At 43.0% G+C, this 288,358-nt stretch overlaps 4 protein-coding genes, 1 long non-coding RNA gene and 1 other non-coding gene across 33 annotated transcripts in view; 3 read left to right on the top strand and 3 right to left on the bottom strand.

Annotated features, from left to right (window-relative positions):
* Positions 1–92,961, top strand: part of CLTA (clathrin light chain A) — a 112,327-nt gene extending 19,366 nt beyond the window's left edge. For 3 of the 9 annotated variants that reach the window (XM_055351575.1, XM_031014253.3, XM_031014251.3), the window contains one exon: positions 1,502–1,958. In XM_055351575.1, coding sequence (XP_055207550.1) covers positions 1,502–1,673 — 172 coding nt within the window. In that variant the 3' untranslated portion in view covers positions 1,674–1,958. Of the gene's footprint in view, positions 1–21; positions 482–522; positions 559–1,501; positions 1,959–55,000; positions 55,155–74,279; positions 74,545–80,916; positions 83,691–86,856; positions 87,022–92,209 lie in introns of those variants that run through there. The other 6 variants (XM_031014250.3, XM_031014252.3, XR_008668631.2 and 3 more) reach the window with 5 other exon arrangements.
* On the bottom strand, positions 4,338–66,568 carry GNE (glucosamine (UDP-N-acetyl)-2-epimerase/N-acetylmannosamine kinase). Of its 4 annotated transcripts, XM_055351570.2 has the most exons (13): positions 47,928–48,077; positions 46,512–46,655; positions 38,809–39,014; positions 35,651–36,102; positions 26,401–26,553; positions 23,494–23,706; positions 18,622–18,709; positions 16,858–17,068; positions 12,986–13,115; positions 12,390–12,611; positions 9,759–9,941; positions 8,105–8,221; positions 4,338–7,522 (listed from the first exon to the last, which is right to left on the bottom strand). In XM_055351570.2, exons 3-13 carry the CDS (start codon positions 38,970–38,972, stop codon positions 7,287–7,289), a joined length of 2,169 nt encoding a protein of 722 aa, XP_055207545.1. In that variant the 5' UTR covers positions 38,973–39,014; positions 46,512–46,655; positions 47,928–48,077; the 3' UTR covers positions 4,338–7,286. The 4 variants fall into 4 exon arrangements, with proteins under 4 accessions (XP_055207545.1, XP_018889060.1, XP_063552326.1 ...); XM_019033515.3 differs by lacking the exons at positions 46,512–46,655; positions 47,928–48,077 and adding an exon at positions 66,497–66,568; XM_063696256.1 differs by lacking the exon at positions 46,512–46,655 and having other exon boundaries at positions 47,928–48,083.
* On the top strand, positions 57,372–57,511 carry LOC115935939 (U4 spliceosomal RNA). The gene has a single exon (XR_004071523.1). It is a non-coding gene; the product is annotated as a U4 spliceosomal RNA (small nuclear RNA).
* On the bottom strand, positions 91,625–93,068 carry LOC115935782 (high mobility group protein B3-like). The gene is made up of 2 exons (XM_031014246.2): positions 92,996–93,068; positions 91,625–92,193 (listed from the first exon to the last, which is right to left on the bottom strand). The coding sequence occupies exons 1-2, from the start codon at positions 93,066–93,068 to the stop codon at positions 91,664–91,666; spliced, it is 603 nt and encodes a 200-aa protein (XP_030870106.1). The 3' UTR covers positions 91,625–91,663.
* Positions 93,069–124,245: 31,177 nt separating this feature from the next.
* On the bottom strand, positions 124,246–277,021 carry RNF38 (ring finger protein 38). Of its 16 annotated transcripts, none has more exons than XM_019033991.4 (13): positions 276,697–277,021; positions 213,042–213,112; positions 179,422–179,571; positions 164,864–165,057; positions 158,640–158,853; positions 145,876–146,043; positions 144,405–144,575; positions 140,928–141,089; positions 140,500–140,606; positions 138,888–138,972; positions 132,628–132,749; positions 130,143–130,242; positions 124,246–127,670 (listed from the first exon to the last, which is right to left on the bottom strand). In XM_019033991.4, exons 1-13 carry the CDS (start codon positions 276,947–276,949, stop codon positions 127,608–127,610), a joined length of 1,860 nt encoding a protein of 619 aa, XP_018889536.2. In that variant the 5' UTR covers positions 276,950–277,021; the 3' UTR covers positions 124,246–127,607. The 16 variants fall into 16 exon arrangements, with proteins under 16 accessions (XP_018889536.2, XP_030870445.2, XP_055207538.1 ...); XM_031014585.3 differs by having other exon boundaries at positions 179,509–179,571; XM_055351563.2 differs by having other exon boundaries at positions 179,524–179,571.
* LOC129524741 (uncharacterized) lies at positions 132,331–153,146 on the top strand. 2 transcript variants are annotated; one of them, XR_008668628.1, is made up of 4 exons: positions 132,350–132,387; positions 140,190–140,226; positions 146,606–146,660; positions 148,427–148,459. It is a non-coding gene; the product is annotated as an uncharacterized lncRNA (long non-coding RNA). The 2 variants fall into 2 exon arrangements; XR_010130154.1 differs by lacking the exons at positions 140,190–140,226; positions 148,427–148,459 and adding an exon at positions 153,104–153,146 and having other exon boundaries at positions 132,331–132,393.
* Positions 277,022–288,358: the final 11,337 nt, after the last annotated feature.

Below are 288,358 nucleotides of genomic sequence, written 5' to 3'. Positions count from 1 at the left end.
TTCTTTTTTCTTTTTTTTAAGGATTTCTTTTATCAAAGGAGTATTGCTGAAGAGTTGGAAACAGTTCTCATTGTCTCCTCCTTAAAAATTAGGGCTGGCTTTACATGAGAAGTAAGGGTGGAATGGAAGAGGAGAGGAACCTGTGGAAGGTGGGCGATGAGCTCAGGTCTGTAGAGCCTCTCAGGGCCTATGACCTTGAGATGTTCATCCCCTTAGAAGACAGAACTGGGTTTCCTGGGCCCCCAGATGCATTTGCAGTGAGACTTGTGAAATGCTGGACTTACAGGTGGTGTTTGATTTGATTTCTGCACATTCTCTCTGGAGTAGAAATGGAGACTGGAAAGGTCGAGTCTGGTTTTGCTGGGCAGCTGGGTGGCCAGCAAAGCCAGCTGCACGTCCCCAAGCACAGATAAGAGTGGCAAGGGCATGTCCAGCTTACTGACCATCTGCATTGAGCTCATTCTCATTTTCTATATCTGACTTAAAGTTTCTCTCGTTTCTTTTCTTCTCTTCACCTTTAAGCACAAACATAAACCATCCTTGCTACAGCCTAGAACAGTTAAGTAAACCTTTCTCACTGCCCCTAACTGTGTGTGCCATGAAGTCGCAGTGTTGTAGTGGCTCTGGGCTTCAGCGGTGTTTGCCACGGCCATCCCTGTGATAGTGCCACCCCTCCGTCCCCACAGACCAGTCATCTCCATTGCTTTTGCTTTGCCCGTGATGCTTGTTGGAGTAGATGAATATAGTGTGTCTTAACCGCTGTCCTTTCCGGCTGTAGCTCCCACCAGTTAATTCCGAACTGGGGGTGGGCTGACCTTGATGTGAAAGAATGTTGGAGCAGCATCCTGCCAAAAAGCAACTCACGTTGGCTCTCCTGCCAGTGTGCCCTGAGTGGCCCCAAGGCACCTGGCTGGAGGGAAAATGGCAAACTTTTGGCTGAACTGGAGAATGTCCTAACAAACCCCCTTCCAGAATGGCTTTAGTCTCTAGTGCTTGCTAGCATGGGAGCTTTGTCTTGAATTCCTTTTGATCTGCCCCGTTTCTCTCCAGCCTTAGGAATAAATCTAGAGGCTATTGTGCAATGATCTGTGGGCTTTTTAGAAGTCTCTAAATTTCCTTGAAATTCAGTACAGCCCAGCATAAACTACTCAAGTTGTTGATCAGCCTCCTGCTTTGTTCTTATTAATAAAAGCAGTGTGTAGCTGGCTAAGGACTTGTTTTATTAATGCTCCACAGGAGCAGAGACAGACAGAGAGACATAGTGAGCCTTGAACCAAACACCTGTATTCCAACATTTTACACAGCGGTCTGGGCACCCTGTGCCTAGGAGAGCCAGCTACATGTCTACCTGAGTCTGACCTGGGCCAGGGGCTGTTATCTTGGGAAAGCCAGAATGTCATTAAGAAAGGGACAAATAGGCAGTTGCTTGTGTAGCAAGGCAGCCACCAGGTTGCTCAAAGGGGGTTCTACATAAACCAACATATTTTGTTGTTGCTTCCAGGGCAGCAGAAGAAGCCTTTGTAAATGACATTGACGAGTCGTCCCCAGGCACTGAGTGGGAACGGGTGGCCCGGCTGTGTGACTTTAACCCCAAGTCTAGCAAGCAGGCCAAAGATGTCTCCCGCATGCGCTCAGTCCTCATCTCCCTCAAGCAGGCCCCGCTGGTGCACTGAAGAGCCACCCTGTGGAAACACTACATCTGCAATATCTTAATCCTACTCAGTGAAGCTCTTCACAGTCATTGGATTAATTATGTTGAGTTCTTTTGGACCAAACCTTTTTGTCTTTAGAGTTGTTCATTGTTTGTGATTGCATGTTTCCTTCCTTCAACTGTGTTCTCCCTGGCATTCAGAGAGGAGGGAGAGGAGGAAGAGGAAGGGGAGGGAAGCTTCCCAAGAGTAGCCTCAGCCTATGCTTCTGTGCATTATTCTGAGAATAAATTTCTGTTTCAAACTGTATTATGTGAAGCTTCTTTATTGACCTCAAGATGTGTTGTAGTTTGGAGTGAGGTTGGAAGGGTTGAGGAATTTCCTTGAAATTTCTAGGGCTGAGGAGGCACAGCTACTGGGCACACAGCCCTGCCTTGAACTAAGATAGCACCGGGATCTAGAGTGGGATCCTGTGGACATTTTCATTTGAGAAGGGAGTTTAGTGGCTGAAGGTTAACCCCCTCATTATCTACCTAAGACACAGCTGTGAATCCTCTCACCAACCTAGTCGTTTTCTCCCAGATGGGCTCTTGCTTGCCAGTGTCCCTCAGTTTAGGGTCTTGGATAGTATATTTCGGCAGGAGTCTGTGGGGCACGTAGACTCTAGTAAGACCTTGACTCCTTTGGATCCGGCCAGTAAGCCTGAGTCAGGACGGCATTCATGTGTGGCTAGCCCCATTACTGTTGAGTCCTGTAGCACATGTTGGGTTCTGTGCCATCCCAAGCACTTGGTTCATATTTCTCTTGTAAAATCCTTCATCTAGACCTGTGCTGTCCAATGCAGTATTCACCAGGCCCATGTGGCTATTTAAATGAATTTAAAATACATTTCTAGTCCTAGTCACAATTCATGTGCTCAGTAGCCATGTGGTTAGGTGGCACTCGAATTGGATAGCACAGGTTATAGAACATGTCCATGGTCGCAGAAAGCTGCACTGGACCATGCTGATCTACCACAGGTGTTTCCAGGAGCCCGTGCTTTGTTCAGACACCAGTAAGTTCATTATCTGCCTTCAGAACCTGGCGTAGTACCTGGCTTGTTTTGGGTGATGTTCCAAGCAATTATTAAAGCTATATTTCAGTAATCTGCTTATAACTACCTGGTACTTCCGAACTGGAGATTGAGGTAAACTGTAATACTATGCTCAGGATGGGGGTTAGGTGTTGCCATTGCCAAGAAGGAAAGGCCACTATCTCTTCAATGTTAATTATTTTTGGCTGGAAGGAGCTTTCATTACTTTTCCTGCTACCTCCCCGTTTCCAAGCTTAGTTGGGCTTTTCTTGACCTGGCCCACATTTCTGGCCTCTGCTTATTCCTCCCCCTTTAGTCAAATCTGATTACAATCAAGCAATCATTGTTCGCAGACTTTTATTCCTACGGGACCTGCTAATCCCATTCCAAATGTCAAAATCCAATTTAAGAACTAGTTCAAAGGCCACCCCCCTTCCCCTGAACTCCCATGGCCATCTACCTGGGGCAGCTTATTTTTGGTAGTCTTGGTGCCATCGTCTGGACCAGTCTTGCCTCCCACACCAGCTGGGCTTCTTGAGGTGGGAGGTGGCAATTTTAAATGTCAACAAAATCTGTGACATTCTCTAGATGGAGAGGTGACTGAATAATGTGACAAAAGTGATGCTGGGATGACTTCCAAGGCTAGGTCATAAAAGGCAGTGCTGCTGATGGTTGATTTGTTGGAACAACTAGCTGGTGGCCCTGAGCCACCTCATAAAAAATTCTACCTTTGAAGCTACCCATGTGGTGAGGAAGCCCAAACTAGACCACAAAGAGAGGCCACCTGAGAGACCCTGTAACCACACACATTGGGAGATGCCTGGCCAGCCAGCCTCGTGCTATTCCAGCTGACAACTACAAGTGCAGGATACTCTGAGCTACAACTGTCAAGTTTGAGCCTTTCCCAAATCCTGACCCACAGAAACCACGACGTGAAACAATTACTGTTGTTTTAAGCTCTTCAGTTTTGAGGTTACACAGCAATAGTAATTTGGGATTGTTTCTAATGCCTGTATGAGACCCACATGGGGCCTCATAAAAAGAGGGAGTGGGTCTAGGGGCTCAGTAAATGCTTAACACTTAGTTTCAAACCTCTTTCTTGGGGGCTACTTTGCTTTTTTATGCCAGATTTTCAATGTTATATATAGCAATGTTTTGTTTTTGTTGTTTTTGAGACAGGGTCTCACTGTGTCGCCCAGGCTAGAGTGCAATGGCATGATCATAACTTACTGCAGCCTCCACTTCCTGGGCTCAGGTGATCCTCCCACCTCAGCCTCCTGAGTAGCTGAGACGACTGCACCATGCCTGGCTAATTTTTTTTTGTATTGTTTTGTAGAGATGGGGTTTTGGCATGTTGCCCAGGCTGGTCTCGAACTCTAGGGTTCAAGCAATCTTTCTGCCTCAGCCTCCCGAAGTGCTGGGATTACAGGCATGAGGCACCATGCCCAGCCATGCTTTCTATTAATAGACTTTTTTTGGTTAAGAAAGCAATGATATTAGAGGCCTTAAGGAAGTTATATAACCTTCAAAACGTAAGCAGTGCAACAATTAAATCTCTTCTGGGAAGGAAAATGCTTTTGGCTAATGAGTTATGAACAAAACAAAATGCAACAGGATTTCAACAAGGAAATGTATTTATTTTTTCTTTAGAATTTGGCTCAGAACAGTAACAAAAATATTTACATTAAAATAAATTAACATGCAATTACTTAACCATATGTAATAATTTATGTTGGAATATATTAGCCTTCCCATGAGTTTAATAAAAACTAATATTTGGTTTTAGATTCAATACCATCCTTTCAAATATTTGGTATGAAACTTGGTAGCAATGCAATTGTCTGATGTACAGAGCAGATTTCACCATGAGAGATTACACCAAAGAACAGATGTCCCTTCCCAGAACATTATCTCACGCCAGACTCAGAAACTGAGCAGCCAAGCTTCCTTCCCAGGAATCACCATGGAATGTCTGAACAATAACCAGGCCCTGGAGATTACTGCAGGGCTGGCAGAGTTTTAGGAATCAGCCAAACTCTTTTTCACACTAACCCACTAGGAAGGATATAGTTCAAATGTAATGTTGATTCCTTCAGTTTATTTGAACACTGAAACAATATGTTGTAGAAACCTTCATTTTCCCAAAATAAAAATCTGAAAGATATATGCACATGATTTTTTAGATCATCTAAAAGTACCCATAAAAACCTGTCACTAGGGCCAGGTGTGATGGCTTACACCTGTGATCCCAGCACTTTGGGAGGCAGAGGCGGGCGGATCACCTGAGGTCAGGAGTTCAAGACCAGCCTGGCCAACATGGTGAAACCCTGTCTACTAAAAATACAAAAAAAAATCAGCTGGGCGTGGTGCGTGTGCCTGTAATCCCAGCTACTCAAGAGGCTGAGGCAGGAGAATCACTTGAACTTGGGGGGCGGAGGTTGCATTGAGCCACTGCACTCCAGCCTGGGTGACAGAGTGAGACCCGTCTCAAAAAAATAGAACACCTGTCACTAGACCAAATACTATACTGGTAAAATTTCACGGCAGAGAGGAATATTTGATTAAATTCAGCTGATAGGGTCAAGGATACATTAAGTCATTTACAAATCAGATATTACTATTAAAGTTTTTGGTGGCCTAGAGTGAATTAGAATATGTTCGCATTTTGAAAGTGTTTTTGAAATGAAAGGTTGTGTGGCTCAGCAGAAAAAGCACAGAGGGACCTGGGATCAAACCCTCTCTCTAGCCCCATAGCTTAACAGTCAAACACACCAAGTTCTATAAAATAAAAATTAAAACACCTACCTCATATGTTGAGAGAATTTAGGATAATGTATATGAAGCACCTAGTTCAGAGCCTGGTACACAGTAGGCACTTAATAAGTGGTGGCAGTTAGTATTTCTTCCAAGTTAACAATTCATAGCCAGAACTTTGGCTTTTGTATTTTGACACCAATGAAAACACGAATCATGTAGACAGAATCCTGATTCATGGCTCTGGGCTCTAGGTAAAACTCAAAACTTTAATGGACACCCTAGGGTGTTACTCAACACAGTATGAAAGGCTACTGAAGGAAGAAGTGTCTGCTGGTCAGTAGCAAAGATCCTTTTGGGACAGTTAATCTCCTTTTAAAGGCTCTAAGTCCCAGTGGCTTCTCAGCTGTCCTAAGAAGATAAGGACAAGGTCACTAAGGCCACTGTAATTTAGATCCCTGGTCTAAAATCTCTTGTAAGTTCAGCTAGAGTAATAACATCTTTCAACAAATGGTATCCAGGATTAGGGGGGATATCTGAGATGGGGGAGTGATAGACATGTCCAATGTCTTGATTGTGGTGATGCTTTCACAGGTATACATATGTCAAGGCTTATCAAATTGTAGGCTTTAAAAACAATAAAGCTGTTTTAAAAAAGTGTACTTAAGCCCTTCCTGGTAAGATTTCCCTCTGTTCTCTGACTGGATCACCTTCTGTGATCTTAGTTTGGGGTTAGAGGAGGAAGGATTTGTGTGTGTGTGTGTGTGTGTGTGTGTGTGTGTTTGGGGTTAGAGGAGGAAGGATGTGTGTGTGTGTGTGTGTGTGTGTACGTACGGAGTCTCGCTCTGTCACCCAGGCTGGAGTGCAGTGGCATGATCTCGGCTCACTGCAACCTCCGCCTCCCGGGTTCAAGCAATTCTGCCTCAGCCTCCCGAGTAGCTGGGACTACAGGCACATGCCACCACGCCCGGCTAATTTTTGTATTTTAGTAGAGATGGGGTTTCACCATGTTGGCCAGGCTGGTCTTGAACTCCTGACCTCAGGTGATCCGCCCATCTCGGCCTCCCAAAATGTTGGGATTACAGGCGTGAGCCACTGCGCCCAGCTGGAAGGATTATTATTATTATTATTATTATTATTATTTTTGAGATGGAGTCTTGCTCTGTCACCCAGGCTGGAGTGCAGTGGTGCGGTCTCAGTTCACTGCCAGCTCCACCTCCCTGGTTCATGCCATTCTCCTGTCTCAGCCTCCTGAGTAGCTGGGACCCGCCACCACACCCGGCTAATTTTTTGTATTTTTAGTAGAGATGGGGTTTCACCATGTTAGCCAGGATGGTCTCGATCTCCTGACCTCGTGATCCGCCCGCCTCGGCCTCCCAAAGTGCTGGGATTACAGGCGTGAGCCACTGTGCCCGGCCTGGAAGGATTATTAATGCAAACTTCAGGATGAAGTGATATCCCAGGCAAGGCCTGAAGGTCTCAGTGGTATTAATACATTAGTAAGCAGAGTTCTAAGAAGGCTTCCTCTCTATTATTGTAGCTACTTTGGCACAGAAAATTGTGACTGCAACTTACAGGGTTTGAGCTAAAATGACCCCTAGTAAGAAGACATCAGAAAGAATAGCATCTACAAAAATAGGCGTGGGGAAAGGTGACTCTGGAAGAGGAGACCAAAAGTGAAAACATTTCTCTGCCAAAGTCACCTGCAGTTCAATACCAGATTTGATTGTTAAGAAATGGTCATCCTAAAGACAAGAACTTGATTCCACTCAGGAGCTCTGGAGAGAAGGTCCATGTCTGTTCCTGGAGGTCTAGTAGATCCTGCGTGTTGTGTAGTCCAGAACCATGCTGGCAGCACCCAGCAGGGCGGGGTCAACCAAATCCGAAACCACCACATCCACGTCCTGCACGGAGGACAAGGCCTGCTGGCGAATGACGTCTTTGACAATGTGGATATAGTGACTGGCCAGGACTCCAGAGAGGATCACAAGGGAGGGATTCATGGTATGGAGGATGTTCACAACCCCAAGACCCAAAGCTGTTCCAGCTATAGGGAGACAAAAATTAAAATGAGTTTCTGAGAGAAGCCAAAATCAAAATACCAAAGAGGAAGGCAGAAAAGAGCCAGCAGCAGAAATGTTAAAGAACATCCACGGCATGCAGTGGGAGGCAGTGTTTTAAAAGCAGTTCACGGTTGATTCTTAATATGAGAAAATGATCATGTGACAGCCTCAAGTGGAAAAAGCCGGGTGTACCACATGATCTCCGCTAGGCAAAAAAATGAATAGAAGGACTCGAAGGAAATGTTAATAGTTGATACCTCCAAACGGGAAAACTAAGTGATATTTTTTCTTACAACTGTCCTATATTTCTCTAAATTTCCTGTAAAATGAAAGGAGCATTTTTATAGTTGTCAAACCAAACCAACCACCTGCTGAAAAAGGCAATGCTGCCAAATACCTTGAATGCAATTCCCTTTTTACCTCTGAGTAATTAGGAAAGAAACCTCTGAACAGACACTGCAAAGCACCTGTCCCTAGGGAAGCAGGGTCTCTTCTGGGGCCGGGCTGGGCCATATGATATCTGAGGCCACCCCCTGCAGCACAGCCACCTGCAGCCACATGCTCACCTGTTCTTAGGATGCTCTGGGCCTTCGCATTGCCAAGTTTCGCAGCTTGGATGAGATGGAGTGCACCCACAGCCTCATCTTTTGGCACTGACATCCCTTCCACCAAGAGCAGGTCCTCTGAACACAGTGAGAAGGAAAAGCAGTCACTAATGAGCTGTGGGGAGGCCAAGCTCACCACTGGGCCTGTGGAAAGCAAGCCCCTACATGGGAAGACGGTGTTTTCTTTTCACAATTGCAAAGCTTATCGTTCACAAACATCTCTATACACTGCCCCTAAAGCCTTTGCTACCCTCTTGCTAATTGGTTGTACATAACCCAGAACCTATCTTCCTGGAAAAACCTCAAGTCTGACGACAGCCTCCTACCCCTCTGGCTCCCTCACTTCTCACTTCCAGTAGCAGACAGTCTTTGAAGTGTTCTTTTCTCCAAATTATCACCCTCCTCCCACATTCACTCCTTCCTTACTCATCCCAGACACAATGCTGTGCCATCTGCCAGCGCCACACGTTCTATGGCAGCGAGGCACAGTGGTTGAGGAACAGACACAGGCCTGGGGTCAGTGCCAGCTCTGCCACTCCCAGCTGCATGACCCCATGCCTGTCACCTCACCTCTACACATTCCTCCTTCCTAGAAGATGAGGCCAGTAGTGCCTACCCTGGCAGGGTTATTTGAGGAATGGAATGAGATCATGGACATAAAGTATTTAGTTAAGTGCTGGCCACAGTAAATGCTCAATAAGCAGCAGGTATTTCTGTGGTTATCTGTAGTCCTTGTCTTCTGCCCGTCACCAACTCAGATCAATCTGCCTCCTACTAATCTGCTAGAATATCTGGACCCTGAAGGAGAAAAATCCCCAGCTGTGCAAACTGCTACCTAGACATCAACTGGTGGTCTCCTGTCTCCCCTGGGCCTTCACAGCTCTCACCCATTCTCTCTGACTGCGCTTTTCTATACCTTCACCACCTTCCCAGTCCTTCTACCCCACTGCCAACAGACGAGCATACTTCTTACCTCTCTCATAGGGGGCACCACCAGGCAGTGATCCCCTACCTTTTTGCTTCCCGTCCCATACACCCATCATCTCAGCTCGCCATGCCCTCTCGTGGGCCCTCTGCCTGGCTTTGCAGCTCATCTCTTCCCACCTCTTCAGAACCCTACTGTAGGGCTCTATACGCTTCTCTCCTGCACTCTCGGCCTCCATTCCCCATCTCTTTTCCTTCAGCATATGCTCACAAATTGGTTTTGGGGGCCAAAAATCTACACTGTTTTTATGTATGAAGCACACATATACTACACATACAGTGCATGTATGTGTGATATATACGTAACATGTTTTGTCCATTTATTTCTTCATTAAAATGTGTATTAAGTACCCTCCCTGTGATACTGGCTGAGAAAACAAAACTGAAGGAAATCTTCCCTGCTGTCTTGGAACTCTAGACCTCTGTCCACCACCACCCCTGGGGAGGAAGAGTGGCAATATGGGTCAGCCAAGAAGACTGTGCAGTTTTAGTGCAAGGGAGCCCTGCTCTTTCCCTAAGAAGTGAAAAGGGGGAAACTTCTGGCTTCAGTGTTCAGCTGTCTTTGGAATTTCCACTTTGAAGTACTTGTCTACTATTTGGTTACTTAATTCCTCGAGAGAGGGACACCAACCATCATGGAGCTTTTTTGCCTCCCTCTGCAAGGCCATTCCAGAGGCGTATGCTTCAATGCATCCATGGCTTCCACAGGAACAATCAGGCCCATCCAGAGACACAACAAGGTGGCCCAGTTCTGCAGCACAGAAGGAGCTTCCGTGGATCAATTCATGCTGATGGATAATTCCACCACCGATTCCTACAGTGAGGGATAGAAATCACTGAGGGTGCTTTACCTGAAACAGAAAACTATGATATCACAACGCCTCATCTATTTAGCAGAGCTTTGGCATGTGAGGGTCTATAGATACTTCTCTAGACAGCTGAAGCCCACTAGGCATCAAAGCATTCTCTGGCAGCATTTTGGATGGAAATATTTTTAGCAGATCCTCTGATGCCCTGTGACCCATCTGCTTGGGTCACTGTGATTTCAAACACAGCTGTGGGGACAGTGCAGCGAAAATGCATGCCCACCTTGTGGGTAGCAGACCCCCTGGCCCAGCACACACTGTCCATCTTTCTGCACCAAGGCTTTCTCCAACACTGAAGCAAGAGCCTACTCAGCCACGCAGGCACAGCACCCAGGGGCAACCTGCAACCGAGGCAAGGCAGGAGCCAGCAGATCCACAGGACAATTCTGGATGTTGTTCTGCAGGCTTCTTAGGAGGTGCTGGTGGAGTTCAGCCCCCTTTGCCCTCAAGTCAACTTCAATAATGTTAATATATCCTTAATGGCTTTCTTCCTGCTCTGTTTCATTCTTCCCACTCACCCTCCTGCTTCTTGGGGTCACCTCCAAAAAACCATACCTGTACCTAAATCCTTGTCTCAGGCTCTGCTCTGAGGAATACCCAAGATAAGTCTTTTAAAATGTATCACACACTACCTGCTTCCTGAAGCAGAAAATATGAAATAATGATTTTGCCTTTTTTGATGCTGCCATGTCTAAAAATCTGTGATTCAATAATTATAAATATCAGTGACTGTCTTTTGTTATGGTGTTTAGCAGTTACAAAGGAGTAAAGGGTATTGTGCCTGAGAAGGCTCTGCTTTTAAGGGTTGTCTTGCCATCTGTCACTTCCTGGGCACTTATTCCTCAACCCCTAGCCCTCTGATTTACAGCTTAGTCACTGCTCTGAGCCAGGAAATGGTATCCAAGTTTGCTAAAACTGTGTCTGGAACTAAAAGAGGATGAGCATGAGCTAAAGTACATGAGCTTAGGCTGGGTGTGGTGGCTCACCCCTGTAATCCCAGCACTTTGGGAGGCCGAGGCGGGCAGATCACCTGAAGCCAGGAGTTCAAGACCAGCCTGACCAACATGGTGAAACCTTGTCTCTACTAAAAATACAGAAATTAGCCGGGTGTGGTGGCACATTCCTGTAATCTCAGCCACTTGGGAGGCTGAGGCAGGGGAATCACTTGAATCTGGGAGGCAGTGAGCTGAGATTGCGCCACTGCACTCCAGCCTGGGTGACAGAGTGAGACTCACTCTCTAAATAAATAAATAAATAAGTACATGAGCTTAAAGGGATAGTGGTGTAATGTAGAGTTTAAGCACATACAAGTTTTGAAGTTAGACATATCTGTATCAGATGCTGGCTTAACCGCTTATTAGCTAAGTCTGTTTCCTCATTTAAAAATCAAGTTATACACTTAAAATATATACAACAAAAATAAAATAGAGTAAAAAAAACAAAAGTAACAAATTGGGATGTCATAAAAAAATGACAGAGCAGGGAACTCCAAAGGTCCATTCTGCCACTAAAGTGAGGAAAAAACTGGTAAAAATGTCAGAATCAACCTTTTTGGAACTCTGGAAACTAACCAAAGTTTGCAACAAACAGAGGAATGCTTAATTTAAAAAAGAAAAAGAAAAACCAGGGCCAGGTGCAGTGGGTCGTGCCTGTAATCCCAGCACTTTGGGAGACCAAGGCAGGAGGATCCCTCGAGCCCAGCAGTTTAAGACCAGCCTGGGCAACATGGTGAGACCCTCTCTAAAAACAAAACAAAACCAGCTGAATCTTGATAAGAGAACTTTCTGGTGGTGTAACCTACCCTGGTCCCATCACCCACTCTCCAGCTTGGTGGTGACCTTGAACAACAGTCCACACTCCCAGTACTGGTGTACAGAAACAGTACTGGATACCAGTACCTGACGGGGCAGGACGAACTTATTTTCAAAAAATTGTGGTTGTTTTGACCTGCCTGTCACCTCCCCGGAGGACCACCTCAAAGGGCCTGCTTTCATCTCAACTAACTGGGAACTATCCCAGTGCTGAGGGGGTTACATGAAGGATGTTTATCAAAAACATTTCAAGGTAAAATGTATTAGTCTGTGCTGTCTAGGGCAAAGGATAACAGCTGGGGCATCCAACACACTAACCAAAAAGACTGGGAGGAAAAGCTGGGAAATGAGAAGCTCTGGGAAATAAGAGCTTTGAATAGCTCTGACAAGTTCCTGGAATTTAGAAGGCCACAGGCATGTCTAAGGCTGGGCACATGCTCAGAAAAGGCCACATGTGGCTCACCTTCAGGCTCTAGTCATGCAGGAAGTGAAGGCTAAGGCAGAGTTGTAACCACCTGACCATGTTGAAGACATGCTCCAATATACATTCTAGCTCCTGAACCAACCTCCCCCTACCCCTCTTACCTGTGCCTGTGATAAGTGTAACAAAGTTTTCCAGTCCCTTTCCTTGGCCAAATTTCCTTTCCGCCAGGGCAGCACAGTTGCCATCATTGTCTACCCACACAGGGAGATGCAAAGTGTCAGAAAGGGGGGTCCTAAGGTCCACAGAGTTCCACTCTTGGATCAGTTTGGTTGAATGCAGCACAATTCCTTCCCGAGGATTTACACGGCCACCTGTGGAAATGCCTGCGCTCCACCACAAACACAAGGAAATAATGCTGATGAGCAATCTCAGGAAAGTGTGCTGACTTTCTTGTCTTAAGAACACAGATTCATTCACCCCAGATCTCCTAAGACAAACGTTACCAAGGACTGCAAGGAAATATTAGACAGTTGTGAATTAAAGCCATAGCACCTTAAAGATTTCTAGAACTGTCAGTGCTTCTCTCCTAATGCTTGTTGGTGTCCCAGGAAGTCCCCATGCTTGGGGCCCACAGACAGCACCTAGAGCCATCTATGCACAGGGCAGACACTGACTTGATGCTCAGGCATGCATCACAACTTAGTAAATTTTGTACATTAAAATGAGCATTTCTTGGATTTATAATTTACAATCTTACCTACTCCCAAAATTCTGCAGTTCAGTTTTACAGCTTCTGCTGCAGCTTCCACACACATCTGTAGGATTAAATTAATCCTCTCTTCATAGGTTTTAGGATTGAACTGAGTATACTTCTTAACTATTTCACCCTAAAAGAGAAAACAACAAGTTCCGTCTCACTGGTCTTAGCTAAGCAGCATATTGTGAGTGTTGTGATCTTTTTCATGACAAATCAGACACTGCTATAGGATGGCCCCGCAGTCTTAGATGACTGCTTGGGGAAGGACCCACTGCCTGGCCTGGGCCAGCCCTGGGATAAGCTCAAGTAGTTCCTGTAATCTGTCCTAATATGGGGCTGTTGAAGCAATGACAACTCCACAGCCAGTAAGATGGGCCCCTCTCTTTTTTTTTTTTGAGATGGCCTCTCGCTCTGTTGCCCAGGCTGGAGTGCAATGGCGCGATCTCAGCTCACTGCAACCTCCACCTCCCAGGTTCAGGCGATTCTCCTTCCTCAGCTTCCCAAGTAGCTGGGATTACAGGTGCCTGCCACCACGCCCGACTAATTTTTGTATTTTTAGTAGAGATGGGGTTTCACCATGCTGCCCAGGCTGGTCTCAAACTCCTGACCTCAAGCAATCCGCCCGCCTCGGCCTCCCAAAGTGCTGGGATTACAGGCGTGAGCCACTGCCCCCGGCTGGGCCCCTTTCTTAAGCTTAAGTTCAATGTTCGCTAATTTGAGCCTAGTTCATTAAAAGACCATAGTTTACTCTTTCAGGTTGACAAAACTTTCTTGCTTACTGAGGTGACCGTGCATAGTGGCTCACGCCTGTAATCCCGGCACTTTGGGAGGCCAAGGCGGGAGAATCGCTTGGGCCCAGGAGTTTAAAACCAGCCTGGGAGGTACAGTGAGACCTCCTCTCTACAAAAAATTAGCCAGGCATGTTGGCACATGCCTGTAGTCCCAACTACTTGACAGGCTAAGCTGGGAGGATTTCTTGAGCCTGGGAAGTTCAGGCTGCGGTGAGCTGAGATCATGCCACTGCACTCCAGCCTGGGCAACAGAGTGAGATCCTTTCTCAAAAACAAAAACAAAAAAACACTGAGGCAACTAAGTAGCTGAGCTTTAATCATCTCCTGTAACTGAATTCAGTGATGGTCTGGATACTCTATTTCCTTAGGGTAGATTTCCATCCTGGCTGGCAGAAATACCACATTGTTTAAATTATTGTATAGCCGGCCGTGGTGGCTCACGCCTGTAATCCCAGCACTTTGAGAGGCTGAGGCAGGTAGATCACTTTGACCTCAGGAGTTCAAGACCAGCCTGCGCAATAAGAGGAAATCCCATCTCTATAAAAAATACAAAAATTAGCTGGGCGTGGTGGCACATGCCTGTAGTCTCAGCTACTTGAGAGGCTGAGGCTGGAGAATCGCTTGAACCCAGGAAGCAGAGGTTGCAGTGAGCCGAGATCACACCACTGCACTCCAGTCGGCGACAGAGTGAAACCCTGTCTCAAAAAAATAAAACAAATTACTGTGCTTTTTGATATGTTTTAATACCAAACAGGGATAGTCCCTCCTGATTACTTGTCTTTATATTTTTTCTTTGCACAACTGACTTTTGTACTTTTAATGTTAAACTTTGAGAAATTCCACTGTGATTTACAATAATTTTACTAAATGTAAAACAAATACCATTGAAATATTTACTAGATTATGTTGATCTTATAAATCCAATTTGGAAAACACTGACATCTTAAAAATAATCAGCACTTCCATCCAGGGCATTTTTTTCAAGGCTTTATGTCTTACAGTAAAGTTTTAGAATTTTCTTTATATAGATTACATCGTCCCTGGTTTCAGTTATTCTTAGGAGTTTTTGCTGTTGTTCTGAATAAGATCTCTCTTTCCATTTATATTATTTTGTTATTAGTGGATTTTTATATCTCAAATACAGGGTTAGAGCTGTCACTAGGATTGTCATTAAAAATAAATCTAGGTCAGGCACGGTCGCTCACACCTGTAATCCCAGCACTTTGGGAGGTCGAGGCTGGCGGATCCCTTGAGCCCAGGAGTTCAAGACCAGCCTGGGCAACATGGTGAACCACTGTCTCTACAAAAAATACAAAAATTAGCCAGGCATGCTGGCATAAGCCTGTAGTCCCATCTACTCAGGAGGTTGAAGCACGAAAATCACTTGAGCCCGGGAGGCAGAGGTTGCAGTGAGCCGAGATCACGCCACTGCACTCCAGCCTGGGCAACAGAGCAAGACTCAGTCTCAAAAAACAAAAATACATCTAGAGCTGGGCACAGTGGCATGTGCCTGTGGTCCTAGCTATTATACTTGGGAGGCTGAGGCAGAGGACCATTTAAGCCCAGGACCTTGAGTCCAGTCTGGGAGACACAGGAAGACCTTGTCTCTAAAACAAAATTTTTTTTTAATTAAGAGAATAAAAAAATCTAGAGTAGTGCTTCTCAATCTTCGCTGTGCATCAGAATCACCTGGACAGCTTTTAACGAAGAGCGATGCCTGGCCCCCATCCCCAGAGACTCTAATTTAACCAGTCCAGGGTGGGAGCCAAACATTTTTTTGTCTATTAATAATGTTTTTTGTTTTACCCTATCAATAATCTCCATTTTTGCTATTCCTTCCTTTATTCCCTCATAACTTCCAAAATTATGTGAGATAATGCTGCACAAAACATCTTTCTTTTCTTCCTGATTTCAATGGGAATGCCTCTAGAATTTCACCATTGAAGAAGATGTTGGCCTTTCATATGGAATAAATCATCTCTCTGTTAAGAAACTATTCTTCTATTAGTTTTTGTTTTGTTTTTTGAGATGGAGTCTCACTCTGTTGCCCAGGCTGGAGTGCAGTGGTGCAATCTTGGCTCACTGTAATCTCCGCCTCCTGGGTGCAAGCGATTCTCCTGCCTCAGCCTCCCAAGTAGCTGGGATTACAGGTGCCTGCCACCATGCCCAGCTAATTTTTTTTTTTTTTTTGTATTTTTAGTAGAAACAGGGTTTCACCATGTTGTCCAAGCTGGTCTGAAACTCCTGACCTTAAGTGATCTGCCCACCTGGACTTCCCAAAGTGCTGGGATTACAGGCGTAAGCCACTGCATCCAGCCTTCTATTAGTTTTTAAAAGAGTATTTATAAGGGAGGCCTCTTGGCTTTTCTTGAGAAAATTATGTTTTGTTTTGCTTTCCTTGTTTGACCTAATGGTATTAATAAATTTCCTACAACTTTACATTTAAAATCTTTGCTATTTCTCATCGTCTCTGGAAGCTTTATACACTCACACTATTTCAAACAAAGATTTTTCTAGTAGGTTTATTCTAAGTCATTAGAGATCACTTTAACATGAACAGTTTGTTATTTTTATGAATGTTCTCTCACCTGTCAACACTGGGTGATGGTTTGGTTAACAGATTGAAGGTATGCTGTACTCAATAAAGAGCAGAACTGTAAAAATGCAAAATGGAAAATCCACACAACTGATCACATTCTAGAGAGGAGGCAGCTCCCTTCACCATTTGCTGATACCCCTCACCTGGGCAGTGATAGTAATCAGCATACTCCACACTCCAAGCTGTTACCAAGTATAGAATTTCAGGTCTTTTGGGTGGCAAAAGCCCGATCTGATGCCTAAAGGGGTCTTCCCGCTGTCAAGTCTACCGTCTTGGATTCCCAAAGAATTTACTTCTTTGAAATGTTAATGATCAGTAAAATAGTGAGACAAACATTGTAAAGGATCCACAAGTCAATACTATCAGCAAGTGATTACAAGCTCTTGTGTATGTTTCTAGTCTTACCTTCCAACTATATATACTTAAAAAAAAATCAATCGCTCATATGGGATATAAAGTTAGGAGTTTAGGAGTTATTTTACCTTCATGCTGACTATTGCAACTCGGAGGTTCGTCCCGCCGAGATCAACGGCCAAGGCACTTAGAGTTTCAAGAATATGGTCAATATCTTGAGAGATATTCTCCTTCACAGGAGGAAAGCAGAATTTCTTTTGCAGTGGCTCTTGAAGATCGATAGATTTGAGAAACTTCAAAATCCTTGGAACAGCATTTCCATCCCCATATATCTTTGAACTGCAATATACAAAAAGTCAATTAAATTATATGCTTCTGCCATACATGTTAAATGGTAGTGAGGGTATAATATAATGGAAACTGAGACTTCAGGTAAAAATAATTCATGCTTCTTCCTAAAGTGACATCTTCCTGCCGTGCACAGTGGCTCACACCTGTAATCCCAGCACTTTGTGGGGCTGAGGCAGGAAGATTGCTTGAGCCCAAGAGTTTGAGACCAGCCTGGGCAACACAGAGATAGCAACTCTATCTCTACAAAAAAGTAATTTAAAAAATCATGTTTAAAGAAATAAATAGGCTGGGTGCAGTGGCTCACACCTGTAATCCCAGCACTTTGGGAGGTTGAGGCTGGCGGATCACCTGAAGTCAGGAGTTCAAGATCAGCCTGGCCAACACGGTGAAACCCCATTTCTACTAAAAACACAAAAATTAGCCAGGCGTTGTGGGTGCCTGTAATCCCAGCTACTCAGGAGGTTGAGGCAGGAGAACTGCTTGAACCCGGGAAGCGGAGGTTGCAGTGAGTCGAGATCGCACCACTGCACTCCAGCCTGGATGACAGAGCAAGACTCCGTCCCAAAAAAAAAAAAAAAAACCAACAATAACAAAAAAGAAATAAAATAACATCTCCACAAGATATACATACTTCAGAACATCATGTTGTACACAATAAATACATACAATTTTATCTGTCAATTAAAAGTTAAAAACTATAAATCATAATTATACAGAACTAAAAAAATTTTATATAAAATAATATCTAGATCTCTTCAGCAACATTGTAACTAAGTGCCTGCATTTTTTTTGCTTTTTTTAGTTTTTATCTATATTTCTGAGAAAACAAAATTATTTTCAGAAAGAAATATTCAAATACAGGGAAATCTCATCGATTTGAAACAGAAAGGAGGGTGGTCAAAATTAATTAAAAAGCTGAACTAGACTTTTTAAAAAAATCAGTTACATTATTTTCTAATATTTATAGAAAGCCAAAGAAGGTTAAATAAGTGTAGCAAAAGTGTTGTATTAATTAAGAGAAACAAAATAAGGCTGGGCACAGTGACTCACGCCTGTAATCCCAGCGCTTTGGGAGGCTGAGGCAGGCAGATCACCTGAGGTCAGGAGTTTTGAGACCAGCTTGCCCAACATGGTGAAACCCCATCTCTACTAAAAATACAAAAATTAGCCAGGCGTGGTGGTGCGCACCTGTAATCCCAGCTACTTGGGAGGCTGAGACAGGAGAATTGCTTGAACCCAGGAGGAGGAGGTTGCAGTGAGCTGAGATGGCGCCACTGCATTCCAGCCTGGGCAACAGATCAAGAGTCCATCTCAAAAAAAAAAAAAAAAAAAAAGAAATAAAATATGTATTCTACATTGGAACCTTTGGAACAGTAATAATGGGTATGATATTAGCAATCCCTGTCTCCCCAGCAACTAGGGGCCTGTAGGCATAAGAAGGAAAGCTCTGTTAGGATGATTAAACAGTGATTGTAGCTCTAAAATGGTACTGAAGGTAGCTCCCCTTTTAAATCACTCAGCAAAGAATGTTTTATACTCACCAAGGGTACTGTTTACCAAACTGAAGGTGCAGTGCTTGCAATATTTTGTCTTGGGTGTCAGCATCCCGGACATGAAGAACATTCTCCCCTAGGTAAAACCAGTGACACATTACAAGGATTTGGAAGTGGGAATATCCAAAGAATAAAGAAATTATCAGTGTACTATGCTCATAATTAGACCTGAAATCCAGCTGACTTCAGGTTAAGTCTTTTGTTAGGGAAAATTCAACTTTTCTACTTTATACCTTTTAAAGTACTCTTGGCAAGATTTCAGTACATCAAACACTTAAGCGCCCTAGGGTCCTTTATTCCCAAAGAGAACAAATCAAGTTTTTGTTTATTAAAATAAATACGGTAGACTAACCTGGCATCCGCTTACCATTTGCCTAGTCATCTATGAGATTCACTCTCTTTCAACCTGCCCTGCCTTCCATCTACTCAGCCAGTGGTTCACTTGGCTGGTCAGGCAGTCACTTTCCCTCCAGACATTTCCTGACCAATATGAGGGAGTAAATCTAGCGAAAATGGCCACACTGTTCAATGGGTTTGGCTAAGAAGAGAACAGTGGACGAGTAACAGCTGGAGAGAGGTGTGGGGTCAAGAAAGGAGTTGTTTTGTGTTGTTTGTTTTTAAGATGCGAGAGGCTTAGGCATGTTTAAATGATGAGGAGGTTAAATAAAGAAGGATGAGAAAAGATCACTCATGGATAGGTCCCTGAGAAGGCAGGAGTGGTTGGGATTGAAAACACAGGTAGTGGACAGGCAGGAGAGACACCCACACCCACACCCATGCCCACACCCTGCTATAAAGAAGGTAAGAAGGAAAGGATGGATGGGCATGCACATTTATATAAGTTTATTTAAGTGTAGTGGCAAAAAGTACAGAGACCATGTTGGCATATGGTTCAATTCTCCTTTCACTTTTTTTTTTTTGAGACAAAGTCTTGCTCTGTTGCCCAGGCTGAAGTGCAGTGGCACAATCTCAGCTCACTGCAACCTCTACCTCCCAGGTTCAAACAATTCTCCTGCCTCAGCCTCCTGAGTAGCTGGGATTGCAGGCGTGTACCACCACACCTGGCTAATTTTTGTATTTTTAGAGATGGCATTTCACCATGTTAGCCAGGCTGGCTTGAACTCCTGACCTCAAGTGATCCACCTGCCTTGGCCTCCCAAAGTGCTAGGATTACAGGCGTGAGCCACTGTGCATGGCTGTCCTTTCACATCTTAAATGAACTCAGCAGTATCCACCACCCCGTCCTTAAAACATTTTATTTTGGGGGCTTTATAGATAGCACACTCTCCTTGTTTCCCTCCAACCTCACTGGTGTTCCTCTTCAGTCTTCCTTGCTGGCCCTTCCCTCTTCACCAGAACTCTAAAGATTGAAGGGCTCCAGAGGTTGGTCCTGGGCTCCATTCTCTGCCCTATTTACAAGTATTTTTTTTTTTTTTTTTTTTTGAGACGGAGTCTTGCTCTGTCACCCTGGCTGGAGTGCAGTGGCACGATCATAGCTCACTGTAACCTTAAACTCCTGGGCTCAAGTGATCCTCCCGCCTCAGCCTCCTGAGTAACTAGGACCACAGGCGCATGCTACCAGGTCCACCTAATTTTAAAATTTTTTTGTAGAGATAAAATATCACTATCTTTTTTTTTTTTTTGAGACGGAGTCTCGCTCTGTTGCCCAGGCTGGAGTGCAGTGGTGCGATCTTGGCTCACTGCAAGTTCCGCCTCCTGGGTTCACACTAAAATTTTTTTGTAGAGATAAAATATCACTATCTTGACCCAAGCTAGGGTCGAACTCCCAGCCTCAAGCAATCATCCCACCTTGGCCTCCCAAAGCACTGGGATTATAGGTGTTGAGCCACTGCACCTGGCCTGGGTTTTAAATACTATCTATGGCTGGTGCCATTATCTTCAATATCTTTTCTTCATACTAGAAACAGAATTTCTAGCCAGGCATCTGATCCCCAGCCAAAGATTATATTCTGACTGGTGTTTACAACTAATTGATCACAACCAGTTCCTCCTCCCCCAGCACTGCTTCACTAAAAAAAAAAAAAAAAAAGAGAGAGAGAGAAAGAGAAAGAAAGAAAGACAAAGAAAGAAGGAAGGAAGGAATGAAAAGAAAGAAGGAAAGAAAACAAACAAAACACTGACTGGGCACAATGGCTCACATCCATAATTCCAGGACTTTGTGAGGCCAAGGTAGGAAGGATCACTTGAGACCAGGAGTTTAAGACAAGCCTGGGCAACAAAGCAAGACCCTGTCTCTACAAAACATTTTGTAAAACCATTAGCCAGGCATGGCTGGGGAGGCTAAAGTGAGAGGATAACTTGAGCCCAGGAATTCAAGGTTACGATGAGCTATGAATACACCACTGCACTCCAGCCTGAGCAACAGAACAGTATCATTTCAGACAAAAACAAAACAAACAAACAAAAAAGACTATATTCTTCAGCTTGCCTTGCAGCCAGATGTGGCCATGTGACTAAGTTCTGATGGATGTGAGAAGAAAGATTTGCAACTTTCAGGTCTTGCCTTTAAAGGGAAAGGCATCTTCTCTTTTCCTTCTTCCAAAGGCTAAAACAGAGACTTGCAAGCAATAGCTAGAGCAACCACTAAGAAAATAGATGGGGGCTAAGTCTGATGATTGTGGAGCTGCCATCCACTGAGAAAGAAAGAACATTTAACTTATTTCAGCCACTATTATTTAGGGTCTCTGTTATAACAGCCAAACTGACAACCAATTATGCATCATCTCTATACCAATGACTCTCAAATTTCTATCTCCAACTCTAACTCTTCCTGGAACTATCTAGCTGTTTACTAGCCATGTCTGCTTTGATATCTAATAGGCATCTCAAACTTCACATAGCTATAAGAGAACTCTTAATTCAATCCCTCCCCAAATCTGTTCCTCCCTCAGTGTCCCCATATCACTGCCCAATCAGAAATCTAGGCTGTAATGGAAAAGTGTGTATCATTAAAGGAAAAAGAACTGGACTAGAACCAAGGAGATTAGTTCTAGCTCTGCTCTTTCTCCAATTCTTCATAATTGCCATCTTTCTGTTATATTTAGATCTTCTTCCCTTCTCATTCCCAGCATATCACTGCCCAATCAGAAATCTAGGCTTCCTTGTTGATTCCTTTCACCTCCACATCCAAGCATCAGCAAGTACTACAACAAGACCCAAATCTAACTTTTTTCCATCTCTAATACTTCATCAAAGCCACTATCATCTCTCATCTGAGCAACTGAATCAGCCCCCTTACTGGTCTCCCTGCTTTTATTCTTGCCCCCCCGACATTCCATTCTGTATATTAGCAACCGGAGTGATCTTTCCAAAATGCAACTCATGTCATGTCATTCCCTCCCATTACACTTAGAAAAAATTCCAAATGGCTTACCCTGGCTTACATGCATCTGTTTCCTTCTCTAACATCATCTGTATCACTCTGCCTCTTGCTCACTACTCTACAGCCACAATAGCGCTTCCATTTCTCAAATACACCAAGTTCACCTCCCGGCCCTCACACTGGCTGTTCCCACTGCCTCTCCCTGATCCTCACATAGCTGACTGCTTGTCATTCAGATTTCAGCTTAGGTGTCATCTCCTTAAAGAGGCATTCCTTTAACCAATCTAATGGAGTCCATCATATACCTTGTGTTACAGCAGGCACAGCATATAGAATTCCTGATATTTTTCTTATTTCTTTTGTGTATGTCTATCATCTGTCTCCTCTCCCACTAGAATGTAAGTTGCACGAGAGCCCAGCTCTTCTTGGTCTAGTTTATTGCCAAATCTCAGTGCCTAGTACGTGGTAGGTGTTTACTAAATATTTTCTAAATAAATGAATTGAGGAATTTGAAAGAATTTCCATCTCATGGCTTCCATTTTCTCTATGAAGTGGGGAGTAAAGTAATATGCTGGGAATGAAAAGGGAAGAAGATCTAAATATAACAGAAAGGTGGCAATTATGAAGAACTGGAGAAAGAGCAGAGCTAGAACTCATCTCCTTGGTTCTAGTCCAGTTCTTTTTCCTTTAATGATACACACTTTTCCATTACAGCTTCCATTAAATTCCACTGCATGTAAACAGGATTAGAACTTGAACTAATGTTAATAACAGGACCTAGCTCAGTTAGCAAATTCATTAATAATAATCCTACTTATACTTAAGGGGCACTTTACTTAGAACTACCATACTCTAAAGTACTGACTGAAGGGATTCTATATTAGGCCCAGAAAATAAAAGACTAGCATTCATATATTCATGAAACATTCAACCACATTCTCTCTTAAACACAGCCATGAAAGACCATAATTAAAAACCACTTAGGCTGGGCGCGGTGGCTCAACGCCTGTAATCCCAGCACTTTGGGAGGCCGAGGTGGGCGGATCACGAGGTCAGGAGATGGAGACCATCCTGGCTAACAAAGTGAAACCCCGTCTCTACTAAAAAATACAAAAAATTAGCCAGGCTTGGTGGCTGACGCCTGTAGTCCCAGATACTTGGGAGGCTGAGGCAGGAGAATGGCGTGAACCTGGGAGGCGGAGCTTGCAGTGAGCCGAGATCACGCTACTGCACCCCAGCCTGGGCGACAGAGCGAGACTCCATCTCAAAAAAAAAAAGAAAGAACCACTTAGTGCTAATTGATATTACAAAGACAATAAAATGTAAGTAGAGATCTAAAATATTTGGTAATCACTGTGTGCTATTTATCGACTATAGATTTTAGGCTTCAACTGGTTATTAACCTCATTCACTCACTTGTTCACAAAATATATGCTCAGTACTGATATATGCATACCTTATAACAACTCACGTATGTATAAAGCCTAGTCAGTTGAAGTAAGAGCAAAGGTAAATACCTGTTTCTCTTCCAATCTGACGTGTTCCCAGGTTGATCACAGGTGTTCCAAAAGCTCCAACTTCTCGAACCCCACAGCTGCTGTTCCCAATCATACAGCCAGCATGGGCAACCAACTGTATAAACTGGTCAAATGGGACGTGTTTAACTGCACGAAAGTTGGGATGATGCTCAATGCCCTTCTTCCGCATCACTCGAACCATCTCTTTACTCCCTATGAAAATGAAAAGAACCAATTGGTAAATGGTTTGTGAGATAAAGAAACCATTTTCATTGGCAAGTATAGCCCATGTAAAGAAATCTCCCTAAAAAAACCTCACATCAGTTATTAGGGAAATAGTAATTTTAACTACTGGCTTTTTATGAATGATGGATATCTAAAATGTCCTCTGCTTCACTCATCTAGGAACTCAAAAAGCAGCAGTTGGGACTTTTCAAACAGAACTAGGCAAAGCAAATAACTTTTATCAATGCCCTAGTAAAAGCCTTTACCTTAAACAACAATTAAGAGGCTAAAGACAGGCCAACAGCCTGTATCTCTTAACCTGAGAGTTCCCAAATGGAACCCTCTCAGGCTCCACACACCAAGCTGATGAGAGAGCCTCTGCCCAGCTACACTCACCTTTACACTAACAAGAACTCGGTGGGATAGCACTCCCATTTATGTGAAGTAAACTCCAAGAAAATACACATAGATTCTGATAACTGCGGCTTCTATTTTAACTGCATGACTTCATAAAAATTTAAAGATACATGAAGGGGAGGCAATATTTAATGTCCCTCTGCTTGCCTCTCAACTGACCCTCTCCTAACTACCCCATACCTAGGGAGGAAAATTGCTAACCTGACTGGTTAGAAGGCAGAGGTCTGACCACACCATGCTTACCACTGGGCAGGTGCCACTCATTTAACCAAAGCTGTGCATGCATGGTTCTCAATTTTTTTAACTTTCATTGTGTTGCAAGGTAGGTAAATGGACTCAGGGTCTAACTCCCTGGAGAAGGCCTGGCCACTTCTCTCTATATACAGTCTTGCCAGAGCATCATCTGTAATTATTGTACAGGTTGAGCATCCCTTATTCGACATGGTTGGGACCAGAAATATTTTGGGTTTCAAGTTTTTTTGGATTTTGAAATATTTGTTATTCTGTAATACTTACCAGATCAGCATCCCTAATCTGAACATCCAAAATCCAACTGCTCCAATAAACGCTTCCTTTGAGCATCATATTGGTGCTCAAAAAGTTTGAGATTTTGGAGCATTTCAGATTTCAGATTTTTTTATTAGGGATACTCAAACTGTACTACATGGCACACCAGAAGGCACCACTACTATTCCAAGATTCAGGTTTCAATTCAGTTGAAAGCTCCTCTTTGGTTTAAGGCTTCAATAATCCATTTTCCGGAGGGAGTCCTGTACTGGGGAACAGGGCACTAAGCCAGATAATGATAAAGTGATGCCTTGATTTTTATTTTCCTATTGTTCCCTGTGTATAGCTTATCAAAAACCCTGTGGAGGGTAGAGGCAAGTGGCAGCCATGACTTAGATATACCTGGGACCCTTTACTTTCATAGAAAAAAAATACCTCTAATTCTAAAGTATATACAGCCAGGAAAGTGTATTATAAACAGAATATATCATTGACAATGAATGCTGAATGAGAATGATACATAGTTACATTACACATATTTATAAAAAATTTAAAGGTCAGAAAAGAATAAATATTAACATTTTTGAAATATTGATACATTACCTGGAAAAAATCTGGGTTGGGTATTCTTAAATTTTTTTTCAACTAATATCCTACTTTGTTCTCCCTAACAGAAAAGATTCTTCAAGAGAATACTAAGACAGGGGTTCTTTCAGAGTAAGTTGGTGATATCTTGACATTGCGGAGAACGGGTTCTGCCTCCTTTACCAAAAAAAAGCCTAAGAACTCAACAATGAGTGGTGTCAGCTAACGATAACCAGTGTTTGGAAATTCTTCAGTGTTAGGCTACGTTCTGGCATTTCTCATTAATATCTCACACCCCCATTAACTCGCCTAAGGTCTCAGCAGTACCAAAATCTATAGTACCATCCACTGGTAAGCAAGTGATCAGCCAGGGCAGGCTTGAGGATGAACTGGTTGGGACTGGCTGGGGACTGCAGATTTAAACTGCTTCAGCTCAAGATTACTTTAAGGTATAGCTAACATAAATATGAAAGAAAGCAAGAAAAAATATTAGTGGCTATTTTACTGTGGATAGTGGAATCACTACTTTTCTAGAGATTCTTTCACTTCAACTTTTTTTTTTTTTTTGAGATGGAGTCTCACTCTGTCACTGAGACTAGTGTGCAGTGGCATGATCTCGGCTCACTGCAACCTCCACCTTCCAGGTTCAAGTGATTCTCCTGCCTCAGCCTCCTGAATAGCTGGGACTACAGGTGCCCACCACTGTGGCTGGCTAATTATTGTATTTTAGCAGAGACAGGGTTTCACCATCTTGGCCAGGCTGGTCTCGAACTCCTGACCTCAAGTGTTCTGCCTGCCTCGGCCTCCCAAAGTGCTGGGATTACACGCATGAGCCACCGTGCCCGGCCATCTTTCACTTCAGCTTCTAAGATTTATGTCTCTTGGCTTCTGCAGTTTCTTAACTGGTGGAAACTGGAGGGAAAATATTAGTACTAAACATGAGACTAAAGTAGACAGTAGACAGACTATTTTTAAGTTTCTACTGGACTTGGCAAAAACATTACAAACTTTTTGAGTTATAGCAAAATTGGTAATCCTTTGAAAATTGGAATGCATTTCAGAAGAGTGCCCTTCAATGATAAGATGAGCAAGATAGGAAGGCGTTAAAAGAAGTAATAGAAACATAAAATTGGAAAAAGCAGGTGGCATAATTTCATTTTCAAGTTCAATTACCTGCATCAATATTTGGAAACAGGACTAGGGTCCGCTTGTTAAATGAGATAAGTGCATCCAATGTTAATTCAAACATTTTTATGGAATGCTTAATGTCAGTGGTCACAGGGTGCTGTAGTGCAACAATGTAATCTTTAGATTTTACATCATCACCTGTTTAAAGAAAATCAAACCACATTGCTTCATTAGTTAAGAATCTTGAAAGAGAAAGAAGCAAATTCTGAAAGCAAGACTCTAAGTCTGTGCTTTTAAAAATTCTAAGAAACAGTTTGTCAAATTGTGAACAGGGCATCCAAATTAGAGTCAAATGATAAGAATTTACAGCAACAAATCCAAGTATTCAGCAAACTTAACATTTTACAAAGACATGCTGCCACAAACATAACTTTAAATAGCAGGCACTAGAAATTCACTGTTTTAAAACCCAAACTATTCCAAAGCACTCGAAAAATGTGACTCTTCCCAATTTCTAACTAATGTTTTTAGTGAATATTCAGCAATATCAACGAATAATAATATGTTGCATATCAGGGCATTTTGAGGCTGAACAAGCATTAAACATATTTCCTAGAATGCACAGGAGCTTTCGTGTACTATCACCTACCAGATTCAACAAGTGGCAAGTGTTTCTAACTGTTAAAGGACTAGGAGAGTTTCGCTCATCCCTAGGCTGGGATCCCAAGGACGGTTCCTCAGCAAAAATTTAAAATGTAAAAAGTTTAGATTGACAGTGCTATGTCAGACAACGCAAGGTATTTACCAATAGGGCCTATATTATCCCATAAAACTGAAAGTGAGCTCCACTTACTTTTTTTTTAATTAAGTTTATTTATTTTTCCATAAGTTATTGGGGTATTAGGTGGTATCTGGTTACATGAGTTAGTTCTTTGGTGGTGATTTGTGAGATTTTGGTGCACCCATCACCTGAGCAGTATACTCTGCACCATATTTGTAGTCTTCTATCCCTCGCCCCCTCCCACTCTTCCCCCCAAGTCCCCAAAGTCCACTGTATCATTCGTAGGCCTTTGCATCCTCATAGCTTAGCTTCCACATATCAGTGAGAGCATACAATGTTTGGTTTTCCATTCCTGAGTTACTTCACTTAGAATAATAGTGTCCAGTCTCATCTAGGTCACTGCAAATGCTGTTAATTCATTCCTTTTTATGGCTGCATAGTATTCCATCATAGATATAGATGTAGATATATATATATATAGATGTAGATATATATATATGTAGATATATATAGATATATAGATGTAGATATATATAGATGTAGATATATATAGATATATATAGATACACACACACACCTACAGATGTAGATATAGATATATATAGATACACACAAACACACACACATATATATACACACCACCGTTTCTTTATCCAATCGTTGATTAATGGGCATTTGGTTGGTTCCATGACTTTGCAATTGTGAATTGTGCTGCTATAAACATGCGTGTGCAAGTATCTTTTTCAAATAATGACTTCTTTTCCTCTGGGTAGATACCCAGTAGTGGAATTGCTGGATCAAATGGTAGTTCTACTTTTAGTTCTTTAAGGAATCTCCCGTTTTCCATAGTGGCTGTACTAGTTTACATTCCCACCAGCAGTGTAGAAGTGTTCCCTGATCACCACATCCACACCAGCACCTACTGTTTTTTGATTTTTTGATTATGGCCATTCTTGCAGGAGTAAGGTGGTATGGCATTATGGTTTTGATTTGCATTTCCCTGATCATTAGTGATGTTGAGCATTTTTTCATATGTTTGTTGGCCATTTGTATATTTTCTTTTGAGAATTGTCTATTCATGTCCTTAGCCCACTTTTTTATGGGACTTTTTCTTACTGATTTGTTTGAGTTCACTATAGATTCTGGATATTAGTCTTTTGTCAGATGTATAGATTGTGAAGATTTTCTCCCACTCTGTGGTTGTCTATTTACTCTGCTATTCCTTTTGCTGTGCAAAAGCTCTTTAGTTTAATTAGGTCCCAGCTATTTATCTTTGTTTTATCGTATTTGCTTTTGGGTTCTTGGTCATGAAATCCTTGCCTAAGCCAATGTCTAGAAGGGGTTTTCCCATGTAATCTTCTAGAATTTTTATAGTTTCAGATCTTAGATTTAAGTCCTTAATCCATCTTGAATTGATTTTTGTATAAGGTGAGAGATGAGGATCCAGTTTCATTCTCCTACATGTGGCCAGTGAATTATCCCGCACCATTTGTTGAAAAAGGTGTCCATTCCCCACTTTATATTTTTGTTTGATTTGTCGAAGATCAGTTGGCTGTAAGTATTTGGGTTTATTTCTGGGTTCTCTATTCTGTTCCATTGGTCTATATTCCTATTTTTGTACCAGTAACATGCTGTTTTGGTGACTATGGCCTTATAGTATAGTTTGAAATCAGGTAGTGTGATGCCTCCAGATTTGTTCTTTTTGCTTACTCTTGCTTTGGCTATATGGGCTCTTTTTTGGTTCCACATGAATTTTAGAATTTTTTTTTAATTCTGTGAAGAATAATGGTGGTATTTTGATGGGGATTGCATTGAATCTGTAGATTGCTTTTGGCAGTATGGTCATTCTCGCAATATCAACTCTACCCCACCCATGAGCATGGGATGTGTTTCCATTTGTTCATGTTGTCTATGATTTCTTTCTTTCTATCTTTCTTTCTTTTTCTTTTTTTTTTTTTTTTTGATGTAGTCTCACTCTTGTTGCTCAGCCTGGAGTGCAATGGTGCGATCTTGGCTCACTGCAACTTCCGCCTCCCAGGTTCAAGCGATTCTCCTGCCTCGGCCTCCCAAGTAGCTGGGGCTACAGGTGCACACCACCATGCCCAGCTAATTTTTGTATTTTTAGTAGAGTCAGGGTTTCACCATGTTGGCCAGGCTGGTCTCAAACTCCTGAACTCAAATGATCTGCCCGCCTTGGCCTCCCAAATTGCCGGGATTACAGGTGTGAGCCACTGCACCCAGCCTATGATTTCTTTCAGCAGTGTTTTGTAATATCCCTTGTAGAGGTCTTTTGACTCGTTGGTTAGGTATATTCCTAAGTATTTTATTTTATTTTATATTTTATTTTATAATTTTATTTTATTATTTTATTTTACTTATTTTATTTTATTTTAATTTTATTTTGCGGCTGTTGTAATAGGGGTTGAGTTCTTGGTTTGATTCTCTGCTTGGTCGCTGTTGGTGTATAGAAGAGCTACTGATTTGTGTACATTAATCTTGTATCCGGAAACTTTGCTGAATTCTTTTATAAGTTCTAGGAGCTTTCTGGAGGTGTCCTTAGGATTTTCAAGGTAAATAATCATATTGTCAGCAAAGAGTGACAGTTTGACTTCCTCTTTACTGATTTGGATGCCCTTTCCTTCTCTTGTCTGATTGCTCATTCTAAGACTTCCAGTACCATGTTGAAGAGGAGTGGTGAGAGTGGGCATCCTTGTCTTGTTCCAATTCTCAGAGGGAATGCTTTCAACTTTTCCCCATTCAGTATTACATTGGCTGTGGGTTTGTCATAGATGGCTTTTATTACATTAAGGTATGTCCCTTGTATGCTGATTTTGCTGAGAGTTTTAATCATAAAGGGATGCTGGATTTTGTTGAATGCTTTTTCTGCATCTACTGAAATGATCATGTGATTTTTAATTCTGTTTATGTGGTGCATCACATTTACTGACTTGTATACATTAAACCATCCCTGCATCCCTGGTATGAAACCCACTTGATCATGGTGGATTATCTTTTTGATATGTTGTTGGATTTGATTAGCTAGTATTTTGGTAAGGATTTTAGCATCTATGTTCATCAAGGATATTGGCCTGTTGTTTTTTTTGTTATGTCCTTTCCTGGTTTTGGTATTAGGGTCATGGGGGCTTCACAGAATAAATTAGGGAGGGTTCCTTCTTCCTCTATCTTGTAGAATAGTGTCAAAAGGATTGGTACCAATTCTTCTTTGAATGTCTGGTAGAATTCTGCTGTGAATCCATCTGGTCATGGAATTTTTTTTGTTGGTAATTTTTAAATTACCATTTCCATCTTGCTGCTTGTTATTGATCTGTTCAGGGTATGTAATTCTTCCTGATTTAAGCTAGTAGGGTTGTATTTTTCCAGGAATTTGTCCATCTCTTCTAGGTTTTCTAGTTTATGTGTGTCAAGGTGTTCATAGTAGCCTTGAATGATCTTTTGTATTTCAGTAGTGTCAGTTGTAATATCTCCTGTTTCATTTCTTAGAGAGGTTATTTGGATTTTCTCCCTTATTTTCTTGGTTAATCTTGCCAAGGTCTAATAGTTTTATTTATCTTTTCAAAGAACCAGCTTTTTGTTTTGTTTACTTTTTTTTTTTTTTAAGACACAGTCTCACTGTGTCGCCCAGGTTGGAGTGCAGTGGCACGATCTTGGCTGACTACAGCCTCCACCTCCTGGGTTCAAGCAATTCTCCTGCCTCAGCCTCCTGAGTAGCTGGGACTACAGGCCTATGCCACCATGCCTACCTAATCTTTGTATTTTTTAGTAGAGATGGGGTTTCACCATGTTGGCCAGGATGGTCTCTATCTCCTGACCTTGTGATCTGCCCGCCTCGGCCTCCCAAAGTGCTGGGATTACAGGCGCGAGCCACTGTGCCCGGCAACAGTTTCTTTATGAAAGAAGGATGGCAAAGTAGCAAAAACTAGAAGTCTTTTTAGACCAGGGAAAAGTAAAACGCAAGACAATGAGCCAGAGCAACTCATCCCTGGCAATAATACATTTCATACAAAGTTTGCACCTGCTTCTCCACCTGGCACTTCTGATATTATTACCGGTCTTTGTATCTATCCGTAATTCAGCAGCCTCAGCCCTTTCATAAATTCTTTCCATAAAGGCATTTTGTTTTCTGTTGTAAAGTCCTATATTTACTGTGATATGCCTTTCATTATTAGGAATTTAACATGCCTTTTTAACGTTGCTAATTTTAAAATTAAGATTGTTACATATTAACACTCTGGTTACAAAGCTGCAATGTTATATATGGCCTACCCAACCCTATCTTCCTGTAAGCAGAGTGATAGCATGAGAAGTTCCATATCAAGGCCAGGTGCGGTAGCTCATGCCTATAATCCCAGCAGTTTGGAGGGCTGAGGAGGGCGGATCACCTGAGGTCAGGAGTTCGAGACGAACTTGGCGAACATGATGAAGCCCCATCTCTACTAAAAATACAAAAATTAGCCAGGTGTGGTGGTATGCACCTGTAGTCCCAGCTACTCGGGAGGCTCAGGCAGTATTGCTTAAACCTGGGAGGCAGAGGTTGCAGTGAGTCAAGACTGCGCTAATGCACTTCAGCCTAGGTGACAGAACTCCAGCCTTGGCAACAGAGCAAGACTCTGTCTCAAAAAAAAGAAAAAAAAGAAAAAAGAAGTTGCACATCAAGAAGCAGGTACAGGTTTTATATAAAATGTATTACTGCCCAGTGGTGGATGGCTCTGCCTCATTGTCTTGAGTTTTCTTTTTCACTGGTTTAAAGACCAAAAAAAAAAAAAAAAGCAATTTATGTCCTTCTTTTCATAAAGAACTGCTTAAATTGTCCCAAATAGGACTTTAAGCCCTACAAGTACAATTCAATTTTGCTACATTCTGCTTTCTAATGGTTATTTGCTGTTTTTTGTTTTGAGACGGAGTCTCGCTCTGTTGCCAGATTGGAGTGCAGTGGCGCGATCTCGGCTCACTGCAGCCTCCGCCTCCTGGGTTTCATGCGATTCTTCTGCCTCAGCCTCCCAAGTACCTGGGACTACAGGCGTGCGCCACCATGCTCAGCTAATTTTTGTATTTTTAGTAGAGATGGGGTTTCACCATGTTGGCCAGGATGGTCTCAATCTCTTGACCTCATGATCTGCCCGCCGTGGCCTCCCAAAGTGCTGGGATTACAGGTGTGAGCCACCGCATATGGCCTGGGTTTTATGCTTGTTTTTTTTTTTTTTTTTTTTTTTGAGACGGAGTCTCGCTTCTTCACCCAGGCTGGAGTGTGGAGTGCAGTGGTGCAATCTCGGCTCACAGCAACCTCCCTGGGTTCAAGCAATTCTCCTGCCTCAGCCTCCTGAGTAGCTGGGAGTACAGGCATGTGCCAGCACGCCTGGCTAATTTTTGTATTTTTAGTAGAAATGGGGTTTCACCATGTTGGCCAGGCTGGTCTCCAACTCCTGACCTCAAGTGATCCACCTGCCTGGGCCTCCCAAAGTGCTAGGGTCACAGGCATGAGCCACTGCACCTGGCCAAAACTAGTGTTTTGTTTTTTTGAGACAGGGTCTTATTCTGTCACTGAGGCTGGAGTGCAGTGGCACAATCATGGCTCACTTCAGTCTTGAACTCCCAGACTCAAGCAATCCTCCCACTTCAGCCTCCGGAGTAGCTGGGACTACAGGCACACACCATCACACCCGGCTGATTTTTGTATTTTTTGTAGAGACAGAGTTTCACCATGTTGCCCAGGCTGTTCTCAAACCCCTAGGCTCAAGTGATCTGCCCACTTTGGCCTCTCAAAGTACAGAGATTACAGGCATGTGCCACCACATCTGGCACATTATTATTTTCTATTCATTACAAGTTTTTCAGCGATACAAGTTTTCCAGAATACCTAGAGAGCTAATGGTATAATTAGAACAGAATCCAAGAGTGTTTCATCGGAAGCATACTAAAAGGAGAGACTGAAGAGACAGAAGGTTGTTCCACCAGCATTATCTAGACGATCCCTTGATAATTACAAATCTGTCCAAGCATAAGAAATATTTAGAATGGGCCAGGTGCGGTGGCTCATGCCTATAAACCCAGCAGTTTGGGAGGCCGAGGCAGGAGGATTGCTTGAGCCTAGGAATTCATGACTAGCCTGGGCAAAATAGTGAGACCCCATCTCTACAAAAAAATTTTAAAAATTAGCTGGGCATGGTGGTACATGCCTGTAGTCCCAGCTACTCAGGAGGCTGAGGTGGTAGGATCACTTGAGCCCAGGAGGACAAAACTGCACCACTGCACTCCAGACTGAACAACAAAAATATGTAGAATGGATTATGTTATATAGCAGGAAAGCCCAATTCCTTTCCTGATGTAATGTAATCTAGATTAAAAATATACAAAATCTCTTTGCTTATTCAATTTTCTTTTTCTTTCTGTGTTTTTTTTTTGTTATTGTTTTTTGTTTTTTTTGTTTTGTTTTGTTTGAGACAGGGTCTTACTCTGTCACCCAGGCTAGAGTGCAGCAGTGTAATCACAGATCACTGTAGCCTCAACTACTCAGGCTCAAGTGACCCTCCCATCCCAGCCTCCCAGGTAACTAGGACTACATGCACACAGCACCACGCCCAGCTAATTTTCTTATTTTTTGTAGAGACAGGGTCTTGCTATGTTGCCCAGGCTGGCCTTGTAACTCCTAGGCTCAAGCAATACTCCCATTTCAGCCTCCCAAAGTGCTAGGATTACAGGGTGAGCCACCATACCTGACCCAACCAAATCAATTTTCTGTTCATTAATTTTATAATTCAATAGATCTGCCTCTTAGAAATGAAAGGTCCTAAATAGATTATTAGTCCTAATTTGTCCCCTAGGTAGTACTCTTACTATAAATTAACCAACTGACATTCTGTTTGTAAACTTGGATTTTTTTACCTCTGATTAGCAAAAGATAATTTCTAGGAAGCTAGAGCACTGAACAATAAAAGTTTTGGAACATAGGGCTTATTTACAAAGATATACTCTAAGGCTAAAACTATGACTTCTGCTTTTTAATAATAATCATCATAATCCCTTATATTAATAAGTACTTATGGCTTACTGCTTCCAACATTCATAATCTGAGTATTCCAACAATTCTATAAGAAAAGCATTAAAAATAAAAATGAGCCAGGCGCGGTGGCTCATGCCTGTAATCTCAGCACTTTGGGAGGCCGAGGTGGGCGGATTATGAGGTCAGGAGTTTGAGACCAGCCTGACCAACATAGTGAAACCCCGTCTCTACTAAAAATACAAAAAAAAATTAGCCGGGTGTGGTGGTGTGTGCCTGTAACCCCAGCTACTCAGGAGGCTGAGGCAGGAGAATCGCTTGAACCCGGGAAGTGGAGGTTGCAGTGAGCCGAGATTGAGCCACTGCACTACAGGCTAGGCAACAGAGTAAGACTCCATCTCAAAAAAAAAAAAAAAAAAAAAGACCATTTTGCCAATGTAGTAAAAAAATTCAGAAAATCAGGCCAGGCACGGTGGCTCACACTTGTAATCCCAGCACTTTGGGAGGCTGAGGTGGGCGGATCACCTGAGGTCAGGAGTTCGAGACCAGCCTGGCCAACATGGAAAAACCCTGTCTTTACTAAAAATATGAAATTAGCCAGGCATAGTAATCCCAGCCACTCGGGAGGTTGAGGGAGGAGAATCGCTAGAACCTGGGAGGTGGAGGTTGCAGTGAGTCGAGATTGTGCCACTGCACTCCAACCTGGATGACAGAGCAAAACTCTGTCTCAAAAAAAAAAAAAAAAAAATTCAGAAAATCAAACATAAAAACACCCATAATCCCACACCAGAAATAAATATAATAAATGACTTGGTGTACATACTTCCTAACCATTCCATTATTACAGTTTTTAGTAAAATGGCAGATTACAGCTGGGTGCAGTGGCTCACACCTGTAATCCCAGCACTTTGGGAGCCCAAGGTGGGCGGATCACTTGAGGTCAGGAGTTCGAGACCAGCCTGGCCAACGTGGTGAAATTAAAAATAGAAAAATTAGCCGGTCGTGGTGGTGCACGCTTGCAATCCCAGATACTTGGGAGGCTGAGGCAGGAGCATCACTTGAACCTGGGAGGCAGAGGATGCAGTGAGCCAAGATCACACCACTGCACTCCAGCCTAGGCAACAGAGCAAGACTCCATCTCAAAAAATAAAATAAATAAAATAAAATGAAATGGCATATTACGCTTATAATTTTATAGCTTCCCCCCTTTGACATATTAGGATCATTCTTATAACTAATATATTTAATGGATTAAAAGCATTCCATTCTATAAATATAGCAGAGATTTTAAAAAATCAATCCACTAAGCCTATTTTACAGAAAAGGTAAACCTCAGAGAGGTAAAGTCATACCACAGGGCAAGGTCTATGAACTAAAACCTTGGCCTTCTCATTGCTAACAGAGTATTCTATCCATAATAGTTTCCAAAAGGATTGAAATAGGCGGAACGTTTTCTGACAAAAACAGCCATTAGACTGACTAAAGTCTGAGATACATACCTAGCCACATGCGAATGATGCTCATGTAGTCTTTGTTCTTGGCTGAGAGAAGTTTGTCATAGGAAGGGCAGCCTGCCAAAAGGATGCGATCATGGTCCTCACACATGGATATCAGGTGCTGCTCTGCACTGCGGGTGCAGCACACATGATAATGAGCCAGTTTTGTTATGGCATGTCTGATAGAGTCATCAATGGTCCCACTGACTTCCCCACCTTCAATGTGAAGGATTCGGATGTTCATCAAGGCAGCAGATGTGGCCAGAGCCAGGGCATCAAACCTGTCTCCATGAACAATCATGATATCAGGCTTCAGGCGATTAAGGACATCTGGCAGCTTCACTAGGGCCAGGCCTACTGACTCCACCATGGCTGCCTCATCTTCTCCCCTCACAATTGTGTGTAGCCTGGTGTTAATGTCAAAGTCATCTTGTTCAATCATTCGATATGTATTTCTAAAGCCGGGGAGAAATAAAGATATAAGAACATGTTCTTAAACACAGAGCCGTAACATGCAAGAAAAGCAATCTAACACCAACTCTGAAGTGAGAAACATTAAAATAAATAAATTGAAGTATAACTTACAAACATAAAAAGCATAGACCATAAGTGTAAACAGCCTGATTAAGATTCTTTTTTTTTTTTTTTTTTTTTGAGACGGAGTTTTGCTCTTGTTGCCCAGGATGGAGTGCAGTAGCACGATCTAGGCTCACTGCAACTTCTGCCTCCTGGATTCAAGCGATTCTCCTGCCTCAGCCTCCTGAGTAGCTGGGATTACAGGCATGTACCACCACACCCAGCTAATTTTTCTATTTTTAGTACAGATGGGGTTTTGCCATGTTGGCCAGGCTGGTCTTGAACTCCTGACCTCAGGTGATCCACCCACCTTGGCCTACCAAAGTGCTGGGATTACACGCGTGAGCGACTGCACCCGGCCAGAGAATTTTTTTATTAGGAAGAAAGAGACTAAACTTTTAACAGTGGTCAGCACTTTTTATATACACTTAGGGGAAAATGTTCTTTACCCTTTTTTTTATTTTTTTGAGACAGAGTCTCACTCTGTCGCCCAGGCTGGGGTGCAGTGGTGCGATCTTGACTCACTGCAACCTCCACCTCCCAGGTTCAAGCGATTCTCCTGCCTCAGCCTCCCGAGTAGCTGGGACTACAGGCGTGTGCCATCACGCCCAGCTAATTTTTGTATTTTTAGTAGAGACAGGGTTTCACCATGTTGGCCAGGATGGTCTCGATCTCTTGACCTCGTGATCCGCCCACCTCAGCCTCCCAAAGTGCTGGGATTACAGGTGTGAGCCACCATGCCTGGCCAAACCTTTTTTCTTTAAGAAAACATTTCATGGTGAAAAGTCTCTCACTTTTGTCTCCCAGTCATCCAATTCTTCTCCCAAGAAGCAACCAATTTCTTGTGTTAGAATGTACTTTAAACATGCATTTTCATTAAGTACTAGTCAAATTTCCTATTTAACGGTCTCATCAGATAAACACTATTTTTCCACCCTTGGTAACTGTGGTAGGCAGATAAAAAACCTACTACCATTTCCCTGAGAGCCTCTCTTCCACTAGTCTTCCTGTCAAAGCTTTCTCACAGCAGTAAAAGAACCCACTCAAACTTTCATCTCAGGCTCTAGCTAAAATTTCTATTCTACTGAGAGGATGCTCCTAAATAGCCAGAATTCATTTTATATTAAAAAAAAATCTGGACGGATGCAGTGGCTCACGCCTGTAATCCCAGCACTTTGGGAGGCCGAGGCAGATGGATCACCTGAGGTTGGGAGTTTGAGACCAGCCTGACCAACATGGAGAAACCCCATCTCTACTAAAAATACAAAATTAGCCGGGCATGGTGGCGCATGCCTGTAATCCCAGCTACTCGGAAGGCTGAGAGAGGAGAATCACTTGAACCCGGGAGGTGGAAGTTGCAGTGAGCTGAGATCACGCCACTGCACTCCAGCCTGGGCAACAAGAGCAAAACTCCGTCTCAAAAAAAAAAAAAAAAAAAAAATCTGTGGATCCCTGAGCTATCCATTAAGTTTCTTCTCTACTCTTTAAGTATTTCCTAGTAGCAAATTCCCACCTTGTTTTTAAAGAATAGTCTGAAAAGGACAATTTTATTTTAACGCAAGGTTCTTTCAGATACAATATTGTATTTGTGATCCTCTTTGGAGACTGCATTAATATATTCATGCCACAAGGGTGCACTAAATGACTTTTTATTACATACATCAAGATGTATGTAATACGCCTTGTTCTCTCAGATTATCCAACCTTTGCTTTTTTTTTTTTTTGAGACGGAGTCTCACTCTTGTTGCCCAGGCTGGAGTGCAGTGGTGTGATCTCAGCTCATTGCAACCTCCACCTCCCAGGTTCAAGTGATTCTCCTGCCTCAGCCTCCCAAGTAGCTAGGACTACGGGCATGCGCCACCACAACTAGATAATTTTTTTTTTTTTTTGTATTTTTCATAGAGATAGGGTTTCACCATGCTGGCCAGGCTGGTCTCAAATTCCTGACCTCAGGTGATCCACCCACCTCAGCCCCCCAGAATGCTGGGATTATTGGCGTGTGCCACCGTGCCCGGCCCAACTTTCACTTTTTAAATGTAGCCTGTGATTAATAACAAACCTAATGTCAGCAAAATAAATGCCAATGGTGACAGTAATGTAACTCTCTACTTTACCTTGCAGATTAGATTTTTTAAATCTTGTTCCATATCTACTACTTTATATGCTGTTGGCCTATAAACCAGTTTTAAAGATTGCCATTAGAGCTCACGAAACAGATTACATGGAATCACATTATTATACTCATACAATATGTATTTATAAGTGGCATTTCTTTGAATGTAACAACTAATAACAAACAGTAATATTATTTATAGCTACCATTTATCAATCATCTACTAAGCGGCATCATTGTGATGGATGCTCTATATCATGATCTCCATTCCTCACAATAATTTACAATATAAGTTTTCACTACATTGTATAATGAGGAAACTGAGGCTCAGAGATGCTAAGTGACTACTCTAAGGCCACATAAAAACTAAGCAGCAGAACAGGAATTTGAAGCTGGGCCCATATGGCTACAAAACCCAAGCTCCTTCTAGCACACTGTTGCAATGAAGAATAAGAAAATGCTTTCATCTTACCCATAGTCATCTATCAGGTGAGAGCCAAGTACCACAACATCAAGTTCAAAGAACTCAGGTTCGGTTTTAATGCCAAACATGATAGGGGCAAGTTTAGAATAATCTGCACGGTTACAAGTAGCAACACAAACCCGCAGCTTTCGGTTATTTCCATTCTTCTCCATGATTTGCTTGTTTCGTTTTGAGAGGTTCTTAAAATAGAGTTCCTGAAATTGCCAAAATAAAAACTTTATAATCAGAATAACTCCTAGATATAACTAAACTTTAAACTTCTCTAAATCAGAAATAGAAATTTTCAGTTTCAAGTCCTTAACCACTATTTAGTACAGTGATTCTTAATCTTTTTTTGCACCTCCACTTATGTGTGTGACATTGGTATATCCAGAGTTAAGAAACTCCAAGGCCGGGAGTGGTGGCTTACGCCTGTAATCCCAGCACTTTGGGAGGCCAAGGTGGGCAGATCACGAGGTCAGGAGATCAAGACCATCCTGGCTAACATGGTGAAACCCCGTCTCTACTAAAAAATACAAAAAAAAAAATGAGCTGGGCGTGGTGGCGGGCGCCTGTAGTCCCAGCTACTCGGGAGGTTGAGGCAGAAGAACGGCGTGAACCCAGGAGGCGGAGCTTGCAGTGAGCTGAGATCGCACCACTGCACTCCAGCCTGGGTGACAGAGCGAGACTCCATCTCAAAAAAAAAAAAAAAAGAAGAAACTCCAGCAAACTAACTAACACCACCCCATCCTCTCACACTCAAGAAAACACACTGGAATGCCATTAAGAAGGGGTGATATAAATCAGCTCTTGTTTAAAAGGTGAGGAAATATCAGCTCTTTATTATTAAAAATTACTTGCCATAACTCACAGATGAGCCCAACATAGTAGGTTGTTGCAAGATCAGTTGTTGAGAACCACTGATCTAGTTCAATTCCATCACTTTATAGAAAGGGAAACACAGGTCTTGAGAGGGAAAATTACTGCCCCAACATTCAAGATCATGTCTCATAAGGAACACAGTCTATTCACTCTCACACTATACACTTCCTAAATACAAGGTATTGTGATTAATGCTGGGCAGGAGAAAGATGAGTAAGGTAAAAACCTGACCTTCAAGCCCTCATTAGTACCTACACACCAATGCCAACAAAACTGACAACTCCAAATGCCTATCAGATATCTCCTGCTGTATGTCCTATAACCACCTTAAAGTCAGTGTCCCAAACTGAACTCATTTTCTTTTCGGAACCTGTTCCTCCTCAATTGTTCTCTGAGTTATGCAATTTCATTCATCCAAATGCCTTCAAATCCTTCTCTTTTCTGTTCTTCACCCCATATCTCCAAAATGCTGTCAATTCCACCCCCTAAATATCTTTCAAATCTATCTCCTCCTCTTCATCCTTACAAGGACTTCCCCTAGTCCAGTCCCTCATTTTAGGTCTGGACGATCTTAACAGCTGTCAAGTGGTTTGCCTGCCTCCTATAAACTTTCTTACTTATTTATTTAGAGACAAAGTCTCACTCTGTCGCCCAGGTTGGAGTGCAGTGGCACGAGCTTGGCTCACTACTACCTCTGCCTCCCAGATTCAAGCAATTCTCCTGCCTCAGCCTCCTGAGTAGGTGGGATTATAGGTGCCCACCACCATGCCCAGCTAATTTTTGTATTTTTAGTAGAGATGGGGTTGTGCCATGTTGGCAAGGCTGGTCTTGAACTCCTGGCCTCAAGTGATCCACCCACCTCGGCCTCCCAAAGTGCTGGGATTACAGGCATGAGCCATTGCGCCCGGCCTCCTACAAACTTTCAAAGTGATCTTCCTTTCCACCATCTCTTCCCTGCCTAAAATTACCCTTCTCTGTGCCAAAGTGCCAGCCATACCAAACTGCCTCCAGTTCAACTAGTGAATCTCTGTATATCTGTACCTTTATAGATGCCACCTACTTTTTCCTAAAACTTCCTTTCCTCCTTGCTGGTCTTCTACTCATCCTTCAAAACTCAATCTAAGTGACATCCTTTCTGGAAAGGCTTCACACAAACCTCAGGGCCTCCTCCCCCACGTTTCTCAGTTGCTGACTCGCTCTGAGCGTTATGGCCCTCCCATTCACAGATATACTATTGCTCAGCTCCACTGCTCGCTCATCCCTCCCTGCCATGCTATACCCTCCATTCAAAAAGTAAAATCAGGGGCAAGGAATAAGAGATTTGTTTTATGGAATTTTTAAAAAAGTTTTTACATTTTTGGAGACGGGATCTTGCTATGTTGCCCAAGCTAGAGTGCAGTAGCTATTCACAAGCACGATCATAGCTCATTGCAGCCTGGAACTCCTGGGCTCAAGCAATCCCCCCACCTCAGCCTCCTAAGTAGCTGGAACTACAGGCATACACCACTGAGCCAGACTTGGAACATGTTAAACTTCTCTAAATCAACATAAAACTTCACCTCATGGACTCTGATCTCAATGTTCATGTTTCAGTAAGTGTATCAATATTTAGAACTTGTAATCAGGAATCCAGAGACACTTCAGTAAGGATTCCAATTCTAGGGGTGCCATCCTTTAGATGAGGGTAAACTCTGAAATTCACTGGAAATTCCATCAGTAGCCCTCTGCTGTTGGTACCTCAACACTCTCTTAGGCTAAAATTCTGTGACCATGCAAACGGTCCCATCATTAGGTCCACTCTGAATTTATAATCCCCAGTAAAAGCTAATTTCACCCAATGGCAAACACTTACAATATAATGAAACGGGCATTCCGCCAAGAGAGTTATATTCAGAAGACCCAAGCACTATCTGATCTTTTTTTTTTTTTTTTTTTTTGAGACAGAGTCTTGCTCTGCCACCCAGGCTGGAGTGCAGTGGCGCAATCTCGGCTCACTGCGACCTCCGCCTCCTGGGTTCAAGCAATTCTCCTGTCTCAGCCTCCCGAGTAGCTGGGATTACATGCATGTGCCACCATGCTGGGCTAATTTTTTCTATTTTTAGTAGACATGGGGTTTCACCATGCTAGCCAGACTGGTCTCGAACTCCTGACCTCATGATCCACCCGCCTCGGCCTCCCAAAGTGCTGGGATTACAGGCATGAGCCACCGCACGTGGCCACACTATCTAATCTTTAAAGAGACAAAAATATTCTTCCAAAAATGGTTGTCGTAAGTGTTCTTGTACATAATCCTTCTTCCAGTGATCAAATTTGAGCTGAAAAAATTGTTGGTAATATTTAATTTGCTGAGGCAAAACAAATCATTCATGGTTTGTCAATTTGTATTTATTTTACAAAGAACAGTAAATGTTCCATCTGGCAGTACTAAAATGCTTATTTACCAGGTTACTCAAAGGTTATTCTACCTAAACTGAGAGCAAGCTGGCCATATAAATAAATGGTGAAAAATACAACAATGTTACCTAGAAACCTAAAAAACCTTAAAAAGTGAAAGCTTTTTCAAGGAAAGAAGTTAAATCTTAAAAATAAAATTAAGGTAAAATGCCTTTTTAAGGGGAGGTTTTAAAAAATAATTTAAATTAACTCAATTTTTGATTAGGTAGTATATTCACATGGTTTAAAATTGAAAAGTCACAAGAGGTTAAGTAGCAATAAGTCTTTTCATCTGTGTTCCCCAGCTAGCTAGTTCTTTTCCCTGGAAGCAAACAGTTACTGGTTTCTTATCTGTCCTTCCATGGATAAACTATGATAATATAAATAAATATATGGCTCACGCCTGTAATCCCAACACTTTGGGAGGCCGAGCTGGGTGGATCACGAGAGGTCAGGAATTCAAGAACAGCCTGGCCAACATGGTGAAACCCCATCTCTACTAAACATACAAAAAAAATTAGCCAGGTGTTGTGACACACACCTATAGTCCCAGCTACTTGGGAGGCTGAGGCAGGAGAATCACTTGAACACATGAGGCGGAGCTTACGGTGAGCCGAGATGGTGCCACTGCACTCCAACCTGGGCAACAGAATAAGTCTCTATCTAAATATATATATATGAAGTGTATATGTATGATGTATGTATGTGTATACATACACACATATACAACGTATATTACAAAATTGGTAACATATTCTACAAACTGTTGGGGCAAAGCTTACTTTTTTTTTTTTTTAAATACAGTCTCCCTCTGTTGCCCAGGCTGGAGTGCAGTGACATGACCTTGGCTCACTGCAACCTCCACCTCCCCAGTTCAAGACATTCTTGTGCCTCAGCCTCCTGAGTAGCTGGGATTACAGGTGCCCGCCACTACACCCACCTAATTTTTTTGTATTTTTAGCAGAGACGGGGTTTCACCATGTTGTCCAGGCCAGTCTCAAACTCCTGACCTCACATGATCCACCCACCTCGGCCTCCCAACGTGCTAGGATTACAGGCATGAGCCACCGCACCCAGCCACAAATCTTACTTTTTAAAATGCTTTTAATTATGACTCAAATGGTAGAATGAGAACATTTAAAGATATTGGAAATACCAAATCTAAAAGTGCAAAGTTTTGGAAATTGCTGGCCATCAGCTTTTCAAATATACAAAGAGTTATAAGAGCCCTAAAATTTAGCAAAAACATTCAACTTTGGCTGGGCACAGTGGCTCATGCCTGTAATCCTAGCACTTTGGGAGGCCGAGGTGGGCGGATCACCTGAGGTCACGAGTTGGAGACCAGCCTGGCCAACATGGTGAAACCCCATCTCTACTAAAAATACAAAACTTAGCAGGGTGTGGTGGTGTGCACCTGCAATCCCAGCACTGAGGAGGCTGTGGCAGGAGAGTTGCTTGAACCTGGGAGGCGGAGGTTGCAGTGAGTCGAGATTACGCCATTGCATTCCAGCCTGGGAGACTGATCGAGACTCCATTTCAAAAAAAGAAAAAGAAAAATTAGCCAGGCATGGTAGCGCGTGCCTGTAATCCCAGCTGCTTGGGAGGCTGAGGCACAAGAATCGCTTGAACCCAGGAGGCAGAGGTTGCAGTGAGCCGAGATCGCACCACTGCACTCCAGCCTGGGCAAAAGAGTGAGACTCTGTCTCAAAAAAAAATAAATAAATAAATAAATAAAAACAAGAAATCTGGCTGGACATGGTGGCTCATGCCTGTAATCCCAGCACTTTGGGAGGCTGAGGCAAGAAGGACTCCTTGAAGTCAGGAGTTCAAGACCAGCCTGGGCAACATAGTAAGACTCCTGTCTCTACAAACAAATTTTTTTTAATTAGCTGAGTGTGGTTGTGCACACCTGCGGTCCTAGCTATTTGGGAGGCTGAGGCAGGAAGATCACTTTAGCTCAGGAGTTTGAGGCTGTAGTGAGTTATGATCATGCCACCGCAGTCCAGCCTGAAAGATTGAGCAAGACCCTATCTTTAAAAAAAATTAAAATTTAAATCCAGCCTGGGGCAAGTAAATTTCCTTTTGTAAGGAGGCAATCACTTTTCATCAGTACTTACAATGGACAGTCTTGAGTTGAGAGAATGCAAAAAGCTGCTTTCAAGAATTGAGTTTCAGCCGGGCGCAGTGGCTCACGCCTGTAATCCCAGCACTTTGGGAGGCCGAGGCGGGAGGATCACCTGAGGCCAGGAGTTCAAGACCTGCCTGGCTAACATGGCAAAACCCCATCTCTACTAAAAATACAAAAATTAGCCAGGCATGGTGGCAGGCGCCTGTAATCCCAGCTACTGGGGAGGCTGAGGCAGGAGAATTGTTTGAACCCGGGAGGCGGAGGTTGCAGTGAGCCGAGATCCTGCCACTGCACTCCAGCCTGGGCAACAAGAGTGAGATTCCATCTCAAAAAAAAAAAAAAAAAGAATTGGGTTTCTCAGATCGCCAGTGAGTTCAAGATGAAGGCAAGCTTGTCTATAAACCTGGCCTTAGGTAACATTGTTCTATTTTTCAGTTTACTCATATGGCCAGCTTGCTCTCAGTTTAGGTAGAATAACCTTTGAGTAATTGGTAAGTACGAGGCATTTTAGTACTGCCAGATGGAACATTTACTGTTCTTTGTAAAATAAATATAAATTGACAAACCATGAATGATTTGTTTTGCCTCACAGTATTTTTCTTTTTTCTTGAGACGGAGTGTCACTCTGTTGCCCAGGCTGGAATGCAGTGATGCGACCTCAGCTCACTGTAACCTCCACCTCCTGGGTTCAATCAATTCTCCTGCCTCAGCCTCCCAAGTAGCTGGGATTACAGGCGCATGCCACCATGCCTGGCTAATTTTTGTATTTTTTTAGTTGAGACGCGGTTTCAACTAAACCAGGCTGTTCTCAAACTCTTGACCTCAAGTCATCTGCCTTGGCCTTGCCTCACAAAAATTAAAAATGTAAATTAAAAGCCACAAGAGGCTAAATAGCAAAAAGTCTTCTCATATGTGTTCCCCAGCTATATAATTCTTTTCCCTGAAAGAAACTATAGTACAAATTGGAAAAGGACCACTGCACTCCAGCCTGGGTGACAGAGTGAGACCCTATCTTTAAAAAATTAAAATTTAAATAAAAAAATAAAAACAAGCAATCTTTTAAATGAACATTATGAAGTAGGTGCATTGTCCAGCACAGAGCTCAGAAAGTCAGAAGGTGGGACTGAATACTTGCATCCATTTCACTCTTCAATTCTATAATTGTACCTGAGCCACCAAAAGAAAGAAAGAAAAACAAATAATAGGTGACGGATGGATGATAGATGTTAGACAGATAGATGATAGTTTTCAGACAAGTTTGCCTTCATCTTGAACTCACTGTCAATCGCTGAAAAACCCAATTCTTGTTCGTTTGTTTTTGTTTTTGAGACAGGGTCTCGCTCTGTTGCCCAGGCTGGAGTGCAGTGACATGATCTCAGCTCACTGCAACCTCCACCTCCCAGGTTGAAGCGATTCTCCTGCCTCATCCTCCCAAGTGGCTGGGATTACAGGCATGTGACACCATGCCCAGCTAATTTTTTTGTATTTTTAGTAGAGGTGGGGTTTCACCATGTTGGCCAGGCTGGTCTCGATCTCCTGACCTCAGGTGATCCGCCGCCTGGCCTCCCAAAGTGCTGGGATTACAGGCATGAGCCACCATACCCAGCCAGAGAAACCCAATTCTTTTTTTTTTTTTTTTTTGAGACAGACAGCCTGTCGCCCAGGCTGGAGTGCAGTGGTGCAATCTCAGCTCACTGCAACCTCCGCTTCCCGGGTTCAAGCGATTCTCCTATCTCAGCCTCCTGAGTAGCTGCGATCACAGGCGCCCACCACCACATCCAGCTAATTTTTGTATTTTTAGAAGAGATGAGGTTTCATCATGTTGGCCAGGCTGGTCTTGAACTCCTGACCTCAGGTGATCCGCCTGCATTGGCCTCCCAAAGTGCTGGGATTACAGGCGTGAGCCACCACGCCCGGCAGAAACCCAATTCTTAAAGACTACTTTCTGCATTCTCTCAACTCAAGACCGTCCATTATAAATGCTGACAAAAGGTGATTAACCCTTTCCAGAAAAATAATGTCCCACTCAACCGTGGAAAGAGTTCTTTGTGAAGAGAATATTTTTAAGGCTATCAGCTAAAAATAATGAACACCTGGGTCAAGCAGTCACTGAACAGAGGAAACAACAGTAAACATTTGCTGAGCGCTTCTGAAGTGCCAAACATTGTGCTAATAGGTTTCTTCACACGTATTAACTCATTTCATCCTCACAGCCCTCGTATTAGCCCCGTTTTACAGACAGGAAGCACAGAGAAAATAATTTACTTGCCCCAAATCACTGTTTAATAGTTCATCATTGGCCAGGCACGGTGGCTGACGCCTGTAACCCCAGCACTTTGGGAAGCCGAGATGGGCGGATCACTTGATGTCTGTTCAAGTCCAGCCTGACCAACATGGTGAAACCCCGTCTCTACTAAAAATACAAAAATTAACCGAGCATGGTGGCAGGCGCCTGTAATCCCAGCTACTTGGGAGGCTGAGGCAGGAGAATCGCTTGAACCCAAGTTCATCATTGAGAGAACCGAAAATCAAACCCTTGTCTGAATGACTTCAGCGCTCAGAACACTGTCCCACACCCAGTGTTTGCCTTGTGTCTGTTCATTCCATAAACATCCATGAGTACAAATCTTCCTCGAAAACATGATAAATCGCCCTTTCGTCAGTGCAATGAGGATAGGACTCAAAGGAATAAGAAGGAAAGAGCTATATAAAGCGGTCTGAAACTCAGGGCCCCATTCCGACGCTATAATTCGGTTTGGCTTCAACTGCGGCGCTCCTACAGTTGGGTTAACGAGTTACCTACACTGCGAAACTGTACCCCACCCCTCCTACCATAGTAGTAAAAAAAACGTTCTTGTGTTCTAACAATTTTACAAGCGTAAAACTGGGGGGAGGGGCCGGGCGCGGTGGCTCACGCCTGTAATCCCAGCACTTTGGGAGGCCGAGGTGGGCGGATCACGAGGTCAGGAGATCGAGACCATCCTGGCTAACATGGTGAAACCCCGTCTCTACTAAAAATACAAAAAATTAGCCGGGTGTGGTGGCAGGCGCCTGTAGTCCCAGCTACTCGGGAGGCTGAGGCAGGAGAATAGCGTGAACCTGGGAGGCGGAGCTTGCAGTGAGCCGAGATCGCGCCACTGCACTCCAGCCCGGGCGACAGAGCGAGACTCAGTCTCAAAAAAAAAAAAAAGAAAAAAAAAATTGGGGTCAGGGCGGGGAATTAACGCTTCTCAAATATACAAGGAAGCCCAGACTCAGAATGTAGACTCAGAGCAGGGAGGGGACCTTTTAGCCCAGCCTTTTCACGCCAGGACAGCTCGCCTGCCAGGCAGTTCTCCACCCTCTCTCGCCCCGCCCCGCTCCTAACGGGACAGTCAGCATCCCCCCTGATTGGACAGCACTGTTCCAGGGGACAAGTCAACCTGGGCCTCCCTCTACATCCCCTCCCCTGCTCATCAGGGCCCACCCCGAGCCACACGGCGGAGCCCTGAATTGGGCCAAAGAGGTGCCCTATGGTGCAGGCCTGCAGGACATTGGGCGAGAGCCGGGTCCAGTGTGGGCCTCGGGGCGCGGTGGGGTGGAAAGCGGCCGGGGAGGGGAGGCCTGGGGCAGGAGGCCGGGGGAGGCGGCCCTGGGGGTGGGCAGGATGCTCTCCCGGAGTCCCCCGCCGCCGCGCGGCTCTCACCAGACGCCGTCAGAGGTTCCCTCCCACGCCGCCACCGCGCTCCTCGGGCGAGGGACGAACCAAGCGCCACGAAGCAGGCAGAGCGCGAGCCTGCCCCTCGGTTTCCGCGCTCGGGCGCGCGGGTAGATGACTCGTCGCTCGACCTTGTCCCCACTCCTCGCTCGCCCAGCCACGCCCACCCGGAGTGCCGAATCCGCGAGCGCGCCCTGACGCCGCCCGAGAGAGCTCGCGTGATTGGCTGCTCCCGTCCCCGTCCCCCACCTTCCCGGCGGTATTTTGAGGCGCAGGCAGGGTGCTGACCAGCGGAGCATCTTCCATGGCCTCTGCCGCGCTGGAGCTGCTGCGGGGCTGTCCTGCCAGCCTGTGCTCCCGCCCCGAAGCGTCCTCCTCCACTGGCGACACACGCACTGAAGCCCGAGTCTTCCTGCGGGGTAGTTGTTTTGGTCTTGCACCCAAGGAGGGATTTCTTGCGCCTCTCGTTCCCTCAGTTATTTCATAAACCAGGACCGCAACTATACTGTCGTGTAGCGCGGCCACCCCACAGCGGTCCCTGACGTTAAACATTGCCGTGTCTGCTAGAAGACACTGGTGGAGTGTGAATTGATGACCAAGGCATGGCAGAGCCTCTCTCATCTTTATAATCAGTTCAGCGGCGGCCTCCACTACAGGGAACTCCCAGCCAGTCCCGAGGCCTAGGGACATCCAGGGAGAAACGTGGCGGTGGTAAAGGGCTTGCGCAGCTCCTGAAGATAAATAAGACTTTGGGTTGTTGTTGTTTTTGAGACAAGGGTCTCACTGTGTTCAGGCAGCACTGGAGCTCCTGGCCTCAAGCCATCTTTTCTGGCTTCAGCCTTCTGAGTAGCTGGGACTACAGGCCCATGCCACCGAATGAGGCTTTAAGACTTTTTAATGACCCTTTCAAATTTCTGAATCACTCCCAGCATTTTAGGAAGCCAAGTGGGGAGGATAGCTTGAGGCCAGGAGTTCGAGACCAACCTGGGCAACAGATTCTTGAGTCACCATTGACAAGAAACTTTGAATGAAGTTGATGATACAAAATATTAACATCTTTTTTTTTACAACCATTAAAAATTTACCACAGGTGAAACTAAGTCTAACAGTTCATTGAGATTTCTTGCTGTACAGCAAATTTCAAATCTCATCAAACTGCAGTTTATGATGCATTTCAATTAATAATGAAGCTCTAATTTGTAAAATACTTATGAACTCTTAGTTCTCCTGTGGCTAGCTTGGAGCCACAAAAAGGTCACATTAGCCACAAAAGAAAAGACATTAAGGGATTTTTGCAAGGAAGTGCTATCAGATTTCTTTTTTGTTTGTTTGTTTTTGAGACAGGGTCCCACTCTATCGCCCAGGCTGGAGTACAGTGGTACGATCTCAGCTCACTGAAACCTCCACCTCCCAGGTTCAAGCAATTCTCCTGCCTTAGCCTCCCGAGTAGCTGGGATTACAGGCACACACCACCAAGCCCGGCTAATTTTTGTATTTTTAGTAGAGACGGGGGTTTCACCATGTTGGCCAGACTGGTCTCAAACTCCCGACCTTAGGTGATCCGCCCACTTTGGCCTCCCAAAGTGCTAGGATTACAGGCATGAGCCACCACACCAGGCCCAGATTTCTTTTTTAAATCACATTGGCTGCTGTGTGGAGAGTGGATTGGTAGCAGTGAAACTCAACTGAAGTGGATGGATATGATGTTTATTTTGGAAGTAAAATTGATGAGACTTAATTATAGGTTAGATATAAGGGGATGACAGGGAAAAAGACTCAAGAATGACCTCGGGGCCGGGTGTGGTGGCTCACACCTGCAGTCCCAGCACTTTGGAAGGCAGAGGTGGGAGGATCGCTTGTGCTCAGGAGTTCAAGGCAACAGTGAGCTCGATCAAACCACTGCACTCCAGCCTGGGTGCCGGATCGAGACCTCATCTCTTAAAAAAAAAAAAAAGAAAGAAAGAAATGACTTCCAGGTTTCTGCCTTAGTAATTGGGTGGTTGGTTGTGTACTAAGATGAGAAAGGCTGGGAGAGTGACCTGGTTTGGGAAGAAAAAAGTAAAGTTTTAATTTAGGGCATGTTATGATTGAGATGCCTGTGAGCCACATGAAGCTATTAAATGTGCAGTGAGATATATGAATCTGAAGACAGACTCACCAGACTATAAATGGTGTATTAGTTTCATATATGCTGTAACAAATTACCACAAAATTAGGGTCTTTAAAACAACACAAATTGGCCAGGCGCGGTGGCTCACGCCTGTAATCCCAGCACTTTGGGAGGCCGAGGCGGGCGGATCACAAGGTCAGGAGATCGAGACCATCCTGGCTAACATGGTGAAACCCCATCTCTACTAAAAATACAAAACATTAGCCGGGCGTGGTGGCGGGCGCCTGTAGTCCCAGCTACTCGGGAGGCTGAGGCAGGAGAATGGCGTGAACCTGGGAGGTGGAGCTTGCAGTGAGCCGAGATCGCACCACTGCACTCCAGCCTGGGCAACAGAGCGAGACTCTGTCTCAAAAAAAAAAACACACACAAAAAAACCCACAAATGTATTATCCTACAGTTTTGGACGTTAAGGATCCAAAATGGGTTTCAAGGGACCAGAATCAAGGTGTCAGTAGGGTTGCCTTCCTACCGGAGGCTGCCAGGGAGAATTCATTTTCTTCCCCCTTCCAGATTCTAGAGGCTGCCCACATTCCTTGGCACATGGCACCTCTGACTTCTGCCTCCCTTGCCACATCTTCTGTGACTCTGCTGCCTTCCTCTCTCACTTAAAAAGACCCCGGTGATTACATTGGGTCCACTCAATAGTCCAAGATAATTTTCCCTCTCAAAGTCCTGGTCACATCTGCAAAGTCCCTCTTGCCAAGTAAGGAAACATGGTCACAGGTTCAGGGATTAAGATGTGGATATCTAGGCCAGGCACGGTGGCTCACTCCTGTAATCCCAGCACTTTGGGAGGCTGAGGTGGGCGGATCACGACGTCAGGAGATCGAGACCAGCCTGGCCAACATGGTGACACCCCGTCTCTACTAAAGCAAAATTAGCCAGGCATGGTGGCGCACGCCTGTAGTCCCGGCTACTTGGGAGGCTGAGGCAGGAGAAGAAATGGAACCCAGGAGGCAGAGGTTGCAGTGAGCCGAGATCATGCCACTGCACTCCAGCCTGGGTGACAGAGTGAGACTCCGTCTCAAAAAAAAAAAAAAAAAAAAGATGTGGATATCTTTGGGGAGCTATTTATTCTGCAAGAGGTATTGAAAGTCACTTGAAGTCAGGTCAGGCGCGGTGGCTCAAGCTTGTAATCCCAGCACTTTGGGAGGCCGAGGTGGGTGGATCACGAGGTCAGGAGATCGAGACCATCCTGGCGAACACTGTGAAACCCCGTCTCTACTAAAAATACAAAAAAAATTAGCCGGGCGTGGTGGCAGGCGCCTGTAGTCCCAGCTACTTGGGAGGCTGAGGCAGGAGAATGGCGTGAACCCGGGAGGCGGAGCTTGCAGTGAGCGGAGATCGCGCCACTGCACTCCAGCCTGGGCAACAGAGTGAGACTCAATCTCAAAAAAAAAAAAAAAGAAAGTCACTTGAAGTCAAGATGGGTATGTTGCTTTTAAAGTTACATAGTGTACCTCCAAATATGCAGAATAGAACGTTAAATTTTTCTTCCTGAAAGGTAAGAAAAATTAACTTCAAAAACAATTTAAAATCTGGGTGCTGATTACATAGGTGTGTTTAGTTTGTAAAAACTCAAATTATATACGTAATATATATGTACCTTTTATGTGTATTTTACTGTAATGTGTTTTAAAAATAATGCTTAATATAGCTAGAAAAATGTAACTATAAATATAAATACCTTTAACGGTAGGGAATACATTTTGAGAATTGTATGCACTTTCTAAGCCACCTGCAAGTTTTGTGTTTGACCAACATTGAGAATTTTATATTTCCGTAATGATTTAACCTTAAATGAAATAATCTTTTTAGAATTTTCTTCTCTGCTTTCTTGAGATCAAATTGCAGCAAGGCCCCTTAGGAGGCATTTTCTCTTGGCTTTTTGAGATCACTTTCCTATGGGTAAATAATATTACATTTCTGGATTTCTGTTACTTTACTGTTTAACATTGTGAATTGACATACCAAAAATCGTCACTAGTTAAGTTTGGTTTGTATGATTTGGTTTCATTTGACTTTAGTCTGAGAACTCTACAAGTTGCAAAAAAATTACTTATGGCTTTGTAGTGTAATAAAATCAGATTTTTCTAGAGATTACTCCATAAGCATAAATATAACTTCAAGCATTCAGGGCATAACTAGGCTATCAATGACTCCTAGGCTTTAAGAGATCCTCTAATCTAACCTTCTCATCAGAGTGGGAGACCTTCCTACAGCACCCCTGACAGATGCTCACCTGGCCACTTTGGGAACATTTCTTGTAACAGACTTGTCTTATGTTATTTGGTGAGTTAATTATTTTAAAGTACTCTGCCTCTCTGTAAATTCTACCCGTGTATTTCGTAGCCTAAACATTTCTAAACTAAAATAGCCTAAACTATTCTAAACATTGTATCTATATTCATCAGTACTCATAACAACATTAAGATGTAAATTCTGTATATACCCCCTACTTTACAGACAAAAAGATCAAAATACAGAAGGCGAAATTGCCTGAGGTTGCACAGCTGTTAAACAGAAGAGCCCAGCCCTTGATCCCACTTGCTTAGCTACTACCACCCAGTGTTTCCTCTCTATACTAACTAGAGCATTGCACTTTATAACAGAAACCTATCTCAAGGTTCATCTCAGCCATCACTTTTTTTTTTTTTGAGACAGGGTTTCACTCTGTTGCCCAGGCTGGAGTGCAATGGCGTCATCTCGGCTCACTGCAACCTCTGCCTCCCGGGTTCAAGCGATTCTCCTGCCTCAGCCTCCCGAGGAGCTGGGATTACAGACATGTGTCACCACGCCCGGCTAATTTTTGTATTTTTAGTAGAGACAGGGTTTCACCATGTTGGCCAGGCTGGTCTCAAAATTCTGACCTCAAATGATCTGCCCGCCTCGGCCAGGGCCCGGATTACAGGTGTGAGCCGCCGCGCCCGACCTACAGTCATCATTTTTTGGTTAAGTTGTTCCATTAGTTAAGAGTTCACATAACTCTTCTAGTATCCAGCCCACATCTCTCTGAATGGCTCACATCAAGGTCTTAAGAGATTTTAAAAGACATCTTCTTTGAAATCAAGGTCTAATCTCTATGGCATTCTCCTGATGTATTAGTTTAGTGAGGCTTTCAAAAAAGAAAAGGACATTATTTGGCACAAATTTTTGTTAAAGTTTTTATTGAAGTGTTAATAAATACCTAAGCAGCACAGTTGAATTTCAAATTTTCATAAAGTAAAAACCGTCACTAAATTAAAAAGAGAAAATATCACCTGTGCCCATAGGCTGCCTCCTTAAGAGCTGCCTATTCATTACCCATGAAAAAACCTGGCACCAGCCTGTGGCTAGCTAATAGTGACAATGGTAATTAGCTAATGTGCATGTTAAAGTAGCTCTCTGAAACATTTGGACTGGGGAATACGGAGAGGATTGGCCAGTTGGAAATGAAAGGAAAATGGGGCACCTTAAAAACATAGTCACAGATATGCTGTGAGAGGTAGTACAGGGAGGCCATAGGGAGAGAATCCAGGCCCTGACTTGACTTGAATCCTGAACAACTTTCTGATTTTAATCTACATGTGTCCTTAAATCATCTTTTTATTTATTTATTTATTTTATTATGTTTTTTTTGGAGACAGAGTCTCACTCTGTCACCCAGGCTGGAGTGCAGTGGTGCTATCTTGGCTCACTGCAACCTCCACCTCCCAGGTTCAAGTAATTTTTGTGCCTCAGCTTCCCAAGTAATTGAGACTACAGGCAGGCACCACGATGCCCGGCTAAGGTTTTCTGTATTTTTTATAGAGATGGGGTTTCGTCATGTTGCCCAGGCTGGTCTCCAACTCCTGAGCTCAGGCAATCCGCCTGCCTTGGCCTACCAAAATGCTAGGATTACAGGCATGAGCCACCGTGCCCGGCCTAAATCCTCTTTTTAAAAAAGATGCCCTGTTCCTTGCATTCAGAAGATACTAACAGTAAAACTGTGAGCCAGGGAGAATCCCCAACCTTATTTCGATCCCCACTTCCAACCGATTGATGGTGGCTGCCTGGAGAACTGTGTCAAAAATGACTCTGGGGCTAGAGTTTACTGGAAAAGAGTATGTACCATTGAGAGACAGGACTAGCTGGATTTTCTAGGCCGACTAAGAATCCCTAGGCCTAGTTAGGAAGGTGAAGGCATCCACCTTTAAACATGGGGCTTGCAACTTAGCTCACACCCGACCAATCAGGTAGTAAAGAGAGCTCACTAAAATGCCAATTAGACAAAAACAGGAGGTAAAGAAATAACCAATCATCTATTGCCTGGGAGCACAGTGGGAGGGACAATGATCAGGATATAAAGCCAGGCATTCCAGCCGGCAACTGCTACCCTCTTTGGGTCCCCTCCCTTTGTATGGGAGCTGTGTTTTCACTCTATTAAATCTTGTAACTGCATATTCTTCTGGTCCGTGTTTGTACCGTGTTTGTTACCGCTCGAGCTAAGCTTTCACTCGTTGTCCACCACTGCTGTTTGCTGCAGTCGCAGACCCGCCGCTGACTTCCACCACTCCGGATCTGGCAGAGTGTCTGCTGTGCTCCTGATCCAGCGAGGCGCCCACTGCTGCTCCTGATCGGGCTGAAGGCTTGCCGTTGTTCCTGCACGGCTAAGTGCCTGGGTTCGTCCTAATTGAGATGAACACTAGTCGCTGGGTTCCACGGTTCTCTTCCATGACCCACGTCTTCCAATAGAGCTATAACATTCACCGCATGGCCCAAGATTCCATTCCTTGGAATCCGTGGAGCCAAGAACCCCAGGTCAGAGAACGAGAGGCTTGCCGCCATCTTGGAAGCGACCTGCCACCATGTTGGGAGCTCTGGGAGCAAGGACCCCCGGTAACATTGTGATGTCTGCCATGTTGTTTTCTAGGGAGATGGAAGGGAGTCAAGGATGTTGCCATGTATGTGCCATCTCTGCCCTAAGCCAATATCATGAAGAAATCAACAAGAGGTGGAATAAACTGAGCAATTCATCACCATATTAAGCTGGATATTCCTGTTTAGTAAATATCTTTCCCTAGCTGGTAAGTATCTCACCCCATACTGTATCTCAGCCACAACACTTTTAATTACCAGAGTCTCTAGGGCAGCGGTCCCCAGTCTTTTTGGCACCAGGGACTGGTTTCCTGGAAGACAATTTTTCCATGGGAAGTGGGGGTGGGGATGGTTTCAGGATGAAACTGTTCCACCTGAGATCATCAGGCATTAAATTCTCATAAGGAGCGTTCAACCTAGGTCCCTAGCATGCGCAGTTCACAGTAGGATTCGTGCTTCTATGAGAATCTGATGCCACCACTGTTCTGACAGGAGGAGGAATGTAGACGGTAATGCTTGCTTGCCTGCCACTTATCTCCTATTATGCGGCCCAGTTCTTTTTTTTTTTTTTTTTTTTTTGAGACGGAGTCTCACTCTGTCACCCAGGCTGGAGTGCAGTGGCGCAATCTTGGCTTCTTGGCTCACTGTAAGCTCCACCTCCCGAGTTCAAGTGATTCTCCTGCCTCAGCCTCCCGAGTAGCTGGGATTACAGGCATGCGGTCTGGCTAATTTTTGTATTTTTAGTAGAGACGGGGTTTCATCATGTTGGCCAGGCTGGTCGAGAACTCCTGACCTCAAGTGATCCACCCACCTCAGCCTCCCAAAGTGTTGCGATTACAGGCATAAGCCACCGCGCCCGACCTGGCCTGCGGCCCAGTTCTTAACAAGACACTAGCCAGTACCAGTCCATGGCCCAGGGGTTGGGGACCCCCTACTCTAGAGTATACAGAGGTAAAACACACCTTACAAACCAGATATCACTGCATACGCCAGATTGTTTATAGCCTCCCCAGAAAAGAAAATTGCTCCTGTTGCAGAATAGCCTTATGAGGCTACACTACATGGGGAAAGCAATTCTTTTCTCCCAGGAAAAGCATGTAAGGATTAAGATTATATTGGTTGAGGCCAGGAGCAGTGGCTCATGCCTGTAATCCCAGCAGTTTGGGAGGCCGAGGCAGGTGGATCACCTGAGGTCAGGACTTTGAGACCAGCCTGGTCAACATGGTGAAATCCCGTCTCTACTAAAAATACAAAAATTAGGCTGGGCGCGGTGGCTCACGCCTGTAATCCCAGCACTTTGGGAGGCTGAGGCAGGCGGATCACAAGGTCAGGAGATCAAGACCATCCTGGCTAACAGAGTGAAACCCCGTCTCTACTAAAAGTACAAAAAATTAGCCGGGCGTGGTGGCGGGCGCCTGTAGTCCCAGCTACTCGGGAGGCTGAGGCAGGAGAATGGCGTGAACCTGGGAGGCGGAGCTTGCAGTGAGCCGAGATGGCACCAGCCTGGGTGACAGAGTGAGACTCCGTCTCAAAAAAAAAAAATACGAAAATTAACCGGGCGGTGGCCTCCACCTGTAATCTCAGCTACTCGGGAGGCTGAGGCAGGATAATTGCTTGAACCTGGGAGGCGAAGGTTACAGTGAGCTGAGATCGTGCCACTGCATTGCAGCCTGGGCAACAGAGTGAGACTCAGTCTCAAAAAAAGAGATTATATTGGCTGAAAATAATTCAGCAATATCCTGAACTGTATCAGTTTAAGCTTTGCAAGAGCATAACACTGAAAGATACTTACAAATGTACTGATTAAGATACTTATAACTGGAAGATAATCTTTTTGAAATTTATATTTCAGGACCATTTAATCACTATTTGTAGCCCCAATTATGAATCAGTTTATCATGCTAACCAGTCAGCTTTTTAGAGCACCTGTGGTGGTGAGCCATCCCTATGCTCCTTTGCCAATCATAGAAGAAAGGTACAAATTAACATAATGACTTTGTTTTTGTGAAATATTGCCTTTTCTCAGGATTTTAAAATATATTTTTTGGCTGAGTGCGGTGGCTCATGCCTGTAATCCCAACACTTTGGGAGGCCGAGGCAGGTGGATCACCTGAGGTCAGGAGTTTGAGACCAGCCTGGCCAACATGGTGAAACCCCATCTCTACTAAAATACAAAAATTAGTCAGGCGTGGTGGCAGGTGCCTGTAATCCTAGCTACTCAGGAAGCTTATGCATGAGAATTGCTTAAATGCAGGAGGCAGAGGTTGCAGTGAGCTGAGATCACACCACTGCACTCCAGCCTGGGCGACAGAGCGAGACTCTGTCTCAAACAAACAAACTATATATATATATATATATATATATATATATATATGAACATTACATATATATATTTTTCTTTATGGGCTATGAAAGTATCATACTGTAGCTTTGTGCAGTGGCAGTATCGTAGCCAATGAGGTTTATCCGAGGTGCGATTATTGCTAATTGAAAGTATCATACTGTAAACCAGGCTGAGTGCAGTGGCTCACGCCTGTCTTCCCAACACTTTTGTGATCATTTGAGTCTAGGAGTTCGAGACCAGCCTAGGCAACATGGCAAGACCCTGTCTCTACAAAAAATATTTAAAAAATTTAGCTGGGCATGGTGGTGCTTGCCTGTAGTCCCAGCTACCCAGGAAGCTGAAGGGGGAGGATCGTCTGAGCCTGGGAGGTCCAGGCCACAGTGAGTCATGATCATACCACTGCACTCCAGCCTGGGCAACAGAGTGAGACCCCATCTCAAAAAAAAAAGTATCATTGTAGACCAATAAATTATTTCTTATCTGGCTGCTTGGGAAATGAAGTGAGTCAGAGAATGCTCAGTCATCCCTGACTAATAGAAATTCAGAAAGTTTAATTGGCACAGCTATTCCAGAAGAACTGGAAATGTGTTAAAAACTAGTTTGCCTTTAACTTGGACTCTCTTATAAAATGTTGGATCAACACAATTATGCTCTAAACTTCTCATTAAAAGTTATGTGGGAAGCCGGGTGTGGTGGTTCATACCTATAATCCTAGCACTTTAGGAGGCTGAGTCGGGTGGATTGCTTTAGCCCAGGAGTTCAAGACCAGCATGGGCAATATGGTGAAACCCAATGTCTACAGAAAATACAGAAAATTAGCTGGGTATCGTGGCATGCACCTGGAGTAACTAGCTACTCAGGAGGCTGAGGTGGGAGGATCACCTGAGCCTGGGAGGCTGAGGCTGCAGTGAGCCATGATCATGCCACTGCATCTCAGCCTGGGGGACAGAGTGAGACCCCCATCTCAAAAACAAAGTTATGTGGGAAGTATGTTCTTCTGGACTTTAAAGGAACTAGCTAAGATCAACAACACTGAATATCAGTAACACGCTTCTGGGGAAATTTTATTATTTCCCAACATAAGCTAAGGAAACAGCCAAGGTACTGGTCCAGAACTCCTGGAACTGAAGAATAGCCCACAGGCCGGGCGTGGTGGCTCACACCTATAATCCCAGCACTTTGGGAGGCCAAACTGGGTGGATTACCTGAGGTCAGGAGTTCAAGACCAGCCTGGCCAACATGGCGAAACCCTATCTCTACTAAAAATATAAAAATTAGCTGGGTGTGGTGCTGTGTGCCTGTAATCCCAGCTACTTGGGAGGCTGAGACAGGAGAATTGCTTGAACCTGGAAGTCGGAGGTTGCAATGAGCCAAGTTCTTACCACTGCACTCCAACCTGGGCAACACAGCGAGACTCCATCTCAAAAAAAAAAAAAAAAAAAAAAAAGCCTAAGCATGAGCATAAGGCCTCAACCTCTCTCTCTCCTCATGTTTTTCATGCCCCTACTCTGGAATGAATATAATTCTACCTTTCAAATTATTTGTTTTTTGTCCCTACTCCTCCTCTTGCCCCTTAACATGAACACTCTCTTATGATTAGCTCCTGCCCCTGCCCCTCTGCATACTCATTCTTTCAGAAATTGGCTCACTCTCAAGCCTTCCATTATCACTTGCATGTAGGTAATTCCTGGGATACATACTCCAGCCTGGCCTTTCTTCCCAGCTTGAGGCCCATATGTTCAATTGCCTACTAGATAGTTCCTCACTTCAAACTCAATATATGAAAGTTCATTTTATCCTGTTGATTTTGCTATTTCTTTTAATGGTACTAACTTGACACTTTCATTCAGACTCAAAATCATGGAGTCATATTTTAATCTTCGCTCTCTCTGACTTTAACATTCAGTCTTTCAAATAGTTCAAAATGTTATCTCAGTTTATGTTGTTGGGTTTTCTTTCTTCTTTCTTTTTTTTTTTTTTTTGAGACGGAGTCTCACTCTGTCGCCCAGGCTGGAGTGCAGTGGTGTGATCTTAGCTCACTGCAACCTCTGCTTCCCAGGTTCAAGCGATTCTCCTGCCTCAGCTTCCTGAGTATCTGGGATTACAGGCGCCCACCACCACACCCAGCTAATTTTTGTATTTTTAGTAGAGACGGGGTTTCACCATATTGGCCAAGCTGGTCTTGAACTCCTGACCTCAGGTGATCCGCCCATCTTGGCCTCCCAAAGTGTTGGGATTATAGGCGTGAGCCACCGCGCCCGGCCGGTTGTTGGGTTTTCTTAGAGACAGGGTCTTGCTCTTTAGCCCAGCTTGTAGTGCAGTGGTATGGCTGTGGCTCACTGCAGCCTCAAACTCCTGGGCTCAAGCGATCCTGTGACCCCAGCCTCCCAAGTAGCTGGGACTTAAAGCACATGCCACCATGCCTAGCTAATTTATCAAAACTTTTGTAGAGACGGGTTTTGCTTTGTTGCCCAGGCTGGTCTCGAACTCCTGGCCTCAAGTGATCCTCCTGCCTCTGCCTTCCAAAGTGTTGGTATTACAGACATAAGCCACTGCACCTGGCCTTAGTTCAGATCTTAACATCTTATTTCCTTAATTCTGAGATGCTTTTTTTAATGATTTTATATACCTAAAATCAATATTTATAATCAATGTAAATATTTAATGTAGAGTTTTTTATTATAAAAACTATTATATCAATAGTGTTTTAGAATCAAGAAAATCGGGCATCAAAGCCCACTATTAACCTGGGTGCAGTAGTGCATGCATGCCTGTAATCCCAGCTACTTGGGAGGCTGAGACAGGAGGATTTCTTTCTTTTTTTTTTTTTTTTTTTGAGACGGAGTCTTGCTCTTTCGCCCAGGCCGGACTGCAGTGGCGCGATCTCGGCTCACTGCAAGCTCCGCCTCCTGGGTTCACACCATTCTCCTACCTCAGCCTCCCGAGTAGCTGGGACTACAGGCGCCCGCCACTGCGCCCGGCTAATTTTTGTATTTTTAGTAGAGACCAGGTTTCACCATGTTAGCCAGGATGGTCTCGATCTCCTGACCTCGTGATCCGCCCACCTCGGCCTCCCAAAGTGCTGGGATTACAGGCGTGAGCCACCACGCCCGGCCTGACAGGAGGATTTCTTGAGCCCAGGAGTTTGAGTCCAGCCTGGGCAACATTGTAAGGCCCCATCTCTTAATAATAAATAAGTGGAATTAACAAAGACCTGGATTACTCTATTTCTTCTTGTCCTTCCTGCCTGCATTCCCTTGCTCCTTTCATCTATCTTGCACATTATTGCCTGATTAAATCTTCTTAAAAGACTGCTTTCATCTCGTTAAGTCTTTAAGAAAAACTTCAGTGGTCCCCCATTCCCTGCTAGATAAAGTATGCCTAGGGGAACAAGTTTGTCATTTAAGGTCCTCCACAATTTAAGCGTCCTGACCTTTTGCTGATCTTACCAACATTATTCCCCTCCCGGATCCTTCTGCCCCAAAGAGTTCTTTCTCTACCTTTGTATCATTCCTCAAAGTTAGAAGGCTCTTCCTTGTCTGCTGCTTACACCCAATCAGGTTTCAAACGCCATCTCTATTGTGAAACCTAATATGAACACCCTATCCCAAAATAATCTGTTCCTTCTCTGAATTCCTGGAGCACTTGTCTTTACTCATCTCAAACTTTTTGTTTCGTTTTGTTTTGAGACCGAGTCTCGCTCTGTTGCCCAGGCTGGAGTGCAGTGGCACGATCTCAGCTCACTGAAACCTCCACCTCCCGGGTTCAAGCGATTCTCCTGCCTCAGCCTCCCAAGTAGCTGGGACTACAGGTGCCTGCCATCACACCTGGCTAATTTCTGTATTTTTACTAGAGACGGGGTTTCACCATGTTGTCTAGGCTGGTCTCGAACTCCTGACCTCAGGTGATCTGCCTGCCTCGGCCTCCCAAAGTGCTGGGATTACAGGCGTGAGCCACCATGCCTAACCTCAAACTTATTATTAGTTATACTTATGATGAATTACCTGATATCTTTGAATGTATATGTTTGTGACTGTAATATTAGACATCTGATGTATTATAAGGAACCCAAGAAAAATCAGTCATATTAGTCACCTCACTATATATGACCTACATTTTTAAAATCAGATCATAAATTCCTTGAAGTTAGCCCTGTTTGGTATGCTTGTCTCCCTCATAGTTCCTTGAATCATACCTTATGTGAGAAACACAGTCAATAAACATTCAGTCAAAGGAGGATCACATCTTCTACCAAAGATTCCTAGCCATCCTTGTTCTTTTCTCTCTGGCTAGGCCAAATTGCTTCTACTCAATTGCCTGCACCGGTCATCCTCCACCATCTAGGCTCATGATCGTAGTAACACAACACTCTTGCTCAATCTTTATAATAAGTCAAGCATAAAACAGCATGGTGAATTTAAAAACAAGGTGGGAAATTTGGCGGTCTTATGAGATAGATGTGTGGAGGCAGAAAGTAACTGGGAGATGCAGACAAGATGTGAGCAAGGTCAGTTCAGCAAGGGCCTTGCATGATGTTATGCTAAGGAGGTTAGACTTTCCCTCACTGTAATCGGGAGAGTTTTTAATTAGGGAAATGGTATGATCAGATTTGCTTAATTAGAGCTACAGAAGATGGCTGGGTGAGGTGGCTCAAGCCTGTAATCCCAGCACTTTGGGAGGCCAAGGCAGGTGGATCACGAGTTCAGGAGATCGAGACCATCCTGGCTAACACAGTGAAACCCTGTCTCTACTAAAAATACAAAAAATTATCTGGGCGTGGTGGCGGGCCCCTGTAGTCCCAGCTACTAGGGAGGCTGAGGCAGGAGAATGGTGTGAACCCGGGAGGCAGAGCTTGCAGTGAGCCGAGATCACGCCATTGCACTCCAGCCTGGGCGACAGAGCGAGACTCTGTCTCAAAAAAAAAAAAAAAAAGAACTACAGAAGATGGATTGGGAAGAGGAGGAAGGACTAGAAGAAGGGAAACCAGTTAGGAATAATATTTCAGGACCTCAACTAAAGTGGTAATAATGGAAATAGAGAATGAGAGGATTGGAATCATAAGAATGTGGAGAAGGGGCCGGGCCCAGTGGCTCACATCTGTAAGCCCAGCACTTTGGGAGGCCAAGGCGGGTGGATCACCTGAGGTCAGGAGTTCAAGACCAGCCTGGCCAACGTGGTGGTGAAACCTCATCTAGTAAAAATACAAAAAAAAAAAAAAAAGCTGGGCATGGTGGCGTGCGCTTGTAGTCCCAGCTACTCAGGAGGCTGAGGCAGGAGAATTACTTGAGTGCAGGAGGTGGAGGTTGCAGTGAGCCAAGATTGTACCACTGCACTTAGATAAGCAGATTTGGAGATGGGCTGGAGTAGGTGAGAAGATAATGAGCTTTAATCTTGGATATGTTGAATTTGTAGCACCTACAGAACATTTCCATGAGATTGAGGATCTGGAGGAAGATATACATTGGAGACACAAATTTGTGCTAGACATTATGCACTCCATAAATTTTTTTTTTTTTTTTTTTTTTTTGAGACAAGGTCTCGCTCTGTGGCTCAGGCAGAGTGCAGTGGTGCGATCTCGGCTCACTGCAACCTCCACCTCCTGGGTTCAAGCAATTCTTCTGCCTCAGCCTCCCAAATAGCTGGGACTACAGGCACCCGCCACCACACCCAGCTAATTTTTGTATTTTTAGTAGAGACGGGGTTTCGACATGTTGGCCAGGCTGGTCTCGAACTCCTGATCTCAGATGATCCACCCACCTCAGCCTCCCAGAGTGCTAGGATTACAGGCATGAGCCACTGCGCCTGGCCACACTCCATAAACTTTACGTGTTTTGAAATACACTGCTTACTCTTAGCCCAAAGCACCCAATGACATTTCTTACCCTACCTGTTTCACCAGATTTTTCTGCCCCTGACTCTGTTCTACTGTCACTCTTGGCCAATTTGGAACTCTTTTTTTTTTTTTTTTTGGAGACAGAGTCTCACTCTGTCGCCCAGGCTGGAGTGCAAAGGTGTGATTTCGGCTTAGGTTCAGGTGATTCTCCTGCCTCAGCCTCCCGAGTAGCTGGGATTACAGGCACCTGCCACCGCACCTGGCTAATTTTTGTAGTTTTGGTAGAGACAGCGTCTCCATCTTGGCCAGGCTGGTCTTGAACTCCTGACCTCGTGATCCACCCGCCTCAGCCCCCCAAAGTGCTGGGATTACAGGTGTGAGCCACCGCGTCCAGCCAATTTGGAACTCTTTAATGGTATTTTTCATGTAATAGCTGTCTAAATCTTAGACAACTGAATGACTGTTAGACATCACTAAATTTAATGGGGCATAAAATTCTGCGGAAACCCAGGTACTTCGGTCTATGGTACTTTGTGTGTGTGTGTGTGTGTGTGTGTGTGTGTGTGTGTGTGTGTGTGTGACAGGGTCTCACTCTATCACCCAGGCTAGAGTGCAGTGGCAGGATCATGGCTCACTGCAGCCTCAACTTCCTAGGTTCAAGCTATCCTCTCCCCTCAGCCACCTGAGTAGCTAGGACTACAGGCATGTGCCACCATGTCCGGCTAATTTTTGTAATTTTTTTAGAATTAAGGTCTCGCTATGTTGCCCAGGCTGATCTTGAACTCCTGGCCTCAAGCAATCCTCCTGCCTCAACCTACTGAAGTGCTGGGGTTAGAGATGTGAGCCATTGTGTCAGGCTCTTACACCTTTGTTAAATATTTAGCGGTGCTTTCTTGGCCACGTACCCTCTTTTTCCAACTGCCCATGTACCTAGTCTTCTCTGCCCTCTGGCTTCTCTTCTCTTAACCCCTTCTTTTTCACACTGTTGGTCACTGCCTTATTCTTGAGATATTTTACATCCTGGGCTTGCAAGACACCTGATTTCCTGCCTACTTCCAACTTCTCTGACTCATACTTTCTCAAACTCCTAAATAAAAGTATTTTCTAGAATTCTGTAGCCTTCCTTATGTCTCATTTTAGTGTATCTCCAGCATGACTTCAACCACTTGCATGGTTTCACATTCTTTTTTTTTTTTTTTCCTCTTGAGACGGAGTCTCGCTCTGTCGCCCAGGCTGGAGTGCCCTGGGGCGATCTCTGCTCACTGCAAGCTCCGCCTCCCAGGTTCACACCATTCTCCTGCCTCAGCCTCCCGCGTAGCTGGGACTACGGGCGCCCGCCATCATGCCCGGCTAATTTTTTTTGTATTTTTAGTAGAGACGGGGTTTCACTGTGTTAGCCAGGATGGTCTCGATCTCCTGACCTCGTGATCCGCCGGACTCGGCCTCCCAAAGTGCTGAGATTACAGGCGTGAGCCACCACACCCGGCCGGTTTCACAATCATTTAAAATGATTCCTAGATGTGAATTTCTATCCCAGTCTTCTCAGTCCAAACCCAAATATTCAACTACTTATAGGACATCTTTATTTGGATGTGTTCTACAAGCACTTCAAATCCGCTTGTCCAAAATTGAGCTTTCTTCTTCCTCATAAACCTGGGCTTTCTCTTCCGTCCTAATTCTCAGTGAATAGTATTATCACCTACTAGGATCTTAGGAGGCATTCTTGACCTCTGCACCTACTTTCTGTCTCACATTCAGTGTGCCACAAAACCCTATCAGTTTTACATTTTAAAAGAGTATTTCCTGGAAGAGAGAACATGATGTGATTGAAGACAATAAAATGGGCATGAGAATAGCATACAGGGGAGACCAGCCTGACAGGAGAAAGGTTTTATTGAGGAATATTGGAAAAGATAATTGAATTATTAAGTGGCAGCGTAACTTGGAAGATAACTTAAAGGCCATATAGAGTATTTCAGAGCTTGTGTGGCCATAGAAACCACCAAACATTAGGCAAATGAATGAAATGATTATTTCAGGCCACATTTTTAAAGTCAGTTATACAAAAAAAATGGATGGAGAGATGAGTAGAGCAACTATTACTTTCATAACTAGAAACAACCATTTCTAAGCAGATTTTATTGATGACACGAGGAAAAAAACTTACAAGTTCCAGCTAGAAGCTCAGAAAGTCTGACCTTGAATTTCAATTTAAGTGTGCTAATAAAAAATAAAAATAATACATTCTCATTGAAGAAGGCAAATAGAAAGTATGCACTGGTGATACAGCTAGGAGTAAACTGTGTTGGCAATAATTGCAGGAATAATATCATCTGATTGAAAAGTTTTTATAAGGCCAGGTACAGAGGCTCAACGCCTGTAATCTCAGCACTTTGAAAGGCCAAGCCAGGAGCATCACTTGAGCCTAGGAGTTCGAGATCAGCCTGGGCAGCATAGCAAGACCTTGTCTCTACAAAAAATTTAAAAGTTTGCCGGGTATGGTAGTCTGTGTCTGTAGTCCTGGCTACTTGGGAGGCTGAGGCAGGAGGATCCCTTGAGCCCAGGAGTTGAAAGCTGCAGTGAGCTATGATTATGCCACTACAATCCAGCCTGGGTGACAGAGCAAGATCCTGTCTTTAAACACACACACACACACACACACACACACACGTTTGTATAAGCCATTCCTTAACTATAGATGATCTTTAAATTGAATATATATTTTAATCACCTAATTGAACTGTGATGATGATTTCCTAAAACATTTGGATTTCCATATGCCTCAATGAAAAATTAGGTTTAATAAACTACACTATAGTATAGCACACTATATGTCGCATTTATATATTGATAAACATGATAATTTCCTTTTTATTTGACTTAGATACTAATTAACTTGGAGTAAATGCACCCACCCCAATCATGTGATCAGTCAATAGTTAAATAACTGAGGGAAAAGAAGTACAAATCAGGCAGCTCTACATGCCATGTTTCAAAAGGAAAGGAAACAAAATAGTTAAACATTGCATGTTTTGGAAATAAACTGTATTTATGAAACAGAGATCTCAAAAAGTAAAAGGAACCCTACTTTATCTGATGAAAGTGCCAGGAATCTGGAGAAAAGAGTTCAATTTCAGCTTTCAGTTTGTAGATGCAGAAAGACCATGAATTTTATAAAGCACAGTAACTGAGAAGCAAGTAGCAGCCACAGAATGACTAAACTGAGTTAGCAGTAAAAAAGTCTTTAAAAATGATGGATTTGATAGATTTAAAACCAAAGCTTTCCTCTTCCTCTTTGTAATTTTCCTTTTTCCCCCCTTTTTTTCTGATTGCAATTTCAATAATAAAGCTCTATTGAATTCCGAATTACTTACATGAGGTCCTTGAAAGCATGACTCCCTCTGCAGATAACCATAGGTTTCCATCCCGAAGCACAAGCTCTGTACCCTAGTGTGGTTTGAAATAATGAGCAGAGCAGCTGTTTTCTTGGTTTAGCTGCCACGGAGCAGTCACCAATAGGCATCTGAATTCCAGACTAAATCTTAAGCCCCACCTCTCTGAAAAGGAAGAAAAAAAATGTGGCTCTGAATTCTTCTCATATTCCTGGACAGTAGCTCGAAAGTAGGTGGTAAGTCAGCGTCTGAGTGTTACTTCCCTGTTTTGGATTTCCCATTTCATCCAATAATTTTACTTTCCACTAGAAAAAGTTTTCTTCTGAGTTTCTTAAAATCTACAAAAGTCTTTTTTGTAGTTCAAAAATCTACAAAAGTCTTTTTTCACATTGTTTTCACACATACATAATTCTAAACTTTTTTTTCTTTTCCTTTCTTTTTCTTTCTTTTTTTTTTTTTTTGAGATGGAGTCTTGCTCTTGTCTTGCTTTTGGTGCTTAGGGACTCTCACAGCCAGATTGGTAGCAAGGGATACTGACCGATGATCTACTTATCAAACAACTCTCCATTTCACTGGTAAATGCTCATTTGACCACAGGAACAGCCTAGCCTTATCTACCACACAACTTAACATTCCACTCAAGAGAAATTATACTAAAAGATATCCCCCACAGGCATAGAAATTCTTAGTTAACCATTGTATGTTTATAGATTTTGAAGTAAACCATGGTCTGAAGTCTATTTTATTTTATTTGAAAGAGACTGGGTCTCACTATGTTGCTCAGGCCGATCTCGAAGTCCTGGGTTCAAGCAATCCTCTCACCTCGGCCTCCCAAAGTGCTGGGAATACAGGTGTGAGCCACCATGCTAAAATAACTCATTTTTTTCTTATATTTTTCTTTATTATTTTTTCTTCTCGAGACAGTGTCTTGCTCTTGTCGCCCAGGCTGGAGTGCAGTGGCACAATCTCAGCTCACTACAACCTTCGCCTCCAGGGTTCAAGCGATTCTCCAGCCTCAGCCTCCCGAGTAGCTGGGATTACAGGTGTGTGCCACCACGCCCAGCTAGTTTTTGTATTTTTTAGTAGAGACAGGGTTTTGCCATGTTGGCCAGGCTGGTCTTGAACCCTTGACCTCAGGTGATCCACCGGCCTTGGCCTCCCAGAGTGCTGGGATTACAGGCATGAGCCACCACTCCTGGCCCTTATATTTTTCAAATATGTTAAAGGTATACATAACCCTCAACAACACTTTTTGTTAAATCTCTGCTCTTTGCTCTTTGTTCCCATCTGTTTCCTCACATCCAGTCTGCTCTTTTTTCTCTCTTAACTAAAAACTCTGTTTAAAAAAAAAAAAAAAAAAAAAAAGTTGTCTTCTCCACTTCCTCCATCTTTATAGAGAGGCAGGAGAGAGCACTTCTAAGTGTGCCAGGGCAGGACCTTCTTTTTTCAGCAGACAAAGGAGTGGATCCATGGATAGTATTTTTTAGAGGTGGGGTCTTGCTGTATTGTGCAGGCTAGACCTGAACTCAAGTGATCCTCCTGCCTCAGCCTCCCAAGTAGCTGGAACTAAAAGTGTGCACCACTTGGCCAGTTTTCATGGATGATTGTTATGCTTTTTCACTTCCTCTTCGTTAATCTTGACAGACACCCCCTCCTCCCAATAAAAATATCCAGGCATGGTGGCTCACACCTATAGTCCCAGCACTTTGGAAGGCCAAGGCAGGTGGATCACTTGAGGCCAGGAATTCAAGACCAGCCTGGGCAACATAGTTAGACACCCATCTCTACAAAAAGAATTTTTTTTTAATTAGCTGGTCTTGGTGGCACATGCTTATAGTCCCAGCTGCTCAGGAGGCTGAACTGGGACGACTGCTTTGAGTCCAGGAGTTTGAGGCTGCAATGAACTGTGATCTTGCCACTGCTCTGCAGCCTGGGCCACACGGCAAGACACTGTCTCAATAAATAAATAAACAAAAATATCCAGTATTTAATATACTGTCCATAGACTGCCTATAGGACCTCACTTGAGAGCTTACAAATCAGCAATGGGGGAGAAAAAGCTGTCCAATAGAAAAAATTGGCAGAATAGCACTAGGGAACTCAAAAAAATATATGATCAAAAGTCTGACCTTACTACCATTTTTTAAAATTGTTTTTTGTTTTTATTTATTTATTTTTGTTTATTTTTTTGAGACAGAGTCTCACTCTGTCACCCAGGCTGGAGTAGAGTGGCACGATCTCAGCTCACTGCAACCCCCGCCTCCCAGGTTCAAGTGATTCTCCAGCCTCAGCCTCCCAAGTAGCTGGGATCACAGGCGTGCACCACCACCCCAGCTAATTTTCGTATTTTTAGTAGAGACAGGGTTTCGCCATGTTGGCCAGGCTGGTCTCGAACTCCTGACCTCAGGTGATCCTCCTACCTCAGCCTCCCAAAGTGCTGGGATTATAGGCATGAGCCACCTTGCTCAGCCTGTTTTTTGTTTTTTTAAGACAGAGTCTTGCTCTGTCACCCAGGCTGGAGCGCAATGGCACGATCTCAGCTCAGCAACCTCCACCTCCCGGTTTCAAGTAATTCTCGTGCTTCAGCCTCCTGAGTAACCGGGATTAAAGGAGCCCACCATCACGCCCGGTTAATTTTTGTATTTTTTGTAGAGATGAGGTTTTGCCGTGTTGCTCAGGCTCCTGGGCTCAAGCAATCTGCCCTCCTTGGCCTCCCAAAGGGCTGAGATTACAGGCATGAGCCACTGTGCCCAGCCTGCTCAGCGAAATATTATCCTCTTTTTATTAAATAAGATGTTATTCATTGTGCTTTATGGGAGAGTGCTAATAATTAAAATTTTGTATTATAAATTCAATATTAGGGCTGATTTTTTTTTTTTTTAAACGGAGGTCTTGCTCTGTCGCCCAGGCTGGAGTGCAGTGGCGCATTATCTTGGCTCATCACAACCTCCACCTCCTGGGTTCAAGTGATTCTCCTGCCTCAGCCTCCTGAGTAGCTGGGACTACAGGCACATGCCACCGTGCCCAGCTAATTTTTGTATTTTTAGTAGAGATGGAGTTTCACCATGTTGGCCAGGCTGGTCTTAAACTCCTGACCTCAAGTGATGCACCTGCCTCAACCTCCCAAAGTGCTGGGATTAGAGGCGTGAGCCACCATGCCCAGAGACATTTTTATTTTTATTTAATTAATTTGCTTATTTTAAAATATAAAGATGAAGTCTCACTGTGTTGCCCAGGTTGGTCTCAAACTCCTGGGCTCAAGTGATCCTCCTGCTCTGACCTCCCAAAGAGCTGGGATTACAGGCGTGAGCTGCCATGCCCAGCCTGAGCTGTTATTTTTATTCTGTCCATTTGATAATCTATTTGAAAGCTATACTCCTTATGATCCAATCCCTACATTGAGTTGAAGTTAAATAAACACTGGTCTTGCTCTGAAAGTCTTAAAGAACCATGTTGATGTTTACTGTAGATTACTTTAATTGGGCTGCACAGGAGTTTTATTCAGAGCATCATCCAGAAAGCTTCTAAACATCTTCACACAGTTCTCCTTGTCCCTGTAGTTTCCCAGTTGTTAAAAATCTCCTTTTCTGTCCCTCTGCACAGGGTTCTCACCCCATCCTGATGCTCTTCTGAATCACCTCCTCCTTCATGCTTCTCCCAAACAGAGACTCATTCTGCAGGGATTCTGGTGAATAAAATTCTCCATTGAGCTACACATCCTTAGAACAAATGTTTAATGAGCACCTACTGTAGGCTCTGCCATGAATAATCTTTCACATTTGGTTAGGCTTTTTTCTGTCTACAGAATTACTTTCATGTCCATTATTTAGAATAGGGGTCATCAAATCTTTTCTATAGAGGGCCAGATATTTTTGCAGGCCATGTCTCTGTCACAGCTTCTCTGCTCTGCCCTTGTGGTACAAAAGCAGCCATACACGATGTATAAATGAATGGAGATGGCTGTGTGCCTTTGAGACTTTTTTTTACAAAAACAGATAGTGGCCTGGAATTGGCCGCTGAGCTATAGTCTGTCCACTCCTGACTTAGAACAACTCAGTGAAGTAGAAGTTACCTGTCCTATTTTATAGACCGGGAAAGGAACTGAGGCTCAGAGAAATTAAGTGGTTTGCCTAAAGTCACACAAACAAGTTACAAGTGGCTGACCCAGATCTCAAACATGGGTCAAAAAATGTGACTGCAAAGTCACTGCTATTTTAACCACACCATACCATCTGTCACTCATTCAGATAGCTTGTGTCAAGAGTGACAAGCTTCTTAACCTACATGCCACATGTTTGAGGAAGAGTTAGGTAAATTTTGATGCATCCACAAATCGCTATGCAGTTAGTCAACATAATATTTACAATGTGAAATCATGGAGAAATATGAAATGATGTGAATCAAAAGGCTAAGCACAAGATCGCATATAGAGTTGTGCTTGTGTACAGGAAAAAAATACATAAAGGACTTAAGGGAAGTATCTTAGAATATTAACAGTTGTTGCCTCCTTGTAGATGCGAGACTGATTTTTCTGTGTGCTTATTTCTACTTTTTGTATTTTGCACTTTTTTTTGTTTTGTTTTTTTGGGACGGAGTCTCTCTCTGTTGCCAGGCTGGAGTGCAGTGGCGCAGTCTTGGCTCACTGTAACCTCTGCTTCCCAGTTTCAAGTGATTCTCCTGCCTCAGCCTCCTGAGTAGCTGGGACTACAGGTGCGCACCACCATGCCCTGTTAATTTTTGTATTTTTAGTAGAGTCAGGGTTTCACCATGTTAGCCAGGATGGTCTCGATCTCCTGACCTCGTGATCCACCCACCTTGGCCTCCCAAAGTGCTGGGATTACAGGCGTGAGCCACCACAAGCCCGGCCTTGCACACTTTTTTACAGTGTACATTATTACTTTGTGAGCCAGTAAATAATAAAACTTCGAAAGTGAATGCATCTTGAGGATGCTTACAATTTATTTATTTTTTCCAGGATAAGATGGTTGGATTGGTCACTGGCCGGAACAGGAGAAATACATTTCACTTCAGATAAAGCAGAGAATACAGTTTTTAGCCAGGCAAAACCCTGATCTGTTTAAGACTAAGTTTCACAGAATGACAGAGGAAGTTGTGACAAGCCTTGGTCTCTGGGCAGGCCTCATTTTTAGCCATGTTGCATGGTCCACCCGTAAGTGAACTACTTTAGAGTCCCCTCTTTCCTGAGAGAGCAAAAGAGGAGAGAAGTCTCCTTTGGAGAAGCAAAGACTCCTTCTCCAACTCGCAGCTTTTTTACCCGTGTTCTGCAATGATGGTAATATGAACAAACGTTAAATGTGTAGATACTGCAAGTATTATCCACAAGAACATCTAAAAATCATTTGCAATCCATCTTCTTCTAGAAGAGGTTAATGCCATTTATGAGGGTTGTAACATGGAGAATTTTCTCATCACTGGGTTTCAGGCTGCAGATGTAGGGGTCAGATGGGCTAGTAATGAGCAGAATGCCTAGGCAATATGCTGATCTAATACCTGCCTCTCGGTCTTTCCTATTTGTTGAGCACACACGAGGACAAGGACAAGGCCTGCCTGGTTGAACCGGAAAGGTACAACAGGCTACTTTTAGATCAGACTGTTTGGCACTTACGTAAACAGCAAAAGGAAGAGTGGCTCAAGGTGCCAGCTCCTATGGTCTTTGTCCCACTCACCAAAAGGACAACACCAAAACAAGAGGGGTCAGATAACTGCAAGGCAAGCCATGGGATGCCCTTTCGAGAAGCTCATTCTTAGCTGCAGCTAAGGGCTTTAGTATTCTGCAGCTCTATTCTGAGGGGGCCACAGCATAAAGCCCTAATCTCATCAGAACCTGGAAGGCATAAGAAATCATCTCAGCCTTCCAGGGAAGTAGGAACGTGAATGGGAGATGGCATACATGCCACCATCCTCTCATGTTAAGGTATCTTTAAATAGAAATACACAGAAAACAAAGTTACATATTGGTTGGTTGACAAAAATGACCAGAGGCTTTAGGAACCTAACCCTGTATTTCCCTTAAGAGTAATAATTCAGTATTCACTTATTCAGCATTCACAGCAACTTTATAGAACATAACTACCATGAAGAATGAGAACTGGCTATATTATTATGAATACAGGAATGTAGTTTGGGCTTCACACACAGCCCCAAAAGGGCTCCAAGACTCTCCCTCCCTCCTCCGAGGTCCCCAGACCATACTTTGGTAACTATTTCTGGTAGACTATAAACTGTGGCCGACTAGGGGTCAGCCATAGCTATTTTGTTCCTCTTCACATTTCCAGAGTCTTGCACAGTGCCAGGCATATATTGTGAGTTAAGTTAAAATGGGCTGGGGGTAAGATTTTTATGAGAAAGTTAAACCTGAGAGAGGAGAGACAGAGTGGTCTCTTTGGTGCTAAAGGTCAGTTCAGCCTTGATGTTGTTGTTGTTGTTGTTGTTGTTGTTGAGACGGAGTCTCGCTTTGTCGCCCAGGCTGCATGGAGTGCAGTGGCGCGATCTCGGCTCACTGCAAGCTCCGCCTCCCGGGTTCATGCCATTCTCCTTCCTCAGCCTCCCGAGTAGCTGGGACTACAGGCGCTTGCCACGCCCGGCTAATGTTTTGTATTTTTAGTAGAGATGGGGTTTCACCGTGTTCATCAGGGTGGTCTCAATCTCCTGACCTCGTGATCCGCCATCTCGGCCTCCCAAAGTGCTGGGATTACAGGCATGAGCCACTGTGCCCGGCCGTTTTTTTTTTTTTTTTTTCTTAATGACAGGGCTCACTCTGTTGCCCAGGCTGGAGTGCAGTGGCACAATCTCGGCTCACTGCAACCTCTGCCTTCAGGGCTCAAGCGAACCTCCCACCTCAGCCTCCTGAGTAGCTGGGAGTACAGGCATGAGTCACCACACCCAGCTAATTTTTTGTATTTTTTTAGAGATGGGGTCTCACTATGTTGCTCAGGCTGGTCTCAAACTCCTGGGCTCAAGCAGTCCACCTGCCTTGACCTCCCAAAGTGCTAGGATTACAGGCATCCACCATTGCACCCAGCACAACATATATACCTTATTTATTTATTTATTTATTTTGAGACAGAGTCACCCAGGCTGGAGTACAGTAGCATGATCTCGGCTCACTGCAACCTCTGTCTCATGAGTTCAAGCGATTCTCCTGCCCCAGCCTCCTGAATAGCTGGGATTACAGGCCCCCGCTACCACACCCGGCTAATTTTTGTATTTTTAGTAGAGACGGGGTTTCTCCATGTTGGCCAGGCTGGTCTCGAACTGTTGACCTCTGGTGATCCACCCTCCTCAGCCTCCCAAAGTGCTGGGATTACAGGCGTGAGCCACCGTGCCCGCTGGAATTTTAAAGTACTTTATTACGGCTCCATAGCTAATGGGTTAGAGCACTGGTCTTGTAAAATACTTTATTACTGAAAAATGCTAATGATCACCTGAGCCTTCATTGAGTCATCTTTTTGCTGCTGGAGGGTCTTGCCTCGGTGTTGTGGCTGGTGACTGATCAGGGTGTTGGCTGCTGAAGATCGGGATGCCTGTGGCAATTTCCTGAAATAAAACAATGAAGAAGTTTGCTACATCGATTGACTCTTTCACCAAAGATTTCTCTGTAGCATGAGATACTATTTGATAGCATTTACCCACAGTAGATCTTCCTTCAATACTGGAATCAATCCTATCAAACCATGCCACTGCTTTATGAACTGCGTTATGTAATATTCTAAATCCTCTCTTGTCATTTCAACAATGTCCACAGCGTCTTCATCAGGAGTAGAATCCACATCAAGAAAAGACGTTCTTGGCTCATTCAGAAGAAACAACACCTCCTTCATTCAAGTTTGATTGTGAGATGGCAGCAATTCAGTCACATCTTCAGGCTCCACTTCTAACTGTACTTCTCTTGCTGTTTCTACCACATCTGCAGTTACTTCCTCCACAGAAGTCTTGAGCCCCCTAAAGTCAACTATGAGCGTTGGAATCAACTTCTCCCAAATCCTGTTAATGTGGATATTTTGACCTTCTCCCATGAATCATGAATGTTCTTAATGGCATCTAGAATGATTAATTCTTTCCAAAGTCTTTCAATTTACTTTGCCCAGATCCATTAGAGGAATCAAGATCAATGGCAGCTATGGCCCAACAAAATGTATTGCTTTCTTTCTTTCTTTTTTTTTTTTTGAGATGGAGTCTTGCTCTGTCACCAGGCTGGAGTACAGTAGCGCAATCTTGGCTCACTGCAACCTCCGCCTCCCAGGTTCAAGCGATTCTCCTGCCTCAGCCTCCCAAGTATCTGGGACTACAGGCGTGTGCCACCATGCCCAGCTAATTTTTGTATTTTTAGTAGAGACAGTGTTTCACCGTGTTAGCCAGGATGGTCTCGATCTCTTGACCTCGTGATCCGCCCACCTCAGCCTCCGAAAGTGCTGGGATTGCAGGCGTGAGCCCCCGTGCCCGGCCAATGTATTTCTTAAGTAATAGGACTTGAAAGTCAAAATTACTCTTTGATCCATGGGCTATGGACTGGATGTTGTGTTAGCAGGCATGAAAACAACACTCATCTCCTTGCACATCTTCATCAGAGCCCTTGGGTGACCAGGTGAACTGTCAATGAGTGGTAATTTTCTGAAAGGAATCTTTTTTTTTTTTTTTTCTGAGCAGTAAATCTCAATAGTGGGCTTAAAATATTCAGTAAACCATGCTAATTACCGGATATGCTGCCATCCAGGCTTTGCTATTCCATTTATACAGCACAAGAAGAGTAGCTTTAGCGTAATTTTTTTTTTTGAGACAGAGTCTCGCTGTGTTGCCTAGGCTGGAGTGTAGTGGTGTGATCCCAGCTTACAGCAACCTCCGCCTCCCGGGTGCCTCCTGGGTTCGAGTGATACTCCTGTCTCAGCCTCCTGAGTAGCTGGGATCACAGGCATGCACCACCACGCCTGGCTAATTTTTGTATTTTTAGTAGAGATGAGGTTTTGCCATGTTGGCCGGGCTGGTCTCAAACTCCTGACCTCAGGTGATCCACCCCCCTTGGCCTCCCAAAATGCTGGGATTACAGGCGTGAGCCACCATGCCTGGCCAACTTTAGCATAACTCTTAAAGGTCCTAGAATTTTTAGAGTGGCAAATGAGCACTGACTTCAACTTAAAGCCACCAGCTGCATTAGCTCCTAATAAGAGAGCCAGCCTGTTCTTTAAAGTTTGAAGCCAGGCATTGACTTCTCCTCTCTAGCTATGAGGGTCCTACATGGCCTCTTCATCCAAGAGAAAGCTGTTTGTTTTATCTACATTGAAAATCTGTTGTTTAGCGCAGCCGCCTTCATCAGTGATCTTAGCCAGATCTTCTGGATAACTTGCTGCAGCTTCTACATCAGCACTTGCTGCTTCACCTTGCACTTTTATGTTATAGAGCTGGCTTCTTTCCTTCAATCTGATGAACCAGCCTCTGTTAGCTTCCAAGTTTTCTTCTATAGATAACCTCATCTCTCTCAGCCTCCACAGAATTAAGAGTTATGGCCTTGGTCTGGATTAGGCTTTGGCTAAAGGGAATGTTGTGGCTGGTTTGATCTTCTATCCAGACTACTCAAACTGTCCCCGTATCAGCAATAAGGATGTTTTGCTTTCTTATCATTTGTATGTTCACTGGAGTGACACTTTCAACATCCTTCAACAACTTTTCCCTTGCATTCACAACTTGACTTACTGGCACAAGAGGCGTAGCTTTTGGCCGATCTCAGCTTTTAACATGCCTTCCTCACTAAGCTTAATCATTTGTAGCTTTTGATTTAAAGTGAGAGACGTGCGACTCTTCCTTTCACTTGAACACTTAGAGGCTATTGTAGGATTATTAGTTGGCTTAACTTCAATGTTATTGTGTCTCAGGGAATAGGGAGGCCCACGGAAGAGGGGAGAGAGATGGGGAAATAGCCGGTTGGTCAGTTGAGCAATCGGAGCATGCACACTTATTGATTAAGTTTGCTGTCTTATATGGGTGCGATTTGTGGCACCTCAAAACAATTAGAATAGTGACATCAAAGGTCACTGATCATGCCTGTAAACCCAGCACTTCGGGAGGCTGAGGCTGGAGGATCACTTGAGTCCAGGAGCTCAAGACCAGCCTGGGCAACATAATGAGACCCTGTCTCTACAAAAAAATTTAAAAAGCTACTGGCATGTGTCTGTAGTCCCAGCTACTCAAAGGGCTGAGGTGGGAGGATTGTTTGAGCCCAGGAGGTTGAGGCTACAGTGGTCGCACCACGGCACTCCAGCCTGGGCAACAGAGCGAGACCCTGTCTCGAAATAATAATCACAGTCATAATTATAATAATGAAAAAGTTTGAAATGCTGTAAGAATGATGAAAATGTGACACAGACGTGAAGTGAGCACATGCTGTTGGAAAAATGGCACCGATAGCCTTGCTCCAGGCAGGGTTGCCATAAACCTTCCATTTGTAAAACGTGCAGTATCTGCAAGGTGTGATAAAGCAAAGCACAATAGAATGAGCTATTCTTGGACTCACAGAGCATAACACAGGGATAAATACACACAAATCTATACTGATTAAGCATCTTGATTATTGAAGTGGATTTTACAGTATGACTTTTTTAAGATGCAAGATATGGAATCAGACCTATCCTCACATTTTCTAGTACTGGGTTAACATTTATGTAAACTTTTAGCTACTCTAGATTAGAAAATGTAACATCATTGTTCCTTATCTTTTCTTATACAAATAAGACTAGGCCTTAGGTCTGTGGCTTTAATGAAATAATAGTTTGTCATTATTTATGTCAAATTCAGCCCGTGCTTTACTTTCTTTTCTTTTTTTTTTTTTTTTTTTTCTGAGACAGAGTCTCACTCTGTTGCCCAGGCTGGAGTGCAGTAGCTCAATCTTGGCTCACTGCAACCTCCACCTCCTGGGTTCAAGCAATTCTCCTGCCTCAGCCTCCTGAGCAGCTGGGACTACAGGGGCACACCACCATGCCTGGCTAATTTTTGTGTTTTTAGTAGAGATGGGGTTTTACCATGTTGGCCAGGCTGATCTCAAACTCCTGACCTCAAGTGATCGACCCACCTCGGACCCCCAAAGTGCTGGGATTACAGACATGAGCCACCACGCCCAGCCCCTTGCTTTACTTTCATTTGGCATATGGTTTTTTCCACAGTGACGACCAACAAATGAAACTGTGCACCTTTGAAAGAGACTCTGCAGTTACATTTCAGCTCTAATATCCCACACACAGGTATCCTTGCATCCTGTGAGGGGGAGGAGGTGCAGGCACTACGCAGATTCCTGGAAATCAATGGCCAGAGGCGATGTTTTCAGAGAGGTGAGACGATGGAAAATTACTGAGCAGACAGTGAACTTCTGAAGGGCAGGAACTTCTAGGGGCCCCCAGCACTTCAAGTGCCCAACTCCTAGTAGATGCACAATAAATGCTTGTGACTTGAGAGACAGTGGCAGCAGGTGGGCCCAGGGCTGAGGTGAGGGATGAAGGCCTCCTAGATCTGAGAGAGAGAATAAAGATGACATATTTGGAGCCTGGGGTCTGCAGAGTGAAGCACACAGGACTGTGGTGCAGAGCAGGGAGGAGATGCCGGCTAGCGGTGGGGACACAGAGCTGAGCTACTGTGGCAGAGCAGAACCCGGGCAGGAGGTGGGAGGAGACCAGCAGGAAGGGGTCCCTGAGGAAGCGAGGACTGCCTCTGGCCTCCCTCCTAGTATGTGTGCAAGTGCGTGGTGTGGACCCACCGCCCTGCAGAGAAGTCAGGTAGACAAGCTTCTTGCCATTTCCCAGTCGTATTAGCTTCCTGTGGCTCCCATAGCCAATTGCCATGAACTGGTGTCTTGAAACAGTAGACATTCATTCTCTCACAGTTCTGGAGGCCAGAAGTCCAAAATCAAGGTGTTGGCAGGCCATGCTCCCTCTGGAGGCTCTTGGGGAGGATTCTTCTTTGCCTCTTCCAGTTTCTGGTGGCTGGAGGCATTCCTTGGCTTCCTTGGTTTGTGGCCACATTACCCCAATCTCTTCTCCACCTTCACACAGCCTTCATCTCTTTGATATGTCTCTCCTTTCTTTCTCTCTCTCTCTCTTTTTATAAAATAGAGATGGGGGTCTTGTTATGTTGCCCAGGCTGGCCTTGAACTCCTAGCCTCCAGCGATCCAGTGTGAGCCACCATGGCAGCCTGTGTGTCTTTTTTTTTTTTTTTTTAGATGGAATTTCACTCTTGTCACCCAAGCTGGAGTGCAGAGGCCCGATCTCAGCTCACTGCAACCTCCGCCTCCCAGGCTCGAGCAATTCTCCTGCCTCAGCCTCCTGAGTAGCTGGGATTACAGGCTCCCATCACCACACCCAGCTAATTTTTGTATTTTTTTAGTAGAGATGGGGTTTCACCATGTTGGCCAGGCTGGTCTCAAACTCCTGACCTCAGGTGATCCACCCGCCTCGGCCTCCCAAAGTGCTGGGATTACAGGTGTGAACCACCACACCCGGCCCTGTGTGTCTTTTATAAGGACACTTGTCATTAAGTTGGGGGCTTTCTTGGAGAATCCAGGATAATCTCATTTCAAGATCCTTTCTAACATCTTCAAAGACTCTTTTTTCAGATAAGATAACACAGGTTCCAGGGATTTCTGTGATGGTTAATTTTTTATGTCAGATTACCTGGGCCATGATACCCAGATATTTGGTCAAACATTGTTCTGGATGTTTCTGTGAGGGTGTTTTGGGGTGAGATTTGCCTTTAGATTGATGGACCTTGAGTAAAGTGAATTGCCCTCCATAATGTGAGTGGGCTCTATCTAATCAGTTGAAGGCCTGAATCAAACAAAAGGCTGACCTCCCCCAAGCAAAAGGGAATTCTGCCAGCATATGGCTTTGGACCTCATCTGCAATATTGGCTTTTCCTGGGTCTCTAGCCTAACTGCCTTTGGACTTGAACCGCAGCTCCTTCCTGGGTCTCCCCCATCAGATTTTGAATTCATCGAGCTCCCACAATTGTGTGACCCAATTCCTTAAACTAAGTTTATAGATTCTGTTTCTATAGAAAACCCTGACTAATATAGGGGGTTGTTCTATTGAGGCCTTCAACTGATTAGATAAAGCCCAGCCACCATTCAACCCACTCTACCAATATTTAACCTAGAGAAATGCTTTTCTCACCTGAATGTGTATATGGTCTTGTTCAAGTGCAGATTCTGATACAGTAAGCCTGGAATTCTCCATTTCTAACAAGCTGAGGCGGGTGGATCACCTGAGGTCAGGAGTTCAAGGCCAGCCTGGCCAACATGGTGAAACCCTGTCTCTACTAAAAATACAAAAATCAGCCATGCATGGTGGCAGGTGCCTGTAATCCCAGCTACTCAGGAGGCTGAGGCAGGAGAAACGTTTGAACCCGGGAGGTGGAGGTTGGAGTGAGCCAAGATCATGTCACTGCACTCTAGCCTGGGTGACAGGAAGACATTCCGTCTCAAAAATATGTAACAAATATACATTATAATGAATACATTCAAGTAGTCATGCATTCAGCAGCTATGGAGGGTGCCTTTTTATGTTAGAACAGCCTGGCACAGTTCTAAGCTCTTGAGCACTTGTGCTGATCCCAGACCCCAGTTGCTCCCATGACTGGGAAGAGCGATGACTTAGGAAGTTCTATGGTGTATTTACCGAGGACCCAAGTCGGGTGCACTCAATCCCAGGCCTGGCGCTGGAAGCTTTCCTCTACTCTTCATTTGCCTCCATGCAGTGGGCGGGAGGGAAGTCAGAAGGCATGGAGGGATCTATGTTAGGGCCTGGCTTCTTGTGTTCGCTTTCTCATCTCATTCTCCCTTATAGGTGACTGCAGGAAAAATGGACTAAAGCCTGCCCTGTGGGTTTGGCAAGCGTGTATGTGTGTGTGTGTGTGTGTGTGTATTCTCTTTCTTTCTCTTCCTTCATGTCCTCTTTCCAGGCACCCCCATGAGTCAATTGGCTCAGGGCAAGCCAGCCATGCTCACACTTTTTATTTTCCCTACAGGCCTTCATCCTTCTCCTAACATTGCTTTGGTCTCCAGGCCCATGCACTGCTAAGATCCCAAGATTCAGACTGGGGGATGGGAGTTGAGGAGATGCCACCTTTAGGCTAAGCTGGGAGCTTCTGTCCACCTTTATCAGACTTGATCAGACTGTGCACCCTGGGGTATCACCCTCTGCTTCAATTAACACAATGACTTCCCACCTTTGCATGCTCCTCCTTAAAGGGGGACTTGGCTCGGTCAATTATTTCCTTCGCCTTTTGCATGTTCAGTTTTCCTTTCTTCCCGAGGCTTCCCCTCTGTGGACCAACATGTTCCTCCATGGCAAAAACAAAAACAACCAGCCCAAACCAGTTCTTTCTGCCCTCCTGCCCTCTGCAGGTCAGTGCTGCCTCCTCCCTCCCTTTCATGGCATTGAATGGTGAGAGTGCAATACCCTCAGCGGCGCCTAACAGTCAGCAGTGAGCGCTCAGGACCGTCACCCACCTCTGCGGCCGATGACCCTCTCTTTGGCTCTGGCCTCAGCCGGCCTTGCGCTGTTCCTTCTCAAGGTTTTTCCTGGCTCATCTTCGTGCCCCCTCCCCTGAGGGTCCTGGAGGTCTGAGCCCTCTGGCCGCCTCTCCTCTCTCCTTGCACTCCTCCTCTCGTGGAGCGACCCCGTCTGTGCCACCTTCTCACCTTCCATGCCACACACCTTCAGCCTTCACTGAGGAGAGAGCAGGGCTGCAGCATCATGTTCCAGTCTCATCCCTCACGGAGCCGAGAACTAAAAATTGAAACAGAGAAACCTCCTGACAAGGCCGCTGGCAAGTTCAATGGGAACAACTCAGGTTTTCAGAAAGAAGTGTGATCCCTGGAGCCAGCGGGTTCAAAAGAATGAAGAGATTTATCAAGAATGAGACATACCAGACCAGCTGCGTTGCTTTCCATTGACAGGAAGCAAATCAGCTGCTCAGGAAAAGGTCAAGCATGGCACCTGGTCTCAGAGAGGTGTCCGTCAAAGGCTGTCATAACAGCCCTATGGACAAGAAGGAGACCTGGGCCAGGTGAGAGTGATGCAAAACCATTTGTCCCAAGGAGTTGTGGATGGGACTTAGGGAAAGGAGGGGCTCCAGAGGCACTGTGACAGTGTCAGAGTGACTACAGGCTCCTCAGGAGATGCTGAGGGAAAAGAAAGGGCTGGGACGTGCCCTAAGACTTCTGTGCGCAGGCACTGGTCCCCTCTGCTGATTCAGGGCTCCCCTAAAACAGCCACCCTCATCACGAGTATGGTACCAGGCAGTGGCAAAACCTGTTCAACATCAGCAGGGCCGGGCGCAGTGGCTCATGCCTGTAATCCCAGCACTTTGGGAGGGCAATGCAGGAGGATCACTTGAGGCCAGGAGTTTGAAACCCCTTCTCTACAAAAAATACAAAAATCAGCCAGGCTTGGTGGTGCATGCCTGTAGTCCCAGCTACTTGGGAGGCTGAGGTGGGAAGATTGTTTGAGCCTGGGAGGTCGAGGCTGCAGTGAGCTATGATTGCACCACTGCACCAAAGCAAGACCCCATTTCGAAAAACAACAAACAAAAAACACACCAGCAGGTTGTGACTGCAGCCTCAGAAAGCCCCCGGCTTTCCTGTTCAGGAAGCAGGTGCCCTGCAGAGTGAAGGGTGCTTTCCCAGAGCCACCCTCAAGTGCTGCTGGAGGCCCAGATTCCTTCAAATGACCTGTGCAGCCCTGCCGGAATGCAGTGTGACAACAGAAACAAGTTGGCTGCTTGGGGAAACCATGCGGGCATCCCCAGGGTCTGATTTGGTAACCGCAGGTATTCTTTGATAAATTGTAGAACCATTAGGCACTGGTCTGGGCAGTATGTGTATGGATGAGGAATCTGTTTATGAGAATATAAAATAAAACGTGCAAACACAGGAGAAGTAGAAGATACAGGTGGCAGGGGTAGAGTGAGAACTGAAGTCAGGACTGGGGAGCTGGAGGAGGAAATCAGGCCTGAAGAAACTTTGTGGCTGAAGCCAGCAAATCTTGTATATGTAGGATTTCCATGAACTGTCCTAAAATTTCCAAGAGAAGAAGACATCCGTCAAGTAGAAGACAAAAAGGGATGCTGACCAGGGAGGCCGGATGCTGGTAGGTGGAGCCCATGACTGGAGAAGCAAGAGCAGCACAAGGTCCCTGAGGGGTGGTTAAGAGCAGCTGGTGACCGGGCATAGTGGCTCATGCTTGTAATCCCAGCACTTTGGGAGGCCGAGGCAGGCGTATCACTTGAGGTCAGGAGTTCAAGACCAGTCTGGCCAACATGGCGAAACCCCATCTCTACTAAAGATACAAAAATTAGCCGGGTGTGGTGGTGGGTACCTGTAATCCCAGCTACTTGGGAGGCTGAGGCAGGAGAATTGCTTGAACCCAGGAGGCAGAGGTTGCAGTGAGCCGAGATCCTACCATTGCACTCTAGCCTGGGTGACAAGAGCGAGACTCTGTCTCAAACAAACAAAAATTAAGAGCAGCTGGAGGCTGGGCATGGTGGTTCATGCCTGTAATCCCAGCACTTTGGGAGGCCGAGGAGGGTGGGTCACTTGAGGTCAGGAGTTTGAAACCAGCCTGGCCAACATGGTGAAACCACGTCTCTACTAAAAATACAAAAAAATTAGTCAGGCATGGTGGCGCATACCTGTAATCCCAGCTAAACTTGGGAGGCCAAGGCAGGAGAATCACTTGAACCCCAGAGGCAGAGGTTGCAGTGAGCCAAGATTGCACCACTGCACTCCAGTCTGGGGCAACAGAGCAAGATTCCATCTCAAAAACAAAACAAAACAAAAAATACAAAGAAAAGAAAAGAAAAGCAGCTGGAGGCTGGGTGTGGTGGCTCATACCTATAATCCCAGCACTTTAGGAGGCCAGGGCAGGAGAATCGCTTGAGTCCAGGAGTTTGAAACCAGCTTAGGTGAAATCCCTTCTCTACAAAAACAAACAGAAATTAGCCGGGTGTGGTGGTGCCCCAGGTCTCAACTACTTGGTGGGGTGAGGCAGGAGGATCCCTTGAACCCAGGAGGCCAAGGCTGCAGTAAGCTGAGATTGTGCCCCTGCACTCCAGCCTGGGTGACAAAGTGAGACCCTGTCTCAAAAAAAGAAAAAAAAAAAAAGCAGTCGGGACCTTGCTACCTTCCCATCTCTCTTCTGTTATGGGGTGGGGGTTCAAAATCAAGACAAATAATTAAATAATTTAAATATTTTTTCCTCCAGATTTTCTTTTTCTTGTCAATAAACTTATTTTTCATAAAATATATCAAGTATAGAGGCAAAAATAGAGAAAAATATAACAACCAATCTTTTAAGTATTAGCATTATGCTGGCTGAGCATGGCATCTCACACCTTTAATCTCAGCACTTTAGGAGGCCAAGGCAGGAGGATCACTTGAGGCCAGGAGTTCAAGACCAGCCTGAGCAACATAGTGAGACCCCCATCTCTACAAAAAATAAAAAATTAGCCAGGTGTGGTGGCACATACCTGTGGTCCCAGCTATTCAGGAGGCTGAGGTGGGAGAATTGCTTTAGTCCAGGAGGTTGAGGTTTCAGTGAGCTGTGATCACACTACCGCACTCCAGTCTGAACAACAGAGCCAGATCCGTCTCAAGAAATGAAAAAGTTAGCATTATTCCATTTTGCATCAGATCTTATTTATTTATTATTATTTTTTAAGACAGAGCCTCACTCTCTCACCCAGGCTGGAGTGCAGTGGTGCAATCTCAGCTCACTGTAACCTCTACCTCCCAGGTTCAAGTGATGCTCCTGTCTCAGCCTCCCAAGTAGCTGGGATTACAGGTGTGTGTCACCATGCCTGGCTAATTTTTGTATTTTTAATAGAGACAGGGCTTCACCATGTTGGCCAGTGTGGTCTCGAACTCCTGACCTCAAGTGATCTGCCTGCCTTGGCCTCCCAAAGTGCTGGGATTGCAGGTGTGAGCCACCACTCCTGGCTAGATCTTGTGTTTTAGATAGTATCACAGATACAGTGGAGGGACGTACTCTCTTTCTGTTTCTAAGAGGCTACCTCAGTTCTATCAGCTTCTAGTCACTCTTGCTGCCTTCTGGCCATGGAGTACAAATCCTTTTGAGAATCACAGTACATAGGTTTTTTTTCTTTTATTCTTAAAGAGTTCATTTTGCCTGGTATGTACATAGGTCTTGACGTAGGAAGGCAGGCACTGAAGTGAATGCTAAATTCCCTCTCTTGCTCAGGAAGGGAAGCAGAGGGTGGAAGGTGGGTGTGTGAGGGAAGATCTGTTGCTAACTGAGGTCTAAAGAAACAAAGACGCCTTCAAGCTGTGCCTATGTAATTAAGAGCACCCGCCCAAGCACTGGCACCAGTTTTTCTTGTTTATGACTTTAATCTTGCTGGTTGTCCTTTCATTCACATGTTTACTGAATTGTCCACCCTTTTTATGATATGCCCTTTTAACCACCAGCGTTCATGAACCATTATTGTAATTTTCCACTTATGTGACTTGATCTGCAGTTGGGTGTTACCATACTTACTCAAATATTTCCTGCTTATTCCTGCAAAATTAGGACAAAGATCTCAAAGATTTTCTGAGGAATAAATGAGATAATGTCTGTGTATTTAGCACAGTAATTGGCAATATACAGTTCCTAGTAAATGCTTTTCCCCCTCTTTTCTAATTCTCATAAAATGTCTGTTTAAAACTCCATTACAATTATCAGAGTTGCCAACAAGCACTGCAGATAGAGTTTCTGGAAACTGCTTTTGGTCCATTTGTGAAAATTGTGGCATTTACTTTCTTCTAATTAGCCTAGATACTGGAAAACCTGCAGGAATTAACAATGTAAAGTATAATATTTTAAGATGTAAAAACAAGGGCCAGTCGCAGTGGCTCACACCTTTTTTGTTTGTTTGTTTGTTTTTTGATATGGAATCTGGCTCTGTCACCCAGGTTGGAGTGCAGTGGAATGATCTTGGCTCACTGCAAGCTCCACCTCCCGGGTTCACGCCATTCTCCCGCCTCAGCCTCCTAAGTAGCTGGGACTACAGGAGCCTGCCATCACGCCCAGCTAATTTTTCTATTTTTAGTAGAGACAGGGTTTCACCGTGTTAGCCAGGATGGTCTCAATCTCCTGACCTTGTGATCTGCCCGACTCAGCCTCCCAAAGTGCTGGGATTACAGGCATGAGCCACCACGGCTCACACCTTTAATCCCAGCACTTTGGGAGGCTGAGGCGGGCTGATCTCTTAAGGCCAGGAGTTCGAGACCAGCCTGGGCAACATAGTGAAATCTCATCTCTACAAAACATACAAGAAATTAGCCAGATGTGGTGGCATGAGCCTGTAGTCCCAGCTACCAGGGAGGCTGAGGTGGGAGGATTGCTTAAGCCTGGGAAGTTGAGGCTGCAGTGAGCCAAGATTGTGCCACTGCATTCCAGCCTGGGTGACAGAGTAAGACCCTGTCTCAAAAAAAAAAAAAAAAAAAAAAAATTCAAAAACATAGTTTTGTGCAAATATACAATGAACACAGGTCAAATATTTTATTCAATTCAATTAATGAGGGCACTGGTAAGATGTTAAGATTATTTCAAAGGGAATTTGAGGAACAGAGAGGCAAAGAGAAAAGATAAAATGGTTTTGCAAATAGATGCAAAACTGGTTAATATCCTACAGTGCAATAAAATGTAATGTTTGGTGTTCTCTCTTCTGCAGAGGAGAAATCAATTGTATCTTTATCAGACAAAATTTATTTGCATTGCTATGGATAAGAATTTGCCTTACCAAGCCAGGCGTGGTGGCTCACGCCTGTAATCCCAGCATTTTGGGAGGCTGAGGCCAGCGGATCACGAGGTCATGAGATCGAGACCATCCTGGCTAAAACGGTGAAACCCCGTCTCTACTAAAAATACAAAAAAGAAATTAGCCGGGCGTGCTGGCAGGCGCCTGTAGTCCCAGCTACTCGGGAGGCTGAGGCAGGAGAATGGCGTGAACCCGGGAGGCGGAGCTCGCAGTGAGCAGAGATCGTGCCACTGCATTCCAGCCTAGGTGACAGAGCGAGACTCCGTCTCAAAAAAAAAAAAAAAAAAAAAAAAGAATTTGCCTTACCATCAGATTTTTTTTACAATTTTACTTCATTTCCTACAAAATTATAAAATAACCTAGTCAATAAGAAATCAGTTAAATTGCACAACCCTATAAAATCCAAAAATTCCAGAAATTCCAATAGGCAGTAGTAACAATTCCATTGAAAGGAAACCTAGTAATCTCCTTTGCCCATTTCCATATCTTGGATAATTTTCTCTGGCAATTCTTACGCATTTAGGATGTGGTCTAGGAGGAAGCCTTGGAATTTTCCCACTCTGGATTGTGGAACCACAAAGTCAGCCTGGAGCTGCCTACATCTGGACACCTAGGCTCCTGTCAGAGCCAGTTTATTATTTCCAGTCACTCATTACTGGGATTCTCCTCTCCCTGGGGCGTTATGAAGGTAAGGAGAGGGTTCTTGGGCAGTCAGTTTCAGCATTAACCGTTTTATTCCCACATTTGGCAATAGGGCTTGCCATCCATTATTTATGGCCTCTGTCTTAATCTGTTCTGTGTTGCTATAACACGATACCACAGACTGGGAAGTTTATGAAGAAAATCAATTTATTTCTCACAGTTCTGGAGTCTGGAAGTTCAATATCAAAGTGTCAGCATCTGACAAGGGCCTTCTTGCTGAATCATCCCATGGCGGAAGCCAAAAGAGCAAGAGAGAGCGAGGGCAAGTGAGCAAAAGGAGGCCAAACTCACTTTTAAAACAGCCCACTCTAGAGATAACTAACCCACTCCCTCAAAAATGACATTAATCCATTCACGAGAGCAGAATGCTTATGACCTAATCACCTTATTAGGCCCCACCTCCTAACACTGTTGCATTGGGGATTAAGTTTCCAACACATGAGTTTTGGAGGACACATTCAAACCATAACAGCTTCCTTCCAAAACCTGTCTCAACTGCCCAAAGCCTTTTCCAGACTCTTCTTCTACTTGCAAACCCTCTATTCAAACCAAAGAAACAATTAATATGACCTTAAATTTACAAAACCATGTGGTTTGTTAAACAATTAATCACATACAACCTTTTTTTTTTTTTTTTTTTTTTTTTTTTTGAGACACAGTCTCGCTCTGTCGCCCAGGCTGGAGTGCAGTGGCACAATCTTGGCTCACTGCAACCTCCGCCTCCTGGGTTCAAGCAATTCTCCTGCCTCAGCCTCCTGAGTAGCTGGGATTATAGGCACCTGCCACCATGCCCAGCTAATTTTTGTATTTTTAGTAGAGACAGGGTTTCACCATGTTGGTCAGGCTGGTCTCGAACCCCTGACCTCGTGATCCACCTGCCTCGGCCTCTCAAAGTGCTGGGATTACAGGTGTGAGCCACCACGCCTGGCCATGCACAACCTTGAAACATCTCTTGTATCACATTTTTAACCTTGTCTATCATTTTTTTGAGTGTTCTTATGTCTTGTGTTTTCAATGAAGTTGCACTTCTAGAATAGATATCAGAAATTTTTCTCCTCTACCACCACCCCATATTAGACGTTAGTGTTTTTTTTTTTTTAGACGGAGTCTCGCTCTGTCACCAGGCTGGAGTGTAGTGGTGTGAGCTCTGCTCACTACAACCTCTGCCTCCCGGGTTCAAGTGATTCTCCTGCCTTGGCCTCCCAAGTAGCTGGGACTACAGGCGCCTGCCACCACGCCCGGCTAATTTTTGTATTTTTAGTAGAGACAGGGTATCACCATATTAGGCAGGCTGGTCTCGAACTTCTGACCTTGTGATCCGCCCACCTTGGCCTCCCAAAGTGCTGGGATTACAGGCGCGAGCACCACGCCCGGCCCTGATTTTTTTTATATCTGTATAGATGCGGGTCTCATTATGTTGGCAAGGGTGGTCTTGAACTCCTGGCTTCAAACAATCCTCCAGCCTTGGTCTCTGAAAGTGCTGGGATTACAGGCTTGAGCCACCATGCCTGGCGTAGGTGTTAGCTATTTTGTATTAAAGGGCTAGAAAAAAGGGCTCAGAAAAAATCTTTGACTTCTCAATACCTTCACAACAGTGTGTAGACACTTAGCAGAGAGTCCAAGTTCCCCCTCAATATCTTCCACCTTCTTGTGCCAGGCCAAATGCTTACCCCCAAACGTTTCTTTTTGCATCTCTGTATCTACGCTCCCAACTTGGAATGCTCTTTTACTTTACTTTCAGGGCTTCATTCAAATGCTGCCTCTTCCATGAAGTCTTCCTTGATCCCTCTAGTTAGAAGTTACCAAGTGACTTGCCTTGTCCTGTAAAGATCTCCAGTGAGATGACGCAGGACACAGGTGTGGGGCCAGACTGCCCGGATTCGCTTATTAGTTTTGTGATCTTTGGCGAGTTATTGTAGGAGACCAGCATATGCCAGCACAAAATATGCCTCCTTAGCATAAGGACTATTTTGAGCTGATGATTTTGAGAAGCTACAGATACAGGAGAAGCTCTGAAAACAGTAGAAATTACCCTTTTGTAAGGGAAATTTAATCCATAAAGGAAGTCTCCATTTGTTTTTTTTGGTTTTTTTTTTTTTTGAGACAGAGTCTTTCTCTGTCACCAGGCTGGAGTGCAGTGGCGTGATCTCAGCTCATAGCAATCTCCACCTCCCGGGTTCAAGCAATCTCCTGCCTCGGCCTCCTGAGTAGCTGGGACTATAGGTGCATGACACCACACCCAGCTAATTTTTGTGTTTTTAGCAGAAATGGGGTTTTGCCATGTTGACCAGGCTGGTCTCGAACTAGTGACCTCAGGTGATCCACCCGCCTTGGCCTCCCAAATTGCTGGGATTACAGGCATGAGCCACCACGCCTGGCCGGAAGTCTCCATTTGTAAGGGTTGTCTTCCTTTCTGTACCAGGAAAGCAGGATGATTGTAAATCACTAGGAACTCATCAGTAGAGATGGCTCTGGCTTAAATCTGCGCAGCAAACCTCAGTCTTGTTTACTCTGCTTTTCCTGGTGGCTCCCTCATTATCAGCCTTCTCCACAGCCTTCTTTCTCTGCCCAGCAAATGATGGTATTGAACCCTGAATTCAAAGCCACCTCTTTGAGGTTTACTCCTTTCTCTGTTTATCTCCTATGGATACATAGGAGGTATACATGTTGTTAAACTTCTGGAGTTTTGTTTTGTTTTGTTTCGAGACAGGATCTTGCTCTGTTGCCCAGGCTGGAGTGTAGCGGCACAATCTCAGCTCACTGCAGCCTCAACCTCCTGGGCTCAGGTGATCCTATTACCTCAGCCTCCCAAGTAGCTAAGGCTAAGTCACCTGCCACTGCCCAGTTAATTTTATTTTGTATTTTTTGTAGAGACAGCAGCATCTCAGCCATGTTGCCAAGGCTGGTCTCAAACTTCTGAGCTCAAGCAATCCTCCCGCCTAGGCCTTCCAAAGTACTGGGATTACAGGTGTGAGCCACTGTGTCCGGCCTGTTTTTCTCTTGTTATGTGTCCTGTGTTACAGAGGTCCATCCTGTCTAAGAACTATGAAGGGCAGAAAAAAAAGTTATTTTTCCCCCTCTTCAATATTAAACCACTCTGTGCCTGAGTTTTCTAAAAAGAGTGCTACCCACTCACATCATAGGGTTTTTGTGACAATTAAATAAATTAATACATGTAAAGCATTTAGAAGATGCCTAGAACATAGTGAGTGCCTAATAAAAGTTAGTTATTATTGTGGCCGGGCATGGTGGCTCACGCCTGTAATCCCAGAACTTTGGGAGGCCTAGGCGGGTGGATTACCTGAGGTCGGGAGTTCAAGACCAGCCTGGCCAACATGGAGAAACCCTGCCTCTACTAAAAATACAAAAAATTAACCAGGAGTGGTGGCACATGCCTGTAATCCCAGCTACTCAGGAGGCTGAGGCAGGAGAATCGCTTGAACCCGGGAGGCTGAGGTTGCGGTGAGCCAAGATCGCGCCATTGCAACTCCAGCCTGGGCAACAACAGCAAAACTCCGTCTCAAAAAAAAAAAAGAGTTATTATTATTCCTTTCAGATGCTCTCATAATTCTTTGCTAGTGCTTCTTTCAGAGTTTTTGTTTGTTTGCTTGCTTGTTTTTGAGACAGGGTCTCATTCTATCACCCAGGCTGCAGTACAGTGGCATGATCTTGGCTCACTACAGCCTCGATTTCCTGGGCTGAAGCAATCCTCCCACCTCAGCCTCCCGAGTAGCTGGGATTACAGACACCCACCACCATGCCTGGCTTTTTCTTTTTTTAAATGTAATACTGTTTATTTAACTTCAAAAACATTTCAGCATTCTAAACATACAAAAAAAAAATGTTGCAAATCGTGTTTAAGTACAGGAGGTTCTTGAACTTTCATTGATGCAGTGGCTCTTCACTTTGCTGACAATGAAGAGTTCTACAGTTTGTTTAAAAACTACCCCACTTTACTCAAAAAAAAAAAAAAAACAAACAAAAAAAACAACTTCTCATGCCAGCTGACCCCACTTTGTCCACAACTAAGATGGCAGCAGAATGCTATGTCACTATATACAGAAACAAGACGACCTGAAGCTAAATGGATGCCCACTGCATAGTCAACAGGTCCAGCCTCACAGTGCACGCCCTGAGCTACAGCCCCTCCAAAAGGCATCTTCCCCACAGCCTCAACGCCGAGCAAGGAGCATCAAGAGTTTGTCTCGGTTGTTTTGTTCTTTTTACAAACTATAGAGATATACAGTTGATAACTCAGGATTTCTGGCCAATAACCATATAGTTAACACCACCTTACAAATAAAAAGAAAATGCCAGAAACATCTTTAAATGCCTTGTCACACCAACGGCAAAGTGCACAGAGTGAGGAGAACACGAGAGTGCCTTTTCATTTTAAACATGTTTGGAAATATGTACAACTTTGGTGCAGTTTCAGGGTGCTCCAGACACCCATGGCCACTTCATGTAAACCACTGACAATCTCTAGAGCACTTTGAGAGACTACAATACGATCGTGATCAAATTTTGTAATTAAACCTAATGAGGGCAACAGACATTAAATAAGAGATGTGTCAGTTACGGCGCTCCCCTCCTCTAAGTATTCACAAGGAGACAGATAAACAGTTTCTTTATTCATCCTCCTCCTCCTCCTCCTTCTCTTCTTCCTCCTCCTCTTCTTCCTCTTCCTCTTCCACCTTTTTCCGGGCAACTTTAGCAGGACGCTTTGCGCCATAAAACTCTCCTTTCAACTTACAGTCAACAACATCCTTCTCATACTTCTCCTTTAGCTTTGCTGCCTTAGTGACGTAAGGCTGCTTTTCACTGTCATTTAAGTTATTCCACATCTCACCCAACTTTTTTGCCACGTCTCCAATAGAGATGCCGGGGTTTGTGGATTTGATCTTGGGGCGGAATTCTGAACAGAACAGGAAGAATCCAGACGGTGGCCTTTTGGGGGCATTAGGATCCTTCTTCTTCTTGCCTCCCTTAGCTGGTCCATAATCCTTCATTTCCCGATCATAGCACACTTCATCCGCCTTTGCCATTTCACCAAATTTAAATTTCTCTTTCCTGGACATTGTCTTCCACCTCCCAGAGCATTTCTTGGAAAATTCTGCAAAATTGACAGGGACTTCTGGGTTTTTCTTCTTATGTTCTTCTCTGCATTGGAACAGGAATTAAAAGAAATTAAAGAGGCCGGGCGCAGTGGCTCACGCCTGTAAATCCCAGTAATTTGGGAGGCCAAGGCGGGCGGATCACCTGAGGTCCGGAGTTCAAGACCAGCCTGACCAACATAGAGAAACCCTGTCTCTACTAAAAATACAAAAAATTAGCCAGACGTGGTGGTGCATGCCTGTAATCCCCGCCACTCCAGAAGCCGAGGCAGGAGAATGGCTTGAACCTGGGAGGCGGAGGTTGCTGTGAGCCGAGATCGCACCTTTGCACTCCAGCCTGGGCAACAAGAGCGAAACTCCGTCTCAAAAGAAAAAAAAAAGAAATTAAAGAATGTGTAAGCAAAAACTGAGTTGTGTGTAAGAAAACCCAATTCTCCCTGAGAAAGAAAAAAAGCTGAAGTCCTTTAAAAATTGACTGCCTGTTTTTCTGTGGCTAGTGAGCCTTATCTCTCCCTTTCCCAGGCATTGTGAAGACTCTGTTTCTCTAGCCGTGTAGCTGCAAGGTCACTAGGCAGATAATCTCAAGTCGCAAAACATGTTGTTCCTTGGAAAGTAAGAAATGATGTAATGCATGTCTTAATTAAATAACTGTCTTTGTTTCTTGCTTCTGTAATATGCTTCCCCCTGCACAGATCTCCCCCCGCCCCACAAAATGCTTAAAAGGTAGCTTGACTCTTTGTTCATGGCTCAGTCCTTTGGATGTTAATCCGACTGGGTCGGTGCACCTAAATAATTAAATAATTCCTCCTCAACCCCTCAGTCTTTCTGATTCCTTAATTATCCCACTGCAGCATGTCTGCACAGAGAAGGCATAAGCAGACATCTTGCCGTTTGGTTTCTTGGGGTCACCTTTAGCCATCCTGACTGTATTGTTCACTAGTCTGGGTAGCGCAGGGCATGACGTGTGGCTCGGCGCTCCCTAGCCTCATGCTAGCTGCCTCCATGAGAGCCGCCTCCATGCCTGGTTAATTTTTTTTTTTTTTTTTTTGAGACGGAGTCTTGCTGTGTCACCCAGGCTGGAGTGCAGTAGCACGATCTTGGCTCACTGCAACCTCCTCCTCCCAGGTTCAAGCGATTCTCCTGCCTCAGCCTGCTGAGTAGCTGGGATTACAGATGCCTGCCACCATGCCCGGCTAATTTTTGTATTTTTAGTAGAGACGAGGTTTCACCATGTTGATCAGGCTGGTCTTGAACTCTTGACCTCATGATCCACCCGCCTCGGCCTCCCAAAGTGCTGGGATTACAGGCATGAGCCACTGTGCCCAGTCTGGCTAATTTTTATATTTTCAGTGGAGACGAGGTTTCATCATGTTGGCCAGGCTGATCTCAAACTCCTGACCTCAAATGATCTGCCCACCTTGGCCTCCCAAAGAGCTGGGATTACAGGCATAAGCCACTGTGCCTGGCCACTTTTTACTTTTTCTTTTGTTGTAGAGACAAGGTTTCATTAGGTTTTCCAGGCTGGTCTCGAACTCCTGGACTTAAGCCATCTTCCTGCCTTAGCCTTCCAAAGTGCTGGGATTACAGACAGGAGCTACTGTGCCCAACCCTATTATACTTATAATAATTAGTTCATCCGTTTACATATATTTATACTCTTACACTAAGTTTATCAGTCTCATATATATTTTATTCACTTTTTACGTTTCTGTCTCCTTCACTGAAGTAAGCTCCTTAAGGGATGTTTAGGGAACATTTGTGAATGAATGAACAAATTTAAGAATGAGTGAATGGGTAATTGGAGCCTTGGTTCTCAGTAAACAAATCTTAATAAAAAATCAGACTAGCTGGGTGCGGTGGCTCATGCCTGTAATCCCAGCACTTTGGGAGGCTGAGGCGGGCAGATCACAAGTTCAGGAGTTTGAGACCAGCCTGGCCAACATAGTGAAACCCTGTTTCTACTAAAAATACAAAAAAATTTAGCCAGGCATGGTGGCATGCGCCTGTAGTTGCAGCTACTCAGGAGGCTGAGGCAGGAGAATCACTTGAACCCAGGAGGCAGAGGTTGTGGTGAGCCAAGATCACTCCACTGCACTCCAGCCTGGGCAACAGAGCAAGGCTCCATCTCAAAAAAAAAAAAAAAAATTTCAGGCTGGGCTTGGTGGCTCATGCCCGTAATCCCAGAGGTTTGGGAGGCCAAAGCAGGCGGATCACCTGAGGTCGGGAGTTTGAGACCAGCCTGACCAACATGGAAAAACCCTATCTCTACTAAAAATACAAAATTAGCTGGGTGTGGTGGCACACGCCTGTGATCCCAGCTACCAGGGAGGCTGAGGCAGGAGAATTGCTTGAACCTGGGAGGTAGAGGTTGCGGTGAGCTGAGATCCCGCCATTGTACTCCAGCCTGGGCAACAAGAGCAAAACTCTGCTCAGACTTTCTGCTCATGATATGTGGAATTTTTTTGTGTGTGTGCCAAAATATCATGTTGAAGGATTTTTTGACAAACCACCAAGCCTATGAAATGAGCTTTTATTTTGCAGGGTCAAGCATCTGTTTGAAGTGTAATGTTTGGACAGGCCTGAAATCTACAGCACCAGGATTTTTCCTACATAAATCATCTTTGGTATATTTGTTTTCTGGGTGTTAAATCAAAATAGTAACTTGATAGTCAGTTTATTGTGCCTCCTCAAATTCACACAGATGGTTTTTGTCCCCCTCACCATCAACGAAAGCCCTAAGCTGAACAGTAGGTACATTATCACTAGCAAGTTATGTGACCTTGAGCAAGTCACTTCTACAATCTCGGGTTCGATTTCCTCATTTCAAACAGAAGGTGAGTTCATTTCCTGTTCTGTGTGGCTGCTTAGTGCCATTCCCACTTCCTGCTGTGTTCTCCCCGGTATCACAGGAGCTGGCATCTGGGACATGACAGTTCCTGTACCTGCTCTTCAGGGCTCCAGTGCAGGTTCTGCCAATAAACAGTGTATCTGCAAGATTAAGAGAGTGAGAGTAGAGAGGATTATTGCTTCTGGCAGCGGAAGGCAGGTGAGCAGACTTCAGCAGGCTTTGGAAAGAAGGTTTCAGCCACATGTTCCAGGTGTCTTCTTGCAAGGTGTTCACCTCAGTGCTGCAGGGAGCTGAGTTCGTTGGTAGTTCCTACACAGCTTGAGTTTCTTAACACTAACAGCAGTCTTCTGCCCTTCCAACAGTTTTGTTTGTTTGTTTGTTTGTTTTATATAAAAGTTAGGCCTGGTGCGGTGGCTCACGCCTGTAATCCCAGCACTTTGGGAGGCCAAAGTGGGAGGATCACCTGAGGTCAGGAGTTTGAGACCAGCCTAGCCAACGTGATAAAACCCTGTCTCTACAAAAGTACAAAAAAATTAGCTGGGCATGATGGCGGGTGCCTGTAATCCCAGCTAATCTGGAGGCTGAGGCAAAAGAATCACTCCAGCCTGGGCAAGACGGCGAGACTCCATCTCAAGAAAAAAAAAAAAAAAGGCCAGGTGCAGTGGCTCATGCCTGTAATCCCAGCACTTTGCGAGGCCGAGGCGGGCGGATCACTTGAGGCCAGGAGTTTGAGACCAGCCTGGCCAACATGGTGAAACCCTGTCACTAGTAAAAATACAAAAATTAGCCAGACATGGTGGTGCATGCCTGTAATCCCAGCTACTTGGGAGGCTGAGTCAGGAGACTCACTCGAACCCGGGAGGCGGAGGTTGCAGCGGCCGAGATCGCTCCACTGCACTCCAGCCTGGCAACAGCAAGACTCCGTCTAAACAAAAAATAAAAAGGCCGGGCACGGTGGCTCACGCCTGTAATCCCAGCACTTTGGGAGGCCGAGGCGGGTGGATCACAAGGTTAGGAGATCGAGACCGTCCTGGCTAACACGGTGAAACCCTGTCTCTACTAAACATACAAAAAATTAGCTGGGCGTGGTGGCAGGCTCCTGTAGTCCCAGCTACTTGGGAGGCTGAGGCAGGAGAATGGCGTGAACCTGGAAGGCAGAGCTTGTAGTGAGCCGAGATTGCGCCATTGCCCTCCAGTCTGGGCGACAGAGCGAGACTCTGTCTCAAAAAAAATAAAAATAAAAAAGTTACTTTTAGTTTTTATTTTAAAAATAACTACAGATTCCTTATTTACACGGAAAGACTACCAACATTTTTTTAAGTAACAGCTTTATTGAAATATAATATCAAAAAGCCACTTAAAGTATACAATTCAATGGGTTTTTAAAAATATATTCAAGGTGTTGTGCTGTCATCACAATGAATTTTAGAACATTTTTATCACCCTTAAAAGAAACTGCAAACCCATAAGCAGCAGTCTCTCCCTGTTCCACCCCAACTCTGCTCTCCCCACCTAGCCCTAGGCAACCAGCAATTCACTTTCTGTCTCTATGGATTTGTCTGTTCCGAACATGTCATATAAATGGAAACATGATATGTGGCCTTTTGTGTCTGGGTTCTTTCACTTAGCATAAGGTGTTTAAGATTCCTCCACGTTGTAGCTAGTTATCAGTACTTTGTTTCTTTGTATTACCAAATAAAGTCTCATTATATCACATTTTATTTATCCACTCATCATTGGAGGGATATTTGGAGTGTTTCCACATTTTGGCTATTAGAACAATGCTGATGTGAATATTTGTTGTTTTGTGTTGTTTGTTTTTGTTTTGAGATGTAGTCTTGCTCTGTTGCCCAGGCTGGAATGCAGTGGCATGATCTCGGCTTACTGCAACCTCTGTCTCCTGGATTTAAGTGGTTTTCATGCCTCAACCTCCCAAGTAGCTGGGACTACAAGGCGCCCGCCACCAAGCTTAGCTAATTTTTGTATTTTTAGTAGAGATGGGGTTTCACCATGTTGCTCAGGCTGGTCTCAAACTCCTGACCTCAGGTGATCCACCCGACTCGGCCTCCCAAAGTGCTGGGATTAAAGGTGTGAGCCACCGTACCCAGCAAATGCTGCTATGAATATTCACATACAAGTTTTTGTGTAGATGTATGTTTTTATTTCTCTTGGATATTCACCTAGAAGTGGAATTGCTGTGTCATATTGTAACTCTGTTTAACCTTTTGAGGTGCCTCCAGGTTGTTTTCTATAGTCGCTGCACCATTTTACAGTTCTACCAGCAGTGTATGAAGATTCTATTTCTCTGTGTTCTTGCCAATACTTGTTACTGTCTGTCTTTTAAATTATCCTAGTGGGTGGGAAGTGATATCTCTTTGAGGTTTTGATTTGCATTTTCCTGATGTTTAACGATGTCAAGCATCTTTTCATGTGCTTATTGGTCATTTGTGTGTGTGTGTGTGTGTGTGTATTTTTTGTTGTTTTTGTTGTTGTTGTTAAGACAGGGTCTGTTGCCCAGGCTAGAGTGCAGTGGCATGATCTTGGCTCACTGCAGACTCGACCTCCTGGGCTCAAGCAATCCTCCCACCTCAGCCTCCCAAGTAGCTGGGACTATAGATACAAGCCACCACGCCCAGCTAATTTTGTTCATTTTTTGTAAGAGATGAGATCTCATTATGTTGCCCAGAGCTGGTCTCAAACTCCTGGGTTCAAGCACTCCTCCCACCTTGGCCTCCCAAAGTGCTGGGATTACAGGCGTGAGCCACCGCGCCTGGACGGCCATTTGTAGATCTTATTTGGAGAGCTATCCATTCAAATCCTCTGCATTTAGCTGGGCTAACTTTTTTTTATTGAGTTGTAGATTTTTTTAAAAATCACATATATGACTTGCAAACATGTTTTTCCATTTTGTGGGTTGTCTTTTCACTTTCTTGATGGTTTCCTTTGAAAAATAAAAGTTTTAACTTTTAGGTGGGCACGGTGGCTCACGCCTGTAATCCTAGCACTTTGGGAGGCTGAGGCGGGCAGATTGCCTGAGCTCAGGAGTTCAAGACCACCCTGGGCAACATGGTGAAACCCTGTCTCTGCTAAAATACAAAAAATTAGCCAGGCATGGTGATGTGCGCCTGTAGTCCCAGCTACTCAGGAGGCTGAGGTATGAGAATCACTTGAACCCGAGAGGCGGAGGTTGCAGTGAGCCGAGATTGCCATACTGCACTCCGGCCTGGGTGACAGAGCGAGACTCTGTCTCAAAAAATATATATAAATATATAAAAATTAAAAATAAAAATAAAAGTTTTAACTTTTGATAATGTATAATTTGTCTATTTTGTTGTTGCATGTGCTTTTGATGTCATAACTAAGAAATCATTGCCTAATCCAAAGTCACAAAGATTTATGCCTTTTTTTCTAGAAGTTTTATAGTTTTAGCTCTTATATTTATGTATATGATCAATTTTAAGTTAATTTTTACATATATGTATGGTATGGTATTTTGCACCCAAATACATAAAGCAAAAATGAACAGAATGGAGGGGAGAAACAGAAATTGAATAATGATAGTTGGAGATTTTCATGCACATTTCCACAGATGTATGTTTCCCAAGTTTCTTTGTTATTGATTTCTCATTTCATTCCATTGTGGTCAGAAAACATGCTTTACATTGTTTTTAGCCTTTTAAATGTATTAACATTTGTTCAATGGCCTACCATATGGTCTATCTTAAAGAATCGTCTATGTGTATTTGAGAAGAATATATATTCTGCTATTTCTGCTATTGCTGGGTAGAGTATTCTAGAGATATCTGTTAGGTCTAGTTGCTTTATAGTTTTTTGGGTTTTTGTTTTTTGTTTTTTGTTTTCTTTTTTTTTTGAGAGGAAGTCTTGCTCTTTTCCCCCAGGCTGGAGTGCGATGGCGATCTCAGCTCACTGCAACTTCCGCCTCCCGGGTTCAAGCGACTCTCCTGTCTTGGCCCCCCTGAGTAGCTGGGATGACAGGCACACGCCACCACAACCAGCTAATTTTTGTACTTTTAGTAGAGACAGGGTTTCACCATGTTGGCCAGGATGGTCTAGAACTCCTGACCTCAGGTGATCCACCCGCCTTGGCCTCCCAAAGTGCTGGGATTACAGGCGTGAGCCACTGCACCTGGCCACTTTATAGTATTAAGTCTTCTATTTCCTCGTTGATCTTCTGCCTAGTTGTTCTATCCACTATTAAAAGTAAGCAGAGTTTCTTTCTTTTTCTTTCTTTCTTTCTTTCTTTCTTTCTTTCTTTTTCTTTTTCTTTCTTTCTTCCTTTCTTTCTTTCTTTGTCTCTCTCTCTCTCTTTCTTTCTTTCTTTTCTTCCTTCCTTTCTTTTTTTTTTTTTTTGAGACGGAGTCTCGCTTTGTCTCCCAGGCTGGAGTGCAGTGGCGCGATCTTGGCTCACTGCAACCTCCACCTCCCAGGTTCAAGCGATTCTTCTGCCTCAGCCTCCTGAGTAGCTGGGACTACAGGTGCCCACCACCACACCTGGCTAATTTTTGTATATTTAGTAGAGACAGGGTTTCACCGTGTTAGCCAGGATGATCTTGATCTCCTGACCTCATGATCTGCCAGCCTCGGCCTCCCAAAGTGCTGGGATTACAGGTGTGAGCCACCTCACCCGGCCTCTTTCATTTATGTATTTATGTTTGTATGTATGTATTATTTTTGAGACAGAGTCTCGCTTTGTCATCCAGGCTGGAGCGCAGTGGTGCAATCTCGGCCCACGGCAACCTCCGCCTCCCGGGTTTGAACAATTCTCCTGTCTCAGCCTCCTGAGTAACTGGGATTACAGACGTGAGCCACCATGCCTGGCTGATTTTTGTATTTTTTAGTAGAGACAGGGTTTCACCATGTTGGCCAGGCCGGTCTCAAACTCCTGGCCTCAAGTGATCTGCCTGCCTCGTCCTCCCAAAGTGCTGGGATTACAGGTGTGAGCCACCACAACTGTGGTGATTTCTTAATGAGGTGATAAAAATATTCTAAAATTGGCTGTGGTGATGGTTGCACTATCTATGAATACACTAAACATCATTAAATTGTACACATAATTAAAAAAAATTATAGAGATGCGATCTCTCTATTTTGCCCAGGCTGGACTCAAACTCCTGGGCCCAAGCAAACCTCCTGCCTTAGCCTCCTCATGAGCTTCAACTACAGACTCTAATTTGTGCATTTTAAATGGACGAATTGTATGGTATGTGAATTATATCTCAAGGAAGCCATTACTTTAGAAAAGTAAAAACATAGCCCATGAGTGGTCAGGCGCAGTGGCTCACATCTGTAATCCCAGCACTTTGGGAGGCCGAGGTGGGTGGATCACCTGAAGTCAGGAGTTCGAGACCAGCCTGGCCAGCATGGTGAAACCCTGTCTCTACTAAAAATACAAAAATTAGCCAGGTATTGTGGCGCATGCCTGTGATCCCAGCTACTCGGGAGGCTGAGGCAGGATAATCGCTTGAACCTGGGAGGTGGAGGTTGCCGTGAGCTGAGATCATGCTACCGCACTCCAGCTTGGGCAACAGAGTGAGATTTCATCTCAAAAGACAAACAAACAAAAATAACAACAACAAAAAAAACCGACAATGAGATACCACTGCACACCCCCTAAAATGGCTCTGATCAAAAATGTGGAAAAATGACAAGTTTTGGAAAGAATGTGGAGAAACTGAAACCCCCATACATTGCTAGTGGGGTGCAATATGGGGCAGCGGCTGTGAAAACAGTCAGGCAGTTCCTCAAAAGGTTAAACATAGTTATCCTATGACCCAGGAATTCTATACCTAGGTAGAGATCCAAGAGAAATGAAAACTGACATCCACAGAAAAACTAGGATGTGACTATTTATAGGAGCATCATTCATAATAGTCAAAAGAATAATAAACCTAAAAGTCCATCAGCTGTAGAATAAACAAAATGTGGCACAGTATATTCTTATCATGGAATATTACTCAGCAATAAAAAGGAATGAAGTCCTGATACATGCCCCAACGTGGATGAACCTTGACATTAACATGCTAAGTGAGAGGAGCGAACACAAAAGTCACATATTGTATGATTCCGTTTATATGGAATGTCCAGGACAGGCAAATCTATAGAGACGGAGGGTGGATTGGTGTTTGCCAGGGGCTGGAAGGAGGTGGAAAAGGGAGGGACTGATAATGGGTATGGGGTTTCTTTTGGGGGTGATGAAAGTGATCTGGAATTAGATAGTGGTAATGGTTACACAACTTTGCCAATAAATAAAAAACACTGAATTGTATACTTTAAACGGGTGAATGTTATGGTATGTGAATTATTTCTCAATTTTTAAAACGAAAGTTTTGGAACGGAAACATTTTTGGAGAGGATTAAAATGGCACTGCATGAACAGGACAAGTGGAGTGGGGAACTCCAAGCAGGATGACCGCTTTCAAGACAGAAGTGTCGGCTGGGCGCAGTGGCTCACGCCTGTAATCCCAGCACTTTGGGAGGCTGAGGTGGGTGGATCACTTGAGCTCAAGAGTTCAAGACCAGCCTGACCAACAGGGTGAAACCCCGTCTCTACTAAAAATACAAAAATTAGCTGGGCGTGGTGGTGGGTGCCTGTAATCCCTGGTACTCGGGAGGCTGAGGCAGGAGCATCATTTGAACCGGGGAGGCGGAGGTTGTAGCGAGCCGAGATCACTCCACTGCACTCCAGCCTGGGCAACAGAGTGAAACTTTGTCTCAAAAAAAACACAAAAAACAAAAAACACACAAATGTCTCCCTGACCCTCACGTCAAGAACAAGACCTGACATCAAGTATGCACTCACACTGAATAAATGGTTATATTCATACACATGTATGAAGAAAGGGTTATATTCTATGGATTGGATTAACTGGGGGAAGAAAAGTTTCAGATGAAAGAGACAATATGAAGAAGCGCTTTGAGGACTTGGAGAGAAGAGCTAGGCATGGCTGCAGTATAAGTAACATAGCAACATTGCTGGGCGCAGTGGCGCCCACCTGAGGTCCCAGCTACTTGGGAGGCTGAGGTGGGAGGAATGAGCTGAGGAGTTCGAGTCAAGCCTGGACAATATAGTGAGGTCTTGTCTCTCAAAATAAAAAGCTTTTAAAAAAAGTTTTTTAAACATTAAATGCATACAAGGCAAGAATGCAAGAGATTCAGAAAACTTATGTGGCCATCACCAGATAAAAAGCATAGACAATGGCATATCCAAATACAGGAGAGAGAATTCACTGTGAGCAAGCAAGGCCTCCCAGAAGACATCTGGCATCCAGTGGGCCTCAAAGAATAGCAAAGATTTTCAAGGCTGAAGCACGGAGAGTTTTCTGTTGCTAGAACTCCTGGAACCAAGGGTTTACGCAAGACAGTCCCAAGAAAATAGATCGGGAGTTTCCAAACTGTGGCTGTCCAGTGGCCCCTGGCTACCAGGGGAGGGAAGAAAGAGTTCTATCCTTTAGTCCTTAAGATCAGAACTAAAACTCTATCTCTTCTATAACAACCAGCCGTAATCCATAGGCTTTTTTTTTTTTTTTTTTTTTTTTGAGACAGGGTCTAGCTCTGTCACCCAGGCTGGAGTGCACGGGTAAATCATAGCTCATTGCAGCCTTGACCTGCTGGGCTCAAGCGATCCTTCCACCTCAGTCTCCTACACAGCTGTGGCCACAGGCACATGCCATCATTACTGGCTAATATTTGATTTTTTGTAGAGATGGGATCTCACTGTGTTGCCTAGGCTGGCCTCAAACTCCTGAGCTTGTGTGATCCTCCCACCTCAGCCTCCCAAAGTGCTGGGATTACAAGTGTGAGCCACTGTGCCTAATCTATAAATTGCTTTCTGATATAAGCTACTTTCTTTTTAAAAGTGTTTTTAGAAAAAATAAAAAGCATGTAAGAACACAGCTTTAAGACCATTTTAAAAGAGAATTTAATCCAATGGTTGTGAGCTGAAGTTGGTAAAGCCCACATAATGCTGGGTCATGCACATACCGAGATACTCAACAAGGCTTTGATGAATAGGTGAATCAATGAATGAATGAAATGCCTGAGGCCATCCTGATTCCCTCAATGAGCTGAAGCAGGGTGACAAGGGTGTGGGCAGAGTGGGGGGTCAGAAGTGTGAGGGGAGGGGGGATGTGGATGAGCCACTCAGGAGAAGTCTGTCTGATGAATAGGTTTCTAAATCTGTTGCTAAGAAAGCAGCAGCAGACATCTGACTTTTGTGGGTAAGCCCTTGTTTGGCCTCAGAGCTCTATGTGCAGGAGATAGCACGACCTCCATTTCCCCTGTGTCTGGTCAAAGAGGCTTTCTGGTTAATGTTTGTAGGACACAGAGACAACAAATATAAACAAGTGCCTGGCCTGGGCAAGGTGAAGTTTTGGTTTTGGTCTTTTTTTCCAGTTTTAGCAGGGTCTGTGATGGGGGCAGGCATTATTCAATCTTTGCCAAATGATGTTCTGAAATCCCTTCCCGGTGGAGGACACAAGGGCAGAGCCCTGTGAAGAACAGACAGGCAAGGCCAAGGCACCTGTGTACCTGGCAGCGTTTGGAAGCCCCCCTTCCCTAGGCCGAAGGCTGTCCTTTGTTTAGGTGAGCCCTCTCTAGAGCCAGACTGAGGCAAGGACAATCCCTGGCTTTCTGGGAGAAATACACATTGATGAGCAGGAAAGTCCCAGACCTGCTGGGAAGGCAGGATTTCTGGAAACAGACAGACGTAGGTTTGAAGTCTGACCACCTACCTGTCTACCGGCTGGGAGAGTCATATCTAATTCCTGCTTCTTCCCAACTTACTCTAAATCTGAAAATCTTTAGATCTCAGCCCTAAGTGAGTAGCCCCCAGGAGAAGCCAAAGGAGGGGTGGGAAGGAGGGAGAGAGACAGAGGGAGGAGAGAGGGAGGAGGAGGGGGAAGAGGGGAAGGGGAGAGGGACAGGGGAAGGGAGAGAGAGGGAGGAGAGAGGGAGGAGAAGGAGGGGGAAGAGGGGAAGGGGAGAGGGACGGGAAGGGAGAGAGACGGAGGAGAGAGGGAGGAGAAGGAGGGGGAAGAGGGGAAGGGGAGAGGGAGAGGGGGAGAGAGAGAGACAGAGGGAGAGAGGTAGAGAGGTGAGGGAATAAAATGGGACCCCAGCTGCAGGGCCCAGAGCAGCCCTACCAGCCAGTAAATGATGGCTTCCAGGCAAAGAGAGCATTGTACTGCAGGCAGGAGCTGAGCTGACCTGGACAGTGGAAGTCAGGGGCCCACAGACAGAACAGAGAGGGCTGTACATTCAGTAAAGAAAAAATTACACATTTATTTTCATTAACCCCTAACTAAACTTTAGCTATTCCTTCAGTTAATGTATGCAACAAAGTAGGGTGTATCAGAGGCACCTGTGACTCTGGCGCAATTTGAATCTGAAATATTTTCACTTCCCACTGCGTTTGTTGCAGATACCTTGAAATTTCTTACATTCATCACTTCTTCAAAATCATCGTTGTTATTAGAGCGACTGCCAGATCTTATCATGCAATGCATTAATAAAGTAGCGTTTATCTTGCCTGAGTTTGTTTACATTTTGATAACTGTATTTCAATACAGCAGGTTCTGTCTGGAGTCCTTTGTGCTTGTTTTAGGCATGAAGAACATGACTCCAAGAATCCGTCCATCCACCTCCCCAGGCTGCCGAAGACGGGAGCACGGCACACAAGGGTGAGAACTGAGGAGGGCAGCTGGCAGGGGCAGGCTCTAAAAGCACAGCTGTGTGAAGGTCCGGTTCAATATCCGCTTCAGAAGACACACAGCCCTTTGTTGCTCATGTCTGTTGCTGTCTAAAGTTGATCAAGGGCCAACTTAGGGAAGAGGATGGAGCTGTGGAGAGGAATGGGTAGAATGCCATGGAGATATTGAGAACAAAAGGCCATGGCTAATACTCCCACTCCGGCCCCAGCACCCAGGCACAGGGAATCTGAGCCCCCTCCACCCGCATCTGCGAGCCCCTGACAGACTCAGCAGATGTCAGCTTTTTTGAAGAGACGGTGTCTCGCTCTGTTGCCCAGGCTGGAGTGCAGTGGTGCAATCACAGCTCAATGCAGCCTGGAACTCGGCTTTGCAAGTGATCCTCCCACCTCAGCCTCCTGAGTAGCTGGGACTACAGGCATACACCACCACGCAGAGCTCTGTTTTTTTGTTTTTTTTTTTTTTGAGATGGAGTTTCCCTCTTGTTGCCCAGACTGGGGTGCAATGGTGCCATCTCTGCTCACTGCAACCTCTGCTTTCCGGGTTCAAGCAATTCTCCTGCCTCAGCCTGAGTAGCTGGGATTACACGCATGTGCCACCATGGCCAGCTTATTTTGTATTTTTAGTAGAGATGGGGTTTCTCCATGTTGGTCAGGCTGGTCTCGAACTCCTGACCTCAGGTGATCCGCCCACCTGGGCCTCCCAAAGTGCTGGGATTACAGGCGTGAGCCACTGCGCCTGGCCTCGCAGAGCTAATTTTTTACAGAGGCTGGGATCTTACTGTGTTGCCTAGGCTGGTCTCAAACTCCTGGCCTCAAGCGATCCTTTGGCCTGTAATCCCAAAGTGCTAGGATGACAGGCGTGAGCCACCGTGTCCGGCCTCTGTCTGCCATCTAACTCGCAGCCTGCTTCTATCATGTGCTGGGGAGCTGCCCTGCCTGTTGAAGAAAGCTGAGACCCCAAACGTCTTTTCCTCAGGAAGGTGAAGGTGAACTTGGTGGCCTTTACCTGATGACTCTGCTGATATTTGATCCCTGAGGGAATGAGCCACGGCTCAGCACCCAACCCCCACTTGAACTCTGCAGTTTCCCAGTTTCATTAAGAAGCCCATTGTTGAGTCTGGCCATGCGTCAAGGACACGTGGACTCTTGGGGCAACCCCGTTTCTCCAGCATCCTCCCAGGTGATGGGTTGGTGTGGCCAGGAGCCAACAGGAAGGGTGTGGGCCAGAGGGGAGAGGCTTCCTAGCAGCTGGCTGCCCTGGAGCTCTGGGAAGGTTTGACCATCAGGTTTACTGCACCAGGAATATATCCTTCAGTTTCCCCCAGCCAATCTGTAGAATAAGGAGAAATGGAGAGTGTAGGAAGATAACTGCAGTGTGGACACAGCCTCAGGTTTCTTCTTCGGTAAAGCTGATGTTTATTACACAGGGACATAGTAAGTAAAGCATGCACTTCATTTTTCATTTTTCCTAGAATCCAGTGCTGCTAAAAAAAAAAAAAGGACAACTGTTTACTCACTGAAGAGCAAATATATACGTTGTTGGATGAGGAAGAAAAAGTTTCGTTGGGACGGGGCGTGGTGGTTCACACCTGTAATCCCAGCACTGTGGGAGGCTGAGACAGGAGGATTGCTTGAGCCCAAAAGTTCGAGACCAGACTGGGCAAGATGGCGAAACCCCGTCCCTCCAAAAAATACAAATATTAGCTGGGCGTGGTGGTGTGCGCCTAGTCCCAGCTACTTGAGAGGCTGAGGTGGGAGGATCGTTTGAGCCTGGGAGGCAGAGGTTACAGGGAGCAGGAGGTTACAGTGAGATGAGATTACGTCACTGCACTCCAGCCTGGGCGACAGCAAGACCCCGTCTCAGAAGAAAGAAAAAGTTCCATTGCTCCCCACCACCCAAATGAATGCCACCTAAAACAGCTCCTGAATGGCTGGGGGCCAGAGTGGCGGGTTTTGGGAGAAACAAACCACAGCTGCCAGTTATGAGGCACCAGCTGCACCACATCGTTTCATTAGATCCCCGCGATGCCACGAGGCGGGAGCTCTTCAACTCACTTTCCACATGAGGAAAATAAGGTTTCGGGAAGTTAAGAAACTTGTTTCTGCCACACACATCTTACCTTCTGATTTGATTTTGTGAGAAAAGCCTGGTTTGTTTGTTTGTTTGTTTTTGCCTGAGCATGGTGCACATTTCAATCTGGAATGAAGGAGTATAGTGAGGGGGAGGCGCGGCGCACCTCAGCTGTGCAGGTGTGTGGTGTTACTTAAAGCGGCTACTGGGAAGCCTGGGTCCCAGCCCTGTTGCTAAGCTGCTGCTTGACCTGGAGTAGCTCCCTTTTCCCAGCGTGCCTCAGTTTCCTCCTGGGAAAGCTCACTACCAGCTGAAGGTGAGTGGACTGGGGAGGGAGAGGAGGGGACAGAGCTGGGGTGCAGGCCGGCAAACGGGTGGAGTGTGGGAGAGGCTGAGATGGGGAGAGTCCGGGGAGCAATGGGGTTCCAAGGAGGGGGCTGAGTCCTGGCCTGGGGAAGTCAGGTTCAAGGCGCTGACGTCCCAGCTGATCCCTGGACCTGAACAGGGACCTGTTCCCTGTCCTGCTTGGAAGTCCCGTCCTGGGCGTGGGCAGCCAGAGAAAGGAAGCGTTCTCCCAGTGCTGCCATGGGCTGCAGCCCTACCCTGCTGGGCTGAGTTCTGTGTTTAATGGAGGGAGGAGGAGGAGGAGAGGGGTGAAGAGCTCAGCCTTCTGGTAGCTTTTTATAATTATTTCTAAAATGCTATATTTGGATATTATTTTCTGCTTCTACAAATATGCATATTGTAAAAAAATTCAAACATAACAACAATCTGAAATTGCTGGAAATGTTTTCCCAGGGCTGCTCCCTAGAACAAACTATTAATTATTAGGTGCTCATTGTACATGCTTTTTTACTCCCTTATTTTCCCTTTTTTTGGTAACATGTGAACATGTTTATGTTGGACAATATAGAAGTATTTGAATCCAAATATCAGAGTTCCTCTTCCACTCCTTTCAGCCCCCTGGTATGGCAGGCCAGGCCTCAGGAACGCGGGCCTCCGTAACAACTATTTCAGTACTGACTGGTGAAGTTAAATATTAAAAGCTGATAGAGCCAGTGTCCTTACACAAAGGCTGGAATGTAACAAAACCCCACCCAGAGTTTCGCCTAGGCCTTTCCTGGGCCTTAAAGCATGACAAAATAACGAAGGCATTCTTAACAAAACCTGTTTAGGATTAAACAAACAAGTTTTATTGGGGGTCTGAAGAAACTCCCCAGGCCTCCAGGAACAAGTTTATTGGAGGTCGGAAGGAACTCCCCAAACCTCTGTGATTTAGTAGGAGACAAGATAAGGGTAATCACTGCAGCACTTGGACCCATTTAGATTAAGTCAATTTACTGAGGCTCCAGAGGAAGGTCTTCAGGACTCAGACCTTAGTTATAGATTAGAAGTTAGTCACTTATGTCTTTAGATAAATGCACACTTACACGTACACATAGAGCTTAGAAGGTATATAAGCTCTGGAATACTTTGAAATTTTGAGTTGGTCTGGCGATAATTTCCAGGCCTTCTCCCTGCACCTGGTTACAGAAATAGAAATTCTCTTCTTTCCCAGTTTATCTGCATCTTGATATTGGGCCACGAGAATAAGCAGCTCGCCCCTCGGTGTGGTCCGGGAGCACTGGCACTAAGCACTGGGCAGTGGCAGGGCAGCTTCTCGGCAGTGCCCCCCAGCCTGCTCCCTCCTGCCACTCCACCTCCCGCCACTCCACCTCCCAGGCAGGTCCTCCCACCTCCCCAGGGGTGTGGTGGGGAGGGCTGGGGAGGCCTCAGCACTCCACTGACTCATCAACCCTTCTGTCCTTTGATGGGTAGGATGGGGTGAACGTTAATGCCAGCAGACCTGGTTTTATAATATCTTAGTGTGTTCTGCATGTGTGATCCAGCCCCTCCCTTGGGATGCAGGGGAACTATGCATCTTTTATGTATTCTCAGACTTTGAGGTCTCAGCTGAATTGGAGACAGAAATAATCCCATCTTAATGTCCAGTCACATAACTATATCATCACTTATTTAACTGGCTTTCACTGATGGACATTAGGTTGTTGTGTGAGTGTGCATGCAATACACGTCAACCCGTGTGTGAGCTCCTGTGCTAGTATTAATATTATAAACAATGCCTCTCATCATGCCACCTGACTTCAAACTATACTATAGAGCAGCAGTGACCAAAACAGCATGGTACTGGTACAAAAACAGACACATAGACCAATGGCACAGGATAGCCTAGAAATAAGGCCACGCACCTACAACCATCTGATCTTTGACAAACCTGACAAAAACAAGCAATGGGGAAAGGACTCCCTATTCAAAATGGTGCTGGGATAACTGGCTAGCCATATGCACAAGATTGAAACCAGACCCCTTCCTTATACCATATACAAAAATTAACTCAAGATGGATTAAAAACTTAAACATAAAACCCAAAACTATAAAAACCCTGGAACACAGCCTAGGCAATACCATTCCAGACATAGAAACTGGCAAATATTTCATGACGAAGAAGCCAAAAGCAATTGCAACAAAAGCAAAAATTGACAAACGGAATCTAAAGAGCTTCTGCCCAGGAAAAGAAACTATCAACAGAGTAAACATGCAACCTACAGAATGGGAGAAAAATTTTACAAACTAGGCATCTGACAAAGGTCTGATATCCAGCATCTATAAGGAGCTTAAATTTACAAGAAAAAGACAACCCCATTAAAAAGTGGGCAAAGGATATGAACAGACACTTTTCAAAAGAAGACATACATGTGGCCAAGAATCATATGAAAAAAAATCAACATCACTGATCATTAAAGAAACTGAAATAAAAAACATGATGAGACACCGTCTCACACCAGTCAGAATGGCTGTTAAAAAGCCAAAAAAGAACAGATGCTGGCAAGGTTGAAGAGAAAAGTGAATGCTTTTACACTGTTGGTGGGAGTGTAAATTAGTTCAACCATTGTGGAAGACAGTGTGGTGAGTCTTCAAAGACCTAAAAACAGAAATACAATTCGACCCAGCAATCCTATTACTGGGTATATACTCAAAGGAATACAAATTGTTCTATTATAAAGACACATGCACACATATGTTCATTGCAGCACTATTCACAATCGGAAAGACACGGAATCAACCTAAATGCCCATCAGCGGTAGACTGGATAGAGAAAATGTGGTACCTATACACCATGGAATACTATGCAGCCATCAAAAAGAATGAGATTATATCCTTTGCAGGAACATGGATGGAACTGAAGGCCATTATCTTTAGCACACTAATGCAGGAACAGAAAATCAAATACCTCATGTTCTCACTTATAAGTGGGAGCTAAATGATGAGGACACATAGAGGGGAACAACACACACTGGGGCCTGTCAGGATGTGAAGGGTGGGAGGAGGGAGAGGGTCAGGAAAAATAACTAATGGATACAAGACTTAATGCCTGGGTGACAAAATAATCTGTACAACAAACCCCCATGACACAAGTTTACCTATATAACAAATCTGCACATGTACCCCTGAACTTAAAATAAGTTAAAAAATAAAAATGCCTCAGGCATTGTAGCTGCCAATTCTCATAAGCAATTGTCACTTTGGCCTCCCTAGACCTCTAACCAGTCTCCAAACAAGTTCCCCTGCCCTGCTCTTCAAACTAGAAGTTGAGCACTGGGCCTACCCAATGTATGTCACAGGGCTCCGAAAGCATCACATTTACTTAAACCTTCTGGTGTAAAAGGGGATGTAATGTAACTATTATGTACTTAAGAGAGGATAAATTGGCTGGGCATTTCTCCATTGTAGTGAGCTATTTGCTGTTGGTGCCAAACCTCTAGGCCCTGCAGAGTCCATTCACAGTCATTCCCCTCTGCCCTCAGGGATATTTTGATAGGAAATCTTGAAATGTATTCTCTGTAGTAGGCAGCATCCAAGATGGCCCCAGGGATCCCAGCCTCTTGATATCCACGCCCTTAGGCACTCCCTTCCCACAGTGCACCAGGGTTGGCCTGTGCGACCAAAGAATATGGCAAAGGGATGGCAAGTCACTTCCACAATTAGGTTATAAGGTTACTATAGGTTATAAAAGGCTTCAAAGCTGAGTGCCATGGCGTGTGCCTGTAATCCTAGCTACCTGGGAGGATGAGGTGGGAAGATCCCTTAGCCCAGGAGTTTGAGACCAGCCTGGATAACATAGAGCCTCATCTTAAAAAAAAAAAAGACTCCACTGGACGCGGTGGCTCACGCCTGTAATCCCAGCACTTTGGGAGGCCAAGGCAGGTGGATCACCTGAGCTCAGGAGTTCAAGACCAGCCTGGCCCACATGGTGAAACCCCGTCTCTACTAAACATACAAAAATTAGCTGGGCATGCTGGCAGGTGCCTGTGATTCCAGCTACTCAGGAGGCTGAGGCAGGAGAATCACTTGAACCCAGGAGGCGGAGGTTGCAGTGAGTTGAGATTGCACAACTGCACTCCAGCCTGGGTGACAGAGCGAAGACCCTGTCTCAAAAAAAAAAAAAAAAGATTTCTCTGGCTGGGTGGCTCACACCTGTAATCTCAGCACTTTGGGAGGCCGAGGCAGGTGGATGACTTGAGGTCAGGAGTTCAAGACCAGCCTGGCCAATGTGGTGAAACCCTGTCTCTACTAAAAATTCAAAAATTAGCCGGGCATGATGGTGCACACTTGTAATCCCAGCTACTCGGGAGGCTGAGGCAGGAGAATTGCTTGAACCAGGGAGGCAGAGGTTGCAGTGAGCTGAGATCATGCCAGTGCACTCCAGCCTGGGTGACAAGAATGAAACTTGGTCTCAAAAAAAAAAAAAAAAGACTTGCGCTCTCTATCTTTCTTGGATAATTTGCCTTGAGGAATGGGGATGGTTACTGGTAGGCAATGAAAAATGTTCATTAGACAAAATGTCTAGATTTGTAAACCCAAGAACTTAGTCCGGAAGACAATATTGCATCTTTTGATTTAGAAGAAACTGAATGCTCTAGAGGGCAAAATAATCGATTTTTCATTCAGTGCTGAGTTTCAACCACATATCATTAATACGTGAATGATTCCAGGACCTTCTCTCCAGACCTTTGGAGATGTCTTCACACAGGAAAGGTGTTGGTTAATGAGCCTGCCATGTGGGTATACCATAGTTGGCACTTTCATTCTCAGTTATTTGCGTCCCTTTGATCCTGTGAAGTATCTTCGTATCCCCACATGCTAGATGAGGAAATGACGCCTGAAGAGGTTACACAAATGACCCATGGACACGCTGCTAATTAGTGGCACGTCTCTGGTGTTAATAAGGATTCTCAACGAATTGGAGTTATGTTACCAAGTCAAAACATGGGGAACTGGCTGGGCGCGGTGGCTCACCCCTGTAATCCTAGCACTTTGGGAGGATGAGGCGGGCAGGTTTCTAGAGCTCAGGAGTTTGAGGCCAACCTGAGCAACATAATGAGACCTCTTGTCTCTACAAAAAATTTAAAAAATTAGCCGGGAGTGGTGGCACAAACCTGTGGTTCCAGCTACTTGGGAGGCTGAAGTGGGACAATGACTTGAGCCTAGGAGCGAGACCCTGTCTCAAAAATAAAAACCAAAACATGGGGAATTCGTCCTAAGGATCCACGGGTGTCTCATGGAGCTTGAGAGCTGAGGTCCAGGTAGGACACGACCAGGGACCATCGGTCATGCTCCATCGGGGTGCTCTGCTTCCCCCTCTGCTCCTCTTCGTCTCTGCTCTGTTCTTCTCTTTTCCTGCAGTCAGGCGCTCTCTGCTCCTCTAGGCCTTGCAGCAGGAAAAGGTGGCCACTACGGTTACTGGGTTTTTTTGTTTTGTTTTTTTTCCTGGTTTTTTTTTGAGATAGAGTCTCGCTCTGTCACCCAGGCTGGAGTGCAGTGGTGCGATCTCAGCTCACTGCAACCTCTGCCACCCAGGTTCAAGCGATTCTCCTGCCTCAGCCTCCCGAGTAGCTGGGACTACAGGTGCCCGCCACCACGCCCAGCTAATTTTTGTTATTTTTAGTAGAGACGGGGTTTCGCCATGTTGGCCAGGCTGATCTCGATCTCCTGGCCTCAGCCTCCCAAAGTGCTGCGATTACAGGCCTGAGCCAGCACGCCTGGCCATCACTGTTCTTTTCTTCCTCCCTCAGTTCCAAACTCCTAGAGAAGGCACACCCATGGGCACAGGGGGCAGGTCATGTCATACAAAATGGACGCTGACCTGGCCCCACTCCCGGGGGCCTCAGCGGATAGAGTCATTATGAGCTGCGCCGATAGCCCGGAAGCGGAACTAGCGTTGGAGATCAGCAGCAGGGAGCGAGCCCCTGTGAGCTCGGCCAGGGACTTCCTACGGGTGGATTGCTGTGAAAGCAGCTTTGTGCCTACAACTTCTGCCAGCTTCCTGCTTTTTCTCTCATCACAGCCATTTTGTCCAAGCAGCCCCTGCGGCTACTTATTGTGCAATTCACAGAGTGCGCTGAGGAGCTTCAAGAAATAGCTGCCTGGGCCTGAGTTTCCGTCCACATCTTTGTGAGATGAGACGCTGGGGCCTCCTGGGCCTGAGCTTCCGTCCACATCTTTGTGAGATGAGACGCTGGGGCATTTCCCTCCAGCATGGCCTTTGGTTCCAAGTCAGGTTTGGGTGGTAGATTCCTAGGAAGAGTCACGATGAGCCAGTCCCTGTGGGACAGGCGATGCCCTCTGTGGACAATGGGCCCCGTGGACCCTGGACGGTCGAGGAGCTGATGGCATCTGAGTTCTGTGCACGGGCCAGGGCTTGTTGCTGGCTGCAGTTTCTGTGTGCGTGCGGTATGTGGGGGCGGCTGTCAACTCTGTCTGGAGTAATAATGACTGACTTGAACCTAATTCATTAGATACACAAGTCCAGGAAGGTGGTTCACCCAGAATTGGGCGAGTCATGGGAGCCGCGGCAGCCTTCGTCTGGCCTGTCTCTGCCAGGCCTCCGCAGTGCATCACTCAGAGCTGAGAGGAGCCCTGCCCAGCTCAGCAGGCCCAGGGTCCTGAAGAAGGTGTTGTTGGCCCAAGGCCCCCAGGCAGCCCTGGGATGGCACAGGTGGCTCCTCACCTATCTGGAGGCCCTCGACAGCCCCTGAGGCCTTTCCCAAGAAGGCCTTCACCCTGGATCTAATCTGGAAGGGAGGAATCTTCCTCTAGTAGTAAAAGGGGTAGTCCTCTCTTAAAAAAGGAGGCTTCCTTCTGAGGCCTCCTGAAGTCAGCCTTGTCTTAGCTGCCACAATTACACGCTAACACCCAGTGGCCCAGGCTTCTCTCTAGAGCTCTAAGTCTGGTCATCCAGCTTGTCTGTTGGACATCTGCCCTTGCGTGTGCCCTGGGCACCTCCCAGCACGCGAAGTCCGGTCCTCCTCACTCATGGGTACTCTGCTCTCCTTCCTTACTCTTCTCAAAACCTGTTCCTCTAATATTCACTCCTTACGGGACTGTTCCCACCAGCCCCATAACCAGTTCGAGCCCAAGTGCTATTCTCCACTCCTTCATTCAAGAAACATTTATTTGGCCTGCAGTGGCTCAAGCCCGTAATCCCAGCACTTTGGAAGGCCGAGGCAGGCAGATCGCTTGAGGTCAGGAGTTCGAGACCAGCCTGGCCAACATGGTGAAAACCCATCTCTACTAAAAATACAAAAATTAGCCAGGCGGTGGTGGTGTGCACCTGTAATTCCAGCTACTTGGGAGGCTGAGGCAGGAGAATCGCTTGAGCCTGGGAGGCAGAGGTTACAGTGAGCCGAGATTGCGCCACTGAACATCAGCCTGGGTGACACAGCGAGACTCTGTCACACACACACACACACACACACATGCATTTATTCAACCCCTGCTATGTGCCAGGCCCTGTGCTGGGCCCTAGAGGTAAAGGCATGAGTCAGTGCCAGCACAAGATGCTTGCAGATTAGTGGGAAGCACACCATTCCACCCTGGGAAGGGAAAAAATGAGAACTTGGCAAGCTCACAACAGGAGGAGGGTGTGGAGCGTCTTGCTCCCTGGCTTATAAGATTCAGGAAAGGTTTCCTGGAGGAGGGGATACCAGAATTGAGTCAGGGGAGAAGACAGAGGAGGGAGGAAGAGGACTTCCAGGCGGAGGGGAATGTGGGGCCCAGTGTGTCTCGGGGAACTGGGAACAGGCTGACGCTGCCAGAGTGTAGTATGCCGGGCAAGGGAGTCCTGGCAGCCAAGGCTGGAGCCATCATCAGGAGCAGGTTAAGAAGGCTCTTGTTGGGAAGGGGAGCATCTAATAAGATTGGACTTTGTCCTGTGGCAGGGGAGAGCCATTTAAGGGTTTAGGGGTATGGGTGGGAGTGGGGGTAAAGGGGCCATGATCAGGTTGTATTTGAGTGATTCCCTCTGGAGGCTGTGCAGAGGTCTGAATATGAAACTGAGGGGTACAAAGCAGGAAGCGAGATCGTGGAAAGGCAGGAGATCACGGGGCCTGAACTAGGGCTGTGGAGGAAAGGGAGAGAAAAGGACCGTTCGCTAGGCGTGGGGGAGGCAGAAGATGAAAGAGTCAAGGATGACCCTCCTGTTTCTGGCTAGGGTATCCGGTGAATGGTAGGCCAGCAATGGAGCCAGGCAGTACAGGAGAAGAAATGTGTTTGCGGGGAAGTTTGAAGAGTCCATATTTGGATATGTTGAGTTTGAGTGCCTACAGCTGGGGTGTCCAATCTTTTGGCTTTTCTGGGCCACACATAAAACTCTATCACTAATGATAGCTGATGAGCTGAAAAAAAAAATTGCCAAAAAATCTCATGTTTTAAGAAAGATAAGGAATTTGTGTTGGGCCACATTCAAAGCTGTCCCGGGCTGCATGTGGGCCCGCGGGCCATGGGTTGGACAACTTGGCCTACAGGATATTCAGGAGGATAACTTCAGGAGGAGATGTTTAGCAGGAAACACAAGGAGAAGTGGGACTGGAGATAGGAATCTCTGTGTTAGGGGAAGTGTAAAAATGTTGCTGATGCAAGTAGGAGAGGATGCAGTAGCTCCAGGAAGAGTGCACAGAATGGGAAAATGGTGAGGGTCATGTCCTGGTGAGCCCTGATGGGAACGGGTGGGCCAGAGAAAAAGAAACTCAGGAGAAAGAACTCAGAGAGCAACACCGAGGACTTAGTGAGAGGAGTATCACATGACAGCCAAAGGGCAAGTCATGGGAGCCGCAGCAGCCTTCCTCTGGCCTGTCCCTGCCAGGCCTCCACACCTCGATATGCAGAGAGTCTCACACCACAGAGCAGTCCAGCAGCACAAAGACTGGAACGTGTTTATTAGACCTGACATTTAGGAAGCCACTGGCAAACCTGTGGTTGGGAGAGGCAGGCCTCGGCCGACACGGTAGCTCCAGTCTCAACCGTACCTATGGCAGTGTGGAAGGAGCATGGGAGTGGAATTCATACGCAGCAATCAGTCTTATTCAGCACAGAGGAGGCTTGATTTTAAAGCTAAACAAATTTGCATTTTGGAATACAACCAAAGCTGGGCACGGTGGCTCACACCTGTAATCCCAGCACTTTGGGAGGCTGAGGCGGGCGGATCACTTGAGGTCAGGAGTTCGAGACCAGCCTGTCCAACATGGTGAAACCCTGTCTCTACTAAAAATACAAAAATTAGCCGGGTGTCATAGTGGGTGCCTGTAATCCCAGCTACTCGGGAGGCTGAGGCAGGAGACTCACTTGAACCCGGCAGGTGGAGTTTGCAGTGAGCTGAGATCACACCACTGCACTCCAGCCTGGGCGACAGAATGAGACTCTGTCTCAAAAGAAAAAAAAAGAATACAACCAGAAAAAAAATCCGTTATTAAATCTTCAAAAACCACATAAACTTTTAGAAGCCCCACTCTGCAGGGAATAAACACAACATTGCTCAAGAAGGAATGAGGTTGTAAGCTGTAGCGATCCTGGACTATTCTGGCAGGCAGATTTCTAATGTATGCTTTCCACGAATAAAAGCAGTATGAAAGCACATTAGCTGTTTATAACCGTGTCAGTCCTGACCTGTGCATTAAGAAGCTCGTACTGTATGTGGAACTTGGTTTTGAACAACAGCGCCTCCTGGTGTAAATGTCATGCATAAATACTTTACTAGCATAGTGGCAATATTCTAACAGAAATATTGCTGCTCTGATACTTTTTTACTTAAAAAGCAAGTTAAAAACATGTTTTGGGATGAGGAAAGTGATATGGAGGACTTGTTTAGGTTTTATGTAGTACAGCATTAGGGATATTGATAAAGCTATCATTTAAGATGATAAAAATTCATCTGCCCTTGCATTGTACAGCTGTACTTCTATAAAGTGTCACAGAGTGGGGTCTACCAGTTATTTTTTTAATGAAATTTATAGCCGGGTGCGGTGGCTAATGCCTGTAATCTCAGCACTTTGGGAGTCCGAGGCGGGCAGATCACCTGAGGAGTTCGAGACCAGCCTGACCAACCAACATGGAGAAACCCTGTCTCTACTAAAAATACAAAAAAAAATTAGCCGGGCATGGTGGCGCATGCCTGTAGTTCCAGCTACTTGGGAGGCTGAGGCAGGAGAATCACTTGAACCTGGAAGGCGGACACTGCAGTGAGTCGAGATCGCGCCACTGCACTTCAGCCTGGGCAACAAGAGCAAAACTCAAAAAAAAAAGTTGATAAAATGATACAGAAGATTGAACAATGAATTTCTCAAATTGAACCATTTGTGTAACCAAGCATGTAGATCAACAAAAAATGACTGACAGCCCAGATGCCTCCTCATGCCCTGAACTCCTGTAGGTCACGACCGCCTGGCTAGGGTAATCACGGTCACGTCTTCTCACATCACAGATCAATTCTGCTTGTTGATATTTCTATGACTGGAACAATTTGTAAGAATATTCTCACAAGTATATTGAATAAGACACAAGAGTGTGTTCTTTTGGATCTTATTCAATACATTAGCAACATTTACCCATGTTGCTTGGTGTAGTTGGTTTTCTCTTTGCTGTATAAAAACCATTGTAAAGCTCAACCATAATTTATCATCAGTCCTATGGTCGATAAACATTTGGATTGTTTCCAGGGTTGGGCTTTTATAGCCTGCTATGAACATTATTGTACATGCCTTTTGGTGCCCATATGCATGCATTTTATTAGGAATATACCTAGAAGAAGAATGACTGGGTTATAGCGCATGAACTTTAGTAGACAATGCCAACCAGTTGTCTAAACTGGTTGTTCCAATTTATATTACCATCAACAGCAGATGAGAATTTCAGTTTGCTTCACATCCTCACCAACATATGGTATTGTTAATCTTTCTAATTATAGATATTTTCTGGTGGGTATATGTCATCGTACTTTTTAAAAGCAGCTTTATTAAGATACAGTTCAATTATAGATAATTGCACCATACAATTGATCCACTTACTGTGTACAATTCAGTGGCTTCCAGTATACTTGGAGTTGTCATCCATCACCATAATCAATTTTAGAACATTTTCATTACCCCCAAAGAAACTTCATAGCCTTTCATTATCACCCTCAACTCCACCATCCCCTCAGCTCTAGTCTACCACTGATCTATTAATACTTTCTCTGTAGAGTTGCCAATTCTTAACATTTCATATAAACAGAATCATACAGGCCAGGCACGGTGGCTCACGCCTGTAATCCCAGCACTTTGGGAGGCCGAGGCGGGTGGATCACTAGGTCAGGAGATCGAGACCATCCTGGCTAACATGGTGAAACCTGTCTCTACTAAAAATACAAAAAAATTAGCCGGGCGTGGTGGCGACGCCTGTAATCCCAGCTACTAGGGAGGCTGAGGCAGGAGAATGGCATGAACCCGGGAGGCGGAGCTTGCAGTGAGCAGAGATCGCGCCACTGCACTCCAGCCTGGGCTACAGAGCGAGACTCTGTCTCAAAAAATAATAAAATAAAAATAAACAGAATCATACAATAAGTGGCCTTTTGTGTCTGGCTGCTTTCACTTAGCATGATGTCTTCAAGGTTCATTAGATTTTGATTCTCCATGTGGGACACAGGTTGTAGGCTTCCTATTCCCTTTAAGCTCATCTATCTGATGATACATTTCATAGTGAATTTATCTTCATGGACCTACCAGGAAGCAGTGCTACTCTAAATCAATCTGTGAGAGCATGACTGAGGTTTATCTTTGACTGCAGGAATGAGTGAGCTTTGTTAACATTTTCTAGGCCAAATTATTTTGGCCATCCTTTATGATGAGACATTCTGAAGTCTCAAGTTCATTTGTTGGAACAGATCCAAATGATTTATTGAGTTGAAACAAATCTGGCTCTTTATTTTTTGAGAGGGGTTTTCGCTCTTGTTGCCCAGGCTGGAGTGCAATGGCACAATCTTGGTCATCACAACCTCCACCTCCCGGGCTCAAGTGATTCTCCTGCCTCAGCCTCCCGAGTAGCTGGGATTACAGGCATGTGCCACGATGCCTGACTAATTTTGTATTTTTAGTAGAGATGGGATTTCTCCATGTTGGTCAGGCTGGTCTCAAACGCCCAACCTCAGGTGATCTGCCTGCCTCAGCCTCCCAAAATGCTGGGATTTCAGGGATGAGCCACCGTACCCGGCCTGAATTGGGCTTTTCTTTCAAGTATCCCTACAGTTGATCTTATTGCTGACATCTATGTAGAGGCATGGGAACTTCCACCCAGCTGAAGAAGATACACATGTGGGAGGTGGCCATGTGAAGACAGAAGCAGAGATTGGAGTTATGTCTACAAGCCAAGATATGCCAAGGGTTGCTAGCAGCCATCAGAAACTAGGAAAGGCATGGAATGAATTCTCCCCCAGAGCCACCAGAGAAAACCAACACTGCCAACATCTTGACTTTTAACTTGTGGCCTCAACTATGAGAGAATAACTTTGCTTTAAGCCATCAAATTTGTGGTAACTTGTTATGGCAGCACTAAGAAATGAATACACTAAAGACCTGATTTCAAAGCTGCCTGGCATAAGCTGGTGCTCAATAAAAGCTCGTGGAGCCAAGTTAGGTTGTGAATATTCCTTAGCAAGGACCTGGACCTCTCTTTGTGTGTGTTGAACAAGAATAACTGAACGTGAGCTCTTTTTCCTGATTTGTTTCCCTAACTAAAATTTAGTAGCTTGGATCAGAGAGATGGTCCCAGTTTCCTGTAGATCTTCTGGAATTAGAGTAAATGTGACCTATTTTCCTCTTTAATGGCATCAAGGCTGGGGCATTCTGAGCGTGAATCACCATGGATAGTGACACATTTTTTATTGGCAAGGGGACCGGCCTTATTTTGGTAGATGAGTTGTTATTTTCCTCTGATTCAGCTTAAGTTTAGTACTGATGTCCAAAAGCAGAAAAGGAGAAAAAGAGCCAATTAGGATGTCTGGATACCATACTGCTTACACTGACTACAGAAATGTCTATCATACTAGGGTTAAGTTTGAACTATCAGAAATCTGCCTCAGCACACATTTGGAGAATTTTTTTTTTTTTTAAAGACAGGGCCTCACTCTGTCATCCAGGCTGGAGTGCAGTGGCATGATCAGAGCTCACTGCAGCCTCCACCTCCTGGGCTCAGGCAATTCTCCTGCCTCAGCCTCCCTAGTAGCCTGGACGACAGGTGTGCACTACCATGTCTGGCTTTTTTTTTTTTCTGGTATTTTTTGTAGAGATGAGGTTTCGCCATGTTGACCAGCCTGGTCTCAAACTCCTGAGCTCAAGCCATCAGCCAGACTCAGCCTCTCAAAGTGCTGAGATTACAGGTGTGAGCCACCACACCCAACTGGAGAACTCTTCACCAGAAGATATACAATAACCACCTTATTTAGCCAGACTAGTGGGTCCTGGCAGACTGCTAGGTGTGGACCATTGGTTATTAACCAGTCACCATGTATTGTTCCCATGTGTAGACCAAGAACTAGACGTTTGAAGGGGATGTGGATTTCTTCTTCCTGAACAAGTCACTTCTTCTATATAGTGGGAAAACATCCAAACTAATTCTACCACATATTTTCAGATTATAAGGTGACATTCAATATTCCTGGCTGTCACTATGTTTTTTCCTTGTTCCTTTTCCTATATTTCCTGCGAAATTAGGAGACAGAGATACATGAAAAGGTCAAGAGTATGTGTGCTGTAGAGTATCTCAAGAGGAATCCACCCCATCTCAAAGTGGGGCTCAAGTTTCCTACCCCCAATTCTTTGGAATGCTGAATTTTATGAGGATCAAATTATTTTTTTTTTTGAGACGGAGTCTCACTCTGTTGCCCAGACTGGAGTGCAGTGACATGATCTTGGCTCACTGCAACCTCTGCCTCCTGGGTTCAAGTGATTCTCCTGCCTCAGCCTCCCGAGTAGCTGGGATTACAGTAGGCATCTGCTACCTCGCCCGGCTTTTTCTTTTTTTTGAGATGGAGTCTCGCTGGGTCACCAGGCTGGAGTGCAGTGGTGCGATCTCAGCTCACTGCAACCTCTACTTCCTGGGTTCAAATGATTCTCCTGCCTCAGCTTCCCAAGTAGCTGGGACTACAGACATGCGCCACCACACCCAGCAAATTTTTATATTTTTAGTAGAGACAGGGTTTCACCATGTTTGCCAGGATGGTCTCTATCTCTTGACCTCATGATCCGCCTGCCTTGGCCTCCCAAAGTGTTGGGATTACAGGTGTAAGCCACCATGCCCAGCCCCCCCCCTTTTTTTTTTGTATTTTTAGTAGAGATGGGGTTTCACCATGTTGGCTAGGCTGGTCTTGAACTCCTGGCCTCAAGTGATCCACCCACCTTGGCCTCCAAAGTACTGGGATTACAGACGGGAGCCACTGTGCCTGGCCCAATTATTTTAAATAGCTGTGAATTCAAGCAAATATATCTGAAGATTTACTGACAAACAAGGAGCTTTGTTCTTGAATCTATGGCAGCTTCAGAGAAATTAAGACTGCTTTAAAAATGAGTATTTTCTAAAGTATTGTAGCAACGAAAGTTACATTCAACTATATATAGAATAAAATGTTTTAAAATCATACTGTAGTTTGTTAAGGCATACAATAATAGAAAGTCATCTTGGGATATCACGAGTAACGTTCAACTCTTTAGAAACCAGGTTAACTCTGCATAGCTCTGGTCTATACCTGTGCCATCTAACTTGGCCACTATGCACATGTGGCTACTGAGCATTTGAAATGTGGCTGGTCCAAACTGAGATGCATCGTCAATGTAACATACACACTGGATTTCAAAGACTTGGTATGAGAAAATATAAATTATCTTAATATTACAGTAGAAATATTTTGGCATATTGGACTGAATATTAAAAATGAAAAATTTCAACGGTTTTCTTTTTAATGTGGCTCACAACATTTAAAATCATGTGGCTAATTACACTTTATTGAACGGCCTTGTTCATCCAGTTCATTGAAGTGTACAAGAGAGCTGAAACATTGGCTGTGTGAGGTGACCCCATTCATAAGACTCTCATCCTCCCGGCCGGGCACAGTGGCTCATGCCTGTAACCCCAGCACTTTGGGAGGCTGAGGCGGGTGAAATCACCTGAGGTCAGGAGTTTGAGACCAACCTGGCCAACATGGCAAAACCCCGTCTTTACTAAAAATACAAAAATTAGATGGGTGTTGTGGCACATACTTTTAATCCCAGCTACTCGGGAGGCTGAAGCAGGAGAATCACTTGAACCCAGGAGACAGAGCTTGCCGTGAGCCGAGATCACGTCACTGCACTCCAGCCTGGGGGACAGAGCAGGGGAAAAAAACAAAACAAAACAAAAAACACAACTCTTTTCTAGGGAGTGACTCAGTCCGCCACTACCCAAGCAGACAAAGAGAGCTGGCTTTTATGTATGCTTCTGCATGGAAAGGCCACATAGCCTATACTTACAGGCCCTTGGCCAGAACCATGCCCCTCCCATGACTTATGTAAGTAGGGTGACTTGGGATAGTGCATGGGTACTTAGCAGTAAATGCCTCTGTCATAAGACATGGTGTTAAGTTTTGGGTTTCTTGAAACATTCAAAGTTAAACACAAGTACTCTTCTACGTATGTTGGAAAAAGGAGGGAATAAAATCAGGATGTGGTCACTTCTGTCAGATGAGTACTGGAGCCAGTCAAGAGGGTAAAATCTTAATTAACACAGCCTATGTAGATTGTTTATATTTCCTTCCTTTTTTAGTCAAAGGAAAACTATTATACAAACATATATGGAAAATGACAAGCAGAGGCTCCTCCTTCCGTATTATGTTGACAGTAAGTTGTATATAAACTGTAGCTAATATGGACAAATCTAACTAGTTGTCTATTGCAGTCTTGTAGAAAGAACTTTAGTTGAATTCTAGTTACCTACGTTATCTTTTTTTTTTTTCCGCCTTCCCAAGATGGAGTCTTGCTGTCACCCAGGCTGGAGTGCAGTGGCACAATCTTGGCTCACCGCAACCTACGCCTCCTTGGTTCAAGCGATTCTCCCGCCTCAGCCTCCCGAGTAGCTGGGATTACAGACATGTGCCACCATGCCTGGCTAATTTTTGTATTTTTAGTGAGACAGGGTTTCACCAGGTTGGCCAGGCTGGTCTTGAACTCCTGACCTCATGATCCGCCCAACTCAGCCTCCCAAAGTGCTGGGACTACAGGTGTGAGCCACCACACCCAGCCTTTTATTTTTCCTGAAGAGACAGGGTCTTCTTGCTATTGCCCAGGCTGGAGTGCAGTGGCACAAATATAGCTCACTGTAACCTCAAATTCCTGGGCTCAAGTGATCCTCCAACCTCAGACTTCTAAGTAGCTAGGACTATAGGTGTGCGCCACCAGGCCCAGCTAATTTTTAAAACATTTTTGTAGAGATGGGGGTCTCACTATGTTGCCAGGCTCTACTTATGTATCTCTACTGTTCAATATGCACATACCACGTTTGGCTATACTCTTTCTGCTATGTTCTTGGCCTTTATAAAAATTAAATATGGCCGGGCGCGGTGGCTCACGCGTATAATCCCAGCACTTTGGGAGGCCAAGGTGGGTGGATCACGAGGTCAGGAGTTCAAGACCAGCCTGGCCAAAATGGTGAAACCCTGTCTCTACTAAAAATACAAAAATTAGCCAGGCACAGTGGCGGGATCCCAGCTACTTGGGAGACTGAGGCAGGAGAATCGCTTGAACCAGGGCTGCAGAGGTTACAGTGAGCTGAGATTGAGCACCCCAGCATGGGTGACAGAGTGAGACTCTGTCTCAAAAAAAAAAAAAAAAAAAAAAATATATATATATATATATAGTATTATATAAGTATGTACCATATGTTACAACGCTAGTTACTTTTGCATTTCTAAGTTGTTTACACAAATGCAGAAATACAGAATCTGGCAGCCAGTAATTCAACCCAGCTCTATCTATCTTCCTGCTGCTATCTCTCCATCCCCATGCATATACAACCCTTCCCCATCCCTAACACAGTGACATGAAACACAACAGATGTTTTAAGTGTACATCATACATTTATTACCAACAACCCTCTCAACTCCAAAATTGGGCACAGGGATTAAAAATAAAAATTCATTGCACTACTTAGTAAAGCATTACTAGTAACTTTCATAAAAAATGTACAAACTTTGTTAAAAATTTATCAAGCCTTCAAATGATTTGGTTACAGATATTTATAATACATACATTTAAAACTATATGTTAACTGATACAATGGAATATGATTTGAGAAAATGACTCAGCAAATGATTCCAAAAAACACCCCTGTGAGCTTTCACAATCTGAAACAGCAAAATGAGGTAACCAAATGTACCAACAGGGGGACAAACAGCTTTCTAATGAAAAGGCCCAAAGATATCTGTGAAAAATATTCTCACAAGTGAGTCGGTAGATCTCATTCAAAATTGTTCTAAGAGGCCCAAATTTAAGAATCTTAACAAATCACATTTCAGATAGATAGTATATAAAATCTAAATATGCTTTCACATTTTCCAGATTTTGCTCAAAAAATTAAGGACAGAAAATCCTAATATGAGATCTTGATACCTGCAGGCCTTATTTTTTTAAGGGGTTGGGGGTTAAAAAAACACCAAAGATGACAATTCATGCCAAAAAACAAACAAGAACCCACAAAAAACCCACAGCTGAGTTAAGATGGTAAAGCCAATATTATTTTAGGAGGAAAGAGGACGAAGGCCAACGAACCAACATCTGCCTGCTATCTGGTGCATCACCCAAGGTGACAATGGCTGGGCACAAATAAACTGTTCTCTTTTGCTAGCCACAAAGTTGCTCACTGCGGCAAGCCTGAGCTGGTCAGAACACCTGTGTGTTCCTGATAGACACTAACCACAATAAGCAAGTCTGCACACATCTCTATGAGCCCCATGCAAAGACAAGACATTCCCAAAGATCAGTCACTAGAGTGCAACAATGAAATTCAAGATTTTACCAAAACAGACCCTGCTGCCTCCTAAATTGCCAATTGCCTCTCAAAAACTTACAGAAAAAGGGACATTATAAGAATTCATAGAGGGAGAGAAGAAAAAGCTGCTACTCCTAGTCATTAGTACAATGTGCTGTGTTAATTAGGTACCTCTATATAAATTAGAAAAAGTGCTTTACTTGCATGCTTCAATAAAATGAATACTGAGTGTAGTAGTGTTGTTAGATCTGTACAGATATAAATTTTTTGCAGCTATATAAAAGTGTATAAGATGGGCTTTTGCCATTTTAAACATGATTTTTTTTCATTAAAAAAGATTAAACTATATGTGATTTGTATGTAGCTGATTATTATGCCAAGAATTTTGGTCTTTAACACACTTTTTATTCATCAGGAACAGGTGAGGGATATCCTAATGATTTAAAAGTAACATGTACATTAACCATGTGCATTTTTACCACTATTTAGAAGTATTTCTGATGCACTGACAACCTAGGGGCGAACAGAGTATGCAAAACCCTACTTGTAGGACTAGATAGAGGCAACAGTGTCTCGCAAAGGGCAAAATTGTGCTTCTGTGAATTGACTTTACTTAACTCTAGGCTGTGATGAGCTTATAGACACTTCAAGGGAGGGCAAGCAGCATGGCAGTAACAAGTAGTTAACACTGAGTGGAAAACTGACACAGAGCCAACTGAAAGTTGAGTGCCAACTGAAAGTTGAGTGGGGCTGGCAGCAAGTTATCACAGTCCTGACTGGAATAATGCAGCTTGTGCTATTGCAAACAAAGCAATTACATCAACTGCAGGAAGAGGCAGACAATGTTGAATACACTAAAAGAATGAGAAAGTAATTTAAACATTGCTGGAAAAATGACTTTAAAGTGAATTATGCTCAAAGAACTTACTAAAAAAAACCCCATACAGCTATGTATTAGATCAACTAAATGCAGGTCAACTCCTGTTTAACAGCATTATTTTTTTATACAAAAATCAAATCTTCATTTATACTGCAAGTATTCTGGACACCTGTTGTATTAAACTTTTCTCATTCAAACAAAAATTAAAAGGAAAGGCAGTAAAATATCAAAACAAATCAGGTCTAAGGAACATGAGCTGTAACAGCACTTGATCCATCCTGAAACCAGGGTTTCGATGAGAAGCACGTGTGATGAAGGAAGAACTAGACAACTTTCAGAATTGGAGTCTGGCAAGTGAATTAATATGAACAGAAATAGAGTTTTCTTAAAACCATTGAGTTGCCCACAGGAGCTTGAACACAGAACACATATGAGAAGTCAAGCTGAATTAACAGGTTTTGTTCTGGTGGAAGTCAACAAGGTGAGACTTCATGGGACTAGTGGTCGTCTTAGAAATATATTAATCAAATATCTTCAGAATAGACTACAAATCTAAACATTAAAAAAATCACAGGTACTTTCTGTAAGAAACTTACTGGAAATGTAGAGGAAAAAAAGTATCAACATTCAAATCATTGATTGAAATGCTAATATTGCTAACTGATGATATATGATATTGCACCTTCTTTTTGGAAACAGCAAGTTGGAGATTTAAAAATTTCCATAACAGAATCAAAAAAATCAGGTTCATGGAGTGAGAATTTGTTACACTTTTTTTTCTTAAGTGACCCACTTAGGACCACCAACAAAGAGAAGGTGACAGCTGCCTGAAGCAAAGGAAGAAGGCTTTTCTCATTCCATTCACTGGGAGGGAAGGGGATGGAGTATTCAATGCTTGTAATTGATGCACCCTCAGCAATCAGTGTGCAACAGCAAACACAAGGGAAAAAAACCAGTGTACAGTACTAGTGCTGTTTAAATAACACACCAGATTATACATTGCAGCATAATTAAAACTACACACACATTCTTGGTACATGCTGGTATATAGGATCTCATACACACGTTAGCTACCATGCCCTCACACAAGTAGTTGCACACACTCTCACACAGATACACTTATCACCAACAGTCATACGCTGCGCATTCATTTCCACTCACAGTTTCTGAAGGCTCTATATAAGGTAGATTGCTATATCATCTGTAGCTACCACTTTTTATAAAAGCACATGCTAAAAGATCACGTCCACTGTAATCTTGCAGCAACACTCGGAATGATCACACAAAAACCAGGGAATGTTAGTGCACACACAAAATTAAGCTAAAGAAAAAGTCTTTGGAGTTCCAATCACACGGTTAGTATAACAATCCCATAACTGTGAAGACTAATTGTAAGCTTTTATAGTTGATTAAGTCACACAGTGCAAAGAAAGGTCCATTGACCCTTTTGGTAAAGGGAGGGCTGGAAGCCACACAGATTAAGTTCAATGGATAGTCCGTATATACATGTGATAAGGAACACCCAAACTAAATTTGTGCTTCTTAGGTTGGTCATTCTGAATCCCGATGCACTTCTGAAGCATCAGCTCGGCAAATTGGGCACGTACGATTTGCCTACAAAACAAAAGGGAAAACTTGTTTAAATTGTGACACATACAATGAAACACATTCAAAGCAATGGAACTACTTTTACTTCCCACAGTTTTTACGTTCTTTCTTCCTCTGAAGAGGTACAAAGCAATTTTTGCCTTTTTTTAACCCATAAACCTCCGAATTAGCCCAGGAATTTTTTTTTGAGATGGAGTTTCGCTCTTGTTGCCCAGGCTGGAGTGCAATGGCACGATCTCAACTCACTGCAACCACCGCCTCCTGGGTTCAAGCGATTCTCCTGTCTCAGCCTCCCGAGCAGCTGAGATTACAGGTGCCCACCACCATGCCTGGCTAATTTTTGTATTTTAGTAGAGACGGGGTTTCACCATGTTGGTCAGGCTGGTCTCAAACTCCTGACCTCGGGTGATCCACCCACCATGGCCTCCCAAGGTGCTGGGATTACAGGCGTGAGCCACTGCGCCTGGCTGCCATGAATGATTTTTAGTAGGTCTGTTAAAATATATAAACAAGATTACCATTGACCAGTTTGGACCAAGTTAACAACTGACATTAAAGTAAAGCTTGGTTAGTCTTTTTTTCCCCCGTTTTTTGAGACAGGGTTAAACCCTGTTGCCCACAGCAGCACAGTGGCATGATTACAGCTCACTACAGACTTGAACTCCTGGGCCTAAGTGATGCTCCTGCTTCAGCTTCCTGAAAACCTAGGATTAACAGGTGTGTGCCACCACACCCAACCAATTTAAAAGACGGGTTTCACTAAGTTGCCCAGACTGGTCTCAAACTCCAGGCCTCAAATGATCCTCCTGCCTTTGCCTCCCAAAATGTTGGGATTACATGCCTGAGTCACCATTCCTGGCCCCTTGGCTATTCTTAATGGAATGAAGTCACAGGAAACATTTAGTGGTACCGAGGAAAGCTTGATTGTAAAATAGGTGACTGACTCTATACTGATAGCTCTACTTACTCACCTGTTCCCTGGCTCCTAAATTTGCTTTCTCCATTTCAACAAATGGGACCATAATTTGTGGAGTTGCTAATGCCAGAAACATAAGCATCACCTGCTCTCCTACTTCCTACAACCCCATTATTCAGCACATAATCTTATTTCTGCATTATGGTAATTCTCAAATCAGTCCCTCTTTTCATCTAGTTGCTACTATCCATTCTCTGGCCCACCATGTCTTTATTCTATCTCCCTGTCTCTCAGAAATTACCTCTTTTATTAGAACAGTGGCCAGAAATCCTTCTATAAAACAGTCTGTTATATACTTCCCAAATGCTTTCAGGATCACACTAAACTCCTTTACGCTTCAGAGTGGCTTCACAACAAGCCAGTCATTGATTTTATCTCTGAACACCTTTTCTTTTCCCACTCTTCCTCACATTCCAACTATCAGCCACACGGAACTTGTGGTTTTCTGATTCTCTGTCCGCACGTGTCAGGGATTTACACATATAATGCTTTCCTTTTAAAATAATTTAAGACTCTCTGTCTTCAGGATTGAGTTTGGGCTAAGCTAGATCTCTGGAACTGTGCTCCCTCAGAGCTGAGTTTATCTTCCTCACCAAATTGTAAGGTTATCTAGTTTTATCCAAACTGGAACACTTAATTTAAAAAATAACATAAATTTGACTATTTTTTTTATATAGTCATGAAGCCACTGCACCCAGCCTATTAAAATTCTTTTACTGTATCACAATTTGAGACTATGAAACTATGAAGAGTAAAAAAGCAGCTTTTGTAAACTTTTTTTTTTTTAAACATTAAATAGCCAGGTGCAGTATATAATCCCAACACTTTGGGAGGCTGAGGTGGGAGGATTGCTTGTGCCCAAGAGTTCCAGACCAGTCTGGGCAACATAGTGACACCCAGTCTCACTTGAGCCTGGGATGTCAAGGCTACATTGAGCCATGACTGTACCGCTGCACTCCAGACTGGGTGACACATTGAGACCCTGTTTCAAAATATATATATATATATATATATATATATATATAAAGAAGCCCCTGCAATAATTTCACTCTGGCATAGCCACTCTTAGGATTTGTGTCCTTTGTGCTTTTGTTCATATATACAAAGGAGAAAATGGTCAGAATTAAATAAAAACACTACATGTATTTTTCTCCATGCAAACCTCTGACAATAGAGCTATAATTAGGTAGCCTTCTAAACTCTCAAACTGTGGCCTAGCAAGTTCGGGCCTTGTCCTACATACCATGAAAAAGGACATACTGATTGTCAAGAGGTCATCCATTTTGGGTTTTGTATAGTCACTCCTATGTTATAGTCACTCCTATGTTGTTGACTGCAGTTAATTTTTACTGGCCTTTTCTCCTCATTTGCAGAGATCATACTGAAAGCTGTGTTTCCATTTTGTCTTCCTTCCTGTCCACTGAGCTATGAACTTACCCTAATCCATGGTCAATAAAATAGAAAATTCAATGTCATTTCCTTTAAAGATGTCATCACTTTACCTTAAGCCATTTGTCAACACACTTGGCATGGAACTCGTGGTTACAGGGTAAGACTCTAAGTAGCTGCCTTGACTCAAAATCACACATGCATACTACACACCTAAAAAAAGCAAAAAGATCATTTAACCACAAAACCAGATGGTTTTCTATTGTTATGACTATTGAAACCTATAAGATAATTTAGAAACCTATAAGATAATTTATTCTGTTATCAAAATGTCACTTAAATTTTTAAACAAAATTATCAACCAATACCCTGAAAAAATTGTGATGTTAAGGCAGTAAGAGTTTTGCTTTGCTGACAGATTAGCAAGAAAATTTCTAGTTAACATCAAGTCAATCTTAATACCAAAGATTCTATACTATTTTTAAAAAAATGGTATTAGAACAACTGGATGTCCACATACAAAAGAATAAAGGTGGACCCCTACCTCATACCATATATAAAAACTGACTCAAATGGATCAAAAGCTTAAGTGTTAAGAGCTGATCTATTAACCTCTTAGAAGAAAACACAGTAAATATTCATGACCTTGGATTAGACAATGGTTTCTTGGAGATGACATTAAAAGCACAAGAATTAACAACAAAAAAAAGAAATGCAGTTGTTCTTCAGTATTTGAGGGGGATTGATTTCTAGGACCCGCAATGGATACCAAAATCTGCAGATGTTCAAATCCTTTATATACAATGGTATAGTATTTGTGACCTATGCACACCCTCCCATATGCTTTAAAATCATCACTATAATAATACAATTTAAGTGCTATGTAAATAGTTGTTATACTGTATTGTTCTTTATTTGTACTATGTATTGCTCTATTGTTATTTTCTATTTTTATTTTTTCCTGAATATTTTCAATCTTTGGTTGGTTGAATACAGAGGGCTGAGTGTAGGCTGAAATAAACCAAAATCAAAATTTAAACATTTTGTGCTTCAAAGGACATCACTGAAAAACTCAACAATCCACAGAATGGCAAAACATTTTTTTACACTTTTTATTATTCTATTCCTCAGAGATCCCTGTTCTGAGGGAAGACATTTTTGAAGATAATTTATCTGGTGAGATCTATAATATGTAGAAAACCTCTACAACTCAATAATACAAAGACAAACCAATTTATGGAAAATGAAGCAAGGATCAGAATAGACATTTCTGAAAAGAAGGTACACAAATGGCTAGTAGCACATGAAAAGACACTCAAGATCATTAGCCATCAGGGAAATGCAAATCAAATCTGCAGGAAATACCACTTCACAACCACTAGACTGGCTATAATAATACAAAAAATAGACAATATAGAGTGATTCAAAGCCATTATTTAGCTTTGGCATTATTCAATGCCCAAAGTGGAAACCCAAATGTCCATCCACCGACGAAAAAAAATATGATCTATACAATGGAATATTATTTGGCCATAAAAAGAAATGACTTACTAGTAAAAGCTACAATGTAGAAAAAGTTATGCTAAGTGAAAGATGCTAGACACAAAAAGACCATATATTATATGACCCCATTTATGTGTAATCTATATAGACACAGTGTAGACTGGGGATGGGGAGGAGGCACCAAGGTGAGGTAGAAATATGACGAGTGTTGCCAGTGGGTGAGGGGTTTTGTTTTAGGGTGATGCAATGGGTCTAAATTTGATTGTGGTGATAGTTACAAAGCTCTATGAATGTACGAAAAACCACTGAATTGTACTTTTTAAATTATTTTTCTTTTTGAGATGGAGTCTTGCTCTGTCACCCAGGCTGGAGTGCAGTGGTGTGATCTCAGCTCACTGCAACCTCCACCTCCCGGGCTCAAGCAATTCTCCCTGCCTCAGCCTTTCGAGTAGCTGGGATTACTGGCGCCTGCCACCATGTCCAGCTAATTTTTGTATTTTTAGTAGAGACAGGGTTTTGCCATGTTGGCCAGGCTGGTCTCAAGCTCCTGACCATAAGTGATCCACTGCGCCCGGCCTGAATTGTACATTTTAAATGAGTGGAATTTTATGGTATGTAAATTATATACCAATAAAGCTATTTTTAAAAGATCCCATACTAAGCAGAAATTTTAGGTAAAAACCTCAAACTTTATGTGCATGAATTTTCAATCTTGTGTGAAAACAAACATTCTAGAATGTGAATTAGAAACAAAATCGCTAAGCAACATAAAAATCCAGAACAGCCCTAACAGAACTTTCTAAGATGACAGAAATGTTCTACATCCATACCACCCAACACAGCAGCTATGAGCTAGTACGAGTAAGACATTTAATTTTTAATTTAATTAGCTCTACATTGACTTATTGGACAAGCACTGGTTTAGACTATGAAATAGAGATAACTTATCTTTATCAAAGTTATCTCTGACTCCTAAGCATTTTCTTTTAATTTTTTATTTCCTCTCCCAACTTTTACCTTAATGACTCTTAAGCTTTTATTTCATAAAGGTAGAAAAGGAAATTTAGCAGAGTGATGTCAGAAAAATTTACTTACAAAGTCTGTTCTGACTGGTGGTTGTTAGGATTGAACCGATAAGAAGGAAGTTGTTCAATATCTGCTTTAGTCAGTCCACGAGGCTTTGCCTCTCCCAGTCGCTCTGCCAGGTTTAACAGGGCCTGCAGCGGTAAAAGACGACATATTTTCATCTATCTATCTTTACATTTTGCATTCCAATACTTTTTTTTTTTTAAGATATGGCGTCCTGCTATGTTGCCCAGGCTAGAGTATAGTGGCTGTTCACAGGCATGATCATTGTGCACTGTGGCCTCGAACTCCTGACCTCAAGCAATATTCTTGCCTCAGCCTTCTGAGTATTTGGAGCTACAATTGCGTACCACTGCAGCCCTATTAAAATAATTTTTTAAATGTTTCTTATGAAAAAATCTAAACACATACAAAAGTAGAAAAGTAACGTTAATGAACCTTGATCTGTCCATTACGCAGGTCAATAGTCCATGGCTAATCTTTTACCTATTACCATCTATCCTAAACCTCACCTTATTTTAAAACAAAACTGAAAGATGGTATCATTTCATTCGTATCAAGTGCATCTGTAAAACAAAGTTAGTAACTTTGACCCTGTGAGCTGGATAATTCTTTGTTGTGGGGGCTGGCCTGGGGACTACAGGATGTTTTGCAGCATTCCTGGCCTCCCTCTACTCTCAGTGCCGGTTAACACCCCCTAGCTGTAACAACCAAAAATGTTTCCACACATTCCCAAATATCCCCTAGGGGACAAACTGTCCCCAGGTTGAGAATCGCTGCTCTAAAAAGATAGACTTTTTAGAATATAACCACAATGACATCATCACACCTAAAATATTAACACTAATTCTTTAACATCAAATGACCAATTAACGTTCAAATGTCTTTGTTTTCAATTCAAAACTTTAAAAAGTAGTTTGTTCAAATAAGGATCCAAACAAATCTGTAACTTACCATGGCCTAATATGTTTCAAGACTCTTTTTCACTCTTAAATTTGAAGAAACCAGGTTAATGAGCTGTAGAAATTCCCAGTTTGAAATCTGCTAAATGAACCTCCCATCCCTGGCCCACTGGGTTTGACAGATCCCTTGTCCCCTTGTCCTATAAACAGGTAGGTGTGAGTACTTTTACCATAAGACCCATCATGTCCACTGGCTATGTTAGCAGCCAACGATGGGATACTGTCTAGATCCATTACTTCACTAAAAATGGCAAAACGGTAATATTCTCATTTTATCATTCTTCATTTATTAGAATGCCTCATATTAAACAATACTCAGAATAATTTAGGTAGAATAGGATAAATGAGACCACCTAATTTCTTTTATGAAGAATCCACCATCAACTCATGAACTTTAACATATTTGATGTGTTTCAATACTGTAATTATTATGCCTTTTTTTTTTTTTTTTTTTTTGAGTCAGAGTCTTGCTTCATCCTCCAGGCTGAAGTGCAATGGCATGATCTTGGTTAACTGCAACCTCTGCCTCCCAGGTTCAGGCGATTCTCTTGCCTCCTCCTCCTGAGTAGCTGCCCAGCTAATTTTTTGTATTTTTTATTTTTTAGTAGAGAAAGGGTTTTGCCACGTTGACCAGGCTGGGCTTAAACTCCTGACATCAAGTGATCCACCTGCCTTGGCCTCCCAAAGTGCTGGGACTACAGGAGTGAGCCACTATGCCCAGCCAATTATTATGCTTATTGATTTTACACCAGTACCTCCTTTCCTTAATGACTCTAATAACTCATTTGGTTTATCTCGCAATTAGTCTGCCTTTTGTGGACTGCTTTTCTCCATTTTTCAGGTTGCCCAGGGTTAACAGAATGGGTAACAAATAATGACAGATGAGAGAAACAGAAATAACTTCCCCAAATGTCAACAGTTAATGTGGTAATAACTGTGTGTTTTATTATGATACTACAACTTTGCTTCTGTGTCAACATTATTTAGATAATTGCGTCATCTAAATAATTTGTTCCCCTTTCACTAGCTCCCCAGCCCTTCTAAATGCTGGAATAGAAAGTAAATTGCCAGGCCACACATGGTGGCTCAAGCCTGTAATCCCAGCACTTTGGGAGGCTAAGGCAGGCAGATCACTTGAGGTCAGGCGTTTGAGACCCACCTGGTCAACACGGTGAAACCCCGTCTCTACTAAAATTACAAAAAAATTAGACAGGCATGGTGGCGTGCACCTGTAATCTCAGCTACTTGGAAGACTAAGGGAGGAGAATCACTTGAACCCAGCAGGCAGAGGTTGCAGTGAGCCGAGACTGCGCCATTGCACTCCAAGCCTGGGCAACAAAGGGAGACTCCGTCTCGCGGGGGGGAAGTAAACTGCCAAATTGATGGTGATTACAATATATAAAATTTAGATAAAATTTATGATATCATTGATAATGATCTTTTATATCTCTTAGTACACAAAGGTCAACAAATACAATCTGTGACAGAATATGTTAAGTTCTTACAGTATAAAGACTACACAGGCATATTTCACTTTACTGCGCTTTGCTTTACTGCATGCCACAGATACGACCTTTTTAAAACAAAAACAAAAAATTGAAGGTGTGTGGCCACCCCATATTGAGCAAATCTATTAATCCAATTTTTCCAACAGTCATGTAGTCATTTCATATCCTGGTGTCACATTTTGGTAATTCTCACAGCATTTCAAACTTTTTCATATCTGCTATAATGATCTCTGATCTTTGACATTACTATTGCACTTGTTTTGCGGTACCACAAACTGTACTTGTATAAGACAGAAAACTTAATTGATAAATGTTGGGTATTCTGACTACTCCACTGAACGACTGGCTATTCGCCCATCTCTCTCCCTCTCCTGCGGTATTACTAGTCTCTGAGACACAACAATATTGAAGTTATGCCAATTAATAACCCCACAATGGCCTCTTAAATGTTCAAGTGAAAGGAAGAGTCACATGTGTCTCACTTTAAAAACTAGAAATGATTAGGCCGGGCACGGTGGCTCATGCCTGTAATCCCAGCACTTTGGGAGGCTGAGCGGGTGGATCATGAGATCAGGAGATCGAGACCATCCTGGCTAACACGGTGAAACCCCATCTCTACTAAAAATACAAAAAATGAGCCGGTCATGGTGGCGGGCGCCTGTAGTCCCACCTACTCGGGAGGCTGAGGCGGGAGAATGACGTGAACCCAGGAGGCGGAGCTTGCAGTGAGCCAAGATTGCGCCACGGCACTCCAGCCTGGGCAACAGAGTGAGATTCCGTCTCAAAAAAACAAAACAAAAACTAGAAATGATTAAGCTTAGTAAGAAAGGCATGTCAAAGCTGAGACAGGCCAAAATGTAGGCCTCTTGTGCCAAACCAGTAACCATGTTCTAAAGGCAAAGGCAAAGTTCGAATAGAAAAAGTGCCATTCTCACTGGGCACAGTGGCTCATGACTGTAATCCCAACACTTGCACTAGCCTTGGATGGCAAAACCTTATCTCTGAAAGAAAAAAAAAGAAAAATCCACAAAAATTAGCCAAGTGTGGTGGCATGCATCTACTGTCCCAGCTACTTAGGAGGCTGAGGTGGGAGAATCGCTTGAGCCTGGGAGGTTGAGGCTGTACTGAGCAGAGATCGTGGCAATACACTCCAGCCTGGGTGACAGAGCAAGACCCTGTCTCAAACAAAACAAACAAACAAAAAAAAAGAAAACAGAAAAGTCACTCCAGTGAATGCACGAATAAGAAAGCAAAGCAGCCAGCCATATTGCTGATATGGAGAAAGTCTGAGTGATACGGATAGAAAATCCAACCAGCCACAACATTCTCTTTAGCCAAAGCCTAATCCAGAACAAGGTCCTTTAATTCTATCAATGTTGAGAGAGGTGAGGAAGCTGCAGAAGACAAGCTGGAAGCTAGCAGAGGCTGGTTCATCAAGTATAAGGAAAGAAGCCATCTTTATAACAACGAAGTGCAAGGTGATGCTGGAAATGCTGATATTGAAGCTGTAGCAAGTTACCCAGAAGCTCTATCTAAGATCATTGATGAAAGTGAATACACTAAACAATGGATTTTCAATGTAGACGGAACAGCCCTATATTGGAAGAGGATGCCATCTAAGATTTTCATAGCTGGAAAGAAAAGGCGGCAGTGCCTGGCTTCAAAGAACAGGCTGACTCTTTCTGGGGGGATAACACGGCTGGTGACTGTAGGCTGAAGCCAATAATCATCTGCCACTCTGTGGGCCCTTAAGAAATTATGCTAAATCTACACTGCCCAATAAGCCTGGATGACAAAACGTCTGTTTACAGTATGGTTTATGGAACATTTTAAGACAACTTGAGACTTGTTCAAGAAAAAAAGGTTCCTTTCAAAATATTACTGCTCAAGTGCTCTGATGAAGATGTACAAAGAGATTAATGTTGTTTTCCTGCCTGCTAACACAACATTCACTCTGCAGCCCATGGAATAAAGGATTCTCTTTTCTCTACATTCTTGCCAATACTTACTGACTTTTTGAAAACAGCCATCCTAACAGGTGTGAAGTGATATTTTATTGTGGTTTTGATTTACATTTCCCTGATTGCAATGTTGAGCACCTTTTCATATACCTGGTTGGACATTTTGTGTCTTCTTTGAGAAATGTCTATTCAGGTCCTCCACCCATTTTTTTTAAATTGGGTTATTCATTTTTTTTTGCTACTGAGTTGTATAAGTTCCTTGTATATTTTAAATATTAACCCCTTATCAGATGTTTTTCATATTTTCTCCCAACCTGTAGTCTGCCTTTCATTTTGCTGTTTCTTTCTTTTGCGGTAACAGAAGCCTTTTAGTTCAATGTAGTCCTAGTTATTTATTTTAGCTTTTGTTGCCTATGCTTGTGGTGTGATGGCCAACAAACCAATGCCATGGCCAATATCGAGGAGCTTTTCCCCTGTTTTCTTTCAGCACTTTTATCATTTTAGGTATTAAGTTTAGGTCTTTAATCTATTTTGAGTTAACTTTCACGTATGGTGTAAAGGTCCAGTTTCATTCTTTTGCAGGTGAGTATCCAGTTTTCCCAACAACATTTCCTTTTTCAGACAGTCTCGCTCTGTCACTCAGCCCGGAGTGCAATGGTGTGATCTTGGCTCACTGCAGCCTCCACCTCCCGAGCAGCTGGGATTACAGGCACCCGCCACCACGCCTGGCTAATTTTAGTATTTTTATAGAAACGGGGTTTCACCATGTTAGCCAGGCTGGCCTCGAACTCCTGACCTCAGGTGATTTGCCCGCCTTGGCCTCCCAAAGTGCTGGGATTACAGGGTGAGCCACTGCGCTCAGCCTCCCAACACCATTTCTTAAAGAGGCTATCCTTTCCCCATTGTTTTCTTGGGGGCCTTGTCAAAAATTGGTTGACTGTTGTATTCCTTTCTATTCGCAGTTCCTAAGGTTCCGAACATGCATGGTCTTATAATTTATTGCCTTACCTATTACAACATCTAAATGGGTTTCCTTGTCACCATTTTCTAACCACTCCCATCAATTACTTCACAGTAGTGGCAGAGTTTGGACTCTTCACAAGTACTGATGCCATAAAGCACCAAAAACATTTAGTGGCTCCTTCCTCCTCCACAATATTCAAAATCATGTCCACTCTGTAGCAAGCACTGAAGGACAACCAATTGAGCTTTTCAATCAACTGCCGATTTTCTCCCTTTTACGTTAACCACAGACCATCTGTTGATTCTCAAGAATGTCTAGCCCTTTTCTGCCTAAATCTTAAAGATGAAAAGCCTGTACATTATTTAAGATCTAGCTCAAACATTTTGGATTCCACAAAATCTTTTCAGCATGCCTAATCAAAATTCACTGTTTCCTCATTTGCATTCTCATTGGAATTGTACGTAATTCTAATAGAGCACCAATCTACCTACCTGTTATCATAGCTATGTGGTATTACATATTCAAATATCCTTAAACATGTTAAAACATTTTTATGACATGTTTGTATCTTGAAATCCACAAAGTGTTTACCTAATACATGTTTAGATCAAGCTTGTTGAACACATGGCTTGCATGTGGCCCAACACAAATTCATAAACTTTCACAAAATGAGATGTATTTTTTTCAAATTTTTAAAAGGTCATTGGCTACTATTAGTGTTAGTGTATCTTATGTGTGGCCCAACACAGTAATTCTTCTTCCAATGTGGCCCAGGAAGCCAAAAGATTGGACACCTGTGGTTTAAAGAGTTAAGTAGAATAATACTTTCATGCACACAATATTCCCCAAATTAATTCACAATTCATCTACTAACCTCGTAATTTTCTACTTCTCCGTCTTCTACATCTAATTCAAAGCTGAAAGTTGGGCCCACTGCAGGTGGCACTGGAAGCATTGATCTGCAGTGAAAACAATCACACTAGCATTGATATGTTAGTACATTAAATCAATGAACAGGACAGGGAGGACAGAGGCCAGTGCTGTAAGGATGAAGAATGGTTAGTGTTAATCTGACAAATTTAACAAAACATATGCAAGAACTGTACAATAAAAACTGCAAATATATTGCTAGGATAACTTAAAGGTGAATAAACAGAAATATACCACATAAGAAGATTAGAAGACTCAATATCATTAAGATGTCACTTTCTCCCTAAAATAATCTATAAATTCCATGCAATACCTACCAAGATTGCAGAAAGCACTTAAGTAAAAACTCACATGCTGATTTAAAAATTTATAAGGAAATGAAAAAGACCTTAAACTAAAACATTTTAAGACCAAATTGGGAGGCATACTATATCTGACATTAAGATAGAAAGATAAATAGAGAAAACGGGGAGAGAGAGGAAGGAAGGAAGGAAGGAAAAACCATGACCACAGTGTGGTAACATAAGCACATGGCCTTCTGGTATAAAAACTGTATTTCCTAGCATTCCCAGAAAGTAATTATAGACATGTGACTAAGTTCTGGCCAATGTGATACAGAGGCAGGGGTTATACGTGCAACTTCTGGGACATATCCTTGAGAGGAGCAGGTAGGCAGAGGAATCTATTTTTATTTTTGCTAGGTGGAATGTCATATGACTAGAGCCTGAGAGGCCACCTTAGATCTTATACAGGAAGCCATTAACATTGTTCATAGTCACAGGGCTAACGAATCATCGTTGAGCTGCCTACTTCTAGACTTTATTACGTGAGACAGAAATAAATAATTACTGGCAGGGCGCAGTGGCTCACACCTGTAATCCCAGCACTTTGGGAGGGTAAGATGGGCGGATCACCTGAGGTCAGGAGTTCGTGACCAGCCTGGCCAACATGGCGAAACGCTGTTTCTACTAAAAGTACAAAAATTAGCTGGGCATGGTGGTCCATGCCTGTAATCCCAGCTACTTGGGAGGCCGAGGCAGGAAAATCGCTGGAACCTGGGAGGCAGAGCTTGCAGTGAGCCGAGGTGGCGCCACTGCACTCCAGCACAGACGACAGAACGAGACTCCAACTCAAATAAAAAAAAACAACAAACCTACCCATGGGAATTTCTGTTACAGACCAACTTAATCCAAATAGAGTAGTTCTAAGACATAGAAATAAATAATTTTTCTCCTTTCTCCCTAAGAAAAACAGCACTAAAAGCTGAATAATCAAGACTGGTGGTAAGTGTTATCAGTTGTAAAAGAGGCAGAAAATCTTAACCTTTTCTGCTTCTTGATCTGTTAAACCTATTTTTTGGCTCACAGATTTCTTCCTTCCCCATTTCTCCTGTTACTGTTCTTTCTTTCAGCCTTAATTGGCTCCTCCCACCCCACCCTTTAAGTAAAGACAAATAACTAACACACCAAAAGCTATAGACACAAAGACATTCACAAACAAAAGAGAATCTCAAGAGCTTCAAAATTCAGAAATCATTAAGATAAGAAAGAACTTACAACACATATGGCAGTAAGCTGGGATGATAAGGGGGAGGTGGTATTGGCTGCTGGGATCGGTATCTACTACGTCCTGTGAGCCTCCGAGGCATAAATGGAGGATAAGGCTGCAAGGGGAAAAATGTTAAGATTTAGAATCACTCTACGTTTACAAATAGCCTGTCAAATAAAGTATCTAATTAAAAAAAGACTTAAACAGTAAAGTTCTTTATTGTTCAAGGTTTTAATATTCCTTAAATACTAACTTATTAATGGATGCAGCAACCATTTTAAACCATACACTCAGGTGTATTTCTAAATATAACTTTCCAACTGAATGCTGTCGAGAATACATATAATTCTAAATATGGTGAATTATACTAAAACATAACTCAGAACAAGTAAGTTGCCAAAGCAAGTAATTAACATAGTACTCTGTGAAAACTTACTACTCCAAAGGACACCTCCTGATGCAAAGGATCATGTGTTAAGAACTGCAAGGGAGCTGATGGAGGTAATGTTGGGGGGTGGGCTGATGGAGGGTAAGTAAAACCTCCTACTGGAAGATGTTCTCCTAAGAGTTCCACTTCATTTTCTATCCTTTGCAGAGGCTGAGGAGGGTGAAAAAAAAAAAATATATGTATATATATATATACTTCCTGTGTTTAGATATATTATGCTTTACAATAATCACAAATTTAAAATCCCAAAATGTCTCTAAGGCCATGCATCTCTTGATATTCACATCAATCTAAAATTCATACAAGTAAACATATAGACTACAGTAAAATCTTCCTAACTTTGATTTCAACAAGGTTTAAAACATGTTATTAAACATTTCCATTATCCTCTATTTATTTTACTATTTGAACCTTCTCTTAAAATGAGAAGGCAAAAAGTCATCGAATAAGCCAATTATAGCAAAATTAAAATTACTTTTTCAGTCATAGCACCCTGACCTAAAGGATTTTCAGACACTTAACCTTTCACAGATGAAACAAAACAGGATGTGCATTTATAAATCAGAAACAGGGCTAAATGAGATATGGTACAGAGGCACTATGCTGTGCAGAAAGATTATGGGCTTCTGGACATTAGAATCTTGGTACCGTCACCAATCAGCCATGTTAACTTTCAGATAAATTACTTAATGTGAACCTCAGTATTGTCATCTATAAAACCGGCATGCTCACAGCCTACTTCAAAAGTGTGTAGTTAACACTGAAGCAATGTAGTGCTATGCTGAAGCAATGTAGTGCTATGCAAAGCACACAGAAGATATGTATTTTTTTTTTGAAATAACAGCTCGGCTGGGGGCGGTGGCTCACGCCTGTAATCTCAGCACTTTGGGAGGCCGAGGCCAGTGGATCACCTGAAGTCAGGAGTTTGAGACGAGCCTGGCCAACACTGTAAAACCTTGTCTCTACTAAAAATACAAACATTGGCTGGTTGTGGTGGTGGACGCCTGTAATCCCAGCTACTGGGAAGGCTGAGGCAGGAGAATTGCTTGAACCTGGGAGGCAGAAGTCGCAGTGAGCCCAGATTACACCACTGCACTCCAGCCTGGGCAACAAGAGGGAGACTCTGTCTCAAACAAAAACAAAAACAAAAGCCACAAGAAAACAAAGAACAGTTCATTGAGATATAACTGACACATGATAAAAGGAATTCAACTGAATGGATTTTTGGTATATTAACAGTTATGTAACCATCACCACTATCTAATTCCAGAACATTTTCATCAGCCCAAAAGGAAACTGTATACCCATTATCAGTCAATCCCCATTTCCCCAATCAAAGCCATCAGCTTTCCATTATTTATTTATTTATTTTTTGAGACAGAGTCTTGCTCTTCTTGCCCAGGCTGGAGTGCAGTGAGGCCATCTTGGCTCACTGCAACCTCTGCCTCCCGGGTTCAAGCAATTCTCCTGCCTCAGCCTCCTGAGTAGCTGGGGCTAGGGCACCCGCCACCACACCTGGCTAATTTTTTTGTATGTTTAGTAGATTTTAGTAGAGACAGGGTTTCACCGTGTTAGCCAGGATGGTCTCGATCTCCTGACTTTGTAATCCACCGCGCACGGCCCAGCTTTCCATTTTTATGTATTTGCTTATTCTACACACTTCATGTAAATGGAACCAGTTCATTTAAATAAGCAAGAAGCTATGTCTACCTTCTCTGCTTAACATAATGCTTTCAAGGCTCATCTGTTTCGCAGACTTTATCAATGCTTCACTCCTTTTTATGAGTGAGTATTACATTGCATGGATATACCACTCTTTCGTCACCCATTTATCAGTTGATGGACATTTGGATTGTCCACTCTTTGACTATTAGGAATAGTGCTATTACTACATTTGTGTACACATTTTCATGCTGATGTTTTCAACTGAATTCTCTTAGGCATATTTATTTTTAAATGCTAGTCTGACTTCTTCCCTTAGTTACAGAATAGCAACATGTTATTCAAATATAAGTAAATACTAAGCTTTAATTTGGAAGCCTATGCATGCTTGAGAGAAATCACAATTGCTTACACTATGACAACACTAGTGAAGACAAAGTCTTGATATGGCTATGTGACTGGACCTTTAAAAGAATTCCAAATTTAGATACAAGTGATAGCTAAATTTTGCTTTAGCCTTGAATTCCCAGATACTGGAAGCTGAGAAGAACATCCTGGCACAAATCCTATCCTATTTCCAAGAAAAGATTATCTTGCAGAAGCAATTCTACCTCTTCTGATGAGCCAAACTTGCGTCATAATTGCTTCTACAGTTTTCAGGACAGCAGCCTCTTTGGTACCCAGCATGGTATAGAAATCCTTAGTAAACAATGGTAAGACTGCTACAATAAACTGTCAAGTTCTTTCCACAGAGCTGAAATCTTCCACTTTAGCCACTTCTATAGGTTATCTCTCCTGTTTCTCCTTAATGTCTGATGGTCTTGATGCTGAACCTGGCCTATCAAAACAACTGGACCTTTTTTCCTGTGCCCTTCTTTGTACTTATATAGTACTTATATCTCCCAGTGTCCCAAAATAATAGGCCTCTCAACTATATCCCAGTCCCAAGACAGAATTAACTATGTTAACAGACTACCTCATCTGCTTTTCATCACAACATAGTGAAAACCCAGGCCTTCAGAAAAAGTAACTGAAGTTCAGAAAGGTTAATTTCCTTGCCTAAATGAATACAAATATTATTCTAACAAATATTAATAATTTTATAATATTTTCATTTTCCAATTTAGAACCACATAAAAAGAAAAAAACAATACAACTAAAAACTTTTCTTCAGATTTACTTCCTGAAGGACTGCAGATGTAATAGAACACAAATTTAGACAAGTGACATTAAAATAACTAGAAAAATTTAAGAAACCAGAAATTTAAGGTAAACGTTTATACTAATTTGTATATGTTTGGATTCCTTTAATTCTTTTAAGAACCAGAAAAATGCCTAAGTTATTATGTTTGTTTGTTTATTTTGGAGACAGAGTCTCACTCTGTCGCCCAAGCTGGAGTGCAGTGGCATGATCTTGGCTCACTGCAACCTCTGCCTCCTGGATTCAAGCGATTCTCATGTCTCATCCTCCTGAGTAGCTGGAATTACAGGCATGTGCCACAATGCCCGGCTAATTTTTGTATTTTTAGTAGAGACAGGGTTTCACCATGTTGGCCAGGCTGGTCTTGAACTCCAGACCCTAGGTGATCTGCCTGCCTCGACCTCCCAGGGTGCTGGGATTACAGGAGTGAGTCACTGCACCTGGCCAAGTTACTATGTTTAAGCGTGCCATTTAAACATAGTAACTTAGGCATTCGTCTGGTTCTTAAATCCACTAAGGTTATATACCTGGCCTAAACATTCTGAAAAAATTAAAAATTAGTTAAAAACTAAACATTCTGACATAATAGTAGAGATACCTACCGATCGTGATTGCTGTGTTTGGAAAGGGACAAACTGGCCTGGTGGTGGCAAATGAGGAGGATGATGGGGAGAAAGGTGAGGAGGATGTATAAGAAATGGATCACTAGAAATAAGGGGTGGGAATGCAGCATATGGTACTGGTAAGTGCTGAACTGAACATGCCTGAAGCATCTGTAAGAGAAACCGTTACAGTTTGGTTAAAAATATCAGAATGTATGATTAATTTAAAAGGATAGCGAGATTAAAATCTGTCATTGTCACACCTCTCCCAAAATCATGAAAATGTTTTTAATAGCTTATATTAACAATGAAATACCAGTGTATTTTTTAATCTACTAGTAAAGTAATGGTACTAATAACTATTCTGTATTTTATATAATTTTTATAAATTGGTTGAAATCCTTGAGCCTTTTAACCATCTATGAAAAAGGGCTGGGGCGGGTGTTGGGGGGGCGGGGGAGAAGTGCTGCAAAGAAGAGGAAACTCTCTCTAGTTGGTTTAAGATGTAGCAAACACTACCAGTATTTCAAGAAATTCCCCTTTTCAATCCTGTAGAAATCTTTTTCTTCCTAGGATTTTTATAAGAGCACAACTCTCAACTAATTGCCTTATAATCTCTCAGTATTTTAGTTCCCAAATTTGGTACAATGTTTCTACTACTGAGAAACTAAGCCTGAGTAAATTAATCTGTTAAATTAGTATTGGTGTAAGTGTGCATTTGCTTTAATCTCACATTCAGAGCAACGTATTAAGAGTTACATTTAAATTTTGCTGTGATTTCCTTTGAAGACATTGTTGACCTTAGATACATCATTTAAATACAGCGCCCTCATTTCTGAAAGGAGGCTGAACTGAGATTAAAGATTAAAGGACAAAGCATAAGCTTCAGAGGCAAGAAAAAAAAAAGTTAGTGTGAATCTCTACTCTCCTATACTAGCTGTCTCTACGGCACTGAGCAAGTCATAGTTAACTTTTCAGATTCAGACACTAGAAAATGGGGGATGATGCTACTTTCATCATAGGTTTCCTATAGTAAGGAATAAGACAAAGCACTCAAAGTGCCCATTAAAACTCAGTAAGTGCTGAGACTCTTAAGTGTTGAACAATAAGGTCTCTGAGACTTAGGCTGACCTTCATTGGCTTTAATTATAAATGGTGTTGACATATGAGAAAACATGGTTTGACCCTCAGGATATCCAAATATGTATAAGTTAATTAATGTAAAAATATATCCAGTTATAAAGCTAATTTTATTAAATGGTTACTATAAGGATACTATTGAGATTTTTATTGCAATAAAATTGGCCTTTTTACTTGAAAGTGAAACTACAAAGACAGTCTCTTAAATTTTGTTTGCTTATATAATGCAGTTAGCCCCTCTAAAGAGGGGAAGAGTCAGGAAGTTACAAAACCAAATTCAGGCTGGTGTGCTTAATAGTAATACCTAAAGAGAACAAAGATAGAGACTTACTGGAGGAGGCACACTACAGACAGGGAGGTGCTGTCCACTGAAAACCACAGAGCATCCTGGGACCTGCTGTGTACTACAAGCAGGGATGTGCTGGCCTGTGCAGAGTGGAATCCCATGTGGTGCCACTGTTGTTACTGTGTAAGAAACAGGGACTGTTCCTTGATGGAGCTTTAAAGGAAAAAACAAATGAACAAACTTTAGCTGTTTAGATAAAATGTTAACTATTCAAAATCAACATTTGGTCATTTATTGGCTCCTCTCTCAGCTACACGGATTTTCACAATGTACTCTGCAATAGTTTCGACCAGAATATTCATTGTCTTTGTATGGGAGAGTTGACTATTTCAAGAGTATATACTATTTCCACAAAATTGGGGCTAAACTCCTCCCTCAAATGACTTGAAAAGCCCAGGGAAATAATGGATTACTATATTAACTCTTCTAGCCTGTCCTATAAGGCAGAATAAAAAGAACTGGAATCATTAAAGCTCGTATCTTCCATTATTTGGTCACATTCAAAACAAATTTTAATTACAACTAGTGAAACAATGTAAAGTATATTTAAAAAAAAAACCAAAATCTCATTTCCCGCCTAGCCAATCTTATTCCCATCCTACCTGCCACCCGGAGGCAAACGATGCTGATAACATATCCTTCTTCTCTTTCTCCATGAACATATGAAAGCACAATTACACATAAAATGTCACGTTTATTTTTGTTTTCTTAACAGAAATGAGATCATACTACCCTGCAACTTTGTTTTTCCATTTAATACTACATTGCAGGTATGTATGCAAGGGAGTTAAAGGTAACTTGTTCTCTTTGGTACTAGCCAGATATTTTAAGAAACACTTGCTTAACACAGTCCTATCATATGGTGTATCAACACATGTTCAAATTGTTTTCAACTCTTTTGCCAATATAAACACAACTGAAAAAATATGATATTAGTTTGGCCAGGCACGGTGGCTCATGTCTGTAATTCCAACACTTTGGGAGGCCGAGGTGGGCAGATCGCTGGAGGTCAGGAGGATGAGACCAGCCTGGCCAACATGGTGAAAACCTGTCTCTACTAAAAAATACAAAAAATTAGCTGGGAGAGGTGGCGGGTGCCTGTAATCCCAGCTACTTGGGAGGCTGAGGCAGGAGAATCACTTGAACCTGGGAGGTGGAGGTTGCAGTGAGCTGAGATCGCGCCATTGCACTCCAGCCTGGGCGACAGAGTGAGACTCGGTTTAAAACATAAATAAATAAACAAATTTATATAAATGTATTAATTTTATTTATCTCAGAAGGATTACTAGGTAAAGGGGTGAACGTTTTTTAAACTTTTACAGATACTGCCAAATCATCTGCAAAAGGCTGGATGGAATAAGCCACACCCCCAACAGTAACATATGAGGGCCCATTTCCCAGGCTCTTTACTCAAAAGTAGACGTATTTGCATTACAAGCATGCTTACCCGAGTGAAAAAATGGTATCACAGCAGATTTGCGTTAAATTTGCATTTCTCTGACTAAAAAGGTTGACCATCCATTAACATTTTATTAAGCATTTAAATTTTCTTTTCTGTCAATAATCTCTATCCTTTGCTCACTGCCCATTTTCTTTTCCTTTCTTTTCTTTTTTTTTTTGAAAGACGGTTTTGCTCTGTCATCCAGGCTGGAGTGCAGTGAGTGTAGTGGCACTATCACAGCTCAATGCAACCTCCATCTCCCAGACTCAAGCAATCCTCCCACCTTAGCCTCTGGGGTAGCTGGGACTACAGGCACACACCACCACATCTGGGTTTTTTTTTTTTTCTGGAGAGGGAGTCTCGCTCTGTTGCCCAGGCTGGAGTGCAGTGGTATGATTTCGGCTCACTGCAGCCTCCGCCTCCCAGGTTCAAGCGATTCTCCTGCCTCAGCCTCTCAAGTAGCTGGGATTACAGGTGCCTGCAATCACGCACAGCTAATTTTTGTATTTGTAGTAGAGATGGGGTTTCACCATGTTGGCCAGGCTGGTCTCGAACTCCTGACCTCAGGTGATCCCATCTGGCTAATTTTTAAACTTTTTTGAAGAGACTCACTTTGAATGTAGAGTGTCATTTTGTTTCCCCAGCTGGTCTCGAATTCTTGGGCTCAAGCAATCCTTCCGCCTTGGCCTCCCAAAGCGGTGTGAGATTACAGGTGTGAGCCGCTGCACCTGGCCCCATCGATCTTCTAGGTTGTCATAATCATTTGTAATTTTTTTATTTAAGAGGCATATGAATCTATTGCTTGTTGTGTGTAATGAAAATATTTTCCTAGTCTATGTTTTATCTTTTGATGAGATCCTTTATTTAATGGCATATTTTTGTCTTTTGTGATTTTTTTTTTAAATGTAGCCAGAGTGTAGCTTTGGGGTTTCCTTTACTGATGAGGTTATAAACATATATTCCTGTATTTCCTAATTCTTTAGTTTTTCGTATTCCAAAAGACTTATTTTTGTTTATAAAGTAGGGCTCTAATTTTGCTTGCACATGGACAATTATACTTGCTCCATTTATTAAACCATCTTCTTGCCTCTACAGTGAAATACCATCTTTTTAAAAATTCATTAAGTACGCACACATTCCTGGATTTCATGCTGCTTTAATTACAGTATCTTACTGGAAGAGTTAGCATCTGGTAAGAAATTCTTCTCACCATACATCTTTTCATTTTTTGGCATTGTCACACAGCTATTCTTACGTATAAAATCAATTTTATTCACTTCCAAAACCCATTAGTATTAAGATTGTACTAAATATGTTATTTTACCAAGGACTGAATTTTATATTAAGATTTTTTTTTTTTTTTGAGATGGAGTTTCGCCCAGGCTCCAGCCTTGTCGCCCAGGCTGGAGTGCAATGGCACAATCTTGGCTCACTGCAACCACCGCCTCCTGGTTTCAAGCAATTCTCCTACCTCAGCCCCCCCTGAGTAGCTGGGACTATAGGCGTGTGCCACTACACCTGGCTTTTTTTTTTTTAAATTAAAGACAGGGTTTCACCATTTTGGCCAGTCTGGTCTTGAACTCCTGAATTCAGATGATCTGCCTGCCTCAGCCTCCCAAAGTGTTAGGATTACAGGCGTGAGCCACCGTGCCTGACCTATATTAAGACTTTTTATACCCAGAAACATTATGCCATTACATTGAATATCACGGTTCTGTCTTTCAAGAAGAAATTAAGTCTTCCTTCAGCCCCATAAGAGAGGATTGAAAAAAAATTAGTTTTCTTCAAAAAGATTATTAAATTTATTTCTCAAAGTTTATTATTAAATCTGTTCCTCAAACTGTGGTTCTGTTATAATGACAAGAGGTTATTTTTCTCTATTTGCATGTCAAAGCGGTTAGTGTTAGTACGAAGATAATTTTTATTTATATTATCTTGAATATATCAACCTTACCAACTTTTAAATTCTGGTATTTTTAAAAAACTTAGAATCTCCTTTCCTAGGTATACAACTACAGGATGAGCATCCCTTATCTGAAATGCATGGGACCAGAAGCATTTTGGATTTTTTGGAATTTTAGAAAATCTGCATTATACTTACCAATTCGGCATCTCTAATCCCAAAATCTGAAATCCAAAATGCTTAAAATAAACATTTCCTTTGAGTGTTGAGTCGGTGCTCAAAAAGTTAGATTTTAGAGCATTTCAGATACTCAAATTAGGGGTGTCCAACCTGAATAAGGTTCAACCCAACTATCATCTTGTGTTAGCAAACTAGAACCTTCAAAAATAATGTGTATAAGTACCTATATCCTATACCTGATTTTAATGGAAAAGTATGATGAATTTTACCAATAAAACTATTGATTTCTAATAAACAGCCTTTGTCACAAATACCACCCCCCTACCCCGACCAACTGCACACACATTTTTTTTGAGACAGAGTCTTGATATATTGCCAACAATGGAGTGCAGTGGTGCCATCACGGCTCACCATAGCCTCAATCTCCTGGGGCTCAGGTGATCCTCCCACCACAGCCTCCCAAGTAGCTGGGATTACAGGTGCATGCGACCACACCCAGTTAATTTTTGTATTATTATTTTTGCAGAGACAGGGTTTCACTGTGTTGCCCAGGCTGTTCTCCAACTTTTGAGCTCATGTGATCCGCCCACTTCAGCCTCCCAAAGTGCAGGGATTACAGGCATGAACCACCACGCTCGGCCAAGTACCATATTTTGCTGAATCCAAGACATCAGATTGTATAGTCATTTTTTCCCCATACTAAGAAAAATACTTCTGTTTTACTGGAGTGCAGTGGCGTGATCTCGGCTCACTGCAACCTCTGCCTCCTGGGATCACACCACTCTCCTGCCTCAGCCTCCCGAGTAGCTGGGACTACAGGTGCCTGCCACCACGCCCAGCTAATTTTTTCTGTATTTTTTAGTAGAGACGGGGTTTCACCGTGTTAGCCAGGATGGTCTCGATCTCCTGACCTCGTGATCCGCCCGCCTCGGCCTCCCAAAGTGCTGGGATTATAGACGTGAGCCACCACATCCGGCCAGATTGTATAGCCATTTTCTCCCCATACTAAGAAAAATACTTGTTTAACTAACATAACGCTTGGTCACTTATAAATTTTATATATTTATTTAGAAGCACCTTAAATGAGATCATACAACACTTGAGCATTCAAAAAAGGAAAATATAAGTGAAATAAAGTAGTTCTAATAGTTCTTCACTTTCAGAGTCTGACTCTGGTGAACCACTTTTAATTTCAGTGTCATTGTCTGGTTTTCCCACAAAAGGTTCAGTGCCATCAAGGGAGTTGGTGATGCAGCGTTTCTTAAAACTATCCATAAAAGAAACAAAAGCTACTTGATGCTAGATTCTTAAGTCAGGGGTGTAATTATATAGAGCTTGTCTACTTTTGACTCCTGCTTGGAGGTTTATGTTAAACTCACCTCCTGCCACACCCCCTAAACACTACCACTTAATCCCTATGGGTTAACTGCAAGACATATGATGCACAGCACAAGCAATGAAGACTGTGTTACAACCACTGCTTGGCTGACACCAAGATTAAGATGCCATCAATTGTGAGAAGCATCCATCCCAAATTCAGAGATGTTAAAATATGGAAATAGTACATTTTAAAATCAACGAATAAGGCCAGGCGCAGTGGCTCACGCTTGTAATCCCATCACTTTGGGAGGCCGAGGTGGGGGGATCGCCTGAGGTCAGGAGTTTGAGACCAGCCTGGTCAACAGGGTGAAACCCCGTCTCTACTAAAAATACAAACAATTAGCTGGGCGTGGTGGTGGGCACCTATAATCCCAGCTACTTGGGAGGCTGAGGCAGGAGAATGGCTTGAATTCAGGAGGCAGAGGTTGCAGTGAGCCAAGATCGAGCCATTGCACTCCAGCCTAGGCAACAAGAGCAAAACTCCGTCTCGGGGGAGGGGGGAGAAGGAGTTTCATATTTCTTTTCAGAAACTTCATTGTAAAATACTTTGTAAAATACAAGCAAAGTACCAAAGTACATAAAGCACGAACATCAAGACTACAAAAAAAAAAAAATCATCAGATGAACACTCATGTAACCATCACGTAGGTCAATAAACAGAACATGGCCAAAATCCTCCAACGACCCCCACTCAAGGACCCTTTCCCTGGTCAAAATGATCTCACAGCCACTCTTTGATCCCAGTTATCAAAGGAATCACTATCCTGATTTTTCTGGTAACCATTTTTTTTTTCTTTTGAGACAGAGTCTTGCTCTGTCACCAGGCAATCTTGGCTCACTGCAACCTCCACGTCCTGGGTTCAAGCCATTCTCTGGCCTCAGCCTTCCGAGTAGCTGGGACTATAGGCGTGCATCACCACACCCAGCTAATTTTTGTATTTTTAGTACAGACGGGGTTTCACCACGTTGGCCAGGATGGTCTCGATCTCCTGACCTCGTGATCCGTCCGCCTCGGCCTCCCAAAGTGCTGGGATTACAGGCGTGAGCCACCACACCCGGCCCTAATCTGTTTTTCTTTATGGTTGTACCACTGAAGCTTGAACCCCAACCTAGTCTTTTGTTGGTTAAATACCTTTTCGCTGTCTTCACGGTGATTAATTGTTTCAGTCTATGAGACAGGGGTCTTGCTCTATCATCCATCCATCCATCCATCCTTATCTACCTATGTATCTATCTATGAGATGGGGGTCTCACTCTGTCACCCAGGCTGGAGTGCAATGGCACAATCACTTGGGTTCAAGGGATCCTCCAGCCTCCGCCTCCTAAGTAGATGGGACTACAGTGGAGCACCACAGTGAGAACTTTTGATGAATACAAACCTTTCCAAAAAACAGACATAGAAAGCCACTATAAACAATCCTGTAGAAATTTTTTTGTGTGGACATATGCACTCAATTCTCTTGATTACACTAAGAACGGAATTGCTGGATTACTGGGTAGGTGTATGTTTGACATGATTAGAAACTGACCAACAGGTTTCCAAAAGATCATGCTACTTTTTACTTCCACTAGCAATAGAATTGTCAGTCTTTTTAATTTTGGCCCTCAAAATGTCATGTTTTCATTTGGTCACCCAACTGTCCCAGAACCACTTATTAGCAATTCTGTCTTGTTCCAACTCACCTACATTCATCAAGTCATATGCCATGTATATATACTCTTGCGTGGCTTAACGATGGAGATACATTCTGAGAAATGTGTCATTAGGTGATTTCATTGTTGTACTAACATCATAGAGTGTACTTATACAAACCAAGATGGCAGAGAGCCTACTACACACCTAGGCTTATATGTTATAGCCTATTGCCCCTAGGCTACAAACCTGTACAGCATGTTGCTGTTGCTATATTAAACCCTGTAGGTAATTATAACACAAGGGAAGTACAGTTAGCCCTTGAACAACATGAGTTTGAACTGCATGGGTCTACTTATATGCAGATTTTTTTTTTTTTTTTTTTTTGGAGGTGCAATCTCGCTCACTGCCACCTCCACCTACTGGGTTCAAGCATTTCTCCTGCCTCAGACTCCCGAGTACCTGGGATAGGCACCCGCCACCACGTCTGGCTAACTTTCGTGTTTTTAGTAGAGAAGGGGTGTCACCACGTTGGCCAGGCTGGCTCGAACTCTTGACCTCAAGGGATCTGCCCACCTCAGCCTCCCAAAGTGCTAGGATTACAGGCATGAGCCACCGTGCCCTGCCCACATTTCAATAAAAGTTGCATAAAGTGTGCCTGCCTCTCCTCCACCAGAGACAGCAAGACCAACTCCTCCTCCTCTTCCTCAGCCTACCCCACGTGAAAACCACAGGGACGAAGACCTTTATGATGATCAACTTAATGTATTTTATGATTTTTTTATCACACTTTCTCTAGCTTACATTATAAGAATACAGTATATAATATACTAAATATGTATTAACTATGTTATTGGTCAACATTAGTCTATTGGTTTTTGAGGGAGTCAACCGTTATATGTGTATTTTCAACAGTGTAGAGGGTTGGTACCTCTAACCCCTGTATCTGTGTATCTAAACACAAAAAAGATATAGTAAAAACACGGTATTATAAACTTATGAGACCACTGTTGTGTATGTGGTCTGTTGGTCAAACGTTATTATGTAGCATATGACCATATTCACAGAAAATGTGTTGGCTTCTAGATTTTATATTCTATTTCATTAGCTTATTTGGCTATGCTGGCATAAATGTCTTTATTACCATAGTTTTATAATAATTCCTAGTAACTGGAGAAGCTACTTTGCCCACCTGTTCTTTCATGACTAGAACAGTGGTTCTCTAATTACAATGTGCATTAGAATCACCTGGAGGGCATGGTAAACTAGATTGCTAAGTCCCACACCCACAGATCCTGATTCAGTAAGTCTAGTGTACAGTCTGCGAATCTGCAGTTCTAACAAATATCTAGGTGATGCTGCTGCTGCTCAGCTTATTCAGCCAATACTCTGAGAAATAATTGGTCTAGACCTTAAGACCAGGGTGTCAGTGGGCCAATTATTTCTTAAAGAGCTAGAAAGTGAATGTTTTAGGTTTGTGGGCCATGGTCTCTGCACAAAGTAGCCAAAGACAATACAGATGAACAAATAGGTGTGGTTGTGTTCCAATAAAACTTCACAGAAACAACTATCAGTAGTTCACTTTCTATGGCTGTAGACAATTTCAGGTCTTTTAAATTGTCACTAAAAATGACAGAATCATCTTCTCAAGTTACACCAAAAATCTACTGAAAATTTATTTGGGATTATACTAATTCTATTATGTGCCACTTTTAAGAACTAAGAGTCTTAAAAAAACGGGATCTTTCGAGTCAAATCTCTCATTTAAGTAAGTTTTCCTGTGGTCAGGCGCGGTGGCTCACACCTGTAATCCCAGCACTTTGGGAGGCTGAGGCAGGCAGAACACCCGTGGCCAGGAGTTTGAGACTAGCCTGGCCAACATGGTGAAACCCCACCTCTACTAAAAATACAAAAAATCAGCCAGGCATGGTGGGCAGGTGCCTGTAATCCCAGCTACTCAGGAGGCTGAGGCAGGAGAATCGCTTGAACTGGAAAGGTGGAAGTTGCAGTGAGCCAAGATCTCACCATTGCACTGCACTCCATCCTGGGCAAGAAGAGCGAAACTCTGTCTCAAAAAATAAATAAGTTTTCTTTAAACTCTCTCAATAATGCTTTGGTATTCTACACAGTGGTTTAAACCACTGTTGTTAAGACTGATACTTTTTTTTTTTTTTCTGAGACGGAGCCTTGCTCTGTGGCCCAGACTGGAGTGCAGTGGTGCAATCTTGGCTCACTGCAACCTCCGCCTCCCGGGTTCAAGCAATTCTCCTGCCTCAGCCTCTCGAACAGCTGGGACTACAGGTGCGCGCCACTATGCCCAGCTAATTTTTGTATTTTTAGTAGAGATGGAGTTTCACCATATTGGCCAGGCTGGTCTCAAACTCCTGACCTTGTGATCCACCCGCCTTCGGCCTCCCAAAGTGCTGGGATTACAGGCACGAGCCACTGTGCCTGGCCAAGACTGATAGTTAACTTCTTTAGTATTATTACTATGATTTTTTCAGTGGTATTTTTTCTTTGAATTTTTATTACAGAGAATTTCAAATATATTCAAAAACAGTAGGATAAACCCCCATATCCACCGCCCAGCCCTCAAACCATTAAACCATAGCCAATCCACCTGAATATACTGCTTTGTTTCATGTGTTTTGTTGAAGCAAATCCCAGGACCCTATCATTTAAAAAAAAATTTTAGTATGCATTTCTAAAAGATAAGAACACTTAACCACAATAGCATTATTATATTTTTAAAGGAAAGTTATTTAAAATCAAACATGCAGTCACGTTCAAAATTCCAATTATGTCATCAAATAAAAATAAATGATTTTATTCGACTTTTTTCCCTTTCCTCTCAAACAGAATCAAAAAAAAGCTTTACATATTGCAACTGATTAGTATGTCTGGGTTGTTCAGTGTTAATGTATCTTTTAAAAAGTTGTTCTTGTTCTGTTTGATTCTGGTATTAAAAAAACATACTGATTATTGTATATTCATTTTTGTAACATTTCAATATGTTCAAGTCTTAGTTCTAACAATTACCTAAGATGCTTCGGGATTTTCTATCAATATAATCAGTTTGACTGCAAATATTGATGGTGTTACCTGTTCTTTTCCTATTCTTAAACTTTTTTCTTCTTGTCTTTTCTGCTGGCTTGGCCTACTGAATAGATGTGGTAATAGTCAGCATCCTGGTTTATTCCAGGTAGCAGGAAAGTGTTCAAAGTTTCACCTTTAAGCATGTTTGAAGTAGGTGAATTCACTGTAGGTCTGTTTCTATTGGTTTTCAATTATAGCCCTTTTTAAGTCATGTACCGAGTTAACTTTGTTTATTGCTTGCTGTTCTTGAAAAATTACTGGGGGAATTGGGAACCAAAATGAAGGTTCCTTCTTTCAGGGAGAAATTGCCTCTGCTTTCTAGGCCCCTGAGGTAGCCGTTACTTTAAATGAATTTTCACTAACTTCACAGAGTGATGTGAATTTGGGCTGCAAATTTACTTCTGCTCAGTTTTATGCTAGTGACCAGATATCCCTGTATTCTGGGTATACAGTGACTTAAGGTGCCTGGTATTTTACGCAGGAAGGGTCTCCTATATAGAAAGTGACTCCTTAAACAGTCTTTGATTTTTGTCCCCTTTGCCTCCTGACAGACTCAAAATTAAAGTTCAGGTTTGCTCAAATGAACAAATGCCTTAAGGACAGAACCAGCACCCCACTTTCCCTTAGTTTTGATTTCTTCTATTAGCTCTTTTGATGCTTTCACGATACTTAAGAGTATTTTATCTAGCACGCTCGGTTGTCCTCAAGCAAAAGGAATGCTATCAATAAGCCTTCCTACCACGTATTGAAAATTAAAGTCCTTCCTTTTTACACTTTAAGACCTTCTAATAAGAAATGATGGCTAGATTTTATATTTCTTGTGCCTATTAATATTTTTCCTTTATATTGTTGATAAAACCAATTATCTTGAAAGATTTCCTAATATTGAACCCATGCAGGACGGGTTCAATATTACGTTATTCTTTTAATACATCACTAGGTATATTAAAATAGGTTATTCCAACAGGTTATTCTTTTTTGACTTTTTTTTAATTAAAAAATTGTTCTCATACCTTCCTGCTGAAAACAGCTTATTCTTTTAATACACCACTAGCTATGGTTTATTATTTAAAACTTTTTCATCTGTATTCATGAGGGAAACTAGTCAACAGCTTTCTTTTGTTGTATTCATCTATGAAGTTTCATTGTTAAGGTTGTGTTAGTTTCATAAAATATATTTGGAAGCTATCTTTTTCTACGATCTAGAATAGTTTAAATTGGAATTACCAGTTCTTTAAAGGTTAGACAAGAAGTCAGATGTTTTTATTTTTTTGAGATGGAGTCTCGCTCTGTTGCCCAGGCTGGAGTGCAGTGGCACGAGCTTGGCTCACTGCAACCTCCACCTCACAGGTTCAAGCGATTCTCCTGCCTCAGCCTCCCTAGTAGCTGGGATTACAGGTGCCTGCCATCACGTGTGGCCAATTTTTTGTATTTTTAGTAGAGACGGGGTTTCACCATGTTGGCCAGGCTGGTCTCAAACTCCTGGGCCTCAGGTGATCCGCCTGCTTCAGACTCCCAAAGTGCTGGGATTACAGACGTGGTGGGCCACTGCACCTGGCCTCAGGTGTAATTTTAATTTTAAAGATGGATTTTGTTACGCTTTTATAATTTCTGACATGGCTACCGGTCTGCTCAGGATTTCTAATTCTTGTGTTGTTCTGGTTATTTACATATGTAATGTTTTCATATTCCAATATACAGACTCAACACGTAACACTACTACATAAATGAGACCTTGCCTTTTCTGAAATGCAGTCTTTTCTTTGGCTCCATCACTAACCACCACCCCTCCTTCACTTTAGCACTTACCCTACAAGCCTAGTATGTATTTCTCTATATTCTTCTCTGTGTTCACATAGTCCTATATACATACAATCATATACATATTAATTATGCTTTACAAAATGGGACTTTGTAAACACTTTCCTCCATTTTGCTTTTCTTGCTCAAAGGGATGGGGAGAAGGTACAATTGTGTTTTTCAGTATTTTATATCCATACTTTTATCAGGTTACGGCCACAAATAAGGTAAGCTTTCCTACATGATCAATTTTTAAGTGTTTCATGAACATAATAAAAATGTCTGGCATAAGAAGAGTATCTAGGTAAGATATTTTCTCAATTGTCACTATGTGTTATTGTTTATTATCTAGTGCAGTAGATGAAAATTGAGATCCTATTCTCATTAGCTTTCTCTGGTAATTTTTTTTGGTTTATAAACTCACAAGATTTCCCCCTTATCCTTAAAACCCAGCAATTTTTGTAAGGACATGCTTAGACACATGTCTTTTTTTTTTGACCTCAGAAACTCCACAGAAAAGACCACCATAAAATTGTGGTCTTCATCCTCAGGCTCTGAAGATAGGCAACCCCTCTCCTCAGCTGGTCCCTCAGTTCTTGGCAGGAAGAAAAGGGAAATGAAACATTGTAGCCTTGTACCTGTCATCTCCTTGGAGACCTATGAAAACCTATAAGCAAAGATGTACCCAACTGTCTTGCTTATTGAATTATTCCAGAAGAAACTAGGAAACACGGATATGTACTCAAACCATCAGTTGTCTGCTATTTCCTACTAATCTTAAATCAATAATTTCAAATCAAGCATACATGAATTCATTCTAAGCTTTCATAACCTTGATCCTTTTTTTAAATTTTTTGAGACAAAGTCTCGTTCTGCCACCCAGTGCAGTGGTGCGATCTTGACTCACTGCAACCTCCACCTCCTGAGTTCAAGTGATTCTTCTGCATCAACTGGGATCATAAACATGTACCACCACATCCAGCTAATTTTCGTACTTTTAGTAGAGACGGGGTTTCACTGTGTTAGGCTTGTCTCGAATGCCTAAGCTCAAGTGATGTGCCTGCCTCAACCTCCCAAAGTGCTGGGATTACAGGCATGAGCCACCGTGCTGGGCCGATACTAATTTTTTAAGTTCAACTTTCTTCTATGGAAGCTGTGTAGAATTTAAATCTCAATTCTTAAAAGGAATGAGGAACTTAAATAACTTCATTTTAGGTAAAACTAAAAGAAATTTGCAACAAAAAGCCAAAAAAAAAAAATCTCAAACTGCCACAAAATTTCAGCTTCTGTATTTCCAAGACATTCTGTTATTGTACCTGATCATGTATGTCAACCATGACTGCATTCTGCTGGGGTGGATGAGCAGCAGGATGTAGCAGACGGGGAGATACATTCGGAGGGTGGAAGGCTCGAGGCTCCTCTATTGCTTGCTGCTGTGCATAAGGGAGATGGTGATAGTTTTCATCCTGACTAATCGAATTATGTCGAGACAGACGATCCCTTCTTCCTCTCTGGCGCCTGACAGGAGGACTGTAATAAATGTCAAAAAGAAAGTCATTATGCTTATTGTGATCCATCAGGATTCTGTATTGTCTTTCTTTGATATCTATCAATAGTATATGCTAAGGTAAGCTTTATTATTAAATAACTGCTAAAATTCCCCATCAGCTCTAAAAACTTACAAATTTAAATACAAGGTATATGTTTTATACAATAATGAAAGCAAACAGTATTGGTATTCATCTCTGAAAGTATTTAGAAATCAACAGCTACAATTTTTTCTTGAATCATATGAAATTGCCCTTTTTGTAAGTAAAAAATAGTCTAATAGCAACAATTTCATATAATTTAACTTACCATTTTCTCCCTTTTTAAATATTATAATAAAACGAACTTTAATCTGTAGATACCTTGTCAATGTTCCTCATATACCTAATAGGCACCTTTTTGTCTATTTAGCTAACACATACATAAGACATAGTTCCTATGTGGCCAAAATGACACTTTTAAAAAATGAGAAAACATGAAATAACCAAAGAACATATAATTTGCTGACAACTGCAAATAGAAACTGGGTAAACACGCGATGAATATGATTGAGAATATGATTGATAGTATCAACATAAATATTCCAAGAATATATAAAATTTTTAACTTTTAATTTTTATGGATGCACACAAGGTATATACTTACATAGAATTTTAAATTAGAATTCGCTTGTTGGGCCAGGTGCAGTGGCTCATGCCTGTAATCCTAGCACTTTGGGAAGCTGAGGCAGGTGGATCCCTTGAGCCCAGGAGTTCGAGACCAGACTGGGAAACATGGTGAAACCCTGTTTCTACCCCAAAATACAAAAAATTAGCCGGGCGTGGTGGTGTGCACCTATAGTCCCAGCTACCTGGGAGGCTGAAGTGGGAGAATCACCTAAAGCCTGGAAGGCCGAGGCTGTAGTGAGCTGAGATCACGCCACTGCACTCCAGCCTGGGCGACAGAGTGAGACCATGTCTTTAAAAAAAAAGAGAGGGAGAGAATTTGCTTATTGAAGCAACCCACATTTACTCTCCATGTACTAGTCATCGACATAGTTTAATAAAAATTTTATTGTGACTAAACTTTCATTTTGCTCTTCTCTAAAACTGCTTTTTACAATGGCTCAGCACAAAAGCAACTTGAAAAAGTACTCTGCCTCATTAAAATTGTACTCTACATTGGGCAAAGGAGGTCAAACATCTCCCTTCTAGGAAGAACTCCAAGTGTCATTTTAGCAACTTTCTTTATGGTCACTTTTTCTTTAATCTTCCCACTCTGTTCCTCTAAATCTGTTTCTTCTTACTCCTAATTCTCCAATCTTAAGAGAACAAGGGACATTCCTTTATGAGATCAACTTGCAAAGGTGCTCTTGATATTGTCCCTCCAGCTTCTTGCTCCATTAATTGTTTCTTCTACCTTTATTTTTAATACAATCCTTTTTGCATTTTTGCTTCAAACTCTACTTACTGTATTATATTGAATTCAAGACGCCCTCCACCTTAGGACTAAAAGCTTTTTTTTTTTTTTTTTTTGAGACGGTGTTTCACTCGTCACCCAGGCTGGAGTGCAATGGCACGATCTCTCAGCTCACTGCGACCTCTGCCTCCCAGGTTCAAACGATTCTCCTGCCTCAACCTCCCAAGTAGCTGGGATTAGAGATGTTCACCACCAAGCCCGGTTAATTTTTTTTTGTATTTTTAGTAAAAACAGAGTTTCACCATGTTGGCCAAGCTGGTCTCGAACTCCTGACCTCAGGTGATCTGCCTGCCTCAGCCTCCCAGAGTACTGGGATTATAGGTGGGAGCCACTGCGCCTGGCCTACATTATTTCTTTTAAAATTTTCTCGTATTGTCTTCTTCTGGAAATATTAGTAGACATTTAGAACTTATGACTCTGTGTTCATACTTAAATTTACTTTTCCACATTTTTTATTTTGCCCCGTTACACTACATTCTGGGAAATTTCCTCCACTTGATCTTCCAGAATGAACTCACTTTTTCTTTTCTTTTTTTTTTTTTTTTTGAGACAGAGTCTCGCCCTGTCTCCCAGGCTGGAGTGCAGTGGCCCGATCTCGGCTCACTACAACCTCTACCTCCTGGGTTCAAGCGATTCTCCTGCCTCAGCCTCCCGAGTAGCTGGGACTACAGGCGTCTGCCACCTTGCCTGGCTGATTTTTGTATTTTTAGTAGAAACAGGGTTTCACCATATTGGCCAGGCTGGTCTTGAACTCCCGACCTTGTGATCCGCCCACCTCAGCCTCCCAAAGTGCTGGGATTACAGGCGTGAGCCACCGCGCCCAGCCGAATGAACTCACTTTTTCTATTTATTAAGTTTTACCAGCTAACATTTCTAGTTGATTTTCATGAGTACAATATCCCTCATCCCTCTCCCTCTTACATCTCACATGTACTCTAAAATTCGATCTTGCTTGTTCTATTGTTTCTTGAAGTTCATTTTTAATTGAGTTTAATGGCCCTGTTTATTCACAGTTCTTTGTTTTATTGCATTTATTAATAGTATCCCTCTTTCACTTCATTCGTTTTTTTCAAATACCTAGCTTTGTGCTCACCTCTGTAACTGAAATCCTGCTAGATTATTGTTAAAAACTGCATCTGCTTGGCACAGCCTGTTTCTGGGAGAAAATCTGGCAATATGCTTATAGGTAACCTATATTAAGTAGTAAACAAGAACAGAATACAGAATAAGACACACTGCTGAAAAAAACACCAGGAGAGCCAGTTTTCAGGGTGGTAAATACTCTCTACTACTCTTTTGTCTTGCTATGAACGAGGACCATGATGCTTCTCAAAGAACTCAAAGCTAGTTACTATTATCATCATCTGTAAACAGACATTTCTGACACTCCCTTCCTGGTCCAAGGCATTTCCTATGACCTAGCAATTCTACTCCTAGACTTACATCCTAATGAAACTTTTGCACATGTACACAGAGAAATGCACACACAAAGGTTCCTAACAGTATTGTTTATAATACTAAGAGCCGGGTGCAGTGGCTCATGCCTGTAATCCCAGCACTTTGGGATGCTGAGGTGGATGGATCACCTGAGGTCAGGAGTTTGAGACCAGCCTGGCCAACATGGTGAAACTCCATCTCTATTAAAAATAAAAACATTAGCTGGGTGTTGTGGCAGGTGCCTGTAATCCCAGCTACTTGTGAGGCTGAAGCAGGAGAATCACTTGAATATGGGAGGTGGAGGTTGCAGTGAGCCGAGATCGCACCACTGCACTCCAGCCTGGGCAACAAGACTGAAACTACATTTCCAATAAAAAAGGTAAGAAACTGGGCATAGCTACTAGCCAACAACAGTAGGTGGATACATAAATTGTGTGGTACATTAATATAATGGAACATTATATCACAGTAACAGAACTATTGCTACTGCTACCAACATTAAAAACAGAATGCTTAATAAACAGTCAAAGAAAAATACATTTAAAGGAGAACACGCAAAAACCAAAATCATATTGTCTTAACAGTACATTCCTAAGTATTAAAAACTATGACTGAACAGGGAATAATGTCAAATTCCAGAACAAGGTTACCCTCTAAGAAAAATGAAGGGGAACGGTAGCACCTGAGACCTTTGAGGGATCAATAACACTATTTTCACCTAGGTGGTGGGTATATGTATTTGTTAGCCTTTTTTTTTTTTTTTTTTTTTTTAATTTGAGACAGAGTCTCACCCTGTCCCCCAGGCTGGAGTACAGTGGTGCGATCTCAGGTTTTGCCATTTTGCCCAGGCTGGTCTCGAACTCTTGACTTCAGGTGATCCGCCTGCCTCGGCCTCCCAAAGCGCTGGGATTACATGTGTCAGCCACCGCACCCGGCCTTGCTAGCCTTTTTTTGTTTTTTGTTTTAAGATGGAGTTTCGCTTTTGTTGCCTAGGCTGGAGTGCAATGCACACCCGGCTAATTTTGTATTTTTGGTATAGACAGGGTTTCACCATGTTGGTCAGGCTGGTCTCGAACTCCTGATCTCAGGTGATCCGTCCACCTCGGCCTCCCAAAGTGCTGGAATTACAGGTGTGAGCCACTGCGCCCGGCCTGCCTTGTAACTGTACATTTGTTTTATTCATCATAAAATAGGAAAAGACTACAGCAGGTACTCAGGCCTTAACTTTGCAATAACTATACTTTCTCATGCTTATTATATTTAATAGCTATAAAATAATTTATCTGCTAGCCATATACTATCTTACCTAAAAACATTCCCATGTAATTGGTTAATAAGGTACTGGGTAATGTAAAAGTCTTAATGTCTCAACAGAATATAGCTCAGAGACAGGTTTATGTTCTTTCAGCTGGAACACAGAATGGTGGTTTTAAGATCCCTTCTGTATTAGCCCGCTCAGGCTGCCATAACAAAACATTGCAGACTGGGTGGCTTAAACAGATACTTAATTTCTCAAAGTTTTAAAGCCTAGAAGTTTGAAATCAAGGTACCAACATAGTCGGTTTTTGGAGAGGGATCTTTTCCCTGGCTCTTGCAGACAACTACTTCTCACTGTCTCCTCACATGGTGGAGGATGAGTTCCCCGACATCTCTTTTAGAGACAGAGTCTTGCTCTGTCGCCAGGCTGGAGTGCAGTGGTGCGGTCTTGGCTCACTGCAACCTCCGCCTCCTGGGTTCAAGCGATTCCCCTGCCTCAGATTCCCCTGTCTCAGCCTCCCGAGTAGCTGGGACTACAGGTGCCCACCACCACAGCTGGCTAATTTTTTGCATCTTAGTAGAGACGAGGCTTCACCATGTTGGCCAGGATGGTCTCCTGACCTCATGATCCGCCAACCTTGGCCTCTCAAAGTACTGGGATAACAGGCGTGAGCCACCCCGGCGCATCGCTTCTTAAAGGACATTAATCCTGCTGGGTAAGGGTCCTAACCTTATGACCTCATTTAACGTTAATTACACTTCCTTAGAGGTCACATCTCCAAATACAACCACACTGAGGGTTACAGGAAGGTTACAGCTTCAACACATTAATTGGGGAGGAGGGGTTACAAACATTTGGTCTGCAACACCTTCCTAACTCAAGATCATTGATATTCCTTCAACATCCTGGACATGCATCTCACAATGCACTCACTATTTCCCTGGGATAAGAAATACATGACCTCTGGCAACAACTAATGAGGAACAAACTCAGGAAGAAATGCACTCCTCTAGGATGAAAAGACAAGGGCCAAATCCCATTGCCTAAAAGTTGAACTAAACTTGTCATCTTTTCATACCACGGGCTCCACAGTTGTTTTTTGTTTTGTTTTTTAAATACAGTGTCTTATTCTGTCACCAACGCTAGAGTGCAGTGGAACAATCATAGCTAAGGTTCATTGCAGCCTTACGCTCCTGGGCTCAAGCAATCCTCCTGTCTCAGTTTCATCTTGGACTACAGACGTGCGCCAACATCCTCAGCTAATTTTTTGTTTTTTTGAGAGAGACAGGGTCTTGCTATGTTGCCCAGGCTGGTCTCAAACTCCTGGCCTCAAGTGATCCTCCCACTTTGGCTTCCCAAAATGTTGGGATTATAGGCATGAGCTACTACTGTGCCAAGTCTCCATGGTTTTATAAGAAACATAATTAAGCTCCTAATTGCCTTAGAGGATACAGAAGGAAAAGGAATGGAGTAGAAAAGGGGTAGCTCATTTCTAAGATTTCCATATATCCTTACAGTTATGAACTACAAAATGCATCTTCTAATAGTCAAGATCGCAGGCTAGTCCACAACAATCTGTACCTTAGGTAGCTAATTTCATATATAATGGCATCGACTGATTTTAGCCTCTTTCCATTTCTTCATCTGTCAATGATAAGCTAAATAAACTCTTCTAACCTACTGGAAATCTAGGCAACTTTATTTTTCGTGAGTGAATGTACGTGTATATGTGGTGATGTGTTTATGAAATGCCTACAGAAAAAATGTTTTCTGATGTTAAATATACTCACAAATCTACCAATGGAAGAAAACTTAAGAAATAAATTGTAATCAACTAACCTTCTTCTGTTGCGTGCAGGTGTGTTGCATCGTTCCCCTGAGAAGTGATGTTGGCTTGGTCGAACTGAAGGGGGCTGCCTATTTGATGTCATCTCCCATGGTCGCATTGGTGGTGAGGGAGCTGGTGATGCTGATGTATAATCAAAGACTGAATGAGAGAGGCGCTGTCTCTTAGGACTTGGACTATCTTCACTCTGCCAATGCAACAAAATGGATCAACTGAGTAAGATCTTTTAAGGATTTCACATTACTGCATATGCACAGGTGTTAGGATGTACTTAACCTAAAATCTAAAAATGCAAAGCAGGGAAAAAAATATGTGCTATCAATTCAAATTTAAAACCTTTAAAAAATGCTGGGATGGGGTAGAACGGGGAGGGAGATGCACAGTAAATGATACCAAGTGAAAAATAAGCTTTGTTTTTAAAAACTCATTCTAAGGCAAATTCTAACGACATATAGGGTATAAAACAGCATAATAAAACTTTCGTGTAGTACTTGACCTTCTCTTTAAATTCCCAAACCACCTGAAAAATTACACTACACTACAATCTCCCATCAATAAGACATCAATTCTCAGCTGTGAGTTCAGCTTAGTAGGAGATATAATTTGAGTAGGCCCTCAATTTGATTCTAAATCACACTCCTCTCCCTCCTTGTATCTGTTTAGGCCACTATATTTATTTTTTTTAAAGAGAGTTACATGGGGCCGGGCACAGTGGCTCACACCTGTAATCCCAGCACTTTGGGAGGCTGAGGCGGGTGGATCACTGGAGGTCAGGAGTTCGAGACCGGCCTGGCCAACATGGTGAAATCCCGTCTCTACTAAAAACACAAAAATTAGCTGGGCGTGGTGGCACATGCCTGTAATCCCAGCTACTTGGGAGGTTGAGGCAGGAGAATCGCTTGAACCCAAGAGGCGGAGGTTGTTGTGAGCTGAGATCACGCCATTGCACCCCAGCCTCGGCGACAAGAGTGAGACTCTGTCTCAAAAAAAAAAAAAAGTTACATGGATAAAATAAGATTTATGTTAGACAGATAAAGAAATAGCAGATTTACATCATCAGTTCTTAACTAGAATATCACAGCAGTTTGGAAGTACTTTTAAAGTTTTCAAGGGTCCCACATGGACTTACTAACTACAAAACTGATATGGATCACTTAATTGCATTAATAACACTCCGGGGTTCTCCACCTGACTCAATTTCCCAAATCAGTCTACCCAAAAATATCAAAGTTACAAATTAACTGAAAATTTGATAAGGCTGTGTGTTTTCTAATAGAACATCTATCTCCAATCTATTACTGCAAGTTCTAATTAGTTGGGCATTACAGTACTTTTGGTTGCAAAATAATTAGTACCTGCAGCTACCATAAAAATCATCTTATACCACTGCAAAAATATACAGGATTACAAATTAGTGTTAGATTTTAGATAAGCATATAAATCAGAACTGATTATTTAAGCTGAAAGGAATGAAGCAAATTGGTAAATGGCTACATTTGATCTTTCCAAATTACTTAGCAGTATTCCAAAAACCATGTCATTTCCCTTCTATATTTAGGAGACATTATAATCAATTTTATTATCATTATAATTAAAATACAAAACACAAAAGCATTTTGTTCTAACTTTCCTACCACCATACTAACCTTATTTTCTCCCTAGATTTAACTGTACAGTCGTCCCTCAGTATTCTAGGGAGTTGGTTCCAGAGACCACTCCCCCATACCAAAATCTTAAGACGCTCAGGTCCCTGATATAAAATGGTGTCGTATTTGCATATAACGTACACACATCCTCCCATATACTTTAAATCTCTAGATTACTTAACAATATCAACACAATACAATGTAAACGTTTTATAAATAGCTGTTATACTGTATTTTAAAATTTGTATTATTCTGTATTGTTGTATTGTTACTTTTATTTTATTTTTTCTGACTATTTCCCATCCGTGGTTGGTTCAATCTTTGGGTAAGGAACCATCAACTAATCTAGTAAAAGTACAGTTATTTTCATCCTTTAATTTTAGTGAGAAAGTTAGTTCTTATGTTCTGATAATCCTAAAACTTAAAAAAAAAAGGTAAATAACCACTGAAATTTAAATATTCTGATTTTTTTTAAACGGTAGAACAATCAAGACCTGACAAACTTGCACATGAACTACATGAGCACCAGAAACAGGCTGGCTGCACAACTGGTGAAACAGATTTGATTAACACTGACTTTTTTTTTTTTTTTTTGTGAGACGGAGTCTCACTCTGTTGCCCAGGCTGGAGTTCAGTGACGCCATCTTGGCTCACCGCAACCTCCGCCTCCTGGGTTCAAGTGGTTCTCCTCCCTCAGCCACCCGAGTAGGTGGGACCACAGGCATATGCCACCATGCCCAGCTAATTTTTTGTATTTTTAGTAGGGACGGGGTTTCACCTTGTTAGCTAGGATGGTCTTGATCTCCTGACCTCATGATCTGCCCATCTTGGCCTCCCAAAGTGCTGGGTTTACAGGTGTGAGTTACCATGCCCAGCTTAACACTGACTTTTTAAAAACAAAATGCTAGTAACGAACCATGATCATTAGCTTTTCATACATACCCCACATTGTATATCCTACTCCTACTCTGAATAAGCCTAATGTAAGCTAAGACACAGAACTTTGAATTCTAAAAATTCACTACCTAAAATGGAGGCGAATGCTACAGATACTCACGATAAAGGTCAAATGACCAGAGAAAGCCCTTAGTTTATAAACCTTTATATATTTTCAGTGATGTTCAAATTGTGGGCTAAAAATGTTCTTACTTTACAAGACATGCAAAGCTTTTAAAAGTAGAGGTAAGGAAAAGTGGCTGCGAAAAGTAAAGTTACCATCACTTCTCTTTGTGCTGTGATGGTGACAAAGAAGAGACAAAGAATGGGAAGTGAAGGGAGCTATTCATTAGAGTACTTACTACTTTTCTTTTTCCTTTTTTTTTTTTTTTTTTTGAGACGGAGTTTCGCTCTTGTTGCCCAGGCTGGAGTGCAGTGGCCTCATCTCGGCTCACTGCAACCTCTGCCTCCTGGGTTCAAGTGATTCTCCTGCCTCAGTCTCCCGAGTAGCTGGGATTACAGGCACGCGCCACCATGCCTGGCTAATTTCATATTTTTAGTAGAGATGGGGTTTCTCTGTGTTGGTCAGGATGGTCTCGAACTCTCGACCTCAGGTGATCCGACCGCCTTGGCCTCCCAAAGCGTTGGGATTACAGGCGTGAGCCACTGCACTGGGCCAATAAGTTTACTTTCTAACTCAAAGTCACAGGAAACCACAATGACTAAATACAGGCAAACATTAAAAAGTAGTTTGCTATATGCAATATGATTTCATCACTTCCCTTATCAATTTTAGTACTCTAAGGAACTTCAAAGAAATTCTCACAGTTTCCAGGAAAGGGAAGGGGTAGTAACCTACAAAGAAATAAGAATTATATTAACATCAGACTTCCTATAGCAGAAACAGATGCTAAAAGTTCTCTGAGGGAAATGAATATTGAACCCAGAATTTTGTACTCCAATCACACTACTAATCTAGTGTGGAAGCATTAAAAAAAGACCTTTGTCAGATATATCAAGACCCAAAGGTGCTCCTTACATAGCAGAAAATCACTTGATGTGTGCTCACAACATTCCCTATCTCTCTGATTTGAAGCTATTACACAATATCCAATAAATGACAGAAGTAACCCAGAGAGTACAATGAAATGAAATTCCAGGAATGGTAGTACAGCAAGTGTGGAAATTCATCATTCCACATTAGAACAAGAAGTCAGAGGGCTCCGAGAAAAATGCCCTAAATAGAATCAAAACATATGACTGAGAACTTGGAAGTTATTAATAAAATTTAAGCAGACAGCTCTTTGTCATAAAAAATATATATATAAAAGACAATCAGTCCAGGAAAGTCAATGAGGAATGCAAATTCATCTGACCTTGTCATCTAAAGCATTCTTTGAGTGGAATGGGTAGTCAGAAGATTACATTCACCTTTCCATGGGCCACACATGCTCTTCGTTCTGCAATGACTAAATACATGGATGTTCCTAACATGATGCAAAGTGTTTACTAGTTTCTGATAGTTAAAATCAACCTAGGACAAGGCATGAAAGATCACTACTGTAGTTACAGAACAGAATGGAAGTATAAACTCTATTAACGGAAACTCTAAAAGTTTCTTTATGATAAAATCACGGACATTTAGTGAAAATCAAAATACAAAAATGTAAAAATAATGGCTTAAATATAACATACTTTTTTGTTTGTTTTTTGAGATGGAGCTTTGCTTTTGTTGCCCAGGTAGAGTGCAATGGCAGGATCTCGGCTCACTGCAACCTCCGCCTCCTGGGTTCAAGCGATTCTCCTGCTTCAGCCTCCCGAGTAGCTGAGATTACAGGCAAGCGCCACCACACCCTGCTAATTTTGTATTTTTAGTAGAGATGGGGTTTCTCCACATTGGTCAGGCTGGTCTTGAACTCCCGACCTCAGGTGATCTGCCCGCCTTGGCCTCCCAAAGTGCTGGGATTACAGGCGTGAGCCACTGCGCCCGGCCTGTTTTTTTTAAAGACAGTCTCACTCTGTCATTGAGGCTGGAGTGCAGTGGCACGATCTCAGCTCACTGCAACCTCCACATCCCGGGCTAAAGAGATGCTCTCACCTAAGTCTCCCAAGTAGCTGGGACTACAGGTGCACACCACCATGACCAGCTAATTAAAAAAAATTTTTGGAGATACAAGGTCTCACTATATTGCCCAGTTTGGTCTCAAACTCCTGGGCTCAAGCAATCCTTCCACCTCGGCCTCCCACAGTGCTGGGATTATAGGTGTTGAGTCATTACGCCTGGGTAACAAACATGCTTTTAAAATGCAGTGCTAAATGCAGGGGAAAAAAGGGAAATCATCAAGGACTCAGAAACTGAGGAAAACTGAAAACCAAATTTGTATTTTTGATGCTCTCAGGAGGAATAGAAGATAAGGCCTTATGACTGAGACCCCTACATGAAGTAGTCAAAATTTCCAAAGTAGTACACTTAAAATAAAAAGGAAGACAAGAAAAAGTCATTCCAGTGGAAAAGAGAAGGAAACGTCAATAAGGAAATGTCTGCTCTGTGTTGACTTCGAGTGGAAGTGGGTTTCTCCCGTGAGAATTCAAACTTAGGTTCACTCCTCACACCCTATTTGGGGTTCAGATTTTCACGATCCATGCTGTCTGTGAACCTCTAAACATAAAAACATAAAAACTCATCCAGAACTACGCTACTACAAGGAGTCTTTACATGAGTAAATACAAAGCTGAATCTGGAAGGATATTCCCACTGCTTTTGTAAACTAAAAATAAAATCCCCCCCAAATGACTGAACTGACTCTCTCTTGACTACAGAGACCCCAGAGAAACTAGAAAAATTGAGTTCTTGGCCTTGACAGGAAGGAAGACTAGATACACCTCATTTTATCTCTCCATCCCCTGCTTCTGGAGTTTAGGCAAACCTGACCAGCATTAATCTTAAAATAGAAATTATAGGACCTAACAGAATGGACTTTTTGTGACAATAAGATACCAAATGATAAACAGGACCTAAGGCCAAGCCAGACAAGGGTTAACTCACACACCCCTACAGGTCACTCTAACCCAGTGTATTGGTCAACAGACTTTCTTATAAGATTCCCTTCTGCTGAATCCAGATTTTTAGACAAAGCTTTACTCTATAAACCAACTGCAAATTACAGAATCTCATCTCTGAATCCACCTAAAATCTTTAAGTCCTCACTTCAAGATATTCTGTGTCTTTTCGGTCTGAAACAATGTATACTTTCCATGTATTGATTTATGACTTTGTAACTCCTGCCTCCCTAAAACTGTAATTCAACTGTAGTGGGTACATTTCCTTGGGACCTCTTGAGACTGTTTCCCAGGCCATGGTCACTCATATTGTCTCAGAATAAACCTCTTTAAAATGTTTTTACAGAGTTGGGTCTTTCCATTAATACCTATGCCAGTAGTTCTCAAACCTTTACATGCTTCAGAAACACCAGATTGCTTGCTGGCCCCACTCCCCAGTCTCTAATTCAGAAAGTCTGGACCAGAGGTCCATGAACTGTCACCTCTACTATTATCCCAGGTGATGATGCTTGGATAATTTAGATTTTGAATTATCAGGCAGAGAAGTTCTTTCCCTCCTCTCCTTGTTGATTCTAGGGCAGTGGACCAACTTTTCAAAGTACCAAGTGTTGACAATTTAAAATTCATAAGATGTTGATTCAAATCTGGTACAAGTACTGTCTCTATTATTTAATAATATAGAACGTTGTACAGATATTACAGTATAGAACACTGCTACAGATCTAGGGATCAAGGGAGGTAAAAGAGGTCATAATGGGAGGAAGGAAGGAAAGGCAGGTTTTATGCTTAGCATTAAATCTGATAAAAATGAGTCTAGGAGTACACCTCTATTAACACCAAACCATTTTTATTACCAAAACATCAACAGAAGTGAAATGAACCTGAGGCAGGCATAAGAATGCATTCCATAATTCCAGATGAACAAGTCAGAAGTCATTAAAGGCTAAAGAAAAACAATTTTATATGTAATATATATCTTGGGTTTATATATATATCAGCAAGTCTTAGAGATAGGAGATTCTGAGCCAGACAAACTTTTCCCAAAACAGAAACAGGTTTCAAGTTCTACTCAGCGACTACAACATGCCTCTAATGGCAACCACTAGTGAGCCCTAAGGACTTCCTTCCCAAAGCAGCAAAGAGGCAACTTGTGTGGGGAAATGGAATTTCTCAAGAACCTGGTCCTCTTTCTAATCAGTCAGGACTACTCTTCACCTTAGATTTACAAATAAGCACAGCATGAGTTAAGAATCTTCAATTCTCCTTTAAACTCCCAGACTTTCTCTACTTGCCTTAATTATCTTTAACAAAAATGAAGTTTCTTATTCCACAATTAAGGAAAAACAGTTAAATGCAAAGGGCCCAGGAAGAGCAAACTCTCACTAAATTTTATTCATTTTAAATAAATGTGAAAACACTTAGAAATCAACACTCTGTATAAGCAACTTGTTACTAAAAAATAAGACAAGATCCTTTTTTGTTTTGCAGAAGATGGATATAAGCTGGGGAAAGCAGAAAATTAAGAATTTTATATTTGGATCACACAATAGTTTACAAAATGACTTCTAACATTACCTCATTTTATTCTCCACAAGCTGAGGTTTTTATTTTTAAACTATGTCCAGATAATACGTAAAATGTGGTTTTTTGGTTGTTGAGACAGAGTCTCGCTCTGTTGCCAGGCTGGCGTGCAGTGGCACGATCTCAGCTCACTGCAACCTCCGCCTCCTGGGTTTAGGCGATTCTCCTGCCTCAGTCTACCAAGTAGCTGGGACTACAGGCGCGCACCAGCCAATTTTTGTATTTTTAGTAGAGACAGGGTTTCACTATGTAGGCCAAGACAGTCTTTATTTCTTGACCTCATGATCCGCCCACCTCAGCCTCCCAAAGTGCTAGGATTATAAGCATGAGCCACCACGGCCGGCCTAAATGTGTTTCTATTAGTGAAACTGAAACTTTTTAAGGCAGTTCAGTGAACATGCTGCCCTTCAACTACATAATGTACACAGTCTCATTTCACATAGGACTTTCATTTGATGTATAATTCTTATACTCGTCAGATCACAATTTTGCAATGAAATTCTGTCTCTCAACCAGACAACTAATATATTCTCCTGAAATGTTATTTTACTTGCAGATATAGAAAAAAAAAAGAGGCTTTGAATGTTGTTTTCAAAAGTTACCATAAACATGCAGAAACAAAAAAATTTTGCTCTTTGATATGAGCCAAGTTTTTTTTTTTAAATGGAAGCCCAAAGAAAATAACAGTTTCATATGCAGTGGCTGCTCAGAAAGGCACTCTAGTAGTATAACGTATTGCAATCACACCATAATGAATAGTAAAATACGGTATTTTCCTATCATTGGCTATAACTGCTAGTCCACCAAAACACAGGAACTATAAATAAAGTGGCTTCCTAAGTCTAAGGAGGCCTGCATGGCTAGTATTTGAGTAACAGACTAGTGATGTTATATACTATATTTTTCACAGTTCCTAATTACACAAAACATCATTGGTTCACAAAAACTAATTTAGCTTGATGCTACAATTGTAGTATCACTATATTTCTACCAGAGTACTAGATTCTACTCATGTATCTGTAACTATAATAATTTTAAGCTATAATTATAGATAAGAGACTAAAACAAAAAATCTAAAGTATAAACATGAAACCAGTGAAAATAGGAAAGACACTAAAGCAAACTGAAATCAAGAGATCCTTTCAGAGATACCCCGCCTGGAGGTGTTCTGTAAACAGCTGAAGCTCAGAGGGTAGGAATATAAATTTAGGAGTGTTGATATATAGATCATTGTTCATGAAGCTGCAGACATAGACAAAATTGCCCCTCAAAAGTTTATGTAATGAAAACAAGGCCCAATACGGAAACCTAAGAAACACCAACATTTAATGCTGGGTACTTGATTAGCAGGAGGGTGGAGTGTGATGGAAGCCAGGCGAAGGAGGTTTCAAGGATGCAGGATGAGGGGCTGAAAAATATCCACCAGATGTATTAGGTGAGTGCAAAAATAACTGCAGTTTACGCAGTGTTGGAATTTGCCGTTTGGTATTGGAATACATTCTTAAATAAATGTGGTTATGTTATATATCATTTTAATGGGAATTTCTCACTTTATGTTCTTTGTTAATGACTTATTACTTGCTATTTATGTTTATTTTAGGCTAAGGAAATGATGTTAGACAAAAAGCAAATTCAAGCAATTTTCTTATTTTAGTTCAAGGTGGGTCATAAAGCAGCAGAGACAACTCGCAACATCAACAATGCATTTGGCCCAGGAACTGCTAACGAATATACAGTGCAGTGGTGGTTCAAGAAGTTCTGCAAAGGAGGCGAGAGCCTTGAAGATGAGGAGCATGGCCGGCCATCAGAAGTTGACAATGACCAATTGAGTGCAATCATCGAGCTGATCCTCTTACAACTACATGCGAAGTTGCCGAAACTCAACATGAATTGTTCTATGCTATGGTAGGTTGGCATTTGAAGGAAATTGGAAAAGTGAAAAAGCTCGGTTAAGTGGGTGCCTCATGAGCTAACCGAAAATTAAAAAAAAAAAATCGTTTTGAAGTGTCATCTTCTCTTATTCTACACAAGAACAAGGAACCATTTCTTGATCAGATTTTGTTATGAGACGAAAAGTGGATTTTATACGACAACCGATAACCAGCTCAGTGGGTGGACCAAGAAGTAGCTCCAAAGCACTTCCCAAAGCCAAACTTGCACCAAAAAGAGGTCACAGTCACTGTTTGGTGGTCTGCTGCTGGTCTGATCCACTACAGCTTTTTTTTTTTTTTTTTTTTGGGAGACAGTTTTGCTCTTGTCATCCAGGCTGGAGTGCAATGGCGCGATCTCGGCTCACAGTAACCTCTGCCTCCCGGATTCAAGTGATTCTCCTGCCTCAGCCTCCCCGAGTAGCAGGGATTACAGGCATGCGCCACCACGCCCAGATAATTTTTGTATTTTTAGTAGAGATGGGATTTCACCATGTTGGCCAGGCTAGTCTTGAACTCCTGACCTCAGGTGATCCACCCGCCTCAGCCTCCCAAAGTGCTGGGATTACAGGCATGAGCCACCGTGCCCAGCCACTACAGCTTTCTGAATCCCTGCAAAACCATTACATCTGAGAAGTATGCTCAGCAAATTGATGAGGTGCACCGAAAACTACAATGCCTACAGCCAGCACTGGTCAACAGAAAGGGCCCAATTCTTCTCGTTGAATTCTTGGCATGTCGCACAACCAACGCTTCAAAAATTGAACAAATTGGGTTACAAAGTTTTGCATCATCTGCCATATTTACCTGACCTCTCGCTGACCGACTACCACTTCTTCAAGCATCTCGACAACCAACTTTTTTGCTGGGAAAAGCCTTCTACAACCAGCAGGATGCAGAAAATACTTTCCAAGAGTACGTCCAATCCCGAAGCAGTGATTTTTATGCTACCAGAATAAACAAACTTATTTATCGTTGGTAAAAATGTGTTGATTGTAATGGTTCCCATTTTGAGTAATAAAGATGTGTTTGGGCCTAACTACGATGATTTAAAATTCACGGTCTGAAACCAAAATTACTTTTGCACCAATCTAATACCAACACAGAGGTCTCTGACAGAGCTATTTCTTTCTAATAGGATTTGCTATCTCTTATGGCATATTTCTCCCCTTATGACAATTTTTGGAAAAGTTTTTCCCCCTTTTCTTCAATAATCTTCCATATGAATTTAAAAATAATTCTGAAAGCTCTAAAAACAAAATTCTGCTGGTATTTTGGCTGGAAATTTCATTAAGTCTACAAATTTGCTAGAATATAGATATTTTCACAATAATTTTCTCTTTCAGAAACCTGGCATATTTCTCTATGTGTATAGCTTTTCAAATTTTCATTCACCTAATTTAACTTTAGTAAATTTGTTAGAGGCGTTTGAACCAGAGTGCCTCCATACTAAACAGTGGCTTGGTAAAATAAGACTGAGACCTGCCGGGCTGCATTCCCAGCAAGTTAGACATTCTGAGTCACAGGATGAGATTGGAGGTCAGCACAAGATACAAGACCTTCCTGATATTAACAGGTTGCAGTAAAGAAGCCGGCTAAAACCCACTAAAACCAAGATGGTGATGACAGTGACCTCTGGTCCTCACTGCTACACTCCCACCAGCACCACGACAGTTTACAAATGTCATGGCAATGTCAGGAAGTTACCCAATATGGTCTATTTTTATTTTTTGAGAGGCAGTCTTGCTCTGTTGCCCAGGCTGGAGTGCAGTGGCACAATCTCAGCTGACTGCAACCTCTGCCTCCCGGATTCAAGCGATTCTTGTGTCTCAGCCTCTTGAGTAGCTGGGACCACAGGTGCGCACCACCACGCCTGGTTAATTTTTGTATTTTTAGTAGAGACGGGGTTTCACCATGTTGGCCAGGCTGGTCTCGAACTCCTGACCTCAACTGATCCACCTGCCTCAGCCTCCCAAATTGCTGGGATTACAGGTGTGAGCCACCATGTGGGAGCCCCTACCTTGTCTATAAATGAGGCATGAATAATCCACCCCGTGTTTAACACATAATCAAGAAATAACCATAAAAATGGGCAACCAGCAGGCCTTAGGGCTGCTCTCCTTTACTTTCTTAATAAACTTGCTTTCACTTCATGGATTCACCTCAAATTCTTTCTAGCACAAGATCTAAGAACCCTCTCCTGGGGCCTGGATCAGGACCCCTTTCTGTTAACAAATTTACAAAATAAAAGCTATAACATAGCAGTCATTAAGATACCACAAACACCCCTAAAATTAATGGTTGTGCCAGATGTAAAATTATCTCACCATGTACTTAATTACCTTTTGAAAACTTACTATCTTCAATCACAACCATTGAATCCACTGATAGTAAAGACATGGCTATTTTAAAACTTTAAGACAGGGGTTGACAGCAAAGAGACATCAGGGAATTTTGGGGGGTGATGAAACTGTTTTATTATTCATTGTGGTGGTGACTCCACATCTGTATGCATTTGTCAAACTCACAAACCTATATGCTAAAAAAGTAAATTTTATGTTAAGTATACCTTAATTTAAAAATGTTTAAAATATTGTATGAAGCACTTTAAGATTCTAATTTTAAATATGGGTTTTTATAGAGATGCAAATGAGCCTACACTTACACCTCTTCTGTGGGCAATGAGTACACAAAGCCATCATTTTCACAGAAACATTAAAATACCAACCAAATGTGCACCGGGAAGCACATACAAAATATTACTGGAAGCACTGCTTGTAATAGCATTAAAAAACAAAAACAAAAACGAAAACAAAAAAAAACAGAAAACTACCCAAATGTCAAGCAAAAAGAAAGGAGACAAGCTGCAGTATAGTCATATAATAGAAAACTAAAAACAATAAAATAAATCAAGTATACAGGCAGATACACTAGCAGGGATGAATTTTTTAAAAAGTATACAAAGTGTGACATCATTTATACTAACTTCAGAAACAAGCAAAATTAAACAGTATAATATCAAGAGATATTTTATATGGTAAAACCATACAGAAAAACAAAAGGATACTGAAGAGAGATGTACGTGAGGCACAAGTATGGGATATAACATGGAGGGTCATATGGGGGCTTCAAAAGTGTTGGTAATGGCTGGTTTCTTATACTAGATGGTCTTATTATTATATAGATGTCTGCTTTACATTTTCTAAATTGCATATATGAAATATTTCACAAATATTATTTCACAAATAAAGCCTGTAAAATTTAAAAGAAAACCCTGGATTTTGGGCAATTAAAAAGAAGTCTTGACTAGGAGCAATACAAAACAAGCAAATATGAGAAGCAAAATGTAGAAGTTTGTAATAAACAAGGACAATGACAGAACTGATAAATAATAGATATGACTGACCAAAAAAAAAAAGCTCAAAAACAGGATAACTTTTTTTATTCAAAAAGACTGGTGGTAGAAACAACAGTAAGAATCCAGGAAGTGTGTAGCAACACATTTTTCCTCCCATATGACCACCTGACTAGCCACACACCCAACTCCTCATGCTTGGTGTGGGGGATGGTGGAAATCAATCAATTAACTTCTTTACTCCTAGAGAAGGTTGATGTCCTCAGAAAAGACAGGAGTTTAAAGGAAGCAGAGAGGGTGCCTTAGAAAAAAATGAAAACACAGGTAAATCTGTTTAAAACAGATTATTCTAAAAAGAAGGAAAAGCAGAAAGAATTGGGAGAGAAGGTACTTGAGGAGAAAGCCAAGAAGAAAGCATAACACATTCAGGGAATAATTTTGTGACACTAGATGGCTGGGTAGGTTTTTCTTTGCATGTAGGTAACTAAGTTTTTAAGGATAAGAAGCATAACTGGAACTAACAAATTACACCCTTTTTTAAAAGATATCAACTAGCTGAAGGTATCAGTATCTCAAAGGGGTTGTGAGAAAGATCTACTTTGCTTCATGTCGAACAGTGGTAGGGCAGTTTCTGGGCAAAAAAACCTTCTAGATCCCCCTGCACCCCCGCCCCAAAGTTCACTGAGGGCTTTGTTCTAAGGTTCAAGGAAAATAAGGCTTAAGTTAAACTAAAACTATTTAAATAAAAATTTAACAACAATACATTTCATCTTTCTGCAACACTCAAATGCAATTGGCTCTAACTTTGTTTTGTTTTCACAACATGAGTTTAAATCTACTGCATTTGGCAGCTACTCTCTGAAATTAAAGTTTATATTGAGTTATTGTTTGAAAACACAAAGGGAGTATGGAGAAAAGTATCCAAAAAAAAAAAAAAACAACCCTTTTTATTGGTGGCAGTATTAAGGGTATTAAGTCCATTTCTTCCACAAATACATAGTAGACAAGATACAGCTAAAGTTAGATTGGAGCCCCTTCTCTGCCAAATAACTACATATGTGATTAGACACCTCACTGAGCTTTTCTTAGCCTGTTTCCACATCTTAAAAACCATCAATGACTAGTTTATTGTGAGGGCTAAAAACAAAAAGAGTTAATACATGCAAAGCAGAGAACCTGGCACAAATTCCAAGAAGGAATACCAGACTGAAGAGCCCTAGATCACCTATCCCTCCAAATTTTGTATCTCCAACTTTATGTGTCACAAGCATTTCACTTTCATACAAACAGAAAATGAGCTGGCTCTTATTCAAAAGTCCCAGCCTTGATGATCAATTATTTCACTACCTCAGGTTTATACACATTGGCCTGCAATCCTACCACTCAGAGGCAATTGTGTAACCTAACTTTTGTGGTAACAGCGATACTGACTTCCACTACTAAAACATGCTTCTCTAGGAATATGGATTGAAAGTTTGGTAGCCAATGATTTCTATGGGCAGATTCCAGTAATCTTGTTAATAACCTAATGAGTTTCAATCCATTTACACACCTTACTTTTGAGTTTTCATTTTATATTTAAAAAAATTTTTTTAACTCACATGTTTACCCACAGGTAAAAGAAGACAAGTAACCATGTTTTCTCTCAGAAATGTATGTTACTACCGAACTCTGGGTGCCAAGCAAGTAACTAGTGAACATCTTACATGCTTTCATTTTTCCTTTCCTACACAACTTCATATATTCTACACTATCTTCTACTTTCCTACAGAACTTGACCTATTAGGACAAGTGATTTAAGACCAAAAGATCAAAACACAAGAATATTAAGTAGTCAAATAATTAACAGTAGCTGAGTAGCTCAAGAAGACAAACATTAGAAAAGCTGGCTGAAAAAATATTAAAGTCCTCTAAGAAGAATACTTATTTCCACATACAACAGAAAACAAGGAGACGATATTGGGCATTTTGTTTCAAGCCTTCCTAGAAACACCGTAGAATGTGACTTTCAGCCCTATGTAGGGAAAGGGTAAATATATAAGAACCTGGAAGAAAGCTTTGAAGTGAGCATCCTCTTGAACGGTAGTGTTCTGATCACTTGGGAGGAGAGGGAACAGGCTCTGAAGTCTCACCCTTTCACAAATCACCTTGTTAGGATGGCCAGGTAGAGATGCTGAATTGGCCCCGGGAGATATCTGGGAAAAAGAGGAAGAAAAGGATAGTTCATGGCTAGCTGCACCAATGTGGAGAATCACGCCTATGAAGGATAGTCTGGATTTTCTAGGTATTTGATGATTCTGCTAGCGAAGACAGGAAAGAAATTAAAAATTAATTCTAAACATCAAAACATAAAGATGGCAAAGGTTGCCTCTGGCAATGGATCTCTCTTACAAAAACTGTTGGAGGCAAAACAGCACAGCCCAAGAACACCATGTCCTTCCTGTTTCCCAAATACCTATTGGTAACTTTTTCTGTTGGTGTTAATTCCGAAATCCTAAAGGAGGACAGACTTCATGCTAAGAAAACCCAAGGTAAAATTACATATCTTAAGTACAGAAAGGTTAAGTGTTTGCCTGGACCAAGATTAATACTTTTTCTCATTCTGTTTCTTAGTTAACCTTCCAAATAATCATGCAAAGGAAGATGACAGATTTAACAATATTTGTGGCAAATTTTCTATAGCAATCATATGTTTGACTGCAGAAATCTCAGCTCTATTCAACACAAACCTAATGACCTTCCTAAGGAATAAAGGACACAATCATAAACACAAAAGTAAATGACTGCCACATTTCAAATGCTTGATTTGGCCAATGCAGTGGTCACACCTGTAATCCCAGCACTTTGGTATGCCAAGGTGGGAGGATCGCCCCAGTTATCTACAAAAATTAAAAAACAAAAATAAATGTTTGACTTGATTATGGGTTAATCCTCTTAAATTCATATGTAAATATACTTACTCTGTAACATTAAAAAAAAATCATGAACATAATGTGTTCCACTGTGCTGTGACAGTGAATTCTTCTTGGGGGGTTAAGGCTCGTGGTCCCTTCTTGTACCTACACTAAAAGTTATATACTTTAACATGGTCTTCTTTCTAGAGTTTCATTGCCTCATTCATTCACTCAATCCTACATTTAAGCATCTATTTGGTGACAGGCATTAAACCAAAAACAAAGGCATCGTTTCCTACTTTCAAAAAGTATATGCTATAAGAAAGAAACAAAAGTAAATCACTGCAGGATGTAAGTATTATGGTAACGCTAGGCACTAGGTGCTATGGAGAAGTAGCTGCCAAGAGACAGCAGTGTAGCCAGGAAACTGCAAAACATTTAGTATGGCTAGATAGTAAGGAAGCAGCCAGAAACCGATCATAAAATGAAATGCTATTAATATCCCTGCTGTTAACATATTAATACCCTTACCTTCCTTAGCCTTTTTATAGTATTTTGTTTCTGGTTTGCTATGGACCTGGTAAACAGATAACTGTGCCCACTGGTAAGAGTAAAAATACTTCCAAAGACTCACCTAGAAGTAAAAAAACAAAGCACTTGAAAGCAGAAACTTTAGAATTCATTAGTTTTCTGTACAGAATGTTCTGATCTCTGTACTACAAACATGAATGTGCTATCCTTTACCATTACGCAGAAGTATGCATTGCTGAATCAAGGCGTATTTACTGACTGACTCCTACAAGCCAAGAATTACATTAGGAATATAGAGACAGGCCAAATGCAGTGGCTCACACTTGTAATCTCAACCCTTTGGGAGGCCCTGGTGAGAGAAGAGCTTGAGTACAGGAGCTCAAGACTAGCCTGGACAACATAGAGAAAACCCCATCTCTACCCAAAAAAATAAGTAAATAAATAAAAAAAAATTAAAAATATTAAATTAGTGTGGCATGGTGGCACACTCCTGTAGTCTTAGCTACTCAGGAGGCTAAGGCAGGAGCTTCACTTGAGCCCAGTAGTTTGAGGTTACAGTGAGCTATGACTGCAATACTATACTCCAGCCTGGTCAACATGGTGAGACAATTTCTAAAAATAAGTATTTGTTAATCTAATAAGATATAAAAACATGGGCCCTACCCTCAAGAAGCTTATTCTAACAATTTTTGAAACCCAGATGCAAGCAGCCAACTGTAACATAATATTTAAAGCCCATAAAACAGGGAAAAATTAGGAGTTAAGAGTTCTGAATTAATGTGAAGGTAAGAGTTAAGATTTCATAGAAAAAGGAGTATTTCACATTCCTGACTCAATCTAAGGAGGACTTTTGCCACTCTCTCAAAATGGTTTGCTTCTTTATGTAGGAATCTTTTTGCATCCTCTTAAGCTTTTCATTTGCTCATCATGTATCCTTTGTAGCGTGTTATCCTAAGGCCATCCTGCCTTCAACTATCATGCCCAAAGCAGTCTTACAAAATTGCTAGTACAAGTAGCTGGCTGGGAAAAGACAAATCAAGGTTATGTTTCTTCTCCTTCATTCCTTGTTCCTTTGAAATCTTAAGATCTTGGTCATAGACAAATGAAAAACTGGCCAACCTGGTCCCTGTGGCCATAATTTTCAAGCATATCCTCTCCTACTCACAACAGTTTCCTTTGATCAGAGGCTCCATTTGTCTTAAAAAGGATGGACCAATATAATGGAGAAAAGCTATATTCAAAATAAGTCTGGGACAAAACCATAGATGGGCTTGATTAAAATGAGGTACAATTTTATTTTACTACTAGGTAAAATAAAATCACACACACACATTGTGTGTGTGTGTGTGTGTGTGTGTGTGTGTGTGTGTGTGTGTGTGTGTGTGTGTGTATGGGGCAGGCAGTCCCATACATAGGTTGCCCAAGATTACCTCTGGTGTCCATCTCCTGTACAACCCCCTTCCCCATGTGCGCAGGCAGGGCTGTGAATGTGATGTATTTCATTCCCATTATTAGGTTAAATCATATGACAAAGGAGGAGAGACGTTCAGATGTAATGAAGATTCCAAGTAAGGTGAATTCAAGTTAAAGACAGATTATCCTGGGTGAGCCTGGGCATGACTTAATCAGAGAAAGCAGAACTGAGTCCTTCCCAAGAGATTCTCTTGACAATTCTTCAGACTAAGATGTTGTGAGAAGGCATGCGAAAGGTACCATGTGGCAGGGGCTTGAGGGCAGCTTCTAGGAGCTGAAAGCAGTCACCAGGTGACGGCCAGCAAGAAAATGGGGGACCTCAGTCCTATAATCACAAGAACCACATTCTACCAGTGAACTTGGAAGGAGACACGGATGAAATCACAGCTCTGGGCCAGGTACAGTGGCTCACGCCTGTAATCCCAGCACTTTGCGAGGCCGAGGCGGGCAGATCACAAGGTTAAGAGATAGAGACCAACCTGGCCAACATGATGAAACCCCATCTCTACTAAAAATACAAAAATTAGCTGGGCGTGGTGGCGCACACCTGTAGTCCCAGCTACTTGGGAGGCTGAGGCAGGAGAATCACTTGAATCCAGGAGGTGGAGGTTGCAGTGAGCCAAGATCGCACCACTGCACTCCAGCCTGGTGACAGAGCAGACTGTCTCAAAGAAAAAAAAAAGAAACGAAAGAAATCACAGCTCCTGCAAGGTAAGACCCTGGACAGGGGGCCCAGCAGCTAACCCCGTACCAGGACTCTTGATTCGTGGAAATTGTGAGGAAATATTTGTGTTTTAAACAAATAAATTTGTAGTAATTTGTTACAGAAAACACAATGTGCATGTATATAACTTGAATAAAAATTATTGTACCACAGTGAAAAAGTTTCTTCTCCAGAATTTTGGCTACACTGATTTGATTACAAAAGATATAAAAATTAACACATTTTTATTTAAGCAGTATAGCAGGTTTTAAAGCCTCAATCTGGTAACAGCTAGCTTCATGCCAGAAACTGAACTGGGCTCTCCCATCTTTATACACTGAACATCAGGTTTAACAGACTTGCTTAAAGTCACATACCTCAGAAATATCAAAACCATAATCTGAACTCAAGTCTATCGAATTCTAAGGTTCATACTCAACCCACAAAACCACCTTCTACTTTAAAGTAACATTCTTTTTTATAATCTAGTTTGATTAGTAAGTATCAACTATTCCACCAGGCCTATTTAAAACCATTTTTAGTACTTAAAAATAAACTTGTTTCCTGAAAACTGATATAATTTTTCTCTAGGCTGGCAACTGTTCAGCATTACAGATTTGCTAACTCTGGCTTTCTCCCAGAATGCAACCTGTATTTAAAAAGTCCTGCCAAGGAAACATCCTGAGACCACATTAAGTCTGCAACTCCCAAAATTTATCATGTTTAATGTCTATTTCCATATAATCATATGACTAATTCATTAAGCATAACTAAGAAAACCCTATTTCACAAAACTAAAGTTTACAGAAAACAGTTTAACCTTTTAAGCATCAACACTACTATTTTAGGACATCCTTTGTTTAATCTGGCCATTCTGTGTTTTGGTAACATAACCAACAATTCAACTTTTCTTGGAGACTTGCAGGCATTATTAGTAATTATCGCACTAAAATTAGCACTTAGGACAAGACGCTGTCCCAAAACATTTAAAATTGCTTCTGACAGCAGCATCCTTCTTCGTTCATTTCCTTTTTTTTTTTTCCTCCAGTAAAAGTGAGAGAGAGGATACAGGTACATGACTTCTAAGCCAGTATGACACAACATACTTCTACAAAATAAGGTGTTCACAAAGGCCCATAGAGCATTCTTCAGCATATCAACTGGTCGGTCAAAAGCACTAAAATCACAGCGTAATATAAAAGACGAAAACAAAACATTAGATGAGGAGTCAGGTGCTTAGTGTCGCCTCTAGCTACAAGTCTGGTTATCTGTAAAATAAAGTCAAATCCAAAACTCCAAATATTCTCACCACTTCCATGATGGCAACTGTTAATCTCTTGGAAGTAATTAGGTAATTTTATTAATAATTTAAAAAACATGTTTGAATCTCTAATATTTAAACTGACAAATTATCAGGTTATATACCAAAATATGAGAAAAGCCATATGCATGAATATGGTCACCACAGCACAATAATAGCGACAATTTAAAAGGTAACTAGAAGCAACCTAAATGTTTAACAAATATTTGCTAAGTAAAATTACGGTACACTTGCTTGAACTATGCAGCCATTAAAAAGTAGCAACCAGAAACACTACTACTTGGGGGAGGGGAAAATTATTTAAATGCTATGATCATAAGGTAGGGTTATATATAAACAGGACTTCATAAATTCAAGAAAAAAGTTATCTTGGAATATTAGGAAGAAAAACAGAGAACTCCCTATAAAGATTAAATAGAGCAGCCAAATCAATGAGGTGACTTGAGCATACACTCAGGAGAACATGTATAAGCTCCATGTCCTGTTCAGCACAATGTCACTAACACCTAGAAGAGTACATGGCACATAGCAGGCATTCAACTATTTGTTAAAAGAATAATCTTCCAAACTGTAAGCAAATGATGTAACAGCCTGCCTTTCTGATTTGTGTAACAAGTTTCTTAGAAATCTGGTTGGCAATGAGACAAGCTAAAAGCTTTGATCAAGGAAGAGATCTGATGCACTCACCTGCAGGTTACCATTAAATGAAGTCAGTGGTTGCCCAGTAAGTCCACCCCATCCTACTGAGGCAGAATAAATCATTGAGCTACTGCTGCATGCTGTGCTCCTTGCTAGGATTTTTTTTTCCCTGTTCTGAGAATAAACTAGACCTAAATGTCACCTTTCCTTTGAGAAGAGTTCTATCACTGGGCCTAAAACAAATCTGTTTCCTTGGCTTTTGTTTTCTGGGAGCAGAGTTCTCTGAAAGGATTTTGACAGTGTGGAGCAGGGGTACTCAAAGTCCCAGATGGCATTCTTCAAAGCTGGTCCAGGAGAGAACACTGCAAACAGGAATGGGACTGTGCACGCTTAGAGTTATGCAAAAGGCAGGCCTGGATGGGCACAGGGATCTTTGGGGGACGACAGAAATGTTCAAAATGTAACCAAAAAAATCTAATTGAATGGAGTGAATTTTATGGTATATAAAACATAACTCAATAAAGCTTCTTTAAAAAAAAAAATCGAGAGCCTGGTTCTGGAAAACTGAGGTCCAAACACTGGGTAGAACTGACCCTCTGAGATGTTACTACCCTTTGAGATCCAAGACAAAATTTCTAAGTCATTCATCTCTAAGCTTCAACAATTCTCATACACAAATGACACATGAAAAAGACTGAAAGGAATAAAAAAATAAAATCATTCTATCACTACACAATGGTCACAATTTGCTTTTTATATGTGTATAGGTGTGTGTGTATATACATATATACACATATATACACACGTATATACATATATACACACGTATATACACACGTATATATACGTATATACACACGTATATATACGTGTGTGTGTATATATATATATATATATATGGTTTTTTTTTTTTTTGAGACAGAGCTTTGCTCTTGTTGCCCAGGGTGGAGTGCAGTGGCGCAATCCTGACTGGCGCAATCCTGACTCACTGCAGTCTTCACCTCCTGGGTTCAAGCAATTCTCCTGCTTCAGCCTCCAGAGTAGTGGATTACAGGTGCTGGCCACCACACCTGACTAATTTTTTGTATTTTTAGTAGAGACAGGATTTCATCATGTTATTCAGGCTGGTTTCAAACTCCTGACCTCAGGTGATCCACCAACCTCGGCCTCCCAAAGTGCTGGGATTACAGGCGTGAGCCACCATGCCTGACCTAAAAAATAATTTTGAAAAGCTAATAGGCAGTATTAGGAGAAACCATTCAAGGACTGGTACTATGTGGGTTAGGATGTTCATTACTGCCCAGCACCGGGACAATCATTTCTAAACAGAAATTATGGTTCCCACTCTTGAGTTAGGCAAACAAACAGGACCCATCTCTTTCTGAGTGCATAGCAGAAATAGGGTGTGTGAAAATAGCCTAAGGCTCCCCTACTTCCTTTCCACAATCCCATAAGGTGACGAAAAAGAAGGAAAAGGGAAAAGAAAACAGACGCAACTAAAGAAATCCTCTATCCATTACACAGAGAATGCAGAAATAAAGGGTAGGAAAAATAAGAGTTACATATTTTAAATAAACTTTTCTTTCCTTCCCTTCCAAAATCCAGATTTCCCTACACAAAGATTTTTCTCCCCTCAAAGAAGTATGTCTAAAATCGTTTTACTTAGGTTGGTTACCACAAAGAATTACACAGATGTGAAAAAATATCTAGACCACAAAAGTCCAAACCAATAAAAAATGTTATACACTCTCTCCCTCTCCCTCTCTCCAAACACACACACGGCGCACACACATATAATTACTTACACAATAATTGTGGGTTTTACAATAGTTGGAAAAAAGAGGTATGATTGAGCTATAATTTTATTAAATAACAATCATAATTCAAATAATTATTGCTTGCCTGCCGTATGCTGGATGCTGTGACTACAAAATGGGAAAAAGAAACAGTCCTTACCCTTAAAGCGACTCAGTCTAGTGAGGGACAATTAATAACAGGAACTACAAGAAGATAATAGGGCTCCATAACCTAGATAGAAGTAAGAGGTAAAAAGTTCAGATCCTTAAAAAAGGGAAAGATCTAAGGCAGGCAGGCTCCATGGCAAACACCTGTAGTCCTAGTTACTCAGGAGGCCAAGAAAGGAGGATCACCTGGGCCCAGAAGTTCGAGTCCAGAAGGGACAACATAGCAAAACCCCTGTTTCTGGAAAAACTAAAATTAAAAAAAATTTTTTTAAATGAAAGATGTAAGAGTTGGGAAGAGACTGTGTACATGACCCCTCTTCTTCATCTGTTTATTCTAAATTTCTCTCATTAATTTACTAGAGTTCAAGTATTAATGCTTTATCTCCTCTAGATAACGTCGTATTAATTAACGTTTGCTGATGAACTAGACAAGAACTATACTGTTCAAATCCATATTTACAATCTGTTCGCTCTTTCCAGAGAAAAGGCTGTGAGTTAAGTAGAGTAAAATGGAAGTGAAAACTGTCTGACATGTTTTCTTAGCAGGAAAACCAAAACAAACACAACGCAACAATCAAGACTAATTAAGAACTACCTTTCCAGCAAGATGAATTACAAAATGGTGGTGGCCTAAACCAAACTAGAGGTAGTACAGAGAAATAGGTGGAATAAACTAGAAGACATAATCTTGACCAATAATCTTTCCATATTGAGCAAGTACCTAATCATTTCAGAAACTTCTATCATAAGAATTTCTCACCCACACTTTCCACTCACAGCCTCAAAAAAAGAAAGTGAGCACAAACAGAAACAGCCTAGGAACGTAACATGAATTAACTTAAAAGCCTCATCCAATGCTGTCGGCAGAGAGACAACAGATCTACACTCTACATTATGATGCTAACAGATTGTTATGTCTGCCTATGCCATCTTGTTTACTCTTCATCAAAAATTAGGTTATTTTAGTAGAGAAAATTCTCCTCAATATTCACCCAGAGTAATACTTGACAATTTAACTATAAAAACAAGATGGGCATATAAGGCCCAACCAGTATGGAAATACGAACTGCCTTCTAGAATCACAGACGAAGTCAGAGGTGGAAACCCCACAGATTATTTAAGTCCAACTTTTTTTATATTTTACAGATGAGAGCCTGAGGCCCACATGACGAGTCTGTGGCAGAACTTATTCAACTGTAAGCGCTAAGGCCTTCAAATCTCTTAGAAATAAGTCTTACAGAAATATCATAAAAATCAACTTAAAATTGAATGAACAATGTATGATTAGCAGGTTTGCAAAAGGTGAAATATACCATATTATAAATATATATTTATAAACCCCAGAGAAAGGGGTATCTGAAGTGACACAATTCCCAGGTAAACTTCCAGTCAGAAATTTCATCTTTTTATTCCAAGTGTGTCCCAGCTTCCCACACCTGATCTGACATCTGTATGTATGTGGTTTCGTATTATCTCTACAAAAGTTCTATTTCTTCCATTAGACGGTGTTCCCTGAAGATAGGAACAATTTTACTTCGATTCCAACTGTCCCTATAAAAGGGAATTTTTTTTTAAAGCCTACATACAAGGTTTGTTTGCTATTGAAAAAAATTTATGGTAAATGTTCAAGTATAACAGCACTCGCAATCAAGGCCAAACAGAATACAGCAGACTTGCAACTCTAAGGTAACAATTGTATTATGAGCTTTGTATACATTTAAGTTTTCATACTTTAAGTCCACCGCTTAAGAAAAAAGAAATGGCAATTCATATGATGGTGGCGATAATTACATGTGTGTGTTTCTACTTACGGTAGAATTAGCATACCCAACTTTTACTGAATAATAGCATACATCATTTTTGCAACACAAAGAAAAATACTTTACCTTACAAGCCATACAGACGTAAACAAAAACTTTATTTCTTTTTGGACCTCAATAACCTGAAATACTCCCGTTTCAAAAACCAACCTCTCTCACGCTTCAGCCCTGAAAGGAAGAATTTGGCATCCCCTGAGAACAAAACGCAGCCTGTCCAGAAACCCACGGAAGCAGAAGGACGCCAGAGAGGACCCTTTCGACCGGGTTCCGCGTTCTCCTGGGTGACATCATTTCACCTGCGTCTCGGCAAAAAGGGAGGGAGCGAGAGAGCGAGGCCATCTGCCGGGCAGCGGGCCGGCGGCTCCGCGAGCTGAGACCGCGCCTCCTCGCCACCGCGGGAACAAAGAGCGCCGGGCGGCCGGGGCAAACCTTACCCAAGCACTCGGGCGCGGCCCCGCAGGCTCTCAACGGCCCGCAGCCCGTCCCGCCCTCGCGCTGCAGCCAACGGCCGCGGCGGCCAGTACCTGCGAGGGGAGGCTCCGCCCTGCCGGGCAGCTCCCGCGGATCCTCGCTGGGCCGCCGCCTCCTATTGTGACTGCTCACCCAGCCCGCGGCCAGCTCGCCAGATCCGCCGTCCGCGGGCCTCCTCACCCCCGGAACCCCGGCTCCAACTGAGGCACTGTCACTGCGCTTCCTTCCTCCCGGCACCATCACACGGGCCGCGCCAGGAAACGACCGCTGCACGCCCAGAGATGACAGAGTCGCCTAACGCCTCGGAAGCTCCATCCTCTCCGCCCCCACGCCCCAACCGCCCGGGCCTCGGCCCCGTCCCGCAACACCGCACTACGGGCCCGGCCCGGCCCCGCCCCGCCCCGCCCCGCCGCACCCCGCCCCGCCGCACCCCGCCTCACCCCGCCTCGGCGATCACAGACCCGGGCTCGCTGTGCGCCGGCGCACCGGCCTCCGCTGCGCGCGCAGGCGACTCCCCTGGCCTCTAGGCCGCGACACGCGCGGCCCTCCCATTTCTTGGGTCCGGGTCGCCCGTCCCACCCCGTCCCCTCGCCAGCACAAACCTAGCGAGCCCAGCGCGCCAGACCACCGGAGCGCTCCTCCCTTTTCCCCTAGGCTCCGCACCGCGCGCCGAACCCCCTTTGTTTCCAACCTGAGGGGAAGGGGGCGGAGCGGGGCGGGGCTGCGCGCGGCCCGGCGCACGACTCGGACTAGTTCCGGCAACAGAGCTCCGCGCGCAGCACCACTGCGCAGCCCCGCCCCAGCCCGCCCCCCGCTGCCCTGCGGATCGCAGGGCCCTGTTCCAATTCCTACAAATTTTCTTAGTAAATTGTTGCTACTGTTCCGTGCCTCCTACCTACAAAACTCCGCAATCAAACAGTAACTAACCTCACGTAGTTCTTACAGCATAAATGCATTCACGTGGCCCGAAAAGTAAGAATTTTTATTGCAGTACACAAAGGTGTCTCTCAATGCAGCAAGCAAACAGGTTCGAACCCAACTTGTCCGAGGCTTCCTTAAGTGTTGACAGTTGTTCAGATGTCGCTTGGGGAGGGGAAATAAGAACAAAGATTGAAGCCGGCTTGGCTCCTGTCCTGATAATCACGATACAAGAGAGGAAATAAAAATTTCCACAAAAGCACAATCCATACAAGGAAAAAATAGTAAAGTGGTATCAGAGTTAAGGAGAGAGGGCAGTCAAGAGGACATCATGGAAGGGGTGGACTTTTTAAAGCAGAAATTAGATGTTTCCCCAAGGATGGTGATCATGTTTTAGGGTGGTAGAGTAAAATTATTAAGGACCAGTCAACAGAAAACTCGGGTTCTCAGGTTCTAGTTCTTTTGGCATTACTTTCCCTCTTTCCCTCTCTGGGCCTCAGCTGCAACCACTAGAAAATGGGGGAAATCAGACTAAATGTTGTTTCAGGACCTTCTGGACCTTGGACATTCTCTTTATGAACAACACTATATGGTAATTATTTATGTACACTTGTCTCCCATATCAGACTGAGCACCCAGACTCTGTTGGGACTGTGTAAACTAAACCCAAGGCCCAAGCCTAGTGCCAGAAACACAAGCGTAGGTGTTTAGCAACTGCTGAATCAAAGTTCCAGCAATAACATCATAGGTTTTGGAATTCCAGGACAAACAAAGAGAAGCTGGAAAGAGGTATCAGGTCCCTATGAACATATCCACCCCAAACCCATACTCGAATTATGTAACCCAGTTAACCAGCTGGCTGGCTCTCTCCCAAAGCAGCCAGTTTGGAGATGATCACATCTAAACTTGTTTTTCTTTCTTTTTTTTTTTTCACTTCAAGGTAAAGTGCCAACCATACCTTTAAGTTTATCCAATGTATCCTATTTTCTATCCTCTGTATCCCTCACAAATCGCAATCTACTGTGGATTCGCCTTCCAATTACAGATCTTCCACCAGAATCTAAGCTAAAAAAAAAAAAAAAAAAAAAAAATCTTCCCTACAGAACGCAGACCACCCTGAAGTAGCTTTTCCTCCAAGCTTGGATAGGACTATGTGAAGAGAGGGGAAAGGGGAGAAGAACATCAGGAAAGGAAAGGGAAGTTACATTTGGGAGCTATCTAACTGTAAGAGAGGCAGATTCCTCAAGTGCTGAACTCAGCAGCAAAAATCTATTACAGTCCTCCAGCATTCCTCACCTCTAAGCTTCAGCAAATCCCTCTGAGCTTCAGCCAACCTTTTGTGAGGCAAGCTTCCTGAAACCTCTCAAATGGTTACGATCTTCAACAATGCTGTCACAACCCCAGGTTGGATAGTTTTAAATTTCTTCTTCTTTTTTTATTTTTTTTTATTTTGAGACACGGTGCTCTGTCGCCCAGGCTGGAGTGCAATGGCTGGATCACATCTCACTACAGTCTCAAACTCCTGGGCTCAGGCAATCCAGGCTAAATTTTTAATTTTCTGTAGAGACAGGTCTCACTATGTTGCCCAGGCTGGTCTCTAACTCCTGGGCTCAAGCAGTCCTCCCATGTTGGCCTCCCAGAATGCTGGGATTACAGGTGTGAACTACCATGCACAGCCTCTAATTTATTTCTTAACCAGAAAATCTTAAGCCATGCAAGTAAACACCCAAAGAGCAGGCAGGCTTTTAAAGTGGTAGGCCACCTTTGACACCTAATGTGGCAGGGGCTAAAGTTATACCAGAGCAGTCACTTAACTACAGTCCAGCTAAAATTTTATTTGGTGTCTGTCCGCAAAGGTGGAAAGTCCCACTGCAGAACTAATAGAACTTTCTGCAATGACAAAAATATTCTACATCTGCCCCCATCGAAAAGGCTGCCACTAGCTAGCGACATGTAGCTACTGAGCACTTGAAGTGTGGCTAGTCCAATTAATGAATTGTCCAGGATCAGTTTTTAAAGCCACACAGGGCTACGGGACAGTACAGCATTTGTAAGAAAAGGTGCTTTTGGCAAGAGCTTTTTGAGAATTCTGACTCTGAGGCTGCCCTTTAAAAAACTGGTTTTCTTGACAAAAGTGAAAATTGTAAATGACTACTGTTATTCCAGAGCTACCCAAGTCATTTGAGTCCCTTCAATTTTAAAATAAAAATATATCAAAACATTGCTTACTGAACAGGAAAATGCTGAAGTTCCTTCAGATGGTTCTGGTAGTTATTCAATGAGATTGTTTACTCTGGTGTTCTGCCATTCTAATACATGGGAATAACAGCAGCCACTATACAAAAACTGCATAGGATTTTAGAACTGATCACCTAGTGAACAAATTCAGCCTATTCTTCAATGCTAAATCTCACCCACTTTTCACCTTTTAAAGAATGTGACTCTACAAATTCTCTTTTATACCATCATGTTTTTCTCTTTATTGGATTATTCCTAACAGAACACAAAAACACACCATTAATTTCTCCCATCTTTAAATCTTTATAGTTAATGGTTTCAGGTTTGTGTTTCTAATTGCTGTTATTATCCTGTTTAAGAAATACTTCCCTTCACATGGGTCATAAAGACATTTACCTATATTATTTCCTTAGAATTTTTATTATTTTCTCTTTTCCATTTGGATCTACACATCACCTGCAATTGATTTTTGGTGTTGGTGAGGAGGGAATCAAGTGCCCTCTTCCCCATACGGACATCTACTTGACACAGCATCATATACTGAAAAAGACTTGCCAACTGCTCCTTTGTTTAAAAAACTGTGGCCACATATGCATGAGTTTGTTTCTGGGTTCAGTAGTCTGTTGCACTGTTCTCTTTATCCCTGTGCTGATCCACACCATCGTCATTACCGCAGCTTTGTAAGACTTCCTTTCATCTGTTACAGCAGGTTATACTTCAGAGTGTCTACATTATCTCTGGCCTTTTAAATTTCCATAGGAATTTTAGAATCAAATTATTTCAAAAGAAGGAAAGAAAAAAAGACAAGGAAAAAGGTGAAATTGCTGGGATTTTCTTGGGCTGCATTAGATCTAGAAATGAGTTAAGGAATATAGGAAGATTAAATATTGTAAAGATAGCAATCTATAAGCTATTTACTTGAGTCTTTAATTCTTTCAATAATGCTTCATAGTTTTCTATCAAGGTCTTGCACATTTTAGTTCTTAGGTTTATTCTAGGTTTGTTAATATAATTCAATTATTAATTCTAATAGTTTATCTCAGTTCTTTTGAGTTTTCTATACACACAATTCTGTTTATATCCTTGTCTACTTGGCAGAAAATACTGGCTGTTCCATTTCTTTCTTTCCAACATATACTCACTTTCTTGTCTTAGTGCACTGGCAACGACCTCTAGTACAGTGCTAACCAGACAGCTTTGTTTTATTCCAAACCTCAACTGAAAAACTGTTGACATTTAAGTACGGTGTTTGTGGTTTTTTGTTTTTTTTTAAGACCCCTTTAGAAAATTACAGGAATTCTCTGCCATTTCTAATATATTAAAAATTTATACATGGGCCAGGTGCAGTGGCTCTCACACCTGCAATCCCAGCACTTTAGGAGGTCGAGGTAGGCAGATCACCTGAGGTCAGGAGACCAGCCTGGCCAACATGGTGAAACGCCATCTCTACTAAAAACTACAAAAAATTAGCCAGGCATAGTGGCACGTGGCTGTACTCCTAGCTACTTGGGATGCTGAGGCAGGAGAATCACTTGAACCCAGGAGGCGGAGGTTGCAGTGAGCTGAAATCGTGCCTTTGCACTCCAGCCTGGGCAACAGAGAGAGAATCTGTCTCTTAAAAAAAAAAAAATCATAAATGGATGTTTGATTTTATGAAAAACTTCTGTATCCACAAGTTAATCATATGACTTTTCTGTTAATATGTGAATTTGATTGGTTTGGGGGTGTTAGGAATTCACATTTCTAATCAGCCCATTTTAGGCTTACTGTATTGCTCTAAATGGTTGATTTGGTTTGTTTAGAATTTTTGCTTCTGTGTTGAGTGAGTTTACCTGTAATTTTCCATGTTTGTAATGTCCCTATCAAGTTTTGTTACAAAGACTTATGCTAGCTTCAGAAAATGAATCAGGGAGTACTGGCTTGCTTTCTATTCTCTAGAAGTGTTTCTTTAAGACTGGTGTTAACGCCTTCCTTAAATGTTTGGGAAAATTTGCTGGTTGGCTAACTGGACTTGGAGTTAAATTTCCTTAGATGTCCTGTTTTTTCTTTATTTCTAACTAAGGCAAAACAACTGTAATCTTAGGGTATATATATAAGAAAGATCTCATTCTGAAATTCACTATCTGCTTCTAGAAAACCATTTCCCAATCTTGTGAATTTGAAGGGTACAGTTGCTACAAATACATTTTAAAACACACTAAACAATAATCATAAACAAATTTAAATAAGTGCTAGTTAATAGTCTGTCAAATGGTAAATATACAGTTTATTTTTGTGACCAGTTTTGCATTTCTAGACATCAAGGAATATCTAAAATAATGGTTATCTGAAGGATCTTTTTACAAAAAAGGTGACTATGAGGTTACAGGCTGTCCTCCTTATCCCTCTACACACTTGTATCATAATACCTTACAGCATTTATCAAATATCTGTTTCCTCCTGTTAAACTGTAAGCTCCTCAAGTCTCAGTTCTGCTTTGTTTGTATATCACTGACACCGATGTTGGGGGGAAGAATGGATGACGGAAAGTGCACAAAAATGGAAAGAGGACCATCTCCTATTTTAAGGCATTGAAAGGCATGATTCAACAGCTACAGGTAAAGAACCACTTGTCCAAATGCTGAAGAACCATTCACATGGAAGGAAATGTCAAAGGAGGTGCTGGGGTAAAGAATGGCTTACCTGCTGGAAGTTCTGGACCTCTACTAACGAGAAGGCAGTTCCTCATTGGTTAACACTGTCAGTACTGTTCTGCCATCACATCCACATCCAAGTATCCCTACTATAATCTCACTCCAACAACCTCAATCTCTATTGCCGAGTTAGTGGCCTCTCCTGTGTGTTCTAAAATAGCATTAATCATTCTGCCTTCCAACTTTGTATTTACTTGACACTTCTGCCCAATAAATAGTAAACTTCTTGAAGCCAAGGACTCTTACCAAATCTGGCAAGGGGTTAGCACATACCATGTGCTTAATAAATAGTTCAGTTAATGATATGTAAATATTTCACAGCAGTGGCTGATTCTACGTTTCTCACTTGGTAAATTCCCAAGGAGAAATGAAGCGCAGGAACAATGGAAAGCGGGCAGTGAAAAGAGAGGAAAAGGGATGCAAAAAAAATAAATTTCAAAATCTTCCCTGAAGCTAGCTTTGCTGTCATCCCTAAGTTTCCTTTCTTCCTCCAAAACCAGCTAAAAGGACTGAATAACATAAAGCTGCACTGGGCCGGGCGCGGTGGCTCACGCCTGTAATCCCAGCACTTTGAGAGGCCGAGGCGGGCAGATCATTTGAGCTCAGGAGTTTGAGATTAGCCTGGGCAGCATGATGAAACCCCATCTCCACCAAAAATACAAAAAAAAAAAAAAAAAAAAAGATAAAGCTGCACTGAGGGAAAAGGCATATTGGCTGAACAGCATTTAGGCTACACAGTATCTACAAGCATGCTACAACTTGATCTACTACTGCAAAACAATCAGCATAAGCAGTTTCACCCAGAAATGTTAACACAAAGTAAAAAAAGTTAATTAGTAGCAGCTGCCGGCTATAGCAGCTAGAGACCAGAAGAGGGCAGCAAAGGCTCACCCAAATCGAAGTCCACTGAAAGCCTCCCATATTATATAGCCACTTATCCAGCTTTGGGGTGAAGAGTTAGATGGCTGTTCCCACAGTGCAGGTGAGAGATGACTTGGACTGAACCATGGTAGCTGGAATGACAGAGGGAAAGCTCATGGTAGTGAAGGTGTGAAGGGGCTAAAGCAGGTGGACAGTGAAAAGGCATCAGCCAGGAAGGAGTTCAAATGAAGAAACCTAAGTGCCTAGGACAGCCAAGTCAGAAGCAGAAAAACAGAGACCTATACCAATCAGAAGTGGAGACCCAAGGGCACAAATAAAGCATGCGCTGCACATCACAGCATATTCAACCTCTAGAACAGGGTAACCAGGCAGGAGCTGACCCTGAGGCAAGAGGCCTCCACTAGATGGCCTGCTGTAACCTATACTCTTTGAAGCCACACTCTTGCTTGTTCTGTTCCGGAGAACAGACAGCACCTTGAGCTCAACTGTATGCTCCAGCAGCTTCATCTCAGGGGCAATCATATTCTGGCACTACAGTTTTTACCAAATCCAATGGAGACCCAGAGCACAAAAAAAAGTTAGCCACATACAGATCTAGGTTATTCTTTTCAACAAAGCCAATTCTTTCTTTGTTAGGGAGGAACCATCTCTGCATTTTTTTTTTAATCCTGTATTACATTTAGGTTGTTCTCAGTGTTTTGCTATTACAAAGCTATTATTAATATTCTTGTACATACATATAGTTTGGCAAGCATTTGAAAATATATCCATAAAAGTACATTTCTAGAAGTAGAATTGCTGGTTCAAATAGTATGTGAATTTTCTTAAAATTTCAAGATATATTGCTACACTGCCTCCTAAAAGGCAGCATCAATTTTTTTAATTTTTTGAAAACTGTCACCCAGGTTGAGGTGCAGTGTCATGATCACAGCTCACTGCCCCCTTGAATTCCTGGGGGCTCAAGTGATCCTCCCGCCTCAGTGCCGAGTAGCTGGGACTACAGGCATACACCACCACAACAGACAATTTTTTTTTTTTTTTTTTTTGTAGAGACTGGGTTTCACCATGTTGCCAAGGCTGGCAATTTTTATTCAAAGCAAAGCTAACTGATCACAGTTTGGAGTTGACCCTGGAGGGGAATCAGTAGTTTTCAGGGTACTCCCTGAGGAAAGATAGGCTAGCCCTATGGACAGCAGTACGCCAAGCATCAGGAAGAGAGAAGCCCTGAGCAGAACTTGGACCAGTATACTTTGAGTGAAGCCATATTTCATATGCAGCTTTAAGTTCTCTTTGTTCTAATGCCCTTCTGTTAAATCCTTTATTAAATATTAATAGCCTAGGAACTAGGCCCAAACTATAGTCTAGGAGCTGGGCCTAAACTTGAGCCAAAGTGACACCAGTGAGAACACCTTAGGGAAGCTGGTGACCAATGGGCCATGGGTCAAAGGACTGGCTGGAAGGACAAGCAGTTTACCCAGGAAGTCCCAGAAATACCTGGAGAGGAAAGCCAGACAAACTGTTCAACTGAATTTTAGAAAAGCAAGCGCTCAAATCATTAAGAATTGGGCATTAATGGAAAATGTGATCCCAAAGCCAGTGAAATAAGGACTTAAATGGGTTATACTTACATAAGTGCTTCAAGAAAATAAATGATGTTATGCACATGGCCGGGTGTGGTGGTTCACCTCTGTAATCCCAGCACTTTGGAAGGCAGAGGGGAGCGGATCACTTGAGGTCAGGAGTTTGAGGCCAGCCTGGCCAACGTGGTAAAACCCTCTCTCTACTAAAAATACAAAAATTAGCCGGGTGTGGTGGTGAATGCTGGCAATCCCAGCTACTTGGGAGGCTGAAGCAGGGGAATCACTTGAACCTGAGAAGCAGAGGTTGTAGTGAGCCAAGATCACACCACTGCACTATAGCCTGGGTGACAGAGTGAGACTGTCTCCAAGAAAGAAAGAGAGAGAGAAAGGGAGGGAGGGAGGGAGGGAAGGAGGGAAGGAAGGACGGAAGGAAGGAAGGAAGGAAAGAAGGAAAGAAAGAAAAGAAAGAGAGAGAAAGAAAGAAAGAAAGAAAAAGAAAAAGAAAAAGAAAGAAAGAAAGAAAGAAAGAAAGAAAGAAAGAAAGAAAGAAAGAAAGAAAGAAAGAAAAAGCAGGCAGGCAGGCAGGCAACAGAAGCACAGCCAACTAGCTACTTTACTTTTGGGAAAGACCATGAAGAGAAGTCGCTGAAAACAGACATGGGAATCACAGTCTTAAGAAGTTTGAGATGCAAGAAACATTCGAATGCTGCAGACCAGACTGCCCGAACGTCTTACTATTTCCATTATGTTCAATGAGGAACACACTTTCTTTCCTCTAGGGAATTCTGGTGGAGCTCAAATACCTGTACAGTCAATAACTTGCTCTAGATGACACACACCCTGCTATAGAAGTCTAACATCCTGCATTCATGAAATGTGACCAGCTCACTAAAACTGCCAGTGTTTCCACTGATGATAGTTTTAGGATCCTAACACGAATGGTTTTGCACAGACATATGTGATACATGGCGCATCTCCACAAACCCTGTATCCTCCTGCCCGTGCCACATTCTACAGGCCTTCCAGACTTTAAGGAAAAGAAGGAAATATGTGGGCAGATTTCTAATTTGTACTACAAAACAAATCATAATATTAAGTAAATCCCTTAAGGTAGTACAACTCTTTGTAGAGTAAATACAAAATTTAAGCTTCCATAGGAAGCTTATTTATCTTCCCCTGGCTTGCTTGTTCCTGTTGCAATAGTGTCTTGTAAATAAAACAAAATAAACTTAGGAGACAATGACATTTTAAAGACCAACAAAATAATCTCCAATAACAATCTCAAAATACCTATCATTACATGGAAACTCTAATCAGATATTTCACAACAAAGCAAAGTGAGAATCTACTGAAAACACAGTGGGTCACATAATCATATACTAAATAAATTCCAGGTAGATAAGAAAGGATAATGTAAAATTATTAAAACTTTTAGAAAATACGGGTAAATATCTGAATGGAGACAGATTTCCTAAACCTAAAGGCAATGAAACACTACAAAAGAACATATCACAATAGATTTGTTCCTCAAATTATTTATTTATTTTTATTTTTGAAATGGAGTCTTGCTCTGTCGCCCTGGCTGGAGTGCAATGGCATGATCTTGGCTCACTGCAACCTCTGCCTCCTGGGTTCAAGCGATTCTCCTGCCTCAGCCTCCCGTGCAGCTGGGATTACAGGCGTCCACCACCATGCCTGGCTAATTTTTGTACTGTGAGAAGCCATGCCACCAGGAACAAAGGGAAATCTATGAAACCTGCTAGCAGATCTACAACATGGAAATGGCTGGCAAGATCAACTTCTTGATGTAAAAGAATCAGGCAGAACCGAGGCAGGAATGCTCAGGCCTGCGGATAAGACATCCAGTATGAAAACACCCAACCAGTTTTTGTCTCTATCTCTTTTCTTTCAAACAACCCTATTTTCTATTACTATTCTCTACAATAAATCAATCACGTTTCCAAGAAGGCCTCCACATATAAAAACAATCCTATTAGTCAGCAGTGGACCCTCTCTTTTATTAAGTGAAGGAAGAAACGGAGTCTGAAAGTAGTCTAGGAGTAGAATGTTGTTTCCCAGGGGCTGGAGGAGGCAATGAGGAGTTATTGTTTAATGGGTAGAATTTCAGTTTAGGAAGATGAAAAAGTTCTGGAGATGGAGAGTGGTGGTAGCTGCACAAAAAGGTGAATGTACTGTATGTACTTAATGCTACTGAACTGTACATTTAAATGGTTAAGATGGTACATTTTATGTTATGTGTATTACAGTAAAAAATGTAACTTATGTAATAAGTGAAAATACATGTAAATCATGTCTAACAAGGGGTTAATATCCAGAATATATAACTCCTAGAACTGAACAGCAAAAAAAAAAAAAAAAAAAACCTGATTAAAAAAATGGCAAAAGGAAGTGTAAATGAAAACCACCATCTCACACTCATTAGGATAGTTACTATAAAAAAATTAAAAAGAAAATAACAAGTGTTGGCGAGGATTTGGAGAAACTGGAATCTCTCTGCACTGTTGGTGGGAATATAAAATGGTACAGCCACTATGAAAAACAGTATGGCAGTTCCTCACAAAATAAAAAACTGAATTACCATATGATCTAGCAATTCCACTTCTGGGTATATACCAAAAAGAACTGAAAGCAGGGTTGAAGAGATACTTGTCCACCCGTGTTCATAGCAACATTATTCACAATAGCCAAAAGGTGGAAGCAACCCCAAGTATTTATCAATGGATGAATAAACAAAATGTGATGTATATTACAATGACATTTTTTTTTCTTGAGACAGAGTCTTGCGCAATCACCCAGGCTGGAGTGCAGTGGCGCAATCTTGGGTCATTACAACCTCTGCCTCCCAGGTTCAAGTGATCCTCCTGCCTCAGCCTCCTAAGTAGCTGGGACTACAGGCACCTGCCACCACACCGGACTAACTTTTGTATTTTTTTTTTAGCAGAGACAGGGTTTCACCATGTTGGCCAGGCTGGTTTCAAACTCCTGACTTCAAGTGAACCACCACCTCAGCCCCCCAAGGTGCTGGGAATATAGGCATGAACCACCACGCTCAACCTTACAAAAGAGTATTATTCAGCCTTATAAAGAAAGGAAATTGTGACATATGCTACAACATGGATAAACCTTGAGGACCTGCTAACTGAAATAAGCCAGTTACAAAAAGAAAAACAGTGTATGATTCTACTTGTATGAGGTACATACAGCAGCCAAATTCAGAGAGACAGAAAGTAGAAGGGTGGTCTTTTATAAACATGTTGTATTATGCCACTCCTTTGCATAAAACCCTCCAATGGCTTCTCGAAAAAGCAGAATAAAATCTAGACTACTTTCCCTGGCTTACAAAGAACTACATGGGCTGGCCCATGCCCACCTCTCCAAGCTCATCTCATACCACTCCCAATCCGCATCCACCGTGCTTACAAATATCAGCCTTTTGTTTCCCTCATCTTTCCGGCTTTAGGGATTTTGCACTAGCTGTATTATTTCCCTGAAATGTTCTTTCCATGACCCTGATTTTCACCTGAATTGTTACTTATTATTCAGATCTTTGCCAAAGTGTCAGGTTGAAGGCCATCTTCAACACCTAATAGAGAGCAGCTAACTACCCAATTACTTGCACAACATGAATCTTGAAATGACCATGTGATATGGTTTGGATATGTGTCCCCTACAAATCTCATGTACTGTAATCCCCAGTGTTGCAGATGGGACTTCGTGGGAGGTATCTGGATCTTGCGGGTGGATCCCTTATGAATGGCTTAGCGCCATCCACTTGGTGAAGAGCGAGATGAGATCTCGCTTTGGTAGTCCACGAAAGATCTGGTTGTTTAAAAGAGCATGGCACTGGCTGGGTGCAGTGGCTCACGCCTGTAATCCCAGCACTTTGGGATGCCGAGGTGGATCACCTGAGGTCAGGAATTCAAGACCAGCCTGACCAACATGGTGAAACCCCATCTCTGCCAAAAATACAAAAATTAGGGTCAGGCACGGTGGTTCACACCTGTAATCTCAGCACTTTGGGAGGCCAAGGCGGGTGGATCACCTGAGGTCGGGAGTTCAAGACCAGCCTGACCAACATGGTGAAACCCTATCTCTACTAAAAATACAAAATTAGCCGGGCGTGGTGGCACATGCCTACAGTCCCAGCTACTCAGGAGGCTGAAGCAGGAGAATTGCTTGAACCCAAGAGGCAGAGGTTGCAGTGAGCTGAGATTAAGCCATTGCACTCTAGCCTGGACAACAAGAGCAAGAGTCCATCTCAAAAAAAAAAAAAAAAAAAAAAAAAGCTGGGCGTGGTGGCAGGTGTCTGTAATCCCAGCTACTAGGGAGGCTGAGGCAGGAGACTCATTTGAACCTGGGGGGCAGAAGTTGCAGTGAGCCAAGAACACGCCATTGCACTCCAGCCTGGGCAACAGAGCAAGACTCCATCTCAATTTAAAAAAAAAAAAAAAAAAAAAGCATGGCATCTCCCCACAACTCTCTCTTTCCCTCTCACCATGTGACATCGCCTCCTTTCCCTAAGCTTCCTGAGGCCTCACCAGAAACCGATGCGACACCATGCTTTGTATAAAGTCTGCAGAACTGCAAGCCAATGAAACTTTTCTTTATAAATTTCCCAGCCTCAGGTATTTCTCTATAGCAACACAAGAACAGACTAACATAATCATGCTCATGAGAGAAGCCAGACACAAAAGGCTACATTTTGAGATCCCATTTTATGAAATGTACAGAATAGGCAAATTCATATACAGAAATATCAGTGGTTGCTGGGAGCAGGGGGCAAGAAATAATGAGAAGCATGGGATATGTTTCTGTTTGTTTGTGTCACCTATGATTTCTTTCAGCAGTATTTTGTAGTTTTCCTTGTAGAGGTCTTTCAGCTCTTAGGTCTATTCCTAGTTTTGTTTGTTTGTTTGTTTGTTTGTTTTTGCAGCTATTGTAAAAGCAGTTGAGTTCTTGATTTGATTCTCACTTGGTCACTTTTGTTGTATAGTTCAAGTCCGTTGTTTCTTTGTTAACTTTCTGTCTTGATGACTTGTCTAGTGCTGTCAGTGGAGTATTGAAGTCCCCCACTATTATTGTGCTGCTGTTTTCTAGTAGCAACTGTTTTGTAAATTTGGGAGCTCCAGTGTTAAATGCAAATATATTTAGGATTATGATATTTTCCTGTTGGACCAGTCCTTTTATCATTACATAATGTCCCTCCTTGTCTTTGTTAACTGTTACTGCTTTAAAGTCTGTTTTGTCTGATATAAGGATAGCGACTCCAGATAGCGACTCCTGTTTGCTTTTCATGTCCATTTGCATGGAATATCTTTTTTCACTCCTTTACCTTATGTTTATGTGAGTCCTTATGTGTTAGGTGAGTCTCTTGAAGACAGCAGATACTTGGTTGGTGAATTCTTACCCATTCTGCCACTCTGTATTCTTTGTGGAGCATTTAGGCCATTTATATTCAACGTTAGTATTGAGATGTTAGCTACTATTCTATTCATCGTTCTTGCTGCTGCCTGAGTATCTTGGTATTTTTTCCTTGTGTTATTGTTTTATAGGCCCCGTGAGATTTATGCTTTAAGGAGGTTCTATTTTGGTGTACTTTGAAGTTTTGTTTCAAGATTTAGAACTGGGCTCATGCCTGTAATCCCAGCACTTTGGGAGGCTGAGGGGGGCAGATCACCTGAGGTTGGGGGTTCGAGACCAGCCTGACCTACATGGAGAAACCCTGTCTCTACTAAAAATACAAAAAATTAGCCGGGCGTGGTGGCACATGCCTGTAATCCCAGCTACTCGGGAGGCTGAGGCAGGAGAATCACTAGAACCCAGGAGGTGGAGGTTGTGGTGAGCCGGGATCGCACCATTGCACTCCAGCCTGGGCAACGAGAGCGAAACTCTGTCTCCAAAAAAAAAAAAAAAAAAGATTTAGAACTCCTTTTAGCAGTTCCTGTAGTGCTGGCATGGTGGTATCGAATTCTCTCAGCATTTGTTTGTCTGAATAAGACTTTTATCTTTCCTTTATTTATGAAGCTTAGTTTCACTGGATACAAAATTCGTGGCTGGTAATTGTTTTGTTTAAGGAGGCTAAACATAGGACCCCAATCCCTTCTAGCTTGCAGGGTTTCTGCTGAAAAACGTGCTGTTAATCTGACAGGTTTTCCTTTATGCTTTTCCCTAACAGTTCTTAAGGTTCTTTTCTTCATCTTTATTTTAGTTAGCCTGATGACTGTGTGCCTAGGTGATAATCTTTTTGCAATGCATTTCCCAGGAGTTATTTGAGTTTCTCGTATTTGGATGTATAGATCTCTAGCAAGGCCAGGGAAGTTTTCCTCAATCATTCCCTCAAATAAGTTTTCCAAATTTTTAGATTTCCCTTCTTCCTCAACACCAATTATTCTTAGGCTTGATCGTTTAACATAATCTCAAACTTATTGGAGGCTTTATTCAGTTTTTTTCTTTTTTGTCACACTGGGTTAATTAAAAAGCCTTCTCTTTGAGCCCTCAACTTCTTTCTTGTTCAATTCTATTGAAATTTTCCAGTGTATTTTGTATTTAAGTGTCTTTCATTTCCTGAAGTTGTGATTGTTGTTTTACTATTTCTCTGGAGATTTTTTTGTCCGTATCTTGTTTTTTTTGTTTTTTTTTAAATGTCAGAGGAAAGATCTGGGGCTCAATGGCTGTTGTTCAGATTCTTTTGTCCCATGGGGTGATCCCTTGACATGGTGCTCTCCCCCTTCCCCTAGGGATGAGGTTCCTGAGAGCTGGACTACAGTGACTGTTGCTGCTCTTCTGCATCTAGCCACCTAGTACAGCTACCGGGGTCCGGGCTGGTACTGGGGAGTGTCTGCAAAGAGTCCTGTAATGTGATCAGTATCCCGGTCTCTCAGCTGTGGCATCTGCTCCGATGGAGGTAGCAGGGGAATGAAGTGGACCCTGTGAGGGTCCTTGGTAGTTTTGTTTAGTGCACTGGTTTTCTCAAATGCTGGTTGTGCTGGCAGTGAAGTTGTAACATGGACAGACTCAGAACCTCTGGTTAGCTAGGATGTTAAGGCAGTGGAATTTGCTATTATTTTCTCCTTTCTTGGTGCAGAGTTGTTCTTTTATGAGTTGCTGTAATGGCTTCAGTTGGTTGGCCTCCAGTCAGAAGGTGGTGCTTTCAATACAACATCGACTGCGGTAGTACGGGGGGGGGGGGGGGGGAGGGATACAAGTTTGCCCTAAGGTCACTTGGATAAGTATTCTGATTTATCAGGTGATGGGTGGCGCCATAGAGCTCTCAAGATATTATGTGTTCTGTTTTACGCTACCAGGGCGGAAAAAGACCATCAAGTAAGGGCCAGGTTAGGCATATCTGAGACTCTCCTTGGGCAGGGCTTGCTGTGGCCACAGGGCGGGGGGAGGGGGAGGGGGTGGGAGATGGGAGGATGGGGGATGGGGGTGTGATTCTCAGGCCAATAAAACTGTATTCCCTGGGGGATTATGGTTGCCTCTGCTGCTTCAAACAGATCACCAGGGAGTTGGGGGCAAGCTGGCAGTGACAGGCCTCACCGAATTCCTGCACAACCAGCAAGGCCGGTCTCAGTCCCACCATGCCCTGACAACACCCTTATATCCAGGCAGCCTTAGAGCAAGGCTGAGATTTTGCCCCAGGCTACAAAAGCCCCTGCTGAGAAAGCAGGCAAGGATTTCAGGTCTTGCCCCTCCCTGCCTGCCCTAACTTCTGTGCTAGTATCTGCACTTTCGGTTTGCCCACTCCCAAATATTGCCCAGGAAAATTTGCACTCAGTCAAAATTATTACAAAGTTAGGCTGTAAGTTTTCTTCTCCCTGTGGTCCTTCCCCATTTCTAATGGCAGCCTTTCCCAAGAACCCCTGGTAAGATAAAAGTCAGAAATGGCTTCCCTGGGGACTAGAAGTGTCTACAGGGCTCCTTCTTGCTGCTGCCTCGATATATATATATATATATATATATTTTTTTTTTTTTTTTTTTTTGAGACAGAGTCACATTCTGTGGCCCAGGCTGGAGTGCAGCGGCACCATCTCAGCTCACTGCAGCCTCCGCCTCCTTGGTTAAAGCGATTCTCCTGCCTCAGCTGCCTAAGTAGCTGGGATTACAGGCATGTGCCACATGCCCAGCTAATTTCTGTACTTTTAGTAGAGATAGGATTTCGCCACGTTAGCCAGGCTGGTCTCGAACTCCTGACTGCAGGTGATCCACCCACCTTGGCCTCCCAGAGTGCTGGGATTACAGCACTTTTTGGCTGGGAGCCACCACGCCTGGCCTTGCATCAACTTTTATATTTCATTTGGCTCTCTAAATTCGTATCAGCTCCAGGTAAGGTTAAATCCTTCTCCCATGATCTGGATTTTCAGGTTCCCCAGTGAGGATGTGTGTTCAGAGGCAGACTTTCCCCCTCTTGCACTTTGGGCACTCACAGCTTTTGGCTGTCTCATGGAATTTGCAGCGACAAACCGCTTATTTCAAAGGGTCTGTGAATAATTTCGGTTTTACTGTTATGTTCCTGCGGTAGTTCTTGAAGCAAAAGTTCACGATGTGAGTCTCCACACACTGTTTTGTCCATCCGAGTAGAAGCTGCAAGTTAATCCTGCCCGCCTTTTATTTAAAATTATACATCTTACTTGAATTCTAACAGTAGGTTAACTTTTATTTTTGATATTTGAACTATTTACCTAAAAGTACCAATAATAATTCTATAAATTAACAATACTTCCATCACTTTTTTTGGTTTTGGAGACAGAATCTCACTCTGTCACCCAGGCGGGAGTGCAGTGGTGCAATCTCGGTTCAATACAAACTCCACTTCTGGGTTCAAGAGATTCTCCTGCCTCAACCTTCCGAGTAGCTGGGATTACAGGCGTGCACCACTATGCTCAGCTAATTTTTGTATTTTTAGTAGAGACAGGGTTTCACCATGTTGGCCAGGCTGGTCTTGAACTCCTGGCCTCAAGTGACCTGCCTGCCTTGGCCTCCCAATCTGCTGGGATTACAAGCATGAGCCACCACACCCAGCCACTTCCACCACTTTTTAAATGAAACACTGCTTAACTTTTACAAATCTAGTTCCTATCTTAAGCTAGAGAATCTTTCTCTACCAAGGTACAATCAAGGAACTTGATTTTACAAGGATGAAAAACATTTCATACAAATATGGTAAGAAAAAAAAAATCTGTTAATACTGAAATTCCAATTGTTATTTCTCAGGAGAGAAACTGAATAGAGTGCTGTTTGTTTTTACAATCAATATGTGATTTTTTTTTTTTTTTTTTTTTTTTTTGGAGACAGGGTCTCACTCCATCACCCAGGCTGGAGTGCAGTGGCTTGATCTCCATGCAACCTCAAGTAATCTTCCCGCCTCAGCCTCCTGAGTAGCTAGGACCACAGGTATGTACCACTAGGCCCAGCTAATTTTGTATTTTTTGTATACACAGGGTTTTGCCATGTTGTCCAGGCTGGTCAGCTGGTCTCAAACTCTTGAGGTTGAGTGATCCACTCGTTTCGGCCTCCCAAAGTGCTGGGATTACAGGCATGAGCCACTGCACCTGGCCAACAATCAATATGTAATTTTTAAAAGTTAAAAAGAGGCCAGGCATGATGATTCATGCCTGTAATCCCGGCACTTTGGAAGACCAAAGCAGGTGGATCATTTGAGGACAGGAGTTCAAGACCAGCCTGGCCAGCATGGTGAAACCCCATCTCTACGAAAAAAAAATACAGGCTGGGCGCAGTGGCTCATGCCTGTAATCCCAGCACTTTGGGAGGCTGAGGTGGGCAGATCACTTGAGGTCAGGAGTTCATGACCAGCTTGGCCAACATGGTGAAACCCTATCTCTACTAAAAATACAAAAATTAGCCAAATGTGGTGGTACGCGCCTGTAATCCCAGCAACTCAGGAGGCTGAGGCAGGAGAATCACTTGAACCTGGGAGGCGGAGGTTGCAGTGAGGCGAGATGGTGCCACTGCACTCCAGCCTGGGCGACAGAGCAAGACTCCGTCTCAAACAACAACAACAACAACAAATTAGCTGGGCATGGTGGTGGTGCATGCCTATAATCCCAGCTACTCGGGAGGCTGAGGCTGGAGAATTGCTTGAACCCTGGCAGTGGAGGTTGCAGTGAGCAGAGATCACACCACTGCATTCCAGCCTGGGCAATGGAGCAAGACTCCATTTCAAAAATAAACAAATACATACTAAAAAGTAAAAAGATCAAGAAAAAGAAAGTATACAGTCACAGAAGAAAAACTGGTACATCTCGAGCAAAAATCTAAAAATCCAAAATCTGAAATGCTACAAAATCTAAAACTTTCTGAGCAAAGATTTCACACTCAAAGGAAGTACTCAATGGAACATTTTGGATTTTCAGATTTGGGATGCTCAACCAGTATATAACGCAAATATACAAAACCTGAAAAAAATCCAAAATCCCAAACACTTCTGGTCCCAAGCATTTGAGATAAGCGATATTGAACCTGTAAGTACATTTTCCATCTTCCCTGAAGGCAGTATGCATGGGATTACTTATACCACAAGCTAGATGGGTGCTTTTTTCCAAGACAAATGAACGAAGCCTACTATAAGGAATTCTTGTCAAGAAAGACTCCTGCTCTGAATCAGTACACATAAGCAGTTTAGGAAGAACTCTTCTATTTTCGTTTCTCAAATGGCCATCCTCCTGGCAATGTATCAAGAACTCTGAAAAAATATATAATTGAGGCTACAAGTTAATTCACCTCAACTGAGGGAATAGTCTCATCAAATTCTTCAATATTTTATCTCATTCTCGGGTCAGACCTAGTTCCCCAGCTCAAGCTTGTTGTCACTGTGAAAATGTGACTATTTTCAAACTGACATTAGCTGAGTTAATTTCAGTATCTAAGTGAAACATGACTACAGGTGGCACGGCATCTGTATTCCCAGCTACTTGGGAAGGCTGAGGTGGGAGAATCCCTTGAAGGTGGGGGCAGAGGTCGCAGTGAGCAGAAATTGCGCCACTGCACCCCAGCCTGGGTAACAAAGTGAGACCCTGTCACAAACAAACAAACAAAAAACTCGCACAGAATTCTGAGCCTGACGCAGGGTAGGGATGACTTGGCAAGGAGCCTGGAATAACAAATAGTCATGAATCAGAATAAAGGCCTGGGGGCAAGAAAAAAAACTACAGACAAGGACTGGTGCCAATGGTTCAGTTCCACTGTGACTCTCTGAGGCCTTCTCCACTTGCAGATTTGTTTCTCCGAGCATGTCACAGTTGAATGGGTGAAGTTAAAATAGGAATAGGTTTCTTCAAACAGCAGAGTACAGACTTGAGCAAGGCAGCTTGGGATGGAATCCCAGTGTACTGCTGTGTGATCTTGGGTAAATATTTAATCTGTGCCTCAGATTCCTCACTGATAAAACTGGAATAAGGCAGTCCCTACTTCAAAGGGTGTTGCGACTACCTGGTTAAAAGGACAACCTTCGGCCGGGCACGGTGGCTCACGCCTGTAATCCTAGCACTTTGGGAGGCCGAGGCGGGTGGGTCACGAGGTCAGGAGATAGAGACCATCCTGGCTAACACAGTGAAACCCCCTCTCTACTACAAATACAAAAAATTAGCCAGGCATGGTGACAGGCACCTGTAGTCCCAGCTACTAGGGAGGCTGAGGCAGGAGAATGGCGTGAACCCAGGAGGCAGAGCTTGCAGTGAACTGAGATCGCGCCACTGCACTCCAGCCTGGGCAACAGAGCAAGACTCTGTCTCAAAAAAAAAAAAAAAAAAAGGAGGACAACCTTCTCCCAGTACTTCTATGCCCCCTTCCCTGCTTTCTTATTCTTCACAACACAAATAATCAGTTAACAATATCTTTATTGTCTTGCCTCTCCCCACTTACAGAAAGCAAGCTGCATAAGAGCAAAGACTTCTGTTTTCTTCAATGCAGTATCCCTAATATCTAGAACATTGCTCTGTATGTAGTAGCTACTCAAATATAAACATTTGCTACCTAGAAATTATGGAATATGGCCCTGTGAACGAATGTAAAAATAATGCTGGAGGGCTTGTGCAAATTGCTGTACCCAATATAAATTAATGAGAATTTGTAACTCACAGGATTTAATAATTAACATCAGAGCTGGAATCAGTTTCTTCCAGCACTATAAACTATAAACAGATACATATCAGGAGAGAAACTTTAAGCTGCAGAACAACAGATCAAGCCAAAAAATTGAGGATTGGACACCACCTCCAAGGCTGTAGAGAGGATGTCCAACAAATAAATTGGCCCTCATACTCCTTGCCTGAACTGTGGTTCCATCCCCAGTCACACATGGATTAGTTAAAAGTGAGAAAACTTATAAGAAAAATCATGTAAGAAAAATCATCTTTTCTTCCCCAATCTGAGAAATACACCATGCCTGAACGATAGGCAAAGACAACAAGCAAAGAATCAACATGTTTTGACAATGTGCTCAGAATACCTAAGCAAATATTTTATATAACTTGCATTTGATACAGAAGATCTGGTCTAGCCCTAGCACTGTGGGTTACCCCTGAACAAGTAATTTCTCCCATGGTGGTCACAGCTCCCAAGTTTATTTTTTTTTAAAGCAGGTCGGGGCCGGGCGTGGTGGCTCACGCCTGTAATACCAGCACTTTGGGAGGCCGAGGTGGGCGGATCACTTGAGGTCAGGAGTTTGAGACCAGCCTGACCAACATGGAGAAACCTCGTCTCTACTAAAAATACAAAATTAGCCGGGCGTGGTAGCGGATGCCTGTAATCCCAGCTACTCGGGAGGCTGAGGCAGGAGAATCACTTGAACCCGGGAGGCAGAGGTTGCAGTGAGCCAAGATCACACCATTGCACTCCAGCCTGGGCAACAAGAGCGAAACTCTGTCTGAAAAATAAAAAAAATAAAATAAAATAAAAATAAAAAGCAGGTTGGCGTAAACGTGCTCTATGATCCCTTTAATTCTGAGTTAGACTATGAAGAAGTGGGGAAGGGAGAGAGAGTGAGTGTGCAGAGGGCAACAGGTTCATTTTAGTTTTTGCAAAACCAATACCCACGTGTCATAGAAAGACGTCAGGGGGCTGTTGTATATGTAGGGATCTGATTTTTAAATATGGTATCCACCCACTCTCCTCCCCAGAATAACACCTGATGATCCTGTTGAAAGCTATAATCTGGCCGGGCATGGTGGCTCACACCTGTAATCCAAACACTTTGGGAGGCTGAGTCGGGTGGATCACTTGAGGCCAGGAGTTCGAGACTAGCCTGGCCGACATGGTGAAGTCCCATTTCTACTAAAAATACAAAAATTAGCCAGGCATGGTGATGAACACCTGCAGTCCCAGCTACTTGGGAGGCTGAGGCACAACAATCACTTGAACCAGGAGGCAGACACTGCAGTGAGCTTAGATCTTGCCACTGCACTCCAGTCTGGGCAACAGAGGGAGACTCTATCTCAAAATAATAAACAAACAAACAAACAAACAAACATAAAAATACAAAAAATTAGCTGGCCGTGGTGGCACACGCCTGTAATCCCAGCTACTCAGGAGGCTGAGAATCGTTTGAACCTGGGAGGCAGAGGTTGCAGTGAGCCAAGACTGTACCACTGCACTCCAGCCTGAGCAACGAAGGGAGACTCAGTCTACCCACCAAAAAAAAAACAGGAGAGAAAGAAAGGCTGTAATCTGTAACTTTTCTTTGATCCACTTCACTTATTGTAAAATGCTATACTAGAATCTATCTGTTTTTTATCTGGCTGTATTCCCTAAATGCCTAGACACATAGCTACCAATCAATAAGTACTACTTGCTGACTGAATGAGTTGAATAAATTCTAAATACATAGTCAAGAGACCCTAATCCATTTTCTCCATTTCCATTTAGGAAACAGTCAATATATACATGGTAGGTAGGAAGAAAGGAGAGTCGTTTCAGACAGTTCTTTACCCTGCTGATCTCCTGTTCCTTAATAATATTCCTTAAACTTCTCTTCCCTTTTTTCCCCCATATTTCCAGAAAAATCTCCTGTCTCAAAAGCACAAAATCAGCTATAGAAAAGATTAATAAATTAGAAAACAAAAACATTTTAAGGGGTGACAGGAAGTACCTGGCAAAGGTAGACAAAAAACTTATCTTCAGAATCTAAGGTCTGGAGACAACCCGGAGGGCAGTCTGGCTTCTATACCATAAATGAACAAATGGATAGTAGCATAACACACTTAACAGAAGAAAAAAAATTTAACCCAAAAGCACCTTCATAATTATGAAGCAAAATCACTTGTAACATTAGTAACCTAAAATGATTTTGCCTTCTCCCTCTATCATCACTCTTAATTTCAAATGCTCATTTCTAAAATCTGTAGTATACAAAATTTTCTGTAGCCAACTATATATTCTAGAAGTCTCTTTCAGTGGCTTGCCTTTGAAAGAAGTTAAAAATGAAACTCATGTCTCTTGATTGGTACAATAATAAAGGAGACTCTGGAATGCTATAAGCTACCACTCTCTGTAAAGAGAGTGAAATCAGTCTGAACAAAGCTCACAAAGACAGAGACCAATAAACAGAACAAAGAAACCATTTGGAAAATCCCAATTATCAACCAACTTCTTGATCCAGCTCCAACACAATGAGAGAGGAGGATCTTGATCAAAACAGCAGAGAAAAAGACTGCTTAGATTGGTCTGCACTGGAAACTACCAAGGGAGTGATAGATTCCTGCATATAACATGCAGAAAATGTGAGGGAAGCCACTAGAAATTGATGGTGAAAAAGACTAAATTTAAGTCCATCCAGATCGGCAGCCAGATGTTCCAAACGCCCAGCTCACAGAAATATTTACTGCAAGGGCTGGGCCGTCAAGCGTACTGATGAGTATTGAAAAGCCCCCCCTAGAGACCAGGTTTCTTTAGAGATAAAAAGAAGAAAAGCAAAAAACACAGTGAAACCACCACCAATAGTTTGGACATAATTTAAAATATATACATATCAGGCCCAAAGTAGACTTCTTGTGTATGAACCAGATCGATTCAACTGACAATCCCCAATATTTAAACTGGCCTTTGTAAACAGAGCCAAAAAAATTTTTTTGAAGGTAAAGTATAAGAAGAAAACATAATTCAATGCAATTAATGCCAAAAGTGAACCAAAATGTAATGTCCAGGATATTTCCAACATGAGTTGCTGAGATAGCTATCAACCTCTGAAACACATGTTCATATATTAAGATAATCCATTCAGGCTGTGCAGAAGAGGAAGCACCACGATGGGGACAGAGGCATAGGTAGGAAAGTGGAGTGTTGATCAAAAGTCCAACCCACCTCGGGTTGAGGAATTTGCCCTAGGTTTTCTGGAGCAGTCAATAATTTGACACACAAACCAGCAAGGCCCTCAGCATCTCAACAATGTGTCCCCACAAATCACACTCTTCTTGCCCTAGGCCCAGAGTTACGCAAGAGAATCCAGCAACGTAAGGTTGGCATGCATTTTCACCATGGCAGACATCAACACGAACCTCACCTTGTCACTGTCATCATGACAAATGTGGTCGTGATGGATGGACTGGCACTGAAAAGAAGCACCAACACTACCTACAAGAAAAAGGGAGGAAAGGTTAAGATGCAGTAATTCCTTACATTTAAACTGCTTTACCAATTAAAAGTGCTTTTACATCCATGATCCCATCAAATAAAATACTCATATAAGTAGACACTGTGGGGATTATTATTCATGCATTTTAACAGAGGAAAACAAAACACAGAGAGGCTGACCCACACAAAGGAGCAGTCAGGGAGTGGCAGGTCTAAAACTACAACTCCATTATTCAAACCGCTAATTCCCCCTCTTTCTACTAGACCGAGTGGTCTGCTTTCAAAGTAAGATTACCTGCAGAAACACAAGCCTTCAATAAGGCAAACTCTTATTTATGAGGAAAAATATTACATTCCTTTTCAGACTACACATGCTTTGAGAAAAAACTGATCCTATAAATTCTAAATATATAAGAAACAATCTAATCTACAATCACATAACACTTTAAATGTTTTTATTACTTTAAATGTATACCAAATATACCCATTTGTAAATTTTAAAAACCACCTTCCAATAACAACTGCTCTTTAATAATAGTTACATTTCTAGCCAATAAAAACACAAACTATTCAACAAGTGATTGGAACAACGGATTACCCATTTTTTAAAAAAAAAAGTTTTGGTTTGTACTTCATACCATAAACAAAATGGTGAGTCAAAGATCTATGTAATGTAAAAAATGAGGCCAGTTTTAGACAAAAATGTTACATTTTTAAAATAATCTTAGCGGCCAGGCGCAATGGCTTAGGCCTGTAATCCCAGCACTTTGGGAGGCCAGGGCGGGTGGATCACCCGAGGTTAGGAATTTGAGACCAAGCTGGCCAACATGGTGAAACACTGTCTCTACTAAAAATACAAAAATTAGCCACACGTGGTGGCGCACCCCTGTAATCCCAGCTAATAGGGAGGCTGAGGAAGGAGAATCACTTAAACCCGGGAAACAAGAGGTTGCAGTGAGCCAAGATCATGCCACTGCACTCCAGCCTGCATGAGTGAGACCCTGTTTCAAAAAAAAATGAAAATGAAAATGAAAATAATCTTGGAATAAGAAAAACCTTCTGAAAGAAGATATTAAACATGAAGTCATAAATAAAAAGCACACGACTGTGGACCAAAGGCTAACAAAACCCCTCCTGAGTAGCTGGGATTACAGGCACACGCCACCACGCCCAGCTAATTTTTGTATTTTTAGTAGAGACGGGGTTTCGCCATGTTGGTCAGGCTGGTCTTGAACTCCTGACCTCATGATCTGCCTGCCTCGGCCTCCCAAAGTGCTAGGATTGCAGGCGTGAGCCACCCACCTGGCCTCAGACAGTAGATTTTAAGATATTATTAATGTTGGGAAGATGTTAAGTAACACGAGGCTGAGACTGTAAGTGAGGATCACCTGCTTATTTACTATTACAGTAAGAGCTTACTGATACTTCCAGATATGTAGAGCAGAAAATTCTCTTTCAGAATCGGATTTGTTTTATTTTGTCTTGTTTTAAACAAAATTAGTGAGACACAATTCACATACTACACAATTATCTATTATTTAAAGTATACAATTCAATTTCTTTTTTTAGTATATTCACAAAGTTGTACAACCATCATCACAATTTTAGGACATTTTCACCACCCTAAAAAGAAACCTCAAGCCCATTTATCTCTTCCCTGAGCCACTGACAACCACTACTCCAACTTCTGTGTATTTGCCAATTCTGGACATTTCATATAAACAGAATCATAAAACATGTGGTCTTTGTAATCAGGTTCATTCACCTACCATAATGTTTGCAAGGTTCATCCACACTGAACTGTGTACCAATTCATTCCTTTCTATGGCTAAATAATATTCCAGTATATGGATATACCACATTTTGTTTCACTCTGGAAATATTAAGACTAATGCTGTTTTGACATCCATTTATAAGTTTTTGTGTGAACGTTTATTTTCATTTCTCTTGTTGGGTCACTTGATCTCTCTATTCAACCTTTTGAGGAACTGCCAAACTGTTTTCCAAACTGACTGCATCATTTATAATTCCACCAGCAATATATTACAGTTCCTCTGGCATTTTTTGAGTAGAATGAACTTTGGAGTCAGACTTCAATACAATTCAAGAATTTACAGACTATGTGAACTTAGGTAAGTCACTTAACAAATCATATGCCTCCCTCATCTGTAAAATAAGAATATTATTATCTACTTATATGTAGGTAAGCTACAAAGCTGTTCTGAGAGATATTAAAGTTAGATGTATGAAAAAGCTCATAGCACAGTGCCTGGCACACAGCAATTCAAGAAATGGTACTACAATTAACACTTCTATTCACATCAAGGCTGTGATTTACCTGTGAGACATTGCCTAAGTCCTCAATTTTTTTTGCTAGAGCTGTTTCATTGCCTTCATTTTTTGAGGAGGAAGGGGAAGAGGTAACATGTCTGTCTAGCCACATCATAGGCTCCCTAATTTATCTTTTCATCTTCCAGCATGCAGCACATTTCCTGACTCATGGCAAGTACTAAGTAATTGCAAAAGCAAAGCATGAGAGAAAAGAAATAAAAGAGAGAAAGAGTTTTTAAAAGATAAAAAGGAAAAGGGGAAGAAAGGAAATGAAGCCTTCCTGATTTCTCCCTCCCTTTCCTAGTCTACACTTCCATCAGTCCCTCCACCTACAGGCCCCAATGAGATTTAATGACCTCTTCCTCCCTTCTCCTGTACAAGCTGCTTAGCCCTTGTTATCAAAATTCCTATGTTGAAACCTAATCCCAAATGTAAGGGTATTTGGAGGTGGGGTGTTTGGAAGGTGATTGGGTTATGAAGGCAGAGAGCTCATGAACGGGATCAGTATCCTTATAAATTCGATCTCAAAGAATCCCTCACCCTTTTGCCTTGTGAGGACACAGCAAAAAGGCACTCTCTATGTACCAGGATCTGGGTTCCTTGATCTTGAATTTCCCAGCCTCTGTCTGTCTGTCTGTCTGTCTGTCTGTCTGTCTGTCTGTCTGTCTGTCTATCTATCTATCTACCTACCTACCTACCTACCTACCTACCTACCTACCTACCTACCTACCTATCTATTAATTTATTTGAAATGAGTTTCACTCTTGTTGCCCACGCTGGAGGGTAGTGGTGCGATCTTGGCTCACTGCAACCTCCACCTCCCGGGTTCAAGTGATTATCCTGTCTCAGCCTCCCGAGTAGCTGGGATTACAAGTATGCACCACCATGCCTGGCTAATTTTGTATTTTTAGTAGAGACAGGGTATCTCCATGTTGGTCAGGCTGGTCTCAAACTCCCGACCTCAGGTGATCCGCTCACATTGGCCTCCCAAAGTACTGAGATTACAGGTGTTAGCCACTGCACCCGGACAAATTTCTCAGCTTCTAGAACTGTGAGAAATAAATTTCTGTTGTTTATAAGCCACCTAGACTATGGTATTTGTTATAGCAGCCTGAAGAGACTAAGGCAGGCCTTACACTACAATAAAAAAATGAGGCCAGGCGCGGTGGCTCACGCCTGTAATCCCAGCACTTTGGGAGGCGGAGGCAGGCGGATCACGAGGTCAGGAGATGGAGACCATCCTGGCTAACACGGTGAAAGCCTGTCTCTACTAAAAATACAAAAAATTAGCTGGGCGTGGTGGCACGCACCTGTAATCCCAGCTACTCAGGATGCTGAGGCAGAACTACTTGAACCCGGGAGGTGGAGGTTGCAGTGGGATGAGATCATGCCACTGCACTCCAGCCTGGGCAAAAGAGCAAGACCCTGTCTCCAAAAAAAAAAAAAAAAAAGGATAAAACTGTAGTACAACTATTGTTTACATACAGTAAACAGTGTGTGTGTTACACACACACACTATATATATATATATATATATGTGTATGTATAAATTCAATTTCCCCTGCTGGACCATGACCACGTTTTTAGAGTCAGAGACTGAGCCTTGGTCATCTTTATGATCTCCGTAGAGGCCATAACATACATCAAGTTTTGTTCAAAGAAGGCCATACTTTAAAAGTTTACTTAATACATAAAGACTTTGAGTAACAGCATTACTCTGACCTTAGGCCTAACAAAGAAACCAACCAAGTGAAGCAAGGGGCATATGACAACTGAATAAATGTAACAAGACACAGCTGGGGGAAGTGACCTCTCTTCTTACATTAAGGGCTATATTTCTTGAAAGGTCCATTCTAAAGACAGCCCTGAGCATTTACTGAGTATCTACTCAGTATGTACCAGACATATGTACACAAGACAAAGCAAAAAGCAAGCAAGGGCCCTAGCTCCATGGAGCTTACAGCCCAGTAGAGAGCATTTGCCTGCCATCCTAAAGACTCTAATCTCACTCCCACTCCAGAAATTTCATTTCTGCAATTGCTTAATTCATTAAGTAAGTACTTATCAAGCCCTCGCTACATGTCAAGTCTATCCTAGACACTGGGAACATAGGAATAAATAACACAAGGTCCCTGCTCTTCATGAATTTTACTTTAACCAATTCTATAAAGATGCATTTCTTTGCCAATAATTCTGTGAAATACCCGTATGCTCTAACTTTTAAATAAATTTTAATAGTAACATGTGTACATAAGCTTAAAAAGTAAAAAAAGAATGAAATGGATTATGATGAAAAAAGAATCCCATTGCCTTCTTCTCTATCCCTAGTCTCCCTTCCCAGAGGCAAATATTCCCCAAATCTTACAGGCATTCCCTCCAGTATTGAAGACAATGGTCCTCTCGTATCTGTGGGAGATTGGTCCCAGGACCCCCAATGGATACCAAACTCTGCAGATGCTCAAGCCCTTTATATAAAATGGCTTAGTATTTGCATAAAACCTATGTACATCCTCTCATATACTTTAAATCATCTCTAGACTACTTGTAATACCTAATACAATGTAATGTTATATAAGACACAGTGGCTCACGCCTGTAATCCCAGCACTTTGGGAGGCCGAGGTGGGAGGATCACGAAGTCAGGAGTTTGAGACCAGCCTGGCCAACAAGATGAAACCCTGCCTTTATTAAAAATACAAAAATTAGCCGCGCATGGTGGCGGGCACCTGTAATCCCAGCTACTCGGGAGGCCGAGGTAGGAGAATTGTTTGTACCCAGGAGGCAGAGGTTGTAGTGAGCTGAGATCACACCACTGCACTCCAGCCTGGGCAACAGAGCAAGATTCCGTCTCAAGAAAAAATAAATTAATTAATTAATTAACAAACAGTAACTGTACTACAGTTTTACTCATTTTTTTAACTGTAGTATTGTTTTTATTGTTTATTTTTCCTGATATTTTCCATGCAGTTGGCTAAACCCAAGGATGTGGGACCTGCAGATATAGAGGGCCAACTATAATATACTTTATATGACTATTTCTTGGTTATTAATTTTATAAATTGTTTATTGAATTTCTAGCATACCATCATCAGATAACTAAACTATTCCACCACTCCTACCCTACTCTCACCCAGTCCTCCAACATAATTATGTAGTATTTTGTGTTTTTATCAAGAGGATGGTCACTGAAATTCCAGAAATAGATAAGACCTCCTAAAGAGAAGGTGTAATCAGAGAAAAGCAGAAGGCCAAGAATTATTATTATTATTATTATTTTTAATTTTGAGACAGAGTTTCGCTCTTGTTGCCCAGGCTGGAGTGCAATGGCGCGATCTCAGCTCACTACAACCTCCTCCTCCCGGGTTCAAGCGATTCTCCTGCCTCAGACTCCCAAGTAGCTGGAATTACAGGCATGAGCCACCACGCCTGGCTAATTTTTTGTATTTAGTAGAGACGGGTTTTGCCATGTTCATCAGGCTGGTCTTGAACTCCTGACCTCAGGTGATCCACCCACCTCGGCCTCCCAAAGTGCTGGGATTACAGGCAAGAGCCACTGTGCCTGGCCTTAAAATTTTTTAAATACTGAAATGTATTGGAGGAAAGAGGTAGTTAATGAAGGAGATAAAAGAAGAGAAAGAGCCAGAGGAAAGAAATTAAAGAATATGTGTGGGGATATAAGAGGACCAAGAAGGAAATGTCTGATTTGATTGATTTTCTTGTGTGTTAATGAGAGGCTAGTAGTAAAAGGACTGGTTCTACTTTGTATTTTTCCATTTGAATGGAAATATGAGGACTTCGGGGCGGCGGGGGCGGGGGCGGGGGGGGGGGGGATGCAGTTTCCAATTTCCAGAGCATCTCCTTATTCTTCTTGAGGAGAGATAAAGAGAATTCAGACATTCCGAATCCAAACAAAAATCTGGCCTTAATGAGGATTAAAAAAAAAAAAATCAACATGGCTTTTCTATACTCTCACAACATTTCTGGCACACAATTTATGAGTTGTCCACACCAAGCAATCCTTCAGTTCTCCACGGACATCAGTTGAACATCCTATAATTCTAACACTAACTACCCATAGTTAATGTAGACCCCAAAGGTAAAGGGCTTAGTCCCACAAGACTGCCTCCCACTTCAGATGCCAATTGCAAGTAGTGGGTCCTCAGGCTAACCACAACTTTTGTCAGTTTGGCTACAAATCAGAGGTTCCCAACACCCCTTCTTCTGATTCAATAATTTGCTACAATGGCTCATAAAACTCAAGGAAACATCTATAGTCATGCATTGCTTAATGATGAGAATACATTCTGAGAAATGCATGGTTAGGTAACTGAATCATTGTGTGAACATCATACCAGAGAGTTAGGCTATATGGTATACTTAGACAACAGGGCATAACCTACTGCCCCTAGAGCACAAACCTGTATAGCACGTTACTGTACTGAATACTGTAGGCAACTGTAACACAATGGTATTTGCGTATCAAAACACATCTAAACATAGAAAAGGTACAGTAAAAATATAGTATTATAATCTCAGGGGACCAGTCATATACATAGTCCCTCTTTGACAAAAACACATTATGTGGCACAAGACTGCACTTTTGTTTACTGGTTTACTATAAAGGTTAAAGATGAACAGCTAATGAAAGAGGCACATGGGGTTAAGATATGGAGGAAAGGGGAATGGACAGAGCTTCCATGCCCTTTTTAGGCACACCATCCTCCCAGCACCTCAATGTCTTCACCAACCCAGAAGCTCTCCAAACTCTATTATTTAGGGTTCTTATGGAGATTCCCTTAGGTAGGCATGACTGATAAAAATCATTGGCCATTGGTAACTGAACTCAATCTTCAGCCCCTCTCCTCTCTCTGGAGGGATGCTGGGTTGAAAGTTCCAACACTCAAATTGCATGACTGGTTCCTTTGGCAACCACCAGCCCTCATCTAGAAGCTATCAAGGGGCCCACCAAGACTCACTTCGTTAGCAGAAACTCAGGTATAGCTGAAAGGAGCTAATTACAAATTAAGACGCTCCTCTCACCCCAATCACTCAGGAAATTCCTAGGGTTTTAGGACCTCTGTGCCAGGAATTAGGGATGAAGAACAAATATGTATTTTTTATTATATCACATTATCACAGTGGTCCACTCCTTGAATGGTGAGATAAATAATCTAATTCCCTTCGTATTCTCCCATGGCTTAATATTAATCTGGGTATTAAGTTTTTTTTGTTTTTTTTTTTGAGACAGAGTCTCACTCTATTGCACAGGCTGGAGTGCAATGGCACGATCTCGGCTTACTGCAACCTCTGCCTCCCAGGTTCAAGTATATCTCCTGCCTCAGCCTCCCAAGTAGCTGGGATTACAGGGGTGTGCCATTATGCCTGGCTAATTTTCGTATTTTTAGTGGAAACGGGGTTTCTCTGTGTTGGCCAGGCTGGTCTGGAACACCAGACCTCGTGATCCACCTGCTTTGGCGTCCCAAAGTGCTGGGATTACAGGCGTAAGCCACCGCGCCTAGCTGAATATTAACTTTCTTATCCACTCATAACTTCCCATTTTACAAGGGACAATGGTAAAATTCAAAGAAATACTATTGGCCAGGCGCAGTGGCTCATGCCTGTAATCCCAGCGCTTTGGGAGGCAGAGGCGGGTGGGCGGATCACAAGGTCAAGAGATTGAGACCATCCTGGCCAACATGGTGAAACCCCGTCTCTACTAAAAATACAAAAATTAGCTGGGCGTGGTGGTGGGCACCTGCAGTCCCACCTACTCGGGAGGCTGAGGCAGGAGAATCACTTGAACCCAGGAGGCGGAGGCTGCAGTGAGCCGAGATCCAGCCTGGTGACACAGTGAGACAAAAAACAAACAACAACAAAAACAAAACAAAAAAACAAAGAAATACTATTTCAGCCATTCAGGAGAAAATGCCAGTTACATATATGGGAAGCATGAGTCATCACTATTAATTACTATTTACTATAACTATTATTTTCACTATTACCATTTATGATAACTAAACATAACACACTTATTTTACAATTTAGTACCTATAGGAATTCAAATCTCTAGGCTAAGAAACCTGAAATCTCTAATATCTTCCCTAACTATTAAATAAGATGAGAAGGTAAATTGCTGCTGTGATTTCTAGTATAGAGAAAAGATTGATATTCACAGTGGAGATGAGAGAAGAATGATAACTACCAGAGGCTGGGGAGGGTACAGGAGGGGCTGGGTAGGGGAAGTAAGGCTGGTTAATGGGTAAAAAAAAAAAAATGAGTAAGATCTAGTATCTGACAGCACAACAGGGTGACTATAGTCAACATAAGTTTAATTATACATTCTAAAATAACTAAAAACAGTATAACTGGATTGTAACACAAAGGATAAATGCTTGAGGTGATGGATAACCCCCCCTTACCCTAACGTGATTATTAGGCATTGTATGCCTGTATCAAAATATCTCATGTACTCCCATAAATATATATACCTACTAGGTACCCACAAAAATTAAAATTTAAAAAATTTTAAAAAAGAAAACATAGGGCCGGGCACAGTGCTCACGCCTGTAATCCCAGCACCTTGGGAAGCCAAGACGGGCAGATCACTTGAGGTCAGGAGTTCGAGACCAGGCATCGTGGCGGACACCTGTAATCCTAGCTACTCCAGGGGCTGAGGCGGGAGAACTGGTTGAACCTGGGAGGCGGAAGTTGTAGTAAGCCGAGACTGTGCCACTACACTCCACACTCCAGCTTGGGAAACAGAGTGAGACTTCGCCTCAAAAAAAAAAAAAAAAAAAAAGAAAGAAAATATAAATGACTTTGGACATATACAAATGTTAAACTTTTCTCAAAAGAAAAATGAAAGTAAAAATGACACCTTGTCACCCACCAAATCAATAAAAAGCAAGAAGTTTGATAACACACTATATTGGAGAAGGTATGAAAAAAACAGGCTCTCAAACATTGCTAGTAGTAGATATATAAAGTAGTACATCTTCTAAAAAGAGTAATTTGGCAGTTAACTGACTCAGTGAAAAATACATATAACTTTTAGGCCAGGCGCGGTGGCTCATGCCTGTAATCCCAGACTTAGGGAGGCCGAGGCAGGTGGATCACAAGGTAAGGAGATGGAGACCATCCTGGCCAACACGGTGAAACCCCATCTCTACTAAAAATACAAAAATTAGCTGGGCGTGGTGGCATGCGCCCATAATCCCAGCTACTTGGGAGGCTGAGGCAGGAGAATGGCTTGAACCTGGGAGGCGGAGATTACAGTGAGGCGAGATCATGCCACTGCACTCCAGCTTGCCGACAGAGCAAGACTCTGCCTGAGAAAGGGGTGGGGAGGGGAGGGGAGAGGGGAGAGGGGGAAGGGAGACGGGTGAGGGGGAGAGGAGAGGAGCAGGAGGGGGAGGGGGAGGAGGAGGGGGAGGGCAGGGGAGGAGGAGGGGGAGGGCAGGGGAGGAGGAGGGGGAGGGCAGGGGAGGAGGAGGGGGAGGGCACAGGAGGAGGAAGGGAAGGACTTTTATTTTTTGAGATGGAGTTTCGCTCTTGTTGCCCAGGCTGGAGTGCAATGGCGCCATCTTGGCTCACCACAACCTCCGCCTCCCGGGTTCAAGCAATTTCTCCTGCCTTAGCCTCCCAGGTAGCTGGGATTACACGCATGCGCCACCAGGCATGCCTGGCTAATTTTGTATTTTTAGTAAAGATGGGGTTTTTCCATGTTGGTCAGGCTGGTCTCGAACTCCTGACCTCAGGTGATCTGCCCATCTCAGCCTCCCAAAGTGCTGGGATTACAGGCATGAGCCACCGTGCCCAGCCTACATGTAACTTTTAAACCAGATATTCCAATCCTAAAAGTGCATCTCACAAACACACTTGGCCCTCAAACTGATGTGTGTACAAATTATGCATCACGGTTTATTGCATGCCTCTCAAGATTAGAACTGGCTCCATGAGGGCAGGAAATTCCCTTGCCTTATACATTATATCCCAAGTGGAAAGAATAGTGCCTGGCACATAGCAGGTAATCAATATTTGCTCAACAGAATGAGTAAAATCAATTATTTTAAAGGTTTAAATGCCCACCAATAAGAGAATACTCTGCAACTATAAGTGGAGGGTGGGTGGGAAGAGGAAGCTCTTTATGTACTGATAAAGAAAAAGCTCCACTATATACCGTCACAGAAACAAAGCAATGTGTGGAACAGCATAGTGGGCCACCACTGTGGAAAAAAGTGGGGCTGGCGGAGGTACAGATGTATAGAAACTGATCACACTGTCTCTATAAGTCTAGGGAGAACAACAAAGCAGGACAGGCATCAAAGAAAGCCTTTTCACTGTATGCTTTTTCCTATTTTTAAATTTTTGAACCATGCGAATATATTACCTATTTAAAAAATAAACTTTAGAAAAGAGATTGGTCTTACTCTAAATTACAGTGGTTATAATATGAAGCAAATTGTTAAACATACTTGAGGTTGCCAAGTTGAAATGCAAGGCAAACACGAGAGTAGTAATTTTTAAATGAGATGTGACCTATATTTAAGAATTATTTGTATTCCAAAACAAAAAATAAAAATTAGGTAGAAATTTACTCTAATAATTTATATTATTCTGTGAAGTCAATATAGTTGTTTGAATAACAGGCATCATTTAGAGGGAGAAACTGAATTTGAAAAAACAATAGTTAATGATCAGTACTGGTTCTTGAATGTTCAAAGACACTGAACATGCCTTGGCCTTAGTGAATGGAGGTTTTTTTTTTATTTTTGAGACGGAGTCTCGCTCTGTCGCCCAGGCTGGAGTGGCTGGAGTGCAGTGGCGCGAGCTCGGCTCACTGCAAGCTCCGCCTCCCGGGTTCACGTCATTCTCCTGCCTCAGCCTCCCGAGTAGCTGGGACCACTGGTGCCTGCCACGACGCCCGGCTAATTTTTTGTATTTTTCGTAGAGACAGGGTTTCACGGTGTTAGCCAGGATGGTCTCGATATCCTGACCTTGTGATCCACCCGCCTCAGCCTCCCAAAGTGCTGGGATTACAGGCGTGAAGCCACCGCGCCCGGACTCTGAATGGAGTTTTTATACACCACAAACCTAATCCAGTTCTTTGCAACTCTTTTTGTATCCATGAGAACCTATAGATTTTTACTTCCTAAAAAAGCACTTGTTTCAAAATGGCAAAACAATTCATTTAAATATTAAGCTTCCTATATGAGGCTATAGGCACTTAATATTAAGGATAGACTCTGCGTGTATGTTCACAGTTGTGTAAACAAGTTTATAGATAAATCTTTCATTCAAATTAGGCTTTTATCAAAATTAAGTTGTAAAAGGATGTTTTGGTAAGGGAGATGCCAAGAATGTAAAGAGTTGGTAGAAAAGTAAAATATTGAGAAAGTGCATTAAAAAATATCTAGGGAAGTCAAATGATCTCAGTGGGAAAGCTGACCTTAAACAGTGATAATCCAAACAAGAAGAGACCTCAATTCAGTTTAGAAAGAGCTTAGCCATTCAGCTCCTTTTCTGAAAGATAACTGCCTATTATTAAAATAGTAATGACGGACTCATATAGCATAGTCTAGATTATCATATTAGATTCATTTATACCAATTTTCCTTCTATTATTTGTGGAAAATATATAATTTACAGACGCAATAGTAAGAAACACTTAAAATCGTAGCCAGGCGCAGTGGCTCACACCTGTAATCCCAGCACTTTGGGAGGCCAAGACGGGCGGATCATGAGGTCAGGAGATTGAGACCATCCTGGCTAACAAGGTGAAACCCCTTCTCTACTAAAAATACAAAACATTAGCCGGGCGTGGTGGCAGGCGCCTGTAGTCCCAGCTACTTGGGAGGCTGAGGGAGGAGAATGGCGTGGACCCAGGAGGCGGAGCTTGCAGTGAGCCCAGATAGCACCACTGCACTCCAGCACGGGCGACAGAGCGAGACTCCTCAAAAAAAAAAAAAAGAATGGGAACATAAGTATAAGTAATATAAAATGGATAATCATCCATCCTTTAGTTTTGCCATGGCAACCAGGGTCGGTAATCTTTGAAAGCTGTTTTCTGACTTCCTAGTTCTAAAACAGAGAAGGCAGTTTTCTACCTCCAGAGAAGCCAAAGGTCAGACTCTTCCTTTTTCCCTCTTAGCTATTCCTATGCAGATAAACATTTGAGGAGGCAAATAGGATATGATGAGTGGCTGCTTAACAAGGCCACTTGGGCTGCAGTGGCAGGCGGCCAGCCCCTTCCTTCACGCTTGCTCCTGGCACTGAAGCTGAGCAAGGCAGGACCAGGGAGAGAATTCATGTGTCAATCTATCAAAGATGCCCCTCCCCAACCAACATCAGACCAGTCATACAATGTATTTGGTTTTGTCTCAACATATCTTACAATTAAAATATCTTCTCATTAACTCTTGGTTCTTTATGAAGATGATGCAAGTGAGCCTAAATATAAGTAAATCAACTCAAGAGGAAAAATCTACATAGCTTGGTCAGTTATAGTTACTGGGTATCTCACCTAAAATTAGTCCCACATCATTGGTTGTAAAATGTTACCCTCCATCTAGGAAACAAATCATTTTCACCTGAGCTCAAAGCTTTCTAAGGACAACATTCTAAAAACCAAAGAAGGAAAGTCAGATCAGACAAATTTATAGAAGGAGCAAGGTTGAAATAAAAAAAAAAAAAAAAGAAGAAGCACAGACAAATCAATACTACTAGCTGACAGGCTGAGCTAGGTGCTGGCAAGGAGGACAAAAATCAACAAAATATGGTCCTTACCTTTAAGCAGCTTTCAACTTAGGAAGGGAAACAAAACCTAAATGTCAGCTAATAACCCTAAAGTAACTTGTCAAGATGGTTTACTTCAGACTGTAAGTGCAAAGGCAATTCAGTGAGTCTATTAAAGACAGAGGAAAAGTCTTAAGAGGTAGGTCTTAAAAGAGGAGGAAGAAGAATGATATAGCAGCCAATGCTAATTCTTAGGCAGGAGTCTGTGAAGCCTAAGAAATTTTACAAAAAGGTTTGTAGGCATAAATGTACCATTTTTCTGTAGAGGATGTTGGTTGTTTTGGGTTCTTTGACACTGAGTCTCACTCTGTAGCCCACGATGCAGTGCAGTGGCGCAATCACAGCTCACTGCAGCCTCAACCTCCTGGGCTCAATCTTCCAGCCTCAGCCTCTCGAGTAGCTGGGACTACAAGTGTGTGCTACCAGGCTCAGCTAATTTTTTATTTTTTGCAGAGATAGGGTCTATGTTGCCCAGGCTGGTCTCCCAACTTCTGGGCTCAAGAGATCCTCCCATCTCAGTTTCCCGAAGTGATGGGATTACAGGAGTGAGCCACCATGTCCAGCCAAGGGTGTTGCTTTTTATCAGACCTTCAAAGTAGTCCAAGATTCTCAAAAGGTAGATCCGATACTCTAAATAAGCTTGTCCAACTCGTGACCCATGGGCTGCATGCAGCCCAGGAAGGCTTTGAATGCAGCCCAACACAAATTCATAAACTTTCTTAAAACATTAAGAGACTTTTTTTGTGATTTTTTTTTAAGCTCATCAGCAATCGTTAGTGTTAGTGTATTTTATGTGTGCCCCAAGACAATTCTTCTTCTTCCAATGTGACCCAGGGAAGCCAAAAGATTGGACAACCCTGTTCTAAAATATTCAAGATTCCTCCCTCCACACCTTATCCCAATACGCACTTACAAGCAGAAGAGTTTCAGTACATTCAGTGTTTTTGTCTACAATAGCAAAGCTTTCACGGTGCTGAACAAAAGACCTAGATAGGTTAGCACACTCAGGCATTTACTTATACAAAGCTAAAAAGGGAGTGGGATGACAATGGTATTTCTACCTGAAAGAATCTCCTCTTACCCAGCTGAATAGGTGAGAGACTTGACATCTTCCCCTGCTAGGGAAGAGATGTCCTCTCTCCTCCTCTCACTACCTTAGAGAGCTAGGGGCCTAGAGAAGGGCAAACAATACATGGGGCAAAAAATTTTACAACATGGACATTAGAGCTTAGGAACTATTATCAGAGATTTCTCTCAGCCTTGAGTACTGCTAAACACACATTTATATTAAGTGCTCTCTACTCTCACAAACTAGAAGAAGAGGTTAAAATAAGCCACAGGGGCCACCTCATATTATCATACTTCAAATCTATGCAGAATAGAGCTATGCATGAAAAGCAATGAGGGTGGGGTGGGAGGGGACTATTGAATTCAAATAAACAAGAAGTGATTTTTTGAAATAGAACACAAAAATTATATTCTAGCTAATTCTAACATCACAAGAAGTGATTTTTAAAACAGAATACAAAAATTATATTCAAGCTAATTCTAACATCACTGGCAGGAAAAACATTTTACTTGCTAATAGTATATGTAGACCTAGATGTGAGATGTGAAAAAGAAAAAGATTTTGCAGTAAGACAGGCTTGAGTTTTAATCCTTGTCCTTCTATTCATTAGCTGTGAAACCTTAGATCTTGAACAAGTGACCCTCATTTTTTTTCCTTACCTTCAAAGAGGTGTGACACCTATGATACGAGGTTGTTGCGAAGCTTATATGACGTATGTAAAGAACACAGCACTGTGGCACAGAAAATGGTTAATAAGTGGTTATTCCTATATTAATAGAAAATAGCCAGGCATGGTAGCTCAAGTCTGTAATCCCAGCACTTCAGGAGGCTGAGGTGGGAGGATCACTAGAGGTCAGGAGTTAAAGACTAGCCTGACCAACATGGCAAAACCCCGTCTCTACTAAAAAGACAAAAATTAGCCGGGCATGGTGGCACACACCTTTAGTCCCAGCTACTAGAGAAATCGCTTGAATCTGGGAGGTGGAGGTTGTAGTGAGCCGAGATTATATCACTGTACTCCAGCCTGCGCAGCACAGTGAGACTCTGTCTCCAAAAAAAAAAAAACACTTACCAATAGAAAATGCTAACAGTACCAATCTCCTTTCTCCAAATCACCACAAATTTGTCTGGCATAATTTGTAACTGAGAAAATTTTATTGGTATCCATTGATATCTATATACTATTTATTATACAGCCTGCCTTAAAGTTACTGACATGGGCCAGGCACTGTGGCTCATGCCTGTAATCCCAGCACTTTGGGAAGCTAAGCTGGGCAGATCACTTGAGGTCAGGAGTTCGAGGCCAGCCTGGCCAACATGGTGAAACCCTGTCTCTACTAAAAATACAAAAATTAGCCAGGTGTGGTGGCTCGTGCCCATAATCCCAGGTACTTGGGAGGCTGAAGCAGGAGAATCACCTGAATCTGGGAGGTAGAGGTTGCAGTGAGCTGAGATCATGCCACTACACTACAGCCTGGGCGACACAGCAAGACTCTGTCTCAAAAAAAGAAAAAGTGGCAGGGCGCAGTGGCTCACGCCTATAACCTGTAATCCCAGCACTTTGGGAGATGGGCGGATCACCTGAGGTCAGGAGCCTGACCAAATGTCAAAACCCAGTCTCTACTAAAAATACAAAGTTAGTCGGGTGTGATGGCAGATGCCTGTATTCCCAGCTACTAGGGAGGCTGAGGCAGGATAATCACTTGAACCTGGGAGGCAAAGGTTGCAGTGAACCAAGATTGTGCCATTGCACTCCAGCCTGGGAAACAAGAGCGAAACTCCATCTCAAAAAAAAAAAAAAAGAAAAAAAAAAGAAAGAAAAAAAAGAAAAGAAAAGAAAAGAAAAAGTTACTGACATGGAAAAGTTACCAAAATATACTGTTAAGTGGGGAAAAAAAGCAAGTTGCAGAATAAATAAATAAGGCCCTGTTATCTAAACATAGAGACTAGAAATACATACAAACTGCTCACAGTAATTATCCTTGAAAAGGACAATGGAACTGAGGACACATTGATCTATTTTGTATTGTTTGCATCTTCTACAATATTAAGCACTATTTGCTTAATTAAAAACCAATAACAAAAGGAAAAAACCACTAGTAAAATGAAAATTATTCACACAAGGCACTTACATAATCTCAGATACTTTGGGAGGCTGAGCTGGGTGGATCACGAGGTCAGCTTTAACCTTCCTATGCAACACTTTTATTCCCCCCAAATGCCTCATGGTCTGACAGTCTTGAAAACTCCATGGGCAGACACATTTTTACTCCACCTGCCTGCCAATCTAATACACTCAAGGCTAAGTTGAGCATGGCTCCTTTAACCCCAATAGTGACTATGGAGTGGGAGAGTAGGGTCCTGGTAGGAAAGAGGGTGTTAGAAGAAAAGATGAGAAAGAAAAAGCTCAATGGAAAAGAACATACCTTTTTCTATTTTGTAATGTACTAAGGTTACAAAAAGGCCTTTGTCCATCCCAGCAGACACTTACTGTGACCTTAGCTATTTATATGCAACACAAACTCTCCAAGAATGTCAGCTAAGTGAAAGATAAAATTTACATAATTTCATTTTGCAGGCTTTTCATCTGTTCTGGGTTACTAAATTACCAATTTTTTTTTTTTTTTTTGATGGAGTCTCACTCTGTCACCCAGGCTAGAGTGCAATGGCACGATCTCAGCTCACTGCAACCTCCGCCTCCCGGGTTCACACGATTCTCCTGCCTCAGCCTCCTGAGGAGCTGGGATTACAGGCACGCGCCACCATGCCGGCTAATTTTTCTATTTTTAGTAGAGCGGGGTTTCACCACACTGGCTGGGCTGGTCTTGAACTCCTGACCTCATGATCCACCCAGCTCAGCCTCCCAAGTGCTGGGATTACAGGCGTGAGCCACCACGCCTGGCCCCAAATCTTTTAAAATACTGATTATAATATCACCTAGGATGGATTTCACCAAACACCACAAAGGTCTAAGATGCGTTCATATACATACTCCTCAATTAAAAACAACAACAACTTGTGCACCTCTTTCAAAAAGGCTTGCTTTGGGAAGTTAACACTATTGCTCTATGACACCTCAAGTCCATCTAAATTAGCCTGGGAATTGACCGTCTGTTCAAAGAAATCACAGCTATTTAAGGAATGACAACTTCTAAGAAAGATTATTTTCTAGTATATTAAGGCATTTGTACTTCCAAACTGATTTACAGTGAACATCAGATTATAAACCTATTTATTATCACTGAATATTAGCCTACTCTTAGACACTAATGATAATTCTTTCTGAATACATCAGTTTAACCTTGTCATTCCCCTACATAGGAACCATCAATAGCTTCCTCCTACTTATAAAGGGGGGGGGGGGGAGTCAAATCTGTCCATCAGGCATTCCAATCTTCCTAATCTCATCACTACCAACTCTTGCCAAAGCCTTAGCTCAAACTGGCTGTCAACTTCCTGTTCTTTGAACTCACCGTAATCTGACTGAATGTTCTTATACTATTAGACCCATCTTTAAAACTCTACCTCAATTCTGCCATCCCTCAATATCCAACTCAAGCCTCAAAAAAGCTAGATGGTATCATCTCCCCTATGAACTTTTAGCAATGACTACTATTGGAGCTTGGGGGTTCATTAAATAAAATCCCTTCCCTCCATCCACCTACCCACTCATTTCCGGAAAAAGGGAGAAATATGACCAAAAAAGTCAGACAGTGACCAAACTGTCAGCTTTATTATAAAGCTCATATTTTAAAAATACATTAAAAATTAAAGACACCTGCCAGGCGCAGCGGCTCATGCCTGTAATCCCAGCACTTTGGGAGGCCGAGGCAGGTGGATCATGAGGTCAGGAGATCGAGACCATCCGGGTTAACATGGTGAAACCCCATCTCTACTAAAAATACAAAAATTAGCCGGGTGTGGTGGCACGCCCTATATAGTCCCAGCTACTCGGGAGGCTGAGGAAGGAGAATCACTTGAACCTGGAAAGCAGAGGTTGCAGTGAGCCGAGATCGTGCTATTGCACTCTAGCCTGGCAACAGAGAGAGACTCCGTCTCAAAAAAAAAAAAAAAAAAAAATTAAAGACACAAAAACAATGGGTTTCCTAAAATTGCATTCTGGAATTGAGCAATTCGCTCACCCAATAACAGTAGCAGTTGGAAAACCATAGGCCTACCCACATAGAGATCTGTTTCTGGAAAATTTGCAGCTTCCAAGAATAGGCTACAAGTGGCTGGCTCCTAAGCCCTGCCTAGTTCCTCACCCAAATTCTTCAATGAGATTAGTAAGTCCTCCTTTGGGCGCAAAGAGAAGCCAAGGGAATTACACAGTGATGTCCCTCCACATGGAAATGTGAACCTAGGAAAAAAGAGGTGTCCATCCCCCAATTACGGCTTTGTTTCAAACACAGGCTTATGCCACTTCTATGGATGCCTTAAAACATTATTTTTAAGTATCACACTGTTTTTAATATGTTTGTTATCTCCACATAGATTAAGCTCCTAGAGAGTGAAATATTAAATGGATTGTCCGCAGGCATAGTGACGGCAAGACCTGGAGTGGGGACAGCAACACTGTGAGCCAGATAATAAAATCTCTGATGAATTGAGGGGTGCAGGATGAGAGAAATGTCTGTGCCTAGAGCTTTAGTAGAAGACAGCAAAAAGGGGTTATAGGGAAAAATAGCATAAACCTCAAAGACCGATTTTCACACGAAGATATTAAAGCAATGGCTGAAAGTTGCAAGAGTGAGAAAAATATCAATGCTATATATTTACATTAAAAAGGAAAAACAAAGCAATTCTATCTTTATATTATTTATATGCACAATACAACAACCACAGTTGTTGGGACACAGAAGACTCAAATGACAAAATGACAATTAGGAATCACTACAAATAGATAAAGACTTAACTAACATTCAATGCTGGAAAATTATTTCAAGCCATCAAACCATATAGACCAGAAAGCAACAAAAAGAATGTAATTAAAATGCAAAAAAGAAATGAACTTAAACGCTGAAAGGCAGGCATAACCATTGAACTGAAAAAAATAGGATGGTAAACAGACTCATCCATCTGGTTTCCATGACTAATGGGAACAGAGGTGCTCAGGGAGAGCGAGTGGAGAGAAAACAGGAGGTTACGGATAAGAACCTGGTGAATATACACAGAAGACAGGTGTTGCAAATTGAAATGTACAGAGACAAAATTAACTACAGTCAACTTTTGGCTAATGAATGAGTGAAGTCACTCGACAGAACCAAGCAGGCTGGAGCCAGCATGTTCCCCTCCCAGAAGAGCAGCTCTAATGATCACTGCCACAGGAAAATGGACACCGAAGTGCAGCCAGGTCATCTTTTCCCCAAAAAGGCCACACATTCAGATTTTAAATATTTTTATTGTTAGCAACTACAATAATGTTTTCAAAACACTCTGAGGGCCAATAAAACATCTGCAAACAAGATTTGACAGTCAGCTAGCCATTCTTGATTTAGGACATGGACAAAGAAAAAGCCACAAAAGCACCTGAAAAGAAGTAATTTTAAAAAAGGACGGTGAATGATCAGGATAGAACAGTTCACTGAAACCAAAGGGAAAGGGTTTCAAGAAAAAAAAATGAGGGTTGGAGGTTGGGGGTAAGGGAGAGCATCAGGAAGAATAGCTAATGGATGCTGGGCTTAATACCAAGGTGATAGGTTAATCTGTGCTGCAAACCACCATGTCACACGTTTACCTATGTAACAAACCTGCATTTCCTGCACTTGTACCCTGGAACTTAAAAGCTGAAGAAAAAAGAGTGATTAACATGAAGTTCAATTAAAAATCAAGAAAAAGGCCAGGCGTGATGGCACATGCCTGTAATCCCAGCACTCTGGGAGGTCGAAATAGGCAGATCATTTGAGGTCAGGAGTTTGAGACCAGCCTGACCAACATACTGAAACCCCATCTCTACCAAAAATACAAAAATTAGCCAGAAGTGGTGGTGCACACCTATAGTCCCAGCTACTTGGGAGGCTGAGGTGGGAAAATCACTTGAATCCAGCAGGCAGAGAGGTTGCAGTGAGCTGAGATCGCACCACTGCACTCCAACCTGGGTGATAGGAGTGAAAACCCTGTCTCAAAAAAAGATTTGAATAAATAAGGGAATACCACACCCCTCAAATAAAATGCCATTAGTGCTCTTTAGTAACCTGAAAATTTAAAATAGTTTCATACTGCAGCTTTAAGAGCCATTCTCTTTTTTTTTTTTTTTTTTTTTGAGAGCCATCAGTGATCGCCAGAGATTTCTGGTTAATCCATTATCCCTCAGACCCAAACAAATCCTGCATAAACTACAAAGGTTCAAATCTCCTGGACTATGCTAGGGGACCCAGAACACCTGGAGCCCCACTGGGGTTCAGCATCCACAAGGGTGACACTTCACCGTCTTTTGCGATGGGACAGTCTGTTGTGACATGATGCTTTCATTCTAGAATGACAGAGAAGGTACGCACTTACAGACAACCTATCAGCAATAAATAGCAAGTACTGGAACCAAAGAACAGAAAAAAATCCAGGTAGAATGAAGTTGATCATGAAATGCTTTCTGGGAAAATCTGAACGTACCAGAGAAGTTGAACATGGTAAGGATAAACACAAGAGTCATAAAAGTAGATTTTGTGGCCACGTGCCCCCAATTTTGAGACATATGATTTCATGTTTTTCTTTTCAATAATGGTTATTTAACTGCATAATTACTGATTTGTTGCATTCTTTTTCATATTAATAATTTTACAACTAAATTCCTTCATCAGACCTTCTACACAATTTGAGTTTGGGTAACTGGTCACCATATGTATGAAAGCAATGGAACCCATACGGGTATAGAGATGCTTATGAATAAATTGGAGTTGGGATGAGAGAGAGTGAAACAGTCCATGCTAAGACAGGGGAATCAAACCACAAGCCAGAACCACTGGAGGATGGTAAAGGGGAGAGAGAACTAGCTGGTAAAAGACTCCTCTAAAGTAAGGAGGCATGCAGCTCTCTGGAAAGCCAGCCGACAACTCCTTACTCCAGTTTTTCAATCTACTACTTCAGATTGCCAGCTGATATCAAGGGGTGTCACAAGACACCGTAAGGTGTCACAAAACACCACAGCTTTAACATGTCACCTGAAATGACAGCCTAGGGAAAAATGTATTCAGATTCTTCTCCCTTTCAACTATCAGGCTCAAACGATTCCCCCTGATGTGGAACTTCCGAGCCGTTGCCACACAGCGTAGCACTTAGTCCCTGAGTTGTTTTATTCTCCCACGTGCATTCTGCTTGAATCCAGTCCTTGTCTTCCATCTTTCCCGCCTCTTAAAGTTTTGGCTCTTACACAGGGAAGTCCACCAAGCTTTGTGATGTGCTACAAACTCTCAGGCTGTTCTGTGTGGTCCATGAGCACACCTGAACCTCTGATCATGTCAGGCAGTTTCCCAGTGACTTAGCCCTGCCCAAGCGTTAACTATGCCAGCAGCCTCTGCTAAGAATTCTGGCCCCTCAAGTACAAACTCTGGGAATGTTACACTGATTTGTATCACAAAAAGGGTTAGTTTCTGTTCCTGGAGTTTGAAGGAAACCAGTTAATATGAAGCACTCATATAAACAGCAAGGATTCTCCCAACAATCTGTAAGAGTTGAGAACAACAGAAATTCAGTACAACAGTTTACATGAAATGCTTTTTTCTCCCCTGTGCTTCCTGCGCAAGAAAATTTGGGACAAGGAAATGGTTTGGAAACAACTGTTTCTTTCTTTTATTAAAGTACAAATTAAATCTGAAAACACTTTATTAAGTTGAAATACACATCGGCCCAGGCGCAGTGGCTCACGCCTGTAATCCCAACACTTTGGGAAGCTGAGGCAGAAGGATCACTTGAGGTCAGGAGTTTGAGACCAGCCTGGGCAACATGGTGAAACCCCGTCTCTACTAAAAACACAGAAAGTTAGCCAGGCATGATGGCCCCCGCCTATAATCCCAGCTACACGGGACGCTGAGGCAGAAGAATCACTTGAACCCAGGAGGCAGAGGTTGCAGTGAGCCGAGATCGCACCAATGCACTTCAGCCTGGGCCACAGAGCAAGACTCCGCCTCAAAAAAAAAAAAAAAAAAAAAAAAGTCAGGCATGGTGGCTCATGCTTGTAATCCCAGCACTTTGGGAGGCCGAGGCGGGCGGATCACTTGAGGTCAGGAGTTCGAGACCAACCTGGCCAATGTGGTGAAACCCATCTCTACCAAAAATACAAAAAAAAAAAAAAAAAATAGCTGGGTGTGGTGGCGGGTGCCTGTATTCCCAGCTACTTGGGAGGCTGAGGCAGGAGAATTGCTTGAACACAGGAGATGGAGGTTGCAGTGAGTTGAGATCATGTCACTGCACTCCAGCCTGGGCAACAGGGCAAGGCTGTCTCCAAAAAAAAAAAAAAAAAATTTAAATCTGATTAAGTGCTTGTGATTAAGTGTGGCCAAAAATTTTGAGAAAGGAGTCTCATCACTGTGACCTAATAGCCCAATTTTAGATGACTCCTCCTGTATTTACACAGACCTCTGCATACACCTATCACAATACATCACACTGCTTTGCTTCTCCTTCTAGACCAAAAGTTGCTTGAGAGCAGAAGCCATGACTTACATGAATTGATTAAAAGCCTAGGACAGTGCTGGGCACACAGTAGGTATTAAACAGTCCTGAATGGAAAGCCATGATACGAATTCATTTACCATAAATTCAGGAGACAAATTTCTAACTAAAATTCTGCTATCTCTAAAGGATTCCAAATCAGCAGTAAATAGCTGCACACCTCAAGCCCTAAATATGCAGGCATCTGATAATATATAATACTAGTAAGTAGTCAGTAACAACCAACCTGCTAAAACAGGTACTAAGAAAAGGAATAAGCCACCAAAGAAGCCTAATGAAAATATGCATTTTAATATAATCTGAACTCTTCAGCTGTCTTAGGATACTTGGTACAGTATTCAAAATAACAACTGAGTACCTACAGAAATGTAAACATAGGAAGAATGGCCAACTACCATTTGCTTTCTCTCAAACTCAATGACCTTAGGGTCCAGACCAAGAGGAAGCTTGAGATTTTAACACTGGGAAGAATTACTAACTGTATTAATAGGACTAAATGAAAATGCATTCAACTGAACTTCATAATTGGGTTTTGTTTTCACTGTGTGCATTAACTACTCTCATAGGCAACCAAGAGCAGCGGCTTCTACCCCCTAAGTTCTTCTGAACTAGAAGCATAACAGAGGGCAATTCATCACTGTAATATTGAAGCCTACACACAGCTCTGCAGTGCTGAAAAGAGCCTTTAAAGCTCATCACATCTACAATTTTACACCAAGTACAAAAGGGGAGGTGACTTACCCAAAGGCACACAGAAACTTAATGACAGGGTGAGGGCAGAGTGAGGACAGAACTGGTCTTCTTAAGGCCTGGGCCAGCAATCTACCACCCCAAACCAACCATATACCTGCAGCCACTATGTTTGTATTCATTGTGATAAACTATATCTAAGTATTAGGCAAGCGCAAATGTAAACATAAATGATCAAATATAGCAGAATCTTCTTAACCAGACTTCTCAGAGCTGTATGTTCTAGCTGACTTAATCTTCTGGTTACCAGAGATTGATATTGAAAAACGAACCTCACAATTATCATCAGGAAAAAGAAAACAAGGGAAAAAACAAACAACAAATACTAGTCCTGTCCTTAGACACATGCAGAGAGCTGTTTTCTTTTTGATAAATCTTTGCTATAAAGTAGTGGTGGTATAGTACAAATAGTCCAGCCCTATCAATAACTGACGAGTTGTGTGACATTATTCAAGTCAATCTCTCCGCAACTCAGTATTTACACCTTTAAAATGAAGAGGCAGAACTAGATAATGTAAAGTGCCTTCCAGCTCTGAAATTCAAAGTTCTTCAGAAAGTGCCTGCCCCACCCCCAGATAAGTTCTAAATATATTATCTCAGGTTGAAACAGACCCAAATGGGCCGGGCGCGGTGGCTCAGCCTGTAATCTCAGCACTTTGGGAGACAGAGGCGGGCGGACTGCCTGAGGTCAGGAGTTTGAGACCAGTCTGGCCAACATGGTGAAACCCTGTCTCTATTAAAAATACAAAAAAATTAGCTAGGCGCCTGCAATCCCAGCTACTCGGGAGGCTGAGGCAAGGGAATTGCTTGAACCAGCGAGGTGGAGGTTGCAGTGAGCCAAGATCGTGCCACTGCAGGTTGCAGTGAGCCAAGATCGCGCCACTGCACTCCAGCCTGGGCGACAAAGCGAGACTCCATCTCAAAAAAATTAAAAAAGAAAGAAAGAAAGAAAGAAAGAAATAGACCCAAACGATAAACCAGTTAAAACATACGACTGATACCTAGATCTCCTCTACAAATACTTGTAACTCTTATTAATAATGGCTTTTTGGTAGAATTATTTTTTCTGTATCACCATTTACACAAGAACTACTCAGAGACTTGCCATGGTTTAAAACATTTGGGAGGCTTAGGCAGGAGGATCTCAAGGCGAAGTGTTTGAGACCAGCCTGAGTAACACAGCAGGACCTCATTTCTACAAAAAATAAAATAAACAGCCAGGTATGGTAGCACGCACCTATAATCCTAGATATTTGGGAGGCTGAGGCAGGAGGATCACTTGAGCCCAGGAGTCTGAAGTTGAAATGAGCAGTGATTGTGCCAGTGCACTCCAGCCTGGGTGACAGAGTGAGACCCTATCTCTCTCTTTTTTTTTCTTTTTTTTTTTTTTTGAGATGGAGCATCACTCTGTCGCCCAGGCTGGAGTGCAGTGGCGCGATCTCGGTTCACTGCAACCTCCGCCTCCTGGGTTCAGGCAATTCTCCTGCCTCAGCCTCCCAAGCAGATGGGACTACAGGCGCGTGCCAACACGCCCGGCTAATTTTTTGTATTTTTAATAGAGACGGGGTTTCACCGTGTTAGCCAGGATGGTCTCGATCTCTGAATCTCGTGATCCGCCCACCTCGGCCTCCCAAAGTGCTGGGATTACAGGCGTGAGCCACCGCTCCCAGCCTAGACCTTATCTCTTAAACAACAAACACAAAAACATTTGCAGGTCCTACAATTAAGCAGAAGCAGGGGAAGTTGCTCAACTGGATGGAGGAAGCTTTGTGGACTTCTCACTCAGGAGTTCCAATATCATGTTTTATTTTTCATAGTTCTGCTATTTGATATAATTTTGGAAGCTCACTGATTTAAAGGCTGGTCTAGGTCTTTCTCCCCATAAAATACATAGTATTGACAAACATATTCACTCTGTTCACAGGAACTGCACTATTGAATTCCCTCATGTATTTATATGCGATCATATACTATCATAAGGCTATCCCTTTCTTTTGTATTCTTTATTGTGGTAGAATATACATAAACTTCACCATTTTAACCATTTTTAAGCATAAATTCAGTGGCATGAACCTAACTAACTCTTCGAAACCCAGTTATAAAGCTTAGTTGTGCAACCATCATCACTCTCTATTTCCAAAACTTTTTTGTTGCCCCCAACAAAAACCCTGTACCCAGTAAGCAGTAACTTCCCACTCCCACTTGACTTTTTTTTTTATATAATTATATTCTCAAAAGGCTTAATAACTTTTAAACTGTAATATGCTGCCACCAGGTGGCAAGAGAGCAACATGGCTGCCCTAAATTGGGAGGAAAGGCAGGGAACCACTAGTACTTTCTTCCAAGAATTAGAAAAGTTAAAATTTCACTCACCAAAACCACCTAGGTACATAACTATAAATTTCTACATGTTTTAATTTCCCTCTAAAATCTATAATAACTAAACTCATGCAAACTGCAAACAAAGAATTTCAGGGAACAATTTTAAAACCAAATAAAGCTCAAAATATAGAACTTGGTGAGTATTTCCTAACTTAATCATCACTATACCTATTCAATTTCCAAAACTAACCTAGAGCCAGGCGCAGTGGCTCATGCCTGTAATCCTAGCACTTTGGGAGGCTGAGGTGGGCGAATCACCTGAGGTCAGGAGTTTGAGAACAGCCTGGCCAACATGTTAAAACCCCGTCTCTACTAAAAACACAAAAATGGCCTGGCGTGGTGGCTCATACCTGTAATCCCAGCTACTTGGGAGGCTGAGGCAGGAGAATCACTTGAACCCGGGAGGTGGAGGTTGCGGTAAGCCGAGATCGTGCCATTGCACTCCAGCCAAGCCCCATAGGTTGAGGCAAAAATCAATCATCACAAAAGTGAGATAACCAGACAATATGAGTCTCCTAATGAAAGAACACAACTCCCTTATGATGTAGTCTTGCATTCCCCAATTCCAAATAAAGTATACTTAAATACGACTGAACCTCTAATTCTAGCAACCAATGCAGTGCAAAGAGAAAACACAGAGGACTGTGTTAATACGCACCTTGGGAATGCAATCAGCAAAGTTCAAACTAAAAAGTTACGGAACAAACAAGCGGCTTTCTTCAACAAATAAACTGCAGTATTTTGGCCGGGCGCAGTGGCTCATGTCTGTAATCCCAGCACTTTGGGAGGCCGAGGCAGGAGGATCACTTGAGGTCAGGAGTTTGAGACCAGCCTGGCCAACATGGTGAAATCCCATCTCTACTAAAAATACAAAAAATTAGCCAGGTGTGGTGGCACGCACCTATAATCCCAGCTACTCAGGGGGCTGAGACAGGAGAATCGCTTGAAGCCGGGAGGCTGGAGGTCGCAGTGAGCCGAGATGGCACCACTGCACTCCTGCCTGGGCAACAAGAGTGAACGAAACTCCATCTTAAAGAAGAAAAAAAATTGTAGTAGTTTTTTTTTTTTTTTTTTTTTGAGACGGAGTTTCGCTCTTGTTGCTCAGGCTGGAGTGCAATGGTGCAATCTCGGCTCACAGCAACCTCCGCCTCCCAGGTTCAAGCGATTCTCCTGGCTCAGCCTCCCTAATAGCTGGGATTACAGGCATGTGCCACCATGCCCAGCTAATTTTGTATTTTTAGTAGAGACTGGGTTTCTCCATGTTAGTCAGGCTGGTCTTCAACTCCTGACCTCAGGTGATCCGCCCGCCTTGGCCTCCCAAAGTGCTGGGATTATAGGCATTAGCCACCGCACCCGGCCTGCAGTATTTTTTTAATGATAAAAGGGAAAGGCAATATATAGTAAAGATTTGAGAAGCACCGTGAATCACTTACAAAGTATTAGTTGATGTGGATCCTAATTCAAACAAACTTTTTAAAAAAAAAAACTTTTTAAGGCCAGGTGCGGTGGCTCACCCCTGTAATCCCAATACTTTGGGAGGCCGGGGAGGATGGATCACTTGAGCTCAGGAGTTCAAGAATAGCCTGGGCCACATAGTGAGATCCCATCTCTACTAAAAATTTTTTTAAAAAAAATAGACACACACGATGCCGTGTGCCTACAGTTCTAGCTACTCAGGAGGCTGAAGTGGGAGAACCACTTGAGCACCCAAGGAGTTGAAGAGTGCATTGAGCCATGATCACACCACTGCACTCCAGCCTAGGTAACAGACTGAGCTGATGTCTTTAAAAAAACTTTAAAATGTTCTTAAAGTGGTTTTAGTATATTCACTGGGTTGTGCATCAGTCACCACTAATTCTAGAACATTTTCATCATCCCAAAAAGAAACCCTGTATCCATTAGCAGTCAGCTCTCCCCCATTCTCCCCTCCTCCAGCCCTAGATAATCATTAATTTACTTTCTGTCCCAATGAATTTGCCTATTCTAGACATTTTAAGTAAATAGAAGCATACTACATGTGGTCTTTTGTGTCTGGTTTCTTTCACTTAGCATGTTTTGAATGTTCATCCACGTTGTGGTATGTTAGCAAAATCTTGCTTTTTTTTTTTCTTGAGATGGAGTCTCACTCTGTTGCCCAGGCTGCAGTGCAGTGGCACAATCTCAGCTCGCTGCAACCTCCACCTCCTGGTTCAAGCAACTCTCCTGCCTCAGCCTCCCACGTAACTGGGACTACAGGTGTGCGCCACCATGCCCAGCTAATTTTTGTATTTTTGGTAGAGATGGGGTTTTGCCATGTTGGCCAGGCTGGTCTCAAAGTCCTGGCCTCAAGCGATCCGCCTGCCCTGGCCTTCTGAAGTGATGAGATTACAGGCATGAGCCACTGCACCCGGCCAAAACCTTGTTTATTTTTATGAATAATATGCCATTGTATGGGCATACTAATTTTTGTTTCTCTATTCATCAGCGGGAGGGCATTTGAATTGTTTCTGCTTTTCAGCTATAATGAATAATGATCAATCCTGTGAACATTTGTATACAGCTTCTGTGTAGACTTATGTTTTCAATTACCTTGGGTATCTAGGAGTGGAACTGCTGGGTCATACAGTAATTCTATATTAAACTTTTTGAGGAACGGCCAAACTGTTTTCTAAAGTGGCTGCACCATTTTACATTCCCACCACCAGTCTGAATGTTCCAATTTCTCCACATCCTTGACAACGTGTTGTTGTCTGTCTTCTATTATTATAGCCATCTTAACAAGTGTGAAGTGGAAATATTATTATTATTATTATTTTGAGACAGAGTCTTGCTCTGTTGCCCTGGCTGGAGTGCACTGGCACAAACACAGCTCACTGCAGCCTCAAAGTCCCAGAACTCACTCAATCTTGCTGCCCCAGCTTCTCCAGTAGCTGGGACCACATGTGCATGCCACCATGTTCAGCTAATTTTTTTTTTTTTTTTTGAGATGGAGTCTCACTCTGTTACCCAGGCTGGAGTGCAATGGTGCGATCTCAGATCAATGCAACCTCCACCTCCTGGGTTCAAGCAATTCTCCTGCCTCAGCCTCCCAAGTAGCTGGGATTACAAGCGCACGCTGCCACGACTGGCTAATTTTCTGTATTTTTAGTAGAGACGGGGTTTCACCATGTTGGTCAAGCTGGTCTTGAACTCTTGACCCCAAGTGATCCACTGCCTTGGCCTCCCCAAGTGCTGGGATTATAGGCATGAGCCACTGCGCCAGCCACTGAGCTAATTTTTAAAAAATTTTTTGTAAAGATGAGGTCTTGCCCTGTTGCACAGGCTGGTCTTGAACTCCTACTTTCAAGCAATCCTCCCGCCTCAGTTATACACAAAATAACTGATGTGAGTCATTGCACGCAGCCAGAGGTATTAGTTTTTAAGTGTGATAATGACATAGTAGTCATGTACACGATTAGAGATTCATACTGAAATATTTATAGATAAATGATATGTTGTTTAGAATCATTCAAAATAACACAAAGTAGGGATGAGGGGAGAAGGTAGAAGTGGAGATGCATAAAATTGCCACTCTAATAATTATTGAACCTTAGTAATGGGTACGCATGGGTTTGTTATACTAGTCTCTCTGAAGCTATGTTTAAGATTTTTCCATAACAAATATTAAAATGTACCTACAATACCACAAATACATAAAATTCTTTCATACTTTTTTTTTTTTTTGAGACAGAGTCTCACTCTGTCGCCCAGGCTGAAGTGCAGTGGCGCAATCTCGGCTCACTGCAACCTCCACCTGCCAGGTTCAAATGATTCTCCTGCCTCAGCCTCTGTTGTAACTGGGATTACAGGCAACCGCCACCACGCCTGGCTAATTTTGTTTTGTACTTTTAGTAGAGACGTGGTTTTGCCAATGTTGGCCAGGCTGGTCTAGAACTACTGACCTCAAGTAATCCGCCCACCTCGGCCTCCCAAAGTGCTGGGGTTACAGGCATGAACCACCACGCCCAGCCTCTATCATACATTTTTATACCCTAGAAAACAAAATATCCTACCTATTACATTATTTCACATCTCAACATTGCACAAATATTATGTTAGGTGTTTCTGAAAACCTGAGAAAAAAATTATGCCTAATAAAAATATCAATTATACATTAATTTACATTTTTTTTTTTTTTTTCGAGACGGAGTCTTACTCTGTCGCCCTGGCTGCAGTGCAGTGGCACAATCTCGGCTCACTGCAACCTCTGCCTCCCAGGTTCAAGTGATTCTCCTGCTTCAGCCTGCTTAGTAGCTGGGATTACAGGTGTTCACTACCAGGACTGGCTAATTTTCTATATTTTTAGTACAGACGGGGTTTCACCATGTTGGCCAGGCTGGTCTTGAACTCCTGACCTTAAGTGATCCACCCGCCTCGGCCTCTCAAAGTGCTGGGGTTAAAGGCGTGAGCCACTGCACCCAACCTAATTTTAAATCCTGTAAACAGATTTTCAAGGTTATATATTTATGCTAGTTAACAAAAACTGTGTTGTATCCAACTAAACTTCATTTGCTACAAATGTGAAAAATCAAACTCATCAGTATTCAACTCCCATGCGTATAAAGAAATAAATTCTTAAGAACATAAACTGCAAATGCAATCTCTTTTTTTTTTTTTCTGAGACAGTCTCATTCTGTCGCCATGTGTAGAGTGCAGTGGTGTGATCTTGGCTCACTGCAACCCCCGCCTCTCAGGCTCAAGTGATTCTCATGCCTCAGCCTCCTGAGTAGCTGGGATCACAGGCACGGACCGCCATGCCCAGCTAATTTTTCCTGTTTTTAGTAGAGACGGGCATTTCACTGTGTTGGCTAGGCTGGTCTCAAACTCCAGGCCTCCAGTGATCCACCTGCCTCGGCCTCCCAAAGTGCTGGGATTACAGGCATTAGCCACTGCGTCCAGCCTTGTAAATGAAATATTGTACTTTATCTCAGTTGAGAAAGTTTTGTTTCTTTAACAGTAAGCACAACACTAAAAGGAGTCAACTCTCAATTATCTCCAGAAGGAAGCTAAGGAGCAAATAGTTTAAAAGTGCACTCATTTAGCCTGACACGGTGGCTCACGCCTATAATCCCAGCACTTTGGGAGGCCGAGGCGGGTGGATCATGAGGTCAGGATTTCAAGACCAGCCTGGCCAAGATGGTGAAACCCCGTCTCTACTAAAAGTACAAAAATTACAGCACGTCTATAATCTCAGCTAGTCGGGAGGCTGAGGCAGGAGAATCGCTTGAATCTGGTGGGGAGAGGTTGCAGTGAGGCGAGACAAGATCAGCCTGGCCAAGATGGTGAAACCCCATCTCTACTAAAAGTACAAAAATTACAGCACGTCTATAATCCCAGCTACTCAGGAGGCTGAAGCAGGAGAATCGCTTGAATCTGGGGGGCGGAGGTTGCAGTGAGCCGAGACCACACCACTGCACTTCAGCCTGGGTGACAGAGCAAGACTCCACCTCAAAAAAAAAAAAAAAAAAAGTGCACTAATTTAACTTAATTCATTTTTTCTTTCACAAACTGCCATTTAACCAAATCACAGAAAAGGTAGCCTTCCCATTTCTTTCTAGCATCAGAGGGAGTAAGAAGTTCCACCTGGATGAATTTTCTTGATAACAATCCAATAAATAATTTTTTTTTTTGAGACAGAGTCTCGTCTGCCATCCAGGCAGTGGCGTGATCTCAGCTCACTGCAACTTCCACCTCCTGCCTCAGCAATTCTCCTTCCTCAGCCTTCCTAGTAGCTGAGATTACAGGTGTACACCACCACATCTGGCTAATTTTGTATTTTTAGTAGAAACGGGTTTCACCATGTTGGCCAGGCTGGTCTCGAACTCCTGGCCTCAGGTGATCTGCCCACCTCGGCCTCCCAAAGTGCTGGGATTACAGGAGTGAGCCACAGTAGCTGGTCTCAAACAAATAATTTTTATTTCAACCATATTTAACAGAAATTATTCCAAAATATAATATGCATTTCTGTGTGTTATAAGTCACTAAAATGCAAAGTAATTTTAAACTTCTCATGATACATAAACATCGCTAACATCAATTATCAAGCTTTTCGATGCTACAGAATCTGGAAAACTAGACATCTGCTTTCATGTATCTCAGGGTCTTGGTTTTTCTCTTCAAGGATCTATCCTAGACTCTGGCTTGCCAGTGAAGGCTGTCTCTCCTGCTGGGCTGAGGGTTTCTCTGGGCCTCTTCCTGCAATTCACCTCTCAACCTACTGGACACTGAATCTAATGAATACTCATTGTTTTTCCATTCCAGGCTAGCTAGCACAAATACCCGTTATCTCCTTGAATCCAGAACTGTTATATTCTGCATTGTGCCAAGCATGAAGACCAACAGATTGGGCCATGTTGATCACTGTGCTAACTTACTTAATTGTAGATATGTTTTAGAATTATAAGATATGAGAACTTTAATAATACAAGTGTAGGAGTTCAACCTCCCTGCTTTATAGATAAGCAAAAAGCCCGGAAGATTAAGTGACTCATCCAAGGTCACTGGGTTTTTTCGTAGCAGAAAAGAACTGCTGGTTTCTAGTCCAACTGCTTTTTGCACTACTTCATCAACACCCACATCCTACAAGATTATCATGCAATAAAGTATAAACTAATTAAGGAGCTAAATTTTGCCCTAATTCTTTAAATTCATGGATGCTGGTCCTTCCAGAAATAAAACAAAACCCTAAAATCTGATTTCTGCTAGATGAATTTATATTAAAGTAGAACTAGCTTTATCACAGGTATCTGCTTTCTTCCCAAACATGAAGGCACTGAATTAATAGGAATCAATCACATTTAAACCAAACATAAGATACAACTATCTTCAGAAACACATACTGCATACAGGTAACACTTTGGAGTAAGGCATGCTTTAAACAGACTTCCCCTAACTGAATTTAAACCAAATTGGCAATTAATCTATTAATTGTAACTCTTTTCCACTGAGCTATAACAGAAAAACATGCATCTATCCCTCCAACTGAGTTCTGCTTACACCATTAGATTCTGAAAGTCTGCGATGGGCACAGACATTAATATTTACTTAAATAGTTAAAAAGCCTTTGTTGGAAATAACTTTAAAGCCCTTATGTATAAACTTTATGGTTGATGATAATCTTTAAGGCATAGGTTCTCAAACTGAGAATCACAGGCTTAAGTTTATCAGGGGACTGGGCGTGGTGGCTCACGTCTGTAATCCCAGCACTTTTGGAGACTGGGGCAGGTGGATCACTTGAGGTCGGGAGCTCAAGACCAGCCTGGCCAACATGGTGAAACCCCGTCTCTACTAAATAAACAAAAATTAACCAGGCATGGTGGTGGGCACCTGTGAGCTGAGATCATGTCACTGCACTCCAGCCTGGGCGACAGAGGGACACTCCGTCTCCAAAAAAAAAAAAATTATCAGGGGACTTCAGGAGGTCTACAAACTCCCTAAAACTGTACACAAAATTCAGAATGTATGTGCATTTGCGCATGTGTTAGGTTGAGAAGAGCCCTAGCTTTTATCAGATCCTCAAAAGAGAACCATGATGCCAAAAAGGTTCAGAATCCTGCTTTAAGTAAACAAAGCTTTCAGGCTGTGGAGGTAAGGCAGTCCATTGATGGTTGCAGAACACACAACAAAGGTTGTCTCTCCTCACATACACCAACGCTTTTGGAATGCAGAGCCTCAATATACTAGTAATGAGAGGTGAAGCCAGCTGGACTTCTGGGTCGGGTGGGGACTTGGAGAACCTTTCTGTCTAGCTAAAGGACTGTAAATGCACCAATCAGCGCTCTGTGTTTAAAGGATTGTAAGCACACCAATCAGCACTCTGTAAAATGGACCAGTCAGTGCTCTGTAAAATGGACCAACCAGCAGGATGTGGGTGGGGCCAAATAAGAGAATAAAAGTTGGCCACCCCAGCCAGCAGCAGCAACCCGCACGGGTCCCCTTCCACGCTGTGGAAGCTTTGTTCTTTTGCTCTTCACAGTAAATCTTGCTGCTGCTCACTCTTTGGGTCTGCACTACCTTTATGAGCTGTAACACTCACCACAAGCGTCCGCGGCTTCATTCCTGAAGTCAGCGAGACCACAAACCCACTGGGAGGAACAAACAACTCCTGACGTGCCACCTTTAAGAGCTGTAACACTCACTGCGAAGGTCTGCGGCTTCACTCCTGAAGTCAGTGAGACCACGAACCCACCGGAAGGAAGAAACTCTGGACACATCTGAACATCTGGAGGAACAAACTCTGGACACACCATCTTTAAGAGTTGTAACACTCACCGCGAGGGTCCGCGGCTTCATTCTTGAAATCAAGAACCCACCAGAAGGAATAAATTCCAGACACAGTAATATTGAGAAACCATAAGTTCACCGGTCACAAGACAGAGAGACAAGTCCACTATATATCCTGCCCAACATATCGCCACATTTGGTGTCTTAACCACAGAGCATCAAGACATTCTGTAAGACAGAAAGATTGCCCTCTGGCTGGACGCGGTGGCTCACCTGTAATCCCAGCACTTTGGGAGGCCAGGGTGGGCAGATCACGAGGTCAAGAGATTGAGACCATCCTGGCCAACATGGTGAAACCCTGTCTCTACTAAAAATACAAAAATTAGGTGGGCGTGGTAGTGCAGGCCTGCAATCCCAGCTACTCAGGAGGCTGAGGCAGGAGAATCACTTGAACCCAGGAGGTGGAGGTTGCAGTGAGCCGAGATCACACCACTGCACTCTAGCCTGGTGACAGAGCGAGACTCCGTCTCAAAAAAAAAAAAAAAGATAAAGATTGCCCTCCACAGCTACACACTGAAAAGACTGGAAAAGGGACAGAAATGTTCTGGGGGATCTCTAGGGTAAAGGGGCTTTCAGCAAAAACACTCCCTGAAATTACTTTATCTCAACTAGTACTAACACTTCCTGTGTATACTTAATTCAGTAACCTGTGTTAAGGCATTTACTCCTTTTATTTGTCCAAAACAAAAATCTCTCTGTCAAACATTAGGGATAGGGCATTGCCTTCATTTTGGTACACTGAGTATTTTGTATTTAGAGAATAAATCCATTATCACAATTTTATAAGCTGTGAGCACAAATCCCCTTAATGTTTTCTGACACTGAAGAATTACTTTGTATTTAACACCCTGGATATGTGAGTGTGCAAGAGAAGAGTATGTGTATGTGTGTACATACTCCATCACAGGCTACATAAAATATTAACTCTAATTATTGTATGGTGCTTACAAAGAAATCCTGCTTTCCTTCTACCACCACTAAATACTATTAATTTTTCACTTCAGAGACTTGCGGATTTTAGGAAAGTTTATTTTCATTTCCATCTTCTACTGTCATGTACAATACTAAAAATCAGTTTTAACTGATTTTAGTGTTTTCCCAAAAGAAAATCGAGAAATGATTATTGAGTCAAGAAATCTGTGCATACAAGATACTCTGTGGCGATTAGTAACATTGTTGTATTTTACACCTATGCATTTTTAGGCTATTGCTATCCAATACTGTAAGAGAAAATTTTTTAACTTAATGCAAACGAATGTTTTTCTAACTTAAACGACAGAAAATTAAATCCATTCACCAAAACCATGCTTCTTAATATCTAAAAACCCTACTTAGGGCCAAAATCAGTGCTCCCAATTAGAGATCACAAATGTAACTTTAAAAACATTTTTCTTGTGGTTTCTTAAGCTGATGATCAACTGCCTGGAAGATACTAAGAATGTTGCCTACAAGACGTTGAGGATTAAAAACAGTAAAGAGCAATAAATATAGTAGAAATTCCAATTATCTAATTTATTGGCACAACTGATGGTTTACTTCTCTAGCATAAGTGACCACAGGAAGGCACAGACTAATTTAAACTTTACACAACAAACAGGAAATTCAAAAGCAGGAATAAAAAGCTTTTATCTATAGTGGTTTAGCCAAACTATATCATACATATACATACTGGAGTAAATGGAGGTGACAACATTAAGTGTGTGTGTGCAAGTGCCTGCCCCGACCCCATCACCAAGAACAGGGTTGATCCAGAAAGTAAGGTAAATCAATGCACAGTGGTGGGAAACAGACTTTTCCTAGTCCCAGAACACTTAATGGACTGGAAGCAGCAACTAGCTTAATCAGTGACATTCACACATATAAAGAAAAAAAGGAGCCGGGCGCGGTGGCTCACTCCCATAATCCCAGCACTTTGGGAGGCCAAGGCAGGCAGATCAGCTGAGGTTCGGAGTTCAAGACCAGCCTGACCAACGTGGAGAAACCCCATCTCTACTAAAAATACAAAATTAGCCAGGCGTGGTGGCACATGCCTGTAATCCCAGCTACTCAGGAGGCTGAGGCAGAAGAATCGCTTGAACCCGGGAGGTGGAGGTTGCAGCGAGCCGATATTGCACCACTGCACTCCAGCCTGGGCAACAAGAGGGAAAGTCTCTCAAAAAAAAAAAAAAGAAAGAAAGAAAGAAAGAAAAAAAGGAGGCTGGTCGCGGTGGCTCACACCTGTAATCCCAACACTTTGGGAGGCCAAAGCAGGTGGATCACCTGAGATTAGAAGTTCAAGACCAGCCTGGCCAACATGGGGGAAACCCCGTATCTACTAAAAAATACAATAATTAGCTGGGTGTGGTGGTGCACACCTGTAATCCCAGCTACTTGGGAGGCTGAGGCAGGAGAATTGCTTGAAACTGGGAGGCGGAGGTTGCGGTGAGCCAAGGCTGCACCACTGCACTGCACTCCAGCCTGGGCAACAAGAGCAAAACTCCATCTCAAAACAAACAAACAAAAAAAAAACTCTGGGCCAGGGATGTTAAAGCCATGAATGAGCAGTGGTAAGCTGTATGCTATAAAGGAAAAAGAAAACCAGAATACAATGAGAGAGCAGAGAGGTAGAACCTTCTTTAGACTGAGTCGTCAAAGGAGGCCTCAGAAGAAAGCTGAGAGCTCAGGGATGAGAAGGAGCTGAGTACTCAAAGGGTAGAACAAGAGTGTTCTATGCAGAGAAAACAGCCTGGAAGAGACAGGAAAAACTGTGTAAATTCAAGTGCAATGGGATGCCACTGAATAGTTTAAGTAACCATGTGACCCATTCTTTCAAAAGCTTTCTCTGGCTGCTATGCAGAGAAAAAAATTGGAGACCAGACAAGTGTGAAGACCAGCTGAAAGGCTACTGTGGCAGTTCAGGGGGAGAGATGGGATAGCTTCAGTGAAAAGAGGTGAAACAATACAAAATACATTCTGGAGAGGTGCTGGAAAGGACTTGGTGAAGAATGTGGTGGGGAGTGGTGTCTAAGAAAAATGAAGGTGCCAAAAATGACTCCTAGATTCCTGGTTTAAGCAGTTTGGTGCCCATTTCCGATGGAAAAAACTAAGGGGAGAAATAGTTTTGCAGATAATAATTTCAGTTTGGACATGTGAAGTATGAGCTCCCTGTAAAATACAAATTTGGGGATTCTCAGCACATAAATGATATTTAAATCCTTGGGAACAAATGCTATCATCCAGAAAACACAGAAGAGAGATGAAGAAACAGACCCAAGCCCTGAGGAACTCAAACATGCAGTGACCAGGAAAAGAGGTGGGCAAAAAGTATATGCAAAGGTGAGAGGAAAACAAGGATTATGAGATTACAGAAGCCAACAGGCTGGGATCCAAGAAAGAGGACAAATTACGTGGATAACTCTCGTAAGAGATGCAGTAAGATGTGGCCTGAATATCCACTGGTTTGGCAACCCACCATTATGGATGACCTTGGCAAGAGCAGTTTCAGGGAACTGGAATAAAGGATTAAGTCAATGAGGGCTGAAGGGTGACTGACTATACACCAACCAGCCTGTATGCAACTTAGCAAACTTCCCAACTATCACCAAGATGCAGGTAAATCACCTCATCTCTCTCCTGCTCTACCATAACAGCCTCCAACTGCTTTTCCTGCTTCAATCCTTACCCTCCTACAACCTATTCTCAGCACAGCAGCCAGAAAGATCCTAGAAGGGAAGTCACACCATGTATCACCACTCCTCTGCTCAGTGATCTCATCTCATTCAGAACAAAGGTCAAAAACAAAGTATCCCTAATAGTCTAGAAGGTCACCATCTTACCTCTGAACACTCCTGTTCATGGAATACAGCAAGCACACTTTTGCGTCAGGGCTTCTGCACTTAAACAGCTTGATGCCTAACTTCCTTCGAATTTCTGCTCAAATGTCACTGCACCAATGATGCTTTCTCTGACCAACTGATTGATTTTTTTTTTTTTTTTTTTTTGAGACAGAGTCCTGCTCTGTCGCCCAGGCTGGAGATCAGTGGCATGATCTCAGCTCACCGCAACTTCCGCCTCCCAGGTTTAAGTGATTCTCATGCCTCAGCCTCCCGAGTAGCTGGGACTACAGGCGGGCACCACCACACCTGGCTAATATTTGTATTTTTAGTAGACATGGAGTTTCACCATGTTGGCCAGGCTGGTCTCCAACTCCTGACCTCAGGTGATCTGCCTGCCTCAGTCTCCCCTGCTGGGATTACAGTTGTGAGCCACTGTACCCCGCCCTGATTTACTTTTTTTTTTTTTTTAAGTGAAAACAAGTTTATTAAGCAAGTGAAGGAATAAAGAATGGCTACTCCATAGGCAGAGCAGCCTGGTCAAGTGATTTAAATAGCACCCGCTTTCATTCTTTGCTTATCTTTGCCTACCCTGATCTATTTTTCTTCTTACCACTTATCATCGTTATGGCATATTTATGCTTACTGTCTGTCTCACATCATGAGGATGTAAGCTTCGTAAGAGTAGAGGTTTTACCTGCTTTTGTTCACTACTGTGTAGCCAGTATGTAGGCCTGGTACACAGTAGACACTCATTTGTTTCTTGCATATAAGTCAGGAGAAAGGCCCCGCACATTATGAAGTAATAAACTGGCACTTTCAGTTTGATACAAGCCTTCTGTTATTTAGATAATATGAGTCTGATCACTCACAGGAATGCAGGAAAGTCTCATTTCTGGATCCATGAAATAGAATACTAGTTTTTCAATGATCTAAACGTAGGCCTTGAAAAACTCACAATTATGCCATTCTGCTGGGTGTCTCCTTGTAAATTCAAGAGCATTTCCATTCAATTTTCAATATGAACTGTTTACCTTTTGGGTAAAGCAAGGTACACTAGAAAAAAAAAATCATTTGTAATAACGCAAAGACGTGGTCACAAAGGGGGCAATGGTACTGATGAATCACACAAATACAAAGATATGTACATATTACATTTGAACAAAGGCAAGTATGTATGGTGCACTGGGATTAGGTAATTCTTCCAAATAATTGAACCATGCTCTCCAGTCTGTCTATTTAATTTCCCTAATCATCTCTCTAATCACCAAGAAGAGACTAAGCTATTTTTCTCTGCAAACTCCCTAGCTCACACTTACTCTTTTGTCCTCAGAAAAATAAGTGACCAAAAACTATTATCTTAGGCCGGGTGCGGTGGCTCACGCCTGTAATCCCAGCACTTTGGGAGGCTGAGGCAGGCGGATCACGAGGTCAGGAGATCGAGACCATCCTGGCTAACATGGTGAAACTCTGTCTCTACTAAAAATACAAAAAATTAGCCGGGCGTGGTGGCAGGCACCTGTACTCCCAGCTACTCAGGTTGAGGCAGGAGAATGGCGTGAACCCGGGAGGTGGAGATTGCAGTGAGCCGAGATCACGACACTGCACTCCAGCCTGGGCGACAGAGCAAGACTCTGTCTCAAAAAACAAACAAACAAACAAAAAAAACACACAAAAAAATATTATCTTCTAATTTCCGACAAGATCAAAGCTCTGCATTATGTAGATGAAATGCAAGCCTTAATTATAGTTTGAAATCATATTTAGGCCGGGCGCAGTGGCTCACGCCTGTAATCCCAGCACTTTAGGAGGCCAAGGCAGGCGGATCACAAGGTCAGGAGTTCGAGACCAGCCTGGCCAATATGGTGAAACTCTGTCACTACTAAAAATACAAAAAAAAAAATTAGCCAGGTGTGGTGGCGCACACCTGTAATCCCAGCTACTCAGGAGGCCGAGGCAGGAGAATTGCTTGAACCTGGGAGGCGGAGGTTGTGGTAAGCTGAGATCGCACCACTGTACTCCAGCCTGGGTGACAGAGTGAGACTCCGTCTCAAAAAAAAAAAAAAAAAAATCATATTTGTATCAGATTATCAGTCATATATATCTACTCATGTAACCCTAAACAAACTGTGAAAACACAAATCCTGGAAACTGCAATATTCACCCAATAAATTAATATACATACACTGTATAGCTAAGAATGGAAGGAAATGGCAAAACAAGTTAAAATACAGATAAATCTAAATAACTGTGATCAATCTGGCTACATAATTGTGTGGAACATTTTAAAAAATCATTTCCAAAAATATGTAATATATAAAGATAACATAAAATTCCAGATTTGCAAAGAAAAAAGTAAAGAAAGCAAATGTACTAAAATGCTTGTTTTACAATTATGAGGACTCAAAAAGATACTATTTAGTGCTCTGCCTCTGACAGAGAATGTTAAAAGCCTTCTTAAAATCTGCATGGACCAATAACACAAAAAGATACTTAACATCATTAGCCATGGGGGAATGCAAATCAAAACTAGGAGATACCACTTCCCACCCACTAGGAGGGCTATAATCAAAAAGAGAGATAACAGAGAACAAGTGTTGGCAACAATGTGGAGAAATTAGAACCCTCGTACACTGCTGGTGGGAATATAAAATGGTGCAACAACCTTAAAAAACAGCACGGCAGTTCCTCAAAAGGTTAAGCTTAGAGTTCCATTTGACCCAGTAATTCTACTCCTACATAGGGGTGGGTTCGTGTTTACACAAGAGAAATAAAAATATATGTCCATGTAAAAACTTGTACACAAGTGTTCATAGCAGCGTTCTTTTTTTTTTTTTTCTTTCAAGATGGAGTTTCGCTCTTGTTGCCCAGGCTGGAGTGCAATGGCACAATCTCGGCTCACTGCAACCTCCACTACCCAGGTTCAAGCGATTCTCCTGCCTTAGCCTCCCGACTAACTGGGATTACAGGCATACGCCACCACGCCTGGCTGATTTTATATTTTTATAGAGACAGGGTTTCTCCATGTTGGTCAGGCTGGTCTCGAACTCCTGACCTCAGGTGATCCGCCTGCCTTGGCGTCCCAAAGTGCTGAGATTACAGGCATCAGCCACTATACCCAGCCCACAGCAGCATTATTCATAATCATCCAAAATAGGATGCAATCCATATGTGCATTAACTGATGAATGGGTAAAGTATAATACATCTATACAACTAATATTTACCTATAAAAAGTAACAAAGTGCTGGCCGGGCGCGGTGGCTCACACCTGTAATCCCAGCACTTTGGGAGGCCGAGGCGGGTGGATCACGAGGTCAGGAGATCGGGACCATCCTGGCTAACAGCTAACACGGTGAAACCCCGTCTCTACTAAAAATACAAAAAAAATTAGCCGGGCGTGGTGGCAGGCACCTGTAGTCCCAGCTACTCAGGAGGCTGAGGCAGGAGAATGGTGTGAACCCAGGAGGCAGAGCTTGCAGTGAGCCGAGATCGGGCCACTGCACTCGAGCCTGGGCAACAGTGCAAGACTCTGTCTCGTGAAAAAGTAAAAAAAAGTAACAAAGTGCTGATACATGTTACAACATAGATGAACCTGAAAATACTATTCTAAGTGGAAGAAGCCAGTACTGTTCATAAAAGTGCAAATTGTATGATTCCATTTATATAAAAGGTCCAGAACAGGCTAATCTACAGAGACAGAAAGTAGATAGCTGTTGCCTAGTACTGAGATGGGAGGAAATGGAGAGTGACTGCCAATGAGTGGAGGATTTCTTTTCAGGGAGATGAAAATGCTCTGGTATTAGTGGTATTGGTTACACAACTGTGAATACACCAAAACCCACTTAATTGTATACTTTATTTGGGTAAATTGTATATGTAAATTTATATTTCGATAAAGCTGTTAAGAATGAGGTAGCAGGCACAATGGGAGGCTCATAAAGCGTAGTTTTAGTATTTTATCTCTTGACCTGCTTGGTAGTTACACACGTGGGTTCACACTATGATGATTCATTGAGCTGCAAACTTACAAGATATGAATGTTTCTATATGTATTTCGTATGTCAAACAAATGTTTCAAAAAATAAATTTATAAATACTGACTTGGAAAGAGACCCAACATTATTATAAAGTGGGAAAAAAGCAAGTTTCAGAACAATATATATACTATGGTCCCACTTTTTGTAAATTTATACACAACAACACTACATGAATATACACATATCCAATCCTCACTGACCTCTGCAGGATTCAAATAAACGAACTTTTATTTTCTCTAATATACATTTCTATAACATTTTAAATTTTGCCATGTATATTTTTGTAATCAGAAGACAATAATGTCTACTTATAAAAAAATTTAAAAAGGCATAAAGCCAGCCAGTTGCGGTGGCTCACGCCTGTAATCACAGCACTTTGGGAGGCTGAGGCAGGCGGTTTCACCTAAGGTTAGGAGTTTGAGACCAGCCTGGTCAACATGGCAAAACCCCGTCTCTACTAAAAATACAAAAATTAGCCGGGCATGGTGGCACGCGCCTGTAATCCCTGCTACTCAGGAGGCTGAGGCAGGAGAATCGTTTGAACCCAGGAGGTGGAGGTTGCAGTGAGCCGAGATCACACAATTACACTGCAGCCTGGGTGACAAGAGTGAAACTCTGTCTCAAAAAAAAAAAAAAAAAAAGGCATAAAGATGAAATTTAATAAAGAGAAGAGAAATTCCTGAATTAGTATACAAAAATATAGACATAATAAATCCAAGAATAGATTTTTTTTTTTTTTGAGACAAAATCTCGCTCTTGTCCCCCAGGCTGGAGTGCAATGGCGTGATCTCCGCTCACTGCAACCTCCGCCTCCTGGGTTCAAGCAATTCTCCTGCCTCAGCCCCCCAGATAGCTGGGATTACAGGCGCCTGCCACCACGCTGGGCTAGTTTTGGCATTTTTAGTAGAGATGGGGTTTCACCATGTTGGCCAGGCTGGTCTCGAACTCCTCACCTCAGGTGATCCACCCGCCTCAGCCTCCCAAAGTGCTGGATTATAGGTGTGAGCCACCACGCCTGGCTGAATACATTCTTTAAAAGATGATCATTTAAAAAATAATAGCAACTACAGCCAGGCGTGGTGGCTCATGCCTGTAATCCTAGCACTTCGGGAGGCCGAGGAGGGTGGATCACGAGGTCAGAGTTCAAGACCAGCCTGGCCAAGATGGTGAAACCCCGTCTCTACTAAAAATATAAAAATTAGCCAGGCTTGGTGGCAGTCGCCCGTAATCTCAGCTACTTGGGAGGCTGAGGCAGAGAATTGCTTGAACCCAGGAGGCGGAGGTTGCAGTGAGCCGAGATCGCACCACTGCACCCCAGCCTGGGCGACAGAGCGAGACTCCGTCTCAAAAAAAAAAAAAAAAACTGCAACTAATCTGATTGCTATTACATATATATATATATATATATATATATAATATAAAATATACACACACACATATACACACACATACATATATACATAACAGTAATAGTGAAATTATCTTTTCCAACTATTTAAAATTATGAAAAAAATTAGATGTCTACTTAAAATTTTTCAAGATTTTCAGAGTATATATTCAAAATACTTTGAATATCACTAATTAAGGAGAGTAATTATGCAGCAAGAGAAAACAGCCCAGTGCAAGGAGGCCGCAGCTCTGAGCTATGGGGCCTGAGAGAAGAGCCTAGCCCTCTGTGGGCCTGTTTCCTCAATATGACAATAAGGAGGTCAGATTATGATTCTGCTGCTCTCTGCTTCAAGAGTCACTAACTGGGTGGGTCAGGCCATTTGGGATATAACATCACTACCAAGAATAACACCATTAGCAGCAATAATAAAACCCACTACAGCTTTTTCAACAATTAATGTACACTTCCATGCATCATCTCTATACACAAATGCCTGCGCCTCTCACACAGGTAATTTGTGGACACACACCAACATGGTACCTGTTACCACCTCTGGGATTATAGTGGGGAGAGGAATAAGAATGGAGGGTCCATCAGTCAGGTCCCAAAAGTAAAGAGATTGCAAATACAAATTAGAATAATCTGAGAAGGGTTTGTTTATAAAAGAAATAATTACAAAGTAGGGGAATAGAGGCTACAGAAACCATGGGGATGGAACAGAAATCAGGACTAGTAAAGGCAGAACAAGGCTGAGCACCAGTGGCTCACACCTGTAATCCCAGCACTTTGGGATGCCAAGGTGGGAAGACTGAGTGAGCTCAGGAGTTCAAGACTAGTCTAGGAAACACAGCAAGATTCCACCACTACAAAAAATGTTTAGAAACTAGCCAGTTGTGGTGGCGCACGCCTGTTGTCCCTACTCAAGAGGCTGAGGTCGGAAGACTGCTTGGGCCCAGAAGCTCAAGGCTGCAGTGGGCCATGATCGCACCACTGTACTCCGCTGGGCAGAGCAATGTTCTGTCTTTAAAAAAAAAAAAAAAAAAAAAAAAAGCAGAACAAGTATTGCTTCTAGAAGTCCCAAAGAAGATAGGAGACAGAGATTACCAGAACGCAGAATCCAGGTATATAATACATGCTACCCTAAGAGGTGAAGGGATAAATATTCTGATCTCCTTCTCCTCTGGCCCTTCAATCCAGAGGGCCTAAGAGTTCTTTATCTGGGGCAAAGAGCCAGGTAGAAAACAGTAGAGGATGGATCTGGAGAGGTAAAGAAAAGACATCCAGCCCAGATTTCTTTTAACTTTTTATAAAATTAAATACATGAGCCTGGCGTGGTGGCTCACGCCTATAATCCCAGCACTTTGGGAGGCCGAGGCAGGTGGATCACTTGAGGTTAGGAGTTTGACACCAGCCTGACCAACATGGGGAAACCCCGTCTCTATTAAAAATACAAAAATTAGCCAGGTGTGGTGGCGGGTGCCTGTAATCCCAGCTACTCGGGAAGCTGAGGCATGAGAATTGCTTGAACTTGGGAGGCAGAGGTTGCAGTGAGCCGAGATCGTGCCACTGCACTCCAGCCTGAGCAACAAGAGCAAAACTCTGTCTCAAAAAATAAAAAAAAATTAGGCCGGGCGCGGTGGTTCACACCTGTAATCCCAACACTTTGGGAGGCTGAGGCGGGTGGATCACAAGGTCAGGAGTTCAAGACCAGCCTGACCAATACGGTGAAACCCTGTCTCTATTAAAAATACAAAAATTAGCTGGGCATGGTGGCAGGTGCCTGTAGTCCCAGCTACTCAGGAGGCTGAGGCAGAAGAATTGCTTGAACCCAGGAGGCGGAGCTTGCAGTGAGCCGAGATCGCACCACTGGACTCTGGCCTGGGCGACAGAGCAAGAGTCCATCTCAAAAAAGTAAAACCTTACACAGAAACCTGAAGTCCCACCCTCCATAATCCTGGATCCTTCTCTCCAGAAGTAATCATCTTTGTTATCAGTTAGGTGGGGTTTACTGTTAGCCCTTTCTATATAGACAGAGAGACATATCACAGTAAAATACAGAGAAGTGTTTTATGGAGTGCTATTCGTTTAACATGAATGGTATTACTCTACTACTTTGTTGAATCTTTTTTTTCCCCCACTATTTTCAGTTCAGTTAGAAAATAATGTTCAAGGGCCAGGCACAGTGGCTCACACCTATAATCCCAGCACTTTGGGAGGCTAAGGTGGGCGAATCACCTGAGGTCGGGAGTTCGAGACCAGCCTGACCAACATGGAGAAACCCCATCTCTACTAAAAATACAAAAAATTAGCCAGGTGTGGTGGCATATGCCTGTAATCCCAGCTACTCGGCAGGCTGAGGCAGGAGAATTGCTTGAACCCGGGAGGTGGAGGTTGTGGTGAGCCAAGATGGCGCCATTGCACTCCAGCCTGGGCAACAAGAGCAAAACTCCATCTCAATAAAAAATAAAAAATATATATAATGTTCAAAGCCTGGTGTGGTGGCTCACACCTGTAATCTCAGCACTTTGGGAGGCCAAGGCAGGTGGATCACTTGAGCCCAGGAGTTTGAGACCAGCCTGGCCAACATGGCGAAAACCCGTCTCTACTACAAAATACAAAAAATTAGCTGGGAGTAGTGGCACCCACCTGCAGTCCCAGCTACTTGGGAGGCTGTGGAGGGAGGGTCACTGGAGCCTGGGGAGATTGAGACTGCAGTGAGCCAGGATCGTGCCACTGCACTCTAGCCTGAGTGACAGAGTGAAACCCTGTCTCAAAACAAAAAGAAAGAAAAAGGAAATAATGCTCAAGAAGCCAGGATGAGATGGATGGGCTTGATTCTCCTCGGTTGTTTCTACTCCACCACAGTGGCTCTCGGAACACACCCTGCCCTTCATCACCTAGGAACCTGTTTAAAATGAAAACTGCAGGCCCCACCCAGTGAGGTGAATCAAAAGCACTGGTGGGGGTGTCCAGCTTTTAAAGTCTAAGAACCACTACTCTACCTCCTGGTACTCAAAACTTTCTTCACCATCACCTGATGCCTTGCCAGAAATCGGCATTTTAACAAGATCCCCCTGGTCTACCTCAGGGCCACAAACCATAAGCCCCAATCCATAATGCTTCGCACCCATCCACACAGTGTCTGAGTGGTTTCTGGGAATGGGAGGTAGGGGAGGCCCACTGAAAGAGCAGTGGTTTTTATCTCTTTGAATATGAATCTATCACTTACCAATCCTGTGGGAAAAACAGCACTGCATGCCCTAGTTAGACAAGAGTATGTTGTGTGTGTGACAGAAAGCACACAACTACCATTAAACTGCCATGGAAATTTATTCCGCTTAGATGTCACTGTTATGTCTTAAGTTATTTTTCTTTTAAAATAAGGGAATTTCAATTTTAACCCCAGGCATAATAAAATTAATTGTCTAACCTTTGTTTGTATTGCTAATATTGTAGTAGGAATCCATCACCTTAAAACAAACCAACCAAGGGGATATACCTTACCTTCTCTGCTCGAACAAGGACACCTTTACCAACATCTAGACCCCACTTCCATGCAGCAGCCCCCATCTCCATACAGCATGGAGGAAGGAAAACTATTTCCAGTATTCCACCTTTAACTTCCTGCTGCCTCCCTCAAAGACTCATAGATTTTATTTCAAAATCTGAACCCGAAGGCCCCTAACTCCATCTCTCCCTTTGCTTCTCTCTCATTTTCCTCCACTGAGACTTCTCTGGTCTGTGGTACTGCAAACATGTCGGCTCTTCCAGCAAATCTACAGGTGAACTACGTACATATTTATGCCTAAGAATTGTACTGTCTCACTGCTCATTCCAGCTTGACTCAGCCTAACACAACGATGTGCTTTTTTAAGGCACTTCCAGTTTCACTTCTAGCTCCTACCAGGCTTCCGCCCCGCCCCAATGCAACATAGCCCCCTCAGTTTCCCAGACCCAGGAAGTAGCAAGGTCAATTCTGTGAGGCCCATATCCAATTTGACTTGCCTCTCTCTTCTTAAAGCAATCTTGGAATTAAAATTTCTAAAGCCCCCTTTCAATTTAATAACTTTTCTTCCATAGAAACAAGAGGTTTTAATCAAGCCTTAAAAATAAATTTGAGCCTTGTGTTTTTAATCACATAGCATTGGGAAAAATAATATAACTATTCTACCAAATTTCAAACGGAAACATGTTTACATCTCAAATGTGCTATAAAAAGATCCTGGTATGGTAAAACTAGTTTGATTTCGACTCCCACCCCAACCTTTTTTAAACTTCTCCAACACAGTTCCAGAATAACTTGTCAAAATCACTTCTAAAGCGGTAATCCCAGCTACTCCAGAGACTGAAGTGATCGCCTGAGCCCAGGAGTTCCAGGCCAGCCTGGGCAAAACAGTGACTCTTATCTCAAAATAACAAAACAAAACTCACCCTGTCAATTAGACTCAAAAGATGTATAGTACTAACTAAACATTCCAGAGTCAAATTGTAACTTCAGTTTTTATCTCAACACAGAATTCATGAGTTGCACATAAATTTACTTTACTTCTTTTTAGAAATGGAGTCTTGCTATGTTGCCCGGGATGGTCTCAAACATCTGGCCTCAAGTCATCCTCCCACCTCAGCCTCCCAAGTAGCTGGGATTACAGGTGAGCCACCGCATCCAATTTACAAAATTCACTTTAAAAAGTCAAATCTTTTCACTTCTTGCTTTGCTTCTTGGATTTGTTTGGGGAGGAGGAATGTTTCTTTTTTTAGCAAATAATGGTAGCTTTTACTTGAAGCTTTAAAATATCAATTTTTAAAAAACAATTTTAAAATAACAATTTCTGTTTTCAACTATATATGCAGTTTTAATAAAAATATTAGATAATTCGATTACAAGAGTTCTTGACTTACATTCCTGCCATTAGCAAAGACAGTCAACAATGTCTTAAGAGCCACCAAACATATCAATCTCTCGATATGGTCTAAACCTAAGGTTATTTTAAAAACTAAAAACAGTGAGTGTGTAGAAACTCTTCAATTATCTGGATTAATCAGTTTTTATCCTGCCTGTATAGAATCAATGTCTTCCTCCTATGAATTCCACAGTTTAGCAATTATGAAAGGCAGAGAATTCATTTTTCCTTCCTAGGTATCCATAAACCAAGCTTCTCTAACCCATAGCCCAGGATGGCTTTGAATGCAGCCCAACACAAATTCATAAACTTTCTTCAGGTGTATTTCATGTGTGGTCCAAGACAATTCTTTCAACGTGGCCCAGAGAAGACAAAAGATTGGACATCCCTGGCCAGCAGTTAGCAGCACTCAAATAAAAAACAGGCCTTATTCCAAAAGTTCATATAATCTGGCTTTGACCTTAGAAGCCCATTTTGCCATAGATCATTTTCTAAATGGTACGTTCCCAGGATGGCCCACCAATACCTATTAAACCCACAATATAGATGAGATACTGAACTACCAAGCCCAGCCAAGAAGTTTTTCTTCATCTGTTTAAGTGCCCAAACAAGCACTCAGTTAAGATCTAATGTTGAGAATCACAGAGCATGGGATCTTTTCTAAGAAGTCACTTAAATATGCCTGGTTTATAGATAATCCAGGGCTGGGTACGGTGGCTCATATCTGTAATCCCAGCACTCTGAGAGACCAAGGCGGGTGGATCACCTGAGGTCAGGAGTTCAGGACCAGCCTGGCCAAGATGCTAAAACTCTGTCTCTACCAATAATACAAAAATTACCCAGGCGTAGTGGCACATGCCTTTAATCCCAGCTACTCGGGAGGTTGAGGCAGGAGAATCACTTGAACCCAGGAGGCGGAAGCTGCAGTGAGCCAAGATCACGCCATTGCACTCCAGCCTGGGTGACAAGAGCGAAACTCCATCTCCAAAAAATAAATAAACACAATAAATAAAAAAAAAAAAAGAGAATCCAGTGCTGGGCACAGTTGGGGGTGCCTATAGTCCCAGCTACTCAGGAGGCTGAGGCAGGAGGATCACTTGAACCCAGGAGTTCAAGTCCAGCCTGGACAACATAGTGAGACCCCATTTGTAAAAATAAATAGCTGGGCACGGTAGCTCATGCCTGTAATCCCAACACTTTGGGAGGCCGAGGCAGGCGGATCACCTGAGGTCAGGAGCTCAAGACCAGCCTGGCTAACATGGTGAAATCTCGTTTCTACTAAAATACAAAAAATTAGCCAGGCATGGTGGTGCGCACCTGTAATCCCAGCTACTTGGGAGGCTGAGGCAGGAGAATTGCTTGAACCTGAGAGGTGGAGGTTGCAGTGAGCCAAGATTGCACCACTGCACACCAGCTTGGGCAACAAGAGCAAAACTCCGTCTCAAAAAAGATATTAAATAAATAAATAAATAAGTGTACCACTCTGATGTACCACTCTGATGCAGGTACTCCTACTCCTGATGTGACCAAGTAATGAATGATTTAAAAACTCAATTTTTGGCCGGGCGCGGTGGCTCACACCTCTAATCCCAGCACTTTGGGAGGCTGAGGCAGGTGGATCACAAGGTCAGGAGTTCAAGACCAGCCTGGCCAAGATGGTGAAACCCCGTCTCTACTAAAAATACAAAAAAATTAGCCGGGCGTGGTGGCGGGCGCCTGTAATCCCAGCTACTCAGGAGGCTGAGGCAGAGAATTGCTTGAACCTGGGAGGCGGACGTTGCAGCAAGCTGAGATCATGCCACTGCACTCCAGCCTGGGCAACAGAGCAAGACTCCATCTCAGAAAAAAAAAAACAAAACTCAATTTTTAAAACCCTAGCACAGACCGGGCGCGGTGGCTCACACCTCTAATCCCAGCACTTTGGGAGGCCAAGGCGGGTGGATCACGAGGTCAGGAGATCGAGACCATCCTGGCTAACACGGTGAAACCCCATCTCTACTACAAATACAAAAAATTAGCCGGGCGTGGTGGCGGGCGCCTGTAGTCCCAGCTACTCGGGAGGCTAAGGCAGGAGAGTGGCGAGAACCTGGGAGGCGGAGCTTGCAGTGAGCCAAGATCACGCCACTGCACTCCAGCCTGGGCGACAGAGCGAGACTCCGTCTCAAAAAAAAGAAACCCTAGCACAGTAATTCAGAACTTAAAAACAAAGTTATTTCTCAGGAGAGACAAAGGCAAAACAAAAGACTGCAAATTCTCTTCATCGGCTAAAATAGTGATCAACTTTGCTTATATTCAGTCTTTTGTTATCAAAACTACTTGCTGTGTTTTCAGAGGCTATCTGTAAAGTAAGATGCAGTAAAGCATGATGGCTAAAAATACAGATTCTGGAATTAGACTACCCGGGTTCATATCCCAGGTAACACTCCTAATAGCTGTATCATCTCCAGCGAGTTGTTTAACCTGTGTGCTCCAGTTTCATCTGTACAATAAGTATAATATGAGTCCCTTAGGGGACTGCAGTGAGGATTAAATGAATTAATCCACATAAAATACTTAGAATAGAACCTTAAATAATAAGCACACAATAAGTGACCACTATTATCTAGATATTTAAAAATAGGTAGAATTTAGAAAAGGAACTGAAGGGAAAAGAGGCATTATAGGCTGAAGTAACAATCAAAGGAACAGAGGTAGAAAAATCACACCCAGGGCTGGGTGCGGTGGCTCACGCCTGTAATCCCAGCACTTTGGGAGGCCGAGGCAGGCGGATCACCTGAGGTCGGGAGTTCGAAACCAGCCTGGCCAACATGGTGAAACCCCATGTCTACTAAAAATAAAAAAATTAGCTGGGCATGGTTGTGTGCACTTGTCATCCGAGCTACCCACTCGGGAGGCTAAGGCAGGAGAATTGCTTGAACCCAGGAGGTGGAGGTTGCAGTGAGCAGAGAAAGCATCATTTCACTCCAGCCTGGGCAACAGAGTGAGACTCTGCCTCAAAAAAAAAAAAAAAAAAATCTTATTACTATTAATGCAATTGTGATGTTTTTGCAATCCCAAAAATGCATTTGTTCTGCTAACACTGTCATGATGTATCATTGAACTGATGCATATCTGAATTATCTCTGAAATCCTCACTGTGTCTAGTACATAGTAAGCATTCAACAAATGTTTACCAAATTATTATTAATATTAGTAATTATTATTATTAATCATTATCTTTTTGTGTGTGTGTAAGACAGAGTCTCCCTCTGTCACCCAGGCTGGAGTGGAGTGGCATCATCTCAGCTCCTGCAACCTCCATCTCCTGGGTTCAGGCAATTCTCCTGCCTCAGCCTCCCAAGGAGCTGGGATTACAGGCGCCCACCACCACACCTGGCTAAGTTTTTGTATTTTTAGTAGAGGCAGGTTTTCACCATGTTGGCCAGGCTGGTCTCGAACTTCTGATCTCAGATGATCCGCCACCTTGGCCTCCCAAAGTGCTGGGATTACAGGCGTGAGCCACCATGACCGGCCTCAAATCATTATTTTTTAGTGGCCAACAGAGAGCAGTAAAATAGAGACAGGGGTTAATCCCCTAAAGAAATATAAACCAGCCGGGTGCGGTGGCTCACGCCTGTAATCCCAGCACTTTGGGAGGCCGAGGCAGGCGGATCACAAGGTCAGGAGTTCGAGACCAACCTGGCCAATATGGTGAAAGCCCATCTCTACTAAAAGTACAAAAATTAGCTAGGCGTGGTGGCTGTAGTCCCAGCTACTCTGGAGGCTGAAGCAGGAGAACTGCTTGAACCCAGGAGGTGGAAGTTGCAGTGAGCCGAGATAATGCCACTGTACTCCAGCCTGGGTGACAGAGCAGGACTCTGTTTCAAAAAAAAAAGAAATATAAATTATAAATGAGGCAAATAACCTAGATAATAGTTTACAATTAAGCTAAAATAAGTCATTGCTAATCAACATACTTAACTAAAACAGGTTTTTGTTTTGTTTTTGAGACTGAGTCTCGCTCAGCCACCCAGGCTAGAGCGCAGTGGCGTGATCTCAACTCACTGCAACCATGGTCTCCCGGGTTCAAATGAGTCTCCCGTCTCCCCCATAACTAGGATTACAGGCACCCGCCATCATGCCTGGCTAATTTTTGTATTTTAGTAGAGATGGGGTTTCCCCTTGGCCAAGCTGGTCTTGAACTCCTGACCTCAGGTGATCCGCCCATCTCAGCCTCCCAAAGTGCTAGGATTATAGGCATGAGCCACCCCACCCAGCCAAACCTTGTGTATTTTATTAAAGTCTCATAAAATTTAGCTGTCAAATTGGTACAGCCTTTTCAAAGGATTATTTGGGCAATATCTTTTTAATGGACTGTCGGGCAATCTTTTTTTTTTTTTTTTGAGATGGAGTTTAGCTCTTGTTGCCCAGGCTGGAGCGCAATGGCATGGTCTTGGCTCACTGCAACCTCCGCCTCCTGGGTTCCAGTGATTCTCCTGCCTCAGCCTCCCAAGTAGCTGGGATTATAGGCGCCCACCACCGTGCCCGGCTAACTTTTTTTTGTATTTTTAGTAGAAACCAGATTTCACCATGTTGGCCAGGCTGGTCTCGAACTCCTGACCTCCGGTGATCCACCCACTCTGGCCTCCCAAAGTCCTGGGATTACAGCCATTTCCTAATCCAGGACAAAATTATGCTGGTGGGTAAGAATAAAGGTCTAACTCCTAACTTGACTCCAAGTAATTAGAGGAAAGGACAGCTTACAGTAGCCATAGGTTTCCATGGAGTACACACTATCTACCTGTACACCACAGACGTCAATGCTAATCACAGCAACAAAAAGGGCCACCCTTATCCTGAGAATGGACTCCTGAAGTTTACAGTCTTAAAGTCTAAAGATTATTGGCCAGGCGCGATGGATCACGCCTGTAATCCCAGCACTTTGGGGGGCTGGGGCGGGTGGATCACAAGGTCAGGAGTTCAAGACCAGCCTGGTCAAGATGGTGAAACCCCATCTCTACTAAAAATACAAAAAAATTAGCCGGGCGTGGTGGTGGGCGCCTGTAATTCCAGCCACTCGGGAGGCTGAGGCAGAGAACTGCTAGAACCTGGGAGGCAGAGGTTTCAGTGAGCCAAGATCACACCACTGCACTCCAGCCTGGGTGACAGAGCAAGACTTGTCTGAAAAAAAAAAAAGATTACCTTGCAATCAATTCTTTGGTGCATTTCTTACAAAATACAACAACAAAACAGGCTGGGCATGGTCACTCATGCCTATAATCCCAGCACTTTAGGAGGCCGAGGTGGGAGGATCACTTGAGCCCAGGAGTTCGAGACCAGCCTAGGCAACGTTGTGAAACCTCCATGTCACAAAAAAGTTTAAAAGGTTAGTGTAGTTGGCCGGGCGCGGTGGCTCACGCCTGTAATCCCAGCACTTTGGGAGGCTGAGGCAGGCGGATCACGAGGTCAGGAGATCGAGACCAACCTGGCTAACATGGTGAAACCCCCATCTCTACTAAAAAATACAAAAAATTAGCCGGGCGTGGTGGGGGGCGCCTGTAGTCCCAGCTACTCGAGAGGCTGAGGCAGGAGAATGGCGTGAACCTGGGAGGTGAAGCTTGCAGTGAGCTGAGATCGCACCACCGCACTCCAGCCTGGGCGACAGAGGGAGACTCTGTCTCAAAAAAAAAAAAAAAAGGATAGCGTAGTTGTCACACTCATTGTCCCAGCTACTCAGGAGGCTGAGGTGGAAGGACTGCTTGAGCCTGGGAGATGGAAGCTGCAGTGAGCTATGATTACCACCGCCACTGCACTCCAGAGTGGGCAACAAAGCAAGACCTTGTCTCAAAAAACAAAAAACAAACAGAAAACAGCAGTTTGAGATACCAATAACAAGTAATACAGTAATAATTAACATATTAAGAAAAAAGTTTTCACTAAAAGATTGCCAACAAGACTTCTTAGAAGCACATCATGACGTAGAATGGTTGATATAAGTGTTTATTACCAGGCATGGTTAGCTCACGCCTGTAATCCCAGCACTTTGGGAGGCTGAGACCATTCTGGCTAACACGGTGAAACCCCATCTCTACTAAAAATACAAAAAATTGCCCGAGCGTGGTAGCGGGCATCTGTAGTCCCAGCTACTCGGGAGGCTGAGGCAGGAGAATGGCGTGAACCTGGGAGGCGGAGCTTGCAGTGAGCCGAGATCACGCCACTGCACTCCAGCCTGGGGGAGAGAGCGAGACTCCGTCTCAAAAAAAAAAAAAAAAAAAAAGAGAGAGCGTTTATTAAGCATACATCCCCAGATAAACTGATTTTGTTTCTGGTGGCAAAAGGGAGAAATCACTTCCCAAAAATGTAAGCATTTAAAAAAAAAAAAAAAAAGATTGGCTGGGCACGGTGGCTCACACTTGTAATCCCAGCACTCTGGGAGGCCGAGGAGGGTAGATCACCCGAGGTCAGAAGTTCGAGACCAGCCTGACCAACATGAAGAAACCCCGTCGCTACTAAAAATACAAAATTAGCCAGGCCAGGTGGCTCATGCCTGTAATTCCAGCTACTCGGGAGGCTAAGGCAGGAGAATGGCTTGAACCCAGAAGGCGGAGGTTGCGGTGCGCCGAGATGGCGCCATTGCACTCCAGCCTGGGCAACAAGAGTGAAACGCTGTCTCAGAAAAAAAAAAAAAAAGATTAGTGGGCGCATCCCTGGGAGTAAGCAAGTTATGTATTCGGCTTTTGTGGGCAATCAATCATTCTGGTAACACAAACATAAGGCAAAGTAGACCCAGATTTCTATATATTTTCCTCTAAAGTACTTTTAAGTTACAATTTCAGACTTAAAGAAAAAGGTTCCAAGCTCAGTCTTGTCCTTTTTTAAAGCTGCAAGTATTATAATTTAAAACTCTGAAATGTATTCACTTAAACACGTTCCTGTCACTATTAACAACAACGCTCCATTATCCACTTTTGGTACTGTCTCCAGATGATTTTTAATCCCTGCCTGACTTCTCCCTACCAACAAGTACTTGGATACCATCTTTACCCCGCCTGCCCCCACTACTTGGTTGTGCCTAGGGAATTATAATTACAGCAATCCCGCCTTTAGAACATCCTCAGAGCACAAAGCTTCTTTGTATAATGGTGGAGGGAGGGTGCCCTCCAGGCTCCACAGAAAAGGGTGGGTGGTAGCAACAGAGGAAGAGGAACTGGAGCCACTATGGTGGCCCTCAGTTCTAGTTCAATATCGTTTGTGGGAATTTACTTGTAATGACCAGCCAGGGTTCTGTTGAGCTTCTGCATCTCCTCCCATGTGGGGGTGGAGAGAAGCAGGGCTTATCTTGGCAGATGGGCACAATCACCATGCCCAGAAGACCAGGGAGCAGAAGGAAGCAAGAAATTTGGGAGAAAAGCAAGCAATAACTGTCTTGAATTGCACCCCTCTATGCGATTCTCAAGACCTTAAGTGAGGAAGTTTTGACAACAAAAGCTATCATCCTAATTAACCAGTGGTTGGTATTGGCATTACTGGCACTCAGTAGATGCTCAAAGATGTATTGAGGTGGCAATAAAAATCTACATAGGAAGACAAATCTGTAAAAAAAAAAGTTTTAACAACAAGATAGCACAAAAGCCAAATGAAAAATACTTTTTACTAATTATGAGTCCCAGCCGGGCATAGTGGCTCATTCCTGTAGTAATCCTAGCACTTAGGGAAGTCAAGGCAGGAGGATTACTTGAGCTCAGGAGTTCAAGACCACCCTGGGCAACATAGCAAGACCCTGTCTCTTTAAGTATGAGTTCCAACTCTTCTCTATCTGTAAATGTGAATTTTTTTTTCTTTTTTCTTTTTTTTTTGAGATGGAGTCTCACTCTGTCGCCCAGGCTGCAGTGCAGTGGCGTGATTTCGGCTTACTGCAAGCTACACCTCTCAGGTTCAAGTGATTCTCCTGCTTCAGCCTCCCGAGTAGCTGGGCCTACAGGTGCACACCACCACGCCTAGCTAAGTTTTGTATTTTTAGTAGAGACAGAGTTTCACCATGTTGCTCAGGCTGGTCTCAAACTCTTGAGCTCAAGTGATCCACCTACCTCAGCCTCCCAAAGTGCTGAGATTACAGACGTGAGCCACCGCGACTGGCCCTGTAAATGTGATTATTAAATGAATACCTGTTTTACTTTCTGCCTACTCTACTTCTGTTTAGTCTGAGAAACTGCTCACTTTTTAGTTCTCTGACAATAAAACAAATTTCAACAGAAGGTCAGCATGCAGCATCTGCAGCCACTAAAATCCAAGGTGCAGAAGCAGAATGGACAGGCAACTTTTCAACTCCAAGAACATCCCAACAGCACTACAAATTGTCCTACTACCTAACTGCTTGCTATTCTATGTATACAGTTTTCTCTTCTTTTTTTTTTGAGACAGGGTCTCACTCTGTTCCCCAGGCTGGAGGGCAGTGGCACCATCTCAACTCACTGCAATCTCCGCCTCCCAGGCTCAAGTGATTCTCGTGCCTCAGCCTCCCAAGCAGCTGAAATTACAGGCAAGTGCCACCACACCCAGCTAATTTTTGTATTTTTAGTAAAGACAGGGTTTCACCATGTTGCCCAGGCTGGTCTCAAACTCGAGCTCAAGTTATCCACCCGCCTTGGCCTCCCAAAGTGCTGGGATTACAGGCGTGAGCCGCCACGCCCGGCCCCTTCCATGTATATAGTTGGTCCCCTTACTACTACTTCCCTACATTTCTCAACAAAGTCAAAGGATCAGTATATACACCAAAACTCACAATATCTCACTCTCTTATTTCTATACATATTTTACCACAAAAGCAGAAAATGCAGTGATAGCTTTTTTTCTTCTTTTTCTTTTTTTTTTTTTGAGACGGAGTCTTGCTCTGTCACCCAGGCTGGAGTGCAATGGTGCAATCTCGGCTCACTGCAACCTCCGCCTCCTGGGTTCAAGCGATTCTCCTGCTTCAGCCTCTCAAGTAGCTGAGATTACACGTGCGTGCCACCACACCCAGCTAATTTTTGTATTTTTAGTAGAGGCAGGGTTTCACCATGTTGGTCAGGCTGGTCTCAAACTCCTGAGCTCAGGTGATCCATCCGCCTCGACCTCCCAAAGTGCTGGGATTACAGGCATGAGCCACCACACCAGCTAGTGATAGCTTTTGATAGCATAACTATTGATAAGCCCTAATATACTCCCATCATTCTACTCTTCCACCTGTCCAACATCACTGCAGTTAACTGTTCTAAGCAGTCCCAAGAACAGCGCTAATATCCATTTAAGTAGAACAGGAAAAAAACTGAAACCACTCTTGGTAAGGCCTGCAGGTAAGAATTGTTTATTTCCCTTCTGTGGGCAAAAGACCACTTTTGTTAAACATCTTTACTTTTTTAACATATAATTTCTTTTAAAAAATTCCTCCAAGACAGCAGCATAAGCAAATTGAAACTTCCTATCCCACCACCCTCAATCATGTTTAAAAATAATAATAAAAAAAGACAACAGAAACCACTTCAAATGTATCTTTCCCTTGAGCCCCCAGAACAGCATTCATCCACGACAACTGTTCTGAAAAACTCTGCCATTATTTCCAAAAGCAGTAGGAAGTCCGGTCTTGTCCTTGGTTTGTACTCCCCCCTCCTCTCTCTCCAAGAAAAAATGAAACAGCAGGAAGCGTAAACAACCACTTAATGGAAAATACAAATGGGTAAATATTTTCAAAATTGGCTAAAAAGCCTCAGGTCTTCAGGAATGCTAGCGCAGGGGGAAATAGGAAGAGAAAAATAACTGCATTTACCCCTCCAAGTGAGCACTGTAAGAAGACAAGAGCAAATGTGGCACATAGGTACTATACTTTCTCTCCTCCATTTACCAGATACTTTTGTCTTTTTTTTTTTTTTTTTTTTGAGACGAAGTTTCGCTCTTGTTGCCCAGGCTGGAGTGCAATGGTGCAATCTCAGCTTACAGCAACCTCTGCCTCCTGGGTTCAAGCGATTCTTCTGCCTCAGCCTCCCAAGTAGCTGGGATTATAGGCATGTGCCACCACGCCTGGCTAATTTTGTATTTTTAGTAGAAACGGGGTTTCTCCACATTGGCCAGGCTGGTCTCGAACTCCTGACCTCAGGTGATCCGCCCACCTCGGCCTCCCAAAGTGCTGGGATTACAGGTGTGAGCCACTGTGCCCAGACCTTTTTTTTTTTTTTTTTTTTTTTTTTTTGAGACAGAGTCTCACTCTGTTGCCCAGGCTGGAGTGCAGTGGCGTGATCTCAGCTCACTGCAAGCTCCGCCTCCCGGGTTCAAGCAATTCTCCTGCCTCAGCCTCCAAAGTAGCTGGGATTACAGGCATGCGCCACCATGCCCAGCTAATTTTTCTACTGTTAGCAGAGACGGGGTTTCACCATGTTGGCCAGGCTGGTCTTGAACTCCTGACCTCAGATGATCCACCCACCTCGGCCTCCCAAAGTGCTAGGATTATAGGCGTGAGCCACTGCGCCAGGCTGACAGTGGTATTTTCTAAATAGCTTATTCTGTACATATTTCTCCAGCCTCATAACAAAGTTTACTATTTTAAGCTGTGCTCTTTGGTTCAGCTGAGCATGGTGATGAAAAGCCCCTTCCCATGAAAAGTTCACATGGAGAACTCTTGAAGCCCCTAGGGCAAGCACTAACCCAGACCTCATGGTAAAGCCCACAATGCATATGGATGAAACTGTTAGCTACAGCTGGACTAACAGTTCCAAAGCTGCAGAGCAGTGCTAGATCACAGATCACCTTTGCGTGGATTAGAAAAGGTGCCCCTTCTCTGAGTGCACACAGTTCCACACCAGGTACTCAATCTTGGTAAGTGGAGTACAGAATAGATTTCCACCCTCACTTGCCACCCGAAACAGGTATCCTTTTGCTGGGTGCAATCTCTATGGTCCTACACAGCAGCACCGTTAAGAAGTGTACCGGCCAGGCACGGTTGTTCACGCGTGTAATCCCAACACTTTGAGAGGCCGAGGCAGGCTGATCACAGAGGTCAGGAGTTTGAGACCAGCCTGGCCAACATGGTGAAACCCCGTCTCTACTAAAAATACGAAAATTATCCGGGCATGGTAGCAGGCACCTGTAATCCCAGCTACTCGGGAGGCTGAGGCAGGAGAATCGCTTGAACCTCGGAGGTGGAGGTTGCAGTGAGCCGAGATTGCGCCATTGCACTCCAGCCTGGGCAACAAGAGCGAAACTCTGTCTCAAAAAAAAAGAAAAAGAAAAAGAAAAGCATACCTGGGCAATGCTGCACCTCCAAAGTGGGTTTCCAGATAGAGGAACCTTAACAAAGACAAACAGGCACTTCACAAATTTCACTATCAGAAAGCATCAGATTTGTTAACATAAATTCATTCATAAACACATCAGGACTAAGGAAGACAGGTCTAGTAGAGAAGGAAAACTAGCAAATTTTGGAGAAAGGACACTCTTCCATCTTGAGGGATAATCAGTTGTCTCCTAAAGACCTTAATCTCTGACCATAGGTTCAGACGGCTGAACCTCAAATGTTGATCACAAGCTAAAACAATCACTAGCATCTGCAGAGGGATGGATCATCTTTCTCTTAAGACATGATGACATGTTTACCTTTGGGGGTTTTACTTTCTCCAAATTTTCCTTTCTCTGCTAGACCCTTTTTGCCCTTACTTTAAAACCACATACAGTTGACACGTGTTAAAATCTGTAAAACCTGATAAACAACCCTGGTAGGTAGTGGGCCCCTTAGCTAACTCCATGAAAATCAGAGGAATGGACAACCTAGATTAAGAGGGGTATGGCATCCAACCCTATCATTCTTTTATGCTCCACAAAAGAGGTAAAGTATCACATGGGTCAAAATTCCATCCCAGTCATCCAGGAGTGGGAACAGAGGGGCAGCCTAAGGAAAAGATGAGGACTAGGCTGGGGCAAACCCAAGATAGTGGTTCTCAAACTTTAGTGGGCATCCGAATCTACTGGGGAGTTTTCTCAGAATCAGATGTCTGGGTCCCTCCCTACACCTGATATATCAGAATGTCCTGGAGCACATCTATTTCAACAAAGCTCAAACTGCTGACACAGGTCCGATAGAAAGTTTAGAAATAATGAGAAATCTACCGCAACTATCAGCAGTTCCAAAATAAAAGTCATCCATTGCAAAACTAGGTTTAGCAGGTCAGAAAGGGGCGAAAAAGGATCACCAGGCTGCATGTCTAACAGGCTGCGCTAGGCTGGAGCCTGTAGGAGAGGTCCATTATTATGAAACAAAAACTGTGTTCTATAAACAAAATTTTTTGTGTGAGAAATATTTCAAACATCTGAAAAATATTTAGAGTATACTAAATATCTCTATACCCTACACCCAACATTACCAAATCTTAATTTACGATTACCTGATTCAGATTTTTTTTTAAGTAATAGGACATTAAAGGTATAAATAAAGCCCTTTTGGGTACCCTTGTGTAATCCCATTCCTCATCTTCTCTTCCCAAAGACAATCATTACACTTAATATGCATATTTTAATACTATCACCACATATGGGCATAGCCACAAACAATATTATTTTTCATGTTTTCAGATTTTACACACGTGAAACGATTCTGTAAGAATTCTTCTGACTTGCTTCCCTGTTCCATATGGTTTTTGAGATTCACCTATTTTAATGCGTGAGGCTAGTTTATTTTTCACAGAGCTGTAATATTCAACTGTATGGGTCTACCTAAAAATGTATGTATTGGCCGGGCGCGGTGGCTCACGCCTGTAATCCCAGCACTTTGGGAGGCAGAGGCGGGCAGATCACGAGGTCAGGAGATCGAGACCATCCTGGCTAACACGATGAAACCCCGTCTCTACTAAAAATACAAAAAAAAATTAGCCGGGCATGGTGGCGGGCGCCTGTAGTCCCAGCTACTCGGGAGGCTGAGGCAGGAGAATGGTGTGAACCAGGGAGGCGGAGCTTGCAGTGAGCCGAGATCACGCCACTGCACTCCAGCCTGGGTGACAGAGAGAGACTCCGTCTCAAAAAAAACAAACAAACAAATAAATAATAAATAAAAATGTATGTATTCTTCTGTTGGTGGACATTTAAGCTGGAATGAGCATTCTTGTATTTTTTTCATGCTTATTTTCTTGAACAAGTGTACAAGGATCTCTTAGGGTATATATATATATATCCAGAAATGGACATTTTAGGTAAATGAATATGTCTGCCCACCTTCACACTAAACACCAAATACCACTACTCTCTAAGGTGGTTGGATCCATTTACATTTCCACTACACTATATACAAGCTTATTTATCCACAACCTTAATAATCCTCGGTTTATCACAGCACTACATTTTTGCCAACCTGATCGGTGTGAAATGTCATCTCACTGTTGTTTCAATTTGCATTTCCCTGATTGTCTCTCACAAGTACATTTTCTTGCTTTTAAGTATATATTTGCCAAATATGTGTTTCTTAGAGTTTTTTAGGAAAATCTAACCCATCTTGTCTGAATTGGGGCAGTCCTTCCCAAAGCACCCTGCCAACAGCCACCACAGCAGGAAAGCTAAGATGCAAGAGGGCAGCAAGAAAACAGCTGACTTAAACAAGGAATCATCTTGGACAAAGGGCCTTAATTAATGCATTTGTTAATTAGTCTTTCCCTTCCCTCTTTTGTCAAGCCTTACTTCCAAGACAATACTCCAGGCCCTGGGGGTCTGCATCCTTAGAACAAGAGCGAGAATGAGGGGAAGGGGGTGCTCAAGCTAGAACGTTTCTGTAAAAGTATAGCTGTCCTTACTCAAAGAAAAGAAGTGACTGCAGACCAATTCACACTCAACCTTGTAAGCTACCATCCACCTCCAACAGACTCCTTTCAAACTCATCACGTTTGGCACCTTCTTTGAAACATCCCAATCTTTTCCTCCAGACTAGACACCGTCCCCCGCCCTTCAGCAACCCTTTCATCTCCCTTCCCCCACAATGAATGAATACCCTCTCCTTTTTCCCCATTCTATTTTCTAGCTCCACGGGACTCTCGTCCCTGCCTGTAACACGTTGCTCTCTCCCTCGCCTCTAGAACTGCAAGTCCTTTCCCCTTCCAAGGGACATCTGCAGTCAAAACAACCCACCTCATCATCCACCCCAAATAAAAACGGAAATCCCATGTATTACATGCCAGGCAGGCGGGTGACTCGGTCCCAATCCTCCCAGCTTCCTTCCCCCTTCACGCCTGGGATAGCTGTTCTTTCTCGGGGAGTTCTCCAAGTGTGGTAGGTTCAAACCACCTGGAAAAAACTCACATGGCCTTCTGTGCCGTAAATGTCTTTACCAAGGCCATGTATGCATTTCTGGTTTCGGCATGAACGAAATTCGGGCCATTTACTGAAAAAAGACACCTTATGGGCGCCTCCACAAAAGCGGGCAGGCCTCCCTCCCAGTAATTCCAGCTGAATTGGTTTAGTCAGTGCAGTGGTGGGGAAGGTGGCCTGGCAGAGACCAAACGGTCCCCACGATAAGAAGTTTCCGAAGCTCTGCCCCACTCACTCAAGAAAGCCCTCTCCCCGAGAGCACACCCCGCACAGAAGTCTTTCCCGCTGCGGCTCCCCAGGGCACCACCAAGCTCCCAAGTCGGCCCCCTGCTCTTCCGTCCCACCCCGCAAGAGATCATTACTCCCAAGCCAGCCCAAAAAGGGCTGGGTCGGTGTGCCAGGGTCCAGGGCCTGACCCCCTCCCCCCAAATCTATCTCCTTCGGCTCCTGGGGGCCGGTGGATCGACCTCTTCCCAGCCCCCTCTGCTCGGGGCCCGCGCCGGCCCAGGGTGGCCCTGGGTCCCAGCCAAGCTACGGCTCTCACTGGCTATGTGACCTTGGGCAAGTCACTTCCCCCTCTAAGCCTCGGTTTCCTCCTCCGCCGAGCAGAGACCTAGAGAGGTCCTGCCCTGCACACCCTGGGGGAGGGGGCTACCCACCGGGTGGGAAAACGCTTTGTGAGCCGCTCGGCGCGGCTGAGGCGCAGGGCTCGCAGGGGCTCCGGGGCCGGACAAAGCTGACCCGGACAACGCTCCTCCCCGTCGGCGGGGCCGGGCGCCTGGACCACACGCCTCCGGCCCCCACCCGCGGGACCGACCCACGCCCCTCCCTGCCTGGCCCGCTCCCGGACCCCGTACCTGCTCCCGGCGCTCGGCCGCAGGCGCCGCCACCCTGGGCGCCCGCCCGGAGAGGCCCGTGGCCCGGAGGGCTGAGGCGGTCCGTGGCGGCGGGCTCCGGCCGGGGCGGCGGCGGTGGGGGGCGCGGGCGGCGCGGGGGCCCAAGCTCGGCGGGGCCCGGCCTGGGAGACGACGACTGAGGCTGAAAGTGCGCGGCGGCGGCGGCTGCTGAGGCGGCGGCGGCAGCGACCGCGGCGGCCGCGCTTCCGCTCATGGCGGGGCCGCGAGCAGCGGCTCCGGCTGCGACTCGACTCCGGCGCGGCAGGCGCTGGCTGGGCCCCGGCCGGCAGCAGCGGTGGCGGCGACGGAGGCGGCTCCCGAAGGGGGAGGAGGCGGAGCCGGGAAGCGGCGGCGGCGGCGGAGGGGGCGGGGACGTGGAGGGGGCGGGGACGCCGAGCCGCCGCCGCCAATGGGCGCGGGGCTCCTCAGCTGCGGCTCCGGGCGCGGGCGGGCGGCGCCGAGGGGTATCCTCAGTCTCCGCCGCTCCCTGAGGCGGGGAGGCAGATCGCGGGCCACCCGCCGGGAGAGCCCTGCTGCAGGGGCTGCCCCGCCCCCGGCCCGCCCCTGAGGCGCGGCCGCGGGCCTCTGGGTCCAGGCCTCGCGCGACCTAGGCTGGGGCTGCGCTTGGGCTCCGCTGCGCAGGGGTTCGCGCCCGCAAGGGGGCCGGAACTCGGCCCAGATAGCTACTGCTCGCAGCCCGCCTGCCAGACTCCCTCCTCCGCTCCCCCGCACTGGAGACGCAGCCTCCTCTCCCCTCCTCTGCCTCTCTTGGCTGTTTCCTCAAAGTTTTTCCCTTTCAGACACTTAGGAAAGAAACTCTCCCTTCTGTTCTTAGGCTGCGTTTCAGTGATAAATTAGTCCCCGCGGACCCAGAGAGAACAGCAGAGGCAGAAACGAAAGAGATGGAAACGAGCTGCCGTCCCTGAGTCCCCGAGACCATCTTGAATGCTGAGCAGGAACCAACCAGGCTCAGCCCTGGCCCCTCGCCCCTTTCTCTGACTTTCTCACTTTACATGCCCTTGTTGTTAGAAGACTTAGATAGAAACATCCAGCCCAGCTGGGCCTAGTCTCAAAAGATGGGGAGGGTGTGAGGTAAGGAAAGGCTTTTGACCTGTCCCGACGGCTTTCCTATAAGGGGAAGAATTCTGCGAGTTGGTGACCCCCCTTTGGGCCCTCCTCCACTTGGATGTGATGTTGGTCACTGAAACCGTTTCCTCCTCATGTTTCTCTGGCTCTCATTTCAAAGCCGTAGAGGAGCAAAATAAACAACCATGTGTTAGGGATACCTCTAAAGTGCAGGCACGTGGGTGGGCCAGGGTGCAGCTAAACTGCTGAGTGGATCATTTCAATAAAACCTTATCCTCAGCCATTCTCCACTGAGCAGAGAGAGAAAGAGCTCTATTTGAATCTTTGACAACAGACATTTCAAATTCCATGCTGACACTTAATAGGTGCCTGATCTTTCATTCGTGCTGGTCTTTCTGTCATCAGCAATGCTGGACACTGGGAATACAAGAATAAAAAAGATACAGTCGAGGCCTTCAAAGAGTTTACAATCTCATTGGAGGACAGTGAGATATTTTTAGAAGTTAAAAACTTACGGATGAGCAGGAGTTCAGCAAGGGGGGCAGGTTGGGGGAAAGTGGACTGGGAAAACGTTAAGGTTGTATTTGGCCAGGGGACCTAAGATTTTCTGAATCCCATCCTTGACTTTTTAGTCACAGAGGAAGCAGGTAATATATTACTTGCTGGAGCTTGGGTCCCAGTGCCCACTGTAGAACACCTGTCAACTACTGCATGGAGGCACCTTCTTTCCTCCGATAGGTCTCAGCAGCCTTGAACAACATTGGATCTATTTCTGTGCCAAAGTCCAAACCCCAGTTTCAGCTCTTACAACCCCAATTTGAGCAAATGCCTTGACCACCAGCCCTAGAAGAGAACGGACAGATGAGCAGTTTAATCCAGTAACCAAAGGAGCCCATCCAAGGATGCCTTGAGGCCAGGAAGAAACAGGAAGAAATAAAGGGAGAGGACCAGGCAAAGCCTTGGGCCACCTCACCTTGCCAGTTTTGGGAAACAAAATAAAGAATGGACCACATTCATGTTGGTTGCGATCTTTAGCTCTTAACTTTGCGTCCCCCAATGATGATCAGGAAGAGAGATGAGCATTGGGGTTTAGGAAACGACAGGTTTAATAGGACTGGGGCACAGCCCGGGTGATGAGTGATAAGAAAAGAACAGACTGGAATTTAGTTAAGACAAGACCAAATCATGAAGAGTCTTGAGTGCCACATTGAGGAATTTGAACTTAACCTGAATAACAAAAGTGAGCCATTGAGCACATAATGAGGAAATGATGTGATTAGATCGTATTGCGGAAAAACTCTGGCTGCTGTGTAGAAAATGGATTGGAGGGTGCTATGGTTTGAATATTTGTCCCTCGCAAAACTCATGTTGAAATTTAATCCCCAGGCCGGGCACAGTGGCTCACGACTGTAATCCCAGCACTTTGGGAGGCCGAGGCGGGGGGATCACCTGAGGTCAGGAGTTCAAGACCAGCCTGGCCAACATGGTGAAACCCCATCTCTACTAAAAATACAAAAATTAGCCGGGCGTGGTGGCACACCCCTGTGATCCCAGCTACTCAGGAGGCTGAGGCAGGAGAATTGCTTGAGCCTGGGAGGCAGAGGTTGCAGTGAGCCGAGATTGTGCCACTGCACTCCAGCCTGGCTGACAAAGCGAGACTCTGTCTCAAATAAATAAATAAATAAATAAATAAATAAATAATAAATAAATAATAAAAATAAAAAATTTAATCCCCAATATGGTAGTATTGAGAAGACGGAGCGTTTAAGAGGTGATTGGTAGAGCCCTCATGAATGTATTGATCCATACATGGATTAATGGGCTATCATGGGAATGGGACTGGCCTTTATAAGAAGAAAAGAGACCTGAGCAAGGATGTTAAGCCCTTTCACCACGTGATGCCCTGTGCCACCTCAGGACTGTGCAGAGTCCCTAGCAGCAAGAAAACCCTCACGAAATGTAGCCTATCAACCTCAGACTTCTCAGACTTTGCAACTGTAAGAAATACATTCCTTTTCTTTATATATTGCCTAGTTTCAGTTATTGTGTTATATATAAATAAGCAACAGAAAACAGCCTAAGATAGAGGAGAACCAAAAGAGAAGAAAACTGGCTAAAAAGTTTTAGGCATGGGATGAAAGTGACCTGAACTAAAGCAGAGATAGCAAGAATAGAGAGATTTTAAGGTGGTAGAATCAACAAGGCTTGAGGAAGATGAGATTGATTCAAGGATAACAAAGATTTTTGACTTGGACAACTGAGTGACGATGGTGCCATTCCTGAAAATATTAACAGATAATACAGAGAACTATGAAGAGCAGAGAACTATGACCCCGGTTAAATCAGATTATTTCTGTGACTCTCCACATAAAGCAGAAGGGCTGAAGCAATTGGACTAGAGTCACCACTACACAATTACTAATGTCCTCTGAGATGGGGATCCAAAGATATGCAAAGGAGAGGCACAATAGAAGGATTGCCCATTCCTTTTTTTCCATTAAAAAAAATTGTGGGCCAGGCGCGGTGGCTCACACCTGTAATCCCAGCACTTTGGGAGGCTGAGGTGGGCAGATCACCTGAGGTCGGGAGTTCGAGACCAGCCTGACCAACATGGAGAAACCCTGTCTCTACTAAAAACACAAAATTAGCTGGGTGCGGTGGCGCGTGCCTGTAATCCCAGCTACTCAGCAGGCTGAGGTAGGAGAATCTCTTGAAACCAGGAGGCGGAGGTTGCGGTGAGCCAAGATCGCGCCATTACACTCCAGCCTGGGCAACAAAAGCGAAACTCCGTCTCAAAAAAATAAAAAAAATAAAAAAAATAAATTGTGGTAAAATATATTATGTAAAATTTATTATTTTAACCATTTTCAAGTGTATAATTGTAATTTCAAGTGGCATTAACTATATTCACAATGAATTAGCTGGGCTTGGTGGTGGGCACCTGTAATCCCAGCTCCTCAGGAATCTGAGGCAGATAATTGAATTGCTTGAACCCAGAAGGTGGAGGTTGCAGTGAGCTGAGATCGCACCACTGCACTCCAGCCAGAGTCAGGCGACAGAGCAAGACTCTGTCTCAAAAAAAAAAAAGAAAGAAAGAAAGAAAGAAAACTGTATTCACAATGTTGTAAAACCATCACCACTATCCGTTTCCAGAACATCTTCATCACCATCCCAGACAGAAACCCATTAAATAACTTCCAGTTCCCTCCTCCCCTCAGCCCCTGGTATGTCTATTCTACTTTCTGTCTCTACAAATTTGATTATTCTAGATACCTAATGCAAGTGGAACCATACAATATTTGTCTTTTTGGCTTATTTCACTCACATAATGTTTACAAGGTTTATTCATGTGATAGTATTAGAATTTCCTTCCTTTTTGTTTTATTTTTACTTATTTTTGTTTTAATTATTTTATTTTTATTTATTTTGGCAACAAGAGTATTGCTGTTTTTGCCAAGGCTGGGGTGCAATGGCGCAATCTCAGCTTACCGCAACCTCCACCTACCAGGTTCAAGTGAGTCTCCTACCTCAGCCTCCTGAGTAGCTGGGATTACAGGCATACACCACCACACCTGGTTAATTTTTTGTACTTTTTGTAGAGACAGGGTTTCTCCATGTTGGTCAGGCTGGTCTTGAACTCCCAACCTCAGGTAATCCGCCCACCTCGGCCTCCCAGAGTGCTAGGATTACAGGCGTGAGCCACCAAGCCTGGCCTTACTGCTTTTAGTTCTTTTGAGTATATACCTAGGAGAAGAATTGCCGCAACATAATGGTAACTCTGTGCTTAACTTTTTGAGCACCAGACCGTTTTCTATAGGGGCTGCACCATTTTTGCATTCCCACCAGCAATGCATAAGGGTTCTAATTTATCCACATTCTTGCCAACACTTGTTATTCCACCCCCACCCCTACCTTTTTCTTCATAATAGCCTTCCTAATGGATGTGAAGTGGTATCTCATTGTAGTTCTGATTCGCACTCCCTATTTCACTTTCAAGCTTAGCACAATGTCTGTTTACTTGTATTTGCCCCAGCCTGGCTTGTAAATGATTATTTTATTTGGGGGTTAATGAGGGAGTGGAGGAGAGAAATTGTAAGAAAATACTGAAGGGGCGCCAGGTGCGGTGGCTCAAGCCTGTAATCCCAGCACTTTGGGAAGCCGACGGGGGCGGATCACGAGGTCAGGAGATTGAGACCATCCTGGCTAACACGGTGAAACCCCATCTCTACTAAAAATACAAAACATTAGCCGGGCGTGGTGGTGGGCGCCTGTAGTCCCAGCTACTCGGGAGGCTGAGGCAGGAGAATGGCGTGAACCTGGCAGGCGGAGCTTACAGTGAGCCGAGATCGTGCCACTGCACCACAGCCTGGGCGACAGAGCAAGACTCCAGTCTCAAAAAAAAAAAAAAAAGAAAAGAAAAGAAAAGAAAATACTGAAGGGGCTATTTCATGAAAAACGATAAGACAATGATAGACCTAATAGCATATAAAACCAGAAGAGGAGCAAGATGGTATTTCAGAGTATTACAGAGTAATACTTTGCAGCCTTAGCAACTGAAGGAATCCAGATAAGGTAGACCCAATGGAATTTGTAACCATGCTCAGCAAAGGAAGTGAAAATAGCAATGCCAAATGGAAGGGGCTGAGGCAGGAGATGAAATTAACCACCAATACCACATGACTACTTTCCTTCACAAACACATCACAAGCACATGTGAGACAACTATATGGTTTCCCTGAAATGCTTGGGGATGTAAATTGCAGGGTGTGAGCCAGGGAGAAAGAAAACATGCTGAGCATTTTTCCTCACTATTATCACATTAATAAACATTAGTTTCTATTTCCTTAGGCCACATTCCTAAAGGTGGAATTGCTAATTCAATGTTTTGAAAAGTTTTAATTTCCAGAGAGATCATAGCAATTTATTTGTTTAATCATTTATTTTTATTTAAATATAAGGGATTGAATTGGTCATATTTCTCACTTGTAAGGCCACTCTCATTTGTTATATTTATTTATTCTCTTTTATTCACATTCACTAATCTCATTCCCCTTTCTCACCACAGGCAATTATTCCGATGTGTTTCATGTATATCCTTTTGTTTGTGTTTATTTAAAATATGTAGTATTGGGCTGGACATGGTGGCTGACACCTGTAATCCCAGCACTTTGGGAAGCCAAGGGAGGCAGATCACTTGAGGTCAAGACTTTGAGACCAGCCTGGCCAACATGGTGAAACCCCGTCTCTGCTAAAAATACAAAACTTAGCTGGGCATGGTGGACCCCGTCTCTGCTAAAAATACAAAAATTAGCTGGGCGTGGTGGTGCACGCCTGTAATTCCAGCTACCCGGGAGGCTGAGACACCAAAATCCCTTGAACCCGGCAGGTGGAGGTGGCAGTGAGCTGAGATTGCACCATTGCACTCCAGCCTGGGTGACGGAATGACACTCTTTCAAAACAAAACCAAAACCAAACCTCCCAACAAAGAGATTTTTCAAAAAAAAAAAATAGTAATAGGATAAAATATGTACTATTGTCTTAGATGTGTGTATTTTTTTCTTTTGTAAATAACATTGTAAGATAGATTTTTTTCTTATTTTTCTTTTTTGCTGCAGCATGTTTTTAAGATCTGGCCCATTGCTTCTATCTACTGCATATTACTCCACCCATCATATTTTGCCTAAGGTCTTCTTCATTAGGGACACCCAAATTGCCTACAACCAAAAACATCACTGCCATAACTATCTTTATACATACCCCTTATAGAACCTGTGTGAGAATTTTAGGAGGGTTGTATATATAGTATCAGAATTGGAATGTTATATTTTTTTCTCTGTTATATAGTTTTAGCTTTCATATTTTTATTATTGGTAAGGATAAGTGTGTGTGTGTTGTGTGTGTGTGTGTGTGTTTCTTTAACCACAGTATTCTAGGAATTTTCTGATCACATCGTTAGCCCTATCCTCTATGGCTTCTTTAAAGGCTAATTGAGTCTGTAATTGATTGTAATACATTGAATAAATGTAATGCATGAGTCCATAATGATGCTCAAAGAGCAAGAAAAGAGAAAGGAGGAAAAAATTCATTTGCCACTATTGGAAATACTATGACACCAACTCCTTTGTCAGGAAATTCGTAATTAAAGAGAAAGAATGAAGCATTTAACCTGCCATTTTAGGAAGAAATGAGGTTCATCCCCAATTGATGAGAGGAAATTCTTCTTTACAGAAGAATGTCATCTAATAAATGTAGAAGGATTGATAGAATTAAAAACTCACCATTTTGCAATCTCCAATGAGATAATTGATTCAAGCAAGGATCATCAGTGAATGTTAAACTATTTAAAAAGAAAGAAAAAAGACCAATCTACCATTGTATCTATTTCCCACCATTCACTTGCTCTACAAACACTTCCAATTTGACTTCTGCTCCTACCATTCTATTAACTACATGCTTGAAAGACAATGCTGGCTTCTCAATTGCCAGATACAATGGTCTTTTCTCAGTTCTCATCCTCCATGATCTCTTCATGGTATTTGACAATAGCAGCCACCTCGTCTTTCTTGTAACTCTCTCCTTTCATCTACAAAAGACTGGCTATCCATTGCTGTATAACAAACCACTCTAATATATTTAGAGGCTTTAAACAATTTATTGTTATTTTTCATGGTTCTGTGGGTAGACTAGGCTCCATTGGGTGGTTCTCACTTGGGATCTCTGATGTTTCAGTAAATGGTGTCTAGGGCTGGACTCATCTGAAAGCTTGACTGGGCTAGACATCCAGGAAGGCTTCTTCACTCACTTGTCTGGCATCTCGAAAGGATGGCTGGAACAGCTGGAGGTTAGTTGGGCAACTCTCTGTCTCCATGTGACTGGCTTGGGCTCCCTAACAGCATGGTAGACTCAATATAGTGAAGATTAAACTCTGATTTTTTAGTTTGTCCAAATTCCTACCTAAGGGCCCTGGGGACTTATGCCATACAAACCATAAAGTCTCATCAGAGGGGTTTTCATTTTAACTCTATATAGTGTGGTCTGTTTTCTAACCTGACTCTGGCATAACATCACATAACAAATAAGGGAAGAAATCAAAATATTTTAACCCTAAATATAATTCCTTGCCATATCTTGACATTGCCCTGAAAAGTTGTCTCTTGTGGGAAAAATCCACATTCCATAGAGAAACCCCTTTCCCGTTTTTTTCCTTCCTTCATTTCCAGATCCAGGAGATAATCAACTAAGAGCCAGGCACCCTTTTACATCGGATAAGAAACATTTTACAACCTGTTCTTTCTGAAGTCTGCTATCTGAGAGCTTCCTCTGCACAATAAAACTTGTCTCCACAATCCTAACCTAAACATTTTCTTTCTGTTGATCCCAGGTCTTCAGATAAACTCAACCAATTATCAACTGGAAAATATTTAAATCTACCTATAGCCTGGAAGCCCCCGCCTCCACCAAAAACCAATGTACATCTTAAATGTATTTCATTGATGTTTCCTGTCTCCCAAAAATGTATAAAACCAGGCTGTGCCCTAACCACCTCAGACTTTTATACATTTTTGGAAGACAGGAAACATCAGGTCTCAGGATCTCCTGAGGGCCATGGTCACTCATATTTGGCCCAGAATAAATCTCAAAATATTTTACAGAGTTTGACTCTTTTCATCGACAATAGATAAGACTTCTTACATAGTGCCTGGCTTTCCCCAGAGCAAGTGTTCCCAGGTGGAAACTGCAAGGCTTCTTAAGAGACAATTCATGCTCTTTCTCACCCAATATGCATCATCTACTATTTTCAGCACTGGTTTCTTTGGAGGGGGAAAAAGAACTGAAAGACTTTTCCAAAGCTGAGTGTAAAATCCATCTATGTTTTTATTGTTTCATTTCTTTTTTCTTTTTTTCTTTTTTTTTTTTTTTGAGTCTCACTCTGTCACCCAGGCTGGAGTCCAGTGGCGCGATCTCGGCTCACTGCAAGGTCCGCCTCCCGGGTTCACGCCATTCTCCTGCCTCACCCTCCCCAGTAGCTGGGACTATAGGCACCTGCCACTATGCCTGGCTAATTTTTTTTTTTTTGAGACAGAGTTTTGCTCTTGTTGCCCAAGCTGGAGTGCAATGGCGTGATCTCGGCTCACCACAACCTCCGCCTCCCAGGTTCAAGCGATTCTCCTGCCTCAGCCTCCCGAGTAGCTGGGATTACAGGTATGTGCCACCATGCCCGGCTAATTTTGTATTTTTAGTAGAGATGGGGTTTCTCCATGTTGGTCAGGCTGGTCTCAAACTCCCGACCTCAGGTGATCCGCCCGCCTCAGCCTCCCAAAGTGCTGGGATTACAGGCATGAGCCACTGTGCCCAGCCTAATTTTTTATATATATATTTTTTAGTAGAGACGGGATTTTACCGTGTTAGCCAGGATGGTCTCGATCTTCTGACCTTGTGATCTGCCTACCTCGGCCTCCCCAAGTGCTGGGATTACAGGCATGAGCCACCACGCGCAGCCTATTATTTCATTTCTAATGATGTGTCTATCCATATCTAACCCCAAAGCAATTTTTAAAAGAAGCTTTTGTACAGACGGGGTCTCACTATGCTGCCCATGCTGGTCTCAAACTCCTGGCCTCGAGTGATTGTCCCCCGTCAGCCTCTCAAAGTGCTGGGATTACAGGCGTAAACCACCACACCTGGCCCCCAAAGCAGTTTTGAAATACCTTTATCGGCTGGGTGCAGTGGCTCTCGCCTGTAATCCTAGCACTTTGGGAGGCAGAGGCGGGCAGATCACCTGAGGTCAGAAGTTTGAGAACAGCCTGACCAACATGAAGAAACCCCGTCTCTACTAAAAATACAAAATTAGCCGGGCGTGGTGGCGCATGCCTGTAATCCCAGCTACTCCAGAGGCTGAGGCAGGAAAATCACTTGAACCCGGTGAGCCGAGATCATGCCATTGCCCTCCAGCCTGGGCAACAAGAGTGAAACTCCATCTCAAAAAAAAGAAATACCTTTATCAAGTCTTTCAAAACATATAGCTGAATTTTCATAGAAGCAGGAACAATCTTTACACTTGCACTTGTGTTTCCACAGTTTACTTAATATTTAATTATGTAACATAATTTCTGTAATAAATAAAACTAACACAAACAGATTTGTGGAGAAACTTCTCAATTGGTAGGCTCAGTAAGTCCCAGAAACTAGTTTACCAGCTATGAGCATTCAGTGCACATGGGTGTAAATTAGTATATTTTACAGACGGAATAGAGGGCATTGGTTAATACAATTAATCGGTTAAAAGAGTTTCTAATGTATCTTTTTTGAACCTTTTGAATTGGAAGTACATAAACCACTTTAAGAAACATAGACTCGGCTGGGTGCAGTGTCTCACACCTGTAGTCCTAGCAATTTGGGAGGCCGAGGCAGGCAAATCACTTGAGGCCAGGAATTTGAGACCAGCGTGGCCAACATGGTAAAACCCCGTTTCTAGTAAAAATACAAAAATTATCAGGGCGTGGTGGCATATGCCTGTAATTCCAGCTACTTAGGAGGCTGAGGCACGAGACTCACTTGAACCCAGGAGGCAGAGGTTGCAATGAGCCAAGATGGCACCACTGCACTCCAGGCTGGGCAACAGAGCGAGACTCGGTCTCAAAAAAAAGAAAAAAGAAAAAAAGAAACAGGCTGTATTGGCTTTTATAATCCAAAGCCTGGGGTGGATCTGGCATGACTTGATTCAGGGACTTGAATGATGTGTCAGCTCCCAATCTTCCTCTGTCTCTCAGCTGTGCTTACCACCATGTTGGTTTCATACTAGACTCCATGCAGTGATGAGACAGTGATGGCAGCTCCTGGCACAGAAGAGAAAACACGTAACCCTCTCAGCAATCCTAACAAAAAGTCTCACTACTTTTTATCAGCTAAGATTGGGTATATGCTTGCTTACCTTATACTGATCTGTGACCAGGGAGATGTGATGACCTGAGTGACTTAGGATTGAGTCCCATGCCTCTCTGAAGCCCTTTCTAACCCCTGGACTGAGAAGAATTGCCTTGGAGCATTCCAGCTTGCTATTATATAAGTTGATTTTTTTTTTTTTTTTTTGAGACGGAGTCTTGCTCTGTCACCCAGGCTAGAGTGCAGTGGCGCGATCTCGGCTCACTGCAACCTCTGCCTCCCAGGTTCAAGCGATTCTCCTGCCTCAGCTCCCGAGTAGCTGGGATTACAGGCGCCCACCACCGTGCCTGGCTCTTTTTTTTTTTTTTGTATTTTTAGCAGGGATGGGGTTTCACCATCTTGGCCAGGCTGGTCTCGAACTCCTGACCTCAAGCAATCCACCCGCCTCGGCCTCCAAAGTGCTGGGATTGCAGGCGTGAGCCACTGCGCCCGGCCTTAGAAGTTCTTTTTTTGTTTGTTTGAGACAGAGTCTTGCTCTGTTGCCCAGGCTGGAGTGTAGTGGCATGATCTCAGCTCAGTGCACCTCCACCTCCCGGGTGCAAGCGATTCTCCTGCCGCAGCCTCCCGAGTAGCTGAGGCTATAGGCATGCATCAC

Source organism: Gorilla gorilla, chromosome 13 (assembly GCF_029281585.2).
Source record: "Gorilla gorilla gorilla isolate KB3781 chromosome 13, NHGRI_mGorGor1-v2.1_pri, whole genome shotgun sequence".
In the NCBI taxonomy this organism is placed as follows: Eukaryota; Metazoa; Chordata; class Mammalia; order Primates; family Hominidae; genus Gorilla; species Gorilla gorilla.
Note: the sequence above shows the minus strand (reverse complement) of the source record. Positions and strands in the feature narration are given on the sequence as shown.

What these genes read in the sequence shown, in the direction of transcription:
- GNE (XM_019033515.3), bottom strand. Translation starts at nt 66,547, where the DNA reads ATGGAAACCTATGGTTATCTGCAGAGGGAGTCATGCTTTCAAGGACCT. An exon ending in CACCTGATAGATGACTATGG is followed by an intron (nt 36,103 to 38,808) that starts GTAAGATGAAAG and finishes CCCCGGCTTTAG; the next exon opens with AAATACATATCGAATGATTG. An exon ending in TCAGATTGGAAGAGAAACAG is followed by an intron (nt 18,710 to 23,493) that starts GTATTTACCTTT and finishes GGTTTTACCTAG; the next exon opens with GGGAGAATGTTCTTCATGTC.
- LOC115935782 (XM_031014246.2), bottom strand. Translation starts at nt 93,068, where the DNA reads ATGGCTAAAGGTGACCCCAAGAAACCAAACGGCAAGATGTCTGCTTAT. An exon ending in CTCTGTGCAGACATGCTGCA is followed by an intron (nt 92,194 to 92,995) that starts GTGGGATAATTA and finishes TCCAATGCAGAG; the next exon opens with AAGAACATAAGAAGAAAAAC.
- RNF38 (XM_019033991.4), bottom strand. Translation starts at nt 276,949, where the DNA reads ATGAGCGGAAGCGCGGCCGCCGCGGTCGCTGCCGCCGCCGCCTCAGCA. An exon ending in AAACACAGCAATCACGATCG is followed by an intron (nt 141,090 to 144,404) that starts GTAGGTATCTCT and finishes CACCCTCCTCAG; the next exon opens with CCTCTGCAAAGGATAGAAAA. An exon ending in GAGAAGTAGAAAATTACGAG is followed by an intron (nt 132,750 to 138,887) that starts GTTAGTAGATGA and finishes TTACCGCTGCAG; the next exon opens with GCCCTGTTAAACCTGGCAGA.